At 43.4% G+C, this 273,605-nt stretch overlaps 7 protein-coding genes across 32 annotated transcripts; 3 read left to right on the top strand and 4 right to left on the bottom strand.

Annotated features, from left to right (window-relative positions):
- Positions 1 to 54,245: 54,245 nt before the first annotated feature.
- On the bottom strand, positions 54,246 to 83,421 carry TAFA3 (TAFA chemokine like family member 3). Of its 5 annotated transcripts, XR_004350389.1 has the most exons (8): positions 71,569 to 72,885; positions 70,297 to 70,354; positions 68,185 to 68,300; positions 67,400 to 67,549; positions 66,339 to 66,502; positions 65,088 to 65,235; positions 61,127 to 61,264; positions 54,246 to 57,838 (listed from the first exon to the last, which is right to left on the bottom strand). XR_004350389.1 is itself a non-coding variant. In XM_032635088.1 (6 exons), the coding sequence occupies exons 3-6, from the start codon at positions 68,297 to 68,299 to the stop codon at positions 65,224 to 65,226; spliced, it is 402 nt and encodes a 133-aa protein (XP_032490979.1). In that variant the 5' UTR covers position 68,300; positions 70,297 to 70,354; positions 83,026 to 83,421; the 3' UTR covers positions 61,541 to 65,223. The 5 variants fall into 5 exon arrangements, 4 of the variants coding, with proteins under 4 accessions (XP_032490979.1, XP_032490956.1, XP_032490947.1 ...); XM_032635088.1 differs by lacking the exons at positions 54,246 to 57,838; positions 61,127 to 61,264; positions 71,569 to 72,885 and adding an exon at positions 83,026 to 83,421 and having other exon boundaries at positions 61,541 to 65,235; positions 66,339 to 66,463; XM_032635065.1 differs by lacking the exons at positions 54,246 to 57,838; positions 61,127 to 61,264; positions 71,569 to 72,885 and adding an exon at positions 83,026 to 83,194 and having other exon boundaries at positions 61,541 to 65,235.
- PPM1J (protein phosphatase, Mg2+/Mn2+ dependent 1J) lies at positions 72,962 to 81,123 on the top strand. 4 transcript variants are annotated; one of them, XM_032634916.1, is made up of 10 exons: positions 72,962 to 75,657; positions 77,268 to 77,382; positions 78,109 to 78,396; positions 78,683 to 78,795; positions 79,071 to 79,155; positions 79,743 to 79,861; positions 80,065 to 80,128; positions 80,285 to 80,392; positions 80,504 to 80,599; positions 80,800 to 81,108. In XM_032634916.1, the coding sequence occupies exons 1-10, from the start codon at positions 75,332 to 75,334 to the stop codon at positions 80,896 to 80,898; spliced, it is 1,413 nt and encodes a 470-aa protein (XP_032490807.1). In that variant the 5' UTR covers positions 72,962 to 75,331; the 3' UTR covers positions 80,899 to 81,108. The 4 variants fall into 4 exon arrangements, with proteins under 4 accessions (XP_032490807.1, XP_032490798.1, XP_032490813.1 ...); XM_032634907.1 differs by having other exon boundaries at positions 72,965 to 75,657; positions 78,683 to 78,768; positions 80,504 to 80,655; XM_032634922.1 differs by having other exon boundaries at positions 72,965 to 75,657; positions 78,319 to 78,396; positions 80,504 to 80,655; positions 80,800 to 80,947.
- Positions 83,364 to 89,840, top strand: RHOC (ras homolog family member C). 7 transcript variants are annotated; one of them, XM_032635021.1, is made up of 6 exons: positions 83,674 to 84,084; positions 85,635 to 85,807; positions 87,046 to 87,209; positions 87,750 to 87,870; positions 88,198 to 88,328; positions 89,236 to 89,840. In XM_032635021.1, exons 3-6 carry the CDS (start codon positions 87,054 to 87,056, stop codon positions 89,407 to 89,409), a joined length of 582 nt encoding a protein of 193 aa, XP_032490912.1. In that variant the 5' UTR covers positions 83,674 to 84,084; positions 85,635 to 85,807; positions 87,046 to 87,053; the 3' UTR covers positions 89,410 to 89,840. The 7 variants fall into 7 exon arrangements, with proteins under 7 accessions (XP_032490882.1, XP_032490890.1, XP_032490912.1 ...); XM_032635041.1 differs by having other exon boundaries at positions 83,693 to 84,084; positions 85,666 to 85,743; XM_032635009.1 differs by having other exon boundaries at positions 83,733 to 84,084; positions 85,666 to 85,807.
- Positions 89,841 to 90,230: 390 nt separating this feature from the next.
- On the bottom strand, positions 90,231 to 114,934 carry MOV10 (Mov10 RISC complex RNA helicase). Of its 4 annotated transcripts, none has more exons than XM_032634775.1 (21): positions 114,812 to 114,934; positions 113,575 to 113,792; positions 100,816 to 101,019; positions 100,331 to 100,566; positions 99,877 to 100,135; positions 98,149 to 98,283; positions 97,353 to 97,521; positions 96,429 to 96,583; positions 95,995 to 96,171; positions 95,737 to 95,884; positions 95,176 to 95,334; positions 94,814 to 94,917; positions 94,546 to 94,643; positions 94,232 to 94,448; positions 93,308 to 93,425; positions 92,900 to 93,091; positions 92,598 to 92,672; positions 91,319 to 91,444; positions 91,149 to 91,237; positions 90,514 to 90,635; positions 90,231 to 90,425 (listed from the first exon to the last, which is right to left on the bottom strand). In XM_032634775.1, the coding sequence occupies exons 1-21, from the start codon at positions 114,917 to 114,919 to the stop codon at positions 90,340 to 90,342; spliced, it is 3,195 nt and encodes a 1,064-aa protein (XP_032490666.1). In that variant the 5' UTR covers positions 114,920 to 114,934; the 3' UTR covers positions 90,231 to 90,339. The 4 variants fall into 4 exon arrangements, 3 of the variants coding, with proteins under 3 accessions (XP_032490666.1, XP_032490684.1, XP_032490676.1); XM_032634793.1 differs by lacking the exon at positions 114,812 to 114,934 and adding an exon at positions 113,897 to 113,946 and having other exon boundaries at positions 113,575 to 113,722; XM_032634785.1 differs by lacking the exon at positions 114,812 to 114,934 and adding an exon at positions 113,897 to 113,926.
- Positions 114,935 to 118,513: 3,579 nt separating this feature from the next.
- Positions 118,514 to 166,988, bottom strand: CAPZA1 (capping actin protein of muscle Z-line subunit alpha 1). The gene is made up of 10 exons (XM_032634968.1): positions 166,319 to 166,988; positions 143,239 to 143,302; positions 135,539 to 135,590; positions 134,293 to 134,356; positions 129,542 to 129,748; positions 127,588 to 127,667; positions 126,598 to 126,676; positions 124,097 to 124,168; positions 120,823 to 120,885; positions 118,514 to 120,121 (listed from the first exon to the last, which is right to left on the bottom strand). Exons 1-10 carry the CDS (start codon positions 166,355 to 166,357, stop codon positions 119,981 to 119,983), a joined length of 861 nt encoding a protein of 286 aa, XP_032490859.1. The 5' UTR covers positions 166,358 to 166,988; the 3' UTR covers positions 118,514 to 119,980.
- On the top strand, positions 161,446 to 232,174 carry ST7L (suppression of tumorigenicity 7 like). 8 transcript variants are annotated; one of them, XM_032634838.1, is made up of 15 exons: positions 161,446 to 166,292; positions 168,295 to 168,316; positions 168,992 to 169,074; positions 172,438 to 172,600; positions 178,116 to 178,170; positions 181,024 to 181,139; positions 187,224 to 187,302; positions 195,398 to 195,552; positions 197,031 to 197,128; positions 197,560 to 197,674; positions 199,909 to 199,981; positions 200,914 to 201,016; positions 222,658 to 222,808; positions 225,852 to 225,944; positions 231,254 to 231,740. In XM_032634838.1, the coding sequence occupies exons 1-15, from the start codon at positions 166,197 to 166,199 to the stop codon at positions 231,430 to 231,432; spliced, it is 1,581 nt and encodes a 526-aa protein (XP_032490729.1). In that variant the 5' UTR covers positions 161,446 to 166,196; the 3' UTR covers positions 231,433 to 231,740. The 8 variants fall into 8 exon arrangements, 7 of the variants coding, with proteins under 7 accessions (XP_032490729.1, XP_032490762.1, XP_032490738.1 ...); XM_032634863.1 differs by lacking the exon at positions 161,446 to 166,292 and adding an exon at positions 167,060 to 167,280; XM_032634884.1 differs by lacking the exon at positions 161,446 to 166,292 and adding an exon at positions 167,068 to 167,280 and having other exon boundaries at positions 179,570 to 181,139.
- Positions 232,175 to 247,151: 14,977 nt separating this feature from the next.
- WNT2B (Wnt family member 2B) lies at positions 247,152 to 268,966 on the bottom strand. 3 transcript variants are annotated; one of them, XM_032634944.1, is made up of 5 exons: positions 268,279 to 268,966; positions 255,705 to 255,925; positions 254,371 to 254,648; positions 253,405 to 253,669; positions 247,152 to 250,422 (listed from the first exon to the last, which is right to left on the bottom strand). In XM_032634944.1, the coding sequence occupies exons 1-5, from the start codon at positions 268,461 to 268,463 to the stop codon at positions 250,193 to 250,195; spliced, it is 1,179 nt and encodes a 392-aa protein (XP_032490835.1). In that variant the 5' UTR covers positions 268,464 to 268,966; the 3' UTR covers positions 247,152 to 250,192. The 3 variants fall into 3 exon arrangements, with proteins under 3 accessions (XP_032490835.1, XP_032490826.1, XP_032490845.1); XM_032634935.1 differs by lacking the exon at positions 268,279 to 268,966 and adding an exon at positions 261,847 to 262,847; XM_032634954.1 differs by lacking the exon at positions 268,279 to 268,966 and adding an exon at positions 258,426 to 258,542.
- Between the last annotated feature and the right edge of the window lie 4,639 nt (positions 268,967 to 273,605).

Raw genomic sequence — 273,605 nt, 5'->3', positions numbered from 1 at the left:
CAGAATGATTGGCCAGAGACAACCCGGAAACTAACCCCATCACCATAAAACCCGAGATGGCGAGCCATGTGGCAGAGCAGTCCTCCTGGGTTCCCTTACCCTCCGGCCCTCCGCCCGGGCGCCCCTTCCCAATAAAGTCTCCTGCTTTGTCAGCACGTGTGTCTCCTCGGACAATTCATTTCCGAGTGTTAGACGAGAGCCCACTCTTGGGCCCTGGAAGGGGTCCCCCTTCCTGCAACAGTTTGATGGGCTTTTTTTCTTAAGGCACTTCCACAAGTCTCCTTTCTCACCTCACGCCCTCTTCCCCAGGGCCCTGTGAGGTAAGCAGGGCAGGTAATGAGACTCAAGGGGGCCGAATGAGCTGGCCATGCTCACGTGCCTGGTAGGTGAGGCTGTAACCCAGGAGACTCCTGGACCTCCTCTCTGCATCCCCCATCCTCATCCCCCAGACAGGAACCCCTCACCTCTGCGTGGAGTGTCTCACTTTTCACACCACTTTATCTTCTCTCTTTCACTTTCTAAGGTCCCATGATAATCCTTCGAGGTACATCAGGGATCACTGAGTCTTGATCAACCAAAAAAGACCTAGGTTCTGAGCACGGCTTTGGCACAGCTGAACTGTGTGACCTTGGGAAAGTTCCATCCCTTCTCTGGGCCTCCATAGCTGTATGTTTTCCTCTATAGGGTAAAGGTGTAGGCATCGATACACCTGAGGGTCCCTTCTAGCTCTGACATTCTCTAGGTTCTAAGCTCCATATAACGGATAAGAAAATCGAGGCTTAGTATGTGGTTGGTGTCCTGTTGTCCCACGGGGACCTGCCTTTCCTCTCCTCTCAGATCAACCCAGAAACAGGCGAGGGAAGCACCTCCAGCCCCTCTGCATCCCAGGGACTCATTTAAAGGAGAATCCAGTTTTTTGACTCCTTTTGTTGGCTGGATCCAGAAACGGGAAGCTTATCAGTGTTTAATGAAGCCAGGACCAACCTAATTATCAAAGGCACTTTCAATAAGCACCTTTCACTCCATGTAGGGAGCTAGCACACTCAGAATAAAAAGAGAAGAAAAGCCATTATCTTGAAATGCCTGGGCGCCTACCTGGGCTGAGCCCTGGGAAGTCATTATGAGTAATTATGGGCTATCATCCCAGCACAGCACACAGTCCTAGTTGGTACAAGTAATGAGCGGGAGCACGAGGCCCCTGACAGGCAGGGAGGCTGAGGTCATCCAAAAGGGCAACTTTCCCTTTTTAGTTTCCTTCCATCCCACTTCTTATGAGTGTCCCCTCCCGGATCCTTCATTTCATAGTTCTGGTTTCACTCCCAGCAGATTTGTTATCCCGTTTCTTTTCATTCAGGGAGTAAGTCACTGTGCCCTGAGACTCTATAACTGTGCACTCTAGAAGCTTTACCCAGCTCACTCTGAGCTGTGCTTGCTTATACTGGGGTGACGTAGTGAAGGCGGTGACATGTGGTCAGTTGAGATGAGGTGGACAAAAGGAGAAGCTTGTTTGGAAGAGAAGAAATTTAAAATTATGCTTTTGGACATTTAAATTGAAGATGCAGATGACACATCTAAAACATTTCAAATATGGAGTATAGGGAAGGCTCAGTGCTAGAGATACAGATTTGAGAGTCATCAGAATATCCGGCACATAACTCCATAAACCGGCTGAAATCATTCACGGAGAATGTGTTCCCAGAAAATGATGGGCATGCAGGACTGGACTCTGGCCCTGGAACACCCAACATTTAGAAGTTGAACAGAGGAGGAGCAATTGCAAATTGGAACCAACGGCTGCTGCTGAAAGAACTGCCTCAGCTGCTGTGAAAAAGCAAGACTAGATGATGTTGACAGAAACAGGAAGCAGAGGAAAATTATATCCCTTCTGCCTTCCGGTCTACCTCTGGCGAGCCCTCCTGGCAGAACCTAACACGGTGCTAGATAGTTGAGCAGAAAAGTAGTTTTCAAAGTTCTTGCCAAGGATAGGATTGAAGCTGAGAGACAAGAGCTGAATAACTGGCACACGTTATGGTTCTTGCCTGCTGTCTAAGGCCAGTCCCACTACTGCTTTCTCTCATATTCACCTCATGGTCTCTGAGAGATAAGAGGTGGCTGAGTAAAGCAAAGATCAGGGGAGCCAGCATCAGCTGAGAGAGCTGCCATACTGGGGAAAGTAGATCAGCCTATTAGCATCGAGATCAGAATGGAGCTGCTGGGGACTGGCAGTGTCAGAAACCCAGAGCACTTGAGGGACCTAAGCTGTTGGAAGGATGGGAGGAGAGGCAAGAGTGAGGGGAGGTCAGTATTCCCTAGGAATAAGGATGAGAAAACAGACTTTCAGCTGGGATTCAGAGAGTAGAGCTGGGAGAGCTAATTCTGCCTCTGAAGCCTCCTTTCCCCACCTCCGTCTGGGCAGGCAGGAGCAGGGAACACTTAGTGGAACTAAATAACCCCGTCCTTCCTTTCAGATCCCTTTGCATTAGGTTCTTTTTTTTTTTTTTTGCGGTACGCGGGCCTCTCACTGTTGTGGCCTCTCCCGTTGCGAAGCACAGGCTCCGGACGCGCAGGCTCAGCGGCTATGGCTCACGGGCCCAGCCGCTCCGCGGGAAGTGGGATCTTCCCGGACTGGGGCACGAGCCCGTGTGCCTTGCATTGGCAGGCGGATTCTTAACCACTGCGCCACAAGAGGAGTCCCGCCATACTGGTTTTTAAAACATTGAAATACTTCCACACTGACGAATTGTAACAGTTGCCCCTTCCCCATTTCCCCACTGCTCAGTAAGTCCCCACTGCTCAGCAACTAAAGGGAACAACGTGGCACAGCAGGGGACCTCTAAGACCAGATCCAGTGGTGAGGCATTCTTTTTCTTTTTTTTTTTTTTTTTGCAGTACGCGGGCTTCTCACTGTCGCGGCCTGTCGCGGCCTTTCGCGTTGCGGAGCACAGGCTCTGGACGCGCAGGCTCAGCGGCCATGGTTCATGGGCCCAGCCGGGGCACGAACCCGTGTGCCCTGCATCGGCAGGCGGACTCTCAACCACTGCGCCACCAGGGAATCCCCCTGGATTAGGTTCTTAATGGACTTCACCAGGGGTGGGGCAGGGTGGGAAACCAGAGATCTGTGAAGGGTGTGGGGATATTGGTGTTGGGGGCACCTAGGCAATTCAGTTTTCTGTCTGGAGAGCTCTCCCATGCCAACAATTCTTTACCTCTCATTTAATGTCCTAAAAATTAACAAGAAAGGCAGGAAGTACTGCTGCCCCACTAGGTCCTGACTGACTCACTTCTGTCAGCTCACCTGTCAGATTCCTCCCATGCTCACCACCTGCTAAGCAGCACCACAGCTCCGGAGCAAACATGATTTATAGACCCGTCAACCATGTCCATATTGACAGGACATCTGAGCTCAACCTTCTGAAATCTCTAGCCATCCAAAGTTTCCTGTGGAGGTCCTAATGCTTGGTGATTTGAGTCCCACCCCCAATCTATGTGGTTATATAGACTCCCCCTCACTCCCATGTTCCCTCTACTGCCTCAGGAGACAGAAGGCATTTTAAGTGCTTACAATCAAGGACTGGGGAAGACATCCTATAATGCTCCAATCTGGCTTCCCATGACCCCATGAACCTCAAGTATGATGACACTGAAATCCTGATCGAGTAATCATAGTTCAGGCATCAAAAATGGAGTTGGGTGGCCATGGAGGATCTGGTCTGACATGTCCCTGCACCACTAAGAACTTGAACTTCCTGTGAACTGTACCAAACCAAAGAACACCAGCCATTTCAAAACATCTGCTAGCTGCAACCTTGTGTCCCAAGGTTGTTCCCCCTTGTCACTATGCAACCATTTCAGACCCCAACCATCCTTGCTAAATAAGCACCCTTACTTCTTGCCACCTCCAACTATACTTCTTGATAAACAACTCATGTAACTAACTGTGACCTTGAGGCTTTTGCCCTTATAAACGTTCTCCATTTCAAGTGCTGCTTGAATTGGGCTGTGGTCCTAACAAATCCAAAATAAATGCCTCTTTATTTCAACCGGGTCCCTGCTTCTGAAATTTTGGTTAGCAAGTCCTTCAGTGCAGCCAGGCTAGGACAGGAGTCCTGAACCCCAAGCAAGGACTCTGACCATTCCCCCATCACATCTTCTTGCACCGCATAGCCCCCTACCTCCTGCAGAGGTCTGGCTCCTTGGTGCCTTTTCCTGGAACCCTCAGCCTACACTCTACATCTGATCTCTGCAGAAAAAAGATGATAGAACCTAAGCTCACCACTGATTTGGACCAAAGCCCTGGTGATGATTTAAACTGAAATGCATTAATAGCTCTGAATATTTCATACCAGGTACATTAGAACAACCAGCATTATTTATTGAATGCTGGTCACCCATCATGGGTATTAATACATTTTGCTTCACAGTGTCAGCCAAAGGGAAATTAGCTTCAGGAAATAAGGTAGGAGGCTTTTGGTAGGAGGTACTTTTGCATCAGGAAATAAAAAAATAAATCTTGCATGGATGGAAGGTGTGGCCTAGTGGTGTTATCCAACCTCACTCTGGCTTCTAACAAAACATCTGCAAGGCTCACGAAGAGGGCTTTTAAACCACCACGTGAGTAGGAGTCCCACCATCATATCCCAGACAAAACCAGGCTGGGCTGAGCCTCTGCTTTCCCCAGCAGATATTAATTTCCCAACGTCTGAAATGGAGCCCAACGTCTAGCAATTCAGGTTTTCTGCAGAGGATGATAAAGGAGTAAATGGGCTTAATTGATTAGAGAGGGATTTAGTTGATCTGAGAGAGAAGCTCACAGCAAAGGGCAGCTCTGTTCTCTCATGCAGGACGCAGTTTTCATCACGTTGTGTCTCTGACACTGCTCCCTTTGACCTGTGCTCTCAAACCCATTTATCAGTCAGGGTCCGCCCAAGAAACAAACCACTCTAGCTATTTTAAGCAGCAAGAAATTTAATACAGAGAATGAGGTGCTTATACACCTGCTGGAAGGTTCGGAAGAGTGGGCTCTAGACTAAGCCTTCACGGGTAACTCATGGAACTTCACCCAACCGACCCACCAGAATTATCATCTTGCCTTATCTTTTCCTTATTTTATGGTCACGCTGATGTTAATTTACTGTTAAAGAAATAAACTATAAAGAAAATATATTTCATTTCTAAAGTAATGTAGAACATTTTAGTTTATTTAAAATTTTTTTGTCATAAGTATATGGCTCTTCAAGCCTATTGGGGGTGGGGGGAGCCAATTAGAAACAATTTCCTAGGAGCATTTTATGGGATCTTGTACTCACAGGACAATTTCACTTGTACATTGCACCCAGCCTGTTTACCTGGCCTTGCTCTGATCACGTCCCTGTGCTCCTTCCCTCAGCATTCAGCCTCCCCATCAGATCCAGCCTGTTAACATCAACAAGGATGGGGCCCCATGTTCAAAAAGCAGGGAAAAAAAAGTGCCATTAAAGTTACTAAAATATGAAGCCCTTTTCTTTCTTCCCTTCCTTTCTCTCTTGATTTGTTATGGTGTTTATTTGCTATTTAATGTCATTCTAAGTAAAAAAAAAACTTAAAAAAATTTTGAATTATTAACATAAATTTTACTGTTCATCTTTATTTTGCACAATTCCAGTTTGAAATGCAAATGTTAGGTCATTTAGTTCATATGCAGAATCACCAAAGTTACATAATTCACATTTCATAGTTTGTACATCTACACATATTTTGCTCTTACCTAAAGTGTAGAAAGGCATAAAACTAACTCAGCTGTTTTCATTTGACTTCCTGATACGTGCACATCCTACCAACACTTCCTCCTTACAGCTTGTCCATGACTAAAGAAGGACAAAAAGTGAAAGGCACTATGAGTGGTCCTGTTTTTCCCTTTCCTTCTATGTCATCATTTTCAGTATTAGAGGCTGGCTAATTCAAGAAAGTCAAAGAAGAAAGAAAATGACATTAAATAGCAAATAAACACTGTAACAAGAGAGAAAGGAAAGAAAGAAAGATAAGGGCTTTCTATTTTAGTAACTTTAATGGTACTTTTCCCTGCTTTCTGAACAAGGGGGCCCCATCCTTGTTGATGCCCTAATGGAGGCAGCAACAAAATCCAGTGGGAGATGTGGGTGGAGGGAGACTCATTCTGACTGTGGGGATCTGAGAGCAGCATGAAGGACTGGACTTGGACTGGATACACATTACTTTATTCTTAGTTCCATTAAAGAAACAATTATTCTGACACTCATTAAATTAGTAGGGAAGACTTTATGCAGGACTATTGCAATAGGGAAGAGAGGTTGGGCTCCACTCCCAGTACAGCAAAGGCAGCTGGGGATTTATGGCCAGTGAGCAGAGTGAGGGGGTCAGTGGATGGAAAATTTTTTTTTTTTTTTTTGCGGTACGCGGGCCTCTCACTGTTGTGGTCTCTCCCATTGCGGAGCACAGGCTCCGGACGTGCAGGCTCAGCGGCCATGGCTCACGGGCCCAGCCGCTCCGCGGCATGTGGGATCTTCCCAGACCGGGTCACGAACCCGTGTCCCCTGCATCGGCAGGCAGACTCTCAACCACTGCGCCACCAGGGAAGCCCGTGAATGGAAAATTCTTAAGAGAAGACATCAAGGGTAGAAGGAATCTTGCTAAACTGACTTAACGGGATCCTTGCTAAAGGCAAGGTCAAAAACTTACACGTCAAAGGTGGGGATGAGGAACATCTGATGTCAAAGGTGGGGGAATTGTCACCACACTGACTTAGCAGGGCTCTTTGCTAAGACTGGGCTAGGCAGGGCCACAGGGCAGGACACAAGATGGGGGCCAAGGTCAAGGCCTAGTTGAGAAAAGGCTTAGAGGAGCCTGACTAAAGTTTGGTCAAGGAGAGAGCCTTTGTCAGTTCTCAGCACTGTGCACATCTGTTTATTGCTGCGGCTGTAAGAATTTCTTTGGGTACAGGGAGGGATGTGTTTGGGTGGCAGGAGGAGGGGTAATTCACAAACACACAGGCCCCAGGGCTGGGGATCTGGCTCTAGGCTATTAACCTTCAACTGTAAGAATTTCTTCTGCCTTGGGACAGGTGGCAGAAACCCTCACTCTACTGAAGCAGGGGGCTTATTTGTGCCCCAGTGTGAAGCCAGCAAAAGCTACAGGGTTCCCATCCTGGCCTCAATATCTCAATGTTCTACAGTCTCATTTCCAGTGACTGAGTGTAGGTGTGGGATGCAAGAGCTGGGAGGACTCGGACAGAGAGAGGGTCTAGGTGAACCTCATGCCTGAGCCTTTTGTAGCCCACACTCCCAACCTGCTCACTCAGAGATATATCAGCCAAATAACTGAACTATAAAACTATGGTGGGGTTGGAGTGTGCTTCAGGGTGTTAAGAAAAATTATCCAAAACTTGTAAATAAGGCAAAAATGTTCCTGCATGCAGTGGTTAAGAATCTGCCTGCCCGTGCAAGGGACATGGGTTCGAGCCTCGGCCAGGGAAGATCCCACATGCCGTGGAGCAACTAAGGCCGTGCGCCACAGCTACTGAGCCCTAGAGCCCGCAAGCCACAACTACTGAGCCCGCAAGCCACAACTACTGGGCCCACATGCCACAACTACTGAAGCCTGCATGCCTAGAGCCCATGGTCGCAACAAGAGAAGCCACGACAATGAGAAGCCCGTGCACCACAACAAAGAGTGGCCCTGGCTCACCGCAACTAGAGAAAGCCCACGAGCAGCAACGAAGACCCAACACAGCCAAAGCTAAAAAATAAAATAAATAAATAAATTTATTAAAATATATATATATATTGCTGCATACACTTTCAAATTTATACTAGAGCATTTCCCGACGAGCCTGCCTATGCATCTCCTGACTCCCGAGGGACTATACCTTTGTCTGATGTTGATAGGGACCCACACTCTGTAAAGTTAGATGTTAACTTTTAGATGATTGATAAGTTGTAAATGATTTTTTTTTTTTTGGTCCAGTAGAGGCTCAAATATATTCTATCCAGTAGAAAAGATAGGTCCAAACATTACAGTATTCTTGCCCTGAGGAAATTAACCAAGTTTTGTAGTTAACTTAGCAATCTTTCTTTCTCTTGCTATATTTACTGCCTTGCATACTTTTCTTTGAAATGGCTTTACCATTCTGCTCCTTCCCTCATTAATGAATTAACTCAATGCTCACTATATTTATGTGAGAGTCATGTCTTACTTTTTTTTTTTTTTTTTTTTTTTTGGTATGCGGGCCTCTCACTGTTGTGGCCTCTCCCGTTGTGGAACACAGGCTCCGGAAGCGCAGGCTCAGCGGCCATGGCTCACAGGCCCAGCCGCTCCGCGGCATGTGGGATCTTCCCGGACCGGGGCACGAACCCGCGTCCGCTGCATTGGCAGGTGGACTCTCAACCATGGCGCCACCAGGGAAGCCCCATGTCTTACTTTTTGAAAATTATATTTTGACAAGGGGAACTTCTCCTGACCTACAGTTTCTATCCCCTCTAAGACTCCCCCATAGATAACCACATCATCTAAATACAAGCAGGGAGAGAGACCACAGGATGCCTGAGTGATGATAGTAGTGGTGGGGTGGTTCCTAAGGAGGGCTCCTCTCATTTTCCCAGGGGATAGGATGTCTTCCCGCATTTATCTCACAGCAACCATTTCACTCTGGAATCTCTGAATCCCACAGGCCTGAGCCTGGGCACACGAGATGAGTAAGATGCCCACCCCCTCTAGCCACACACACAGCGGGCTCTATAGGTCCCTGCTCCACTTTTCTCTCTTCCTCACCTCCTCCCAAATGCTCCTCCTCCTTTTTTCCTAAATGCATTAAAGGACTTGGAGTTAGAATGACAAAGATATAAATGGCGATGACCCAAAGCCAATTTGTTTTAATATGTTATTGAAGCGTGTGCTGAAACTATTATTTTTGCATACATTACTTTGAAATGCAAATTACAAGCACTGTCAGTAACTATCTCGATAATCTCCTGGGGTTGAAGGACAAAGGGGAGAAAATTACTTGAAAACTCATTTGCCAACACTGTTGTAACAGAGAAACCTCTGCCATTCCCCAGGGCTGTCTTCTACTCCTACTAAACAGAGTGAAACCCTAGAGTTCTCTTCACACTAAAGTGAATGTGTTACTCTCACAACCAGTGGCCTTGCAGGTAACTACCAGCCTGGGGGACAGATCTGATAGTCAGAATGTAAACATAGTCACCTTGTTTCAGTTATATTTTCCTCTCTGTAGCTCTGAAAGGAAAGGGACCAAGAAGAATCAGTGAAGGGTGTTGATGAACTAAACTGTCCTAGCAAAGCTGATTAGAACTCCAAATTCAGAGCCCAGGCTAACTCATTCACAGCTCAGGCCTCCTGTTTCTAACCTTACGTTCACTGGCCAGGCTTTATAGTCACAGAAACATTGCTGGTCTGACATTCCTTTATCATGTACCTTCTGAGGAGTCGGACTCCTAGTTAAAGACCCACGTGTGATTTTTCAGGCCTGACCTTGGGCAGTTACAAAGGCTTTACCTGGCAGGTCTACGGGAGAGGCTGCCCTCCTCACAGCAGACTTGGCCCAGTCAGTCTGTTACAGTGTCTAAGGGGAGTTTCAGTCAAGGACTCCAGCCCCTGGCCAGTCACGCTCTTTCACACATTCACATTCCTCGTCCAGTGACTTCATTCCCAGATCTCTTGACCTGAGGCCTTGGGCCAGGTCCTCTTCAGGCTCTTCTACCCAGGCCTCCTTGCAGAGGAGGAGGGGAAACCTTAAGACACTTTCCTCTACCCTGTCTCAGTGCTCAGGACTTTTACACCCTTCATACTTCCTCCTCGCTCCCCTCCCCCTCCCCCTCAACAGTGAGATGACTCCACACCTGTGCTGAGCCACCTGCCCCTCCACAGTTTTGTTACTGAACCCGATGCACAGAAAGGTTTATTGCAGAGCCAAACAAGCAGAATGGGTGGCTTGTGCTCAAAAACCCTGAGCACCCCAGAAAGGTTTCAGCAAAGCATTTTCAAAGGCAACGTGAGGGAGGGGCATCCCAGGGTATGTGATCAGCTCAGTGCACAGTTCTCTGACTGGTTGGTGGTGATCAATCCTTAGGCGCCAGAAGGTCTGGGGACTAGTGCTCATGATCATCAAGTAGTTAATTGCTTCCTTTTGGTGGTGGTTTTAGCACCTGAAAACTCAGGAAATATGCATCAGATACCATTGTCTAGGTACTTCAGAGAGGAGCTACAGCAGAGGATATGGGGGAGGGGTCTGTCCCAGGAAGGCCCCATAGGGTCCTGCTCAGTTACAGTTTTAGCCTCTTCTGCCATCATAGTAAGCGGCTAGAGGCTTGAGGTTTTCATTTTTGGCTGGTTATGTAGGAGGGCAAAACTTGCCACCCCAAAATGTCTCTTCAGCATGCAGATTATTTTGAGCTGAAACAACCAAGGCCCAAAAGCCTCAGGAAGAAACTTTGAGCCTCTCCCTAACTGCCCAAAGAATATAGATAGAGGACCTTTCCAGGAAGGCAGCCATCACCACAGATAACTGTAGTATGATCTAGGTGTGTAGACTGGGAGAAACCTAGAGAAACCTGTTAACATTCTGTGTCCCATTGCCTCTGCATGGTTCAGCAAACAATTGTTTACCAAACTTTTGCTTTTCTAACTCCATGTCAATTGCCTTGCTCGCCTTCAAAGTCCCAAACCCCTACCCCCAACATTCTCTTTTGTCTTTAGCTGAAGATGGTATTTAAAGTGAGAGTTTGGGCCATTTGGGCCAGTTACTCAGTTTTTCTGGGTCTCTCCCATGCATACATGCTATCAAACTTTTGAGTGATTTTCTCCTGTTAATCTGTTAATCTTCTTAGACCAGCCAGAAGAACCTAGAAGGGTAGAGGAAATTTTCTTCTTTCCTGACAGTTGTGTTAGGGGAACCACTGACTGAAACCACCCACCTGGGCCAGGCCCAATAGTAACCACTTGCATGAGTTATCTTAACAACAGGAGATCCTGGTTAGGAACACGGAACTAACAAGCCACCACCAGCTGGAAGAATTTGGGAAAGGTCAAAAGGAGAGAGGAGACGCCAGTCCACGTGTCCTACCAACCTCCCAGAATCCTCCTAGCTGGAATCCATCTTGGCTGAGTGATGCACATGACACCAGGAAGGATCCTGAGTCAGAATGATTGACCAGAGACAACCCAGAAACTAACTCCATCACCATAAAACCTGAGACTGTGAACCACGTGACAGAGCAGTCCTCCTGGGTTCCCGTACCCTCCTGCTCTCCACCTGGGCACCCCTTCCCAATAAAGTCTCTTGCTTTGTCAGCACGTGTATCTCCTCAGACAATGCATTTCTGAGTGTTAGACAAGAGCCCACTCTCAGGCCCTGGAAGGGGTCCCCCTTCCTGCAACTGTTGCTACGTAGATAACTGACCGCTCAGCTACTGCTCTGTCTCTGTCTCTATCTACTCCAGCTCAGCTGAGCTCCTAACACCCTTGCTGTTTTCATAACCATTAGACTAGGGTACCTTAAGCTCAAAAGTATTTTTTTTCCTGTTGATAACAGGTAACATTTTTTTTTAGCATTTGCTGTATGCTAGACACAATGCTATGTACTTTATATGCATTATCTTCACTAATCCTCATGAGAACTGCCTTTAGTATTGATGATTGTGTGCCAGACACACTCTTCTACTTTTTTGTAAGATGAGAAAACTGTGGCTTAAAAACATTAAATGATTTGCCCAAGGTTCCACAGCTAGTAAGTGGCAAAGTGGGAACTGGGACGTGGATCTGTATGATCTAAAGTCTGAGCACTTAATCACCCCACTTTCTGACTGTGCTCCCAGGCACCTCTGCACCTGGCACTTACCTGAACTCTTGGCTCACTAAAGGTTCCTTATGTGAATAATTCTCAATTTTCTATCTTCTGCCCTAAATGCTTAGTCTCATGCCAACCTTTAGTGCGGGATGTTTCAGTTAGTTGCCCCAAAGCCACTTCTCAGTGTACCCAACCCTGAGTTAATCATATTCTCACCTAAATGTTCCTCCTTCCCAATGGTTCCATTTCTTATAATACCACCATTTTCCCTTCCCCAAGGTAACAACCCTACAGTCATTTTAGACATATCATTCCTCAATACCCCCAGCCCCATACCAGATCTGATATCAACTTTGATTATTTTTCTCTTTGCAGCAAATCTTCACCTCTCTGAAAGCACTCTGGCCTTAGCTCTCCTCACCCGGGCTGATGACCAATACAGCCCCCTGTCTCAGAGCCCTGCCCCTGAGGATAATTTTCCCCCTGGCTTCTCAGATCCTAACTGCACACATGCACACATTCCCAAATGATGATGATGGTGAAACTGAGCAGGACCCTGGGCAGGCGGGGTTGGGGGCTCTTGGGCACAAAGGTCTTTGTGTCCCCCATTTTCTTTTTAGCAGGAAGTAGGCTTCATTCAGCCTCCATGACCTTCCCTGAATTCCAATGGGCAAGTTCAAACAGTTGCTGATTAGGGAAGGGAGGGGGTGCAGAAACATGGGAGGAAGAGTCAAGAAACAATAGTGCAGCCTTGGGGCAGGGTCCTGGTTCCACCTCAAGGGATATACATTACAATATCTTTGACCTGTTTTGCAGATACTAAAACCCCCACCAGGTGGGAGAAGTTAACTGTGTGCTGCCCACAAGCACATAGACCCCAGACCGGTTGGAACCAGAAGGTTGTTGACACAGACTCCCACTTACCTCACCACCAACCAATCAGAAGAACGTCCATGAATTGATAACACCTTCTTTGAACCATTACTATAAAACTCCTAACTACCCCCTCCAAGTCAGGACACACAGTTTTGAGGGCATTAGTCAGGTGTGGCCCCTTTTGCCTGGCAAAGCAATAAAGCTATTCTCTTCTACTTCACCCAAAACTCTGTCTCTGAGATTTAATTTTGTGTCGGGGTACAGAGAGGCCAGATTCAGCTTTAATGAGTCACAGAGAATTGCATTTTATAGTAAAATATTTAGGCTTGGTTTTGATTGGAGTTGGAGGTCTGTGTTTTTGTTTGAGGAAAGGAGATTGGTAGTTTCATGTCATCATAAATAAAATATGAATTCATGCCCTCCAGACCTTGTCATGCTACTGTTAGACCCAAGCGGTCTACGAGGGATTCCAACTCGCCCAAGAACCGCCAAGAGTCGAGAGCCGTTGCAACACGCAAGAGGTTTATTAGGAGCCGATGCACCGGGGTTCCCTGAACCTCATGCAGGAGGCCGATGGGGAACCCCTAAAAGCGGAATCACATACTTTTTATAGGTTTATTTACTCATAGGGCGGGTATATTCTCACAATGATTGGGTAAATGTGGTGACTTTTGAATTCATTGGCTTAGGAACTTTTGTCCCACCTTCTGGCCGTTATAGTTGTCTGTTCATTGTGGCGGTTAGGGCGTATACCTGTTACGGGCAACTGGAAAATTACCCGCTGTCTGGCAAGTCCCCGTCAACTGAAAAACTCCAAGAATTGGTTTCGATAGGGAGAAGGAGTGGCGCACGATAGGGAGAAGAATTGGTTTCGATAGGGAGAAGGAGTGGCGCACGATAGGGAGAAGAATTGGTTTACGGGAACAAGTGAGGGGGTGGAAAGTCCCTAAAGGCCCCACATTCCCCCCTTTTTTTTTTGTAACTAATTTCAATCATGGAATTTCAGTTTCTTTTTGCGAGTTTTGGTATTGTTGCCTTAGCATTAAAACTTGTACCGTACTAATGCGTTCTCTAATAAAGGCTATCAGGCGATTCAGAATGCATGGTCCAAAAGTTAAGAGCAACAATAAAATAATGAGGGGCCCTAACAAGGTGGAAACTAAAGTAGTAAGCCAGGGAGATTTATCAAACCACGATTGAAACCATCCTTTTTGATTTTTCCTTTCCTGTTGTCTTTTGTCCAGGCGCTCCCTAAGTTTGTCCATAGTTTTGGTAATAGCCCCAGAATGATCAATATAAAAACAGCATTCTTCTTTTAGTGCAGCACATAGTTCGCCCTCCTTAAGGAACAGCAGATCTAATCCCCTCCTGTTTTGCATTACCACCTCTGAAAGCGAGGTGAGGGATTCTTTTAACTGAGTTATGGAACTTTCTAATGCCCGGAGGTCAACATCTACAGCTTGTCTTAAGGCATCATAATAGTGGGGTTGGGGCTTCCCTGGTGGTGCAGTGGTTGAGAGTCCGCCTGCCGATGCAGGGGACACGGGTTCGTGCCCCGGTCCGGGAAGATCCCACATGCCGCGGAGCGGCTGGGCCCATGAGCCATGGCCGCTGAGTCTGCGCGTCCGGAGCCTCTGCTCCACAGCGGGAGAGGCCACAACAGTGAGAGGCCCGCGTACAGCAAAAAAAAAAAAAAAAAAAAAAAAAAAAAAAATAGTGGGGTTGTTGGATGAGGGCTGTTGTACCCGTTCCTACCCCGGCTGCCATTCCTAGTCCTAGGAGTACAGCCAGGGTGAGTGTTATGGGTTCCCTCTTAAACCTTCCTCTGCCCTCATATTCATCTAGAAAGGATGAATCTGAATGATAAATGAGTCTGGGGACCAGCTGAACTAACACACAAAAATCGGTTGAAGCTTTAAGGACCTCTAAAGAAATGCAGGGGGTCAATCCTGTGTTACATGCCCACCATCCATCCGGAGGAGGGAGGAGATACCCTGAGCCCTGTGGGAGGCTTAAATTGGCACAAAGATGTCGGTGGGACGAGGGGGGCGTTCCTACACATGTACCGTTTCCTAATACTGAGGCCAGGGTCAATTTACTATTTCCTTCTTGTTTCCATCGACATTGATCTGGAGTGTTAACACTATTATAATTAGAATTATATCCTATAGCATCATAATAAGGGGGAGGAGCAGCATAGCAAAGCCAACATGATTTGGTAGCCTCCGGGTTTGTGGCATTTAAAACCTCAAAAGCCGCCTGGACCAATGAGAGCATTCGGTCCCGGGGGGTCTTGGGCTTGATTGTCATTTCTTTTGGCTCAAAAGTTTGGTTTCTTATCTCTGGTAACGCTGTGGGAGGGGCCAAAGGTAGCAAAGAGTGCCCTATCTCAGGGTTGGGGCCTATAGGAACTGGAGTAGGGGTTTCAATTTTTAGTTTGATGGTCATTAGTAATCCATCATCATATCCTTCTTTATAAAACCTGATTCCCCATGAATGGCCATTTATCCAATTTTTATCTTTTTTTCCTGGTTCACTAAAAGAAATTCTAAGGGGATGGCACCACTTTGAACACTCGGGCACATTGGCCCACTGGGGATTTCCCTGGCTTCTGGTTTTCTGATGAGTGTAGTTGGCCATTACCCTGATAAAGTCCCAGCCAGAGGTGGGTTTCCAGTAGGTGTCTCCTGTGGTCTCACATCCCCAGCTTTTGCAATAGAAATGTTCCTTTCCCCCGCATTGATAATTTAGAGATCGGTGACGATGGAACCCAGGGCATACATAAAAGGAGAGGGCCCTGAGCATGCTTCTCCGATCTTTGGTGGAACAACCCCCCAAGGGTCTAATCCTTGGCGCCCGGGCGGGGAAGGTTGGGCCGGGACAGCGTGTTGATTATAGTATCCTTCTAGATCCCAGTTAGAGGGGGCTCCCAGGGCCAATTTACAAACATCGGGAAAAAGGTCTGGCCACCAGGTCCAAGGGGCAGCGGTATGGCTAACAGACCATATTACATCTCCAGTTTGGGAAATCACCTGCCAGGTTAAACGCTGGGGCAGGTGAGGACTAAAATTACTCACAGTCAGTAGGGGTAACAAAGTTAAAGTTATAAGTCTGATGATCGCAGAAGCTTGAGCTTGAGCGGGTTGCTGGTCTTTTGGGCTCGCCATTCCGATGTTGCAGATGCTGGTGCGGCCTTCACGTGTGAAGCGTGGATCCACGCAGCGATGCCGTCTACCTTTATAGCCGTGGGGGTGGTGAGCAGGACGATGTATGGTCCTTTCCACCGAGGCTCTAGAGTCTGGGTTCGGTGCCGACGGACGTACACGGAATCTCCGACTTGGAAGGGATGAGCCTCTGCTGGTGTTCCTGGTCGGTAAGCCTCTGCCAGCTGGGACCATACCTCCTTTTGGACCAACTGGAGTCCCAACAGCCTAGCATATAAGTCAGTGTTATTCTGGCAGTCAGGACTTAATTTTTCCCTTAGCGTAAAAAGAGGAGGTGGGGCCCCGTATAGTATTTTAAATGGAGTAAGATAATAGCGGGAGGGGGTATTTTTAGCCCGGAACAGGGCTAAGGGAAGGAGCACCGTCCAATCTGTACTGCCAGTCTCTATGGACAATTTAGTTAGGGTCTCTTTTAGAGTTCTATTCATTCTCTCTACCTGTCCTGAACTCTGGGGTCTATAGGCACAATGTAATTTCCAATCAGTCCCCAGGTATTTGGCCACACCCTGACTTACCTGGGCGATGAAGGCGGGACCATTATCTGATCCTATTACCTTTGGTGCCCCGAACCGGGGGGAAAATTTCTTCTAAGATCTTTTTGGCCACCACAGTAGCTGTCTCCTTCTTCGTCGGGAAAGCTTCTACCCATCCTGAGAAGGTATCTATAAAAACTAGAAGATACCTGTTACCGTACCTTCCAGGGCATATTTCAGTGAAGTCGACCTCCCAATAGGCTCCTGGGCGGTCTCCTCTGAGCCTTTTTCCGACCTCAAGTTTTTCTTTATGGGAGTTTACCTGTTGGCATGGAATGCACTCTCGTGCAATCTGCTCAGCTATTTTGGTTAATCCAGAGGTATCATAACCTGTCTTATGTAATAGGGATACCATCTTCTTGGTTCCCAAGTGTGTCCATCTGTGAATCTGTTGTAGCATGGATTTTGCTTGTTGAGGAGATAATGTTCCTTTAGTTATGGCTGGGGTAATTGTTCCCCTATCATTTGGTTTCCTAGGACTCTCATCTGATAGTTCTAGTATGATTTCCCGTAGAGCCACTTTTCGTGCCACCCTATCTGCCATGTTGTTGCCTCTTGTCACCGGGGTATTGTCCTTCTGGTGTCCGGGGCAATGAATGATGCTGACTTTAGTGGGAGCATGAGGGCAGCTAGCAGTGCCACTATTTCTTCTTTGTTTTTAATTTCTTTGCCCGCCGAGGTGAGCAACCCTCTTTGTTGGTAAATGGCCCCATGGACATGGGCGGTAGCAAATGCGTACCTACTGTCCGTATAGATGTTTACCTTTTTGTTTTCTGCTAGTTCCAATGCTCTAGTCATGGCGATTAGTTCAGCCCGTTGGGCCGATGTCCCTTGCGGTAATGCGGCTGCCCAGATGACCTCTTTCCCGTCTACCACGGCAGCTCCCGCCCGACGCTTACCTTCCTCTAGGAAACTGCTTCCGTCAGTAAACCAGGTAACGTCGGCGTTGGGGAGGGGCTGATCCATCAAGTCTGGGTCTGCTACGGTGTGCTGCAGCCAGTACTTCCTGACAATCATGGATGACGGTAGTGCTTTCCAGGTCAGGTCGGGTAGGCAAGGTGGCCGGGTTGAGTCCTGTGGCTGAGGTAAACTTATACGATCTGAGTTTAACAGCAGGTCTTGGTAATGAGTCATCCTGGCATTTGTTAGCCATCTGTCGGGTGGCTGGCGAATTACACTTTCTAATGCATGGGGGGCTGTTATCGTTAGGTTCTGCCCCAAAGTCAGTTTGTCAGCATCTTTGACCAAAGCGGCCACCGCGGCGATTATTTTTAAACAGGCGGGCCATCCTGCTGCCACAGGATCCAATTTCTTTGATAGGTACGCAACCGGGCGATTCCAGGGGCCCAGTTTCTGAGTTAGTACTCCCTTTGCGATGCCTTTATTCTCGGCCACGTACAGATGAAAAGGCTTAGTAACATCTGGTAGCCCCAGAGCCGGGGCTGATAGTAGGGCTCGTTTAATTCGGTCAAAAGCCCGTTGTTTTTTATCACCCCAAGCAAAAGGGATGCCATTTTTGGTCAGGGGATATAAAGGGGCTGCTAATTCAGCAAACCCTGGAATCCATAGCCTACAAAATCCGGCCGTCCCCAAAAATTCCCTAACTTGTTTGGGACTCTTGGGGGCCGGTATCCGGGCAACAGTGTCTTTCCTGCTTTCCGAAAGCCATCTCTGTCCTCCTTTTAACAAGTACCCCAGGTAACTAACCTGTCGTTGACATATTTGTGCTTTCTTTGCTGAAGCCCGATATCCCAATGTTTCCAGTTCTGTTAACAGCCTCTCGGTTCCCTTGATGCAGTCCTCTTGGGTTTCAGCAGCTAAAAGAATATCATCGACATATTGAAGTAGAGTTACCTGGGGATTGGATTCTCTATAAGATGCCAAATCCTGGTGGAGAGCCTCATCAAAAATGGTGGGGGAGTTCTTGAATCCTTGTGGCAGGCGAGTCCATGTCAGCTGGCCTGACATCCCAGAGGCTGGATCCTTCCACTCGAAGGCAAAGTAAGGCTGACTGAGAGAAGAAAGTCTCAGGCAGAAGAAAGCATCTTTAAGATCCAAAACAGTGTACCAAGTGTGCTGAGGTGGAAGAGTACTTAAGAGATTGTAGGGGTTGGGTACCGTGGGGTGGAGGTCCATCACCCGCTTATTTACCTCTTGTAGGTCTTGTACCGGTCGGTAATTATTAGTTCCTGGCTTTTTAACTGGCAAAAGAGGGGTATTCCATGCAGATTGGCACCTTACCAGGATCCCTAATTCCAGTAACCTTTGTATTTGAGGACGGATGCCATCTCGGGGCTTTCTTTACTCATGGGTATTGGCGGACCGTCACTGGGGTGGCGGTTGTTTAAGTTCTACCACCACAGGGGGCCGATATTTTGCCATTCCCATAACCGGCAGTTTCTGCCCAAGCCTGTGGAAAACCTAGTCATCCAATCCTGCATGTCAGCTTGTGGAGGCGAGGGTGTTTCATATATCCTGTGTTCATCTTCCAGTTTCATGGTCAAGATTTGGAGTAATCTCCCTTGGTTGTCAGTTATGGTGGGCCCTTCTGGTTGAAAGTGGATTTGGGCCCCCACCTTAGAGAGTAAGTCTCTACCTAGCAGAGGGTATGGGCACTCAGGTATGACTAAGAATGAGTGGGTTACTCGTCCCACCCCAAGATCTACTGTCCTTCGGGTGGTCCATGAGTACTGCTTATTTCCAGTGGCCCCCTGGACCCATGACCTTTTAGTTGAAAGGGGGCCCTTTGAATGGAGGAGGACTGAGTGCTGGGCTCCGGTGTCCACCAAGAACTGGACGGGTTCCCCCTCCACTTTAAGAGTTACCCTGGGCTCGGGGAGAGGGTCCGAGCCCTGACTTCCCTAAACTTCCTCTTCCAATGTTAAAATTTTATCTCTGGTTGGCCTTCCTCCGTTCCTTTTTTAGGGCATTTTCTTGCCCAATGACCTTTTTCTTTACAGTAGGCACATTGGTCCTTGTCTAATGGCCGCCTTCTATCCGTTGTTTGTCCTTCCTGTCTATTTCTGTCTCTACTGTTTCCTCCTCTGACTACAGTGGCCAGTATCTTACTCAATGTCTTTCTTGCCTCTTATCTCGTCTTACCTCATGAGCCTCTTGTTCCTTCTGCTTTCTTTCTTCCCTTTCTTCTTCTGTCTCCCTCTTATTATATACCTTATCTGCCTCTTTTACTAAGTCCTGAAGGGAGAAACCTTGTAGGCCATCCAGCCTTTGTAACTTCTTTCTAATATCAGGGGCCGCCTGGTCAAATAAAGGCACATTGCTATGGTGGCCTTATGTTCCTCAGAGGTTGGATCATAAGGAGTGAATCGTCTAAAAGCCTCCATTAAGCGTTCTAGGAACACGGTTGGCGATTCCTGGGGCCCTGAGTTACCTCTCTTACCTTAGCCAAATTCGTGGGGCGCCTGGCCGCTCCATGGAGGACCCGCCACCAGAGCCTGGCGATACATTTTCAGGTGCTCCTTACCTTCCGGGGTATTAAAGTCCCAATTCGGCCTGACGAGTGGAACCCGGCATCAATCTCATTAGGCAACTGGGTAGGTTGTCCATTGGCGCCTAACACATTCTTTCTAGCCTCCAGGAGAACCCGTTGCCTCTCCTCAGTTGTGAGGAGAGTCTGGAGGAGCTGTTGACAATCATCCCAGGTGGGTTTGGTGGGAGAAGACAAGAGACTCTATTAGAGCAGTAAGAGCCTGTGGTTTTCAGAGAAAGTAGGGTTATGCATCTTCCAATTATAAAGATCTGCGGAGGAAAAGGGCCAGTATTGAAAGGGGCCTATTCCCGTGGTTATCGGGGGGGCCATATTCTCTAAGGGGTAAAGCAGTAGAATCCGGGGAAACAGCCCTCCGGCTTCTGGTGCCCGCCGAGGGACCCCCCCTTTCCACCATAACAGGTGGCCCTACTGGTGCGGAGGGTTGTGAAGCTGGGGGTCCTAGGGGCGACATGGGATTTAGGGCCGGAGGATAAGGAGGTGGGGAATCTAGAAGAAGCAAATCAGACTGCAGGTCAGGATATATCGCCTTTGGCGGGTCCGGGGCAGCAGATGACTTTTCCGTGTCTGGGGTTTTCTTCAGGGCCAATATCTCCGATTGTGCTGGAGCGCACGCAGACGTGCCTGTTGAGGAAACAAAGGGCCGGACCCACGGAGGCGGGGAGAGAACTAGATCTTCCCAGACCAGGATATATGGTATCTGGTCTGGGTGTCCGTGGGGTCCTGTGTTAAAGACCCTAGACTTGACTAGCCCAACCTTATCTAACAAAAAAAGATCCTTCGGGTGGCCACCCTGTCTGAAATGTAGGCCACTCAGAGGTACACAGCGTTTGCCATTTTCCTTTCCTTACTTCTACCGAAAGGTTGTGGGCCCTAGCCCTAACTTCGGTCCAGTGGCTTAGGGTAAGAGAAAGAGGAGTCGTCATAGTTTGTCCCATTGTCGTCCGTCAAAAGAAAGATAATAGTACAGAAAAACAATAAAATTTCAAAAGACACACATTGATATTGCCGCCGCGAACTTAAACCCGAAACCAACTCAAATTCAGATGGCAGCTTATATAACCTGCCAGAACCAGCCGCCGCGAACTTAAACCCGAAACCAACTCAAATTCAGATGGCAGCTTATATAACCTGCCAGAACCAGATGAAGGGGAGACAAAATTTGTTTCTCCTTCCAGATGGACCACCAGGGCGTCCCCCGGGGCCCGTGGACACCAGCTTTCGGCACGTCTGCCTAGCCAGGAGTCCAATACAGATTCCACAGCAAGCCGGTTCGCACGGCTTTTTCCTAATGGCGGCTAGCAACAAACAAACGACAAACAAACAGACAATTGGGCTCGAGCCTACCTGATACCTCCGACTCCCGATGTTCTTGTGACCCGGGGGCGAGCGGGGATCCCGGACGAGCCCCCAAATGTTAGACCCAAGCGGTCTACGAGGGATTCCAACTCGCCCAAGAACCGCCAAGAGTCGAGAGCCGTTGCAACACGCAAGAGGTTTATTAGGAGCCGATGCACCGGGGTTCCCTGAACCTCACGCAGGAGGCCGATGGGGAACCCCTAAAAGCGGAATCACATACTTTTTATAGGTTTATTTACTCATAGGGCGGGTATATTCTCACAATGATTGGGTAAATGTGGTGACTTTTGAATTCATTGGCTTAGGAACTTTTGTCCCACCTTCTGGCCGTTATAGTTGTCTGTTCATTGTGGCGGTTAGGGCGTATACCTGTTACGGGCAACTGGAAAATTACCCGCTGTCTGGCAAGTCCCCGTCAACTGAAAAACTCCAAGAATTGGTTTCGATAGGGAGAAGGAGTGGCGCACGATAGGGAGAAGAATTGGTTTCGATAGGGAGAAGGAGTGGCGCACGATAGGGAGAAGAATTGGTTTACGGGAACAAGTGAGGGGGTGGAAAGTCCCTAAAGGCCCCACAGTTCCACCCTGACTCCAAGCCATCGTCTTTCCACAGAGACAAATGTTACACCATCTCTAGGCTGGTCAGAGTTAGAATAAAGGAAGCCAGCTGGGCCTCAGAAGGTGTGAGGTAGATGGGAGAGGTGGCCCTGAATGCCCCAGCAATGCCCCCCAAGCAGCAGAGGTGGAGCCAGTAAACAACTGAGCCTGGAACTCTCTAGGCCAAATTCAGAAGAGTCTTCATTTTTCACATTAAGTCCCTTCCACTGTCTCCAGCTCTTCCAGTAAGGCTTGACTCAGGCTTCTTCAGACACTAATTAATTTGTTCTGAGAGGAAATAACCCATCCTTGGACCCCCTTTGTGATCCTGCCTCCCTCCATGGCTCCCATCTGCTTCCTTCATGCCTAGAAATAAGAAGACTGAAGGGGATAAAAACAAACCTGCAGATAGGCTGCCACTGATCTGAAAGTCCCATATTGAAATCTTCCCTCTAAACATGGCTTTGGGGGCAGTGGAGAAAGGTTGGCAAAGCCTCTGATGAAAACACAAACAGCTGTGGGATGTGGCTTTAACCAGAAATGCTGAATGGGAGTCATGAATAATCTGGCGTTTCATCAGGCAGAGCCAGATGTTGGAGTTGGTGGAGGGGGGCTGGTGAGGAGCAGGAATGATAGATTAGCAATCTCTTTTCTAGGAGTGGGAGGCACAAGTTTCCAGGTACAAAGGGAATATCTCAGGCCAGGGTCAGGGGAATGACCTTGGGTACCCTCTGTCCAGACAGCCAAAGTCCTTGGCTAGAGAAACTCAATAACCTGCTAAGGGGCTCTGAACCCAATTCTACTCTGTGTGTGTGTGTGTGTGTGTTGGGAGGAGGGGATGGATCTCCCCACACCAACAAACAATAGAGTCTTTGCAAATATAATCAAGTTAAAATGAAGTCATACTGGATTAAGGTGGACCTTAATCCAATGACCAGTGTTCTTATAAGAAGCGGGAAATGTAGACACAGAGACAGAGAAGGCCAGACCATGTGATGACAGAGGCAGAGATTGGAGTAATGCAGCTCCAAGCCAAAGAATGCCAAGGATTCTACCACCAGAAGCTAGGAACAGTCAAGGAAGGGCTCTTCCTTGGAGAAGTCAGAGGAAGCACGGCCCTGCCGACACTTAGATTTCAGACTTCTATCTCCAGAATTGTGAAAGAATAAACAAATTTCTAAGCCACCCAGTTTGCAGTACACTTTGTCACAGCAAACCTAGGAAAGTAATACAGAGATATGAATACATATATATATATAATTGCTTATGTTTTCAAAACAAAATAATGGAACAACCAAATAGCTGTTGGCTGATCTAGGAGTGACTTCTTGGAATGACTGGGGGCGTTGGCTCTGCTCCACGTGTCTCTAGCAGGCTTGACCAGGCATGTTCCCAGGCACAAATAATTAAGCAGAAATAACTAAGGAGCCTTAATGCCTGGGCTTGGAACTGGCATATCATCGCTTCCACTTCATTCTATTGGTCAAAGATAGGCAAAAGACTAGCCCAGATTCAAAGAGTGGTAAAACAGACTGAACTTCTTTAGGGAAAGACTGAAAAAGGCACGTGGCAAGCGGTGTGTATGCAGAAACAGGGTGAAAAATTCGAGCCAGTAATGCAGCCTACCGCACATATAGATAGATATAGATAAAGCAAATGAGTCATTATATTCATTTTTTTAAAATTAATTAATTTATTTATTTTTGGGTGCCTTGGGTCTTCGTTGCTGCCCACGGGCTTTCTCTGCTTGTGGCGGGTGGGGGCTACTCTTCACTGCTGTGCGCGGGCTTCTCATTGCGGTGGCTTCTCTTGTTGTGGAACATGAGCTCTAGGTGCGTGGACTTCAGTATTTGTGGCACGTGGGCTCAGTAGTTGTGGCTCCCAGGCTCTAGAGCACAGCCTCAATAGTTGTGGCGCACAGGCTTAGTTGCTCCGCGGCATGTGGGATCTTCCCGGACCAGGGCTCGAGCCTGTGTCCCCTGCATTTGCATACGGATTCCCAACCACTGCACCACCAGAGAAGTCCTTATATTCATGTTTTTCAGATAAATATTAAATATTTTTAAATTTAATTTTTAATAAATATTATATTTTTTCTTTTCTAAGAAATATGTATTTCTCAGCTCTGTTCAAAAAGACCTAGAAACAATGACAAGTCGGTAGCAAGGAACACTGCTACATGCTGTGTTCTCAAAAACCATTTCCTACTAAAAGGAACCAGAATTAATTGGAGAAATGGCTAATGCAGTCTGGAGCTGGAAATGTACAAGATAAGCCCAAGTCTTCTTGTCTTGTCTGAAATCAAGTCTTGAAGACTTCAGGGGTTATGTCAAAATGACACAGCAGTCAACTTGATCAGGCCTCACTAGCCAAAGTTGAGAAAATATAAGCATCAAAAAAAATAGTGACAGGAGTGGATAATAACATGTCAAAACTATAAAAATCAAAGAGTTCATAATTATACTTTAAAATAAAAAACTCATCATTTGTCACCTTTGAAGGTTTCTGGGACACTAAATCATTTTTCTAGAAACTGATAAAAAGAAAAAAGTCAGGATTTCCCTCGTGGTCCAGTGGCTAAGACTGCACGCTCCCAAAGCAGGGGGCCCGGGGTTCGATCCCTGGTCAGGGAACTAGAATGCCACAACGAAGAGTTCGCATGCCGCGACTAAAGATTCCGCATGACGCAACTAAGACCTGACGCAGCCAAATAAATAAATAAATAAATATTTACAAAAAGAAGAAAAGTCAATGAAACATTTATCCTGCATTTCTTGTAAAAATTGTATTCAGGGGAATTCCCTGGCTGTCCAGTGGTTAGGACTCCATGCTTTCACTGCCCAGGGGCGCAGGTTCAATCCCTGGTCGGGGAACTAATATCCCTCAAGCCACACATCATGCCAGAAAAAAAAAAAAAAAAGGTGAACCAGAATCTAATTGTCTTGATTTGTGTAGCCCTAGAAGCAGACCCTGAGACTAGGATTCAATTGAAGGAGTTTAGTTGGGAGATGTCTCCAGAAAATGCCAGTAGGGGAGTGAGAAAGTGAGACAGGTACAACTCAACCTCACTGGAGAACGTGGACAGCGTAGAACAAATTTCAGAGTAATCCCAACTGAGGGATGAGGAAGCTGGGGACTTCATTCACCAGCTCTTTGTTCATTGGTTGAAGGTTGCTTCTGCGGACATTGATTCTCCTGCATTCCTGACTTGCCTAGAGCATAGGTAAGTGTGCTTCACAGTGAGACAAAAAGTCCTTAGGCAGCAAGATGCCAGCCTTTGGCACAGAGTGATCTCAGGTGGCCTCGGCCTGCAGTGGCTTGAAGCAGGGTTTCAGTTCCTGGCCAGTGATTGAGGTCGGGTTGTAGCGGTGAGAGCACCGAATTCTAGCCACTAGACCAGCGGTCAGTGACAAGGCCCTGGTCCTACGGCTTTGCAGAAAAAGAATTTCCGCAAAGACAGAAAGCAGTGAAACAAGTATTTATTAGGAGAAAAGAGAGTACAGTATGTGTGGATAGACACATGGGCGGACTCAGAGAGTGAGTCGTGTCCTCGTGGCAGTTTAAATCACTTATATGGGGCATTTCTTCTGGGTTTCCTTTGGCCAATCATTTTGATTTGCCTGGTTCAAAGTCTGTATTTGGTATATCTCGGGATTTTCCCAGGTGTGCGTGCACATCTCTTAGCCAAGATGGATTCTAAGGCCTATGGGTAGATTTAGTCACTTGGCAGCACTCCCCTTTGGACCTCCAAGGAGTCTTTCTGCGCATGTGTAGTCGGGGAGGTCTCCTGACTTCGAAAATGAGGAATATGTAGTCTCTTATCTTCTGTCTGGGCAGGGCCCAGCATCCACTCTCAACTGTCCTGTTATTCTTGTCTCAGAGTATGGGTCCACAGGAAGGAACTCAAACCATTTGCCCTGGGGGCCCATCTACCTCCTGCCTCAATAGGAATGGATGCTAAGGGGAGTGGAGAAGCATCCACAGCTGTGCTACAGTAAGCTGTGTGCCAGATCTAACTTCTGGTTTACAGTGCAGTAACACGTTAGACAACACCACCAGAACGCGATCAGCAAACCCAGAATATGGGAAATACTGTGGGGAAAATGACTGTGTTTCTTCTACAAGTTAATGACTTTAAAAAACGGGGGAGTGCTATAAGTTAAAAGAGACTTAAGACTTGTATCAACCAAATGCAATGTGTAAACTCTGGATCCTTATTTACATAAAGGAACTGTAGAAAGACATTTTGCTAGGATCAGAAAAAAATTGAGCATGGGCTGAGTATTAGATAATACGAAGACATTACTGTTATAATTTAGTCAAGTGTGATTATGGTAATGTGGCAATGTTATTTTTTTAAGTCCTTATCTATTAGAGGTTTTAAAAATAGCTGAAGCAAATATGGCAAAATGTTAGCAGTTGGTTAAAAATAGGTGGTGATAAGTGTATGGAAATTCATTATACCAGTCTGCCAACCTTTCTGCCTGTTTGGAACTTTATAAGAGAGGAAAAGGGTGATAAATGGAATATTGCTGCCACATCAGTAAACAAAGGATGTCACAGTCTTCCACAGTTACAGCCACGGACAGTGGTGAGCTGGTGAGCCCTGAGGGAACTCAGGAAGGCAAAGAATACCTGTCATCTAGCAGCCATCAGACTGCAGCCACTCCCTATGGTGAGCCCGAAGGAAACTCGGGATGTAAAAACAGAGGATACCGGCCCCAGACAGCTGAGGTGCATTTCAAAGGACTGATTTCAGTGAGCCCAGACTCTTGCATCTTCCCATACATAGAAAAGCGCTAAATTCCTTAAACTTAGTGTATCTGGTTTCTTGAATTAACAGTAATCTTTTGATGTTACCGACTACCTGCCTTTTGTTGCAAAACTCCTATATATCCTAGCTCCCCCCTCACCTCCTCGGACCAGTTTCTCAGAGCTATCTGAAATGCTGTCTCCCAGGCTGCAGTGCCCATTTTGCCCCAGATAAAACTTAACTCGACACCCTCACGTTGTGCATTTTTTTCTAAGTCAACCAGGGGAAAGAGGAGGGAGAGAAGGAGGGAGGAGGGAGGGGGATGCCAGACTACCTGGGTTTGAATATTGGCTCTGCTACTTTCTAGCTGAGTAAAGTTGAACAAATTACGTAAACCGTCTGCCTGTTTTTTCACCTGCAAATTAGGCTAATAACAGTGCCTACTTCATAAGATTGAAATTCATAAGGATTAAGCAGTTAATATCAGTAAAGTGTTTAGAACAGTGCTCAGTAAATATTAGCTATTAGTACTCCATCAAGTGAGAATTCTAATGTACTACATGCCGGGAAAGCTGACCTCTGGACCAATCAAATCTGCCTGGGGTGGGGGGCTTCCTTGGTGGCGCAGTGGTTGAGAGTCCGCCTGCCGATGCAGGGGACACAGGTTCGTGCCCCGGTCTGGGAAGGTCCCACATGCCGCGGAGCGGCTGGGCCCATGAGCCATGGCCGCTGAGCCTGCGCGTCGGAGCCTGTGCTCCGCAACGAGAGCGACCACAGCAGTGAGAGGCCCGCGCACCGCAAAAAAAAAAAAAAAAAAATCTGCCTGGGGGTGTGGCTCAGTAAACAGGTGGCAGCTCTCCCTGGAAAGGCTGAATGAAGGGGAAGCAGTGTTCAGGGAATAGTTATCTCAAGAGAAGGAAAGCGCAGTACTGGACAGACAAAACATTTGGGTAGGAGGTGCATTTCACCACCAGAAAAAAGGTAGCATCATACTCACAAAATGCATTGTGGGAGGGAGAGTGAAGCAAAGCCCCAAGGTTTCTGGAGTGTCCCTGGGAGAGCACCAGGGAGAGAGCAGTGGGGGAGCAGCTGCTGATATTTCTTTCACTCTGACTGCCACAGGGGACCCAAGGGGCTGGAACAGGGAGCATCGGGTGTAGCATATACCCATTAATGAGGCCCTGCGGGTGACTGTTGTTGTGAATGTCCATAAGTGAGGCCCATCATGCATCCTCTAATGATTCATTCTGCAAGATGGGTGGAATACAAATTTCAAAAAGCTTATAAGGCCAACTTTATATCTTCCTGCCTCAACTCAAACCTCTGAAACCAAAGGAAGTATGAATGCCCCACCCTGAAAAAGAGGTTTATGTTTTAGTTCCTCCCCAGCAGACTAAAGACCGTTAGCTCGAGTGAAAATAGCTTTTGCAAAATGGCTTCAGAGTAATCTGGTCTCCTCTCCCTCTCTCAGAGCTCTTGGCAGGTGGAAAGCCCTCCTGACTCCTGGAAGGAGTCCTGGGTTTGCTAGGTTTGCTAGGTTCTGGGGAGAAAACTTACTAACACTCCCCAAACAGCCTGCTGGGCCCTTCAGAGAATTCTCAGGCTGGAGGAGGCAACTGCTGAGGCTTCCTCCCACCCTCCACCCAAAACTGACCACTTTCAGTCTGTCTTGGACTTGAGTGCCTTCTGGGTGAGCACCAGCCTTGATGCACACATTCCCAGGAGCTGGGGAATGAATAGAGAGGACAGTGTGGTATAATGGCAGGAAGTTTGACTTTGCAGTTGGGAGAACTGGTTTCAAGTCCCAGCTCTGCCTCCTAATTGCTTATTTATTCACTTGTTTATTTACTTATTTTCCTTGGGAAAGTTAATTAAGCACTCTGAGCCTCTGTTTCCTTATTTGTAAAATGGTAATAATAATGAAACCTTGACTATCCATGGCTGCTGTGAGATCAAATGAGATAATGGGAGAGCAGAGGAACTCTTTTCAAAATTTAATTTCATGCAGAGCCCCAATATATAAAACATTTATACGAATTCATACTTTTATATTTTATAAGAATACATGTGCTTTATAAGTTAAGATTTATAATATTAACACACACTTATGGTCAATTAATCTACAACAAAGGAAGCAAGAATATACAAAGAAGAAAAGACAGTCTCTTCAGTGAGTGGTGCTGGGAAAACTGGACAGCTACCTGTAAAAGAATGAAATCAGAACATTCTCTAACACCATATATAAAAATAAACTCAAAATGGGGGTTTCCCTGGAGGCGCAGTGGTTGAGAGTCTGCCTGCCGATGCAGGGGACACGGGTTTGTGCCCCAGTCCGGGAAGATCCCACATGCCGCGGAGCGGCTGGGCCCGTTGAGCCATGGCCGCTGAGCCTGCGCGTCTGGAGCCTGTGCTCTGCAACGGGAGAGGCCACATCAGTGAGAGGCCCGCGTACCGCAAAAAAACAAAAAAAACAAACCTCAAAATGGGTTAAAGACCTAAATGTAAGACCGGATACTATAAAACTCCTAGAGGAAAACATAGGAAGAACACTCTTTGACATAAATTGAAGCAATATTTTTTTGGATCCGTTTCCTAAAGTAAAAGAAGTAAAAGCAAAAATAAACAAATAGAACCTAATTAAACTTACAAGATTTTGCACAGCAAAGGAAACCATCGACAAAACCAAAAGACAACCTACTGATTGGGATGAAATATTTGCAAATGATATGACCTTTAAGGGATTAATATCCAACATATATAAACAGCTCATACAACTCAATATTAAAAAAACCCAAACAACCCAATTTCAAAATGGGCAAGAAGAACTGAATAGGCATTTTTCCAAAGAGGAAATGCAGATGGCCAACAGGCACATGAAAAGACGCTGAACATCACTAATCATCAGGGAAATGCAAATCAAAACCACAATGAGATATCACCTCACACTTGTCAGAATGGCTATCATCAAAAAGTCTACAAATAACAAAATGTTGGCAAGGATGTGGAAAAAAGGGAACCCTTACACACTCTTGGTGGGTATGTAAATTGGTGCAGCCACTGTGGAAAACAGTATGGAAGTTTCTCAAAAAACTAAAAATAGAACTGCCATAGACCCAGCAATTCCATTTCTGGGTATATATCCAAAAAAACCCCAAAACCACTAATTCGAAAAGATACATGCACCCCAATGTTCTTAGCAGCATTATTTACAATTGTCAAGACACGGAAACAACCTAAGTGTCCATCAACAGCTGAATGGATAAAGAAGGTATAGTGTACATATATACAATGGAATACTACTCAGCTTAAAAAAGAACAAAATTTTGCCATTTGTTGCAACATGGATGGACTTAGAGGGCATTATGCTAAGTGAAATAAGTCAGAGAAAGACACATACTGTATGATATCACCTATATGTGGAATCTAAAAAATACAACAAACTAGTGAATATATCATAAAAGATGCAAAACTCACAGATATAGAGAACAAACTAGTGGTTACCAATGCTGGGGGGAGGGGCAACATAAGGATGGGGCAGTGAGAGGTACAAACTATTGGGTGTAAGAATAGGCTCAAGGATGTATTGTAGAGACTTCCCCGGTGGTCCAGTGGTAAAGAATCCTCCTTCCAATGCAGGGGACGCAGGTTTGATCCTTGGTTGGGGGACAAAGATTCCACATGCCACAGGGCAACTAAGCCTGCGCGCCCCAAACCACAGAGCCCATGCGCTCTGGAGCCTGTGTGCCACAATTAGAGTGAGGAAAGCTGCATGCCACAACTAGAGGGAAGCCCGTGTGCCTCAACTAAGACCCAACACAGCCAAAAATAGAAAAAAATATTTTTAAAAATTGATGAATTGTACAACATGGGGAATATAGCCAATGTTTTGTAATAACTGTTAATGGAATGTAACCTTTAAAAATTATATAAAAATTTAAAAATCTAAAAAAGATTTAAACATTAACTTACTAAAGGCAATAACTGTAATAATCAAGAGATTGCTTTGATGAATAGAAAGATTTGAAATTGAGATATTGGATGATAGTTGCAATCTCACGTATCCTGTTTATTTCTCAACTTTATTTTGTATACATAGAAGAAAAATCCTGATTCACAAAAATTAATAGTTGTAAATAGCAGCAGTGTTTTAAGCCTTGCAATCTTAGGGTCCTCTTTAATCCTCTTAATTCCAGAAGTCTCGAAGAAGAATAGAGGGGACTGTGGGGCCTTTAGGGACTTTCCACCCCCTCACTTGTTCCCGTAAACCAATTCTTCTCCCTATCATGCGCCACTCCTTCTCCCTATCGAAACCAAGTCTTCTCCCTATCGTGCGCCACTCCTTCTCCCTATCGAAACCAATTCTTGGAGTTTTTCAGTTGACGGGGACTTGCCAGACAGCGGGTAATTTTCCAGTTGCCCGTAACAGGTATACGCCCTAACCGCCACAATGAACAGACAACTATAACGGCCAGAAGGTGGGACAAAAGTTCCTAAGCCAATGAATTCAAAAGTCACCACATTTACCCAATCATTGTGAGAATATACCCGCCCTATGAGTAAATAAACCTATAAAAAGTATGTGATTCCGCTTTTAGGGGTTCCCCATCGGCCTCCTGCGTGAGGTTCAGGGAACCCCGGTGCATCGGCTCCTAATAAACCTCTTGCGTGTTGCAGCGGCTCTCGACTCTTGGCGGTTCTTGGGCGAGTTGGAATCCCTCGTAGACCGCTTGGGTCTAACATTTGGGGGCTCGTCCGGGATCCCCACTCGCCCCCGGGTCACAAGAACATCGGGAGTCGGAGGTATCAGGTAGGCTCGAGCCCAATTGTCTGTTTGTTTGTCGTTTGTTTGTTGCTAGCCGCCATTAGGAAAAAGCCGTGCGAACCGGCTTGCTGTGGAATCTGTATTGGACTCCTGGCTAGGCAGACGTGCCGAAAGCTGGTGTCCACGGGCCCCGGGGGACGCCCTGGTGGTCCATCTGGAAGGAGAAACAAATTTTGTCTCCCCTTCATCTGGTTCTGGCAGGTTATATAAGCTGCCATCTGAATTTGAGTTGGTTTCGGGTTTAAGTTCGCGGCGGCTGGTTCTGGCAGGTTATATAAGCTGCCATCTGAATTTGAGTTGGTTTCGGGTTTAAGTTCGCGGCGGCAATATCAATGTGTGTCTTTTGAAATTTTATTGTTTTTCTGTACTATTATCTTTCTTTTGACGGACGACAATGGGACAAACTATGACGACTCCTCTTTCTCTTACCCTAAGCCACTGGACCGAAGTTAGGGCTAGGGCCCACAACCTTTCGGTAGAAGTAAGGAAAGGAAAATGGCAAACTCTGTGTACCTCTGAGTGGCCTACATTTCAGACAGGGTGGCCACCCGAAGGATCTTTTTTGTTAGATAAGGTTGGGCTAGTCAAGTCTAGGGTCTTTAACACAGGACCCCACGGACACCCAGACCAGATACCATATATCTTGGTCTGGGAAGATCTAGTTCTCTCCCCGCCTCCGTGGGTCCGGCCCTTTGTTTCCTCAACAGGCACGTCTGCATGCGCTCCAGCACAATCGGAGATATTGGCCCTGAAGAAAACCCCAGACACGGAAAAGTCATCTGCTGCCCCGGACCCGCCAAAGGCGATATATCCTGACCTGCAGTCTGATTTGCTTCTTCTAGATTCCCCACCTCCTTATCCTCCGGCCCTAAATCCCATGTCGCCCCTAGGACCCCCAGCTTCACAACCCTCCGCACCAGTAGGGCCACCTGTTATGGCGGAAAGGGGGGGTCCCTCGGCGGGCACCAGAAGCCAGAGGGCTGTTTCCCCAGATTCTACTGCTTTACCCCTTAGAGAATATGGCCCCCCCGATAACCACGGGAATAGACCCCTTCAATACTGGCCCTTTTCCTCTGCAGATCTTTATAATTGGAAGATGCATAACCCTACTTTCTCTAAAAACCCACAGGCTCTTACTGCTCTAATAGAGTCTCTTGTCTTCTCCCACCAACCCACCTGGGATGATTGTCAACAGCTCCTCCAGACTCTCCTCACAACTGAGGAGAGGCAACGGGTTCTCCTGGAGGCTAAAAAGAATGTGTTAGCCGCCAATGGACAACCTACCCAGTTGCCTAACGAGATTGATGCCGGGTTTCCACTCGTCAGGCCGAATTGGGACTTTAATACCCCGGAAGGTAAGGAGCACCTGAAAATGTATCGCCAGGCTCTGGTGGCGGGTCTCCATGGAGCGGCCAGGCGCCCCACGAATTTGGCTAAGGTAAGAGAGGTAACTCAGGGGCCCCAGGAATCGCCAACCGTGTTCCTAGAACGCTTAATGGAGGCTTTTAGACGATTCACTCCTTATGATCCAACCTCTGAGGAACATAAGGCCACCATAGCAATGGCCTTTATTGACCAGGCGGCCCCTGATATTAGAAAGAAGTTACAAAGGCTGGATGGCCTACAAGGTTTCTCCCTTCAGGACTTAGTAAAAGAGGCAGATAAGGTATATAATAAGAGGGAGACAGAAGAAGAAGAAAGAGAAGAAAGAAAGCAGAAGGAACAAGAGGCTCGTGAGGTAAGATGAGATAAGAGGCAAGAAAGACATTTGAGTAAGATACTGGCCACTGTAGTCAGAGGAGGAAACAGTAGAGACAGAAATAGACAGGAAGGGCGAACAACGGATAGAAGGCGGCCATTAGACAAGGACCAATGTGCCTACTGTAAAGAAAAAGGTCATTGGGCAAGAGAATGCCCTAAAAAAAGGAACGGGGGAAGGATCACTAAGCCTTTTCATCTGTACGTGGCCGAGAATAAAGGTATTGCAAAGGGAGTGCTAACTCAGAAACTGGGCCCCTGGAATCGCCCGGTTGCGTACCTATCAAAGAAATTGGATCCTGTGGCAGCAGGATGGCCCGCCTGTTTAAAAATAATCGCCGCGGTGGCCACTTTGGTCAAAGATGCTGACAAACTGACTTTGGGGCAGAACCTAACGATAACAGCCCCCCATGCATTAGAAAGTGTAATTCGCCAGCCACCCGACAGATGGCTAACAAATGCCAGGATGACTCATTACCAAGACCTGCTGTTAAACTCAGATCGTATTAAGTTTACCTCAGCCACAGGACTCAACCTGGCCACCTTGCTACCCGACCCTGACCTGGAAAGCACTACCGTCATCCATGATTGTCAGGAAGTACTGGCTGCAGCACACGGTAGCAGACCAGACTTGATGGATCAGCCCCTCCCCAACGCCGACGTTACCTGGTTTACTGACGGAAGCAGTTTCCTAGAGGAAGGTAAGCGTCGGGCGGGAGCTGCCGTGGTAGACGGGAAAGAGGTCATCTGGGCAGCCGCATTACCGCAAGGGACATCGGCCCAACGGGCTGAACTAATCGCCATGACTAGAGCATTGGAACTAGCAGAAAACAAAAAAGTAAACATCTATACGGACAGTAGGTACGCATTTGCTACCGCCCATGTCCATGGGGCCATTTACCAACAAAGAGGGTTGCTCACCTCGGCGGGCAAAGAAATTAAAAACAAAGAAGAAATAGTGGCACTGCTAGCTGCCCTCATGCTCCCCACTAAAGTCAGCATCATTCATTGCCCCGGACACCAGAAGGACAATACCCCGGTGACAAGAGGCAACAAATTGGCAGATAGGGTGGCACGAGAAGTGGCTCTACGGGAAATCATACTAGAACTATCAGATGAGAGTCCTGGGAAACCAAATGATAGGGGAACAATTACCCCAGCCATAACTAAAGGAACATTATCTCCTCAACAAGCAAAATCCATGCTACAACAGATTCACAGATGGACACACTTGGGAACCAAAAAGATGGTGTCCCTACTACACAAGACAGGTTATGATACCCCTGGACTAACTAAATTAGCTGAGCAGATTGCACGAGAGTGCATTCCATGCCAACAGGTAAACTCCCATAAAGGAAAACTTGAGGTCGGAAAAAGGCTCTGAGGAGACTGCCCAGGAGCCTATTGGGAGGTCGACTTCACTGAAATACGCCCTGGAAGGTACGGTAACAGGTATCTTCTAGTTTTTATAGATACCTTCTCAGGATGGGTAGAAGCTTTCCCGACGAAGAAGGAGACAGCTACTGTGGTGGCCAAAAAGATCTTAGAAGAAATTTTCCCCCGGTTCGGGGCACCAAAGGTAATAGGATCAGATAATGGTCCCGCCTTCGTCGCCCAGGTAAGTCAGGGTGTGGCCAAATACCTGGGGACTGATTGGAAATTACATTGTGCCTATAGACCCCAGAGTTCAGGACAGGTAGAGAGAATGAATAGAACTCTAAAAGAGACCCTAACTAAATTGTCCATAGAGACTGGCGGTACAGATTGGACGGTGCTCCTTCCCTTAGCCCTGTTCCGGGCTAGAAATACCCCCTCCCGCTATTATCTTACTCCATTTAAAATACTATACGGGGCCCCACCTCCTCTTTTTACGCTAAGGGAGAAATTAAGTCCTGACTGCCAGAATAACACTGACTTATATGCTAGGCTGTTGGGACTCCAGTTGGTCCAAAAGGAGGTGTGGTCCCAGCTGGCAGAGGCTTACCGACCAGGAACACCAGCAGAGGCTCATCCCTTCCAAGTCGGAGATTCCGTGTACGTCCGTCGGCACCGAACCCAGACTCTAGAGCCTCGGTGGAAAGGACCATACATCGTCCTGCTCACCACCCCCACGGCTATAAAGGTAGACGGCATCGCTGCGTGGATCCACGCTTCACACGTGAAGGCCGCACCAGCATCTGCAACATCGGAATGGCGAGCCCAAAAGACCAGCAACCCGCTCAAGCTCAAGCTTCTGCGATCATCAGATTTATAACTTTAACTTTGTTACCCCTACTGACTGTGAGTAATTTTAGTCCTCACCTGCCCCAGCATTTAACCTGGCAGGTAATTTCCCAAACTGGAGATGTAATATGGTCTGTTAGCCATACTGCTGCTCCTTGGACCTGGTGGCCAGACCTTTTCCCCGATGTTTGTAAATTAGCCATAGGAGCTCCCAATTGGGACACAGCACACTCCCATGATCGTCAAAATGCCCCATCCATACCCGGTCGGGCCGGCCAATACGGCTGCCAAAACTCGGGTACGCGACAGAAACTTAGCAACCCTACCTTTTATGTATGCCCGGGATTTCATCGCCATAGGTCCCTAAATTATCAATGTGGGGGAAAGGAACATTTTTATTGTAAAAGCTGGGGGTGTGAAACCACAGGAGACACCTATTGGAAGCCCACCTCTGGCTGGGACTTTATTAAGGTGACAGCCAATTATACACACCCAACCAACCCCTTAACTTATAGGCCTGAATGTACTAAATGGTGCCATCCCCTTAAGATCTCTTTTAGTGAACCAGGAAAAAAAGATAAAAACTGGATAAATGGCCATTCATGGGGAATCAGGTTTTATAAAGAAGGATATAATGATGAATTACTAATGACCATCAAACTAAAAATTGAAACCCCTACTCCAGTTCCTATAAGCCCCAACCCTGAGATAGGGCACTCTTCGCTACCTTTGGCCCCTCCCACAGCGTTACCAGAGATAAGAAACCAAACTTCTGAGCCAAAAGGAATAACAATCAAGCCCAAGACCCCCCGGGACCGAATGCTCTCATTGGTCCAGGCGGCTTTTGAGGTTTTAAATGCCACAAACCCGGAGGCTACCAAATCATGTTGGCTTTGCTATGCTGCTCCTCCCCCCTTATTATGATGCTATAGGATATAATTCTAATTATAATAATGTTAACACTCCAGATCAATGTCGATGGAAACAAGAAGGAAATAGTAAATTGACCCTGGCCTCAGTATTAGGAAACGGTACATGTGTAGGAACGCCCCCCTCGTCCCACCGACATCTTTGTGCCAATTTAAGCCTCCCACAGGGCTCAGGGTATCTCCTCCCTCCTCCGGATGGATGGTGGGCATGTAACACAGGATTGACCCCCTGCATTTCTTTAGAGGTCCTTAAAGCTTCAACCGATTTTTGTGTGTTAGTTCAGCTGGTCCCCAGACTCATTTATCATTCAGATTCATCCTTTCTAGATGAATATGAGGGCAGAGGAAGGTTTAAGAGGGAACCCATAACACTCACCCTGGCTGTACTCCTAGGACTAGGAATGGCAGCCGGGGTAGGAACGGGTACAACAGCCCTCATCCAACAACCCCACTATTATGATGCCTTAAGGCAAGCTGTAGATGTTGACCTCCGGGCATTAGAAAGTTCCATAACTCAGTTAAAAGAATCCCTCACCTCGCTTTCAGAGGTGGTAATGCAAAACAGGAGGGGATTAGATCTGCTGTTCCTTAAGGAGGGCGAACTATGTGCTGCACTAAAAGAAGAATGCTGTTTTTATATTGATCATTCTGGGGCTATTACCAAAACTATGGACAAACTTAGGGAGCGCCTGGACAAAAGACAACAGGAAAGGAAAAATCAAAAAGGATGGTTTCAATCGTGGTTTGATAAATCTCCCTGGCTTACTACTTTAGTTTCCACCTTGTTAGGGCCCCTCATTATTTTATTGTTGCTCTTAACTTTTGGACCATGCATTCTGAATCGCCTGATAGCCTTTATTAGAGAACGCATTAGTACGGTACAAGTTTTAATGCTAAGGCAACAATACCAAAACTCGCAAAAAGAAACTGAAATTCCATGATTGAAATTAGTTACAAAAAAAAAGGGGGGGAATGTGGGGCCTTTAGGGACTTTCCACCCCCTCACTTGTTCCCGTAAACCAATTCTTCTCCCTATCATGCGCCACTCCTTCTCCCTATCGAAACCAAGTCTTCTCCCTATCGTGCGCCACTCCTTCTCCCTATCGAAACCAATTCTTCTCCCTATCGTGCGCCACTCCTTCTCCCTATCGAAACCAATTCTTGGAGTTTTTCAGTTGACGGGGACTTGCCAGACAGCGGGTAATTTTCCAGTTGCCCGTAACAGGTATACGCCCTAACCGCCACAATGAACAGACAACTATAACGGCCAGAAGGTGGGACAAAAGTTCCTAAGCCAATGAATTCAAAAGTCACCACATTTACCCAATCATTGTGAGAATATACCCGCCCTATGAGTAAATAAACCTATAAAAAGTATGTGATTCCGCTTTTAGGGGTTCCCCATCGGCCTCCTGCGTGAGGTTCAGGGAACCCCGGTGCATCGGCTCCTAATAAACCTCTTGCGTGTTGCAGCGGCTCTCGACTCTTGGCGGTTCTTGGGCGAGTTGGAATCCCTCGTAGACCGTTTGGGTCTAACAGACTTCCCCTCAAACAGCATCAATATAACAATTTCCAACAGCAGCTTAAATTGATAGGTGGGCTCAGTCTGTCCTAAGGAAGCCAGTAGGCAGCTGTGGTGCGGTGAAAAGAGCAATAAACTCAGAATAAGGAGACCCTTAGCTCAGAATTACTGGCTAAGGGAGACTAAACAAGACACCTGTTCTCTTAGAGTCTCAGTTTCCTCATCTGTAAATGGTCACAGTACCTTGTAGGGTTGCGGTGAGGATTTTAACAAACGTATGTATGTGGAGCACCTAACACTGAACCTCAAAAATTATAACTTAATCCCAAGTTTGGGGTTAGCAGATGCAAACTATTATATATAGAATGGGTAAACAACATAGTCATAGTATATAGCACAGGGAACTATATTCAATATCCTGTGATAAACCATAATGGAAAAGAATATAAAAAAGAATGTATATATATGTTTAACTGAATCACTTTGCTGTACAGTAGAAATTAACATAACATTGTAAATGAACTATACTTCAATAAAACATTATTACTTATATCTAAATATAAGTAATAACATACCTCAATAGGGCACAAAGCCTTTAAAATATGCTAACAGATACCAGGAGTAGGGGAAGGAGGAAAGTGTGAGGAAGTATATAAGAACACTAAGGTCACTATCTAAGACATCTTAGGTGTCCAGTCAATAGGATCTAGTATTGTTTCACTTTTGAGAGTTGAAACAGACCTGAGGAGTTATGTAAGCAGGCCCAGGACAGAAGAACTGCTCAAATGACCACAGAATTGTGAGGAATCGTGTGCTTATGTTTAGCCGCTAAGTTTGAGGATGAATTTGCTGTACGGAAAAAGTTAACTGATACAAAATATAATGGGCATCTTTCTTTCTTGCCTCCCTAGAATCCATTTTCCTTTTATGTTTACAAGCACCCATTTTTCTTCCACCAGTTGTGGTCCGTGTGATTGTGGGAAGACAGTCTGTTGTAGCTCCACAGGTGGACATGTGAACCAGGCCTGGCCAATCAGAGCATTGCATCTGTGGCAGACACCATTGATTGGTGAAACCCAACTCCCATTCCCAACCCCCTTCTCCCTAACCCACTTAGAGAGTCTTGAAGAACAAAATGTTTTCCCTAGCCTCCCTTAAAAGTAGGAGTAGTTTTGTGACCCAGTTACGGCCCATAGATTGTAAACAGAAGAAATCTGCCAGGAACTTTTGGGAAAGCCTTTTCTTTGCTCATAAAGGAACAGATGATGCTAGTGCCTTGCCTTCTCTTATTGCCTTGAACCTGTCTGTGACTTTTGGAGCTGCAGCAACTATTTTGTAATCATGAGGCAAAGGCTAAGAACATTTTCAAATGTCAGTCCACTGCTGAACCACTAAATCAACAGTGGCAATTGTTCAGACTTCCTAATATACAACAAACAAACAAAAAACCTCTTTTTAAACACATCTTTGTACTGGTAGTCAAGTTGTCTGTTTCTTACAGCTGAAAGCATTTCTAACAGAGCATCTTACTAGTGACAATAATTATCAAAGCCACAAAGAAAATAAAAAGAAAATAGAGATCACTATAGATTACTAATGATTTTTATTTTCTTTTTTGTAAGTTTCAGTATTTTTAAAATGCTTTTAGTAAGCATGTATTTACTTCATAATCAGAGGGAAAATGAAGATTGAAACAATTAGATAGCAACAAACCAAACTTTCAAGACCCGAAGGCTAGAAGCAGCCTGATCTACTGTCAGGAGTCAGACCCAGGTGTGCTCTTTTTTTTTTTTTTTTTCGCAGTATGCAGGCCTCTCACTGTTGTGGCCTCTCCCGTTGCCAGAGCACAGGCTCCAGACGCACAGGCTCAGCGGTCATGGCTCACGGGCCCAGCCGCTCCACGGCATGCGAGATCCTCCCAGACCGGGGCACGAACCCGTGTCCCCTGCATCGGCAGGCAGACTCTCAACCACTGCGCCACCAGGAAAGCCCCAGGTGGGAGCTTTTGGTATTCAATTTCCTTATCTATAAAGTGGAGATAATATTTCCTAAGTATCTACTTCATATGGCTATGTTAGAATTAAATAAGATAGTATTTATAAATGTACCTGGTGCTAAATATTCATTTTTTTGTGCTTTCTATTAAAGCAGGAGTTCAGATATAAGTGACTGGGGGTTAATGGGTATAGGAATGAAGGATTGGGGATGAGAGCCTGAACAGATACCCTCAGATCACACTCCATACTCCTAGTGCCTATTGCACTCCATTCTGGGCGGTCTCTGTTGTCTTTGTGAAGGGGACAGCCCAGCCCACTGCATTAGCCTCTTTGAAAAGAGAAATTCTGCTCCAGCTCCATCTCTGGTGTTACTTACTCATCTCTGGGATCAGATCCTTTTGTTGTTGATACTTGGCCTTTTTCACCTTCATAAGGCATGTGTATCCTTAACGTAATTTTACAGAATTCAAGGAGTTACTCCCTTTCCCCCTGCTGTCCCTGCAGCAACTTTCTGGCCTTCTACAGCTCTGTGTCTATGTCTCTCTTCCATCCTCTTCTTTCTCCCTCTCTGGAGGCTAATTAGCATTCACAGATATGTTCTTTATAGTTTTGTCTTCAATGTTTAAAAAATGTGAATGGCAAGTGAGGTTTCTAGTCTGAAGTTTCTCCTTTGAAGCCTTTTAACAAGTCACCGGGGACTGATGAAGGCGTAGAAGTGATGTCTAGACTACTGAGACAGGGTCTGAGAGCTGTTGCTGCTGCAAGGGAGGGGGTGTCATGCCCCACAAGCCTCAGACAACCCTAAGCAATCCCCTCTGAGGTTTCCACCCAAGCTTGTCTGGAGACCTCTACAAGAAGGATGGAGAATGCGGACCTCATCACCTACAGAGAGATCACGGCCACGCAGATGCGCAGATGTCCATTGACACAGAGCTGCACCCCACGCGCTCCCCCTCCCGCATGATGCACTTACCTCACCCGCACACAGGTCATATTCTGCCCCACACACTCACATGTCGGTCTGTGCTCACACTCAGCCCACAAACCAGAGACACACAATAGCTATTCGTTGCATGCTACACATTGCTCTCGGATCATTATATGAATTGTATACAGTAGGAGTTATTAACTACCATTTCATGGGTGAGGAAACTGGCTCAGAAATGTGACGTCACTTGCCTGAAGCCACAGAGCTGGTAAGTGGCAGCACCAGATTCTAATCTCAAGTCGGTCTGGTCCTTCTGCCGTGGGACCAAAGTTGAGCCCTAACATGGATTAGTTAGTGTAAAGAACACTCAGGCTGATGGATCTTGATGGGAAGAAGCTATTTTTCTGTCAAGCAATTTGATTTTCTGCAGAAAGGAAGCATGGTGCTTAAATAAGCTTCATCAGTGTTTTCTCTGTCTCCCTCCTCCTCTTACTATTTGCTGGAATTGAATTTTGATTGAAAAAGAAGCTTTAACCGTTCACTTAATTAGACCGTAGAAATCATTTCAGTCAAATGGCAGAGAACATATTTGAAGAGAAATGCGGAGCTGAGCCACTTCCTTCGGCGCCTTGTCCAGCCCAGGAGCAGCTCCTACAGCATCCATGGAGCAGGGAACTTCCCGACCTCAGAGGAGGCACAGCCTTCACCAGCTGGCAGCAGCTACATTAAATCTAAGTAAACGTTTCTCCTAGCTCCAGACTGGGGAAAGCCATGTTTCAGAGGTGAAGGAATAGACATAATTATTTGATTCATTTTCTAATAAAATGAAGTTTAAAAACTAGCAGAGAAAATAAAAAAACTAGCAGAGAAAGGAGAAGCACATCTAACTTTTTTTTTTAAAATAAATTTATTTATTTATTTTTGGCTGCGTCGGTTCTTTGTTGCTGCGCACTGGCTTTCTCTAGTTGCGGTGAGTGGGGGCTACTCTTCGTTGTGGTGTGTGGCTTCTCATTCTGGTGGCTTCTCTAGTTGTGGAGCACGGGCTCTAGGCATGCGGGCTTCAGTAGTTGTGGCACGTGGGCTTCAGTAGTTGTGGCTTGCGGGCTCAGTAGTTGTGGCGCAGGGGCTTAGTTGCTCCACGGCATGTGGGATCTTCCTGGACCAGGGTTTGAACCCGTGTCCCCTGCATTGGCAGACGGATTCTTAACCACTGTGCCACCAGGGTAGTCCCCTAACATGTTTTTAACACCTAGTCTTCCACAGCTGCCGCTCCATAAATCCTAGAATGAAAGAAATGGAAAGGCATCTATCAACGAGGGCTGTTAGAAGGTCTCCTGTGATGTTAAACACACTCATCACCTGCAGACCTGTGTGCGTGTGTGCAACACACGCACACAGACACACACACTTCAGAAAGACACGCAGAGCCTTGGGTATGTTCCTCCAAACGTGGTAGTGATTCAGCAAGCATTTATAGGATTAGACTGTCTGTAAGGAAGACAAAAAATAGAATGAAAGCAAACAAAAATCCATTCTTTGTTGAATAAACAAATAAATGATCAAATAAATATTTGTTCCTGTAACAGATATGCATTTAGCAACTATTACATGCCAGGCACAGCGTTTGGGGCTGGAGCTATAACAGCAAACAATAAATGGTAAATAAAGCACAGCCCCTGGCTTCAATGTGTTTACAGCCTGTTGGGAGAGAAAAACAGTAACCGGGCAAATTCAAACCCCTGCGATAAATGCTGTAATATCAACTCCGTTCAGGCTTACATTCCACTTACTCGTCCCCAAATTGATTTACAAATCACACACAATCCCAATCAAAATCCCAGCAGGGCTTTTTGTAGAAATTGACAAGCCAAATTACAAAATTCATATGGAAATGTAAAGGACCTGGAATAGCCAAACAACTTTAAAAAGAAGAACTAAATTGAAAAACAAACTCTACCTGATTTCAATACTTATTACAAAGCTAAGGCAATCGAGACACTGTGGTCTTGGCATAAAGTGTGTCTGAGGGGTGGAATATGAGTGGTTATGGAGAGAAGAGAGATGACATAGGCAAGCCGTGCCACAGTCTGGGATTCAGTCCTGTTTGTATCTCCAACTAGCTGTGGTCTCTGGGCTTCAGAGCAGGGGGTAATTAAATGACAGCTAGGTTTTCTCACAGCTCTGAGAGGCCGTGTCTCTGAATCGGGCAAAGTGTAAAGGGGTACAACTACAGTCTACACTTGAATTGAGAAGCTGTGTATTTCACAAATGACTTGAGAGCAACTCTGGGCAGTCACAAACAGGGGAAGGAGTCTACACACTTCGCCTAGCAGATAGAGGTGAGAGAAGGGAAAAGGAAGTGGGTGGTTTCACAGTGTCCACATCATCACTTGCTCACACACACACACACACTCAGAGCCCTGAAAACGAGGGGGGTAGTAGACCAACCCTTGCTCAGACCAACAGGAATTGGCCAGCTCCTTCCTCCTCACCTGCTGCTTCTGGTCAAAACATCCAGCTGCCAAGAAAGTAATCCCCAGGGCCCTCTCCATGTGAACTTTCCCTCCTCCCCATCAAGCCACAGGCTTCCCTCCCATAAGCTTTGAGGGCTGCTTTGGGGAGAGATGGAGTCGGCCTGCTCCCAAAACGCTGCTTCTTATCGTGTGAACTTGGGCAAGTCCCTCAACCTCTCTGTGCTGCCACCCTGTCGTCTCCTGGGCAGTGGGGATAAGCCTCGTACCTCCTGGGGTTGGGTGGTGGTGGGGATTAAACAGTCACTGCAGGTAAAGTGCCTAGAAGAGCGCCTAACAGATGGTAGGCACTCTGCAAGCATCACTATTATTACTAATTGGCTTCTTTTATTTTCCCGGACTGGGCACGGCAGAGACCACTGTTTCTCTCTGAGAGCCAAGGAACCCACTGGGAGGGACCAAAACAAGAGACAGGCTCACGGACCTTCTCACTTTCATCCCATCTGCTGCGAATCCATCTTTCCTCCCTTCCACTCTGCCCAGTGCCCCAGCCCTATCCACCCTGACTGTCTTCCTCCTCCCTCTGAGTTAGGAATCAAGGGGAAGGGGAGGGAGAGGAGGAGGGAGTGAGGAAGGGGAAAGAAAAGGGGAGGAATGGAGATTTCTTTTTCTTTCCTTTCGATTTTTTTTGGGGGGCGGGCAGACTTCCAAACAGGGGCCTAGATCCATTCCAGCCCTACACTTTGGTGGAAAGAAATGTTACTGTGTTGTAATCCTTCTGTATTAGGCAGGTTTGTTGTCCTCAAGGTCACGCCGCCAGGTGCTAGCCCAGGTCAGCCTTACTCTGAAGTCAAAACTCTTTCTACCTGGGACTTCCCTGGTGGCACCGTGGTTAAGCATCCTCCTGCCAAGGCAGGGGACACGGGTTCGAGCCCTGGTCCGGGAAGATCCCAAATGCCGCGGAGCAACTCAGCCCGTGCGCCACAACTACTGAAGCCCTCGCACCTAGAGCCCGTGCTCCGCAACAAGAGAAGCCACCGCAATGAGAAGCCTGCTCGCCGCAACTAGAGAAAGCCCGCGTGCAGCAACGAAGACCCAACGCGGCCAAAAACAAATTAAAAATAAGTAAATTAAAAAAATGATAAAAGCTCTTTCTACCTCCCCACACTGAGAACCAACTGGGAGTGTCCAGCCCACCCAACCCCCTTGGGAGAGCACGTGTCCTGCCCCCAGCCCCAGGCAGGGAGCCCTCCCCACTTTCTCTTTCTCTTCTGCTCCCCCCCACCCATCTGCCCCCAGCAGCCTGCCAAACCTGCCCTCTCCACTAAAGCAGCTGGGCTCATTCCACTCCTCCTCCCCCCACATTTCTGTCAACGTCTCTGCATCCAACGTTCGACATTCTCAGATGTTTTCTGACATTAAGACAAGGATTAAAATTTTAATCGCAAATTACAGCATTCACTGAGTTCCTGACTTTGGTGAATGTTGACCATGGAGCCCATCCTCCTCCCCTCCGGTCCCTACCCCAGATTAATAAAGCCTGTGTCAGTGGGGGAGCAGAAGGACTGGGGTGGGACTTCCCATCAGCTGGAGAGGTTGTATGCCTCAGGTACTTCCCCTGAGCCCAGGGCTGGGTGCAGCCCCTATGAGCAGAGGCACCTGGAGCTCTGCGTGTCCTGTGTTACCTGTCGTTACAGGTGCAGTGACATTTCAGGGCCTGAGTCTGCCTGTCTACCTCTTTCAGTTTTAATGGTTTCTACATCTTCCCACCAGAGCTCACTTTCTCCTCTCCTCTCTTCTGCCTGGGTCAGAATAATAAGATGGCCCTCTCTCTCTCTCGCTCTCTCACACACACACACACACACACACACACACACACACACACACACGCACTCCCCAACGCCGAGCACACAGAAGCCCAGAACAGGGAGTGGAGTGGGAGAGCTGAGAAGTAAGAGAGGTGATTCCTATGCTCCCATGGGCACCCCTCCCCCATGCTATGTGAGTGAACTTGGGGAGGGAAAAAAAGAGGCTGTTCTTCCTAGGGTCCTCCTGGTCTGACAGGGGATAAATCCTCACCTCTAAGCACACATCTAATGCCCCAGAGGCCATGCAGGAATGCATACAGTAGATATTGGGCCAGCATGTGTTGGAGGGCAGCGTCAACCCAGGACATTAGCCTGCAGGTAGGGGGGCAGGAGAAAGAAAGAGGGGGCATTGCTTCAGAGGAGACAGCCGGGGACACAAGTGGGCCAGGGGAACGAGGAGGAGGCTTAGGCAGGATCAGCTGGGTAGCCCTGCTGCTTCTGCATCTCCCATAATGAAACGTTTGCCACAGACTAATTTCTCCTCAAAGGAAACTCATTCTTAGACCCTTCATCTGTGTATTTCAGAGCAATTTAGTTTTCCCTGATCCAGGGACAGGAGGAAATACTGCAGAACAGCAACCCAGATGTGATATTTATTCTTTGGTGGGATAGCATGCTCCCTTCAGCCCACATCCCCATCCCTACCCTCTCCCATCCCAGGAGATCAGAACAGCAAATGCTTATTTCATGCCAATTGCTCTTCATGGACTCATGTGTTCCTTGTAACACCATTGTGAACATACCGTTATTAACTCTACTTTAGCAAAGAGAAAACAGACACACTGAGGTTAAATAATTTTCCTAAAGGCACTCACCTAATAAGTGGTGTGACCTGGTTCAAACCCTAGTGACCGTTTTCCAAGGCCACAGTCCGAACCACTGTGCATCACTGCCTCTTGGATAAGCCACAGTCTACTTCCTCTGTATAGAGGTCACAGCAAAGCCCTCTCTGGAAGCCTGGGGCCTTGGCAGTTCCAGAAGCCCTTGTCAGGGGCTGAGGGAAGCCAGTACTTGGTTTGAGGCACATTGAGTGACAGGTACCAGAGTGGAGGGGGACCTGGAGAAAGTGGACTCCGAACGACCGGCAGTCGTGAGGCACCGACCATGGGACATCAGCCTAGAGGAGCCTTGGGAGCCATTCCCTCTAGCTCTCACTTCTCAGACAAGGACTCCCAGTCCAGGCCACAGCTGACCTACCCAAGGCTGCCAAACACAGGGACAAGGGAAGACTCCAGGCAGTGTGGCTCCAAGAGAGGCTGCTATGAGCCTCTTTGACTCTTGGTCTCATTCCCACTGCTCTCTATGCCCCTCTTGGTACTCCCCCTCCCTAGGCAGTAGCTCTGCCAACATGGGACAGCTGTCCTTCCTACCCTCCAGTCTCCACTTTGACTGCTCCAGGTGAGGAGGCTGGCTGAGATCTGAGATGCCAGGCAGGCTAGGAGGTTGAGGGAGAGACAAGCTGCAGCCAGACCAACCTACTGAGAGACTTGGTAGGACCTCAGCCCACGAGGCCCTGAAACTTGCGGATCAGAGAGAGAATCACATGCTAAGTGGGATACCTTGGGTTCCTTAGTCTATGTTGACTTAAATTTCAGGTCTGTGGTTTTCACAAGACTCAGGTGTGCAGCAATGCCCAAGGCCCTGAGAGCTGAGCACCAGGTTATGGGTCCGGCCACTTAATAGCTATGTGGTTTTTGAACAAGTCCTATTCCTTTATCTGAAGACCAGGATTATAATAACCCTTTCCTCAAAGAAAAATAGGCACTGACACTGATTTTGGAAAATCACAAGTCCCCTCCTTTTCATCCTTCCCCATGTCAGTCCCCCTCTCGCCTTCCTTATTCCCACTGGCCTGTCAACTAAGAGGAAGTCAGGTTGTGATCCTTCATACCCAAGTATAAGGCACGTTCTCAGCTCACTGCCCCCTCTCCCTGCCCCACATTGTTGTAAAGACCTAAAAGACGAAGCATATAGAAATGCTTTGACAATGGCCAAATGTTTTGCAAGTGTTAAACATGTCCAAGTTTGTGCAAAGACTTTTCTATAGTGTCAGGAAATCAGTGAGTTCTCAAGTCTTTGTCTTCTCTGCCAGAAGAGGGGAAAGGAGATTGTAGACCTCCTGATATGGACTGAATTGTACCCCCCTAAAATTCATAGGTTAAAACTTTCCACAGAGTAGCTTAAGTATCCAGCTGGCTTCCCCGAGATGAGTGATCCAAGAGAGTAAGGTGACCTCGCATTGTAAGGTATATTCCCTGATTTTTTTATGACCTTGCATTGTAAGGTATACTCCCTGATTTCTGCAATACTGCTATGAACTGTGTCCCCATAAAATTTATATCTTGAAGCCATAATCCTCAACATGGTGGTATTTGGAGGTGGAGCCTTTGGGAGGTAATTCAATCCTGAGGGTGGAGCCCTCATGAAAGAGATTAGGGCCCTGAAATGAAGAGACACAGGAGAGATGATACATTTCTCCATCACATGAGGATACAGCAAGAAGGCATCCATCTTCAAACCAGGAAGAGCGTCCACACCAGAAATTAATTGGCTGGTACCTTTATCTTGGCCTACCCAGCCTCCAAAACTGCGAGAAATAAATTTCTGCTGTTTAAGCCACACAGTCTATGGTATTTTTGTCATAGCAGCCCAAACTAAGACAAACATGATATTGGTTGCACAGATCAGCCATATTCTGTGTGAAAGAGGAGTATGCAGGAGCCTGAATAAGGAAGATTTTCATTAGGTGCCATCTCAAAGGCTAGCTCCCACAAGTGCCAAGGTAATTTAATATGAAAACAATAGTCTATGCAACAAATGATACTGGAATAATGGGATATCCATATAGAAGAAGATGAACCTCAACTCTTCACACCACATTTAACTTGAAATGGATCACAGAGCTAAAACTTATGTTTAGGATAGGAAAACAAAGGGGGAAATCTGTGCAGCCTTGCATAAGGCAAACATTTCTTAGCTAAGACCCCAAGATCACAAGCCATAAAAGAAAATATTGATCATTGGGCTTCATCAAATGTAGAGCACTCTTTGAAACACAGAGTTAAGAAAATGTAAAGACAAGCCACAGATTGTGAGAAAATATATGCAAAACATATCAGATAAAGGATTTATATCTGAAATACATAAAGAACTTTTAAAGCTCAATAACATAAAGCAAATAACCTGATAAAAATGAACAAAAGATTTGAATAGACATTGCACTAAAGAAGGTATATGAATTTTAAAAAACATGAACACATGAAAAGATGTTCAGCATCATAAGTTATTAGAGAAGTGAAATTTAGAAATACAATGAGATACAGCTGGACCTCTACTAGAATAACTAAAATTTAAAACACTAGCAATATCAAATGTTGGTGAGTATGTGGAGGTGACTGGAACTTTCATAGACTACTGATGAGACTGTAAAATGGTTCGGTATTTGGTACCGAACCAAATAGGGCCCGGGTTTGGTTGGGAAAACCCCAGCAATTCCATGTCTAGATATTTACCTGACAGAAGTGAAATCATATGTCCACACAAACTTGTTCAAATGTTCGTAACAGCTTAATTCAAAATAGCCAGAAACTGGGGGAAAGTCCAAATGTCCACGGACAAGAGAAAGGATAAACAAATTGCAGTGTAACCAGATAATGCAAAATTGCTCCGCAAGAAAAAGGAGTAAACTACTGATCCTTCCAACATTATGGATGATTCTCAACAACATTATATGCTAAGACACATTTTGTGTCTGAAAGAAGTCAGACACAGAAGAGTTCACACTGTACATGAAATTCTAGAAAATACGAAAATATAATATGTGGTGACAGAAAGCAGTCCAGGGGTTGCCTGGAGCCCAGATGTGGGGATGGGGGCGAGGGTGGGGGCGGGATGAGGTGTAGCGGCGAAGGTAGCCTGGAACAGGGCACAAAGGAACTTTGGAGGAGATGGAAATTTTCTGTATCTTGATCATGGTAGGGGGGTACAAATGTCTCAGACCTCATCAAAATGTCCACTTTAAATGGGTATCTTACTGTATATAAACTACCTCAGTAAAGTTGATTTAAAAAAAAAATCCATTTATTTTTGGCTGCGTTGGGTCTTCATTGCTGCGCGTGGGCTTTCTCTAATTGCGGCGAGCGGGGGCTATTTTTCTTTGCGGTGCGCGGGCTTCTCATTACGGTGGCTTCTCCTGTTGCAGAGCCCCGGCTCTAGGCACGCGGGCTTCAGTAGTTGTGGCACGTGGGCTCAGTAGTTGTGGTGCACGGGCTTAGTTGCTCCACGGCATGTGGGATCCTCCTGGACCAGGGCTTAGAACCCAATTTCCCTGCATTGGCAGGCGGATTCTTAACCACTGCACCACCAGGGAAGCCCCAGTAAAGTTGATTCTTAAAGGTAAGGAGGCACAGCATTTAATAGGGCTCCAGTTTGCACAGACAATATCTGCACCCTTCGTACCTCTCCATTTGCATCCACAAGACCCTGATCCTTCTGCCGGGAGACTTTCCACGAGTGCCTCAGCGCCGGCCACTGACAGGAATTCAAGAGTTAACATCTTCAGCAGCTCTGGGGTACTCCTGGGCCGGGGGAGGCGGTACGCGAGGGCCTTCACTGTCGCAGCCTCGTCGGATGTGGGCCTAGGGGTGCGGAGGCCAATCCTGCCGCGAATGCGGAGGGGGTGTTGCGCGTCCAGCCGGAGCCCCAGACCACTCAGCCGAAACAGTGACGTCTCCCTGCACCTGCCCCCGCGACGGCGAGCGGACGCGGGCTGAACCCAGAGGACTCCGAGCGCGCGTCCGCTCGGCGGGGACCCTTGCGTCCCCGAGGCCTCGGGATTGCACCGTCGCGTCCCGAGACCTAGGGTGACCTGACTCGGCGGGGCGCGAGCAGGATGCCACCTACCGCGGGCCACCCGGCTCCGGGAGCAGGCGGGAGTGGGGCGGGCGGGCGCGCCCCGCTTAACCAGGGTCCGAGTGAGGTCGTCCGGGCCGGGTAGAAAGGAGACGCCTCTGCCTTGCTTGGGGTACCTGAGGGGGAAGAGCCCAGCCTGGGGATGACCCGATCTGACCCGTCGAGTCCCGCTAATCAGCGTTGGGGCTCAGCCCTCCGCCTTCAGCGGTGAACTCGCCTCTCCGCGGGCCCGCTTCCCGAAGGCAAAGCCCTCAGACCCGCTGCTGGGAGTGGCCAGCAGCCTTCCGGGCCCACTGATCGCCCACTGAGGCGCATCTCGCGATGCAGGGGGCTCGCTCTCTCGGAGTCGCTGCCTGCAGCACTCCTCCTCCAGGTTCAAGGGCTCCAGCTGGGGCAGCGACAGACCCTTCCCATCCCGCCACCGCTGCCCGCAGAGACACACCTCCCTCCGCAAATCTTGCACACACAACCTTCAGTCTCCTGGACTCAACACACACACACACACACACACACACACACACACACACACACATGCACACGACCCGGGACCCCACTCTACCTCTCGCTCCCTCTCCCTCTCTTACATCTTTTTTTTTAAATTTAATTTTCTTTTATTTTAATACAGCAGGTTCTTATTAGTTATCTATTTTATACATATTAGTGTATACATGTCAATCCGAATCTCCCAGTTCATCCCCCCACCCCCACCCCCACACCCCCACTTCCCCCCTTGGTGTCAGTACGTTTGTTCTCTACATCTGTGTCTCTATTTCTGCCTTGCAAACCAGTTCATCTGTACCATTTTTCTGGATGTCACATATAGGTGTTAATATATGATATTTGTTTTTCTCCTTCTGACTTACTTTCTATGACAGCCTCTAGGTCCATCCACATCTCTACAAATGACCCAATTTCGTTCCTTTTTTTGACTGAGCAATATTCCGTTGTATATATGTGCCATATCCTCTTTATCCATTCATCTGTCGATGGGCATTTAGGTTGCTTCCATGACCTGGCTATTGTAAATAGTTACATCTTCTAATTGACTAATGTCTACAATTGTGACCAATTGTTTCTGTGTAAGCTTAATTAAAAGATTTTCCTGGAAAGATTGTTGATGTTCACTCGGCTTACTAGCAAGCAGCTTAATTTTTAAAAATCAGCGACTAAAAGCAAACAGGGTTTGTGCGTCTCACTGACTGGTGGCTGGCTACCCAGTGGGTGCTCGTGCAGGCAGCACGGTAAGCTCGACTTCCCTGTGCAGAGCAACAGAACGAACCTCCAACCTCCGTCCAGCCTTGAGGACTGTCCTGGGTATCACTCCCAAGGAGAAAAATTCAGCGTTCCTATCCCCTCGGCCATCGATGCCTTTGGGTAGTCCTTGGCTAGTGCTTAGGGATGGTGCAAGGTGGGACTTGGGGGCAGCTACGCTGCTCCTGCAGTTTGGTCTGTCAGCTTCCAGAGCTCTGAGGGGCCCAGGGCTGCCTTGATGGCGCTTGCAAGTCTTCGCCTGTTAAGAGCAGCTTTTCAGGGACTTCCCTGGTGGCGCGGTGGTTAAGAATCCGCCTGCCAATGCAGGGGACACGGGTTCAAGTCCTGGTCCAGGAAGGTGCCACAGAGCAACTAAGCCCGTGCACCACAACTACTGAGCCTGTGCACTAGAGCCCATGAGCCACCACTACTGATCCCATGTGCCACAACTACTGAAGCCTGCATGCCTAGAGCCCGTGCTCCACAACAAGAGAAGCCACAGCAATGAGAAGCCTGTGCACCGCGACAAAGAGTAGCCCCCGCTCACCGCAACTAGAGAAAGCCCGTGTGCAACAACAAAGACCCAATGCAGTCAAAAATAAATAAATAAATACATAAATTAAAAAAAAAAAAAAAAAAAGAACAGCTTTTCAGCGTCCTCTTCCCAATCGTCCTCCAAAAACACATCAGAGAATGTGCTCCATCAGGTGCCTTCTTGGCTGAGCCTAGGCTCTGGTTCATACAGACCAAGCTAGGTCTGGGAATCCATATGCATAAAGAGAAGTTAAAGAGAAACTTGACCTTTACCAGAGTGAAAGGGAAGACCAATGCCCTAAACTTCCTGAGAGCTAAAGGGCGGGAATTCCTTATGGCAGGGACTCCCTGTCCCAACCCAGCAGCCCGTCCCTCCTGGGCAGTGTACCCTCCTTTCTTACCATGTCCATGTCCATGTCCAAATTCCTCTTCTAGCCTTGCCTTGAAATTAGCTAAGCTTCAAATGGTGATCCATTAAAATGTCATTAACCAAAAGCACCAATTAGTGCTTAGTAAACATTTGTTTTATAATATATGAATACAGCCCCCAAAAGGGACTCCAGCGGAGGGGTTACAGGCCCTGGCGAAGGCTGCATGTTGGAATGTTGGGCTTTTCGTGTCTTTCAAGCAGCATATAGGCAGTCACTTGTCTTGTGAATGGGGTCAGTGCTGGCACTCAGACCTCTGTGATGGTGGAAGAGAAAAAGCAAGCATCCATTAGGGAATGGAGAGAGATTTCAGAGTTTGAAAATATATTCATCTTCCTCCTCTCTCCCCTCTCTGCACTCCCAGGCAACCACTGCTTTTGGTTCAAGGCCTTATTATTTCTTACCTGGATTATTGCTAAAACTGGTAACTAGTTTCCCTGTCTGCATAGTCACACTGTCATCTGGTCTTACAGCTGTCTAAAGTGGCAACCTGCCTCTTCCCTTGCCCCTGGGCCCTTGTAAGGTCCTCCATTGTCTTGAAATAGAACTCAAACCACAGCTTCTTTCTGAGCTCACTTTTGACTGACCTTCAGCCTCATCTCTCACCATCTCTCCTTATCCCTTATATTCCAGCCACAGCTAGCTATTTACTTGAACTTGTCTCAAGCCTTCCTCCTCTGCAAATGCTTTTCCTCAGACTTTATGCCTCCTTTCCTTCCAACACACACACACGCACGCGCATGCGCCCCTTTCACGTGGTTGATTCCCACTCAACTTTAAAGACTTGGTCTTCAGAATGCCTTCCCTATGCTGGATTTAGTTTCTTTTCTAGATAGTTCCTCCTGTAGCACAGAGGACCACCTCTATCATGGCGCTTATTACCCAGTCCATCCTCTGGCCCCTCTCACCTTCCTTAAGCATTAATTGTAAAGTATTTGGACTCTGAGTAGCTCAGTCCCTGAGGAGATGACCAGAATACAATTCATGTGTGGTGAAAGGATATGAGCTTTAGAAGTAAGCAGCCCCGGGTTCAAACTTCTGCTTTTTTGCTGTGTAATCTTTAGCAATTTACTTAACCTCTCTTAGATTCCTTGTCTGTAAAATCAGAATAGTAATACCTACCTTATGGAATTGTTGTGAGGATTAAATGAGACAATTCACATAAAAAATGTCCACTCCTCGATTCTCACTTACCATGTGCTTTTTCCTGGTCCTGACCTCCCAGGTAGTGAGACAGCTATTGAAGGCTCTCAGGCTTTTTATTCCTCTCTGAGCATCTTCATCTATAAACTGCTGTTAATAACATTTACCTCACAGGGTTTTATGGAGATGAGATGATTCAAGGTATGCGAAACCAGTTTATTGAATGAAAATGATGTGGTAGGGCTCAAGCAGGAAACACTTTTATTCTTTATCATACCTTCACCTTTAACATCAACATATGCATTCATTTTTGTGGTTCTGGATGAGATCTCGGGCAGTTTCTAAACAGTTTCCTGTTTGCCTTCAAGTAGTAAATAGTCCTGATCACTTTCATGAGTGGGAAAATGGAAGACAATAATTGGTTAATATTTAAATTAATACATTCATATTACTGTAAGGCAGAAATACTTGTAACTACTACAGTCTTCATTTCTATAACTGGTCATGTAGTGAAAGTGTTGTTTTTTTTTTTAATATTTAGTTTATTTATTTATGGCTGCGTTGGGTCTTCATTGCTGTGCACGGGCTTTCTCTAGTTGTGGCGATCGGGGGCTACTCTTCATTGCAGTGCGCAGGTTTCTCATTGCGGTGGCTTCTCTTGTTGCAGAGCACGGGCTTTAGGTGCGCGAGCTTCAGTAGTTGTGGCATGTGGGCTCAGTAGCTGTGGCTCGTGAGCTCTAGAGCGCAGGCTCAGTAGTTGTGGCACACAGGCTTAATTGCTCCACATCGTGTGGGATCTTCCCGGATCAGGGCTCGAACCTGTGTCCTCTGCATTAGCAGGTGTATTCTTAACCACTGCGCCACCAGGGGAGCCCCAAAGTTGGTATTTTTAACTTCTTTCTCTGCTATTCATTCCATATTCCCTTTGCTTTCAGCAAATACCTCACCTAGTACAGTCACTGAAAAGTATATATATTAAAAATATTTTACTTATATATAACTAACCTAGGCAGACAAATTATTTTCTAAACCAGCAGAGCCCAAAGTTGTGGGTCTGGGAAGCAAAAATTCCCCTAGTGGATCACTAGGAGTTACAATTGAGGAGCCATTTCCATTTCAACCCCTTGATTTTCAGATTCATGAATCCTGGCTATGGGAGGACTACACTACTACACATATTGGTCACTGATTCAGGACATATACAGCATCCTAGGGACATTAACCAAGCCCTGCCCAGTGCCAGTGCTCAGCTAGCATTGTAACTGAATTTCAAAAAAAATCATTCTACCATTTTTTCATGCCATTTAATTCAAGGTGATCAGGCATATTATAAGACCGGTGAATTCTATGTGCGTGAGCACATTACTTCATTTGCTGTTAAATGAGTTCCTTGGTCAGAAGGTATGTTTGGTGGAATACTGTGAGAATGAATAAGATATTCTAGAAGTCCATAGGTAGTAGTTTTGGCAGAAGCATGTGAGCAGGGAAGGAAAATTCATGTCCAGAGTAAGTATTTACTAGTGAGGAGAAGTTTGCCCATTCCGTGATGGCCTGTGGCTGGCTGTTCACCCTGGGAAGTGGTGCCACACTTACGGTTCAGTGTTGGTCTCTGATAATGGTGGGCTGGGCACTCAGCAGTGGCTGTAACCATATCAGATTTGATGAATGGAAGCTCATGTTGCTGAGCCATGCATAACTTCTATTCTTGCCACCACGTACACTTTGTTTTTTGAGACAAACTTGGCGATCAATATTTATTTAATACAACAGGATAAAAATAACTGTGACAGGGAATGCCCTGGTGGTCCAGTGGTTAGGACTTGGCGCTTTCACTGCTGTGGCCCTGGTTCAATCCCTGGTTGGGAAACAGATCCAGCAAGTCATGCAGCTCAGTCAGAAAAAAACATAAAACAAAAAAAATTAAGACATTGAAAAGTTTCTAATTTTAAAATCTTAGACTGTGTACACTTTGATCACCAGCAATTGGGCCAAGACAGGGAGGACTGGAGGAAATGGTTGGTTAAAGAATGTGGCATCTTGGTGTCCTGACTATTAAGATCCTCTTCTTATGAGGTTGCCCTTTGGTGAACATTCACGTGGGACATGAGTACCTTCACACTTTGTGTCAGTTTAGAGTGGTTCATCCACATACCTCTTCCGCACTTTCTTATCACCAATTTTCCAAACACATTCTCTCCAATATCCTGAACATCAAGTCAAATTTTAGCCACAGCACACCACACACGCCCCCCCCACACACACACACATTTTTTTTTAAATTTAATTTAATTTTTTTTCACACGCTTTTTTTTAGTGTATGGTCTATACCTCTGGCCACTTCTCCTTCCAGGCAAATGAGCAACCATGTGTACTGCTCAAATGTTTACGCACTGGAAGATTTTCCTTTACCATTGTTCTTTAGGGCACAGGTCCCCAACCCCTGGGGCCACACAACAGGAGGTGAGCGGTGGGCAAGCAAAGCTTCATCTGTCGCTCCCCATCACTCCCCATCGCTCGCATTATGGCCTGAGCCATCCCCCATCCCCCACCGTCGGTGGAAAAATTGTTTTCCACGAAACGGTCCCTGGTGCCAGAAAGGTTGGGGACCGCTACTTTAGGGTCCTCTCTGAGTGGGGCAGCAGTGCTGCAACTTTCCACCTTCTGGCAGAAATAATTCAAATCCTGCAGAACCAACTCATACCATGCAGAACCAGCAGTCAAGCAGGTCAGACTTTTTTCTTTCCTCAGTCAGCTGGTCATAGAGAACTTCTCATGAGGCCAGAGGTGTGAGAAAGAGGAGGCAGTTTTGCAGGAAGAGGGGCCATGGGAACCTGAGGCACTTGTTCTTGCAACTTACTTTTGCCTTTAGGTCTTGCTCAAGTCCAATCACGTATGAAGCCCACTTCCACCCGATAACAGAATACTGCTGTGAATGCCCATCTTTATGCCTTTATAGCCAAATAACACCCTGTTTATGATGGGCAGCTCAGGTCACCCGGTAACTTGGTGATTCACAGTCAAACATCCAGTATGTAGTAGAGCCCAATAAAATTGGAAGCTATCTGTCAAAAGGAAAATAGTTATCTGAGGAGAATGGCATAGTTTGATCCAAAATCCTAAGGGTTTGCTCTGCGATTCGTCTTCAGAGGCTGCCAAAAACTCCATACAGTACAGACACTGTGAGAGTTCACACGGCCTGTGGGGCAGATAAGTTTGCACGACAGCCCATACCTACTGTAGAGCCTTCTCTTGTTCTGGGTCCTACTCAAAACTTGCAGACATTTGACTTTTCTGATAAATGAGAGCAGCATGTCCACACGAAGTTTAGGATATTTTCAAATTTCAAGAGGCTTGCTAAGCATTTAAGCTCTTTTTTTCTGGTAGGAGAAGCCAGAGACAGCAACTTGTCTTTCACTGTAGAAGGGGTATCTTGACATAGCCTCAGATCACTGGGTCCCTAGAACATTACCAGGGTGGCAAGCTCCTAAATTTCTGTGGATTTATTTCTCACCATCTGGCATGCGTGTCTCTTGCCACAGTGTCTAGAGTACTAGCAACCTTCTACTCACCAGATCCATCTAGCATGATAGCATCCGTGTAGTCGATAAAGCCTTGAGGAGGGAGAGTAAAAGTGTATTGCTGGCCCTGCCAGTTGAAAGTAAACTGCTTTGGGTGATCTTTATTAACAGGCGTTGGGGAGGAAGGAATTTTCCTCTACCTTTCTGGCTTCTTCTGGCTCATCTAAGAATTAAATTGACATGACACAGATTAACAGGAGAAAATCACACAAAAGTTTAATAACATGTATACGTGGGAGAGACTCAGGAAAGCTGAGTAACTCACCAAAATGGCTGAAATCCTCACCTTAAATACCATCTTCAGCTAAAGACAAAAGAGGGTCTTGGGGATAATGGTTTGGAACTTCAAAGGGGAGGAAGGAGATGGAAAAGCAAATGTTTGGTAAACAAAAGTTTGCTGCACTATGCAGAGAATATGGGACACAGAGTGGACTCTGATCTCTAAGAGTTTCCTCCACCACACCCAGCCCATGTTCTTTGCAGACATCTCAGTGATAGCTCTATTCCTATGACAGGCCCTCTATCTAAATTGTTCAGGTAGTTAGGGGTAAGGTCAAAGATTCTTCCTGAGTTTTTTGGGCGTAGATTGTTTTTAGCTGGAAATAATCCACCTGCCAAAGAGATATTTTAGGGTGCAAATTTTGTTCCCCTAGGCAGGTATAAAGAAAAAACATTTGCCAGATCAATAGCTGCCTACCAGGTGCCAAGGGATGTCTTCTCCGGTAAAGAAAACATGTCTGGAACAGAAGCTGAAAATGGAGTCTGCCTGGTTATGATAACTCACTGTCATTGTCCAAGATCTGTCTGTTTTCTGCAAAGAACAAATAGGCAAGTTGAAAGAGGTAAGAATCACCACTACTACGTCCTTCAAGTTCTGAAGGTGACACTAATCTTTGCAATCCCTCCAGGGGTGAAATTGCCTTGAGCTTACCATTTTGGTAGGCCATTCTAGAGGTTTCCACTTGACATTGCCCAACATCATAGCCCTCATTGCGTGTGCTGGTTGAACCAGCATGGGGTAAGTGGGAGTGGCTCTTCTCATTCCTAACTCTAATGACTCACTAGCCAAATGTTATTTCCTGTTCCTAAAACTTTGGGCATGGCTGGTTTAAGGGTGTTAGTCCCCAAGGGAAGAATGTCTCCACCAGGGGACACAACAATGATTCTACTAAAATGAAAGTAGAGACTGCCACCTGACTACTTTGAGTTTGGGTTTCAAAAATCTCAACCCTGCAGCTATAGGAAATAGGGTTTCTTTTCAGGTAATCATAGAACTATCCTACTCCTTTACTCCTTACTTCAGCTGGAATTTGAAGACCTGAGCTCATAATTTTCTTTCAAAGTTCTTGGGTGCACTTAGAAGAAACCAACTAACCCCGCTACACTCTTTATTTCCATTAAATTGTTCGGTGGCAGCAAATACTTGGTTACCCAAAGCCTTGCCTCCTATAGGTATTTGATTACAGTTGTCTACAGGTGATAATTAATGTATCTGTCTTGCCACTGCCGGCCACGGTCTACCAGTATCTCTTTTACCATTAGCAACAGGGTCATTAATGCCTTTAAACAGATCAATTTCAAGAGTCCTATCCTTAAAGTTCTGTTCCTCTGGAACAATTTCCAGTACCTATAATGGTATCTGATACTGATTTGATATTGATACTAATTATATTAGAAAGGGTTCAGTCAGGGAAGGAGAGACACTAAGAATATTATGAAACAAGGGATTTATTTTAGGAACAAGGCTTACACATTTTTGGAATAACTGGGGAAATCAGAGTATGAATGGAGAAGTTGGAGGATCAAAGAATAGTCACTCATCAACCCTTCTGAAGTCAGGCATGCCCAGTTGTTAGAGCAGGATCCTAGAGAGTTGGTGGAGAAGTTTACACGGAAGCCTGTTGCCTCTGCATCTGGTGGTTGGCCTGGGTTGCTCTTGGTCAGAAGGCCTGGGGGTTGCTAAGAAAGCTTGTTGTAGAACGAGGGAGAATGGGTACAGCCTGGAACCTGGTGGCACTTCTAACCAGGAAAACCTTCAGAAAGTAATTACTACCACTGCACTTATCTCTTCTAAATCATTCACAAATTAATCTTCTGGCCAACTATGATCAGAAACCATCAGGGAGGAGGATTCTGGAAAATGTATTTCCAGCTTACCCAAGTCAACACAGTATAAAACCACCACCTGCCATTTATTAGCTGCTTGATCCTGAGCAAATTATTTAATGTCTATGAGTCTAAATCTCTTTCAATCTCAGGTTTGGACGTTGTCATCTAGGACATTTTCCTGGGTTTTTGGAAGATGCCCTGCTGCTGGGGATCCCCCACGTACCGGTACCTCCTCTCTCTGGCCACTTGTGATTCCCTCTCAGCCTCATGGCTTCTGGTAGTCTTTCCCTATGTGGGGCACCTCTCCATTCCAGGCAGCCCTCTTGGGCAGTCCACATCTGGCCCTTGGAAAACATACAAACATCCATGCTCTGCTAAGCTCTGGAGGTACGGCTCACACCCAAAACAGTTTTTTAGACTCACTATCCAGGCCCACAAGCCAGCCACAATCACTGCTAGATTATTTTCAGTCCTGAGTCCCTCTGTCCCTCATACTCCAATAGCTCTTGGAGTTCTTTTCTGCAATTCCCCTCTTAAGTGGGTGAAAGACAGAATCGACACCTAAACCTTCCCCTTGGCTGGGAGAGAAAGGAAGTGACAACTCACTCCAGACAGACCTTCAATACTACCTGCCTTTCAGCCTCAGCTCTTAGCCCTCTGTTATACAGTCTGGAGGGAAGTAAAGCCCTATGGACCATCCATTTTACAAATCTGAGATATAGTCTAGCATCTTTTTAATTTATTTATTTTTGGCTGCATTGGGTTTTTGTTGCTGTGTGCGGGCTTTCTCTAGTTGTGGCGAGCAGGGGCTACTCTTTGCTGCGGTGCATGAGCTTCTCATTGCGGTGGCTTCTCTTGTTGCGGAGCACAGGCTCAGTAGTTGTGGTTCACGGGCTCTAGAGCGCAGGCTCAGTAGTTGTGGCGCACGGGCTTAGCTGCTCCGCGGCATGTGGGATCTTCCCAGACCAGGGCTCCAACCCGTGTCCCCTGCATTGGCAGGCGGATTCTTAACCACTGCACCACCAGCAAAGTCCCTAGTCTAGCATCTTGATTTAGAATGTGGTAGCTGATAATAGCTGATCCCTATTATTCTTTTCCTCACCTTTGAGGCCTCTGCCCACATCTTGAGATGGGAAGAGTCCCATTTAATATACTGTTACCTATATAAAGAGCCTAATGTGCTTGACACAAGGTAGACATTCACTAGTAGAAACGATTGTGTACTGCCAATCACCCAGCATGGAAGTCAACCCAGCCTTTGAAAATGGTTGGAATCCTATCCCTCTAAGCCAGACTAAAGGGGAGTGTGTACCCTTATGTAAGGCTTGAAAGGCAGTTGCCTGCTCTTCCTTATGCCCAGTCTATATGTCTATTCCAAATACAATGTTTATAGCCATCTGAGTCCAGTAGCTTCTGGACCCAGACCCACCCTCAGTGACACATCACAAGACCAAGGAAATCAAGAACCAGCTTAGCTGCTCCCCTACTCTGAAGTCCCATCTCAGCCACAGCAGGTGGAGTGGAAACGCACTGGGCTTTGTGCAGTCAGCGTGCCCTGGTCTGACGTACAGGTTGGCATTTGCCTTGATTAGTCAGTCTCTGTGGTGAGCTAGTTTTTATCTATTTTGAATATCAGCCTTGCTTTTGAGCATGGAGTTGCTCAAATCCACAGATGCACAGAAACACCAGCAGCATACATGCGTACACAATTACATCTTTACACATGGGTGCACTTGCAGTTACTTCCCTGAGGTTTAAAAGTAGAAGTTACATGACCTGGGCTTCCCTGGTGGCGCAGTGGTTGAGAGTCCGCCTGCCGATGCAGGGGACGTGGGCTCGTGCCTTGGTCCGGGAGGATCCCACATGCCGCGGAGCGGCTGGGCCCGTGAGCCATGGCCGCTGAGCCTGCGCGTCCGGAGCCTGTGCTCCGCAACGGGAGAGGCTACAGCAGTGAGAGGCCCGCGTACTGCAAAAAAAGAATTTACATGACCTTGGGAAATGTGAACTGAGCTGATCTGGGGTGTGACAACATATCAGGGAAGCTTCCATCTGTTCCAAGTCTTTTTCTTGGCCTCTGTCTTAGTCGTTGTTTCTTCGTTTCTTTGGTTGTTAGAGCTCACAAGTGGCACTGGAAGGGATTAAAGGGGACACAAGCACAGACTCAAAAATAAAAAACCGAAAACCTAGAAATTCAACATACAGTCATCATTTTCCAAATTGTCAGCGTGTATTGAGAAAGATTTGATAAAAACGCCAGGGCAGGGGTTGGTAAAAGTTTTCTACAAGGGGTCCAACAGTAAATATTTTAAGCCTTGTAGGCCGTATGGTTTCTCTGCAACGACTTAGCTCTGCTATCTCATAGTAGGAAAGCAGTCACAGACAATAATAAACAAATAAGCATGGCTACATTCCAATACAACTTTATTTACAAAGACAGGTGGTGGACCAAATTTGGCCCATGGGCCTTGGTTTGCAGCCCCCTGCATTAGGCTCCAAAGAATTCTGAAACCATCAAAACTGCTGCACAGGTCTCCCAAAGATTGACAGGAGCTCCATTCTGTCTCCTCCAAAAAGGATAAAAATCAAGTTTTATTCTCATTATTTTGTGTGGTGCTTTGGTGTTTTGATGTTCTTCTGAGTGATCTCAATTCCCCCCTTTTGTCCCTTCTCCCCTCTTTCTGTGTATATATCTCTAAAAGCTTCCCATTCTTCTTTATTCTGTCCTTTGGAACTCACAGGGTTGGGTGATTTTAGAGTGAGCCTCTTTCACATTCATCCTTGCTGAAATTCTGGCTTCTTTTCAGGGCTGTCATCTATACTAGAGTAAGAGGCAATGTGCAATAGCGTAAAGAGCACTTGTCTGGATCACTGGGCAGCACATGCCACCAGCTTGCTGTGTGACTTTGAGCAAATTACCTAACCTCTCTGAGCCTTCCTTTTCTCATCTGTCAAATGAGGGAATTGGCTAAGGTCTCTTAAATCCCTTCTAGCTCTAAGCTTGTGATTTTAGGAAGCTGCGGCTTCAACTCTAGCCAACTGTCTGGAGCCATTAATTAGGATGTCACTCACAGACCTTAATGAAACTGCCAGGAGGCCACAGAAAGTAGCCACATGATCTTCTGTAGTTGGCAACCTTCCGAAGCTGGGTGGGTAGGGTTACCAGCTAACCTCAGGAAATCTGAGAGCCCATCCCACTAAGGGGAGAAAAGGAACACAAATGATCCAGGACCCCTATGCTCCAGGAAAATTAATTTGCATTCTTATACTGCCATTGAAGCAGCTACAAAATGTGTACAAATGTTGACTTAGTTGGAAGCAGGACCTGAGGGAGCTTCTGTTGGGAGGTGAGAAGCTTTCCCTTCTCTATCAGATCCTCTTGTGTGGGGCTCTCCTGGCCATATAAAGAATACCCCTCAAAGCCCACCAAATAAATATATGATTAGGTCAGGAGGAAATGGAGGCTTTGAGGGGTTAAAAAAATGAATTAGCAAATTCCAGCATGTGCCAAAGGAAGGAGGTCTTCTCTGAAGCAGGGATGAGGGAAGTCAGGGATCAAGGAGCCTGGCTGGGGCAGGGGCGGGCGGTGGTTGGCAGCTTGGGGGGAGTTTGTACAGCACCATCCCCCAGCTCACAGCCCACTGGCTATGGATGCAGCAGATGTGCAGGTGGCTGGAGCCCTCTCCCTCCCTCCTGGACACAGTCTTGAGGGATGGGGAGGGAGTAGAGAAGCCTGCATCCTGGCTTCAAGGAGAGCAGGCTCTTATTGTCCGACTCCGCTAAAGCTGTCTCATTTGTAGCCTAAATAATTCACTCACCAGTCTCTCAAGGAACATTAGAAGAAAAACAAAACCCGACCCACCCCTCACGCTCAGGTTCCCACTGCACCAAAGGCAGGCCGGGAGGCAGACCCAAGCTGCAGAGATGGCCTGCCTTCAAAGGTTTATTGGGGTTGGCAACCTTCCAAAAAGTGCCTGGGGCCTGGTTTTGTACAGCCCTTGAGCTAAGAATGGTTTTTACATTTTAAAAGGTTTTTTAAAACAACATGAAACAAAATAAACAACAGCAAAAACAAAGAATATGCCAGAGACTGTATGTGGCCTGCAAATATTTACTATCCTTTCCAGAAAGAGTGCCAATACCTTAATCCACTCCCCAACCTTGAAGGAGGTGATGACAACCTTTGACCTACTCCTTGACTACCCCACCCTGTGACCCCACTATATGCAGAGATTCGAAGTTGTCAGAGTTCTGACATCTACAGCCTAGTGGGAGGCCAGCATCATTGTTCACCCCATTACCAAAAACAACAAAAAGGCAAACAAGAAGATAAATGTATATGTATAACTGATTCACCTTGTTATAAAGCAGAAACTAACACACCATTGTAAAGCAATTATACTCCAATAAAGATGTTTAAAAAAAAAAAAAGAACATCTCAAAAAAAAAAAAAGATCAACCCTGGAGTGGGGTCAACGGTCTTGATTCTACTGCATGGGGAGGGAGGGAGAGAAGCAGGGAGGGACTGAGACTCTCAGCCTCAACCCGTCATCTGATCTATCTTCTCTGAGGGTCAGAATTCAGCATTCTCCCAGTTGGTCTCTACTGACGCCCCTCCCCTCAAGGCCCCATCACACCCTGCAGTCCTGGCGATCCCAGCTGATCCTACCTGATCCCAGCTGATGCCAGCAGTCACTGAGGCTGTAATTCTCTTATTGATGAGACATCCAAGTAATTCGCGTCTCTGAGTCCCTGAGGCCTGTGTGTCATCCGCAGACCACCTAGGGTGCAGCCTGACTGGCTGACCTTCAGTCCTGGACAGAGGCTCCATCCAGCGCAGGGGCTTCCCTGCTGCCTAGCAGGGCCTTTGAAGGAAGAGGACTCTGACTAGCCCTGGACGCCACCCAGACCCTCTGTTGGAGCCAGAGCCACTGAGAGGCACAGCCTAAGGACTCTGGAAAAGACGGGTTAGAGTGGACAAGGCTTCCAGCTCAGAGTGCCCAGCTGTAACTGGGCTGAGTGACCTCTGGGCTGTCATGGGTTCCGTTTGGAAGTTTTGGGGCTGAGGGCAGAGTGGAGACCCAGTGGCCCTGCATCCTTGTGGGTAGGTATTCTGGATTATTTCAGATAGGAGTGAACTTTGTAAAAGTTCTTGCTCAAAATCATTGAGCTGTCCAGCCCGTTCTTTGCAGGTTCCTGTTCTTGAGATAAAAACAGCATGGAAAGCCCAGGCTGGAATCCCAACATCCAGGCTAAGTGAAAGGTCAGCCGTCTTAGAGATTTGGGAGCCCAAGCTGTGACACCTTGGGCAAGTCACCTCATTTCTCTGGGATTCAGTTTCCTCATCTGTTAAAAGAAGCAAACAAACAAAAACCTGGGGTGCTTGGGTGGGGGTGATTTTACAGTCCTGTCCAGCCCATACCCAGTGTGTCCGAAGCAGGCAAGGCCTCTGCAGAAGCTTTTCTGTAAAGTTGTTTGGCTTCATCTCTGCTTTCCTTCCCCAAGTCAATTCAGCCCCATCCAAATGAGATACAGCCGGTCTGGCATCAGGGGAGAGTGTTTTCCTTCAGTAAGTCAGCAGCTTGCCGGGGATTCGGACCGTTGTGAGGTCCCACCGAAGCAGTAGGTGGTGAATATGACCTATGTCTTTGTGCCCTGTGGCCAGAGGGTGGCTGAAGGGCTGTGGGAGTCTCCTCAACTGAAGTGGGGTGAATGGTCCCCAACATGCTCACTGCATATGGGCCAGAAACCAGTCTGATACCACACACTTTAATCTAAGTTACCTTGATTGCCTTTTGTCAGCTCTTCAACTTGACTGAACTTTCCTTAAGGGTAGGGATTCTATCTTGACCTTCTTCTGTGTCCCCCAGGGAGAACCCAGCACCACAGGTATGTGGCTGGAGATTGGCCTGGAGATATGAGGACGTATCTGCTGAGAAGCTTAACTGCAATACCTCTGGAAAGAGTGCTGCTGCACTTTGCACAGGGTGTGGGTCCAGGGAAGTGAATCTCCATATTTGCCAGCTGATAACTGGACACCATTCTCCAGTGGGTGGCTCAATCAAGCTGTCAGGTCATGACCCCCAAGAGCTATCGTGTGACCTAGAGAGCAAGTGATGCGGGAAGGTTAGAGAAGGGAATGCCTGTCCCGTGCCAGTGTGCCCGAGATTCCCCAGGATATGCAGGTCACTTTCCCCTAAAGCAGTCCAGACTGGGAAAGTGTGGCTGGGTGGCCCATGCAAACATAAATCAGCCTTGCGTCACCGCTGGTTGCTTCAGAGTAGCTACCAAATTGCAAGCACAGTGATCTACAGCCTACAAATCCAGACCCATACAATAGTGACAAATGTCAGAAGCTCTGGGGTGGGTCTCTTCTAGTCTTAAATATACTCAGAATGGCTCTGTCCCTTGCCTGCCTGCAGATAGGAAGCTCTACTTTAGATCCAGCCACACTTTTTCTTGCTGTAGCTCCTGTTCTGTGCCCTATGAAAATGTTCTCTTTAGAAGTCCGGAGCCCGCCTTTCCTTCTGTATTGTTTTCTTTGCTTGCTTGTTTGCTGGGTGTGATGGTGGGGAGGGAAGGCAGGAGGCAGAGTTCTGACTTGCCCCACAGTGTCACCCATCTGTACAAACGGCCATGACAGAGCAATACAACGGATTAACCGTGACACACATGGAACTGCTAACGAGTTCGATAAAATTTTGATCATCCCTTGTTCTGTGGGGCAGGCAGCAAACCATGGAAATAATAATCCTCTCGGCTGGTGTCAGCACAGCAGTTCAACCAGAGAAAGGCAGGTGTGAGCTACAGGGAGTGAATCGTGGGAATGTGGGGGTGGGCCTGCAGCAGGGGTGGGAGGGCAGAATGGCAATTGCAGAGATTCCCCTCTCAATTATCTAGATAATTCCCTCAATTCTCTACTTTGTTCTACGGACCTGACATGTTCTGGAAGGCAAACTCATTCTTGGCAGAGAAGGAAACTAAGGCCTCAGGAACATCAGGAATATGCCCAGAAGGACACCTTGGACTTCAGTCCCCAGAGTCTAGACAAACCCAGGGGAGACTGTCCGGGGATGAGCCCACATGGCTTGCAGATCTCAGCCTGGGAAACCGGCATCCTAGACCCCAGGGTTCCTGTGTCCCCTTTTCTGCCCCCAGCGAAGGGGGAAGAGTAGGGCTGCGATGAAGTGTCTCTCCCTGGATACCTTGGTGGTTTTGACTTTGTGTCCGGTGCTGCAGCTCCATCCCGACAGGTCCGGGAGCACTTTACACTCCTCGCCCAGCAGGCAGGGCTCCATCTGACACCACCACTTCTGCAGGACGATGGAGGCTGTGGGAGCAGGAAGCAGTGAGGGCAGCTCTAAGTCCTCTGCAAGTACAGCATGCAGTTGTGGGCGTGGGAGTGGTTCGTGCAGAATAAGGGCATGTTTTTACACACCCTGGCTTAGAGCCCTGCATTTCCCTTGTCTTCTTCCTACTCCAGGCTGCCCGGAAGGGCAGTACTCAGGCTGAGGCCTTGGGACACAACCATACCAACCTCAACCCCACTGACCCCTACATCTCACCAAAGACAGAGAGGGGTGAAGGCGGGGAAGTTGTCTCTAAGGGCAACCCTTGAGTTGAGCCACCACATCATTAGCAGAGAGGCACAGTCTTCAACATACCCCTTGGTGTACGTGAGCAAGCATGCAGGCCATTTGAGGAGGTGCGCACAAGCAGGTTGTGTGTGCCTGTGAGCACAAGTGGGCATGTTTATGGCGCTGCCATGTGAGAGTAAGAAAATAAGCATGGGTGGGGGCCGTGGGAAAGGGGTGGATACGAAGGAATTCATGGCCAAGCGATACACGTGTGTCCATGTGAGGGGACGGTAAGGCCGGCTTGAGAACAAGGAGGAGGGGATGTGTAAGAGGCCTGGGAAGGAGCCTCAGGTGAAGAAGTCAACGTCTGGAGGAGTGGGTGTGAGGTGACGAGGCTGACGGGAGGCCTGAGAAGATCGTGTGAGGAAATGAATCCGCATATGTGCCAGGCAGTAGGTGTGGCCAGGAGGGAGGGCGTGTGCTTATGACAGAGCTTTCCTCATCTATGGGATGGCGATGGTCACATCTGTGCCCCTCCTCCCAGAGGTGGGCCCCATCATTTGAGACCTCCGACAGTGAAAGCCCTGAGCTGGGCATGAAATTGTATCCCCAGCAGATGGCGAAGCCTGGACAGCCCTTCTTATCTCTCTGACCAAGCCCTCCCTGCCGGGTCCCAGCCTCTCACTCACCGTCCACGCAGGAGGGCTTTGCCCGGGTGGTGCCGGCCACCTGGCCAGAGAAGCAAGAGCATTTGACAGTCTGGGAGCGCTCCTCGATGCGGTTCCGGTTACAGCAGCGGTGAGCAGCAATCACCTCGCAGGTGCCCTGCTTCACGGGGACTGAAAGGGCCAGCACACCAATCAGATGCCCGGCCCAGGCCAGCACCCCTGCCCCCCTCCCACCTGCCCTAGTTGTCCTCCAGCCTCTCCTCCCAGCTCAGGGCAGGGGTAGGTAAGAGATTTCCAGTTGCAGGGGAGGAGGAAACGGATGACATCTTCCTGCCACATCTGTGTTCCTATCCTTCCTTCCTCCCCATTTAGGCCACACTCATCACCCTGGCAGAGTCTGGCCCCTGGGCAGGAGAAAGATGGAGTCCACACCATCCCCCAGCTCCTGGCTTCCCCTGGGGGAGGCCCAGGGCCCCGAGGGCTTACAATGCGTGGCGAGGATCATCCGCTTACACCGGCTTTAATGCGTGGCGAGGATCATCCGCTTACACCGGCTTTAGCCATCCCAGAAGGAAGACCACAGAATTAGGCCAGGAGGCTAGACTTAAGCCCTGACCCGGGGGCTCCTCTCCCTGCAGAACACCTTCCGGCATGGAAGGGAAGGTGAGAATGGGCCTGCCCTCGCATCTGTGGGTCTTACTCTGCCTCAGAGATCTGCCTGCTGTGGAACGGGGTGCAGTGGTGTCCAGCTCTCCAGGCATCCTGGAAAACCGCCCGCCCCAGGGGCCCCACCACCTCCCCTAGACCTGGTGGAGTTGGAGGCTGCAAGGAAGCCGAGGCCAGGTGGGTCCACAGCCAGACCAGGCCAAGTGCCAGCAGCCAGCCGCCCGTGCTCCAGTTCTGTGTGGCCCTCTCACGCATCCTGCAGAGAGAAGCACACACCCTGCTTGACTCCAGGCAGGAGCCCTCCCAGTGCCCAGTGCCAGCACCACTGTGCCATGTGCTCTGGGGGGCACAGAGGCGGGTAGGGTGCACGACTTGTCCCCAGGCAGCTCTCGGCCTGGCACAAACTCACTGTAGAAAGTGGTGAGTACTACAGTCAGAAAGGGGAGCAGGAAGGGAGACTGTTCTGCTGGGAAAAACATGGAAAGCTTTGTGGAGGAGATGACATTTAGGAGGGGTCTTAAAGAATGGACCGGGCATGGTCCCATGGAGGGCTGTGACATGGAAGGAGCAATAATGCTGACTGCCATGTTTTGAGCACTTGACCCTGCAAACATACTCTTGAATCCTTCACGACTGTCCTACAAAGTAGGATTATTTGTACCCATTTTACAAATGAGCAAACTGATACTCAAAAAGCCTGGACACAACCTAAAAACCATCAGTAAAGGGCTGGCTAAATACACTGTGGGCCATCTGTGCAATGCCCATCCAGACAGCTGTAACAGAATGAGGAAATGATTTATGTACTGAGGCATGCAATGATCTCCAACGATAATCCATCATTTAGGGAAAAAAAGCAAAATGCCTGGTGATGTGTATTCAATGTGTAAAAGGGAGGAATTACATATGTTGCTCAAATATAGGTTAAGCTAGCTCTGGAAAATGTACCAAAAGACCCTAATAACATTGTTTGCCACCAAGAAGGGAAACTGGTTGGCTGGGATACAGAGGTAGAACGGAGATATTTTTCTCGCTACTGCTTTTTTTTTTTTTTTAAGATTTTTTTTGATGTGGACCATTTTTTTTAACATCTTTATTGGAGTATAACTGCCTTACAATGTTGTGTTAGTTGCTGCTGTATAACAAAGTGAATCAGCTATAGGTATACATATATCCCCATAACCCCTCCCTCTTGTGTCTCCCTCCCACCCTCCCTAACCCACCCCTCTAGGGGGACACAAAGCACCTAGCTGATCTCTCTGTGCTATGCAGCTGCTTCCCACTAGCTAGCTATTTTACATTTGGTAGTGTATATATGTCGATGCTACTCTCTCACTTCGTCCCAGCTTATCCTTCCCCCTCCCCGTGTCCTCAAGTCCATTCTCTACGTCTGCGTCTTTATTCCTGTCCTGCCCCTAGATTCTTCAGAACCTTTTTTTTTTTTAGATTCCATATATATGTGTTAGCATATGGTATTTGTTTTTCTCTCTCTGACTTACTTCACTCTGTATGACAGTCTCTAGGTCCATCCACCTCACTGCAAATAACTCAATTTTGTTTCTTTTTATGGCTGAGTAATATTTGATGTGGACCATTTTTAAAGTCTTTATTGAATTTGCTACAATATTGCTTCTATTTTATGTTTTGGCTGTTTGGCCGCACCCCCTGCATTAGAAGGCAAAGTCTTAACCACTGGACTGCCAGGGAAATCTCTCTCCCTATTGCTCTTTAATCTTTTGGGATTTGAACCACGGGAAGGTACTAGCAATTCAGCTTAAACAAAATTTAAATATAAAAAGGAAGAAATGAAGTGGAGGCTAACAGAAGTCAAGTGACTTGCCCAAGGCCAGGCAGCATGTGGGTAGAAGACCCTGAGCGCAGAAACCTGCCCTGTTCCCACTGGACCACCTTGCTTCTGCTCTCTTCCCCTTTCCTTCTCCTCCTTCATCCTTGATGGTTCGAATCTCCCAAATCTATCCCAGAGAGTGGACTAGAAATGGAGGGAACCCCAGTAAAGCAGAGGCACAGAGCAGCTGGGAGCCACCCAAGCACAGAAGGGGCATGAACCACCCGCTCTGCTGCACTGCTACTCCTTGGGGGATCACTGGGCTCCCTCAGGTGCCAGCTTAGTGCTGGGAACACTAGAGGCCAAACCAAATGCCAAGACCCGGCTGCTCCCTTGGATAGGGTGCTTGATCTCTGTCTACGCACCACTCCCCCAACTCCCCCTCTTCAACTGTCTCCTCACTCACCTTTTTTGGAATCTTTTATCTTCTGTCACTTCATCCACTGGCCTCAGACTCACTCTTCCTAGACAAATAGGAGAGATTCTTGTGGTTTGCAAGGGACAGAGGGAGCCCGTGGCCATGCAGGGGGTGGAGGAGGGCCTGGGTGAGGGCAAGTGGGTGGACTGGGCACTGAAGTAGTGCCTAATTCTGAGGTTGTTCCCCAAGGTGCCAGGACAGGGGGCAGAGTCCCTCCTCTGCCCTGGGAATTTGCAGAGGTCCTTGCAGACTCTGGGAACATGTAGCTCCGGAGGGAGCTTCTCTGTGCCAGGAGTGAAGCAGGGTTGGTGGTAGGAGGTGTCTAAGAACCAACCCTGTCATCTCTCTGGCCTTGGGAAGGGGCTGAAGGCCAGGGAAGAGTTCCTGAGCAGAATCTGACAGCCACTGCTGGGAAGAGGCACCTGAGAATAATAACCCCTGAGGTCCTGAATCCTCTCTGCCTCTTCCTCCTCCTAGCCCCATCACACCTGCTTCCTGGACTGGCCAGGAGCTGGCTCAACTCTGCTGCCCTCACCCCCATTCCCACTCTAGAGGGCTAGAACGGGAGTCCTCCAGGTCTCTGAGCCTCAGCGGCCTCAGCCCCAAAGCATCTCCATTTTCCCCAAGACCTCCCCTCCCTCAACCTCCAGAGGGAGGTGGAACTGAGGCAGGTAGGATGGTGGGGCTCAAGAAGTACCAAGAGCCATGTGTCCTAGCTCCCCAGAGTGAGAGCCCAGAAAAGACTGCGGGGGCAGATGGAGGAAGTGATGCCAAAATCCCTGGGATGGGTGTGCTCCACGGGCAGAGAGCTTCTAGAAGTACCTCTTTTCTGAGTAGGTATCTCCTCTCCCTGCCCCCTTCAGGAACCTTTGTTTTGATCATTACAAAGGCAGATGTGCCTTTTCTCCGGCAGTCCCCCAACCCATTTCACCCTGAGCTGCCGCACCTCCAACCCCACTTTCCCATCTCTCCTATGAACCCCAAGACCCAAAAGACCCGGGAGTGGGCATCTGGGGTGCCTTCTCTGGCATTCTATTCCTTCCCTCAGAGAGAGCTTGAGAAAAGAAGCTTCTGGTGTTTGTTCTCAGGCTTCCACACTCCTGCCTCAGTTTCCCAGGCTGTTTTTCCCAAACCCCTGTATACCAGCATGGGGTTGAGAATGTAAACCACAAGATCCTTTAACCTTTCCCTGCCTTCTCCCGCCCCTGCCCCGCGCCCACTCAGTCCTCCCAATTCTGAGCTCCCACGCCTGGGACCTACCTGCCCCACGGCAGTACCCACGGGTTCCACCCGCCGGCCTGAGGTTCTCCTCGCCTCTGAGCCCGGGATCGAGACTCCGAAAGGCGGGCTGCAGGCGGGAGCGGTCAGCTCCGGTGCTGTCTAGTCCGGAGTCCTGTCCCCCTCACCAAGTTGCTGCGTCCCCGAGGCGCAGGGGCTCTGACCAAACTGGCATCACGGTCATGCGGGGCCCGCCCTGGGCACAGGGGAGCTCCGGGCTCGCTCGGCCAGCTCTGCAGAGCTCAGCCGGGGTCCCTCCGAGGCTGCCGCCCGCAGGCCTGGGAGCTCGCGGCTGCCGCCGCCGCCGCCGCCTCCTCCTCCTCCTAGCCCGGGGCCGCCCCCGCTTCCCCAGCCCCGCGCGGGCGTAGCCGCCGCCGCCTCCCGGACAGCGCCGGGCACCGCGCACAGCGCTCCGCCGGCCCCGCGGGCACAGCGACCCCTGGCGCTCGAGGCAAGACCGGGGAAGAGAGGACAGCCAGACCCCGCGATGTGGTCCCTGGTATAGGCAGAGTGGTCCCTCAAGACTACGGAGGTCTTGGGGCTTGGGGTGGGTTGCTGAGTGTGAGGAGTGATAGCCCAGACCCTCACGGGTTTTGACCCTTGAAGATTCCCGAACTGCACTGTCCGATACGGTAAATAACATCTTAAGTTTCTCATTTACACTCACAACATTTCAAGTGCTCAATCACCACATGCAGCTAGGGACTACTGTACTGGGCAGAAAAGATATAGCATATTCCCACATTGCACAAAATCCTATTTGACAATGCTCTTTTAGATTGCTATGGTAGCCCTTCAGTGTTAAAATGTTAAAATCCAGGAGGAAATAGCAAATGATCTCTACCCCAGGAGCGGTGTCCTCTGGGGCAGGAACGACCAGGGGAGGCTTGTGGGTAGGGGCCTGGAAGGCAGGAGGGCTTTGGTAGGCCTGTGGATGATGGGTATGAACCCCAACTTGGGAACGAAACTCTGAGACCCAGTTTCTTCAGCATAAAGATTGCAATTGAATTGCAATTGTATAGTGTGTAATTTTTTACAGGGTGAGATTCTGGATGTGAAAGTATTAGACAAATGAGAGAGGAAGTGGTGGTCTGTGAATTTGTCTCTTGATTGAAGGACACTCCTCTTAGTTTAAGAGGGCTTTGGGATTGGAGTAATGGGGAGGGGAGAGGCAAAGGGAAGAAGCCCAGTTCCTGGCTCTGAGCCACTGCACGTGGCCCAGGATAAAGGGACTTCTCTCTCTCTCTTTTTAAAATTAACTAATTAATATATTTATGTATTTATTTTGGCTGTGCCCGGTCTTAGTTGTGGCATGCGGGATCTTTTTTATTTGCAGTATAAGGACTCTTAGTTGTGGCATGCATGCGGGATCTAGTTCCCCCACCAGGGATCAAACCCGGGCCCCCTGCATTGGGAGAGTGGAGTCTTACCCACTGGACCACCAGGGAAGTCCCTAAAGGGATTTCTCTTGAGGATACCCATTTCCTACCCCTAGCTGAGGTCTCGCACACTCCTGGCAGGACCAGCCTCTGAGCAGTTCTCACTGGACCCACTGGACCACCAGGGAAGTCCCTAAAGGGATTTCTCTTGAGGATACCCATTTCCTACCCCTAGCTGAGGTCTCGCACACTCCTGGCAGGACCAGCCTCTGAGCAGTTCTCAGCAAAGAATAACCTACACGGCTGCTTCTTCCCACTCCATCTCCCTTTTGCCTCTCACTCTGTACTGCCTCAGGGATGAGTAGAGATGGTGACCTTCTCACCAGGTTCTGGAGCAGTCTGAGGATGCAGGAGGTATGATGATGCCAGGAATAGGAGGTGAGAGGTTCAGGGAGAGGAGAGTCTTAGGATTTGGGTACGGTCGGAGGGCTGTTCTAGAGCCCAAGGGAGCTGTTGACATCCCTGCTGACCATCTGTTGCTGGAACTAGGGGGTCTCTGGGCCCTGGCTCTGTGGCCCACTTGCAGTCACACCATGATGGGTGTTGTGAAGAGCAGGGATTATGGAGCTGGATGACACGGAGAAGTGGTAAGCAAACTGTCCCAGAAACACTGAATAATAAAAATAGCCAGAATGTTATATTTTTTCTTCTGTCTATGGCTTGCTGCCATTGTTTATGCCATTTATCTGTGAGCTGGTTCCAGTTTTTCTCAAACAGGAGGGAAATACCCATAGCAGCAGCATGTTCTTTATCTCCCTGTCTGGCTTGCCACTCTATGTGCCTTTGGGTCTGACTTTTTCTGGTTTTTTCTTTTCTTCTTTTTCCTTCTCTCTGCCCAAAGTGCAGGCATAATTATAGAATTCTACAAACCTGAACGACCATTGTGAGATTTTTATTTGGAAGGTACCAGAAAAGACACCCCTTCTGGGGGTACAGTCTAGCCAGGAACAGAGAGGGTCATGATCAGGAAGCACCCAGCTGACAGAGTCCAGAGGTGGAATCCCCACCATGAACTGGGTGCCAGTCCCTGAGGACTACCCTGACTTGCATTAGGACCATAAGGGCCTTGTCCCCATTTGAACCATGTGTGGGGTAGGAGGCGTCTCTGAGGCCTAACAATCAATTCCCAGGCTTAGGAACATAGTTCCAGCATTAGGTCAGTACCACCCTCCCCTCTCAGGCAGGGACTTAGCCTGGCCTCTGTCTCCCCCAGGTGGCAGCCACAGCAGCTGTTCACCTGGACTGTTCTCCACCTTTGCCTTAAGAGGAGGAGGGTGGGAGAGGAGGAACACCCTCCTCTTCTATTCACCTACCTCTTAACCCTTCTTCTCTGATCTAGATAAATCAGCTTGGTTTTTAAGAATCGGTGTGGGTGGCTGGGGAACGGACATGGGCATGAATTTCCCACTGGCTGTTGACCTCCTGGAACAAGTCATGTAAAATGACAGGAGCGTCCAGTCCTGCGTCATCCATAAAACGAACATAATAAAACCTACCTTGCAGGGTTAGTGTGCAGTGTAAAGGGCCTAAAGTATAGAACGTGCTTTGTAGAGAGCCTATCATTAGTACGTCCTCAATAAATGTAGTTATTGTTATCCTTATCAACAGTTCTGCTGTGGTCAGGGGAGGTCCAACTATGGGCGGAAATTGGGTCCTGAAAAAAAAAAAAAGTGGAGTCGGAGTGGTAACTGTTCTGCCGGATCTAGCGGTGGTTTTCACGGGGAACAGCGCCCTCGGGAATCCGGGAACTTACCCAGCTCCCTAATTCAGGATGGTTGGCTCCAGCCTGCCTTGTTACCACTTCTACACCACTCCCAGCACCAGCTCGCTGGCCCTCACTCTCACTCCGGCAGCCCCAGCCAGAGGTGTTACCACAACCGGAGCTTCACACCCAGCGGTCGCTAACGGAGATCATCAGCTCCATCACCCTCTGGGCAGGCTAGCCACAACGAACCCAGGGCGAGGAGACACCACCCTCCCGTCACAATAGGGAAGTTCTAGCTGATTAATATAGAGCAAGGCTGAAATAAGATTTCTGTCCCCTTCCTACAACAGCAGACCCTTCTTCCCCCCCAAAAAACAGAGGCGGGAGAAGTCGGAACGGGGTGGGGGAGAGGCCGCGAGCCGGCGGGGCTGTTCCCGGGGTAGCCCAGAGCCGCAGGTAGTTTCCCCGGGTACCGGCCCTGCGGGCCGCGAGCCAATGGTGGGGCCGAACTGACCGGAGCGAGCACCGCCCCTCGAGAGCCCTAGGGGGCGGGGCCTGTCCTGGGGCGGGGCCACGGCCGAGGGCGGGGAAGGGAGGCAGCATGCTAAACCGGGTGCGTTCGGCCGTGGCGCACCTGGTGAGCTCTGGGGGCGCCCCGCCTCCGCGCCCCAAGTCGCCAGACCTGCCCAACTCGACCTCGGCGCCACCCGCCGCCCCTCCACAAGCTCCCAGAAGCCCTCCGGCTAGGGCTGGGAGCGGGAGTGCGGCACCCGCGAGGACAGTAGAGGCTCGAGCAAGCTTCTGCCGACCGACCTTTCTGCAGCTGAGCCCTGGGGGCCTGCGACGCGCCGACGACCACGCTGGCCGGGCTGTGCAAAGCCCCCCGGACACTGGCCGTCGCCTGCCTTGGAGCACGGGCTACGCCGAGTGAGCGCCCCCGGGGGTACCCTAACCAGGATGGGACTCCCATTCCCAACCTCCTCCCCACCTTGGCATCCCGGGCGCTGGGACGCATCCCCCCTTCGCCGCTCTCGGTGCCAGGAGCTCCTTTTTCCCAGGACCTTTGCTGTCCTCTGGGCTTCGGGCCGCACCCACTCCCAGCCCTTTCTCAAGTCGGGTGCAGCTTTTCTCAGGACTTTCTAGCTCGCTGACTATCCTCACCCGCGCCGCTTCAGGACCTTGTTCTCTCCCAGAGCCCGGAGAGTGGGGGGCCCGTGAACGATGAGTTGGCCAGTTGTCAGTCGCGGCCCGGTAGTTTAATGGCTAAGGGAGGAGAGATTTCAAGGAGCGGGGGTCCCTTTTAATATAGGAGATGGCGGCTGGAAAAACTCCTTGGGCTTCCCGACCCCGGCGCCCCAGTTCCCTGTCCCTCTTACCATTCCCCTCCCCCTCCACACCCAGAAATAGCCCGCGACACCAGGCGGCCGCCGGCTTCCCCAGGGGCGGGGGAGGGGGCCACCCGGGGAAGCGGGAGGGCCCCCTTTGAACACCGCTTGGCGGGTGGACTTGCCCTGGCCAGGCAAGGAAGTGGACCTCCGGGCCAGAGCGGTGGGAGTGGCGGCAGCAGCCGGCTTGCTCCAAGGCTGCGTGAATTTTTTTTTTTTTTTTTTTTTTTTGCTTGTTTGGTTGGTTGTTGGCAGTGCAGGATCTTAGTTCCCTGACCCGGGGACCCGGCAGTGAGACCGAGGAGTCCTAACCACTGGACCACTAGGGGATTCCTACAGGGCCGGTGGATTTTTAATGCATCTGCTGGGAGAGCAGCGCACTGAGGGAGATGGGGGCGCTGAGGGGCTGAGGGTCGTGGCTGGTGGACCCGCGGCCCCACTACCGGCTCCTTTAACTTCCTATTTGGGAAGAGTTTGTGGTTATGTGGCTCCTGCGCAGTCCAGGGAGGCTTCCACTCCTACCCTATTTCAATTCCTCTTTCCTGATCTGTGCCGGAGCACCTACTCATTGCCAAACAGCAGAAACTGGGACTTCCCTGGCGGTCCGATGGTTAAGACTCCATGCTTCCAATGCAGGGGGCGTGGGTTTGACACCTCGTGGGGGGGGGGGGGGAACTAAGATCCCACAAGAAACCAAAAAAGAAAAAAAAAAAAAAGCAGCAGAAACTTTCACTGGATGATTTTAGGATAAAGGTGGGTGTGCTCATGAGGATGGGGTGGGGTGTTGTGGACAAGAAGCTAGAAGAGGTTTTTGGGGGTCAGAGTGGATGCAGCGTCTCGGCAAGCCAGGAATTAAAACCTCCTTCCCTCCATCCAGGTCCTCCCCCAGTGATACCATTAGGGAAGGGATGGGAGATCTGAGGTGGGAGAGTGCTGCTGTGGCCTTTCTAGGAGGTGGTGGAGACAAACACCTAGGCAGTACTCCTTGTGCCTTGCCCTGCCTCCCTTCTCCTCCCTCTGGCCTGGTTCCCAGGTGGCTGTGACCTTTCTCAGCTTGGCCAGCAGGCCAGAGAGGGTATGTGTGTCTCAGGTGGGAGTTATTCCAGGACCTTGTCTGGTGTCCAACCTGATGTGGTCACTTTGGCCTGACAGGGTCATCAACTCTGGCAAGAGCCGGCACAATGAGGACCAGGCTTGCTGTGAAGTGGTGTATGTGGAAGGTCGGAGGAGTGTTTCAGGGGCACCTAGGGAGCCTAGCCGAGGCCAGGTAAGCTCCCCACCCCCTTTCCTAACCTCCACAGGAGACACCTATCCCCAGGGATTCTAGGCATTCGGTTTTAATCTGAGCCATGTGATAGACCTACCCCCTAACTCACTAGCTTTCTACTTTAATGGCACAGAATTTTATCTGGCATTGATTAGGTAGATTCTACCATGTCAGTGTGAATATTTAGTTTTCCACTTAAAATGGAGATATGCTCATGTATTCATTGATGATTTAATAACTACCATTGCTTATTTTTGCATCTTTTATCCTCTGAGTTTGACTTTCTTATTTTTTTTTGTTTTGTTTTGTTTGTTTTGCGGTACGCGGGCCTCTCACTGCTGTGGCCTCTCCCGTTGCGGAGCACAGGCTCCGGACGTGCAGGGTCAGCGGCCATGGCTCACAGGCCCAGCCGCTCTGCGGCATGTGGGATCCTCCCGGACCGGGGCACGAACCCGTGTGCCCTGAATCGGCAGGCGGACTCTCAACCACTGCGCCACCAGGGAAGCCCGAGTTTGACTTTTTTGATGCTTTGCTTTCAGACACATAGTATGCCTTTGGTGAATGAGTGAATAAATCTAATTTGCCTTAAATACCAAAATCTAACCTCCTCTCTAATGTTTATATGGATGCCCAGAGTCTTGCTCTTCTCCCTGCATAACACAAACACACACACGCGCACACACACACACACACACACACACTCACCTCCAACTTTTCCTCCACCAGGGACTCTGCTTCTACTACTGGGGCCTGTTTGATGGGCATGCAGGAGGCAGAGCTGCCGAAATGGCCTCTAGGCTCCTGCATCGCCACATTCGGGAGCAGCTAAAGGACCTGGTAGAGATACTCCAGGACCCCTCGCCACCTCCCCTCTGCCTCCCGTCCACCCCAGGGGCTCCAGGTTCCTCTGATTCCTCTCACTTGGTTGGTCCTCAGTCCTGCTGGTCTTCGCAGAAGGAAGTGACTCATGAGAGCCTGGTAGTGGGTGCCATTGAGAATGCCTTCCAGTTCATGGTAAGTGGGTGGCCTGAGCCAAGGGCCTGCCAGGCAGACACTTTGGTCAACTCTGTATGGGAGTCAGGTGGCCTGAGGAGGTGACCCTGAGAACCCATAACAGCTTTGAGAACCTGAGCAGAACTTGGTTCAGAGGGAGGGAGAAGTGGGTGTTATACCGATGTCTTCCCTACTGTCCACCAGTGTGGCTTGCCTGGGCCAGTTTATTTCTGCAGATGTGGGCGGGTGGCTGTGTGTCTGGAGCCTCTTCTTCATCCACCCCCTTTGACCCTTCCTCATATGGCAGGATGAGCAGATGGCCCGGGAGCGGCGTGGCCACCAAGTGGAGGGGGGCTGCTGTGCACTGGTTGTGGTCTACTTGCTAGGCAAGGTGTACGTAGCCAATGCAGGTGACAGCAGGTATGGGGTGGGAGCTTTGAAAAAGGCTGTGCGGGGGAGGGGTCAAGCTTCTGGGATGGGGGAATAGAAGAGAGTGACGTGGTGGGTGTTAACATTCAGAGATTGGAACGGGTCAGGAGGGATCACAGACATAAGGAAGGGCCTGAAATAGCTATGAGGGGAGGAAAACTGGGGGTCTGGGTGAGGGACTCTAAGGGAGGGCCTTGTCTTTTTGGAACTCTTTATGTGAGGGGGTTGTAGAGAGCCAAGCCCAAACCTTTTGTTTCTCTGGGCAGAGCCATCATTGTCCGGAATGGAGAAATCATTCCAATGTCCCGGGAGTTCACCCCGGAGACTGAGCGCCAGCGTCTCCAGATGCTTGTAAGTAGGAACTAAACTCCCTACTCCCATTCCTTACTAATCTTGTGCCTCTCTGTACCCTGTGTCCCAAGGACTCTCCGACCCTCACAACACAGACAGACCGCTCCTTACTGGGAGCTTACTGGGAAGGCCACTCCACAGACTATGGAGTGTAGGGCTGAGCTGGTATGGAGGATGTGGCAGGAAAGAGCGTGGGCTGCTCCAGTGCCTTCCACTGTGGCCCCAACTGAGGAAGGAAGTGCAGTCAGAGTGGGGGAAGGAAACAGCAAAGGCCTCTAAGGGGCAGGATAGCTTAGTGCTTTAAAGCAATGGCTCTGGAGCCTGGGCTGCCTGGGATTGAATCCTGGTTTGAGTACTTTGTGTGATCTTCAACAGTTCCCTGAACTTCTCCATAAATCAAGAGTGCCTGCCTTAAAAGTTGTTGTGAGGATTAAATGAGCTAATATATGTGAATATTAGAACAATGCATGGTACACAGTAAACTCCATTTAAGGGTCTGCTATAATTAACATCACCTTTACACCAGGGTGTACTGTAAACCTAATGCCCCCTGGCCCTCTGCTCTGTCTGGCCGCTCCCAACCCCAGGGCTTCCTGAAACCAGAGCTGCTGGGTGGTGAATTCACCCACCTTGAGTTCCCCCGCAGAGTTCAGCCTAAGGAGCTGGGGCAGAGGATGCTGTACCGGGACCAGAACATGACTGGCTGGTAACACTTCCCTCAGAGCTGGGGCCCGTTTCCATGGCAACACAACCAGTCCCTCGCCAACAGCAAGGTGGAAGCTGGAGGCTGGGCCAGGCTGGGAGCTGGGGGAATGCGGCCCTTCTAAGGGGTTTGTGTAAGGGGTGTGGCTCCTAGGGGAGAGGGACTTTGATGCCTGGGTGATGCCTCCTCTACTCCCCCCTCCCCAGGGCCTACAAAAAGATCGAGCTGGAGGATCTCAGGTTTCCTCTGGTCTGTGGGGAGGGCAAAAAGGTAAACTCCATGGTAGAGGTGGGAGAGGGCAGGAGGACCCACCACAACTTGTCTAGGGAGGTGGAGGTTCTACCTGAGGGTAGGGGTGGAAAGGGTCCCCGGTCCCAGAGAGACTGGGAGAAGGCTATAGTAGTGTCCCCTCCTCATTTCCTTTAGGCTCGAATGATGGCCACCATTGGGGTGACCCGGGGCTTGGGAGACCACAACCTCAGGGTCTGCAGTTCTACCCTGCCCATCAAGCCCTTCCTCTCCTCTTTCCCTGAGGTGAGCCACATGGGAGCCTCCTTAGCTTTCCCTGCTCTGGGGGTCTCAGGCTAGCTCTCTCCCAAGGTCGCTTTATCCCCAAGCTCCCTCTGCACCCTCTCTCCCCACCAGGTACGAGTGTATGACCTGACGCAGTATGAGCACTGCCCAGATGACGTGCTAGTCCTGGGAACAGATGGGCTGTGGGATGTCACCAGTGACTGTGAGGTAGCTGCCACTGTGGACAGGGTGCTGTCAGCCTGTGAGCCCAATGACCCCAGCAGGTAGGGGTTGTATGGCAGCAAGGGGATGACGATGGGGAAGGAAGGGACACAGGGAAGAAATGCTTGGGAACCCACATGAGGGCCTGTGTATCCATCTTCCCATGTACATGTTGGTACATGAATGTGCACATGTGCTTCTGACAGGTACACAGCTCTGGCCCAAGCTCTGGTCCTAGGGGCCCGGGGCACCCCCCGGGACCGTGGTTGGCGTCTCCCCAACAACAAGCTGGGTTCCGGGGATGACATCTCGGTCTTCGTCATCCCCCTGGGAGGGCCAGGCAGCTACTCCTGAGGGGCTCAGCCCCGAACCTCCCACCACCATCCCAGCCTCTCCATGCTTATCCCTCTCCCAACCCAAATTCTGAAGTTGTCTCCTTGACCTTCTTTAGTGGCAATTTAACTGAAGAAGGGGTGCCAGTTAGATCCAAAATTTTAGCCCTTGGCAAATAAACCAGATGGATAAATGTGTGTGTCTTTATTTTCTTTGACTAAAAACTGTCCCAGTTGTCTCCCGAACATCTAGACATCTCACAGGCACTTCAACTCAACATTCCTCCAACTGAATTCATTATTTCCCCCACAAATATGTCCTCTCCCCGCTCATCATCTCAGGGGGCACCAGCTCAGCTACTCAAGTTAGAATTCTTGGAGTTGAGCACCTTTGGCTTCCGTTTCTTCCTCATCAAGCTAATCAATCACTAAGTATTGTTGATTATATATTTTTAAATATATTTCTTTAAAAAACATTTTTTTTTTTAGTTTTTGGCCGTGCTGCATGCGGATTCTAGTTCCCCGGGGGACCAGGGATCGAACCTGTGCCCCCTGCATGGGAAGTGTGGAGTCTTAACCACTGGACCACCAGGGAAGTCCCTTAAATATATTTCTATTTGTCCATCTCTACAGGCACTACCTTAGTCCTTCAGTATATTAGCCTCCTAATTGTCTCCAAGCCACTCCCCTGCTTTCCCCAATGTATAATATACACAGCAGCCAGGGAGCCCTTTCCACAGGGTGAATCTGAGTTGGTGATTCCTCTGAGAAAATACTTTGGTGGCTCCTTACTGCACCTAGACCAAAACTGACACTCAACTCTTGAGCATGGCATACAAGGACCTTCATATCTGGCCACTGCTTCCTTCTCCAGCCCTGTCTTCTGCCCCACCCCGCCTTGTGTTTTCCACAACTCTGTTGAGCTGTGGAGCTCTGTTGAGCTCCAACTCATTTAAAATCTACACATCACCTCATCCTGAAGGCTTCACCTGTCCTTCCACAGCCCAGGCATGCCCCCACTATAGCGCTCACCTCTTGTACTGTAACTGTCTATATGAGGAGTTGGTACGGAGTAGCAGTTAAGGAACAGGGGCTTGAAAGTCCTGCTGTTTGGGTCCTGGTGCCAAACCCAACACTAGGTTTGCAATCTCTCTGAGCCTCAATTTGCTTTTTGGAAAAATGGAGATAACAGTACTACCTCAGGAGGTAGTTGTAGGACTAAAGTAGTTTATGTATGTAGAGCCAGGTCCATGTAATAAGGGTTCAATAACTATTACTTATCTTTAAGTTGTCTGCATTTGAAATTTAGATTGTAAGTTCTTTGAAGGCAGAAACTGATCTGAACTGAGCACATAGCTCAGTTTAGTGAGCCAGTTAAGAGGCCTGGGACCAAACTGCACTGGACCTCAGTTTCATCATTTAGCAAATGTGTGGGTTGCTCTTCAGATCTTTAAAGTCTGTATGACTTCCAACATTCATTCATTCAGCAAGTATTTGTTGGAAATCTATTATGTGCCACACACTGTGCCAGACAGTGGGAAGGGACAGGTTGGAGGATCACAGTGGGCAGTAGAGAGAGAGACCAGCTTTGGAGCCAGACAGGCCTGACTATCTGAGTTCTTGCTCTGCCACATACAAATAGCAAAATTAAGCCACTTACGTTAAGCCACTTAACTCCACCCGAGCCTCAGTTTACTTACAGGCAAAAGGGGGTGGGTACACTTAACCTAGAGATCTGTGATGACTATTAGAAGCTATGTAGTGTTCCCTGCACAAGCTAATAAAATGTGAGTAGACTTCCTCATCCTCCATCCACCTCCTCAGTTACCTTTCAGGGAAGGAGATACACCAGTTGGTAAATACCCAACGCACAAGTCAGGCCCGGCTAGGTGTCCCTAGAGGCACAGAAATAATACAACGGGGGTGGCAACTGAGTTCCCAGCTGGGGATCCAGAAAGATTCCAGGGTGGAAGGATGGGTAGGAGTTGGAAATTCCAGGTAGGGGGAAGGAAGGGAATTGTGAGGTGGAACCAAGTGCCCTGAACTCAAAGGTTCTGAAAGGTCTCCAGGCCTGGGGGGATGATGGCGGGTTGTACTTACTCCGCAATGATCCTAGGAGCAGAGGGTGGGCATCTTCCGCGGCCTCCTCCTCGGGCGTCCCCGAAGCCGTCTTTTCCAGTCCCGCCTCCCGCGAAGCCCCAGGTGATGTAGGCGCGGGTGGCCGGTTGGCCACGCGAGGGCAGCAGCGGCCCTTTCCTGACCCCACCCCGGGCGCCTCTCAACTTTCCCGACGCCGGTCCGCCACTAGGAGCTGGAAGGTGGGGCAGAGGCAGAGTCCTCAGGGGTCCCGTTCGCCGCGCCTCGCCCTGCTGCCCACTCCTCCACAGTCCCAGCATCTCCCCCAGATCCCGGGGACTCTCGCTGGGCGACCCTCTGGGGCCGTGAGTGGGGGCCGTGGGCGGGCAGAGCCGAGGGCCGCCCGGCCCGCCCCTCCCCGCGAGTCGCCCCTCCCCGCCGCGGCGCTGGAGGAGGGCGGGGCGGTGCCCCTCGGGTCAGTCTCTGCCTCCGGCACCGGCCGCGCAGCTGGAAGCGGCGGAGCGGAAGGTATCCCGGGTTGGGGCTCTGGGCGGCGGAGTCGTCCTGGGAACTCATCCCCAGGAGGGCACTCCGCCTGGCAGGAGCTCGGGGCGCCGGCCGGGGAGGGGCTTTGGTCCGAGCGCGGGCCGCCTGCCCTCCCTCGTACGCGGCGTCTGGGCGGTGCGGGGGTCGGGCCGGCTCGGCCCCTCCCTGCCCTCCTGGGCTGCAGTGAGGGGCCCCGGGAATTGCCCCGCAGGGCCTCTCGCCTCTTGGTGTCCGAGTCGGAGTCAGATCCCTTCTCCCGGCTTCCCGGAACCTGCCCGGCCGGGCGAGGGGAGAGACGGCAACTTGGGTGTCCGCGAGGGAGCCCCAGCGCAGACGCTCTAGCTCCCAGGCCTGGCGGCCCTCTGTGAACCTGGGCTTGGGTGTGGGTCTGGGCCCGAGTCCGGGTTGAGGTGGGAATCGCCCCCTCCGGGCCGGTGGAGTGGCGGGAATAGGGGCGGGTGTGACCGCGGGGGCTGCCACTGCCTCGGGGGTCTGGATGTCGCCCTAGATGGTTTCTGGAGCCGGCCTGGAGTGGAGGTACAGGAGATTGGGAAGGATCCAGCCCGTGTGTGCGTGTGTGTGCATGTGTGTGCGCGCGCGTGTGTGTGTGTGTGTGTGTGTGTGTGTGGTTTTCAAGTTGAGGAGGAGGTATCTGATTTCTTCCCTTAGACCTCAGGGGTGGTGGGCAGGGTACAGCAGAACCTGGTTCATCTGGAAATCTAGAGAATGATTGAGGAGACGGCAGCTGTTTTATTCCAGGGAAGGCCCCAGAAATTCCAGGGTCATTCCAGGCCCCGTGTGGGGTTTGGTTGCCCCTCTTAGGGTCAGTGGGGCAGTTCCTCAGGGGCTGCCTCTCACAGGGAGCTGTTGTTTTCGCCATCTTGGCGTTGGGCCTGGTGGCCTGGCCTGGGCCAACTACTCTTCTGAGCCTGAAGGGAACATCTAATTGAGATGGGGGGCTCTAGGTCATTTAATGCATGCCCTTGCCCTGGAGTTCTGGCCTCTGCCCACCACCGTCTGGTGCCACCTAAACTGCCTTGCCTGGGGCGGGCATACTCATGCCTAAGCAATTGGTATTCACCCTAGTGGTGAATGTGCTCCATCCCTCCATCAATACTGCCCATCCCAGGTTGAGGCTACCCCAGCCTGTCTTCCCACAGTTGGACCAATGGAGCCTGTGGGAGTAGGTGAGGGTGCTGGTCACCTGGGTGGAATTTCCAGGGGACCCCCTTTTCTTTTTTTTAAAATTAATATTTTATTTATTTTTGGCCGCGTTGGGTCTTCTTTGCTGCACAGGGGCTTTCTCTAGTTGCGGTGAGCGGGCCCTACTCTTCGTTGCGGTGCGCGCGCGGGCTTCTCATTGCAGTGTCTTCTCCTGTTGCAGAGCACAGGGCTCTAGGGCACGCGGGCTTCAGTAATTGTGGCACGCGGGCTTCAGTAGTTGGGGCACAGGGACTCAGTAGTTGTGGCTCGCGGGCTGTAGAGCGCAGGCTCAGTAGTTGTGGCGCACGGGCTTAGCTGCTCCATGGCACGTGGGATCTTCCTGGACCACGGCTCGAACCCGTCTCCTGCATTGGCAGGCAGATTCTTAAGCACTGCGCCACCAGGGAAGCCCGAGACCCCCTTTTCTGAAGGGTGGTTTCCATTTTTGGAGGGGATCTGCTGGCAGGGTGAATGCCTTCTTGCCTGTTTTGGGGGTATCAGAGAGCCCCTGTTGTGATGGGGAGAGTGTGGCCGTGCACTCGACTCCTATAAGTTCCCTCTGATTCATATCCACTTGCCCCCATCCCACTGTTGTGCATGTGTGTGTGGAGGGGAAGGAGGCCACCCGGGACCCCACTGCTGAAGAGAGCTTGCCTTGGGCTGGAGTATTCGCTCCCTAAAAGGCAGACCAAGGCAGGACTGTGAGGTGGTGGTGGTGTGTGGGGAGTAAAGGAGTTCAGCCTAGTTTGACAGGATGTGGGACTGAGAAAAAGCCAGGTTTGGGGCAGAGATCAGGTTACCGTCCCCTTCTTTTTTAACTACTCCCTGTGTGGTTGGTGCTGGGACTGGCCCTCATTTGTCTCTTTTTTGGGGGCTCCTCCCAGCACAGGCTCCAGCCTCTGCTTCTCCCAACAGCTTCGACTTCATCTCAGGCCCAGAGCCCGCCCTCTCTTCCTCCTCAGCTGTAGGCCTGGGAACTCCAGCCGACTGGAGGTCAGCTCCTCTCCCCAGGGAAGGAGGAAGTGAGGCTCAGCTGAGGCGCGGGGAAGCTGGGAAGGTGTGATGAACTGTGCAGATGCTCTTTGGTGTGTGTTGGGGGCAGGGGACACATGGAAACCCCAGGAAGCTGACTCCTTGCCCTGAGTCACAGGGAGGGGTGGGCAGGGCCTCAGGGTGAGCTGGACTGAGTAGAGGAAGGGGCTGTTCCAGGGAGTGGGTGGAGGTGATTCCCTAGTGGATTATTCTCAGTCGCTCTGCTGTGGTAGATGTGTGGCTCCCTACAGTGTGGTCATTGTCCCCTGGCTGGGGCTGAGTGACCCAGTGTAGCTTCCAGGCCCAGTAGGAAGCAGGGGGAGGAAGGCAGGCTGCCCGAATGTGGGCTGTGGGCACTGCCTGGACTGAGCCTCCTTTGTGTGACTCGGGGCTCTGGGGACCGGGACAGGGTAGGCCAGGGAAGCCTGCTGGCTGCTGCCGCTGCCCTCTGTCTGGGTTTCCCTCCCTCTGCTCTCCTTCCCACCTCTGGGGTGATATGTAGAAAAGCAACAGACTCTAGAGTCACACAGCCCTGCTTTGAGTGCCATCCCTGCCACAACTCTGAATTCGTGTCTTAACCTCAATGAATCTCACTTTCCTAGTTTGTCCAAATGGGGAGCTCACTACCTACCTTCCAGGCTTCTGGGGACTGAGGGAGGTGATTTTTGTCCAAATGCCCACCATAGTGCCTGGCACCTAGGGGTGTGATAAATATTCTTTCCCTTACCCACCCATATGGGTAGGGACTCTTCATTTTTCGCTGGGCAGGCATGACTTGTGCTGACTTTGGGACAGTGTGTTCCAGATTGGACCTTCACAATTATTAAACTTTAAAAAGTATCGAAATCCTGGTAACAAATACATCTGACTTGAAACCCTGGTATGTAGAATAGATAAAAGCTTGCCCTTCTGTACACATCGCTGGTCCCTGAGCACCCCTCTAGGTGTCCAGGGGCCCACAGTTGGGGAGTGGATTAGATTAGAACTCATGCTTTCTGGCTCCCAAGTGGGTGGTTCTTCCACCTCCCATTTCTGTATTCTAACCCATGGGGGAGACCTGTCCCTGACCTTGAGATTAGGAATTTCCAGCTCAGTTGCCTGACCACTTGGTTCTTGGCAAGAACATGCCTGAGCAAGTCCCTTTCCCTCCCTCCTCTCCCTTCGCTGGATGCCTCGGTTTCCAGGGAGGGCTTGGGGGCCCTAGAGAAGTGTTTGTGGACTTACTGGCTTTTCCCAACATCCCCACTGCCTCTTCCCTACCAGCCCCAGCCATGGCTGCCATTCGAAAGAAGCTGGTGATCGTGGGGGATGGGGCCTGTGGGAAGACCTGCCTCCTCATCGTCTTCAGCAAGGATCAGTTCCCAGAAGTCTATGTCCCTACTGTCTTTGAGAACTACATCGCCGACATAGAGGTGGACGGCAAGCAGGTAAGGGCGAAGAGCCCCTTGGAACCATGCCTGCCCCCTTCACTTACGGACCTGGGATGTCCGTGCTCACCATCCACCCATGTCCTTGCTTCACTCTCCCTGCTGGAACCAGTGGAAGTTAGGAAGTGAAACTGCAGTCTTAGGAAATCTGGATAACCTCCTGGTTTTTTACACGCTGGCTCTGTAATCTGGGCCCAGTCCCTTTGCCTCTGGGTTTAAGCTCCCCCAGCTGTGAAATGGAAATAATGGTAAGGCCTCCTTCGAAGGGTTTTTATGAGTATTAAATAAAATAGTGGCGCTCCCGATGGCAGCTCAAACTGCACAAAGATCAAACGCTGTTGTCTCAGGATTTAAGAAACTCACCTTAGTTTATGTTGTGTGACAATGATTAGCACTATCCCTGGCACATAGTAGGTGTTCAATAGGTAGATGTTCAGTGAACCTAAGGGACCAGGATTTCAGATAGGACCTCTGGGTGGCAGGGTGTGGGGTGTGTAACTGGGGCCCTCAGGCTAGCTAAGCACTGGCCCTGTGTGTCAGGTGGAGCTGGCTCTGTGGGACACAGCAGGGCAGGAAGACTATGATCGCCTGCGGCCTCTCTCCTACCCGGACACTGATGTCATCCTCATGTGCTTCTCCATCGACAGCCCCGACAGCCTGGGTGAGGGGGTTGGAGGGAGGGGGCTGAGAATCCCTTGGAATCAACCAACCAGAGGGAGCTCTTGCCTTGGCTCCTTTCAGCCATCTTCAGAAGCTGTGTGGGAGGGGTGCCGGGGAGCCCCGTTAGCCTCCTTCCCTGTGGTGACTCTGGCCCTCCGAGGGCTCAGGGAAGGGTGTGTACTGTGAGGGGCGTGGGGGTGGGTTGACCTGTGAAAGGGACTATCGTGCTGAATAGCCTCTAAGACCGCCCTGCAGAGACAAGGGGACCCAGGGGAAGCCTTCTAGCCTAAGTGGAGGCACCAACACCTGTTGGGACGTGTCTGTGCAGAAAACATTCCTGAGAAGTGGACCCCGGAGGTGAAGCACTTCTGCCCCAACGTGCCCATCATCCTAGTGGGGAATAAGAAGGACCTGAGGCAAGATGAACATACCCGGAGAGAGCTGGCCAAGATGAAGCAGGTGGGCGCAGCCGCCAGGCTGGGAGGCCTTGGGGAGGAAGGTGCCCTCTGAGGGCTTGCGGGCTGGTGAAGGAGCCTCCCTCCTACTGACTCCCCGTGTTAGAAGTGATGGTAGCGTCCACCTCCTACCCCCCTGGCACCCCTACCCTGGTGAGGGAGAACCAGAGGGGCCCTTAGGGTCTGACCCAATATTCCATGAGACTGTCAGAGGACGGTGACTTGTCCAAGGTCATTTGGCCTTTTGTCTGTTGTCCACTGTTTGGCATCGGGGCTATTAAGGTGAATGAGAAAATCCTTGCCCTCAGGGAACCGGGTTCTTAGAGTAGATATTTTGCTTGAGGTATGCAGGTGGAGCCATCAGAGTATACCTGGGGAGGTGTGTGGGCTGCTGTGGATGTGGAACGGAGGGTATTCTAAGTGGCTGGGAAAAGGCCCAGAGTGAGGGAGCTGGCTTATTTGGGGACCTGGTAAGTGGCTTTCTAGCCAGAGGACGAGTTGATTAGGGAGAGCTGCCAGGATAAGGAATCTAGACTATTCTTTGAACATAATTATGGCAGTTTTAAACTGGGGACAGATATGGTCAGAGTCAGCATGTTAGAAAAATGATTCTGGCAGCCATAGAGGATGGATTGGAAGAAAGTGAGAACAGAGGCTGGGAGGTCAGTCAGGAGATGGTAGATCCTCACTCAGGCAAGAGAAGAGTGTACCGTGGGGTATAGGGCTAATGGGGAGAATTTTGAAGGTAAATAGGAGTCTTGGGTCTCTAGCCTAGAAGCCATCCACGGTGGCCGGGGCTTGGATGCTTTGTGGGGTCAGGGCTGGAGGAGATATTTGTTCTTGTTACAAATATGGGTGAGGTGCACCTAACCAGCAGCTTCCTTTGACCACTTTTCCTTCTACCTTCCCAGGAGCCTGTTCGATCTGAGGAAGGCCGGGACATGGCAAACCGGATCAGTGCCTTTGGCTACCTTGAGTGCTCAGCCAAGACCAAGGAGGGGGTGCGGGAGGTGTTTGAGATGGCCACTAGGGCTGGCCTCCAGGTCCGCAAGAATAAGCGCCGGAGGGGCTGCCCCATTCTCTGAGATCCCCAAGCCTCCCCTCCTCCCTTCACAGGGGTGCAGAAACTCCCCCTGCCCCCAACAGCCCCACCCTATTAGGGATCCCTGCTGAAGGCTCCCTTTCCCAATTCCCTCCTGCCCAGGACTGCATCGCGCTTCCCCAGCCCTGATGGTGGTGGCTGTAGGCCCCGTCTCAGCACTCTGGGAACCAGAGCACAGTCCCTCCTCCTGTTGCCTTCGTCCAGGGGTGGGGCTCTTGATCCCTTTGGCCTTCCCCAGAGGATCATCACACCAGCACTTTATACACTTCTGGCTCACAGGAGAGTATGTGGGGTAGGGGACTTGGAGGGTGTAACCCAGAGTCCCGGGCCCCTGGTGTTTCTGCTTTGGGCAGGGGCCTTGCATCTGGCTGTACTTGGCGTAGGGCATGAATAAAGGCCACAGGCTCCAACATGTGTGTGGCTTCCTGTCTTTCTCTCCTGGTCCCTGTGAGCCTGGAGTCCCATCTCTCCAGGGTGCTTGCCAGGCTGGCCCCCTGTCTGCAAAGGCAGGGCTCCCGGGCAGGCAGGGTGGAGTCTTGGAGAAAAGGATGAGGTCATGCCTGGCTCTGGGCCTTGGAGGCGGGTGAGGGGAGTGGTCTGGAGCACTGGGCTAAACTTAGAAGCCTGTGGGTGGCTTCCCTGCCACCTCCCACTAGATTTCCTCCCCTGGACATGGGGGTTGGGTTCCTTTCTGGGGGTGGAGGGAGGGGTATGGCCCTGGGCTGGTGTGACAGTCCCACCCTCCCCTGTGAGGTCATCTTGGGAGTTCAGGAAGCTGGGGCCAGGCTGAAGAGACAAGGAGGCTTTTGCATAGAATAAGCTTTTTTTTTTTTTTCAGTTTTACTTCCTCCCCCTTCCCCCAATTGTTAGCAGCTTGATGTTAGCAGCAGGGGAAGGGTCGGGTGGGCGGTCCTCAGAGCTCATTCCTCCACTCGGGCTCCACTTGCAGGGGCAGGCCCCCTTCACCCTCCCGCGCCTGGCAGTCGTGACTTTTGGGTCCTACAAAGAGAGAAGGCCAGCTCTGTTAGTAACTTACATCCTCCCTCAGCACTGTCCCCCAACCAAGCCCACCCTGGCCCAGCCATACCTGAGGTAGAGGGGCTGAGTTTGCTCAGACCCTGGAGTAAGTTCTGCCCCTGCTGCAGGTCCAGTTTGGCAGGGAAGGGGCACCCGGTATACCCCCCGTTTTCTTTACAGAACTCTAGGAATCTGTGGGGTACAGGGACATCCACACACACAGCTTCACAAGGCTGCTGAGTACCAGCAGAGGCTGGAGGCCCAGCCTTGGTCCTGCACACGGGGCCTGTGCTTTGGGGCAAGTTACTTAACCTTGGCAAATGGGGATATTGTTAAGATAAACAGATTGGGGCTTCCCTGGTGGCGCAGTGGTTGAGAGTCCGCCTGCCGATGCAGGGGACACGGGTTCGTGCCTCGGTCCGAGAGGATCCCACGTGCCGTGGAGCGGCTGGGCCCGTGAGCCATGGCCGCTGAGCCTGCGCTCCGCAACGGGAGAGGCCACAGCAGTGAGAGGCCCGCATACCGCCAAAAAAAAAAAAAAAAAAAAAAAAAAGATAAACAGATTGGAGAGGCCTGCATACCGCAAAAAAAAAAAAGATAAACAGATTGGAAGATTAACTGAGCCCCAAGGGTGCTTCATAAAACTACAGCTGTCCTAGGCTGGGGGCTGTGGCCACCAGGAGGGATTGCGGGTGGGATGCTCACACTTTCCAGTCGGGGTCGTGGCCCAGCAGGAGCGGGTTGCCCACCACGATGAGCAAAGCCTTGGCACGGGTCACAGCCACGTTGAACCTCTGATAAGAAGAAGTGCTGGGGTCACAGCAGGGAAGAGCCCTCAGGAAGGAGGAGTCCCTGCCACCCCCCAGCCCCCGAACCTTGGGGTTCTTGAGGAAACCCAGGTTAAAGTCCAGATCCAGCTGCACAAAGCTCTGGCTGCTCCGCACGGTGGAGATGAGGATGACGCTGCGCTCCTGGCCTTGAAACTCTTCCACGGAGCCCACCTAGAGGGGAGGGATGGCCTTGAAACTCTTCCACGGAGCCCACCTAGAGGGGAGGGAGGCAGTGGGGGACCCAGGGACCAGCCCCGCCTCGCCTCAGTGAGACTGAGGGCAATTGTCACCGTGGAGTGAGCCAGTGTCCTGCTGGGCAGGAAAGAGGACAGGACAGTGCCATGGAAGCTGAAACCTGAAGGCCGAATCCAGTTAAAGGGATGGGGCTCTGGGGGCTCGAAAGGGTTCTAAGCAAAGAAAACAGGACTGCAAAGAACAATAACTCAGCAGTGTTTTTCAAACTTTCCTGAAGATAATCACTCAGTACTTGTTAAAAATATGTAACCTTAGGGGCTTCCCTGGTGGCGTAGTGGTTGAGAGTCCGCCTGCCGATGCAGGGGACACGGGTTCGTGCCCCGGTCCGGAAGGATCCCACATGCCGCGGAGCGGCTGGGCCCGTGAGCCATGGCCGCTGAGCCTGTGCGTCCGGAGCCTGTGCTCCACAACAGGAGAGGCCACAGCAGTGAGAGGCCCGCGTAACGCAAAAAAAAAAAAAAAAAAAAAAAAGTAACCTTAGGCCCAAACCCAGACCTCCAGAATCAGAACTTCCATGGGAGAGGCCTCTAACTCTCAAAGCCCTGGGTGTCAACCCTGGCTGCACGGGAGAGATCACCTGAGGAGCCCATAAAAAAACCTGATGCCCTGGCTCTGCCCCCAGATAGCCATGTTAATTGGTTGGGTGGAGCCCTGGCGCTGGCAGCACTAAAAGCTCTCCAGGTGATTCTTATCTGAGAAAGAACAGAGCTGCCGACTGACTCAGAGGGTGGGAGAGGTGAGTGGGGACATCATCACATGACAGGTCAGGCAGGCTGGGGAGTCTGGACTTTCTTCTTAGGGCAGAGACCTTAAACCAGCCTGATCATAAGAATCACGTGAGGTGCTTGCTAAACATGCGGGCTTCCCGGTCCCATCCCAGACCTACAAGTTGGGATCTCCAGGAGTGAGAGGCATGGGGAAAGCCCAAGTTTGTCTCAGGCAGCGAGGGTGCGGCAGGGACTTGGGCTGGCCTGCAGCAGTGGGGCAGGGACCCGAGGAGGTGTCTGGAAGTGGGGAAGAGACGGGGACAGAAGTCAGGGAGGGAATGTGAGACAGTGGCGAGGGTCACCTTCAAGTCCTTGATGTCATCCAGTCCCCGAAGCTCCTTGTCAAGTTTGGTGATGCAGTAACGAATTTTTTCCACCTGGAAGATGGGGACAGGTGCCTTTCTCTCATGCCATTACACCCGTGCAAGAGGGTGCCAGGCAGGAGGCCAGGGAGCAGGGGGGCAAAGAGGGAGATGCAGCTGACCTCTGCGCTCTTTTGAGATATGGGGCCAGCGGAGGCCTGAGCCGGACCCTCTGCCTAGTGGTCTGGCTAAGGAGGTACCATCTGGGGGGACCCAGCCCTGATGGGAACTGAGGACCTGACCTGCTTCCGGTATGGAGAGATGACGCCCACGCTTCGGGGGCTCAGACGGGCTTTGCCCTTCTTGGAGGAGGGGGCCAGGAGCTGCTTCAGGTAGGAAGTCACCGTGGCAGCCTCTTCGGGGTTGAAGAAGGATGGGCTGTTGCCTTCACGCTCATCCTTGCCCATTACGCCGTGAAAGATGATGGGAAAGTCCTGGACACGGAGCAGGGGAAACCCTCAGCTGGACCTCCCTGCCTCCCTTCCCTCCCACCCTCAAACCCTTCTAGGGAGTGGGGGATCCCAGGCCTAGGTGACAAAGGGAGGGGCTCATGGCTTCCACTCAGAGCCTCCTGCTACCCAGCACCCTCAGTAAGAGGGAGGCGGGGGTACAGGGGTAGGAGCCTGAGCCCCAGCCCCGCTCAGCCTCACCTGTCGAGGCAGACCTTCCCAGCGGCAGAAGCGCTCTCGGTCCACAACGTCCGCACAGGCCTGCAGCTCCCCTTCATAATACAGCTGGTTAGGAATGTCCAGGATGGTGGGGTGAGACCTGGGAGGCAGGAGGAAGGAAGAGCAAGACCAGGGGGCGGATTAGTTCTGCCCCGCCCTCAAGGACCTCCGCTCCACCTGCTTGGAGCTCACACACACTATCCTCCTGTCTTCCTGCCCACTGCATAGCAGACTCATTCAGCTACAGTTTTTGCTGCTGGGCACTGTTAACCACAGAAAGCAGAACCAAATGTGGCTCCTGAGAACATCCAATCCACAGATTTCACAGACCAGTCAAATTTAAATGAAAACACCAAGAAATCAGGGGCCCATTCTCAAGTTTCAATTTTGTCAAGGAAGGACAATACAAAAGCAAGAATCACCTACTATCGCCATTATTGGATGAGATAATGTGCTAAATCCAAAAATATCAGCGGTACTAACACAACAGCTAACATTTATTGAATTCCTAGTGGACTCATCTAAGGAACTAAAGATGTAGGAACTCATCTGAGCATTTTAGATATACGAACTCACTGACTAAAGGAAGCATAGCTCTTTAACTCGAATAACCATTAGGTTTATGAAAAAATACATTGTCCCTGTTTTTCTCATTTCTCCTTGGACGCCTAGAAACTTCACCTGGGACCAGCGTCAGATATATTCCGGTGTCTAGGAACCACTGACCATCCCCTGAGGTACAGATAAGCAACTGGAGGAGCAGGGACGGGACTGGGGAGAAGAACTCCCACCTTCCAGCTGATAGTCTTTTTGCATCACGCAGCCTCTGAGGACGGTGGGATGGAGCCGCCAGCTGCGCTTGCAGAGGGTGTGAAGGCAGGGGATGACACAGAGGGTGCGGGATACCTGTAGTTGCGTAGCAGCTTGGTTATGAACTGGGGGTTATAGCCATCAGGGCCCTTCTTGTACAGGGCATTGTAGGTGAGCAGCCGCTCCAGCAGTGAGTACCCCAGCCCATGCTTCTGGGTCAGTGGGCAGCGCAGCACAGGCCCCAGCTGCCGAGGGTCTCCTGCCAGCACCAGCTGCCCTCCTGGATTGTCTGCTTCCTTGACTTCCATCAGCCCTGGGAGATGGGTAGCGTGAGAAAGGTGTGTGGTGGGACCTCCCCGATGCCATGTGGGGTGACACACTCGCAGCCCCCCCGTCCCCGAGCCCCTCACCTGCTATGGCCACCAGGCTCTCCGGCTCCATGGAGTGGCCAGCCTCATCGATGAAGATGTGTGTGAAGTGATCGATGGGAAACTGGGCCGAGACCAACCTGGGAGGTGTCAGGCCAGGCAGGGGTCACATCCAGGCACGTGACTACCGAACCTGAATGCTCCCCCAAGCTGGCCCTCCCCCCAACTCCCCAGGCACCATTCTTCCCCATTTCCCCAGCCCACTACCTCTTAACACACAATTTAAGAGATGCACACACACACTTCCCACCTGCTGGCAGTGATGAGCGTGGTAATTAACACGCGATATTCCTGCAGCTTCTTCTTGGAAGGAAACACGTAATCCCCCTTCTTTGCATCCCAGTTACAGCAGGGCTGAGGGTCGTGCAGGGAGGGGAGTCAGCTTGCCTCCACCTCCATTCTCACCCTCGCTCTGGGTCTGGGCACCCCCCCTCAGGCAATTTTATTTACCTCTCTCACTTTACACACAAGGAAACTGAAGCCCAGAGAGTAGTCCTGACCCACCCAAGGTCATACAGCGAGTATCAGAATCCAGGTCTCCTAGTTTCCTGGCCCCAGCGTCTACCCAGAGCAGCACCCGCCACCCCTTGGTCCCCCGCCTTCCCCAAGTACCTTGATGTCCTCAGGCACCATGCGGATATCCCTGCTGGGAGCCAGGAGGCGGTAGATGGAGCTGGGCAGGTGGACCCGGAGGCGTTGACAGAGGAGGTCGGCCCCCGAGTTGGACGGAGCACAGGCCAGGATGTGGGCTTTGGGCAAGTGCTTCACCACCTGGGGTGGGGATGAGCACAGTGTGGGAAGCAGCTTCTGGTCTCCAGGGGGAGGGGAGAGGGAGAAACATGCCTGTGACTCAGGGTGGCGCAGTGTGGCATCTGCCTCCCATTGCTGAGGGAGGGAGTGACTCAAGGGGCAAGTTCAGATCGGCAGCCCCCTGCTAGTCCAGCAGCCCTTTAACGCTAGAAAACTGCTGCTGTAATTATACAAGGCTACGGTGATTGAGACGTGCAGTACTGCTCGACAGCCACGCTGGCCCTCGAGGCCAGTTCGGGGGCGTGCGTTCAGAGAGCCGGAAGGAACCAGAAGGAACCAGAACCTGGGGACAACTGCTTTGTCCCGGAAGTGGTTGGGGGGGGGAGTCAGAGTGTAGGCCACAGGCCTACGCTCAAGCCCCACCTGCTTGATGGCTTCCACTAAGGTGACAGTCTTGCCAGTGCCTGGAGGCCCAAAGATGATGTACGGGGCAGGGCGGGTGGTACCCATAACAATGTGCTTCATGGCCTGCAGCTGCTCCGGGTTGGATTCCAGACTCCGGTCGTACAGCCTAGCGGAGGGGCCACAAACACGATATTGTCCGCGTCCAGGAGGCCTCCCTGACCTCGTTCCCTACACCCACACTCCAAGTGGCCCCAGAGCCCTTGCCCACAGTCTCACTTGAGCTTCACATCTGAGGGCAGCAGTGGGACCCCACGAGAGGCCACAGGGAAAAGCAGGGGCCACAGCGGCCAGCGCCCCGTCAGCTCCAAGGCACGGTGCTGCACCCGCAGGGGCTGGCGGTTGAAGGTGAAGTTCACCTTGAAGGTCAGCCCATCCACAAAGCGGCTCAGGAGGCTTTGGAAGAGAGAGGGGGAAGAATTCCAATTGGGGGGGTGGGCAATAAAAGGCCAGGACTCTCTCCATGTACTCCAACTCCACTCCCTTTCCCAGACCTCCAAGCAGTCCTCCAGGAGAGGAAGATGGTGAGGCATCTCAGGGTCCCCCTGCCCTGTCTCTGGGGTCCCACTCACTCTGAGGAGAAACACCCTCCTCCCTTGGCCTCCGGGACACCTGCAGACCTTCCTGCAGCTCAGGGCTCCCCCAACACCTACCCTGTGGAAAAACTCAGCTTGACCCGGTCCAGTTCCACCTTGTGCACAAAGCCCTTGTAGGTGATGGGGTCCTCCTGGTGTGTCTCAGAGGATAAAAGGGCAAAGAGGTGGTCACCCCGCAGCACTGAGGGGCGGCTCTCGGCCACCCCGGGAACCTGTGGGGCACGAACAGCAGCAAGCTTCTAACCCGGAGATGGCCAGTGGAGGGCCCACTCCAGACCCCAACTGAGACACAAGTTCTGAGGATCTACCCTCTACCCCAGGTTCGGGGAGCTTTGCCTCCTTCCTCTTCTGCCAGACAGGGCAAGAGTCAGGGGAGATGAAGAAGGGACAAGTCTGCCCGTGGTGCTCAGAGATGCTGAGCCCAGGAATCCTGGAAACCCTCCAGGGCATGATTTCAAGACTTGGAGGCCAGCTTCCCAGCAAGTCCGGTTGCCCTCTTGGCCAGCTCTGCTCCTATTCTGCCTTTAAAATCTTGTTCAAAACTCAGTTCCTGTAGGAAACTTTCCCTGATCATCCTCACCTGCCGTCCCTTCTCACTGAGTGCCTTTCTCGGCACAAGTGTGCAGGAATCCATTCTCGTGTGCAATTCCGGGCTTAGATGTACACCGTCAACATCTGAGAGCTGGAGAGGGCTCTAAGAATTATCTAGTCCAGCTCCATGCTTTTCAGGTGAGGGAACTAAGGCCCAGAGATAGCAAAAGACTTGCCCAAGGTCATGCAGCCAGTGGTAGCAAAGTCTAGACTAAAACCCCAATCCTCCCTATTGCCTTGCTCTGACACCTCTTTTGGGGCCCAGATGCCTACTCGGCAACTTGCTGAGCCCTCTGGACAGGGAAAACTTCATCTTCCTTTTGTTCTTCCCACAGCCTGTGGGTTGGCTAACTTGAGTCCATCCTCCCTGCTACTGATCCAACCCCTGACCTCCAGCGTGAGCAGCCCGGGATTCTGGTCTACGGGGTCCCAGGTCATAGGCACCGACTCCAGGTCATAGTGCCGGATGTCATGCTCCATCTGCAGCTCCTCCAGGTGCAGCAGCAGCCGGAGCTTCACCTCGTAGTTCCTCCACTTCAGGGGTGTCTCCAGCTGGGCCCTGGCAGTGATGGGTGGGGGGGTTGGAGGGAGGGGGCGGGAACGGGATGGGTCAGGCAACCCCCATGTCCGGGAGCATCCACCCTCTCCCTCTGCAGCTCTGGGACTATGAAGACATCAGGAATCAGGGAAGACTAGAAGGGCAGAGAAGCAGATGGGGATCAGAGGCCTCCAAGAAGGGAGCCCCTGCCCCCCAAGCTCAGACCTGACTCGCATTTGCACTGTGGATCCTGGAGCCTGGAACATCCTTTCTCCAAGATCCTCCTATTACTCACACCGTCACCTCATTCAAATGTCATTCTCTGCTCAAATGTCACCTCCTCAAAGAGGCCAGGACTAGCTGCCCTCTGCAAAATAGCACAGCCCACCCCTTACCCTGCTTTAGCTCTTTAGTTAACTCTTCATAGCACTCATCACTACATGAAATAAGATGACAGATGCTCACTTGCCCCACCTGGGATGTCAGGGCCATCATGCGAGTGATTCACCTTGAATGGTGCCTGGCACATGGTGTGTGCTCAGTAAGGGGATAAATGAACTGAGCACAGGAGGCTGAGGACAGAGGCAAGAAGCCAGTGGAAAAGAAACATATAAAGCAGCACAAGGGGTGCAGGGGGGTGGTACTTACTTGATCTCAGCAATCTCCTTTGGGGCAGTGAAGATACTTGTTCCCTGAAGAAGGATGGGGAGCAGCTGCCGGAGGCGGGGGGGTGGGTAGTATGTTCCCAGGGCCATACTTAACTCCAGGTCATAGCTCTTAGCACTGCAGGAGGGAGAGAAGAAAAGCTATTACAAACACAGAGACCCTTCACCTTCAGAGTCTCCGAGAAGGCCCATCCCTGGAGGAAGCACAGGGCTCTGCTTCAACACTATTGCTGAAGGGGGTCGGCAGCCTTTGCCCTAGGAGACAGGACTCACTGTCTCATGAGGCTGCTTATGCCAAGGTTGGACCATCCCCATTTTTGGAAGGCATGATACTTGGAAGCATTAAAAAAAAATATATATATATATATATAGGGAATTTCCTAGTGGTCCAGTGGTTAGGACTCTGTGCGTCCAGTGCAGGGGGCCTGGGTTCAATCCCTGGTCAGGGAACTAGGATCCCACAAGCTGCGTGGTGTGGCAAAAAAAAAAAAAAAATATATATATATATGTATATACACACACGTATATATGCATATAGATATGTATATAAACAATACATGTTCATCAGAGAAAAAAAATCAGAAAACAGGTAATAAATAAATGAGTAAATAAACAACATTCTCACCATCCAGGGATAACCAATGTTAACCTTTTGGTATGCAGCCTTCCAGACATTTTTCTTTGTCAAATTGTATCATACACATATATTTTTACTTATGTACTTACTTACTTACTCACTTAACTTTTTGGCCCTGCTGCGCAGCACGCAGAATCTTAGTTCCCTGACCAGGGATCGAACCCATGCCCCCTGCAGTGGAAGCTTGAAGCCCTAACCACTGGACTACCAGGGAATTCCCCTACACACACTTTTTTTTTTTTTTTTTTTTTTTTTTTTTGTAGTACGCAGGCCTCTCACTGTTGTGGCCTCTCCCGTTGCGGAGCACAGGCTCCGGACACGCAGGCTCGGCGGCCATGGCTCACGGGCCCAGCCGCTCCGCGGCATGTGGGATCTTCCCGGACCGGGGCACGAACCCGTGTCCCCTGCATCGGCAGGCGGACTCCCAACCACTGCGCCACTAGGGAAGCCCCATTGCACACATATTTTTAACAGAAAGAGCACAATGGTCTTACGGTTTGCTCAGTATTTTGTGAACACCTGGACATGTCAAAAAGCTGTTTACACGTATATGATTCCATTCATATAAAATGTCCAGAAGAGGGAAATCTACACAAAGTAGATGAGTGGCTGGTTAGGGCTCGGGGGTGGGGATGGGGAGCAAAAGGGGTGATAACTAAAGGGTACGGGCTCCTTTTGGGGGTGATGAAATGTTCTAAAATGGATTGTGGTGATGGTTGCACATATCTGTGAATATACTAAAAAAAAGCACAGAATTGTACACTTTAAATAGGTGAATCGTATGGTATATGAACTGTTTCAATAAAGTTGTTAAAAAAGAGAGAGAGACAGAGAAAGAGAGAGAGAGACACATGTCCACCTTGGCTGACTGATAATCCATCATATAGTCAAAAATACTTGAAATTTTTTCACACTGTCCTCACATCTGCTTTTCTTCCTAGACAGAAAAGGTCTCTGAGGTCTGCAGGAGTTAAGAACTCACAGTTAGGAAAGGGGGCTCTGTGTTCTTCCCAAGGGCCCACACTGTGGTGTTGGGACACCCCCAGCCAGGACTGGGTTGGAGGGAGGACTTACCGGTCGGGTCTCTCTCCTTCCTCTATCCGGTTGGTCACCACAGGGTTTCTCGTGATCTGGGTGCGCTTGAAGGGAGTCGTGGGCTTCAGTTGTGCTGCCAGGGGGCTGTGGGCCACGACGGCCAAGAAGCGGGCAATGTAGAAAGTACCAGCTCCTTCTGAGCCTGGCTCCCCAGGTCCTAGCAGCTCCCAGAGCACGGTGGCTGGGAAGTAGCCCACAAAGCTGGTCTTACAGTGGACATGGAGCTCATAGCATTCACCTGGGAGAGGATGGCTGAGTGAGTCGGGGTGGGGAAGGAACCCTCCCACCAGCACCCCAACACTGACATTCCCCCCCAGAGCCCCATCCCAAGGTAGGGGACCACGAGCCAGCAACAGCACGTTCCTGAAGCATCAGACCTTCCTAGGGCAGGACTCTGTCCACCAGAGACTCTTTCCTTTCGGAACCCACTCACCAGGGCCCAGTGGGCAGGGCAGCTCCCGGTCTCCATTGCAGAAGGCAAACTGGGGGGTCCGGCAGAACGGGAAGAGGTGGGTGAGGGTGACAGGCTGGGTTCCTCCATTCCGAAGCCTCAGGGTCAGCACCTCCTTGCGGTTCAAATCCAGGCGGATAAGGAGCTGCCCATCTCGGGCTTCATGGGGCCCCTGGACCTCCACGTCCACCCCATGTTTCCCGTGAAGATACTCAGTCCTGGGGAGAGTGGGAGTCAAGAGCACGGCTGGGGCCCGAGCAGCCAAGCCTGGGGGTTGCCCTCGGAGAAAGTTACAGGCTTGGGGAGGCTGGCCAAGAGCCAGCTGTGCTCAGGAAACCCATCCCCTCCCCCAGGCCAATTAGCTCCTTTCCTGCCCTTCCTCCAGTCCTTGTAGGATGGAGCCTTACCCCAAGCGGAGGCAACCGCCTCTCTCCCCAGCCAGACACGCCCCCCACCCCGTCACACACCTGTCATAAAAGATCGTGGCCAGCAGCGACTTGTGGTGTTTGCTGATCTCCGACCCCGGCTTCATTCTCCTCTTTTCTGGGAACCACACGTCGGCCCAACGGTCGAGCCCGAAGAACCTGACCCGGGTCTTGGTGACGTAGGCCAGGTTGGCAATCTTCATTCCATACAGCATGGAGGAGAAGCCAGGGGCGGGGGTCCCAAAGCTGCCGGGAGCAGAGGAGACTGGGGAGTGAGGGACGGGGGCAGCAAGCTGGGGAGGGCATCTGAGGGCCGCTCTGTGCGGGACAGGACGGGGCTGGGAATGGCAGGAATTTTTAATGTTTTCAGGGAAGGCAATGGGACCCCCTCAAGACAAAATATGGTTGTTTTAAACAGCAGGCGGTGGACGGTGCACTTCTAAGGAGAACCGCCCAACGATGGGCTATTGAATTGGAGGACTAAGGGAAAAGAGAGAGAAAGGAAGATTTGTGGTGGGGGGCAGGGGGAATTTGGGACAGAAAAGATAAAAACACTGAAGCGGAAAGAGCTAAAGCTGAGGGTGAAGCCGAAGAAGCTGATTCAGGGGGGTGGATTCGGGGTCCAGCCCGCTGGTGAGGAGTGAGAGAGGGGCAGGGAGTACAGATGTCCAGGGTGTGTGGGCAAGGTGGCTGATCAGACAGCAGTTTCCCCCTGGAGTCATAGGGTGCAGGTGGAACCCAAGCAGGAGGGAAAGGATCCTTCTCCAGAGATCAAATAGCTTGTTTGGGCCTAGAGAAGGTGAAGACAGGGAAAACTGGTCAGAAGGACAACAACCTCGAGGTTCAGCGCCTGGAATTCAGTTTAGTCAGCTCAACAAACACTTACGGAGACCTGTTATGTGCCAGACACTGTGCTAGATGCTGGGGCTTCAAAGAGGCCTCGAGGAGCACAGACGGAACACATTCGTTCCAGCCCGCTGCCGGGAGCTCAGCGGGGTGGGGCTCAGCCCTGGCGGGCTTCCCCAAGAAACGGCGTCAGAACTGAGTCCTGAAGGCTGAATGGGTGTCATTCAGGTGCAGGGGGAGCACAGAGTGTGAGCCCAGGAGCGGGCGTCTACCGAGAACACGTGCTGAGAGGCTGTGGGGACCGCCCACTCTGCCACTAGCTGAGCCATCTCGGTTACCTCGCAGAGCCTCACTTTGCTCCTCTATAAAATGGGGATAATGGCAGACTCATCTCCCGGGGTGGCTGTGAGGATTACATGAGAGAAGGACACTGTGGTGTCCACTTAGCCCAGTGCTTGGCACATTAAGATCTCAGTAAGGTGCGCTCTGATTAGTATCACACCCCGTCTGGTTGTACTAGAGTGAAGAGTGCAAGGAAGGGATTGGCTGGAGGCAGCAGAGGCGGGCAGGGACCAGGTCTTGCATAGTTTTGCATGCCAAGCCACGAAGCCTGCACTTGACCCTGAAGGCCAGAAGCTCTCCTCCTTTACTGGCACCCAAGAGCCAGAGGACATCCCTACGTGCGACACACTTCATGGACACATTCAAGATCTGGACAGCTGACCACCCACCCTCCATGCTTTGTAGGGAATGAAAGGAAATCCTAGCTCCTAGGAACCATGGTAATGCCTATTTAACTATTAAGGCTCAATCAACATGGTCACTCACTAGCATATATAAGATCATTTATGGTTACGGACATTTCCCTGGTGGCCCCTGCCTATAACTCTGCCCCTCTCCCTCCCGCCAAGCAAGTGAGTGATACCATTCAGAAAACTTTGAATCGGCTCTGATTTGCCTTAAAGAGATAATAAATCATTTGAAAACACAATAGAAAATGCTCAGGAAATGTTAGCTACTATTATTAGTATCCTATTAGTAGCAATAGTAGTACTAATAGTAGCAGTAGTAGTAAGAGTAGCAACTTACTTTCAGCCTGCACCAGAGGCTACACTGTGGTTACAGAACCACCCCGTTGGTGGGTTTTAAGCAGGGGAGTGGCAAGATCATATTTGCATTTCAGATCACTCAGGCATCAGGATTGGAGGATGGATTTGCTGGAGGCAAGAGTGTAGGCAGGGAGACCAGTTAGAAGAAGGCCATTGCAATCGTCCAATTAAAAGATGACAAGGGCCCAAACAAGGCAGTGGTGAGGATAGAAGAGGGGACAGATCTGATATTGAGAATATAAAATTAGCAGAATTTGGCTTTGGACAGGAGAGGGAATGGAGGCTGGGAAGAGGGAAGGAGTCGAGGACAACACCCAAACCAATGGCTTGGCTTCAGGAACTATTCCTGAGATAGGAGGTAAAAACAAGAGGAGGAGGAGGTTGGAAGGGCTGACCACAACATTTGGGTGTGGACATGGTCAGTCTGAGATCCCCGTGGTCCGGAGGCAGCTAGCTCCATGAATCAGAAGCTGAGAACTCAGGCCAAAGTCAAAGCAGAGCTTAATATTAGGGAGACGTCAGGTAGTAGTTACAACCAGAGAGTGTGAGTAGTCTGAGAACACCTGAGGCCAGCATAACCCAGGGAGGAAGAGAAAACAGCAGGTACCACTAAGAGAGGGAGGAGAATCAGGTATCAGGCTCAAACGCTGCTGAGGGGTCCAGGCAAAGGGACTGAAATCAGGGCGTCATCAGAAACTTTCCCCCCGGGGCCCCCTGGTCAGTGAGTCACTAAATTCCACGGATCAGGCACACACTCAAATGCCGACAGATGCCAGACTCCACAGGTATCTTATACCTGCAGCCGTCTCAGGCACCTGTACAGTCCCATTTTTGAGTCCTTAGTGTAAGAAGGACATGTGTAGTCCTACACATGTCCTTCTTACACTAATATACTATAATCTACTACAAGAAAAATGCAGGTGCTCTCAAATGCCCTGGAGCTCTCAGCTTAGTGCTGGGGAGGAAACGGAACCCTGAGGGGACTGGACAAACCCAGGAGCACAAGTCCTGTCTAAAGCGGGGAACTGCTACTCATCTCCAGACAGACGTTGCCAGCAGGGAATGCAGGCCCAAGATGGCCATATCTGGCTTTTAAGAGAAGTCCAAAGCACAGTTTTAAGGTGAAATCTCCTATGTTTGGAAGCTTCTGCATGGACACATGGGCAGGAGGAACTCAACTTTACAAGTTTTGCAACTTCTACTATAGGTGCTACCACCTAAGTAACTTTCAAATTATACCTCACATTATTACTACTACCCAAATTCACTTGGTCTAAGGTGACAGGCATAAAAAATTTTAAAAAAATATATTTTTTTAAATCACAAACTTAGTACATACTAGTTGAGAAAAGCACCAGTTCTTTTACACATCTAGTCACCTAGATTTCTAGGGGAAAAAAAGATGAACAATAGAAAAACTGAATATTCAACTTAAAGAGCAAACTCCAATGACCCAGAAGTATGAAAAGATGCTCTAAAAGTAGAGAAATGCAAACTACAGTAAAAACGAGGTATCATTTTATTTCCATTAGACTGATAAAAAAGGAAAATAGGCACAACACGTGTTGCTATGTGGAAAAGAAAACTCACAGACACTGCTGGTAGAAAAGTGAAGTATTACAACCTTTTGGAAAACAATCTGGCAATATCTCCTAACATCTGATATACATGTATCCTTTAATTCATGAGAATGTATCCCATGGAAAAGAAAAGTACCAACATATAAGAACATACGTGCAAGGATGCTTACTGTAGAGTCATTCTCAGTGGCCAAGAATTGAAAACGAAACAAATGCCCATAAATAGGGAGATAGCTGAATAAGTTGTAAACATCCACACTACAGAATATTACACAACCATTAAAAAGAATGCAGCACACCCATTCAAATAACTAAAATTTAAAAGGCTGTCAACAACAAATGCTGACAAGGATACAAAAACACCAGAACACTTGTGCGTTGTTGGCTGGAATATAACATGGTACAATCACTTTAGAAAAAGGTCTGATAGTTTCTTGTAAAACCAAACATATAACGTAATGTTCTGATTTTTAATGAAAAGAATATATAACTATATTATGCATGGAATAAAAATTCATTAAGAAAGTAACGCGACTATAACATCTAGTGTAGACCTAGCACTGATATTTATCCAATAAGTACTTGCTGGGAGAATGGGTAAAAGAAGTACCAAATAATTCCAGACTGTTATTTTATAGATGAAATAGGTAACAACGCAAACATTGAACCTCTGGCTGCCACACAGCACTGCTGTGCAATGGCTTGGAATGTTAAGTGTCAGGTTATATATATTGTCCAAACTTGGACAGCCTAACCCCAGGCAAGGTCAAACCAGAAGACCAGTCCAGAAGACTTTGCTGCCACCACCAAAAGAGGTTAAGCAACTTGCCCAAGATTAAAAAAAAAAAAAGTAAACATCATCTATCCTACGACTCAACAATTCCACCCCTAGGTATATCTCAGGAGAAATGAAAATATATGTCCACAAAATGACTTGTACAAGAATGTGCATAGCAGTTTTATTCAAAATAGCCCCAAACTGAAAACACTGTCCTTCAAACTATGATTTATACACACACACACACACACAATTTTTGGCTGCACCGTGCAGCATGTTGGATCTTAGTTCCCCGACCAGGAATCAAACCCGGGCCCCCTGCATTGAAAGCATGGAGTCTTAACCACTGGAACGCCAGGGAAGTCCCTATGATTTATATTCGGTGGTAAAAAGCAATTACTGATACAACAACATGGGAGAATCTCAAACACATTATGCTGAGTGAAAGATGCCTTACACAAAAGAGTACATACTACATACTATCTGATTCCATTACATAAAGTTCTAGAACAGGTACTATCTCAGAAAAAAAAAAAAAAAGATCAGAGCAGTGGTTGCCTCTGGGTGGGTAAGGGTGAGGACTAAATAGGAGAGGAGATGAGGGAACTTTCTGGGGTGACGTCATATATCTTGATAGGGGGTTGCACACAGGTATATGGATTTATTAAAACTCACAACAATACATTTGAAATTTGTCTATTTCACTGTCAGTAAATTTTACTTAAAAAAAAATCGTAAACATGGGAATTCTCTGGTGGTCCAGTCGTTAGGATTCCATGCTTTCACTGCCAAGGGCGTGGGTTCAATCCCTGGTTGGGGAACTAAGATTCCAAAAGCTGTGAGGTGCAGCCAAAAAAAAAAAGGAAAAAAAAATGTATATCATAAACAAATTTTGAACTGTTATAGTTAATAATGATCATGGTGACGTGTTTAGGGGTGAATTGTACTGATGTCTGTAACTTACTTTGAAATGCATCAAAAAATTAATATAGCTAGATGGGGAATTCCTTGGTGGTTCAGTGGTTAAGGCTCCCACTTCCACTGCAGGGGCACGGGTTCATCCCTGGTCAAGGAACTAAGATCCCCGTATGCCGGGGATATATCTACCTATCTATCTATCTGGATGGATAGATCGATGGGCAGGCATGTGTCAAATGCAAATTAAGAAGTCCAGGTGAGGTGAAACTGAGCAGGATCCTGTGGCACAAAAGTCTTTCTGTGCCCCTTGTTTCTTGTTTGTAGAAATAAGTTTCATTCAGCCTCCTTTACCTTCCCAGAGTTCCAAAAGGCAGATTCAAACAGTTGCTAATCAGGGAAGGAGGGAATGCAGAAACAAGGGGGTTGAAGTCAAGAAACAATAGTGCAGCCTTGGGGCAGGGTCCTGGCTCCACCTCAAGGAATATACATAACAATACCTTGGAGTTCTGTAGGAACTTAGGCCACCACCCAGGTGGATGACCGTAACTTCACGCTGAGCACAAGATTCCTGGAGCACTGCCCTGTTACCTCACCACCAACCAAACAGAAGAAAGTCACACACCGAGAAGCTCTCATCCCAGATTTTGCCTATTAAAACTTCTCCCTGAAAACATCGGGGAGCTGCACAAGCCACCTGTTTTCCTTGCTTGGCCCTGTAGTAAACCTTTCCCTGCTCCAGACTCTGACGGTTCGGTTTGTTTGGCCTCACTGTGAGTGGGGCACACCAACTTGTGTTCAGTAACAAGGGTATATGATTGTTCACTGTCAAATTATTTCAACTTTTCTTTATGTTTGAAATTTCTCACAAAAAATGTTGGCCAAAAAAACCCAACAATACATTAGAAGAATATACCAGACAATTAGGAGTCATTTCCACGATGTATTGATGAATAAGAAAATCAGGATATGGAAAATGTGTTTAACATGATTTTTTAAAAATAAAACAATAACAAACAAACAAACCCTGATTGATACGAGTTACCTGAGTGTGGAGCAGAATGTGGAAATGGGGGTGGGATGCTTATATGAGAGGGGTCCACGACAAAAAGGATTACATCATCATGATCCCATGTCGGTAAACTTACATAGGTGTGATGTAACTAGAGTCGGGCCTGCCTTATCCAGGGGTTCTGTATCTGAGGATTTAACCAAGCACAGACCAAAAATATTCGGAAAAAGAAGTTTCCAGAAAGTTGGAAAAAGCAAAAATTGAATTTGTTGGGCTTCCCTGGTGGCGCAGTGGTTGAGAGTCCGCCTGCCGATGCAGGGGACACGGGTTCATGACCCGGTCCGGGAAGATCCCACGTGCCACGGAGCGGCTGGGCCCGTGAGCCATGGCCGCTGAGCCTGCGCTTCCGGAGCCTGTGCTCCGCGGCGGGAGAGGCCACAATAGTGAGAGGCTCGCGTACCCGGGAAAAAAAAAAAAAAATTGAATTTGTTGTGCACCAGAAACTAATTACATAGCAGTTACATTGTATTTACAGCTATTTACCTAACATTTACATTGTATTCGGTATTATAAGCAATCTAGAGGTGATTAAAGTAACCCGGAAGAATATGCTGCAGAGGTTATATGCAAATACCAGACTATTTTATGTCAGAGACTATATAGCACCCTCAAATTTTGGAATCGGCAGGGCGGGGGGGGGAGGTGCGTGCGTGCGTGCGTGCGTGCGTGTGTGTGTGTGTGTGTGGAGGGGGCGTGGTTCTGGAACCAATCCCTTTTGAATATCAAGGGATGACAGTATGCATGCATAAAGAGATGTCAAAGAGTGGTTACCAAAAGTATTAAAAAAATATTTAAACAGGACGAATACCTAGCATAAAACATTAAGGGCTCCCACTCCCTCACTCCCAACTACCTGCTTAACTGTTCGATATATGTATTTTCCAGACCCTTTTCTATGAATTAAAAAAAATACATTTTTAATTACACATATTTTTTGTGTGCTACCCATACTATTCTACAACAGACTTCTTTCACCACCATGGACAGCCTTCCATAACAACATTTTACCAAGCCACCTCTTTTGAACGGCTGCAAAGGATAGCACAGTATGAATGCATTGTGGTGTGCTTAACTATTTGTTCAGTGATAGGCTGCCTACAATTTTTGGCTATTTCAAACGTTACAATAACCATCCTTCTGGGTCAAAGAGAATAATGAACCTTTACTTTGATAAGTTTTGCCAAACTGTCCTCCAAAACAAGTTGTACAAACTTACATTCTCACTAATAAGAATTTGAGAGAACCCTTTCCCAGACCCTAACATCAGAAATCTTCAATCCTTTAAATTTTTGACAATCTGATAAGGAAAAGAATGGTATCTTGCTTAAATCTGCATTTCCCTGATCATTAATATAATCAAGTATCTTTCCTTCTATTTATTAGTCATTTATATTTCTTCTGTGAACTGCTTGATGATCTTATCATTTTGCCAAGCCCTATGAACTGTTCCTCCTGCTTCTGACTTCACAGCTCCTCTCCTGGTCCATCCCCTAAGAGTCTGCAGGAGTTTTCAACAAACACAAACCAGATAACGTCTCCCGACTAAGTCTAACCCTTTAATATGGCCCATTTGGATGCACCACAATTAACAATGACACATCAACACAATAACATCATCAACAATAGAAAACATTTATTGAACACTTACTTTGTGCTGTTCTAAGTAGCTACTTGCGTTAGCTCATTTACTCCTCACAACAACCCTTTGAGGTAGCAACTATTATCCCATTTTACAGAAGAAACCGAAGAAGAGGTCCACCCCACATCCATTCTAGATGGCACCTCAGCCATTCCCAGCTATTGTACTGCTGCAACTCCTTCCAGACTTTTCTGCCACCGTTGGACATCCTTGGTCTGTAAAGCCCTGCCCCCCGTTGTTTGTTGGGTGAAAAATGACTAATCGTTTAGACCCAGTTCAGGAAAGCCTACTAGCCCGAGGAATGGTATTTCAGAATATCAGATTGTTACCGGTAGAACGGCCATTCCTCAGTTCTTGTCCTCTTGAGGGAAAGAATTCAATCGAGAGACAGAGAAGTTTCAAGCAGCAGCAGTTTTTAGGTGAAGCAAAAGAACCCTCAAGAAGGGAGGAGAGCGGGCTGTCTGGGAGCCAGAAGCAGCCCTGCAGTGAGCATAGGGTTGGTTTTTAGAGTGGTGAAAAGTCCCTCCCTGTGTCCTGCGTCATTTGATTGACAAGTTGATTGACAGCTTTAGCTTATGTAACTTTTCTCCTTATGCATAAACTGCCACGCCCCACCCACAGGGGGGTGGAGGTGGGGCAAAAATCGCAAAGCTGATTTATTATAAATACAGCATAACGAACCCTGGGTTACTCTGAGTCATTGCTTAGGTCTTGGTGCGCCTGCGATAATCGGTGATGGCAGTTTGCAAAGTCCATTGGGTTTTTGATACCTTGCTTGGTCATGAAACTCGCTGGAAACTTAGCGGTCCTTAACCAAAAAAGGGAGGATCTCTGGGTGTGTTCTCGTCACCAGTGTCCAGGTGGGGGAGGGAAAGATGACCCTGTCCAGGATGGGGCAGGACCACTCATGTCTGACTAGCTACCTAACAAGATTTGGAAGCGATCTTAAGGGGACATATAGTTCTGGGATTTACAAACTGTGGGTTGCAACTCTCATTTGTGGGCCAAGACCAGGACTTGCAAAACTGGAGTAAAATAGAGTAAAAAATATCAGAGGGCAGCGAGTGAAGCTAAGTACTGTTTCAAGGACACTAACTGTTGTGTGAAAGCTGTGTATACCAGACCCCAAAGTAAAATGTATTTTTTACTGTGGACAGAGGTCCAGAATGATCTTTCTAAAAACCCTGATTCTGTCGGTCTCCTACTTTGAAAATTTTTGTGCTTTCCTGTTTCTGTTAAGATTAAAAACAAAACAAAACAAAGAAAAACCCACAACGCCTCCCCACGGCCCACAAGGTCCTGCCCAGTTCAGCCCCTGCCTTGTCCCCTGTTCTTGAGAGTTCACCCGCAGCCTTTTAAGGTGCTACTCTCTCAGTCTGGACTGCCCTCCCCTTGCTTTACATCTGTTAACTCCATTTATCATTCGAGATTCTGCTCAAACATCACTTTCTCCCAGAAACCTCTGGTTCCTAGACTAGGTCAGGTCTCCACGTTATATGCTCTCAAGCATCCTAGACTTTTTCTCACAAGCACTTATCACAACAGAAATTAAAAAGTATTTGGTTTTAATTGCCTCTATCTTCCTTAGTTAGGTCCCTTCTGTGTATCTACAGCAATTCACACAGTTTTGCTTTGCTCATAGGAGGCATTCAGCCAATATTTGTTGAATAAAAGAACGTGTCTCTTGCCCAAGGCAAGAATCATCTCTAAGAAACTTTTCACGATGCCAGTACTTATTCCATAACGGACTCCTAACCAGCAGTGTTAATGATAGCTACCACTTCCAAAGCCCATGCACTCTGTTACCCAGGGGAAATGCTTTACCTGTGATATTTTGGCTTCACACAACCCTGAGAAAGGCAGTATTTTAAACACTTAACAGTTAGGGAAATTTGGTCAAAATCAAATGCAACTAGTAAGTGGCAGAGTCAGGATTTGAACTCCAGCTATCAAAACACGATACTAGCTCCTGTAGTACTGAATGACATGTTTGTCTACACATCTGTCACTCCCTACTAGACTACACTCTAGAGGCAGGAACCAAGGCCCAAGCAAACAGTAGAGTCCCCATTAAATATATTTGCTAAATGAATAAAGACAGATGGGAAAAGTTAAGAGTTGGGAGCAGGGCACTTCATAACATCATAAAATAACCTAGTTGGAAGGGACCTATCCCTCCCAGGGGAGGAAGCGCTCCAGAATTCCTGATACCAGGTGACTTGCTATACGTCCCCTACAGCCTTTTCTCGTATAGATCAGCTCTACCTACTAACTCAATTAGATTCTGGAAGCTTCTGTTGAGCATCTACCACATACAAGGCTCTATGCTGGGGACTGAGGGAAGGCGCCAACATGACGAAAGGCCTGTTCCTGCCTTCAGAGGCTCTACAGTCTGGTGGGGAGACAGTCACATACTAGCTCTAACACAATGCAGGGTGTCATCTGGCTATAACCAAGAGTGAAGTATAAGCTATGAGAGCCCAGAGGAAGAAGCAATGAATTCCCATTGGGTGGATGAGGGTTGACGTCATAGCATAAGAAAGTTCGCTCTAATCAGAACAGAAATCTCTTCCACCCGGTGGAGGGTGAGACGGCCTTTTTTATTGGCCACGTCACTCGGTTTGTTCAGTTTGCGGGGATCTCAGTTCCCCGACCAGGGACTAAACCAAGACCGGGCGGTGAAAGCCCAGAATCCTAACCACTAGGCCACCAGGAAACTCCCCCAGGGGGCCATGTTGAGTGAACCCAGTTCTGCCTTCTGGAGTGACACCAAAGTATAATCCTTTCCCCCAGGACAGTCTTTAAAATATTCAGGGATAACTACCTTGTCCTCTCCAATTTTTCTCAAGGCAAACGTTTCTCCCTTTCTTTGACTGGGTTTCACAAAAGAATGAATCAACATGTTAGTCTTTCCTCCTCCTCCAAGTACTAAGATATCTAGCCTTCAAGGCCAAGGCCGAGGTCAATGCCACCTTCTCCATCGAATTCCCTAATAATTTCATGGGAGTGGTATCTTACTTGCCTAAAAACAAGTACATACTAAAAAATGACTTTTGAAATCCTTTAAATTCACCCATAATGTACAGTAAATGTGGTTTTCTATATGCCTGTTTGCGGTTATCTGACATAGCCTGTTTTCCCCCAGTATTGGAAGATATTGTGTAACTTTGATTTAGAGATGACAAAGACTCTCTCCTTGACTAAACTTTAGTCAGGCCCCTCTGAACCCTCTTCTGCACTAGGCCTCAACTTTGCCCCGCTCCCAGCCCCTTACTGTCTCCTCTTAGTGATTTTCCATCCATGACCCCCTCACTCTGCTCTTGGTTATAAATTCCCAACTGTCTTTGCTGTATTGAGAGTTGAGCTAGATCTCTCTCCCCATTGCAATACCCCTACTGCAACAGAATCAATTAGTCTTCCTCACCATTTAAACAAGTATCAGAATAATAATCTCTTTAACAGAGCCAAAAGAAGTCATAGACTTTTGTTCAGAGACACGTTGTACTTATTTTTTTGGACATAGGTGAATTCATGGATGTGAAGTGTTGATGATGTGACTCCATGGTAATTGTTCTTTCTTTACTTTCCTCCAGAATTTTTCTTATTATCTCTATTATAATCGTCATGCTATTTTACCATTTATTATAGTAGACTGTATGCGTATCATAGCCTCTTCTGCTCCCCTGGGATTGTGTACTTTTCTTTATATTCCCCACAGTGCCCAGCACAGTGTGAGGACAAAAAACAGATCATCATCTTTGCTCCTTCTTCAGATGTTGCTCAAGCTTGTTAATGTCCCTCTTAAAACGTGACACTCATTACTGAAAACGATATTCCAGAAATGATCTGGTCAATCTGGAGAATCACTTACCTCCTGCCCATCACACCAAACCACACTTCTATTAACACAGTCTAACACTTCTTTGGCTCTTTTAACAGCCATATCCGCTTTTGGTGTGAGAAAACCCATGGTCTTTTTCAAGAGGACTGTTAGTAAGCCTAAATTCCCATCACCCAGTATTTATTTCTGTAAGTCTTTACATTTATCCCTTTAAAATTGTTCCTTGGTCTTCGGCCCAAGACTGCAGCCTGTTGATAGAGGAATTTTGAAGCACAATTCTGTGGTTTGAGAAAGAGAAGTCGCTTTGATTTTCACTTGGATGGGAACAGGCAAGGGGGACCAAACAGCCTTTAGCCACAGGATGAGAAGGGGCCTCCAGGAGACTGGCCCCAGCCCGGGTCTCCATGGAGAAGCCACAGGTGCTAATGGAGGTTTGGTACGTATGCAGTTTGTGCCCTTTTCTTCTTCCCCGAGCTCCCTGAGACTCTCCCTGCTACACGGCGTCTCTTCAGCTCTCTGGGATAGTGAACCACCGAGGAAGCAGCCCCTCGACGAGGGGGCGGGGGTCCCCGTAAAGCTTGCGCTAGCGGGGATAGCCACCAGCAGGCAACTCGCTCCCCGCGCTTCCGCAAAGCATGGGCCCTCTCCCGAGCTCCCCTCCCCCACGCCGAGAGATGCCCCCCCGCCAACCCGCTCCCGCGGGCGGCGCGTGGGCGCAGCACCCGGCTCCCAGGACTGGTCCCGCGCCGCCGGGGGAGCGGGATGACGGTGAGACTCTCCACAGGGACTCGACGCAGGGGCCCGGCCCGGGCAGAGCGGGCGGGCTGCGGGCGGCGCTGGCGGCGCGGGCGGGGCGTGGGCACTGAGCGGGAGGGGGTACTGCGCGGCCCCGGGACCGGCCGGAGCCACTGGGGGAGCTGCGTCCCTCCGCGCCCCGGGGCGGGAAGGGTGGCCCCGCCGCCGGGGTCGTGGCGGCAAGCTGGGCCCGCGATTTGGGACCGGGGAGTGGGCCGGCCCGTACCTGGTCTTGAAGTCCTGGTTATAAATGGTCCGCAACCGCTCGCGATCTGTCTCCCTGTCCAGTCCCCGATCGACCAGGAAATTCTCGAATCTCTGGCCCGTCTCCCGAAGCTGCCGGCAGCTGAACTTACTGGGCATCGCGGCGGCGACTGCGGCCCAGGCAGGAGGGTTCGTAGAAATGAAACTGAAAGTCGCCGCCGCGGCGGGAAGTTGGCGGCCCTAGGATGAGGGTGCAGCAGGGGAGAAACCCCCTAACTCTGACCCCTGATCCTGCAGGCTCCCTTCTCCCCCCACCAGGCTTCCCTCCTCCGTTTTTTTCCTACCTGAGCCTTCCCTTCGGTCTCTTCGTCCTATCCCCTCCCCCTCTTCCCATTAACTCTTTCCTAAGGAGTCTGACCCCTCCCTCAGGGCCCTCCCCTTACCCCAAGCTCCCTCCCCTGGCTTCCAGCCAGAATCCGAACGTGGCTATCGCCTGGGGTCCCCTGAGCCGTCCGGGAGGACTTCCTAGCCTCAGCTTGGGCTACTCCCACCTCCCAGGCCCACCTCCCAGGACTTCGGGACTTATTGAAAAGCAGGGGAGCAAAGGGCAGGGACTGGGACCTGGGTCGGCTGCAGCTGGACTGGGGCGGCTCGTCCAACACCTCCCCCAGACAGCCTGGGACACAGGCAAGTACGGAAGCGAGCGGTACGCCTCCCTCCCTCCCCCATTTTCCCTTCTCGGGGTTTCAGACGCTTGGAGGAAGGCGTAAGAGCCAAGAAGTTTGGGGGGAAAGAACCAAGTGTCTATGATAAAGGTGAGTACGCGTGGGAGGGAGGGACAAGGGGCTCCGCTGGGACGAAGAGTAATTACTTTTCTCTGTCACGTAGGCTTCGTTATGTGGAGAGGCTTAAGCCACATATTTGGGCACTTAATTGCACTCCAGTCTGTATTACTCTTTAATTGTTACTAGTATTTAGCTAAGGGTTGCCCTAGTCGTCAAAATATTAGCTTCTTGAGAGCAAGAGACTGTTATGTTAGGCAATAAATGCTTAATAGCTACAGCATCAGTACCAGGAAGAGAAGTAAAAAGAAGTTTCAGAAGACGGACTGTTAAGACAAACTAAAGGGGGTAGGGCTACAAGAACAAACCTAAAACAAGCCTCAGCATCTATTTATCTTCTGAATAACAAAAACACATACACTAGGATGGAGCAAAGATAATAAAAGTTACAGTAAAAAAATCTTTAAACAAAAATACCAGAGTTCCAAATATATCCAAGGTGGTGCTGTTCTCCGAAGTAATTCCCTGTAGGAAGCCACACGCTCTGTCTAACCTAGTGTGAAGAATGCCCAGAACCCAGATCATGCTCCAGGTGGGCTACCCCTGTACCTTTTCCCAGGCCAACAACCAACTGAAGCCAAGAAAAACAGGCTTTAGCAACAGGAAATTCAGTGTCAGTGGGAACCAAAGCTACAGGGAGGGGGGAAAACAGAACAGGGGAAAATCTTGTCTTAGAAATTGCTTATTCAAAGTAGGCGGAAATACTAGGAATGTAGCCAAAGACTTTATCTTTTTTCTCCCCCAATTATCTGGTGAGGCCTGAGTATTAAAGAGAGTGAACTCCTCAGAACTGCATTGTTACTTACCATTTCAAAAACCTATCAATCACCCACCATACCCAAACTGAATGTCTGGCTCCATTCTTTTTTTTTTTTTTAACATCTTTATTGGAGTATAATTGCTTTACAATGTTGTGTTAGTTTCTGCTGTATAACACAGTGAATCAGCTGTATGTATACATATATCCCCATATCCTGGCTCCATTCTGATCCACAAATCTAAGCCCCCATTATTCCTGAGTACATAACCTCCCCCTTCTCTAATTATGCCTGTCTCCTGGATGTTCACAAAACATACACAAATAGCTGTAGTATAGTAAAAACATGGGTGAAAATGTGATGTTATGTGGCTTGTTACAAGGGAACCTCTCTAAACCAGTTTCGTCTGGAAAAATCCACTTCCCTTGGAGTTGTAATCGTTATTTTCACATGTGACTGTCTAGACGGCTAGAATGGTCTTCCTTCCCACCTTTCACAAACCAGCTCAAGTCTCACTTTCCTGAAGCCTTCCCCAAATCCATCTGTACTTATAAGTATCTGACTTTAAAGTAGTAAGGTTGATTTTAGTTTGGGACTAAATAAGCACTGAAGGCAATCTGAAAGTTAACTCTGGCCAATGACATTACTGGAACAAACCTAGAGCCTCCGAAGATAACCATACTTTGGAGAAGAATGTTAAAAGCCCTGTTTTTTTCAAAATTCACGTTACTCTATAGTTACTTGGATTCTACAATTCAGCATTTGAATTGTCTCTAACTTTATGTATTCCACTAAGACTACTCTAAGGCAACTAGAAACAGCCCTTAAACTGAGATGCTGAAATTGGTCAGTCTACCACAGACCAAAGGAATGGCTGTGGCAGGTACAGCTGAGCCTCATTATTTGCAGATTTTGTATTTGCAAATTCACCTACTCACTAAAATTAGGAATCCCCCAATCAATATTTGCGGCACTTTTGTAGTCGTCTGTGGATGTGAAGAGTGGCAAAAAAAATTTGAGCTGCCCAATGTGTATGTTCCCAGCTGAAGTGGAACAAGGCCATGTCCTGCTTTCTTGTTTCAGGCTCATATAATAAAAATCCTTTTCGTGGTCTATTTTGTGGTCACGTTTTTTGTTTTTGTTGATTTCACTACTTAAAATGGTCCCCAAGCCTACGTAGTGCTGAAATGCTGCCTAGTATTCCTAAGGCTGTGATGTCCCTTAGAGAGAAAATTCCCATGTTAAGTTCCTGTGATAGCATTAGCTGTCAGCGTGAGTTCACTGTTAATGAATAAAAATGAATATTAAATAAGGTGATTTAAATAAAAACATATAAACCAAGATTACATATTGATCGGTTGACAAAAATGTTGTGACCAGATGCTTGCAGGAACCTAACTCTGTATCTCCTCTAGGAGCAATGTTTCAATATGACTAATTCAGTGTTTGCTGGCAACTTTACAGAACATAACCACAGTAAATGAGTCAACATACGTAAGAATACTTTGTGATACGTTTGGTTTCTGCCCTCAGAGGGCTTAGATCTGTACCGTTTCTTTTGTTTTGCTTTTGGCTGCACTGCACGGCTTGCGGAATCTTAGTTCCTGGAACAGGGTGCCCCCTGCAGTGGAAGCATGCAGTCCTAACAGCTGGACCACCAGGGAATTCCCTACTCTGTTTTATACTCTGTTCAAGTGAGAATTTTAGTTAGCTCAGCTTATCTTATGGGACCAGCCAGTTTTGTTCTATATTTACCAGTCTTACTTTCTTTCTTTGATTTCCCAAGTAGTAAGTAGCTTGGTAGTTCTATTTAAATTATGAATTTATAAATTGGCATTCAGATTGTATCAGTCTTTTGTGAGTTTGGAGAAAATGTGCCAAGGTTTGCTAAGTATCTCATGAATCTAGATGCGTTCTAGATTATAAAAAAGAACAGGCACAGCTTCCCTGGTGGCACAGTAGTTAAGAATCCGCCTGCCAGTGCAGGGGATACAGGTTCGAGCCCTGGTCCGTGAAGATCCCACATGCCGTGGAGCAACTGAGCCCGTGCGCCACAACTACTGAGCCTGCGCTCTAGAGCCCGCGAGCCACAACTACTGAAGGCCATGCACCCAGAGCCCATGCTCCAAAATGAGACAGGCCACCGCGATAAGCGGCCCACATGCCGCAACTAGAGAAAGCCCGTGTGCAGCAACGAAGACCCAACGCAGCCAAAAATAAATAAATAAATAAATTTATTTTAAAAAAAAGAACAGGCACTAGAACTAGGCAACTAACAGAAGCACAACCATCCAGGCACAAATGAAGCAGTAATTTCAAAATTTCAGCAAATATAGGAGTGAGGCCTCACAGAAAACTCCCCTCCCTCTGGCTGGGAAACTTTTGCCCTAGGATACCATAGGCTGATTTCAGCAGTGTGGTAAAATAGACACAATTCAAGCAAATTCTCTGCTGAAGGAGGTTAAGGAAATCAGGAGGTCTGTGTAGGACTTGGCAAGGAGAGTTGACGTCCAGTTATATAAGAAACCAAGGGCTTTACATGGCCAAGAGATTAAGAGTCTTTACAAAGGTCTGTATGGACTAAGGAAATCTATGGGGCAGGCTGATGGGGTTAGTAAGTTAAAGGCAAAGGCCAGAACGCTTGAACCTGTACTACAAGTACATAGTGTAGTACACCTAAATGTCCCTCAAAGGGGTGGGAATTTGAACTGGCCTTGAATGGAAGGTGAAGCACTGAAATGCCTCTGGTTCCATTTTGGGAAACAGGACAGAAGCCTTTCCCACACGTCTGTAAGCAAGTTAAACTCATATGGAAAGGAAGCAGCATTTAAAGTTGATGTGAAATATTACCGAAGTTCACAGTGCAGGGATTCTTTCACTTCTGCTTCCTACCTAGTAACTATAATTACTTGGGCCTTGTTTTCTGAGTGACAGGAAGAGAAGATAACTAGATATTTCTTTTTGACAGAAATGGAAACCCCAAAACAAAGCCTTTGAAACACCAGTAGCCACTGAGTGTAAACCAGTATGATCCATAGAGAAATTGCTCAAACTTTAAAAAAGAAAAAAAGGGGGGTAGGGCTTCTCTGGTGGTGCAGTGGTTAAGACTCCACGCTCCCCACTGTAGGGGGCATGGGTTCAATCCCTGGTCATGGAACTATGGTCCACATGGCATGGCTACCAAAAAAAAAAAAAAAAGCTGTTCTTTGCAAGTCTTTGGATAGTCACTGAATTTATAGTAGTTGAAGGTAGAAACCAATTTCAGAAACCCTGAACATTCTCATCAAATAAGATCAGTTCCATATCTTACCTTGAGAACAAAGGCTGAAGAGACTGGCTCAAAAAGGAGAGACTCAGACAATTTAAGAACAAAACAGGTATATTTCTATTGGACTACCTGATACAGAGGATAGTGTGGTATGGATGGATAGTATGAATGACAAATAATACAAATATATTTTATTTGAAATAAAAAAAATGCTTACAGAGCTCAATGGGTCACTTGGAAATAAACTCTTGCTTGACTGTATTACCAAGCAGAAACAAAGCTGAAACACAAACCCTTCTTTTGACATGTATTTGGAGGAAGACACTACTTGGTTTTTAAAAAACTGACCTTCCCTTAAGGCCTGGTCATAGAAGTGTAAACAATGTAAATGAATCCACCATTACCAGTTATATCATATCTATGTTACCTGTGTATTCTGAGATCACACCTTACCTGCCAATAAACTTGGGGAGGGTTGCTATATCACAGTTATATTTGAGTTGGCAGGCAGGACTGAGGAAGTAATTTGGAAAAAGTTTTACATCCTATTTAGAACAAATCACTAGTATTCCCTTAAATAACAGGTTACAATAGAAAGATAGTCTGAACGTTGTCCTTCTCACTTTGGTTCATTTTTAGTTTTTGTTTGAGATTAACATAGTTGTTTGATTCATTCGCTTATAGTACAATTCTGCCACAAAGTATTAAAGCACAAGATACCTATTATTCCTTCAACATCTGCATTTTTTCAAGTTTTATACTCTATTATATCCCTAGTATGTCAGCAGTTTTTGAATATTAAAAAAATAATAATAAGTGGGTAAAACTCTTCTAAAAATGCACATGTCTACAACTATAATGGTACTAGATGAGAAGGAAACAGTGATGGAAGGGAAGAAAGCAAACACGTTCATTTGTAGGGAATGTGGTTCAAGTCTTTGGATTTAAAAACAACTTCCCCAGAGAAGCTGGCTATAATGGAACTTCCAGAAAACTTCCTTTGCCTCCAAAAAGGGTCTGAAAAACCCCAATCCTAATGTTTGAAACTATAGTTATGAGATGCTATAAATGATGATCAAAGCAACTGGAGGGAGAAGGATGAATGTGTCTTCCATTCAGCTGTAGTTTGTAGCATAGCCTCTTTAGCTGTTGGTTGATCAGTAAAAACCACTGAAGTACCAGAAGTGCTTTGAAGGATTGGGTAGAAAAGTACTGAACATATTACCTGTCTATGTCAGTGACAGGGCTTCATGGCTAGGAAAATTTTCTAAACAGTAAAATGACTCCAGGATAGATATCTCTCTCCATCATTAAATGTGGCAGAATTGAAAAAAAAAAAGATTTACAAGTAGATATAGTGAAAACAGAAAATTACCAGGCAGAAAACACAAAAGAATCAAGACAATGCTATAGGTTCAACAGTATTCCATGAGGCTAGAAAACCTGTTAACTTTGAAAGCCCTAGCAAAATATCACTCTTGTTTATAAATCACTTATTTATCATATGACCACACATTGCATCCTTTCTTTCCATGTATTGAAGAATCCTACATTCAGCCTTTAAGCATTCTGCATTTCTTTGCCAATCTTGTAGCTGAGTATCTTGTTCCAGTCGATTTTGGTGCGGGTAACTGGAAGTTGCCGGCGCAAGGCCTTGAACGTGGTGTCTGACATTGTTTGATAGTTTTCACTAATTGCTGTCTGCAATAGATAATAGAAAATAAGTTGCTTGAACAGAAACCAGATATAGTCAAAGGACATGCTTGAGTCCCCTAAGGACATACAGGCTGTAAGATTTCTAGTGAGCATTTCTCCAATCTCTGAAGCAGGTTAAGAAGCCCACCTATATTATTTCTAAAACAAGGGCTATACAGGTATCCCCCGCTTTTCCTGCTTTATGTCACTTTGCTTTTACCAAAGCAAAAAGCAAAAACAGCGTTCAGCATTTGTTTTGCAGTGAGGCTGTTATAGGGGCAGGGTGCACCATGAGCAGTAACAGTGACCCCACCAAGCTCCTTCCTCAGGAATTACACTCAGCAGCTCAGCATCAAGCAAGCTGGAGCTGTGAACTGCATCTGTGAGCATCTGTGCTGTACCTCAATTATTTGTGCACCTGAAAGTAAGATGTGCTCTAAGGTAATTGCTTCTCTGCTTTATGCCATTTGGACTTAGGAAAGGTTTCACAGGAACGCTCTACTTTGGGATAGTAGGGGAAATCTGTAGTACCTTCCAATGCCAAAACCTTGACTGTAAGCAGAATGCAAGAAGGTCTGCAAAGTCTCACACTTACTAACACTGAGCAACATGTATATTTATGTTCAAAGGAGAGAGAAGTGTAACAAAATATGTTAAAAGCAAAATAAGGCATTACACCTAGAAAAATCAGCTTCAAATCATCTTACCTGATACTCATTTTCTGCATGCTCTATAATTTTAATAAACTCCTTAGCAGTTTGGACTTCATTCTAATAGAGAGGAAAAGGGGGAAATAAGAATTTTAAAAATTCTTAAGCAGTGAATATAATTCAGTAAGCAGTGAATAAAAAAAATACTAAAAAGTAAGTCCATCTAAACTAACATTCGTATAACAATTTAGTTTTTCAACCTTTCCCATTCACATTATCTTCTTTGATTCTCACAACCACTCTGTGAAATAGATGTTATTATTACCACCTCCATTTTGCAGATGAGAAAACAGAATCCTCTTAAGTGACTTGACCAAAATTATACAGCCTTTGAATGATAAAGATGGGATCCAAATCCAGGTCCTCATCAAAAAAACCCACATTTCTTTCCAATCTACTACAGTATGCCCAAAAGACATCATGATGTCTTGAAATTTTTATGCCTTGAAAATATCTCTGGTTTAAGATGATATAAACGATGCCCTCAGACATATCAGTCATATATTCTAAGCTCAGAGGCTCCTCTAAGCCAATCAATCACATTTTGCTTTACATGATTCGGGTACAAAATGAATTGAATCTCTCTCTTTCTTTCACAAGTAAAACAGAATTAAAGAGGGTGAGATTTAATGCCCAGGGCAGCATCCCAAGATCCTTTCAAAGAGTCAAAACTACTTTCTATTCATAATAATACTAAGACATAGTTAATTGCCTTTTCCACTCTCACTCTTATGTATGTACAGTCTAGTTTCATAGAAGCTATGTAATGTGTGATGACTTCATTACTCTTTTTCTTTTTTTTAAATAAATCTATTTGTTTATTTTTGGCTGCGTTGGGTCTTCATTGCTGTGCATGGGCTTTCTCTAGTTGTGGTGAGCAGGGGTACTCTGTTGTGGTGCGTCGGCTTCTCATTGCGGTGGCTTAGGCTCTAGGCACTTAGGCTTCAGTAGTTGTGGCTCGCGGGCTCCAGAGTGCAGGCTCAGTAGTTGTGGCGCATGGGCTTAGTTGCTCCAAGGCATGTGTGATCTTCCTGGACCAGGGCTCGAACCCGTGTCCCCTGCATTGGCAGGCGGATTCTTAACCACTGTGCCACCAGGGAAGTCTCGACTTCATTACTTTTTTTTTTTTTTTATCATCTTTATTGGGGTATAATTGCTTTACAATGGTGTGTTAGTTTCTGCTTTATAACAAAGTGAATCAGCTATACATATACATATGCTCCCATGTGTCTTCCCTCTTGCGTCTCCCTCCCTCCCACTCTCCCCACCCCACCCCTCCAGGCTGTCCCAAAGCCCCGAGCTAATATCCCTGTGCCTTGCGGCTGCTTCCCCCTAGCTATCTACCTTACTACGTTTGTTAGTGTGTATATGTCCATGACTCTCTCTCGCCCTGTCAAAACTCACCCTTCCCCCTCCCCATATCCTCAAGTCCGTTCTCCAGTAGGTCTGCGCCTCTATTCCTGTCTTATCCCTAGGTTCTTCATGACATTTCTTTTCCTTAAATTCCATATATATGTGTTAGCATACGGTATTTATCTTTTTCTTTCTGACTTACTTCACTCTGTATGACAGACTCTAGGTCTAACCATCTCATTACAAATAACTCAATTTCATTTCTTTTTAAGGCTGAGTAATATTCCATTGTGTATATGTGCCACATCTTCTTTATCCATTCGTCCGATGATGGGCGCTTAGGTTCTTTCCATCTCCGGGCTATTGTAAATAAAGCTACAATCGACTTCATTACTTTTTGAGGGCTAATGTGTGAAGCACATATGAGAATCCAGTTGTCTTTTATTAAGTCAGACATTACACACTTTGTGAAAATGTAAATCAATGACATTCTTTTCACTGATTTTTTTTTAACTTGGAAAATACAGCTGTTTATTGTGAAAGTGAAGGTTAACAAGTAATGGGTTTGTTATTGTTATTTTTGCTTTAGATTTTTCTTTTTTGGCCATGCCACGTGGTGTGGGAACTTAATTCTCCAAAAAGGTATCAAACCCGCACCCCCTGCAGTGAAAGCACGGAGTCTTAACCACTGGACTGCCAGGGAGTCCCTGTTATTGTTATTTTAAAATTAATAAGTATTTTTAATATTTTTCGGTTTTAATTTCTACTAAGGTAGATAGATATAACACACATAAACAAAAGCTATTTGAGAGTGCTCAGTAACTTCTAGGAATATAAAGAAGTACTGTGAATGCACGAAAAATTATGTCCCTTCTTTCCAGGTATGGAACACAATACTGTTTGATTGAATATTCCTAAAAATGTTCGGTTTCTCTAATGATATGAATGTATGAATGATAACCCCTCTAAGGTTTAGTTTGGCAAACTTTCCTTCCTCCTGGTATTTATCAGTTGAAGATACTGCTGTTCTTTGAGCAAATCTCACAACTGAAAGAAAAAGAAGTTTGAATTCTCTAAAGCCATTATCACTATTCTCAAAGACTATGAACTAACATCAAGCAACCAACAAAACGGGCTGGTTACATACTAACAATTATAAGCTGCCCAAAACAAGGACCTACTGCTTAGCACAGGGAACTATACTCAGTATCTTAATAACCTATAATGGAAAAGAATCTAAAAAAAGAATATATATATACATACATACATACATATATATATATATATATATATATACATATATATATGTGTAACTGAATCACTTTGCTGTATACCTGAAACTAACACAACATTGTAAATCAACTATATTTCGATAAAAATTTAAAAATATAAAAAAGTAGAATCTTTTATAAAGTGCTTAAAAAAAAAGTAATGGCTGCCAAAATCAAAGTAGTGAAAACAACCTACATTTCTAGTGGCAGAATCAGTACTCAGGGGCCTCCATGGTGGTGCAGTGGTTAAGAATCTGCCTGCCAATGCAGGGGACACAGGTTCGAGCCCTGGCCTGGGAAGATTCCACATGCCGCGGAGCAACTAAGCCTGTGTGCTACAACTACTGAGCCTGTACTCTAGAACCTGCAAGCCACAACTGCTGAAGCCTGTGCACCTAGAGCTTGTGCTCTGCAACAAGAGAAGCCACTGCAAGGAGAAGCCCGTGCACCACAACACAGAGTAGCCCCCGCTCACCGCAACTAGAGAAAGCCCGAGCAGCAACAAAGACCCAACGCAGCCAAAAATAAAATAAATAAATTTAAAAAAAAAAAGAAAAAGAAAGAATCAGTACTCAGGATCAAAGCTAATTTTTTTTAAAACAAAAACAAGATGAAAGTGAGACAGACATTAAATATTCCACACTCACCGAAACAGTTACTGAGTCCTGTACATCTTTATGACTAACCAACTGAACATTGCCATCTTCATAATAGTGAACCTGTGTGAGACAATGTTTGAGCAAGTTATGTAGGTCACATAGAAACTTACTGCTTAGAGCACAAATCCATGCCTTCAGCCATCCCCAAACTTATCAAGTCTGAGCAAATAATTAATATGACCAATGGTAATTTACAATGGTGGTTAAAATTCACAGAAGACTTAAATTTAAGAGTTCTCTTTCCTTAGCAGGGAAAACTCATTATTAATTAATAAACAACATTTATTATGGGCTTGTTGCTTTCCAGACACTGTGCTACACATTGTGAATACAAAGATCTTAAATAAGATTTCACACTTAAAAATATTAAAATAAAATCAATTAACATTAGTTTTTCTCTGTGAAAACCAAGAAATTTTAATGGATCCTAATCCTTTACACATCTCTCCATATATACCATCATCGTTTTTGGTTAAGTAGATCTGACCAAGTGCAGGAAAAGCTTGATTGAGGGTTAAAGACAGGACTGAAAAATAAATATTCTATTGGTAAATCAGGCTACAAAAATAAGTAAGGCAAAAGCAGTCCTGAAAAAAAGTACGGCAAAGTGGGGTACTACAATTATGAGAACAATTAGCAAGAAGGAGGATTACCCAAGAGACAGACTAATCATTCAACTAGATGTAAGGCTCAGGAAGTATCAGCAATTTACAGGATAGGTTTAGTCACAGTCACCAAAAGTAACAAAACCTTTCCTAGGTTTCATCTGCTAATAAAAATTTCAACATGACTATCATCAATGTAAATCCTCAGAAATTGTTGCCTTCCCAGAGCTATCCTTTTGCTTATAGAATAACCAAAGGTTTAAATATCTTAATGACATTTCCAAATAACTCTCACTCCGATTTTTAAAAGATATGTAAATGAAGTAAGCTTTCCCCCAAAGTGATCAGCCAGCCTGGGGTAAGTTATAAATGAGGTCTGGGTACTGGGCCCTGTTGTAAAAGTCTTACCAGAAACCTCTGTGATGTGCGCTCTTAATTTATAGGTTTGCCTTGGCAAAGCTGAAACACAGTAACTTATTTCTTTCTAGGAGGAAAATAAATTTCCTTGCATAAATTTATAGTAAGCTGCCAGGTTAATACTGATGCCACAGTTACAAGAGGTCTAGAGCATAGGGCTACTCATAGACATAGTCAACAGGTATAGAACAATATATTTTCTTCGGTTGGGCTCCCCCAGAAGCCGACCCTGGGATAAAGATTTGTGAGATAAAGTTTATTTCGGAGGTAATCTCAGGAAGCACTAGTAAGGACTAAGGAAATGAGACAGAAAAGGCAAGGAAGTGTTCTAGGTGCATTAAGGAACACATTACAGCTGCGGGCACTGGACACTGGAAGACTATGCAGAACATGCTTTAGAGTTGTCCCACCTGAGGGGTGAAGAAGCTGGCATATTTACCCACCAGCTTTTGAATGGCACTAAGGGCTGTGCCAGAGCTATGAATGTAATACTTCCAGTTTGCCTCATCTGAGTTGAGAATGCTCCTAAAGCTAGGAAAAGCTCCCAGGAAGAGAGGTGCAGCTACTTGTAGCAGGAAGTAATCAGTATGTACGAAAGAAGTGGTTACAGATGACATCTATGTATATTTCGATTAAATTATATCATTTCAGAAGGCAACTCTTGCTAATTGTTATTAAAGCAAGACTTAACCACAATACAATAGAGGTAAAATGAGGTACTGATCTTCTTAGATATCATTAACTGTTTAATCTGACTTCAGAGTTAGTTGGGCTTAAGAATTAAATCACCATGAATTTTGAAAGTCAAACCTGTTAGGATATCAGAAGACTTCAATCCAGATAGGCATCAAATGAGTTAATAAGCTCCTTATTCACCTGCCTGTCTGTTCTGACACCAGCATTAGAAATCTACTCTGCTTGGTTTATCACACTTGGCCATTCTCTCTAGTTCCTCTGTTTTATTTACTTGGTTTAAAACCTCCTGTCATTACTGTAAAATAAATAAATAAAATAGAACAACAAGTCCATTCATGTAGCTTTCTTCAGAGCTAAGAGTTAACCTTAAGTATATGTATATGTACACATTTAAACGAGATACATAAAAGACTCTAAGTAAGTTCCAGTAGCTGCTATATAGTCACTTCTTAATAATTAGTTATTTTCTTCTTTCGTAGAACTGCTGCTTGATAATTCCTGGAAAAACCTTAGGTTATCTTTGAAAGAGAAAAATAACAAGCAAGCAGTACAGTTCACATGACTATCCTTTATCAACCCAGAATAGCTCTGTTTAACTACAGTACTTCCCTAGGAAGGAGGCTTCAACTTCTATTTCTATTTACCATTGATCTCCTTTTGCATCTACATAGAGCTGTTCCTTATTTCTAATGTCAGAACAAGTATCAACTTGCATGTTTGTTTTAAAGATGTGATGTTTTAACATGGCCTATTAACATATTGGGATCTCACCTGAATCTTAAGTACTCCAACCACCTGGGCTGTAGATGGTGTGATGGTGAACTTCCATTCTGATCTCCAACGACCATTCCTATTAAAACACACAACACTGTAGAATTAACAATAAGAAAGAGGTGATTTGCCAAAAAGAAACAAGTCATTTCCAGTTTGACAAATCCAGGGCTCTATCCACTCAAATGTAAGTTTGTATCCAACTGGCCTAATCATAAGCCTTTTCTAAGTTATTCTGACTTTCACCTTTCATTTTTTATCTTGGAGTAGAAAACCATGCCTGTTCTGCTCATGAGAGGCTTTTGCACAAACAAACGGATGGGCCACTGAGTTATGCAGTAACTCAAGTATTATTAAACAAACTCAAGTAAAACTCACACTTCCCAATGGGTACTTTATTAATCACTTATTCTCACTCAATATAACAGTAATATTTGAAAGATAAATTATAAAATCTTAGAAGAAATCTAAATGATCCCATCCAAATCCCTCATTCTGCAGTAGGGAACTGAAGCCTCTAAGTCAGATAACTTATCGCAAGCTAGTCAGATTAAAAACCAAGTCTCGGGCTTCCCTGGTGGCACAGTGGTTAAGAATCCACCTGCCAATGCAGGGCACACCGGTTCGAGCCCTGGTCCAGGAAGATCCCACATGCCTCAGAGCAACTAAGCCCGTGCACCACAACTACTGAGCCTGCGCTCTAGAGCCTGCGAGCCACAGCTACCGAGACTGCACACCACAACTACTGAAGTCCCCACGCCTACAGCCCGTGCTCCGCAACAAGAGAGACCACTGCAATGAGAAGCCCGTGTGCTACAACAAAGAGTAGCCCCGCTCGCCGCAACTACAGGAAGCCCGTGTGCAGCAACAAAAACCCAACACAGCCAAAAATAAATAAAACACATTTATAAAAAAACAAGTCTCAACTGCTGGTTTGGTTTCTTTCCTATATAAATTAGATTAAAAAAAGGAGAATATTTACTTTCTTACCAGAAGTTTTTAGGCTGAAACTGGTGGCTTTCAATACATGCAATAATGGTCTGTTGCCCATCTATAGTTTTAGCATAAACCTATTGTTAAAAAAAAAAAAGTTAGATTCTTGAAAACATATTTAAGCAACAAACACTATACAAAAGCAGTGTGCTAAATCCTTGGGGGAGATGAAGAGTCAAACAGGGTAAGCTTACAACTCAAGAGAGTTCATGGAATATGAACACAAACCACATGTTAAGTTCTAGAGAAGAGAGTGGTACAATGAATACAGAAGGAAATACTGCTTTAGGTTTAGGGTACAAGAGAGGTACCAGTTAGAATGGGCCTTACAAGACAGATGAGATTCTGGTAAGTAGAGACTGAGAATAAAGATGAGTAGGCAGTTCAGGGAGGAAACGGGGGTGCTGGTCCAGTGAATGACTCAATGGTAATTAGTTCTGTCAGGTTAGAGGGTGTGTGTGAAGTGGAACTGTGGAAGATAACATAGGATGGTAGATTTAGGCCATGTAGTAGTAGATGTAAGGTAAGAAGACTGGACTTTATTCTACAGGCAACGGACAGAAACCAAAACAACATGACCAGAACTATTATTTGGGGATAATAATCAATATTGGTGTACAGAGTAAAATGGGAGAAAAGCTGAAAGTTAGGCCACAGAATTAATCTAGGCAGTAAAATAGGGTAGTGTCAATGGGCATTAAGGATGCAGAAGCACAGTCAAAAGTCTGGCAATATATTGCAAGTAAAGGGCAAGAGAAAGGAAGGGGCCAAAGTACTTGCATGCTTGGGTGACTAGAAAGACAGTGGTGTCATTAACAAATTAGAAAATTCAGATGGAAATGTCCAGCTAGGAGTTAGAAATACCAACTGTTGCTTAGTGTAGGAGAGGTGAACAAAAATGTGATCACCAAGGAAAAGAAAAAACAAAAGGCTTTACAGTCCACAAAATGTTTTTATATTTATTTTCCTTTTGCTCTAATAAATATAGTGAAACACACTGTTATTATCTATAGATGATAAAGGTGAAGTTCATAGAGCTTCTTGTCCAAGGTCATTCAGAAAGTGGTTAAGGTAGAACCCAAACCCATTGCTTTTCTGACACAATATTCTGTAACTTCCCCTACATTAAATAAACTATGAGTTTTTGAGAGAGAGAAATACAGCAATGGGGAATGCCTACATTTACAAAAGTAGGGGAGAGGTAAAGAAATAAGCAGAGACAGAGTAAGAATAATTAGAGGGTACTGACATAGCAGTCTAAGAAAAGATAATTTCTAGAAGTAGCTGGTTGGCCTCAGTGTGAAATGCCATACAAAAGTCAAGGACCAAGAAAAGGACACTGGGTCAGGCAATTCAGGAATCATTAGTACCTCAGAGAGCAGTTTTTGTAGAGTAGGGACTGAAGCCAAAATTCATAGGGTTAAGAAGTGGATAAGTAATGAGGAGGGCACTAGTAGGAGCAGAATGCTCCATGGTTTGGTTGTATAGCAGAGAGAGAGATGAGGGAAGGGAGAAGTAGAGGAGAGGGAGGAGGGGCAAGGTGGAAGGAGAAGAAAAGTAACCTACAGGAATTACTATCTTAACTGAAGAAATGTCTTCCCTCACCCCATACCCAACCCACTTAAGGACAGGAGAAACAAAAATATTTCTAGGTACGGCTTCCCTGGTGACGCAGTGGTTGGGAGTCCGCCTCCCAATGCAGGGGACACGGGTTTGTGCCCCGGTCCGGGAGGATCCCATGTGCCGCGGAGCGGCTGGGCCCGTGAGCCATGGCCGCTGAACCTGCACGTCCGGAGCCTGTGCTCCGCAACGGGAGAGGCCACAACAGTGAGAGGCCCATGTACCGCAAAAAAAAAAAAAGAAGATATGTTGTGGCTGGCCAAAGCCTCCAAATGATAAGGTAAATATAAGAAAAACAACACTCTAATAATGAAGCAGGCAGATACTTAACAGTACAGAAGCCGTTGGAATAATGATCTTTCACATAGGCCCTTAAAGCACTGTCACAGGATTCTCTCCAAGACTTCAGACCTCCATCTACTTCCTCTGGCTGGGGGTCACTTGCTTCTTTCCGTAAGTGATCAAACTTAAAGGAAATTTTGTTTCTTGGATCTAAAAATCTGCTATTACCCAGGTCACCGTGTTCTGTAATTAAGACCTTCCAAAGAATAATTACAAAAATAAGTAACTCTGTAAAAAAAGACAGTTCTTCTTGTCACATTTTACAAAACAAACAAATACAATTCTGGAGACGATTAACTTTTCATTTAGTCAGATTTCTCTTTCATAATCGATTTTTCAATCAATTCACATTTTTATTTTTATAAAAATATTATGGTTTGGGGTAAGTCAACTCTAAACTGCAACATTTCCCCCATTCTAACAATACTCTTCATTTCTTGGTTTCTGTTTAATATACAACCTATGTACATACATATAACTGTAATAACTTATATGTACACTTTTGTATTCCTTTTTCACATATTTCATGAACTTTTTCCAGAGTCATTACACTTAGCATTTAAAATAGGTGATACAATAAATCACGTGGTTCAAAAATGAAAAATACTATATAAAGTAAAATCTTTTTCTCACCTTTATCTCCCATTCACCAAATTCCCAACATATACCCCCTTTCCACACAAAGGTAACTGATTTTATTAATTTAGAGCAAGAATTGTCTTTGGCAAGCTATGCATGAGGTGGCATCTGTTTCTGTAAATAAAGTTTTGTTGAACACAGCCCTACTTGTTTGTTTTTGTATGGTCTATGGCTGCTTTCCTGCTACAATAGCAGAGCTGAGTAGTCAAGGCTGGCTCTTTGTCCCAATATTTACTATCAGATAATATTTACTATCTGACCCTTTACAGAAAAAATTTGCCAATTTCCGATTTAGATTATTCTGTTTCTTTTAACAAATAGAATTTAATATTCTAATTCTCCACCCCTTTTACACAAAAACTAGAATACTATAGTGTACTTTTTCTTTCTTTTTAAATCTGACATATCTAGATGATCTTTCCATAGTAGTGCTTAGAGAACTTCCTTGTTTATTATAGCCATGTATGACTCTACTGTACAGGTGTACAAAAATTTATTCAACCAGTCCCCTATTAATGGATAGTTTCTAATCTTTTGCTGTTATGAACAATACTGCAATGAATGTCCTTGTAAGTTCGTTATGTACAAATTACGTACATGTGCCAAGCACCCCTGTGGGATAAATTCCCTGAAGCAGGACAGTTGGGTCAAGGGTAAATGCATTCATAATTTTGATAGAGATCGACAAACTGCCATCACAGGATGTTGTACCAAGGTACAAGCACATTTCTTTTCACCTTAAAAGAAAAGTCATTTATATTTCCACTTTGGTGAACTATGTGTACCTAACTTTTGCCCACTTTTCTACTGAGTCTTTGGTGTTTTTCTAGTAGAACTCCAGGGAGATTATCCTTTTGCATGTGTTTTGAGATCCACATATTTCCCCCTAACTTGCCATTTGTCTTTTGACACAGTTACCATTTAAAATTAACTATATATGATCTCATTATATGTATATCTCATTATACATACCATAGTATACTTAATCATTTCTGAATTGAAGGAGCTTTAAGCTAGTTACAGTTTCTACCATTGAAAGCCCCTGTAAGTTCTACCATAAATAAAGTCTTCTCTTCTCCTTAAAAAGAATTCTTTGGAAAGAATTCTTACTTTTGAGATTTCTGTCCTTATCATCAGACTATCTTTAAAAACCTTGTTTATAATGACAGTAGGAAAAATCCATAAAACTATTTCCTTAGTCTTACCTTCATAAAGCTTTCTCATTATAATTTTGTAACTTCTGTAACTACAAGGTGAATATATTCACATTAAAATTTTAATTTGTACTTCCTTAATTACTATTAGTAGGTGATCTAACACTTTTCATGTTTGCTCTGTATTCTCCAATTGGGTACAGTTGGTTCATGTCTGTTGCGCATTTATCCACTGAACTCTTGGCATCACCCTTAGGTATTTGAATAACCTTTTTATTATGTTTGAGGTACATATTTTCTCCTTTTTAAATCTTATTTTTAAAATCTTTTGCAGAAGTCACTTTCTTTGATAAACTTTTCTAATGTTTCATCATTATTCAAGTTATGAATCTCTTTCCATTTCCTACTAAATTTTTATGCTTAAAAAATAGTTGGAAAAAAAAAAAAAAAATAGTTGGGCTTCCTTGGTGGCGCAGTGGTTGAGAGTCCGCCTGCCGATGCAGGGGACATGGGTTCGTGCCCCAGTCCGGGAAGATCCCACATGCTGCGGAGTGGCTGGGCCCGTGAGCCATGGCCGCTGAGCCTGCGCGTCCGGAACCCGTACTCCGTTAACGGCAGAGGCCACAGCAGTGAGAGGCCCGCGTACAGCAAAAAAAAAAGATATATAGTTAACCTTTAAACTATACTTGGAATTAATCTAGGTATACAGTTGGCTTTGGAAATCAAAATTAGATCAAACATACATTTTATCAATTATTTCCTTTTCCCTTCTATTTCACGTTACTTAGTTTAAGGCTCTACTGTCATTGCTTTATGTCTTTATGTTTGCTAGCATCAGTCTTCCTTCATTGTTCTTGATCAGAAAAATCCTGTATGGTCTATTACAATTGTCATTAGGAATTGTATGGAATCTATTTGAAAAAGCTTCACATATTATTTATATTTCTAAATCGGATAAACTTTCCATATTATTTATATTCCTTATTCAGAAATGTGGCATTTACATCTATTTAATTTTCCATTCATTTCTCTGATTAAAATGTGTGTGTGGGTGGGTATATATGAACTGTGTGACAGACTCTTGCTTGTTTCCTATCCAATATCCATTCTCTCCCTTTTCCTTACTAATAGAACCTCAAAGGTTTTCAAGAAGGCAATATGTCCAACTAAAGAGACAACACTTCTCAGCTAGGAATGATAAAGTGATATGCATTCTGGCAACAATTTATCAGTGGAAGGTGCTTCTGGAACAGCCAATAGCACCTCTTGCACCTTCCTCCTTCTTCCTTCCTGGAACATGCATTCAGTGCCCAGAGATGGATCAGCTATCTTGAGAACATGATAATGAAAACCATACATAAGGATGGCACAACAGAGAGCTAGAAGCAACTTGCATCTCTGATGATATGGAACTGCCGTAACATCCCAAAATATTACCTCTGGACTTCTTATGTGACAAAAATAGTCTCTATTTAGTTAACCCACTGTAGTTGATTTTCTATTATATGCAGTGATGCCATCTACTTTAATAACTCAAACATCTTTCCATATTTTCCTTTTATGTCTAGGTAATGTGTTGTTGTTGTGGCTAAGAATGTGAACTCCTTTTGACGATATTTTTAAGCTGGCTACCACATGTATATGGGAATGTTCTTATATCATATATCTGGACACAGACCTTATTATTTCAATAATTCTGCTGTATTAGTGAAGTATACAGTATCAACTGTAAGCAATATTTATCATTTATTTTTCAGTTTTTTTGTCTTTTATACTTATAATTAATCTAGTTCCATTGAGAAAATAAAGATAAGCACAAATATAAACTAAAACAAACAAAAAACAACAAACAAAACATATTACAGTAATCCTGTAATCCCAACATAGGGAGTTAACATTTTGGTGTATATTTTCCCACATTTCCATTTCTATGCACATCTATATACTACTTTATTTCTGAGTCTAAAGATGCATACATTCCCCTCATGATTTTACATCTCATAAAATGGGATACATCTTAAACTTGACAGCATCTTAGGACTGTGTCATAGTTTAACTGACAGTGTTTTCTCTTTCTTAGTGGCGTATAAAGTAAGATGTAACTTTCACAGAATTTAAGATGCAGATTCTAATATAGTATAACTGTTCCTTTAAATATCTATTTAAAAAATAAACTAGCATAATGCTACATATTGCTTTATGTTTTAGCTTACTATATCATGAACATATTCCCAGTTCAATATTTCTATCAGTTTTCAATGGTTACATAGGATTTTGGCCTACAGATATTTTATTTATTTATTTATTTTATTAAAAAAATTTTTTTTAACATCTTTATTGGAGTATAATTGCTTTATAGATATTTAATTTAATGTTGGACATTTAGATTGTTCCCAATTTTTCATTATCATAAACCTTGCTTCAAATAATCTTTTTACACATTTATATACTTATTTCCCTAGGATAAATTCTATGGACTTGTGGGTTCAAAGGGGATTCAGACTTTTAAAAGGCATTTACTATTTGGTGCCATATTGCCTTTGAAGTGTACATTAATGAATTTGTAAAGCCCTTTCATATAATGTTAATAACTGTGGTAAAAATGGGAATATGTATTTGCTTTGTTCCTGTATTGGAACAGGAATTCTTGTTTTCCCGTTAAATATAATGTCTCCTGTTATTCTTACCGAGGAGAATTAGAGACAGCTGGAAAACTTGTGTAAAACTCAATTCCTTTTACTTTTAATGTTCTTGTTAGGGACAGCTCTCTCTTCAAAGAAACTCCTAGTATTTTCAGAGGAAGGAAGAATTTCCTAATATGTAGAATACCTACAAAAGCTAAGAATACTAAGACATGAATTTATTCAGCATCTTATCTTCAGACATCTGTTTTATAGTATTTCTACTACTTTCCAGGCACAGTCTATCTAATAGAAACAACTATTACCTGATCTTCATATCCTTCTATCTTCACAGGTGTGAACTGATCCATGTTATACTGGGCAAATGCACTGTTTTTTTTTTTTAAAGGGAGAAGAAGGAGAGAAAAGAATTATATATAAATAAATATAAAAGATAGTTCAGGGAATTCCCTGGCGTCCAGTGGTTAGGACTGCACACTTCCACTGCAGGGGGCACGGGTTCCATCCCTGGTTGGGGAACTACTATCCTATATGCCATGTGGCACAGCCAAAAGGAAGAAAAAAAGGTAGTTCACAGAACAGTGAAAGAGAATGTATAATTGGGGTATCGTTCATTATGGCAATTATAGTGATGCTGTGCAAATTTTAGGTTTGTAGGACCTGGTCCCAAAATGAGTTCTGAAAAAGCAGTATGGACAGGGCAGAAGACTTTCCCAGGCAGCAATTCTTAAAACATTTTCTACAGTTAAAATCTAAACAAATTATGTATCACACCAAAATCTAAACAAATTATGTATCACACCAAATGCCTTAATAATAATTATTTGTTGCTCTGCATCAAAATCCTTGTTCCATCTCCCCACCCCACACTTGCCCAGTCATTATCCAATTCTCATTTCCTCTTTACAGAGGAACTCTGGGCCAGTTGGATAGACAGTAACTGAAAGACTACTTTGTATTGAAGAATAAAGAACAGTAGTGATAAAGTCAGAGAACAGGGGCCCTAGAAAGCTAGATAGTATTTAGATTTGAAGAAGACAAGAAAACCAACCAACCAACCAACCACCAATCTAATGTTTTTGAGGACAAGGACAAAATGAAAATGATATTCTAGAAACATTAGTTAGCCTGACAGTGATAAGGAGCCAATGATTGGGTAGAATAATAATGCAATTATTCTATGGTTAACTCTGAATATCTGCTATTTTTTTGCAATTTGAGAAACATTATCACTCCTCAATCGCAGCCTAATCTTTCTATAACTGGCAGTTACAAAAAAATTCAGCCGGAACTAAAAGAACTAAACCTGCTTTAACAGGGAAAATCTAGGCAAAAATAAAAATAAGACCATATAAAATAAACTTTAAGGAAGTAAACAACATTTTGGGGGAACATGTTTTCTCCAAGGGGAAAATAAAAACACTAAAATCGTTAAAAACCAACTGCTTTATTTTGAGGTATTTTAAACTTAGTTTTCAGGTACTAGTTTACTATCAACATAGTTTACCCAATATTAGAATAACAAGTAAGTGGACTTAGAAAGATACTTACTGTGCTGCCCCTTCCCTGAGGAGATTGTCATTATTAAGTAGTAGTCGGACATCTGAGGAGGAAAACAACGTTAAAGATGTTAAAATTCAAATGTTCAGTAGAAGACAAACTTGGAGAAATTTTAGCGGATTTCTAGATTGGATTTTTAGAAAACCGGGCTTTGCAAGATTAGTCTTTGGATGTACTGCATATGTAGAAATTCTAAAAATGTACACAAACAGATGCTAATGTTCACAGATTTACACAGAATTATTTGTGGTATAATAATCTAACAATAAATTCTCAAGGAATTTCATAGCAAATGAAAAACATGGTTTACAGAAGGTTACAGTTAGGACTATTTATTTGTATCTAAAGAATCCTTTTAAAATAGATTAAGAATTGTAGGCTTTTCTGTAACATCAGACCAAGAAAGGCACAATTCAGTCAGTGGCAGTGAAATTACTGAAAATATTTTTCTTTAGAGAATCTAATGTGGGGCCTACAATCTTTTTAAAAAGCTGTATGTCAAGAGTCTAGTCACTTTTCTTTTGGAAAAGGTGTGTCCTTGTTACTAAGAAACTACCAAGCATTAACTCCAAGAGAGAAGGCTGATTATAAGCCAAAGGCAACTGACTCTTAGAGCTTCTGAAAGAAGGGGCTGGCAGAGGCCAATGTGTAGCATGCCATTAAAAGCCAGCCGTCATGTCATAAGTAGCTTGCCAACTCAATCTAATGCTTTGGTATCAATTATTCTCATGATAATCCTATAAAGTACATTCAGTTGTCAGAAATACAACAATGTACTTCTAACTACAAAGACCACTAATTTTTGTTAAGTCAAGGATTTATCTGAGCTAATCAGCTGGATAAAGTTCAAGTCGTAGGAGTATTTCTAAAAGCTCTTTGTTGAAAATTTACATTTGGTCAATATGGAAGAGAGACTAGGCGAAGAAAGGCTGCATTTATTTTTCTTGGTGTTACTACTCAAATATCCAAAAAACAAGTCTATAAAGAAGAGTGTCTTGATTTACTTCTATTGTAGTATTCCACTCCTTGTAAATAACATTTATATGTTCTCCTAGTTACTTTTGTTCTGCATCATTGATTTTACCAGTGGAAATTGTTCTACAATTTGTGGGACTCTGAGCCAAGTGCAAATGAACATTACACAGTTCCTCTAACTAAGCAGGTAACCTTCTTTTTTTTTAAATTATTTTAAAAATTTTTATCGGAGGATGGTTCCTTTACAATGTTGTGTTAGCCTCCACTGCACAACAAAATGAGTCAGCCATACACATACAGATATCCTCTCCCTTTTGGACTTCCCTCCCATTTAGGTTACCACAGTACATTAGGTAGAGTTCCCTGTGCTACACAGTATGTTCCCATCAGCTGTCTATTTTATACGTAGTAACTATAATGTATATGTGTAAATCCCAGTCTCCCAATTCCTCCCTCCCCACCCCTTTCCCCCTTGGTATCCATACATTTCTTCTCTACGTCTATGCCTCTATTTCTGCTTTGCAAATAAGATCATCTATACCATTTCTCTAGATTCCACATATATGCATTAATATACAATATTTGGTTTTCTCTTCCTGACTTACTTCACTATGTATGACAGTCTCTAGATCCATCCACATCTCTACAAATGACCCAATTTCGCTCCTTTTTATGGCGAAGTAATATTCCATTGTATGTATGTACCACACCTTCTTTATCCATTCGTCTGTCGATGGGCATTTAGGTTGCTTCCATGACCTGGCTATTGTAAACAGGGCTGCAATGAACAATGGGGTGCATGTGTCTTTTTGAATTATGGTTTTCTCTGGGTATATGCCCAGTAGTGGGATTGCTGGGTCATATGGTAATTCTATTTTTAGTTTTTTAAGGAACCTCCATACTGTTCTCCATAGTAGTGGCTGTATCAATTTACATTCCCACTAACAGTGCGAGCAGGTTCCTTTTCTCCACACCCTCTCCAGCATTTGTTGTTTGTAGATTTTCTGATGATGCCCGTTCTTACCGGTGTGAGGTGATATCTCATTGTAGTTTTTTTTGGCGGTACGCAGGCCTCTCGCTGTTGTGGCCTCTCCCATTGTGCAGCACAAGCTCCGGATGCGCAGGCTCAGCGGCCATGGCTCATGGGCCCAGCCGCTCCAGGGCATGTGAGATCTTCCCAGACCGGGGCATGAACCCGTGTCCCCTGCATTGGTAGGCGGACTCTCAACCACTGCGCCACCAGGGAAGCCTCATTGTAGTTTTGATTTGCATTTCTCTAATAATTAGTGATGCTGAGCAGCTTTTCATGTGCTCTTTGGCCATCTGTATGTCTTCTTTGGAGAAATGTCTATTTAGGTCTTCTGCCCATTTTTTGATTGGGCTGTTTGTTTTTTTTAATATTGAGCTGCATGAGCTGTTTATATATTTTGGAGATTAATCCTTTGTCCGTTGATTTGCTTGCAAATATTTTCTCCCATTCTGAGTGATGTCTTTTTATCTTGTTTGTAGTTTCCTTTGCTTTGCAAAAGCTTTTAAGTTTCATTAGGTCCCATTTGTTTACTTTTGTTTTTATTTCCATTACTCTAGGAGGTGGATCAAAAGAGATCTTGCTGTGATTTGTGTCAAAAAGTGTTCTTCCTAGGTTTCCTCTAAGAGTTTTACAGTGTCCAGTCTTACATTTAGGTCTCTAATCCATTTGGAGTTTATTTTTGTATATGGTGTTAGGGAGTGTTCTAATTTCATTCTTTTACATGTAGCTGTCCAGTTTTCCCAGCACCACTTACTGAAGAGACTGTCTTTTCTCCATTGTATATCCTTGCCTCCTCTGTCATAGATTAGTTGACCACAGGTGCATGGGTTTATCTCTGGGCTTTCTATTCTGTTTCACTGATCTATATTTCTGTTTTTGTGCCAGTACCATGTTGTCTTGATTACTGTAGCTTTGCAGTATAGTCTGAAGTCAGGGAGTCTGATTCTTCTAGCTCCATTTTTTTCCCTCAAGACTGCCTTGGCTATTCAGGGTCTTTTGTGTCTCCATACAAATTTTAAGATTTTTTTGTTCTAGTTCTGTAAAAAAATGCCACTGGTAATTTGATAGGGATTGCATTGAATCTGTAGATTGTATTGGGTAGTATAGTCATTTTCACAATACGGATTCTTCCAATCCAAGAACATGGTATATCTCTCCATATGTTTGTGTCATCTTTGATTTCTTTCATCAGTGTCTTATAGTTTTCTGAATATAGGTATTTTATCTCTTTAGGTAGGTTTATGCCTAGGTATTTTATTCTTTTTGTTGCAATGGTGAATGGGACTGTTTCCTTAATTTCTCTTTCTGATATTTTGTTGTTAGTGTATAGGAATGCAAGAGATTTCTGTGCATTCATTTTGTATCCTGCAACTTTACCAAATTCATTGATTGGCTCTAGTAGTTTTCTGGTGGCATCTTTAGGATTCTCTATGTATAGTATCATGTCATCTGCAAACAGTGACAGTTTTACTTCTTCTTTTCCGATTTGTATTCCTTTTATTTCTTTTTCTTCTCTGATTGCCATGGCTAGGACTTCCAAAACTATGTTGAATAATAGTGGTGAGAGTGGACATCCTTGTCTTGTTCCTGATAGAGGAAATGCTTTCAGTTTTTCACCATTGAGAATGATGTTTGCTGTGGGTTTGTTGTATACGGACTTTATTATGTTGAGGTAGGTTCCCTCTATGCCCACTTTCTGGAGAGTTTTTATCATAAATGGGTGTTGAATTTTGTCAAAAGCTTTTTCTGTATCTATTGAAATGATCATATGGTTTTTATTCTTCAATTTGTTAATATGGTGTAACACACTGATTGATTTGTGTATATTGAAGAATCCTTGCATCCCTGGGATAAATCCCACTTGATCATGATGTATGATCTTTTTGATGTGTTGTTGGATTCTGTTTGCCAGTATTTTGTTGAGGATTTTTGCATCTATATTCACCAGTGATATTGGTCTGTAATTTATTTTTGTAGTATCTTTGTCTGTTTTGGCATCAGGGTGATGGTGGCCTCGTAGAATGAGTTTGGGAGTGTTCCTTCCTCTGCAATGTTTTGGAAGTCTGTGAAGGATGGGTGTTCGCTCTTCTGTAAATGTTTGATAGAATTCACCTGTGAAGCCATCTGGTTCTCGGCTTTTGTTTGTTGGAATATTTTAAATTAGTTTCAATTTCATTACTTGTGATTGGTCTGTTCATATTTTCTATTTCTTCCTCTTTCAGTCTCTGGAGGTTATAGCTTTCTAAGAATTTGTCCATTTCTTCAAGGTTGTCCATTTTATTGGCATAGAGTTGCTTGTAGTAGACCCTTAGGATGCTTTGTATTTCTGTGGTGTCTGTTGTAACTTCTTTTTATTTTTATTTTTAAAATTTATTTTATTTATTGATTTTTTGGGCGGGGGCTGCGTTGGGTCTTCCTTGCTGTGCGTGGACTTTCTCTAGTTGCAGTGCACGGGGTCTACTCATTGCGGTAGTTTCTCTTGTTGCGGAGCACAGGCTCTAGGTGCATGGGCTTCAGTAGTTGTGGCTCACGGGATGTAGAGCGCAGGCTCAGTAGTTGTGGCTCACAGGCTTAGTTGCTCCGCGGCATGTGGGATCTTCCTGGACCAGGGCTTGAACCCGTGTCCCCTGCATTGGCAGGCTGATTCTTAGCCACTGTGCCACCAGGGAAACCCCTGTAACTTCTTTTTCATTTCTAATTTTATTGATTTGAGTCCTCTCCCTCTTTTTCTTGATGAGTCTGGCTAATGTTTAATCAATTTTGTTTATCTTCTCAGAGAACCAGCTTTTAGTTTTACTCATCTTTGCTATTGTTTTCTTTGTTTCTATTTCATTTATTTCTGATCTGATCTTTATGATTTCTTTCCTTCTACTAACTTTGGGCTTTGTTTCTTCTTCTTTCTCTCGTTCCTTTAGGTGTAGGGTTAGATTGTTTATTTGAGATTTTTCTTGTTTGTTGAGGTAGGCTTGTATTGCTATCAACTTCCCTCTTAGAACTGCTTTTGCTGTATCCCATAGGTTTTGGATCGTTGTGTTTTCGTTGTAATTTGTCTCTAGTTATTTTTTGATTTCCTCTTTGAGTTCCTCAGTGATCTCTTGGTTATTTAGTAACGTATTGTTTAGCCTCCATGTGTTTGTGTTTTTTACGTTTTTTTCCCTGTAATTGATTTCTCATCTCATATTGTTGTGGTTGGAAAAGATGCTGGATATGATTTCAATTTTCTTAAATTTACCAGGGCTTGATTTGTGACCCAAGATGTGATCAGTCCTGGAGAATGTTCCGTGTGCACTGGAGAAGAGAGTGTAATCTGCTGTTTTTGGATGGAATGTCCTATAAATACCAATTAAATCTATCTGGTCTATTGTATCATTTAAAGCTTCTGTTTCCTTATTAATTTTCTGTCTGGATGATCTGTCCATTGGTGTAAGTGAGGTGTTAAAGTCCCCCACTGTTACCGTGTTACTGTCAATTTCCTCTTTTATAGCTGTTAGCCTTTGCCTTAGGTATTGAGGTGCTCCTATGTTGGGTGTATATATATTTATAATTGTTATATCTTCTTCTTGGATTGATCCCTTGATCATTACGCAGTGTCCTTCCTTGTCTCTTGTAACATTCTTTATTTTAAAGTCTATTTTATCTGATATGAGTATTGCTACTTCAGCTTTCTTTTGATTTCCATTTGCATGGAGTATCTTTTTCCATCCCCTCACTTTCAGTCTGTATGTGTCCCTAGGTCTGAAGTGGGTCTCTTGTAGACAGCATATATATAGGTCTTGTTTTTGTATCCATTCAGTGAGCCTGTGTCTTTTGGCTGGAGCATTTAATCCATTCACATTTAAAGTAATTACCAATATGTATGTTCCTATTACCATTTTCTTTATTGTTATCGGTTTGTTTTTGTAGGTCCTTTTCTTCTCTTGTGTTTCCCACTTAGAGAAGTTGATTTAGCATTTGTTGTAGAGCTGGTTTGGTGGTGCTGAATTCTCTTAGCTTTTGCTTGTCTGTAAAGCTTTTGATTTCTCCGTCAAATGTGAATGAGATCCTTGCTGGGTAGATTAATCTTGGTTGTAGGTTCTTCCCTTTCATCTCTTTAAATATATCATGCCACTCCCTTCTGGATTGTAGAGTCTGTGCTGAGAAATCAGCTATTAACCTTATGGGAGTTCCCTTGTATGCTATTTTTTGTTCTTCCCTTGTTGCTTTCAATAATTTTTCTTTGTCTTTAATTTTTATCAATTTGATTACTATGTGTCTTGGCGTTTTTCTCCTTGGGTTTATCCTGCCTGGAACTCTCTGCACTTCTTGGACTTGGGTGGCTATTTCCTTTCCCATGTTAGGGAAGTTTTCGACTATAATCTCTTCAAATATATTGTCAGGTCCTCTCTCTCTCTCTTCTCCTTCTGGGATCCCTATAATGCAAATGTTGTTGTGTTTAATGCTGTCCCAGAGGTGTCTTAGGTTGTCTTCATTTCTTTTCATTCTTTTTTCTGTTCTGCAGCAGTGAATTCCACCATTCTGTCTTCAGGTCACTTATCCGTTCTTCTGCCTCAGTTATTCTGCTATTGATTCCTTCTAGTGTAGTTTTCATTTCAGTTATTGTATTGTTCGTCTCTGTTTGTTCTTTAATTCTTCTAGGTCTTTGTTAAACATTTCTTGCATCTTCTTGATCTTTGTCCCCATTCTTTTTCCGAGGTCCTGGATCATCTTCACTATCATTATTCTAAATGCTTTTTCTGTAAGGTTGCCTATCTCCACTTCATTTAGTTGTTTTCCTGGGGTTTTATCTTGTTCCCTCATCTGGTACGAAGTCCTCTGCCCTTTCATTTTGTCTGTGTTTCTGTGAATGTGGTTTTCCTTCCACAGGCTGCAGAATTGTAGTCTATACGTTCTATTACATGATATTTTAAGCAGGTAACCTTCTAATGTAAAACTAGAATTTCAAAATAAATGTTTGCTAAAATGAACCAAGATGCACAAAGATTATGATTTTACTTAAGGGGAACTTTAAGATGAATTAATTTATAACTTAAAATGGGATTATGATGATTGATATTAACACAACGTTATAATGCCTCATTTACATTTTTCATTCTGTAAGTTGTGTTAACATAGTAAATAGAATGGAAGATTGTAAATATATAGGAATAGTGGTTCCCAAATTGGCTGTGACTCAGAATCACCTGGAGAACTTGATAAAACAGATTGCCCATTCTACCCCAGATCTAACGAATGAGAATCTTAAGAGGATAACATTGGAATCTGTATATTTAACAAGCTTCCCAGATACAGTCAGTTCAGCCCCAGCGGCTCTAGAAAATGTCCTATGCTATGGCACTTCCTGAGTAAAAGCACTGAAGAGATTTAAGCTATATTTTATAATGATATAAAACAATTAAACATTGTTTCTACATTTATCAGTATTAAATTACTTTAAATCTTTTCTCACATAAGATAGGTACCCTAATGTATGGGTTAAGAGCATGCTTTTGACTCAGACCTGGGTTTGAATCCTTGCTCTGATACTTACCAGCTGGGTGATATGGGCTAAATTATTTTAACCTTTTTGAATTTTGATTTCCTTAGCTATATTCTATAATGTTATAAGGATTAAAAGATAGCAAACTCAATAAGTGCTCGTATGTGATTAAGGAGGGTTTAAAATAACTGAGTACAAATCTTTACTCACCGTTGAACACTTCATTAAATTCCCCTGGGGGTGCGTGAGTGATGAATTTAGCAGCTATGCGTACCTAAAGAGAAATAAAATTTTTAGTAAAAGAATTATGAAGAGTAGCATGTAAGAGAGGAAGGAATTAACAGCTAACAAAATTTTTATCACATCCCTTGAAATATAATTTTCTGTTTAAACCTTACTGTTTAGGAGCCTTCAGATATTCTTTTCACAAAACATCTCAAAGTGTTTATTATCAATATAGATTTGTTCTAATTTGGGGATATACATGCTGCTTTAATTTTGAATTTTTCTTTTTAAAAAGCTAAATAATCAATTTTTGGTCAAAATATACTGCAGTCACAAAAAGAAAGCTATGATCCTATTTCATTTATGAACACCAGCAAAACTAAATAAAATATTAGCTAATTGGTATTATGCCAATTTGTGTTTATGGTGTTTATCCCAATGCAAGAATGATTCAATACTAATAAATCAATGTAACTTACAAATTAAAAGCAAACCTTGTGATCATGCTGGAAAAAAGACAAAATTCAACACCCATCCAAATATCATAAAACAAGAACGAAACTACTAGTTTTTAGTATAATAAACCTCCTTAACTTTATAAAGGGTTATCTACTAAAATTTTACGGCTTATTCAATAATGATGAAACATGAGCAGTGTCACTAATTTTAAAAGCAAGACAAAGATGACTCCTGTCACCTAAACTATTCAGCACTGTACTAAAGGTCCTAAAAATGCCATGGAAAATATTTCTTTTGTTATTTATTATGATTCTCTCCCCTGCCCACTACTGTCAATCTGTTTCTGGACCTCTGATTAGAGACGGATGCTGAAATGTTATTATCTAACCTGCATAACTAATTTTTTCTCCTGTTTTACCTTTTTTGTCATTTTATGCCTTATGTAGGGAGAATTCCTCAGCTCCATTTTTCAACTCACTAACATGCTCTTCAGCTGTGCCCATTTTGTTTTCAGACAATTATTTTAACTGTTCTATTTTTAATTTCGAAGACTTTTATTTCTTGTGTGTGCAATAATCTCTTCAGTCTCCTTGCAGTTATTAACCATACTTATTTTAAGGTCTTGTTTTATTGACTGCTTCTTAAGAATTTAGATATACTGTTTGTTGAGTTTGGTGCCTCTTTCATGATAGTGGTTTCCCACAAATGTTTGTTGCTCCTCTTTGAATTCAATTTAGTTTGCCTGTTCTGTTTACTTGTAGCTTGTCTCCTTGATTGTAGGGAAGGGAAAGAGTAGACTTGCTGCCGAGAATGTGTGAGCAGATTACCTTCTGAGTGAGCCTCCTAAGGCCACAGGCTCCCTGGGGCACTGCCCTGCCTCTCTGCTCCCAGTGCTCATTCTCATTGCTACATTCTGAGGACAAATACTATTCGTCTGCAGCTTAGCCCAAATGGGAATGAAAGGAGGAGCCAAGTGGTCCAGTAAGTTTAGAGAACAATTCCCCAACTAATCCACTCCAAGACTGTTCTGAGTTCTTCCCTTCTTGCTCCTTAAATAGATATCCTCCCATGACACTACTTAAACTATTACTAATTTATTTCTCTTCCCATTCCACTTTTTCATTTTAAAAGTTTTGGCATAAAAGGTAAGGTAAAACCATGTACTCAGTCTGCCATACAAATCAGTCTCTCATCTCTCATCAAGTAAAATATGAAATACAAAGAACATACAAACCTATATTGAAGAAAAAAACAATTTGGAATATCATTTAGCTATATCTATATCTCTACATATGTAATAATGATGTTAGCAATGTTAACATGACTGACCTCAAATGGGTCTCTCAGTATAATTCTAACACACTGTGAGAGAAAGGACACTGAAAATTACCTAATATCTGATGTGATGAGTATAAAGATGATCAACTCACTGATGAGGGGCAAAGAGGAACATGGTATATCTGACAATAAACTGAGCTCTACTTTCCAGATAGGCATCCTCTGTTGACTTCTTCCATTTCCTTCAAACAATTTTAAGTTCTTACTGACCCAGTCAAATTAAGGTTATCATCAAAGTCAAACCATTCTTAAGGGGGAAAAAAAAAGACTTAAGAATCTTTGGAAAATAAAGCTGGGATTGAGAAGAGAATTAGAAAAAGATGGAAATACTTTACAACTTTAGAATTCCTAGGTTTATATGGAAGATCTTACGTGACTTTGCTCTGATTCTAAAAAGAGTAAAAGAAAAGCTGCTCCATAGCCAAACTTATCTTTTCAGTCAAGAAAGGCCTACTGATTCATGGAACAAGGCAGAATGGAAACCCTGGATTCTAATTACTGGCTCTGTTGGTCCATTAACTAACTAGATTTGTGATTCTGGAAACATTGCTAACCTTTTTTGGTTCTGAGTTTCCTCATAATAATCCTACTCCTAAAAGAGATTAGGAGATCTGCAAAATTTCTTTGAGCTATAAAATTCTGTATGACTTCTTAAGACTTAGAAGACAAAACTTTTATGTGGACCATCAGGAAGCAAGTATGAGGAATCTATATCACAAACACCTTAGGATATTCTTATGCACATACAGTTTGAGAACCCTAATGTGACAGGTAACTGTCACTAATATATTATTTTTCTGGGATGAAAACTGGTGGAGATTAAGAGGAAATATTCCATAAAGCTCTTAAATTAACTGAGTAACAAAAATAAAAAGAGGGGTTCTAATTAGGAAGTAAGAAATGCTGCTCAACTCATGAGAATTATATTACACAGGACTAATAGTTCCAATATGGATTTCCAACTGTGTATATCTGCTCTGGCATGTACACTTAATCATATTACTGTACTTGTCAACTGTTGGTGTCAATCACTTATTTAAGAAATTAGCAAGCCTATTTTGAATAGCAAACCTATTTTTTTAGTCTATTTGTGGCAAGTCTGTTGAGCAGCTATGGTCTATCCCACTTTCTGTCAAGGTGCATGTCCCATAATCCTTACATAATTATGAAACTCCCCTCGGTCAAGCAAAATTAAGTGTGTGTAATTCAAAAATATATTCATATACTACCCCAAAAGCAATTTCCCTTAAAAGAAAAAAGCCACAGCCATATTCTACATACTACTTATTAACGTTTGGATGCATAAAAGTTACCAAATTGAAAGTTCAAGTTACTAATATTTATGAAAATATCCACAAATTTTCAAAAGTTATAAAATCTGATGGAATTTCCATAATTGAAAAACAGTCATTTGGATAATGGATGAAATGACTCTGCATGTAAAAAAGTAGCAGTTTGGGCTTCCCTGGTGGCGCAGTGGTTGAGAGTTCGCCTGCTGATGCAGGGGACACGGGTTCATGCCCCAGTCTGGGAAGATCCCACATGCTGCGGGGTGGCTGGGTCCGTGAGCCATGGCCGCTGAGCCTGTGCGTCCGGAGCCTGTGCTCCGCAATGGGAGAGGCCACAACAGTGAGAGGCCCGCATACCGCAAAAAAAAAAAAAGTAGCAGTTCACCCATTCAGCAAACATTTACTGAGCAGCTAGGAAGAGAAGAGTCAGTAAATAAAGATTAAATACTGAATAAGACATTGTCACTATTCGCAAAGGATCTGTCACCTAGATAGTAATATAGAAAACATTAAAAGGCACAATGAGGCACAAAGGAAGGTGCAATCAACTCTACATACGTATATAAGGAGGGGTTGGGGTGACCTTCAAAGGCAGTGATGTTTGAGCTGGATTGGAGGATGAGTAGATACCAAGGACACCATTCCCCGTGGAGAGAACAATATGTACAAACTAAGACAACACAGCATAACAAACTGAATGGAGATATTTAAAAGATCTGCATAATGTAAAACAATGCTACTTTTTCTACTGATTCTTTCTGCATTTTCAAAAAAAAGGTTTTTAAAAAAAAAAACAAAACACTAACCATTTATGTTAATATGCAATAAATTTATCATTATATTAAAATGAATTGTTTTAAAAATCTGTAAGTTTTAATATCTAATATAATACATACAAGCCACATAAATAAAAACTCAATTTCTTGGAATTCCCTGGCAGTCCAGTGGTTAGGACTCCGTGCTTCCACTGCAGGGGGCACGGGTTCAATCCCTGGTCAGGGAACTAAGATCTCACATGCCACATGGTGCAGCCAAAAAAAAGAAAACAAAAAAGCTAACCAACCAACCAACAAAAACCAAAACTCAATTTCTATGAAAAAACTAAGTAGAAAAGATAAATGCACCTCTATATTCATTGAAGCATTATTTACAATAGCCAAGATATGGAAGTAACCTAGATGAATGGATAATGATGTGATGTGGTGTGTGTGTGTGTACACATATATATGCAATGGAATATTAGCCATAAAAAAGAATGAAAACTTGCCATTTGCAACAACATGAATGAACCTAGAGGGTATTATGCTAAGTGAAATAAGTCAGACAAAGAAAGACAAATACTATATAATTTCACTCATATGTGGAACCTAAAAAACAAATCAGAAAGAGTAACAGATACAGAGAATAAACAGGTGGTTGTCAGAAGGGAGGGGGTGGGGAGAGGAAAGAAATAGGTGAGGGAGATTAAGAGGTACAATTTCCAGTTGCAAAATAAATGAGTGACTGGTACGAAATGTACAGTGTGGGGAATATAATCAATAACTATTAAGGGTTATAGTTCATGCACAATCTTTATATGGTGACATACCATAACTAGATTTATTGTGGTAATCATTTTGAAATGTACAGAAATATCAAACCACTACACTGTATAACACGAACTAACATAGTGTTATAGGTTAATTATACTTCAAAAACAAACTCATAGAAAAAGAATTCAGATTTGTGGTTACCAGAGACAGGGGTGGGAAAAGAGGGTCAAAAGGTACAAACTTCCAGTTATAAGATAAATAAGTACTAGGGATGTAATGTACAAAATGATAAATATAGTTAACACTGCTGTATTTTATATATGAAAGCTGTTGAGAGTAGGTCCTAAGAGTTCTCACCGTAAGCAAACTTTTTTAAACTATTTATTTACTTTTGTATCTATGAGATGATGGATGTTCACTAAACTTACCATGATAATCATTTCATGATGTATGTAAGTCAAATCATATGCTGTACACCTTAAACTTATAGTGCTGTATGTCAATTACATGTCAATAAAACTGGGGGAAAAAACAACCAGATTTCTAAGAGTGTAAATGGGTCCTGAAAGTGAAAGAGTTTGAGAAGTGTTCTATCTGTTAACATGGGATGATATTTATCATGCTGTTGAGTGAAAAGGGCTGCAAAATGATGTATTCCTGTTTTTTTTTAAGTATATATATTTACATATATGTATAGCTACTAACTTAACTGGGACTACCTCTGATAGTAGTATTACAAAAGATACTTTTCATCTATTTTTTGGCTTATCTCTATCTTCAAAAAGTTGTACAAGGAATATAAATTATTTGTATGAAAAAATTAAAAAAATTTTTTTAAAAAGCAGAAAAGGGGCATGCCAACATTCCCCATACAATAAATAATTTTTAGAAAATTATCTGAGAATATCAAGAACCAGAGATATGTCCAATTATAGAAACCAAAACATCTAGATTTTAAATGAAAGTGGGGAGATTTGAAGATATATACACTTGGCAAGGATAAAGTTCTAAATGAGCAGTTAAAAGAAATGTAGTTATCATTAGATGCCAACATGGGGTCCTAAAACACTGTCATGGTTGGACTTCCCTGGTGGCACAGTGGTTAAGAATCTGCCTGCCAATGCAGGGGACACAGGTTCAATCCCTGGTCCAGGAAGATCCCACATGCTGTGGAGCAACTAAGCCCCTGCACCACGACTACCAAGCCCACATGCCCCAACTACTGAATCCCGTGCGCCTAAAGCCCGTGCTCTGCAACAAGAGAAGCCGCTGCAGGGAGAAGCCCGCGCATGGCGACAAAGATCCAACACAGCCAGAAATAAAAACAAACCAAAAAAACACTGTCATGGTCAACAGTCCCCATGTTACCTTCTGAGAGTTAGTAAAAAAGATTGATTACAGTCGACCCTCTGTATTTATGGGTTCTGCATCCAAGGATCGAAGATATTCAGAGGAAAAAAAAATTCCATAAAATTCCAAAAGTCAAAACTTGAATCTGCCATACACTAGCAACTATTTACATAGCATTTACATTGTATTAGGCATTACAAGTAATCTAGAGATGATTTAAAATGTATGGCAGGGGCTTCCCTGGTGGCGCAGTGGTTGAGAGTCCGCCTGACGATGCAGGGGACGCGGGTTCGTGCCCCGGTCCGGGAAGATCCCACATGTCACGGAGCGGCTGGGCCCGTGAGCCATGGCCGCTGAGCCTGCGTGTCCGGAGCCTGTGCTCCGCAATGGGAGAGGCCACAACAGTGAGAGGCCCGCGTACCACAAAAAAAAAAAAAAGAAAAAGAAAAAAAAATATATGGCAGGATGTGCGTAAGTTATATGGAAATACTGTACCATTTTATGTAAGGGACTTGAGCATCCTCAGATTTTGACATCTTCGGGGGTCTCTGAACCAATCCCCCTCCATGGGATGACCATACTTAGTATTAGATAAACATCTGACAGTCTTTGAAGACAGGCTTTGAAGTGTTAAGTTGATTTGTCACTATAATAATACCATAAAAATATATTGAAGGAATACCTGTAATAGAAATTGTAATGATATATTTATATAATCACTTTAAAATCTAAAGTGTGCTCCATGGTCTTTTACAATTTGGTTCACCGTCTCATTCTCCTACTGTTTAGCTCCTAGACCTATAGCTACACTCCCACCTCAGGGCTACTGCAATTTTTATTCCTTTTGCCAGAAATGCTCTTCTATCAGAGAGTTCATTTCCCTCTTCATTTAAGTTTCTGTTCAAATATCACCTACTAAAGTACCCTTCTCTGACTTCCATAAATTAGCTACTATACCCTCCACACCCTTCATAATTCTTGCCCCTTACCTGCTTTAAATTTCTTCAAGGAACTTGCCACCACTGAACATATACTTATTTTTACTGCTCAAGACCTCCAAAAGAATTCCAAGAGCACAGAGCAGGGGTCTGCAAACTGCTAAAGTAAAGGGCCAGACAGTAAATATTTTACAGCTGTGTGGGCCACATGATCTCTGTCCCAACTGTAAGCTAATGAGCATAATTGTGTTCCAGTAAGACTTTGTTTTTTAACTGAGGTACAATTGACAAATAAAGTTATAAGATACTTAAAGTGTATGATGTGATGATTTTGATATACATACACTTATACAGTGTGAAAGGATTACCCTCATTGAGTTAATTAACACATTAGACACTGCAATTTGTATTTCATGTAATTTTCACATCATGAAATATTCTTCTTTTGATCTTTTTTCTAACCATTCAAAATATATTAGCTGTTAGGACATATAAAAACAGGCAGTGGACCAGATCTGCCAACTCCTAGCATATAGCATAAGAACTTGTTATGTTTGTTCATTGCTGTATACCTAGGACTGAGACCTGGCACAAGCTAGGAATGTAAATGAATGAATACTATTTTATTGTTTACAAAACTCTTTCATAACCTCTCTTTTGATCTTAAAACAGCTTGTTAAAAATAGGCAGGGAAGAGACTATTATCCCTACTGTAAATGAAGGAACAGGATCAGAAGTGCCTTGTCCAAGGTCACATACGTACAAAGGGGTGGCACTGAACTAGACAATCATCTGTACTATGCAGTACTAATAGGTATTAAAATTCAGGAGGATTATCTATAGTGTGGTCTGATGGATTTGGCCTAGCCCTTTTACAATTTTGTTTTTAAACCAGGAATTGAGACAAAGCTTTCCTTGTGAAAGCTGCAGTGGTCACAAAGTTGGGAGGGGTAAATCAAATGATAAATAATAACTTTAAAAGTCAAAATTTTATCATCCAGCTTCAAAACTGGGTCAAAACTAACAAGATGAAATTTAACAGAGGTAAACAAAATCACTGGCACAAGCAAAAGGGGAAAGAGAAATGGCTAAGCAGCTAGTGACTGCAAAAATATTTTTGCTGCAATACAAATGAGGGATGACACAGTAACAGTAATTTAGTCAATCATTCTCAAGATTGGGATGGGGAAAGAAAGGTGACAGCAGGAATATCCCATGGAGGGGAGGCATGTAGCCCCCCTCCTAATTGAGAATCACTGATATGGATGTTTTAGTTGAACAAAAACTTCACTCTGCTTAAAAAAAAAAAAGTCCCTATTGCATAAAGTAACAGGTTCATTGTACATAGCATTCATATGATAGTGTCTGCGGTAAAGGGTATAACTCCATATATATTTTAAAGGGGGAGTAACTCAAGCCTCATACACAATTCTACCCCTTCATATATTTAAATATTCCAAAAATGTTAATTTCATGGAATGCACTGTATTATGTTTCTAACCTAAATAGGGGCAATTTAAAGTCTATAAGTATCAATGAAAGATAAGTTTTCTTAGATTTCAGTTTCTTCCCATTCTTCTTATCCTCTTACCTCTTCAAAAAGGAAAATAAAGTAAAATACTCAATCCTTATAATATTCAAATTTTCATTTTTATATTACTAATATCTGTACTGAAATTTAGAAATGAAACTGAGAAAGTAATATATCCCATTGTTCCCTAGAAAGTGCTTAATTTTCTAATTTTGTTAATTTTAGTAAGAAATTTTAGAAAATGTAGTCGAAAAATAAATTTACAAAATTTTTATAAAACTCAAATCTTTTTTTTTTTTTGTCATGCAGCTGCACCACGCAGCTTGTGGGATCTTAGTTCCCTGACCAGGGATTGAACCCAGGCCCTAGGCAATGAAAGCACCGAATCCTAACCGCTGGACCTCCGGGGAATTCCCTTAAATAATCTTTTAATAACAGACCCCACACATTTCAACATTACATCTATTCATAACTACCTTTTAAAATAGTTTCCTTAACAAAAGAATTTGAAGTTGAATATTTAACAACTGCAGCTCTTTGTGAATGCTCGGTAGATAATTCCAGACAGCCAAGGAAGAAATCTTTCACTAGATAATATCCATATTCCAATTATCAGCAAGGCCCAGGTCAGTTTATACTGCCGAAATTTTGTATACTTCATGAGCCAAATCTCTGCCAGCAAGGTATCTATGAAAATCTTTATCTCCCTCATTAGTGTATTAAAGACTTCACTTCTGGGCCTTTACTCACACTGTCCTTGAGTTTGTGCCTCTCTCATCTTTGCCTGTCTAAATCACTCCTATTTTCCAAGGTTGGGGAATCTGTTTCTTTCAAAGATATATTCCCCATTACTTAAAGTCTCAAGAATCCTCTGTTACTTCTACCATACTTTGAACATTTATCATAGCACCTAAAATATAACTGCTGTTGACAATTAGTTCAATAGGTACCATCCTGTTCCCAAAGACTTAAGTTTTCTTTGGGCAAACTGCCTTGCTTTCTTTTTCTATCCTATACAGGGTCTAGCAAAGTAAACGGCACATAGGCAATTAGTAAATGTTTACAAAATCCCTTTTGAATAAAATGACACTAAGGAAGTGCACTTAGCTTTTAAGATTATTATGAGGTACTATGGCAAAATGGAAAGATAAAGACTCTGGAGTTGGACAGACCTGGATTTGAATTTCAGTCTCTTAATCTCTTTGAATCACAGCCTCTCCTTAAAGTGGGATAGTATCTCTTCTTAGAATTGCTGTGAAGGTTAAATAAGATAATATATGTCAAGTCTTTGGCAAAATATTTAAAATATAATACGGAGGCTCAGTAAATGTCAATTATTAAGCAGTCACAGCAAGATAATTGCTGCTTTAAATTATTAAACTGAACAAAGCCTTCAAATTATTGAGAAAATAATTCCTCTCTTCCAGAAGTTCTTTGGGTCCTAGTCACCTAATATTCTCCATCATTACAATCTTCATCAACTATAAATATCAACAACTTTTTTTTGACCAAAAAAAGTTTTTCAAAGTGACTCTACTCTGCTTCCCTTTATTTTTTTTATTTTTTAAATATTTATTTATTTTGGCTGTGCCAGGTCTCAGCTGTGGCATGCGGGATCTTTAGTTGCCATGCAGACTTCTTAGTTGCAGCATGCACGCAGGATCTAGCTCCTGACCGGGGATCGAACCTGTGCTCCCTGCATTGGGAGTGCAGAATCTTACCCACTGGACCACCAGGGAAGTCCCTCTGCTTCCCTTTAAATTGATAATACATCTTTTCAAAGTTTACTCATGTTTTCAACTAGGCTATACTTCAAAAAAATAGTTGTAAATTGTGCTTTCATACATATTTATTTTACTTATTTTTATTCTACATCATTCCAGAAGTATTCAAGGATAAGCAGTTGCATTCCTCCTCCAGAAAGAGATAATACCTTATTCTTATCCTGGTAAGAAAGTTATATTTGCATGGAATTCAATGTTATTTTTTAAGACAGTTTTTCCTATTTGAAGATATTTAGGATGTTACTGCTGTTGTTATTATTATGTATTTTAAGACTATTTTTTCTAAGAGCAGTTTTAGGTTCACAACAACATTGAGAGGAACATACAGAAATTTCCCATATACTCTGTCCCACCACGTGCACAGTCTCCATTATTAAAATCCGCACCAGAGCGGTACATTTGTTACAAATGATGAACTTTCACTGACACATCTTTATCACCCAAAGCCCGTAACTTACATTAGGGTTCACTCTTTGTGGTGCACACTTTATAGATTTGGACAAACGTATGACATGTATCCACCATTACAGTACCATACAGAGTATTTTCACTGCCCTAAAAAACCTCTGTGCTTTGCCCATTCATCTCTCTCTCACCCTAGGATGCTATTTGTTTGTTTGTTTGTTTTAAAACACATCTTGCCTCAATGTAGTTCATTTTTTTGGTCTGCTTCTAAGGCTTTCAGAGTATCAACAATAAACTGCCTGGGGCAATAATTTAATAGATGGTTCCAAGCTGCTGACATGCATGTATTTCAGTAGCAAACTAGCTCTAGAATTCCAGTTTCAGTGCCTTTATCAAACAAAATCCCTGCTGGCAGAGAGTTCCCAGAGGCTAGTGAGAATTTAATTTGGGGCTATAATTTCAGAAAAAAATACATTTTCAGTGATCTCCAAGGCCATATGGAATAAAAGGTTTTACTTAATAAACTTACTGTTAGCTATGTTTTTTTAAATTCTAAATAAGCTAAATATTATTTTCCCAGTTTAGGCCTGGAGATATTATAAAGATTCAGAATGCAATTAGGGGACTTCCCTGGCAGTCCAGCGATTAAGACTCTGCACTCTCACTGCCAAGGGCCAGGGTTCAATCCCTGGTCAGGGAAACTAAGATCTTGCAAGCCGTGTGGCGTGGCCAAAAAAATAAATAAAATTTTAGATGTATATATTGATAGTTTATTTTGATTTATCATTATCAGTAAGGCCTAAGGTTTAAAAAGCATAGATATGTCTAAATTAGAATCAACATTATAAAAAAGATGGCGACACTTCCAAGTAATTTGTTTTATGTATACTCTTTTAAAAGCCATTTCAAGTATTTCTTAGAAACTGTTCTATTAGTAACCACTTGTAAGTTTTGTCAGATATAGACAAACAGGTAGTGAAGGCAGGCAAGTTTAAGTAGAGCAATTTCATTTTTAAAAAGTCTACCAATGCTAAGGAAAACAGCTTGAAGATTTATTAAAGTAATAATATAACACACTTGGAGTGCCAAAGACTTTCTCCTTGTCCAAACTTTAGTTAGGCTTCTCTGAGCCCTCTTCTCAGTTAGGTCTTTTATCTTGGCCCCATCCTGTCTATGGCCTGCCTAGCCCAGTCTTAGCAAGAATCCTGCTCTCAGTTTAAAGAGAATTCCCCCACTCTTGATATCTGATCAAGTTCCTTGTCCCCAACTTTTGATGTATAAGTCCTCGATCTTCTGTTAGCAAGAATCCTTCTACCCCTGATGTCTCCTGTTAGTAATTTTCCACCTACTGACCCGCTCACTTGCTTGTTGGCTATTCATGCCCAGCAGTCTTTGCTTATTTGGACCTGAACTCAATCTCTCTCCCCTAATACAAAAGTATTGAATAAAGTCTTCTTATCATTTTAACAAGTGTCAGATTAATCTTCTTTAACAGTAGTCAGTCAGCATTGTATTTTACGCTGTATAACAGTATATAAAAACAACATACTTAACCATAAAATTTACATTTAAGAACCAAAAAATAGCTCCTATTTTGTTTTTTAGTTATCTTTCCCAACCATTCCCTTTTAATTTACAACTTCTCTATGCACCGAGTTAGAAGGAAATCATTCCTCAGCCCTCACTCTGGACTATCCTAATATAATACATCCAAAATGTAGGTAAAAAGATTTCCAAGTATATATCTTTAGTGTTCATTTAGAAGTTCAAAGTGACAAAGCCTTAAGTCAAAAAAAAAAAGTACTGGCTCAATCTCAGTAAAGATAAAAAAGCTGTCTGATCTTAAATGCAAAACAGCATTGATATACATATGAAAGGAGGGAAAGGACCCTATTTGGCTTAATTAGAGGATTTACCTAAATGTCTAGATCAAGAACTGAGGAAATATAAAAGTCTGAGATATAGTGTTCTAATGGGTTAGAAAAAAGGACTAAAGTGAGTGAAAAGATCACAAAAGCGACTTGTTAAAATACACATTCTCACCCCCAATCCTAGGAGAGTGGGCAGATAGGTAAAAAGTTCCAAGCGGCCAGATACAATGAGTATTGTTTTGGAAATAATCAGGACCAAATTAAGAAATCAGGGGAAAATCAACCCAAACGCCTTGAGATTCACATGCCAGAAAGCAATGATGCAAATGCCAAGTCCAAACAGGCAGAGTTCAGCAGTGAGGGCCCATGCTGGCTTGGAAACAGATGCAGTGGGAAGAAGCATTTTGCTTTTAAGATCTGGCATATCTGGCACGTTATGGTATTTCTAACTTAAAGGTATATCTTTTTACCAAATTTACTTTTTTTTTCAAAATTATTGGAAGTCAGATCTGGTTTCACATGCCAGCTTTAGCACTTAATTACTTGGGTCTTAGTTTCTTCATCTGTGAGTATAATACCTGCTCATATATCTAGCACTACTTTAAGAATCCAATGAGGTAACATGAGACGGACTTAGACATAGCAGATACTTAACTTTCTTTCCCTAAGCAAATGCCTAGATGTTATTGAATCTTTGTGTTTACCAATTTGTTCATTCACTCAAAACAAAACAAACTATACTTTATCAGGTCCCAGGCACTGAGGTGAGCTGAGTACTAAAGATAAAGACAAAAAGGAGAATGGCAGGGACTTCCCTGGTAGTCCAGTGGGTAAGACCCTGAGCTCCCAATGCAGGGGGCCTGGGTCCGATCCCTGGTCGGGGGACTAGATCCCGCATGCCGCAATTAAGACCCGGCGCGGCCAAAAAAAATAAAATAAAAAAAGAGAATGGCAAAAGAAGTAAGCCAACAAATTCCCTTTTGCCTTAAGCCTTGGTTCTGAAGAACAGTTATACAATTAGAACCACCTGGGGAGCCTTAAAATTACTGATGTCTGGGTTCCACCCACAGAGCTTCTGATGTAATAGACCTGGGGTAGAGCTTGGGCACCAGAATTTTTAAAAGCTTCCTAGGGTGATTCTCATGTGCTGCCAAGGTTGAAAGCCACTACCTTAAGCTAATACTAAGTGCAAATCTTCACAGTGGATACAAATAACATAAGATAAGCATACAGTCAGCATCCTGGCTTTTCAAATCTTTGTATACTTTACCACTGTTAGCAAAACAACTTATACAAACAATAGCCCTCAGTAAAGATGTGTCAATCATTTAAAAATAACTAATTCAAAGCACCAAAACTGCCAAATGAGTATTACAGACAATATACAACATGGAACTCTTAGGAAGGAGATGGATATGGGTTGGGCTGGTTAAAGACAACTACAGGGAAGGGGATCTAAGCTGGGCTCTACAAAGTGCTTTAAATAGTGGGGGCGGGGGGGTGGGAGAAAGAGGGAGGGCATTACAAATAAGGGAACTGTTAAGAATAAAAAAAGGTAGGGAAAAAACAGTGTTTTGTAAGCAGACCAGTTTGGCAGAAACAGATTTGGAGATAATAAAAGCGAAAGGAAGAGTAAAATGAGTCAGATGGCAGTAGTTACGCTAACAATTCTGGTTTTATTCTGAAGGTAATGGAGAACTGCCAAAGCCTTCTGTGTGGGAAGTTCCATTAACAAAAATTAATCTGGAAGTACTGGAGTCCTCAATATGGCTTCGCAAAACTTGGAAATTAGTCTGCCCTCTTAAGAGTTAGTTAACTATGAAATTAAGAATACTATCCAACATATATACACTACCAAACGTAAAATAGACAGCTAGTGGGAAGCAGTGGCATAGCACAGGGAGATCAACTCGGTGCTTTGTGACCACCTAGAGGGGTGGGATAGGGAGGGTGGGAGGGAAGGAGATGCAAGAGGGAAGAGATATGGGAACATATGTATATGTATAACTGATTCACTTTGTTATGAAGCAGAAACTAACACACCATTGTAAAGCAATTATACTCCAATAAAGATGTTAAAAAAAATACTATCCAAGCAAGATTCATTCACTCATTCAACAAATATCTGAAGGCCTACTATGAAGGCACTGTTTTAGGCAATGGTGATTCAACAGTATATGGTCCTTACAGAGCTTACATCATAGTGGGTAGAGAGACAACAGATAAGATTTTTTAAATATTTATTTTATTTATGATCATTTATTTTTGGCTGCATTGGGTCTTTGTTGCTGTGCACAGGCTTTCTCTAATTGTGGCGAGCAGGGGCTACCCTTCATTGGGGTGCACGGGCTTCTCATTGTGGTGGCTTCTCGTGTTGCAGAGCACGGGCTCTAGGCGCGCAGGCTTCAGTAGTTTTGGCATGTGGGCTCAGTAGTTGTGGCTCGCAGGTTCTAGAGAGCAGGCTCAGTAGCTGTGATGCATGGGCTTAGTTACTCCACGGCATGTGGGATCTTCCCGGACCAGGGCTCGAACCCGTGTCCCCTGCATTGGCAGGTGGATTCTTAACAACTGTGCCACCAGGGAAGCCCAACAATAGATGAGATTAAACAACTAAACTACATGGTATGCTAGCTAGTGATAAATGCTAAGGAGTAATAATAAAGCAGGGAAAGAGGATATAAAATGGTAGATTGGAACTGGACAGGATGATCACAGAGGGCTTCACTGAGAAGGTAATTTCGGATTAAATATCTGAAGGAAGTGAGGGATATAGAAGGAAGAGAACTCCAAAGGACAGATCAAATGCAAAGACCCATTAAGTGAGGATGTGTGGCTAGAGAGGACCAGGGGAGAATAGGTAGGAGATAAGGTCAGAGACATAAGTCGTAAAGAGGTAAATCCCAGATCATGTAGGGACTTGTAGTCAGAGTAAAAACTTTTATTCTGAAAAAGATGGGAAGCCACTCAAGGATTCTGAGCAGAGGAGTGACATATTCTGACTTACATTTTTTAACCAGATCACTCTGGGTGTTTCATTGAGGACAGACTGCCTATGGAGAGACAAAAGCAGAAGCAGGGAGACCAGAGAGGCCAGTGCAATAATCTACATGAGAAATCATGGTGGCTTCTTCCAGAGTGGTTGAAATAGGGGTATGATGAGAAACAGCCAAGTTCTAGAACCTATAGGCTGTGCCTTCAAAACATACCTAGTATGTTTTGAAGGCACAGCCTATAGGATTTGCTAACAGACAGTATGTGTATTGTGAGAGAAGCAGGAATCAAAGATGACACTAAACTTTTTGGCCTGAGCAACTAAAGAATGAAGGTGCCATTAACTAAGAGGGTAAAGACTGCAGGAGAAACTGCAATATGCAAATTTTTGATATATAATGACTTCCTTCCAGCCTTGTAAAATTTGTCTAGAGAAAGAAAGTCCACTGCTGTTAAAAGTTAGAAGGTGTACTACGCAAAGATCTGACTTGGTCTTGGTGTTGGATGTATATCCCTACTATGGAGGAAAACACCATTAAAATGTTAGACTGTATAGTTAACATCTCTGGTTCTGACTCCATGCTTAAACTGAGAAAATTATAATTTGATTTCCTATGTATCTGATCTACTTGAAAAAAGGAATCTAAGCCCTCCTGTATTTATTAAATTAGTCACTATCCTCCTTTTAAACACTAGTTTCATGAGCCTAGCTAATATGAGTTTGTCCCTTACTATCCTGATGAATCAAGCTTCTGAACTTAACAGGCAGAGGATTACGATATGAATGGTGGTTCTCAAGTTGCACAATAATTATTGGGAAGCTTATTAAAAATAGATTCCTGAGCACTGGTCCCCCCAAATTCTGATTCAGCTGGTCTAGGACAGAACCCAGAAATCTTGCTTTTGAAAGAAACACATAAGCAATTCTGCTGTAGTCAATAATGTTCTGAGGTTCTTAAGAAGACAAACAGTGCTCTTCTGAACTCATGTTTCTCAATACCTTCAGTTTATAACACATTTTAAATACTAGAATTCTTAGTGGCATATTTGTAGAAGCTCAAAAGAGCACTATGCAAATTTGGTAGTAATATTTTTTTCCCCTCGCTGCGGGATCTTAGTTCCTGGACCAGGGATTGAACACTGGCCCATGGCAGTGAAAGTGCAGAGTCCTAATCAGTGGACTGCCAGGGCATTCCCCAAATTTGGTAGTAATTATAATGCAGTCATGACCATAAAATATCAATATTTCAGTGTCTATACAAGCATCCACATCACTATGCCATTAAACTTGACTGCAGTTTAGGATTATGTCATTATTTCAGTAGAATTGTTTGCTATCTCAATTTACTACCTACTATCTACTCAAAGGAATCAAAGTGGGTAAAGGCACAGGTCTGGAAGTAGATTACCAGCAGATTGCATCTGCTCTACTATTACTAGTTCAGGACACTTGCTTATATATTTTTTAACCTGAAATGTGTCTCAGTTTACTCAACTTAAAATGGGGTAAGCAGCCTATGGGGATATTTTGAGATGAATACATTTTAATGCATAAAGTATCTAGCACATTATAAGCACTTAAATGTAACCTAGATGCAAAACAAAGAATTCACAAGGCAAAGTTCTCTCATGTTCCAATAAACCCACCACCTTTCTTTAGTGCAGCCTGGTATCATGCTGTCTTCCTGTTTATACATTATATATATCACAACATACATGTCAAATGATCCACTCAACTGAACATTCCATCTCCAGAGACACTGCCCTAACAATATACATGTGCAGTTATAGCAAAGATAAATTTTACATGCTGCTCAAAATTTAGTAGTATGAAGATGGTAAATCAGTGAAAATATAGAAAGAAAAGGGGAGGCTGGAGGCAAAGAGAACAATTAAGAATGTTGTTAAAAATAATCCAAGCATAAGAAAAGGTCCTGTATGAAGAAAATGGTAATAGGAATGTGGACAGGTTAGACATATTGTTCAATGAAAAGTATACCTACCTATTTGAAAATAATAAAATAGAAATAAATACATAAAATAAAATAGAAAAGAAGCTGGTAACTGGCTGCCGCTCAAGGGAACTGGGTGGCTGGAAAATGGGTGGGAGGGGACTTTTTACTCATGTCCTTTCCTACCATTTTAAGCATGTGATTATAGTTCCTATATACTCAAAATAATTTTTTAAAAAAGACTAATGGAAATGGAGGAAAAGAACCTAATGATAGGAAGAAGAATTTACAGGACTGAAATACTAATTGAACATGAGAGGAGAGGTTAAGGATGAAAACAGATGATGGCAGTGTTCCGACCCTATGTGACTAAAAGAGAATAATGGTGGGATGAGCAGAAATGCAGAGGTTGGCAGGAGGTTCTGATAAAGGGAGAAGGGAAAATAATAGCAAGTACATATTAAAATTATCACCTAGTTCAGAAATCCGTAAGTAGTCAAACTTATCAAAAATTATCACGACTGGGCTTCCCTGGTGGCGCAGTGGTTGAGAATCCGCCTGCCGACACAGGGGACACGGGTTCATGCCCCGGTCCGGGAGGATCCCACATGCCGCGGAGCGGCTAGGCCCGTGAGCCATGGCCGCTGAGCCTGAGCGTCTGGAGCCTGTGCTCCGCAACGGGAGAGGCCACAACAGTGAGAGGCCCGCGTATCGAAAAAAAAAAAAAAAAATTATCACGACTAGTTTCCCCTATCCAGGGTTTTTATTTTCAGGAGCTGATCCATATAAGGACTTTAACTTTTTATCAAAAAGATGAAGTTTTCTGGAGACAGAAAAGAACAATGACACCTGATCCTACAGTGTGTGCTTTTCTGAGCTCTAAAGGAGAGAACTTATAGAAGATGAAGGAAATACTTTTATTAGGGGTTTTTCAAGGTTCAAAGTATACATAGTCAGCCCTCTGTATCCATGGATGCCGAAACAGAGGGCTGACTGTACTACAACGTTTTATATAAGGGACTTGAGCATCCGCGGATGTTGGTATGGGGGTGGGTGGGTCCTGGAACCACTACCCCACAGATACCTAGGGACAACAGTATACATATTGATTTTGATATGCAATAAGGCTTCGGAACTTTATGGTATTAGGAAAATGCTCCCAGGGGATCAGATGTTCTTAGCAGTGCCGTGACAGAGCACCAGTAACAGCAGTAGATGCTCAGGCACAATGAATGCTGGAAGAGGCACCCAGAGTGTGGACACACTCTTGAACACAAGAAATACCTACAGATTACCAGAAATAATTGGGGAGGGAGAATGAGGGAGCATGAGCTGGGGAAATATAAGAATGAATGAACCTGTGATTGATTGGTCTCTTTCATACCAATAGCTTGTGCCTACACTATGTACCTGATAGTATGCTAGGCACTAGATAAAAAGACTTGCTTGCAGTAACCAAGAATTTCACAGGTTCGTTATGGGGCAAATGTGCCAAAGTAAACAATGACAGAAACTCCTGGAACATTTTAATGTTTCAGTTTCTTAGAGTTGTGTGTGTTTTTTTTAATTAGAGTTTGAAAAAGTTCATTAAACTTTGTTCAGTCTGATCCAATTTCCCTTACCTATTTTAGAAGAAAACTTTCGAGGCCCACAGAGGTATGTGAATTTTCAAAAATCACACTGGTGACCAAAAGCATAGCAAGGAGAGGCCAAATCTCCTGAGGCTCAGAATCATTCCTTCCCACTACCCCACAATACCTCATTTATAATTCATTAAATGTATGACTCTATTCTGATTTCTTCATTCACGGATACATGTTAAAAACAGTATAGTGAAAAAAGCATGGCTTCTGAATTAGACCAACCTGGGGTCTGAATTTTTTGACAAATTACACTGCTTTGCTTAGCATTAAGGCTGGTCCTAATAAAACAGCTAGATGTTCTAGAAGAAATTATAATAAACCTACGCTCCTCACCAAAGATTGGCATCTGAGTTTGTACCTACTTAGGCTTTATGCTCCTGTCCAAGGATTTTGTAACAGATCATATGAATACTACTCAGCAAAGCTAACAGAAGAGAAGATTTAAAAATGGTAGTATTAATTCTAGTCAACGACTTATCACAAAATAGCCATGGCAATTAAGCTTTAGGGTTTATTTCGCCCTGTAAGGGTAATAACTCACCTACTAAATTAAAGGGGTAACACATAATCAAGGAAATCCACTTTAAAAGTATAAATATTTTTCATGAGCTCTAACAGAGCCCTCAAATTTCAGTATCTATTTACAACATTTTCCACCCCTCTCCTAGATAATTTTGATAAACCCATTTCTCAGAAAGTGCCTTAAAGACGGTATTGTCTAAACTAAAAGCAAAGGGATCCATTTTTCAGTTATGGTACTTTTGAAGTTGTACACAAATATTCTACTAGTTAGGCTGAAGGGAGAAAAATGTGCTATTAGCACTTTTTTCAGCCCTAAAATTCAGTCTGCATTTATGTTTTTAAAATGCTGAATCATGAAATAAAGGAAACAGTCAGTACAAAGAATCCAAACACATAGTTCACCTCATACCTCAAGCTTCCTAATTATGGCATCTTTTCATTTTGGAACCAAGTAACTGAAGAGTCTAAGTAACTAGAGGAGTAGAGCTCATTCTCAGAAACTGAACTTGAAGATAAAACTAAAAGTAGTTATTTCTGCAAGTTATTATACTTTCAACTTCCTGTTTTATTTAGGCAGCTCATCATGACCATTTCAGGTAACAATGCAGAAGTTAAAAAAACCCAACTTCCTCTTTATAAAGTGATAAAAACTTCAGCAGTGGGCTTCCCTGGTGGCGCAGTGGTTGGGAGTCTGCCTGCCGATGCAGGCGACACGGCTTCGTGCCCCGGTCCGGGAGGATCCCTCGTGCCACGGAGCGGCTGGTCCCGTGAGCCGTGGCCGCTGAGCCTGCGCGTCCGGAGCCTGTGCTCCGCAACGGGAGAGGCCACAGCAGTGAGAGGCCCGCGTACAGCAAAAAAAATAACAAAAAACAAAAAAACTTCAGCAGTTGGTTATGAGAATGGTTGATCTTACTAGCTTTTATAGAAATACTTGCAAGGAAACCAGAGACCATCACCACCAAATTCACCTCTGGGTTCACTGCTTTCAGAAAATGTAACAAAGATAAAAAGCAGTATTAAAATATATTTGGCATGACACACGTGTTAAAAAAAAATCAAATCAAATGCAGTTGAGGTCTTAGTTAAAATTTAAAAAAAATGAAAACTTCACGGTTCCTTCGAGGAAGAGTCAATATACAAACTAAGCCTGAAAATATCTTGTTTGTAATAGTGCCTTGGTTATGAAAGTTTTGTACAACAAGAATCTCACTTAAGGGTCACTTATTGTTTATGAATGCTAAGACATTCATATCAACAAGTCTTTTTGGAAAAATACTTTTTCAATTCTTGAATTCAGTTAAAAGGCATCAGAAGCCTGGAGGAAAAGGGGTCAAGGTAGGTATAAAACTGAAGGAGAATTTAAGTAATCTTACAAGTCAAAGCCCTTTCTTTTTACTTATTGATCCACAACAGAGAAATACAGATCACTTCATCTCTGGGAATAAAAATCTAACAAAATTTCAGTAATCCCAAATCATATGGATTTATTATATGAGATTTTTAAATATCAGCTATTCTTAATTATCTCACTAATGAAAACAATGTAGTTTATCTAAAACCTGTTCACTGAATATAAAATTCATCAACATTTTTTGGCAGTAGATTTACCTTACTAATTATGATTTGCTTGCTTTGTCATTATTAAAATTAAACAGCAAAAGAAGTATGCTGGGATATAAGAGAAAACTGGTCAGAGATCTGCTATTACAAAATCAAGGCTGTTAATGTTACTAATTTGAACACTGTCAATATCCAAAGACATCTTTACACTTTGAAATACATATTTTCCCCCCAAGTTTAATTAGAAAGGCATTCTACCCCTGTGTCAAAAACAAAAACCCAACACTGGTAAACTTCAAAGTTTATTACCTTAAATTCTTAGTGAAATTTTGCTGTAACAGTATTTTTGCTTAAAGTAAGAGGACCATCAGTTGGGCTAACAAATGTTTTGTTATCCCATGTTTTCACTGTAACTTAATTTCATGTGAATCGTAACTGTTTGCCTTAGAATAAACATTTTATTATAGTTTTCTCTCTAGCATAAGTTCATATACAGTGTAAAATGCCCTTTCCCCCTCAAATCTCATACATTTATGAGAATCAATTTCCAAGTATGAGAAAATCTAATGCTGAAGTGTTGTTCAACGGCATGTGAATATTTAGCACATTCTTCAGCGTTTCAAAATGGCATGGCATATGTATATCAAATTATTCTGTACAGAGGGCTCTTGGATCATAAACAGTCCCCTTTGCCATCCCAATCTCTTTTATTAAAAGAGGAAAACCCCAGATACATTTATAGAGCATTCAAGGGTGTACATTTTGTAAAAACCACTGTGGAAAACAAAAGACATAATTCTTGTCCTTTTACAAGTTATGTAATGAACCATTGTAATTTCCATGGACTCTAAAATCTTTAACATATTTACTGAAAAGCCTGACAAACTGTTAAGAAAGGTGTGCAGTTGTCAGGAAAAAAGTTATTCCACCTAAGGTGAAATATTCTTTTGTATTTAAGACACTTTTAAAGAAATTAAGTGTACAAATTACTCAGTGTCAAGTTCAACTATAATCAAAAAAATACCACACCGGAGCACCAAAGAAGGCAGGATGCTTTGTCCAGACTTGAATGTGTTAACATGAAGTTTATGTGCTACATAAAACCTTTCTGGAGTTAAAAAGAAAAAATCATTGGCTAACCTTGCTAACAAGAAATGAAAAACTATTTTTCAAAAATTATCGTTAAAAGATTGTAAGATGGAAGGGATGGAGTCACCGCGGTCGCCGTATACATACAATCAAGGGAGTGTCTACACAGAAAAGAGTGGTGTTCAAATCCTGAAGCAAATGTCCCTGAGGCTTACACATTTATTACTGCGAATTAGTTCAGCCGACAGCATGTGGGAAAAGAGGTGTGTGTGGATAGGCGGCCAACACCTTAGAGACCTCTCCCTGTCGAGAAGTCGTGACAGCAAAATCACTTCCTGAGGAAGGAGGAGCAAAAGGGAAGTTAAGAGGCCACCCTGACCAGGAAGTGACTCGCCCTAAGCTAGCCCCAATCATAGCTAAAGATGGGGGGATGGGGTGAGCCCCAGCAGCTAAAGGCGGTAAAATAACTGCTTCTCGATACGTCGCGACATCATCATCGCCCCCTCTCTAAATACAAAAAAGAGTCCACAGTCACGATTCAATAAGGTAAAGTCTCTTCTCTCGCAGCAAGGCCACTGGGCTGTGCGTCAGGCCCGGGGGGAAAAGAGAGTTGAGGAATGGGGAACTGAGGCCACCGTGAGGCAGAGGAAAGCCCCTCAAGAGGGAAGCATCCCGACTGCGGAGAGCGTATGCCAGCAAAGGCCAAGAAGCTTCTTTCTTCTGGGGGTACTGCCGGAGTTCCCACCGCAGCCGGGTCGGGCCCCCGTTCCCCGTCCCGGGAAGAGGTAAGAGAGAGAGGCGGACCCCTTACCTTCTCCTCATCCGACACCCGATCCTCGAAGTCGGCCATCTTGGGCTGCTGTGGCCCAGCCCGGCCCTGGCGCGAGGCAGGCCGGGAAGGAGGCCGAATGATGGAATCACAGCGAAGGCCGTCTGAAGGATCCGCCCGGAAACGCCGACCGCTAGGGCGCCATGTCAGTTACGGGCGTGGGTCATGGGCCCGGGCGCCGACGCCCCAGTAAGTCGGCGTGACTTACATGATTTTAAGTCTAATATTTTTCTCACTGAATTACATTAATTTTCCCATTCATCTATGGGACGTTGGGAGTGTGCTTCGGCTGGTATTGGCGCCCGAGCTCCGGCCGACCAAATTGCAGTCGCTACTCCTGTAGATTTTCCCAGTACCAGTGCTCTCCATGGCAGCCGAGTCCAAAGGGCTAAGTGCTGCTCCGACTCTGGAACGGTCGGTGACTTTTTCAACCCCAGGAATGGGGTGGAAGGTGACCCTCACGCGTATGGAGGCTAAAACACTTCACTCCGGGTCACATCTTAGCCCAGTTCCTCCAGAATAGGTGCCGCTATCCGCCCCTTCCCTCCCTCGGAAGGAATAGGTAGCCCTAGTCCTTGGGCGCTCCTCCACCTTCCAAATCTTCTTGGTCCCCGTTCCCTGGGACTCTCAGCCTTCACAGAGGCCAACTTCAGGTCCGCCACTATCCCAGGATTCCCGACTCCCGGTTTCCTGTCCTTCTCCCCTCCCAACTCCCGGCGCCACCGGGAGCGGCAAGATGGCGGACGGTGACGGCTTAGGTGAAGCAACGGCTGCTGCGGCGTCTCCTCCTGCCCCTGCTCCCGGCCTGAGTCCGCCGCTGGGCTGGAGGGAGCGGCTGCGGGCCGGGCTGGCGGGCACTGGGGCCTCGCTGTGGTTCGTGGCGGGGCTGGGGCTGCTTTACGCTCTGAGGGTCCCGCTGAGGCTGTGTGAGAATTTGGCAGCGGGTGAGAGGCCCAGAGCTCCCGAGGGACGGGCGGGCGTGGGGGATTGGGGGGCAGGAGAGGTGCCGGGGGCAAGGGCCAAAGGGCAGAGATTTTCAGTATCACTGGAGGGCTTCGCAGAATGGGTCGGTGTGTGCGACAGAGTGGGTTCTTTTTCTCTTGGGCCGCTACTCCGCAGCTGATTGCCAAACCTGAGCTGCAACTACCGGCTCCTCCCTAAAGCTCTTAAGGTCCGCCCTCTCCTTTCTGTCCTCGTTTACCCGAGGAGAAGCCACCTCAAAATGTAAGCTTCAGGTGGTAGGGCAGATGAGAGCATTTTCAGACTTGAATGCAGAATTTATACACACCTTTTGATTCTCTCGCCACTCAGCTGAGAGAACCCACACCCAGACAATAAAAATCTGAAAGAAACCAACACGATCTTAGCCAGCCATTCTCATGTTTTAAAATAGTTTTGACAGGAAATAGTTTTCGTGATATTTTTGTCCGTTCTCTGTTTTAGGCTTTATCTTGAGTAATAAAATAGAACAGTACAGAAAGTAAAGAGAGAGAGCCACAAGCAGCAGTGGGTTCTTTCCTTAGTTCCTTCTTTCAACATTTGTAGAGAGCTTGCTGTGTAGTGTGGGCTGAAGTTACAAAGACGTATAAGAGGTGATGATTCCCTTGGATTCTGCAAATATTATTCTTTAGCTGTAGCCAGGACAGAGTGGATGGGAGCCAGGGCCTCTTACCATGTCATTACAAATTGGCAGCCTCAGATTAGAATGGAAGTATTTCTGTTATGGGATCTTTATGACTGTCAGTACTGTGTTTTATTTTTCTGTAACAAGAGAAGGCAAATGTCCCCTTTTCTATTCTGTGAAATGACATGAAAGACTGTGAGATAATGTACTGAAATGTTTTGGACTTTTTAAGAACATAGTATGTAAATTCAGGTGCAACTAACACACTAAAATAAGCTAGATAAATTGGCCTTCCTAGACTGTTTGAAAAGCTAATTTGGTGTTTCTGTTACAGGTTAATGAAGTGACTACTAATGGTTTGTATGCTCAGTGAAATGTTATTCATTGAGTTTATCATTTTTTTTAACATATTAACTAGATACACCATTTAGATGAGAGTCAGTGACTTTACAGATTTTTATTTCTTTCTAAAACCCAAAGTATTTATGAGACAATTATTTGAAATGAAGAATGTGGTCCAGGTTTTCAGTGAATCAGGTTTAGGAAGCTCTTAGTTTGTTATTCTTTTTGGGTTATTTTGCCTCTGTAGCTGACATACCAAATACACACACAGTTTCCTTCCCTCTAATTTGAAACACTGGTTTGTATCTCACCCAAATAATTAGGAAGTAGTTTTAATCCTCCTTTGTAACAGCATATTTGTTCATATTATCCTTATGGAATTGCAAAAGTTCTTGTGTAAATTATGATATTCCTGGTTTTATTCTCAACAGCAAGCTAAATGATCTCATTTTGATTTGCTTATTTAACAAATCAGCAGTGTAAAATCCTACCCTTACATATGTGAAGGCATTTTAAAGATGTGATACAATGAGAATTTAAAGTAGCTTTTTAAAAATTATAATTTTCTCAAATGAATCTCATACTAGGTATTAATACTACTTATGTCCCTCCACTCATAATGACACCTGCATATTTGTAACTTGGGTACTTATTTCTTTTAACTTTGATTTTTTTATTCTTTTTGGCAGTGACAGTATTTTTAAATTCATTGACGCCCAAATTCTATGTGGCACTTACAGGGACATCTTCTTTGATATCAGGACTAATATTTGTAAGTAGTTTCCATTTCCTTCCTTCCATTTCCTTTGGTGTTTATCTAAAAATCATATCTCTTTAAATAGTTATTATAATAATTAAAAATACTTATAGATCAGCATTCTCAAAATTTTTCACATTCTCAAAATGTGAAAAAATATTTTAAAAAACACTGCAACTTCCTCTCCACTTTTAGAGATTGATAGTATTCATTTGTGTATAAAAGACTGTTTATTGTATGTTGGGGGTGTAGTGGGAGGTGGGTTGTGATGTAAATGCTTGCAGGCTCGGCTTAGTAACAAAAATGAGTAAAATTGGCAGAGTGTAAAAATTGAAATTTTTATTTACTTTGAAGACTGGGTAATCTGGACAGTACATGCTCCTTCTAGAAAAGGCTAAAGCTAATTGTTGCCATGTAGACTTGCAGACCAGTATTACCAGGACCAGGTCTTCCAATTTTTTCAGACGATTTCAAGAGAACCTGGATATAAAGTTTTTATATAAAATCTTCCAATACTTTAATGTTGGCAACATTGGGCAGACTAAAAATTTATCTGTCTTGAATTAGGCTTATAGGCTGTCAGTTACCTTCTCTAGAGTGTTTAAGAGCAGAGTTTGTGAGACAGGCTAACCATCACTTTAGTTGTATGACTTCAAGAAAGTGAATTAACTTTTCTAAAGCTCCGATTTCCTCATCTGTACACTGGAGATAATAATAGTATCAACTTGGAAATTCCTTGGTGATCTCGTGGTTTGGGACTCAATTAATTTTTTAAAAAGTTAATTAATTAGGGCTTCCCTGCTGGCGCAGTGGTTAAGAGTCCGCCTGCCGATGCAGGGGACGCGGGTTCGTGCCCCGGTCCGGGAGGATCCCGCGTGCTGCGGAGCGGCTGGGCCCGTGGGCCGTGGCTGCTGGGCCTGTGTGTCTGGAGCCTGTGCTCTGAAGCGGGAGAGGCCACAGCAGGGAGAGGCCCGCGTACCGCAAAAAAAAAAAAAAAAAAAAAATAATTAATTAATTAATTAATTTTTGGCTGCATTGAATCTTCGTTACTGCGTGCAGGTTTTCTCTAGTTGTGGTAAGTGGGGGCTACTCTTCATTGCGGTGCACAGGCTTCTCATTTCAGTGGTTTCTCTTGTTGTGGAGCACGGGCTCTAGGGCAGCACATGGGCTTGTGGCTGTGGCTCGTAGGTTCTAGAGCGCAGGCTAAGTAGTTGTGGTTCACAGGCTCAATTGCTCCTCAGCGTGTGGGATCTTCCCGGACCAGGGCTTGAACCTGTGTCTCCTGCATTGGCAGGAGGATTCTCAACCACCGAGCCACCAGGGAAGCCCCAAAGGACTCCACACTTTCACTGCTGAGGCCCGGGTTGTATCCCTGGTCAGGGAATTAAGATCCCATTAGCCACCCGGTGTAGCCAAAAAAAAAAAAAAAAAAAAAAAAAAGTATCAACTTAATAGTTATGAGGATTAAATGAGATAGTGTGTGTGAAAGCTTGCAACAACATGACATACACTAATGAATTTTGGCCACGTTATTCTAAGAAGTGCCACAATAAAGAAACCTGTTTAATTCAGCTTTCCCTTGCTTTATTTAACCAAGCTATCATTTTTATTTTAAAAAGATTTTTTAAATTTTTATAATCTTTATTAACATCCCTGGGAACTAGTGTTTCATAGTATAAACTTTGGAAAAATACTGCTACAGATAAAAATCTTAGGAAGTATTATGGCATGCATGGCCAATGAAATTTTTCTGTATTTTTTTCTCATCTCTAGGTGGTGCTCTATAACTATAGTAGAAATGTAAAAATAATGGCATTTATATTGGAGTGGTTTTTTGTTTTGTTTTGTTTTTTTAAATCGGGATGAACACTTGACCATTTTGTTGAAGTGAAATACCAGATGAGAAAGCAATTTTTCTCTTGACTTAAAAAAAATTATTGAGGAATTCTGGGTGAAAACTCTGTTATTAAAAGCCTCAAAATTTATTGATTTATAAAGCCTACTCATAATTTAGCATATTTTGTCATAGCATATAAAAATCCAAATAAAGAAGATAAACTATCTTTAAACAGCTGATGTAATAGAAAGAGCATTGGTCTTGGAACCAGCAGATGTAGTTTTGAGTCTTGACTGTGCCATTTACTATCTGATAACTTTGGGCAAGTCACATGAATTCTGAGTCCTAATTTCCTCATTTATAAGGAGGGGAGAAAACTTACATTTATATAATATATAACTTACATATGTAATATGTAAAAATGTTTAAAATTTGTTGTTACTTTTTTTTAAACCAACATTTTAAATTTACAAAACTTAAGAATTCAAGTAACATTTTAAAGGTGTGTCATTACCCTTGAAATCTTGATGAGTTTTTATGAGCAAAGTTTATTTATAATTTCTTTTACCACCTGAAATGAGAAAGCTAGTTGTGCTGCTTGTGTTATTTCTACCTGAAGAGGTAGTGTGCTTGGAAGCTTGAAGAATAGCAACAAAGCCAGTTGTTTAATTATTACGAGTAAAAAGATTACTCTGAAAGGAGAATAAAAGAGCCAATGGGAGTGCATAACATAGCTTTCTGTTCTGTGGAATCAGGAAAAGTTCCCTAGGACATGTCATTTAAGCTCAGACCCAAAGGAGCCAGCAAAGGGAGTTGAAAAGGCTGGCGTATCCGAATATGAAACATTCTGCTCATTCAACACAGAGAGCTGCTTTTGATTCCTCTTCTTATAGCAATGATAAACCATGGAAACAGAAAGAAATGAATATCCTGATTTTTAAATGGTTCAGTATGGGAATCAACTTGACTCTTAACCTACATTAATAATACTGCCAAATACTGAAGTAGTACTTTGTTGTTTAAAAGCACTTACAATTCTTGTTAACCATATTTACTAGATAGGACATTGAGGCTCTGAGAGGTTAGAAGTTAACTTCCCCAAAACACACAGCTAATATATGGCTGAATTGGGAGTCAAATGTGGGCATTCCAACCCTAGTCTAGTGGTTAATCCACCATGCTAGTTGTTTCAAAATTGTTTTTCTTTTAATTATGCTACAGATAGACTAAAATGACGTTATAATGAAAGTTACATTATTTATAGCTTAAACACTTCTTACTGTTTTTTAATGCTTTATTTACAGACGTATTCTAGTGTTGCCTAAGCTTGTCTGAATTTCATTACAAAGTTGTAAAAAGGCATTTTACCTTGGCTTGGCATGTGTTATCAGGGAATCTTGTGTTTGGCTTAATTTTTGGAAGGAGGGCACGTTTCAAATGCTGAATTAAACAGGAACATCTTGAGAGAATGTTTTGATTTGAGGTCATATATCTGCTGATTAATTCTATTTTAAGTGAAAGATGTTTTCTGTTTGTCACAGATATTTGAATGGTGGTACTTCCATAAGCACGGCACATCTTTTATTGAGCAAGTATCTGTAAGCCATTTGCGACCACTGATGGGAGGAACAGAAGGCAGCATTTCAGAGCCAGGTTCTCCTTCCAGCAGCAGAGAAAGTGAAACCAGCAGACAGAGTTTGTCAGGTGACTACTACTGACTTAATGTGTGTTCAGAGCTGTATTGTTAAGATTGTGTTTGGCTGTGGCAGATAGAAAACTCATAACAGTAGAGAGCAGTTTGTCTTTCCTTTGAATATAGGTAATCCATGGCTGATATGGAGAGCAATGATTATCAGAGACCTAGACTACTTCTATTTTGTTTGCGACCATCTCCAATGCAGTTTTTCCTTGTGGTTCCAGACAGTTCCTCTGGCTTCAGCCATCGTGTCCACAGTCTAGTCACAGGAAGGAGAATAAGCCAGGAGAAGACGCTTTGCCCACACCCCACCCCACAGCAACCAAGGACACTTCCGAGCAGCGTCATATACTATTTCAACTTACTTTCTACTGGTCAGACCTTTGTCATATAAACAGAACTAGCTGTAAGGGAGGCTAGAAATTGTAATCATTTTCTCACTGTATATATGCACAGGTGATAAGGGGATCTTATTACTGATAAAGGAGAGAACAAAGACAATTAGCCATCTCTGCCAAGAGAGCAAAGTTAGGAAAAATAGTTTTTCTTCTCAGTATATTTACAAAGACATCAAAATCTGTTATTCTTGTATGGATAATCTGTTGTCATACATAAACTGTAGACTATTCCTCTATATGTATCTAGTAATTATGCAATTAGGAAAGTAAAATATTTGAAGCCAGATAGAAATCACATTTTTGGATTATTGTTTCTTTCATTTGGTATAGGTTATAATCATACAGTTAACTCATACAAATGAGTTAATTCTGCAGAATGTCATAATGTCTCATTTGTTCAGTAAGCCTAACCACTAGAGTTATATTAATTTAGTAGAAAAATACTACCTGAGTGCAGTTGCTGGCACTTTTTAGGTGTGATCAGGGCAAGTCTGTAAGAAAGAACTGTTTAAACTGAGCCCTAAAGCTTGAGTGGGGGACTTCGCCGGTGGCCTAGTGGTTAAGAATCTGCCTGCCAATGCAGGGGATGTGGGTTTGAGCCCTGGTTCGGGAAGATCCCACATGCCGTGGAGCAACAAAGCCTGTGAACCACAACTACTGAGCCTGTGCTCTAGAGCCTGGAAGCCACAACTGCTGAGCCCTCGCACCACAACTACTGAAGCCTGCGCACCTAGAGCCCATGCTCTGCAGCTAGAGAAGCCACCACAATGAGAAGCCCACACACCGCAACGAAGAGTAGCCTCCACTCACCACAACTAGAGGAAGCCCATGTGAAGCAACAAAGACCCAATGCAGCCATAAATAAGTAAATAAATTAAAAAAAAAAAAAAAAAGTTTGAGTGGGTGTTGACCAGGATTAGTAGGGATGAGGTTGGCAGTCATTCAGGAGTACAGGAAGGAATAATGGTAATTTTCTCTGCCCTACTCCTTTCTCCCCTTTCATGAAATAATTACGGAACTCTTAAGAATAAGGCATATTAAGATGAATATGAGGGACTTCCCTAGAGGTCCAGTGGTAAAGAATCCACCGTACAATGCAGGGGACACGGGTTTGATCCCTGGTCAGGGAACTAAGATCCTACATGCTACGGGGCAACGAAGACTGCATGCCACAACTACTGAGCTTGTGCGCCTCAACTAGAGCCTGTATGCTGCAAACTACAGAGCTCACAAGCTCTGAAACCCACATGCCACAACTACAGAGCCCATGTGCCCTGGAGCCTGTGCACCACAACTAAAGAGAAAACCCGCATGCTGCAACTAGAGAGAAGCCCGCACACCACAACGAAGATCCTGCGTGCTGCAACTAAGACCCCATGCAGCCAAAAATTAAATAAATAAATCAATAAACAAATAATAAATCTTTAAAAAAAAAGATGAATATGACAGATGTGTCCCCAAGAAGCTCAGAGTCCAGTATGTAAAAAATTATAACAATAATGCATTATACAGTCTTATTCCGTATTGTGAGATTGAGTATACCATTGCATAATGAAAGTGAAGATAACCTTAAGAACATTCCAGCTTAGTATAGGATACAGGCATATAAATAAGTGATGGCAAAAGATACAAAAGATACTTTTATATAGTGTATGGAAGATACTATGGTGATGAAAAGCGGGAATGGTCAGTTATTCTTGGAAGGAAGGCCACAAAGTGTTTCACAGAAGAGATGCATGAATTGACCTCAGAAGTGAGTCACAGTTCTCCTTTGGTTCCACTTTCCCTGGGTAGCTGCATCTCCTTCTATAGTATTATCATCCACAGACATATATACTGGGAGAACCAATGTTAACTTTCTGTCCCCAAGCTCTCTTTTATGTTCTAGACCCACATTTCTAACTCTTTGCTAGAAATCTCCACCTTTGAAGGCCCTAAGCAACCCTAAACTCATTCTGTCCAAAGTGAAACTGCTAATTATCTTCTTTTAATAGGTACCTTCCATAATCCTAAAATCTATGAATTTCCAAACTAGAAACCTTTGAGTTGTTTTAGATTATATCTCTTTTATTTCCCCTTCCTTCTCCAGACTATTGACCCTCATCGTATGCTATTGATTCCCCTCAAAAATTACCTTGGGGCTTCCCTGGTGGCGCAGTGGTTGAGAGTCCGCCTGCCAATGCAGGGGACGCGGGTTCGTGCCCCGGTCCGGGAAGATCCCACATGCCGCGGAGCGGCTGGGCCCGTGAGCCATGGCCGCTGGGCCTGCGCGTCCGGAGCCTGTGCTCCGCGGCGGGAGAGGCCACAGCATTGAGAGGCCCGCGTAACGCAAAAAAAAAAAAAAAAAAAAAAAAATTACCTTGACTCTATTTTACCTCTTTTTCAACATTCAGTGTCCCATATGTAGGCCTTAGATATCTCTTTCCTGGACTATTGCTGTATATCCTAACTGGTTTCCCTGCCTATGATACTTCTCCTTTTAGTACATTCTCTCCCCTTACTATGTAAAAAAGTGGTTCTCAAATTTTTTAGATTCAGGAATCGTTTATACTCCTAAAAATTATTGAGGACCTCAAAGAGCTTTTGTTTATATATTGATTATATCCCCAATATTTACCATATTAGAAATTAAAACAAATTAAAAAAATATTTATTTGTTATTTTTAAAATAACAGGAAACCCATTGCATGTTAACATAGTTCTATGAACTGAACTGTGTCTCTCCCCTACCTCAAATTCATGTGTTGAAGCTGTAACCTCTAATGTAACTATATTTGGAGGCAGGACTTTTAGGAGACAATTAAGGTTAAATGAGGTTGTAAGGGTGGGGTTCTAATGTGATAGGATTGGTAGCCTTAGGAGAAGAAGAGAGATTAATTTCTCTCTCCACTATGGGAGGAGACATGTGAGGACACAGGAAGAAGGCAGCCATCTGTAAGCCAGGAAGAGAGCTCTGACCAGAACCTAACCATGTTGGCACCCTGATTTCAGACTTCCAGACTTCAGAACTGTGAGAAAATAAATTTCTGTTGTTTAAGTCACCCACTCTATGGTATTTAGTTATGGCAGCCTGAGCTAATACACATATCATGAAAAATAATTATATTTTCCAAAACGAGAAAATTTTAATCAGAAGGCTGCCATTTCTTTACAATTATTTAAATCTCTTTAATATCTAACTTAATAAAAAATTGCTTATTCTCATATCTGCTTCTGCATTGTTGTGAAATGTTGTTTTGCTTGACATCTATGAAGAAAATCTGTTCTCACACAGATATGTAGTTGGAAAAGGGAAAAGTATTTTAATAACCTTTTCAGAAGGTTGTGGATATTCATTTTCAATACAACACCAAAATTTACTGAGGTACTTTCTTAAAGTTTAGTTGCAATGTGGAATCTGAAGCTATATCAGTTAACTTGTCATGTTCTGTACATTAAAATCCCTTGGTGTCCCATTTTGAATGGGTCTTTCACTTATGAATAATTTTATAAATCATGCATTGGCCATTTGGAAAATTCTCGTTCCCTGAGTTATACGTGTCTTCCAAATATTGAAATATTGTATAATTTTTTAAAATGACGTTTGTTAATATCACCACTAATCTCACAGGAAAGCCTTTAAGTTGAGAAATTGTCAAGCTCATGGTAACTGATACAAGTTTTTCAAAATTCTAATATGTACTTGAAAGCTCAAGCTTTATCATTGGCAGCAAATACTACTTTTTCTTCCTTGAATTTGACAGACTCACTTTGTTCAACTTTGAGAAAATGTTTGTCAGGTATCTCTCTGAATAATCATAAGTTTGTCTGTTAGTGACTCTTTCAAGTAAATGTGAGATTCCATGAAAAAAAAAAAGGTCAGTCCAGCTCAAAAAACAATTGCTTATACTGGAGACAACCATCATATTTGGTTGCCTTGTTTACTGGGCTGGGGGTGAGGAATCCAATGACCACTACTTTAAAGTACCAGCAGTTTTACCAACCTTTGATTTGTACCATTAGCCCAACTTTGCAGGACTGGGACTAATGTGAGGCTAAGTTAGGTGCTTGGGGCACAAAATTTAAGGACGCCCTTACTCTCAGGGTTGGGTTCAAGTCAACAAGTTAAAAAGGCAAACAATGTCTTAGCATTTATTATGAAACGAGTTGTTACTTTGCAGTTCCATGAATGATACTTTGAGAACTGCTGATCTAACCAAAGTCCTGATATTTGTTATTTTTCTGTTTATAAACCTTTGATGGCTTCTGATTGACTAAGGATGTCTAAACTGTTTACATGGTATGTAAGCCCCTTCATCAGTTTCCCCCAGTCTATTTTCTAGCCTCATTTACAGCTCTCCCTCTCACCTTCTACCATGTACTCTAACCTAAGTATGCTGTGTGGTTTTCTCATACTTCTCTGCTTAGAATGTTCTTCATCTGGCAACCTTCTACTCATTTTTACAGTGGTTCAAGTTTAAATGTCACAGCCTTTCTAAAGTCTCCCCTAATTTCTCCAGAGCAAACTTAATCACTTCCTTTTTTTCTCTTGGAACAAAATATATCTCTATCATAGCACTTATCACACAGTGTAGGTGATAGTTTACATAACTAATTCTCATGCTACACTTAATTCAGTTAAGTTAGTTCCAAATGCTGTGGTTCCAGAAGTACAAAATGAGCAAAGTTTTTTTGAGCACAGGCTCCGGATGCGCAGGCTTAGTGGCCATGGCTCACGGGCCCAGCCGCTCCACGGCATGTGGGATCTTCTCGGACCGGGGCACGAACCCGTGTCCCCTGTATCGGCATGCAGACTCTCAACCACTGCGCCACCAGGGAAGCCCCTGAGCAAAGTTTTAAAAGCTCATATTTTAAAGGAGAAACTGAAAACTAGATAGTCACATTGTAGTATGGTAAGTGTGGTACTTGAATTGTGAACCAAATGCTATGGAGACAGAAATAAGGGAATGACTAGATTGGTTGTACACTGCATGACAGCAGGGGTGGTCCATGCCTTATTCATCTTTGTGCTATATGTGGCAGCACTGTACTTAGCATACAGTGACTATACATGTTGACCAAATTAAGATTTAATTACATTTGATTAAACTGTCTTGTTTTCCCCCTTTTTCTCTTTGTTTTTTAGAATGCAAGGTATGGAGAAATCCTCTAAATCTTTTCAGAGGAGCAGAATATAGGAGGTATTACATTTTGCTTTCAGTATAATTATGGCATTGGTTTTAGAATAAAAGTATTATGGAAAAATTTATTTTTACAAATATATCACAGCTCTTCTGGTTGGAGATACTGATATAAGGTAAAATGATTAGCCCAAGGTTTAATTGGCAGCATCTTGACTATGTTTACTTTTATAATCATGAGAAACATTGCTTCAAACCATATGTTTGTGATATAAGTATACATTTGGCTCTTGGTTTATGGCAGAAAGCCTTTTCAAAGAATTCATGAGATTGAGAAAAAATTGCAAATGTCAGCATATTCCTGTGCACATGTGCTCAATTGCAAACTTTATTTGACGATTCACTAGAAAATACCAATCTGAATGTGAATATAAATTTCATTTGTGCAACAGTACAGAGCATAATACTTTTATATTGTATTTCGTATTGCCATTCCCTAGCTACACTATTGTGTCCATTTCTCTTCTGGGTTTTATTTTAAATGAGAAAACGACTTTTGAAACTTATGACCAAAGATACTTTTGTTTTGGAAAGGGCTGTGTTTTACCTGGAGGTAGACTGGGGCATGTTATTTAATTCATTGAACAAGAAACAGTTTATGTCTATATGTATTGGCACTATGCAAAATGATGGGGATACAAAATAATTTAGCAGTAATCCCTGTGCGTAAGTACTTGATAGTGTAGGACAGTCACATCCTGGGAAGCCAAAGCTAGGCTTTTATGATAGATGCCATTAGCCTATATTAAGGGATTCTGCAAGAAACAGGTCCTTGAACTTCTCACTGTGTTTATTAAAAAGTTTTTAGGCTATTCTTGTTATCTTATAGTATCTACTTCATGAAAATCTTAAAGAGAAATTTCTTATCTTAGTATAACGAACTCTTAGTGCTTCTTTTTTGAATGATTAGTTTGTCTTAATGTAAAAGTCTAAATTGCACTGGTAATCATTGTGTGGTTCTAGGAAGCTTGGAATCATATCGTAGCCAACCTTTAGCAAGTGTATAGAACTCTTTGGTATGAGCCATTTTATGGCCCAATCCTTGTTTTACTTTACTGAGTCTTTTAAAATTTACTGCTAATTTAAGTTATTGATACTGTGCATGTGATTTTTAGCTGCTTTAAATCATTTTGGGATAAATGTAGATCGTTCATTTTTTTTAATGATTTTAGAAAGTATACCAAACTTTGCTAAATGAACAAGGATTTGCTTTTTCTTCATGATAATTTCTCCGAAAATAGCTAAAAACTTTAAATAGAAACTTTAAAGGCAACTTATACAATTAAATAACTTAAAATCTTTGATCATGTATATAAATAACACAATGTGCTTTTATTTTTATTTTTTTTGCGGTACGCGGGCCTCTCCCTGTTGTGGCCTCTCCCGTTGCGGAGCACAGGCTCCGGACGTGCAGGCTCAGCGGCCATGGCTCACGGGCCCAGCCACTCCGCGGCATGTGGGATCTTCCTGGACCGGGGCACGAACCCGTGTCCTCTGCATCGGCAGGCGGACTGTCAACCACTGCACCACCAGGGAAGCCCACAATGTGCTTTTAAAATGCTTTTTCTGATTTTAAAATATATACATATTCATTGTTGAAAGTTGGAAAATAAAAAGATGTATGAGAAAGAAAGTAAAAAATCACCTTTTTCTACCACTAAGTGATAACTGCTATTAGTATTTCCATCCAGTCTCTCTTCTATACGCATATATAGAAACAAAACTTGAACATCATAATATATAAAATTCATTATGTGTGAATTTACCACAGAATTTCTTCAAAACATGAATTTCTTCAAAAACATGATTTTTAATAGTTGTACTGTATTCTATTATATGGAGGTACCATACATAACTTACCTACTGCTCTCCTATCCAGGTCACAGGTTATATTTCACTGTTAACATTTACTCTAGAGGGATAGCTTTATATATAAATCTTTAGCCACATATATGATTATTTCCTTAGGGTTGATTTGTAGCACTGGAATTACTGAATCAAAAGGTGTGAACAGTTTTTTTCCCCCCTTTAAGTTTTTCTTTTAATGGTGGAAAATTTCAAAAATAAACAAAAGTAGAGAGAGTGGTATAATGGAATTCCATATACCCGTCCATCATCTAACTAGGTGTTATTTTTAAGGCTCTTGATAGATATTATCTAATTGATTTCTGGAAAAAGAAATGTAAATACCAATTTATATTTATAACAGCAATATGGTGAGTCCCACCTCACCCTTGACAATATATATTTGCCAATTTTATAGTTGAATAGTCAAAATTAGTTATTTTAATTTGCTATTTGTTAATTACCAATGAGATTGGATATTTTAAAACGTATTTATTAGACAGTTTGTTACCTGCTATTAATTATTGAGAGTTTTAGGGGGAAATGAAAGGTAAAATTTCTAATTTAGTAAAATCTGAAAGAAGTTTTTTTTTGCTTTTATGCTTTGAAAACCCTTTATCATCTTGACATCTAGTAAAAAAATCACTTGTTTTTTTCTAGTTTCTTTGTAGTTTTACTTTTAATACTTAATTCTAATTCACTGAGAATTTATTTAAGTATACTTAAAAAAATGTATATTTAAGTCAAATTGTTTTATCTTCAAATTCAATTTTGAAGCACTGTTTGTTGAATAATCTACCTTTTCCGTTTTGGTTTTTGATGTTTTATTATTGTACTGTAAGTAGTTTGGATAGGTTATCTCTTTTGCTTTATTGATTATAATAAGCTTTTGAAACATCCTGAGATAAGATTTGTAGCAGTATATTTTTGAATTTTAAAAAGTGTCTGTTGTAGCAGACAGATGCTCTCTCATGTTCAATTTACATATTTTATTGTGTTTTGGTAAAGATACACTTGGGTGACTGGTAAAGAGCCACTTACATACTATGACATGAATTTGTCAGCTCAGGACCATCAGACCTTTTTCACCTGTGACACGGACTTTTTACGTCCTTCAGACACAGGTATGTGTCGTAATCTGTTCTTGGGGTAAACAGTAGTCATAAAAATTATTTTTAAAGTTTTTTAGAGTTATTTATTATACAAAGTTATTTGGCTTGGAGTTTGCATCATTGATAAGAAACCCAGATTAAATTGAAACTAATTATGATTGTAAACTAGGTTATCATACTTTTTTGTCTTTTATAAGATGAAATTTAAATTCTTTATAGAATTTAAAGTATTTTACAAAAATTAATTAAATTGCTTCTTTTATTACTTAGAAAACCTTTCAGATCGAATGCAGCAATTGCTTATACAGAGAACAGCGTACCCAGTTTTGGTTGGGGAAGTTAACACCTATAATTACACATTAAAAAAAAAAAATAAGGCAAAGTTAAACATTGGGGCACAGCATGTAGAGAAAAATGGGGTATATTTTATTCCAGTCATAAGTCAGAGATGCATATAAAGTGGTGGAAGATCATAGAAATGTCTGTTTAGTTCTCTCTAATATTCTCTGTAGAAGTGAGTATAGAAACTCTTAAATGTTTGGCTTAAAGACAGGGATCTTTATCACAACTATTTCGACTGCCTTCTCCCACCTTATCTATGCTTCTACTTTTATCCTTCAAAATTAAAGTCTCATTCTCTGGGAAGCCTTCCCTGATCTTCTCTGCAGTTCTACAGTACTTAGTCAGAACCTCACTTTTATAATAATTTTAGTTAACTTATTCAACTGTAAACACTTATTTGTTAGTTTATCATGTTGTTTTAATGTTCGTCCTCCCTAATGATGTGTGAAACTGTGGAAATTAGAGACTATACTTGTCATCTTTGAATCCTTATCATCTAGAACACTGCCTGATATACTGTAAATATTAATATTTATTCTTTGATGGAAATATGAATGAATGAATAGCCTTGGTGTCACAGATGTCTTAATCAATTTCAGTAATAATAGCTAACACTTGTATAACACTTATTATGTGCCAAGCACTGTTCTAAGCAATTTATATAAAGATACTAATTTAATCTTCCCAATCACTTCATGATATAGGTACTATTATCAGCCACATTTTAAATATAAAGGAACTGAGGCAAAGGGGAGACAAGTAACATTTCCTAAATCACCTAGCTAATAAATGAAAAAGCTGGGTTTCAAGCTCAAGTTTAGCTCTTAACCACTATACTATTACTGCTTCTACTCATCACATTGATAGGCAGAAGAAAATCACCAACAGTTAGGGTCTGAAAAACAGCCAGTTTTCCAACATTGAAGTGAGTTCATTGTGCTATATCTCTGCTGTATTAAATATATTCAGCATCTGTAGTAGCAGGAAACCCAAGGATCTTTGGTATGGTTACATAAAATGGTTTAATTGCAAATCAGAGAAAAAGGAATTGCTGTATGTTTGTGTGCTTAATGTTTACATTAATGGCAAAAGTATAATGTTAAGGAAATAACAGCAGTGGAAAATCAGTATTGTATGTTAACTATGAGGACTGAGGTGACTGTGGATATTAAGGCTTCACCTCCCTCTCATGGGCAGAATTGCAAACCTTGGCAGGCTTTTCAAGTAGTAACCATGGCTATCCACTAAAGCTGTGGTCTTAAAACATTTTTGTTCACATAGCTCCTAAAAGAATTTTGAAAAACTATGTATCCCTTCACACATTTTTAACTTGACATCATAAGGTTAAATAATTGCAAAGAATGTAATTTTTAACATATTATAAATATAGACATTTAAAAATAAAACTAAAATACTCTATATTTGAATGTATTTCAAGGAATCTAATGACTTGATATCCACCATGATCCATTGAAAAGTACATGAACAAATACTCTAACAGTAGTAAATTTTATATAAGTACTTTTTCTTGTTGAACTCATATCCATTCCACACCTCTGTAGGATTTTATTATAATTATTTTATATTTGAGAGTTTTTAAATCACACTTAAATACTTTTCCACAATAAACAGTTTTTGTATAATTTTTTTTAAATTTAAGTTTCTTTTGATCATAAAGTTCTAAATGGAACCATGTACTTTATATTTTTGTCAAATCCTTCGAGCTACATATTTGGCTCTTCCGACTTTGGGAAGAGTCCTCCATATAACTTAATTGGCTGGGTGAGTTCTCATTGTCATTCCTGTCAACTAAATCAGACTTACTTTCTGACAGAGAAGTCTGACTTCATTTTTTAATTCAAATAAACATGTTAACATGCATCCCTATGACAGCCATCTCTCTTCTGAATTCAGATTCTAAGATAGAAAGATAGATAAGTCTTAAAGCCTTGCCGTGAGCTTATCACTTGGCCGAAACAAGATTCCACTGCCTTTATTATCCCTTACTAATGCTTTATTTGCCTTATTATGAGGGTACCTTCCCTTAGGAGCAATGTATGCTTTGATAGTAAGGGGAGAAAGGGTGCTGATAAATGGAACTGATAAAAATTATCACTCCCTCCCCACTCTACAATATACTTGAATTCAGAAATTCCAGGGGCCAGAATACTCTATTTCTAATGCAGAGCTTCACTGTTAAATAAGTAAATGGCACAAATCCCTATTATAGGTTCCTTGATTAAAAATGGTTCCTCCCAAACCCAAACTTTGAATTGTCTCTTGAGGCACATGGAGATCTTTACACTCTAGGGCAACGTACCTTGGAAAGATTCAGGATGGGTGAAAAGTAAGCTTTTCTTTTGTAAAGTAGGAAAAGGTAATATATCTTTAGGGGGCGCACTGAGTCGGGGAGCATATGTTGGCTAGGAAAGGAAAACCAGCATGACAGACCAATCAGAGGAACATTCTTCAGGTAGATCAGTTATAGGAAAGAGTCATATATAGTTGAAGCTTTAGAAATTGATTCTCTTAAAACGGTGTGTCCCATTTTGGTCCTTGCAAAGTTTCATGTAGTACTTCTAGAGGTATGCATAATCCCAGTTAAAGACTGAACTAAACCTTATCCACAAATGATAATCCAGAAATGGACTGTTGGTTCCATATTGATCTTTTCAGATATTCACATAAAGATAATGATTTATGTCTATAGTTTTATATTAAAAAAAGACAAACGTGCCTATATGTGTGATGTGACAAATTTCTCTTGACTCTTGTCATCAGTAATTACTAAATTAGTAGATTTTTTTTTTAAATAAATGTATTTATTTTCTTTATTTTTGGCTGCGTTGGGTCTTCATTGCTGCGTGCAGGTTTTTCTCTAGTTGAGGAAAGCTGGGGCTACTCTTCATTGTGGTGCGTGGGCTTCTCATTGCGGTGGCTTCTCTTGTTGCGGAGCACAGGCTCTAGGCACTCGGGCTTCAGTAGTTGTGGCTCGCAGGCTCTAGAGCACAGGCTCAGTAGTTGTGCACAGGCCTCACGGCATGTGAGATCTTCCCAGAGCAGGTCTCAGACCCCTGTCCCCTGCATTGGCAGGCGGATTCTTAACCACTGAACCACCAGGGAAGCCCTAAGTTAGTAGATTTTTGTTCTTATTCTATTGATTTGTTTATTTAGGACAGTGAACAAACATATTCTCAGGGCCAGCCAGCAGTGTTTTTTTGGTTAATTTGCTTTCATGTTTTTGGTTTTCTTTTTTCAACATTTAACATTAAACTCCAGATTTACAATTTTAAGTTGGGAAATATGGACCTGCATTTCCACTTGGCAGTGATTAGTTAGACCTGAGCTGTGACTCTCTTACACAGTGCATGTGCTTCTAGTTCACTCATTTATGTTTTCTGCCTGGTCTCAAGGCATTTATATTTGTGACACATGGTCTTGGGTTGAATGGTAGTCTCTTCTGCTGGTTAGCATATTAGAATAGTATTTAACTTGAAAAATAGATAAATTTTTGATTGAATTGTTAAACTGCTTGTGTTACTTTTTAAGCATATTGAGTATTCTTAAAGAGGACAGTTGAATACTAAATGAGCATATTGCTTTAAATTATTCCTAAACCTTTTTTTAGAAGGAAGTGTATTCCTTCCTCTACTTTATTTCCCCTTTCCTCATTGGCTTAGAAATGCATTGGTTGTGAGGAATAATAAGGCTGGATAGATCATTTGAAAACATGAGAATAAGAAAAAATGCTTAATGGTGGATTAGATGACCTTACTAGAAATAGAAGAAATGCAAATGCGAATGAGATGTTTTCATGTTTTAAATTAGCAAAGATTGATACTACTCAGTGTTGTTAAGGGAGTGGGGAAATAGTCACTCTCCTGCACTGCCTGAAAAAATGTAAATTAATACAGTCTCATTGAGAGGAGTTTGGAAATATATATCCAAAATCTTTTAAAAGATGCATACAGGGCTTCCCAGGTGGTGCAGTGGTTGAGAGTCCACCTCCCGATGCAGGGGACACTGGTCCGGGAGGATCCCACATGCCGCGGAGTGGCTGGGCCTGTGAGCCATGGCCTCTGAGCCTGCGCGTCTGGAGCCTGTGCTCCGCAACGGGAGAGGCCACAACAGTGAGAGGCCCACATCCTGCTAAATAAATAAATAGATAGATAGATAGATAAATAAAAACCAACCATTCTTTAGTCAGGTTTGCAAAGATAGATGTTGAAAGATGGTTATCACAATATTTCTATATTAGCAAAAAATTAATTATCCATCAAAAGAGAACTGGTTAAATAAATTACTCTATATACTTAATATGCTAGAGTACCAAATAACCATTTAAACTGTTAATAAAGATTCAGTGTCAAAATTTAACCTGAAAATATCATGTAACTTACAGAAGAGAGCCTCATCATCAAAAATGGCAAGTCAAATATTATACTTGATTTTTATGTAATATTTTAATGTTTAAGCAAAATGTTATTCTTTACCTGGTTATTATCAAATGGGTGCTGACTTGCATCCATTTGTCAAGTTGAGGAAGCATTAGCTGTCAGCTAGCTGGTGACATGTTTGATGTGAGAAATATATTTTTGTTACCCAAGTAGAATATATTGTCTCCTTTTCTAAGCCAAGACTAATATTTTGTTTCCAAAGGAAAACTCAAACATTTTCCACATTATTCTTTCTGGACAGTTATAGGTTTTGTTCCAAAAGCAACATTCATAGATTCTCTGTTTTTCTTATCAAACTTGAAATAGGCCAGATAGTTTCATGGATCTACTTTGTTTGTTTAGTTTTTTTTTAAAAATTTATTTATTTATTTATTTGGCTGCGTCAGGTCGGGTCTTAGTTGCGGCACATGAGATCTTTGTTGTGGCACACAGGCTTCTCTCTAGTTGTGGTGCTCAGGTTCCAGAGTGTGCAGGTTCTCTAGTTGTAGCATGTGGGCTCCAGAACGCGTGGGCTCAGTAGTTGCGGCGCACGGGCTTAGTTGCCCTGCGGCATGTGGGATCTTATTTCCCTGACCAGGGGTCAAACCTGCATCCACTGCATTGGAAGGTGGATTCTTAACCACTGGACCACCAGGGAAGTCCCTGTTTGTTTAATTTTTAAGAAACTGCTTAGTGTGAAATTTTAATTTTAGTGCAGTAAATGACAACAAAACTAGTATTGTTATTCCAGAGATATCCTAATTCAGGCTTTTCTTGACTCTTAGTAGAGACTGACATTTTCCATAAATATACAATAGTCTAAGTTAATTCCTTTTTACCCCCCTTTTTATACAAAATGCAAATTCAGACATTCTTCATGGATTGAATCATTGATTAAAAAAATACTGTGTTTTTAAAGTTTTTTTGTATATTTTTAACAGTTCCATAGAACCTTTTCAAGAGGATAAAGGAACTAGAATATTTCATAGATTATAATCTGATATCAATTTTAATATGCATTTAGATATATAAATGTTCATGTATAATGATGTAATTAACTTGATTAAGTACCATCTATGTTATTATTCATATAAATCAGAGAACTAATATTTTAATTTCCAGTTTATGTGAAGCTTCCAAATTTAATGTAAATTTCTCATGAGGTTAATGTGAGCCATCACCCCAATTTCTTATTTCTTATGTTTAAGAACATGTTATTTAAATCTTTGTTTACTCTTCTAACTCATTCTTCATACGTTTTGCATGAGATACTTTATGTTTACCATATCATCTACTTTTTGAAATGTTTTTCCTACAGTTATGCAGAAGGCATGGAGGGAAAGAAATCCTCCAGCTCGAATCAAAGCAGCCTATCAAGCTTTAGAATTAAACAATGAGTAAGTTTGAAATATATGGAAAATAAGTTTGTTTTGAAGGAAACCCAGGCAAGTGATTTTGTTTCCTTTTTTCTGTTCCTAAGATACTTGGAGTCATTAATAGTCCCCTTTCTCTTTTTGCATACTAGAGACAAAATTTGCAGTGTTCATTGACATTTGTATTTTGCTTCTGAAATTGTAAACTTATCTATGCTTTTGAATAGAAATTATGCTAGAAATACTTTATAAAAAGGAGAATGCTGATCTGATTGGTGATAATACTTGATAATTAAAGAGTACTAAAATACTTAAGCCACCTGTTTTAATTTTGTTTTTCGTTTAAGTCATTTATTTAAAGCATTCATTCAGTCCTGAGAACTGTAGTTGCTAGTAGGATTGGAGGCATGGGAAGGGAATTCAAAATAAGTAAAACATGGCTCTAATTTAATTTTTTTTTAATGTTAGCAGCTTTATTTTATTTATTTATTTATTTATTGCAGTACGCGGGCCTCCCACCGTTGTGGCCTCTCCCGTTGCGGAGCACAGGCTCCGGACACGCAGGCTGAGCGGCCATGGCTCACGGGCCTAGCCGCTCCGCAGCATGTGGGATCTTCCCGGACCGGGGCATGAACCCATGTCCCCTGCATCGGCAGGTGGACTCTCAACCACTGTGCCACCAGGGAAGCCATACAGCAGCTTTCTTTTTTTATAGCTCCTTTAATCAACTTTATATTTTGAAAAAACAAAATGTAGAATCATAATTGAACTTAGGGTCTTCCCTGGTGGCTCAGTGGTTAAGAATCTGCCTGCCAATGCAGGGAACAGAGGTTTGAACCCTGGTCTGGGAAGATCCCACATGCCGTGGAGCAACTAAGCCCGTGTACCACAACTACTGAGCCTGTGCTTTAGAGCCCGTGGGCCACAACTACTGAAGCCTGCATGCCACAACTACTAGAGCCTGTGCTCTTCAACAAGAGAAGCCACTGCAATGATAAGCCCATGCACCGCAACGAAGAGTAGCCCCCGCTCACCACAACTAGAGAAAGCCCGCGTGCAGCAACGAAAACCAAAGGCCACCAAAAATAATAAATTAATTAAATAAATTAAAAAAAAAAAATAAGTGAACTTAATATTTAAATGGGACAGATCAATAAGTATTAATCTAATATTAAATAAGTGTCAAGAGTAAAAATATGGCTCCAGTTGGGATTAATCAAGGAATGCCTCCTGAATAATGTGAACTTAGCATTGTCCCTGTACCCCTTCTTACTCCCCTACCACAGATATACTAATCCTTATTAAGAAGACTTACCCAAGGTGGAACAAAACTGGCAGTGTAGGGAACTCAACAAGCAGTGAATGAATTTTATTGAAACTCTGAAAGCTAATCAAAGTTTATTGCAACCTGGAGAATGCTTAATCAGTTTTAAAAAATAGCTGAATTTCTGTAAGAGAGCTTTGTGGTGTTTTAACTTACACTGACCCCATCCTCCACTCCCTAGGTCAGTGGCAGCCTTGAAGACAACAGTCTGCCTTCTGGGTATAATTCCTACTATCAAAGGAAGCAGAATGGACCTTTTTCTCAAAGAATTATGGTTGTTTACTTTGACCCATCTGGTTACTCTCTGAAGAACCAGCTCAAAGGGCTTGCCTATATTTTGGTTAATTCGAAACTCTCCCAGCACTGACACAGCTACACTGTGGGGGCATTGTTGAAAATATTTAAAGGCAAATGTATTAGCCAGTGCTGCCAGGATCAAGGGATAACAACTAGGGCAAACAGGAGACAAACTAGAAAGCTTGGGAGGAAAGGCTGGGGAATGAGAAACTTTGGGAAATAAACGCTTTAAAAAGCTTCCACATATTCCTGGGAATCTCAGAGGCTCCACACGTGCCCAAAGTTGGGCACCTGCTCAGAAAAGATTTGAGAAGACCCTAAGCTCTCATGTGTGTCTGACTTTCAGGTTCTGCACAAACAGAAAGTGAAAGCTAAGGCAGAGTTGTAAACTGCCTGACTGAATGTTGAAGGTATGCCCCAATACACACACAGAACCTATCTGCAAAGACTTGCTTTTTGTTTTGTTTTTGGTTTCAGGTGTTTAGGGTAATCTCTGTCAAATCACTGACTAACCATTAAGCTAAAGGAGCAGACACTTCACTGGTCACTCATGACAGAATACAAACTTTACAAAATCAGTTCAGAAAAGTCACAACTGTAAGCAGCAACAGTAATCTCTGGAGAGGAGGGGAAATCTGATTTCTGGAGTTGCTAGATTATAATATTTAAAATTTCTAGTTTTCAACAAAAAAATTATAAGACATGCAAAGAAGCAAAATATGCCCTACACAGAGAAAAGAAGAAAATGAATAAAAACTGTCCTTGAGGAACCCCAGACTTTGGACTTTCTAGACCAAAAACTTTAAATCAGCTATTTAAAATACGCTCAAAGAGGTAAAGGAAACCATGTATAAAGAGCTAAAGGAAACCATGAAAATTATGTCTCACCATTAGAGAATGTCAGTAAAGAGGTAGAAATAATAAAAAAGAACTAAACAGAAATTCTAGAGTTGAAAAGTATAACTGAAATTTAAAATTTTCTGTAGAGGTTCAGCAGCAGGTATGAATAGGCAGAAGAGGGAATCAGCAAACTTGATTTACGTAAAAAATAAAAGAATGAAGGAAAGTGAACAGAGCCTAAGAAACCTGTGGGACACTGTTAAACATACTTACCTGTGCATAATGGAGTCCCAGAAAGGAGAGAGAGCAAAAGGGGCAAAAAGACCATTTAAAGAAATAATGGCTGAAAAGATCCCAAATTTGGTGAAAGATACGGATCTACACATCCAGGAAGCTCAGTGTACCCCAAGTATGACATACTCAAAAGACATCCACAATGAGACACATTATAATCAAGCTTTTGAAAGCCAAAGATAAGGAGATGCCTGAAAGCAGCAAGAGAGAAGCAACTCATCACATATAAGTGATCCTGAAAAAGATTAAGAGCTGCTTTCTCATCAGAAACCATGTAAGGCAGTGGGGTAACATAGTCAAAGTTCAAAAAAACAAAACAAAACAAAACTGTCAGCTTAGGATTCTATGCCCAGCAACCCTGTCCTTCAAAATAAATGGAGAAATTAAGACATTCCCAGATAAACAAAAACAGAGTTCAGTGCTAGTAGACTTGTCCTACAAGAAATGCTGCAAGGAGTCCTTCAGGCTGAAATAAAAGGATACTAGACAGTCTTGACTCCACACAAAACAATAAAGAATGCCAGTAAAAGTAACTACATAGGCAAATTAAAAAGTCAATATTAATTTGGGGGGCGTTTGCAGTTCTTTTTATCTATATGATTTAAAAGACAGCTATGTAAAACAGTCACTATAAATCTATGTTGATGGACATACAGTTTATAAAGTTGCAGTTTGTGACCATAACAACATAAGCAGTAGGGGGAAGAGCTATATAGGGGCAAAGTTTTGTATACTATTGAAACTAAATTAGTATTAATTCATACTAGATTGTTATAAGTTAAGATGTTAAATGTAATTGTTAACCACTAAGAAATAACAAAAAAATGTGGTAAGTAATAAGGGAATCAAAATGGTATACTAGAAGATATGTATCTAACACAAAAGAAGACAATAATGCAGGAATTGAGAGCAAAAAAAAAGGACATATAGAAAACAAATAGGAAAATGGCAGAAACAATTCCTTCCTTATCACTAAGTACTTAAACAGGTAAATCGATTAAACTCTTCAATTAAAAGGCATTGATTAACAGAATAAATAGGAAAAAAAGGTAGTCCAACTGTATGCTGTCTACAAGAGATTCTTTAGATACAAAGACACAAAGAAGTACAAAGTAAAAGTGTGTAAAAAAGTATTCCATGCAAATAGTAATCAAAGAGAGCTGGAGTGACTAAACTGGTATCAGACAAAATAGACTTTAAGACAAAAAGTTTTTACAAGACAAAGAATGACATTATATAGTGAAAAGAGGTTCAATTCATCAAGGAGATATAACAGCTATAAACTTATATATGTCTAATAACAAAACTTATGAAGCAAAAACTGACAGACTTGAAGGGAGAAATTAAGAATTCAACAATAATAGTTGGAGACATCAACACCTTATTTTCAATATTGGATAGAATAACTAGACAAAAGATACACAAGGAAATAGAAGACTTGAACAACACTATAAACCAACTGGACCTAACACATCTATATAACACTCTACCTAACAACATCCCAAGTGTACATGGAACATTCTCCAGGATACATCATAATTAGGATATAAACAATTGTCAATAAACTTAAAATGATTGAAATCATACAAACTATCCACCCTCACTACAGTGGAATGAAATTAGAAGTCAGTAACAGAAGGAAATCTCGAATTTCACAATATTGGAATATGTGGAAATTAACCAACCAACTCTTTTTTTTTTTTTTTTTTGCGGTATGTGGGCCTCTCACCATTGTGGCCTCTCCCGTTGTGGAGCACAGGCTCCAGACGCGCAGGCTTAGTGGCATGGCTCATGGGCCCAGCCACTCCACGGCATGTGGGATCTTCCTGGACCGGGGCATGAACCCGTGTCCCCTGCATCGGCAGGTGGACTCTCAACCACTGCGCCACCAGGGAAGCCCAAACAACCAACTCTTAAACAACCAATGAGCCAAAGAAGAAATCACAAGATAAATTAGAAAGATACTTTGGAATGAGTGAAAATGAAGACATAACATACCAAAAAATTATGGAATACAGCAAAAGCTGTGAGTGATTAGAGGAAAATTTATAGCTGTAAATACCTTCATTAATAAAAAAGAAAGATCTCAAATCAAAAACTTAACTTTATACCTTAAGGAACTAGAAATGAAGAGCCAACTACAAGCAGAAGGGAGGGAGTAATAAAGATTAGAGTGATATAAACAAAACAGAGAATAGAAAAACAATAGAATCAATGAAACTAAAGGTTGGGTATTTTTAAAAAGATCAACAAACTTGACAGACTTTAAGCTAGACTGACCAATTAAAAAAGAGAGAAACTCAGCTTACTTAAAATCAAGAATGAAACTGGGAACATTACTACTGACCTTAAAGAAATTAAAAATACTATAATAGAATACTATGAACAATTGTATGCCAAATTGGCTAACTTGGATGAAATGGCCAAACTCCCAGAAATGCACAAACTACCAAAACTGACTCAAGAAGAAAAAGAAAATCTGAATAGACCTATAACAAATGAAGAGATCAAATCAGTAATTTAAAAAATTCCAAACAAAGAAAGCTCAGGACTAGGTTGCTTCACCACTGAATTCTACCAAACTCTTAAAGAAGAATTAACACCAGTCCTTCTCAAACTCTTCAAAGAAATAGAAGAGGAAGTAATTCTTCCTAACTTACTCTCTGAGGCCGGTATTACTCTCATACCAAAACCAAAGAAAGACATCATAAGAAACAAAAACTACAGACTAATATTCACTATGAATATAGATGCAGATATTCTCAACGAAATACTAGCCCACCAAATCCAGCAGCAGATTAAAAGGATTATACACCATGACCAAGTGGGATTATCCCAGGAAGGCAAGGGTGGTTTAACATGTGAAAATCAGTCAGTGTAAGACATCACATTAACAGAACAAAGGACAAGACCCACACAGTCATCTCTGTTGATGCTGAAAAAGTATTTGACAAAATCCAACACCATTTTATTATAAAAACAAATAAAGAATGTAAGGAAACTTCCTCAAACTGATAAAGGACGTCTATGAAAAACCTACAGCTAACTATGTACTTTAGACTGAAACTCTCAAAGCTTGCTAAGATCAAGAATAAGGCAAGAAAGTCTGCTCTTGCCACTTCTATTTATTATTTTTTAATTATTTATTTATTTTTGGCTGCATCGGGTCTTTGTTGCTATGTGTGGGCTTTCTCTAGTTATGGTGAGCAGGGGCAACTCTTCACTTTGGTGTGTGGGCTTCTCATTGTGGTGGCTTCTCTTGTTGCAGAGCACAGGCTCTAGGCATGCGGGCTTCAGTAGTTGTGGCTTGCGGGTTCTAGAGCACAGGCTCAGTAGTTGTGGTTCACGGGCTTAGTTGCTCTGCGGCATGTGAGATCTTCCCGGACCAGGGCTCGAACCCATGTCCCCTGCATTGGCAGGCGGATTCTTAACCACTGCACTACCAGGGAATCCCACCACCTCTATTTAACATTATACTGGAGGTGCTAGCCAATGCACTTAGGCAAGAAGAGAGGGAAAATGGCTTTCGTATGGGAGAGGAAGAAGTAAAACTATCTCTCTTCACAGATGACATGATCTTATATATAGAAAACCTTAAAGAATCCACCAAAAAACTATTGGAGCTAATAAAAGAGTTCAGCAAAGTTGCAGGAGACAAGATCAACTTAAAATCAGTTGTTTTTTATATAGTAGCAATGAACAATCTGAAAAGGAAATTAAGAAAACAGTTCCATTTACAATAGCGTCAAAAATGTTAAAACACTTAAGAATAAATTTAACCAAGGAGGTGCAAGACTTGTACACTGAAAACTACAAAGTATTATCAAAAGAAGTTAAAGAAGACCTAAATAATGGAAAGACATCTTGTGTTCATGGATTGGAAGACTTATTATTGTTAAGATAGCAGTACTTCTCAAGTTGATCTACAAATTCTGTGCAGTCTCCATCAAAATTTCAATTGCCCGTTTTGCAGAAATGGACAAACTGATCCTAAAATATGGAATTACAGGAGACCTCCAGTAGCCAAAACAATCTTGAAAAAGAACAAAGTAGGAGGACTCACTTCCTGATTTCAAAACTTACTATGAACCTACAGTAATTAAATAATAGGAATAGCCATCTAATCTAGATGGAATCAAATTTAGAGCCAGAAAAAAGCCCATGCATCTGTGGTCAATTGATTTTTGACAAGGGTGCCAAGACCATTCAGTGGGGGAAACAATAGTCTTTTCAACAAATGGTAACAGCTAGATAACCACATACAAAAGTATGAAGTTAGACTCTTAACACACACCATACACAATTAAAAATTAAAGACCTAAATTTAAGAGCTAAAACCATAAAACTCTTAAAAGAAAACATAGCAAATTTTCATGACTGTCAATTTGGCAGTGGTTTCTTAGATATGACACCAAAAGCACAAGCAAAAAAGGAAAATTAGATAGACTTCATCAGAATTAAAAGCTTTTGTGCATCAAAGGATACTGTCAAGAAACTGAAAACGCAACCCACAGGATGAGAGAAAATATTTGCACGTCATATTTGATAAGGGTCTAGTTATCCAGAATATATAAAGAACTCTTACAACTCAGTGACAGAAAGACAACCAATTAAAAATGGGCAAAGGACTTGAAATGTCTGTTTCTTCAAGCAAGACATACAAATGACCGAAAAATACATGAAAAGATGCTCAGTGTCATTCATCATAAGGGAAATGAAAATGAAAAACACAATGAGATACCCCTTCACAAGAGGCGTTTAACAGCAATAACAGAACAAAATAAAAACAAAAAATAGTGTTTTTGAAAAACCAAAATTTATTACCAAGTTTAAGCTTGTACTGCTCGCCACACAACAGGCCAATAATCAAGAGATGAGTTGTTGGGCAAAGAATAACGACTTTATTCAGAAAGCCAGCAAACTGAGAAGATGGTGGGCTCATGCCCCAAAGAACCATCTTGCCTGAGTTGGAATTCAGTCTCCTTTTATACTAAAAGGGGAGGGAGTAAAGTCAAACTATTTTCTGGTTCCCATCAGCCTCCAGAGGGGATGTGTTCATTTCTTCCTCCCTGCAGTCATTCACAGGTGGGCCTGGTCAAGATGTTTCCTGTGAGCTAAACAGAAGTATATTAGCTTAATGCTCATTACCTGGGAGGCAGGGTTCTGAGAGATGGGTCATTATATATAATTTAAGCTTATAGGCAACATCCATATAGTGATTAATTTGTAATAGAATACAAATGTTCTTCCCTATTACAGAAAGTGTAGGGAAAGATACGGAAATGTGATGTAAAGGGACATACCCCAAAGAAAATACTTGTCTTACCATTTTACTTAAAATTGCCTTGCTTGCTTTCTTTATAGCTGTGCTACTGCATATGTTCTACTGGCTGAGGAAGAAGCAACAACTATTGTAGATGCTGAAAGGTTATTTAGGCAGGCACTCAAGGCAGGAGAAACAATTTACAGGCGGTCACAACAGTGCCAGCACCAAAGTCCTCAGCATGAAGCTCAACTGAGTAAGTGAATTTGAACTAATTTTCCGCTTTTAGTTCCTGCAACTGCCTGTTTTATGTGTAAAACACAAAACAACAACAATTTAAAAAACTTAATACTTAAAAGTTAGCTCCTTTTCACAAGAGATAACAAATCTATTCAAGTCAGCAAGACAGAAATGTATATTAGCTAGAGAATGCTTGTGGAAGGGAACAGATCTGTTCTGGTTATTGAGAGATGTGCTGCTCTGAAACTTAACAATAATTTATTTCATATGAGAATTGGGCTGGTCATTGGAGAAACACAACTCAAAAGTATTCAAGATTCAAGAGAACCTTCTAGTGATGATAAGTAGCTATTACCTTTATCCTCACCCTTACCCAAGCAATAGTAGAGGTATATCATTTGGTTTGCTCTTCAGACAGTATATATCTCCATATAGTGCCAGGGAGTGGCCCTTCAGCACAAAACCAGCCTTACACTTGATATTGACTATTTCTTTGGTTGTTTTTTCTCCATGATGTGTTTGAGACCATATGGGCCATAGCAGCTGAGGTCCTTTCTTTCCACTCTCAGGCATACTCTCCCAGTTGTGATCGAGACACTTTTACCAAAGATATTAGAATCTGTAATGCTGCTGCTTCCTGCTATTTTGTGTGGCCAGAGGGCTTTAGTTTCATGATTTTGGCAGATAATGGGCAATAAATTGAAATATGTTTATATAATGCATTATCTCCTGGAGTTAAGTTCTAAATCTTTTGTTTGTGTAAATTAAAATTAGGATAATGTTTTCTCTCTAAACTAAATATTGATGTATATAGTATGTTTCGTTAATGCGTGTTGTTATAACACACAACTGTGGGAATATGTAATTTTGCAGTCTGGAACTAATGAAACATCTGTAAAAAAGTCATGCCATTTGTCCTTGTATAATCTCAGATATAGTTATGAGATAGTTCCAGAAATATTTGTTAGCCCTTTCTAGAAGTAGTTTTGTAGTTTGTTAGTTACTTGCTGTTGACCAAAAATTTATGCTAGCATGGAAATTTTGTTTTGAATATCTTTTGTTTGTCAGCTAAGATAATAGAGAATATTAAAATAGTAGATTATTTATGCAGAAACTTAATAATGTTATTTCTTCCTATTAATGTATGTCTTTCAATAGTAAAATCTACTTGCCAAGTATACACAAATTACTTTATATATACTGTACTCCGATTACTTAATGTTAGAGGCAAAAGTAATTCTCTCTCTATATATTTTTTAAGCTTTTAATATAAAAAACTTCAAACATCTATAAAAATAGAGCAGTATAATGAACCTTCGTTCATTGTTCATCACCCAAATTCAACTATTATTAATATTCTTCCATTCTGACACAATTTAATTTTAATTGAACCTCCCAAGGTAAGCAAATAAAATTAACAGGTAATATGTTAATGAAGTAGCAGGTCATAATATAAAAGTGATAGTTTGTGTCATTTGTTGTTTTTCTAAATAGGGAGAGATACCAATGTACTGGTGTATATTAAAAGAAGACTGGCAATGTGTGCAAGAAAATTAGGAAGAATAAGAGAAGCAGTAAAAATAATGAGAGATGTAAGTAAATTTGATGACTCAACCTTTATCTTTATTCCTTCAAAAACAGAATGTGTTTTAAGTTGCCAGTTAAGTTAATGCAGAATCACTATGTGTTTTCCTTTTTTTTTTTTTTTAACATTGATTGATTGATTGATTGATTGGCCATGCTGCCCAGCTTGCGGGGTCTTAGTTCCTTGACCAGGGATTGAACCCCGGGCCCCAGCAGAGAAAGTGCCGAATCCTAACCACTGGACCGTCAAGAAATTCCCCAGAATCACTGTTTTTTTAATTGATAGTTTTATAACAAGATATTTATTTAATATACATAGATTTCTTAGAGGTTGAGTCTCCACAGTTTTAAGAAACAAAAGAATTTCTACCTCAGTGAATTTGATTCAGCTCTGAGTTCCTTTTGTATAATTTTAATCTTTTTTCTTTTTAATATACAGTTGATGAAAGAATTTCCCCCTCTTACCATGTTGAACATCCATGAAAATCTCCTAGAATCACTTTTAGAATTACAGGCCTATGCAGATGTCCAAGCAGTTCTAGCAAAATATGATGGTGAGTGATAATTCTCTTAGTTAATAGCATGGTTAAAGTATTTTTTTTCTATTAAGTAATCATAAATGTGATCCTACTCTGGTATTTCTGTGATTTTCTCTTTGCATTCTTACCAGTCAGTATCTAGTATCTGTGGATATAAGTTGCTATTAAGTATCTTCTTTATCAGTACTTTTGGTAGCAAAAGTCTGCAAGGAGGAACTTTCCTTCTCTCAAGATATATTCATTTTTTTATTGAGCGCCTAATGTGAGTGAGGCGCTTGGAATACAGTGGTGAATAAGAAGACATGGACTTAGCCCTCATAGAATTTACTGTTTAGTGGAACATACAGACAAATGAATAGTAGTTATATTGAGGCATAGCGTGTTAGGTGGGGTAATAGAAAAGTATGGGGTGCTATGCACTTCATTTGTTTTGGAGTGGCAGGGAAGGCTAACAGAAGTTGCTTAGAGTATATATAAGAGTAACTCAGAATAACATTTTACGATGCTTTTTAGTTACAAAGTATAATTTATTATCTCATCTGATCCTTATAACAATCTTGTGAGGTGGTAGGACAAGTACAATATTTTTACTGTTTCCGGTTAGTAAATAAGAAAACTGGAGTAGAAGAAGGTTAAGTGATTGGGTAAGGTCTTCTAGCCAGTAAGTGGCAAGCTTGAACTTAAACTTAGGTATTCCATTTGTTTGTTTACTAGTCTCCCAACAGTAAGTAAGAAGTCAATATATGTTGGCTATTTTTATTATTATACGATAACAGTTCCAGTTTACCACAAATGGAGTTGGGAGAATTTTTGAGAAGCATAGCCTTTCTCCTCATTCTGAGTGAGGCATCAGCTTTTAACCCCAAGCTGGAAACATCCTAACTAGCATAATATTTCTGGTCATATCTTTCACTGTATTAGAACACATTTAAGTCACTTATTCACACTCTCCTGTTGTAAGCTCCTACCCATTAGCTTGGGAATCTCCATGACTTGGAAAGTTTGAAATTTGTTACACTTGGAAAGAGAAGTTTATTTCTTTTAAACATCTGGAATTCTTAGGAAGTGCTTTAGAGTAGTACAGGCTCATGGAGAAATTTGTGAGAAATTCTTTCCATATGTTACTTATCAGATGCATGGCCTGCTTATGATACTTATGATGAACAAGCTTAGGGACTGAATATGAAAAATCAGATAGGACCTATTCATTAAAAATAAAATAAAACTAGCAACTTGGATATGCTTCTGTATTTTCAGTTATTTTTATGAGTCCCCAGTTTTTACCCTTCTAGAATCCTGAAAAAGTTAAAAGCAAGTTTACTTCTTTAGTTCTCCATTTGCTGGTATAACTCTGGAATCTGGAAAGAGAGTTCTGTAGTCTTACTCTGCCAATAACATTATTTTGGTCATTCTTTAAGAAATAACTCATATAATTAATTTCATTGTAGTTCTTAATTTCTTTTTATTTTATAAAAAATCATCATTTAAGAAAATTTAGAAAATGCAAAAACACCGGAAGAAGAAAAAAATGAAAACCACCCATGATTATATCACCTGGACTTAACTACTATTAATTTTTTTTAACATTTATTTATTTAGGCTGTGCCGGGTCTCAGTCACGGCATGTGGGATCTGCATTGTGTCACGCAGGATCTTTAGTTGTGGCATGTGGGCCTCTTAGTTGCAGCATGTGCACTCTTAGTTGCGGCAAGCTTGTGGCATCTAGTTCCCCAACCAGGGATTGAACCCAGGCCCCCTGCATTGGGAGTGCGGAGTCTTACCCACTGGGCCACCAGGGAAGTCCCTGGTGGGACTTTATTATATGTGTTAATTTTTTTTTTCTTAATCTTAGTTTTTCTCTGTGAATAGGTGGAGTTTTTACATAGTTCTATCTATACAATGGCTTTTTCCTTGGATAGTATTATTATAAGCAGCTTCTTATAAGCATTTGTTGAGTACTTTTTACCATTGTATGAGGGCTTTCACAGACATGGTTTAATTTAATCTCTGCTAGAAAAGTACCATTTCTCTATTTTGGGAAAACTGAGGTTAAAGAAGTTGTGCTAGTTCAAGGATGCATAGCTGGTAAATAGTAGAATCAAGATCCAGACTCAGGTTTTCCAATTATATGTCCATGTGCTTTTACTACTATATTATATCCATTGAATTAGAACTATGAATTATTCTTATTAGAAATTGTCTTAAGATATTTTTGTGATTCTTACCTAAATTAAAAATTATTATTATAGATATAAGCCTTCCAAAGTCAGCAGCCATCTGTTATACAGCAGCACTATTGAAGACAAGGACTGTTTCAGATAAGTAAGTAGTTATGAAAACTATAATAGTTTAGAAAGACTGCTAAACTCAATATTGTTTTTCATCCACTGACTTTAAACAATGCTTTTTTCCCCCCTACTTCCTGCTGAATAACCCTTGATCTTATGGGGCTTAGAAGCTTCTTACTATGTGTAGTGGAAAGAGCAAGGTTTTTAGAGCTAAGTAAACTTGGATTCAAATTCAAAGTCTACAGCATACCAGCTATGGAACTTTGGTCAAGTTAATGAGTTTGAGTTTCTTTGTTATCTGTAAAATGAGAATAATACTGTAGGGTGGTTGTGTGAGGATTATATGTGTTAAATGCCCAAAGCAATGCTAGATAGAAAGTATATCCAGTACATAGTAGCTATGACGGTAATGGTAAGATATGTGGTAGGGAAATAGGTTTCATGTTACCTGTTTTGAGATTATAATTCTGAGTTATTCTGATTTCCTTGTATTTTTGGCTGTCCTTAATGAATTTCTCTTTATTCCACAGGTAAGTTATTCATAAACCAACCAAATGGCAACTGCTTTCTTTCACCTTAGATTACTGTGGCTTGATATGAATTAGAATGGACTGTTCACAGTCTGTGAACAGTGAAAATTTGATAAGAATGTACTTCTATTTCATGAGATTCTCTAGATGTCCCTGTGTGGCATTTCTTATTTTATTACTTTGCCCAAAGTGTGCCTTTAATGGACTTCTGAAGGCTTTCTTCACCTTAACTTGAATATTTCCATTTCTTGTGCTGCCTTCCTTTATGTGTTGAACCAAAGGCTTTACTTTTATGTTTAGTAGCCATTTGGCTTTGACTTTAGCCATCACCAGAAACCTCTGATTTAGGGGGCTAGATTACGATCTCAGTTAATTAATTGATTAAAATACTTATTTATTTAAATATTTATTTCTTCATTTTGTGGTTTTCTTACAGATTTTCTCCAGAAACAGCCTCCAGAAGAGGGTTAAGCACAGCAGAAATTAATGCTGTGGAAGCAATTCATAGAGCTGTGGAATTTAATCCTCATGTTCCAAAAGTAAGAAACTTTATGATAGAAATACTACTTTTATTTAAGTTAATCAAATTGGTAACAGTGTATAGACCAAAGTTTGGGTCTCCATAATTTGAGGCAGAATTGTTTTAGTCTGCTTTATTTTGATGCTTAGTGTTTACCCTAAAGGGGATGTTAAAAAGAATTTAGAAAGGTGGATAGGAGCAGTATTTCAGTATAGGCATTATAATTGCTGTCAAAATAAAATTTGATGTACAATATGTTCACTTAGCTGTTCCTTTTACTATGGTTATAGAGAAGAAATAAAATGGCTTGGTCCTAATAAAAGATCATTCATATTTCAGATCATTAAATCAAATATCCTGTTACTATAAAAGCTATTTACATCTAGACAGATGCTTTTGAATGAGGGCTGGGTAGACAAAGACTGAAGACAAATAGATTAAAATAATCAGTGTTAGGAAACAGATGTGAAAGTTCCCAGAAAAACTGCTGAGTTGATGTTTATTTAGTCCCAGATGAACTGTACTCATCTCATTTGTCTTAATATTGTACACCTTGCAGACATACAGATCATTGGTTAATCTTTGTGTGTTATAACCCAAGATGAAATTTTGGATTTTAAAAACAATGCCCCAAGTTAGGGAGTATAGAGTATTCAAGAATATGCCTTTATTTAAAAGAGTAATTGTAACTGTTGATTCCAGTATAATATGTTAGTGGAATTTGGAAACTAGTAAACATTAAAGGATTAACCTCTAAAAAATAATCTCCAAGAAATGCAAGTTGTAAGTCTGTTAGAGTAAGTAAAGACAGAGTCAAGAATATTACTGAAATCTAAGGATGAGAGTCAACAAATATTTATGCCATTCTCTCATTAAGTGAAACTGGTCCCATAAATTTCAATAAAAATTTTAGTGTGAATTGTAATATATATACAGCAAAGTGTAAAAAACAGAGATGTGTGTCTTAATGACTTATTATAAAGCAAATGAGTGGAAACTACCACTGAGGTCAAGAAACAACATTGTCAGCCCCCAGAAACCCACCTGCCCTTTCCCAATTACAACTTCTTCCCTCCTGCCTAAACTTAACCACCATTCTGACATTAATTATGTTTATTAATTATGTTTTTCCTTCTTTTCTTATATTTTTAGTCTATACTTTTCCTTTATTGCTGGCTTTATAAAACAGGTTAAGGAATTGTCCCTCTTTTATCATTCTCTGGAATAATTTGTGTAAAAATTAGAATTATTTCTGCCTTCAGTGATTGGAAGAATTTGCTGATAAAGCTGTCTGATTTTGGATTTTTCTTTGTGAGAAGAATTTTCATTACAAATTTCATATCTTTAATAGTTTAATTACAAATTCAATTTTTTAAACCATTCCATAACTATTCACATTTCTTGTTTCTTCTTGTGTTAGCTTTTGGTAAGTTGTATTTTTCTAGGAATTTATTACATCAAAAATTTCAAATTTATTGGCATAAAGATTTCATAAAATCCTTTTATTAGCTTGTTAATATGTGCAGAATCAGTTGTAACATCCATTTTTTAATTCATAACACTGGCTACCTTTCTTTTTGCCCCTCTATTGGATTCCTCAGGGATTTATCAATTTTATTAGTCTTTGTGAAGAACCAGCCTCTGGCTTTGTTGATCTTCTCTACTGTTTGTTTTCTGGTTCATTCATTTCTGCTCTTTACAGCCTTCTTTCAACTTTCTTTGGCCCCATATTATTTTTTTTAATTCTTGTATCTTCTTTTTTTTTTAATTACTTATTTTTGGCTGTGTTGGGTCTTTGTTGCTGCGTGTGGGTTTTCTCTAGTTTGGCGAGTGGGGGCTACTCTTCGTTGCGGTGTGCGGGCTTCTCATTGCAGTGGCTTCTCTTGTTGCAGAGCACAGGCTCTAGGTGCACGGGCTTCAGTAGCTGTGGCACATGGGCTCAGTAGTTGTGGCTCGCAGGCTCTAGAGCACAGGCTCAGTAGTTGTGGCACACGGGCTTAGTTGCTCTGTGGCATATGGGATCTTCCTGGACCAGGGCACAAACCTGTGTCCCCTGCTCTGGCAGGTGGATTCTTAACCACTGAACCACCAGGGAAGTCCCTCTTGTATCTTCTTATAAGGTATTTAACTCATTAATTTTTAATGTTTCTTCTTCTAACATATCCATTTAAGTCTATAAACCTCTCTCTAAGTACAATTTTAACTGCATACTATAGCATTATTTTTTTTATAATTTAGTTCAAAAATATTTTCTAATTTCCACTATTCCTCTTTGATTTAGAGGTATATTTATTCCATTTAGATATGTATTTCTTAATTTTAAAACATATGAAAATTATCTTTTTATCAATGATTTCTGACGTAATTGCATTGTGGCCAGAGAACATACACTGTGTGATTTCACCCCTTTGAAACATTTTTTAATTCTTGAATTTCTATTTATTTTTCACATCTCTCGTATTATTTATAGGTTTGAATTCTCTGCCAAAAGTTTAAATATAATCTGTTATCTCTTTGAAAATAAAGTAGTTATCTTAAAGTCTTTCTCTGATAATCCCAATATCTAGAACGTCCCTGTTTCTGTTTTTAACATGTTTTTTTCTGCTGCATCATGTTCATATCGTCTTTTCTCTTATGCCTGATTTTCTTTCACTATGTGCCAGATACTTTATTTGAAAAATTGTAGAAATAGCTTAAAATCTCAGATAATATTATATCCCTTCATAGAGGATTTTCCTTGCCCTTAGATGCCTGGAAGAAGCATTGGTAGGACAGGATCACCTTAATTCAGTTTCAGGGATTGAAATTTTCTGGTCTACCCGGATGACTTGAAACTGGACTGCAGTCCATGAAAGTTTCAGTTTATTTCTGGTTCACCCTTATTCCTAAGATGCAGCTTTCAGAGTCCCAGTCCAATCCTGAGGGTTTTGCCAGGCTCTCACTCTTGACAGGACTTGGACTTCAACTTTTGTTCCAGTAGCCTTATGAAACTGGCAAAAATACTGAACAGCCTCCTAGCTATCTTTTCCAGAATTGTCAAATGTCCCTATAGTGAAAGAAGCCCCAGGTGTGGCTTACTTCTCTGCTCTCTGCCATCTTTAGACTGTGGCCTGGTAATTCTCTACCCTTTGTTAATTATCTGTATTTAATTCAATTTTTTAAAATCGACAGCTTTTCTAGCTGTCTGGGAGGGTTCATCTGAGTTACCCAGTCTTCCATTACTGGAAGCAGAGGTCTAAAAATACTTGTATATGAAATGCTCTGCTCTCTCTTGCTGCAGAGTGGTTAAGAGAATGGATTCAGCAACTAAACTGCCTACATTTGAATTCTGGCTCCACTACTTCTATTACCTTGGACAAGTTACTTAACTTCTCTAGACTTGAGTTTCCTCATGTGTAAGCTGGGGATAATATTCCCTACCTCTTAGAGTTGTTATTAAGATTAAATGAGTGCATATCTTTAAAGTGCTTAGAAGAGTACCTAACACGTAGTAAGCTTTACAGAAGTGGTTGTTATTGTTAGTACCCAGGATGGTGTGGAAATCTGTTCCTTGTGTGAGAAGATAAGCAGCAGTTATTAATCAGAACTATTCAAATTAAATACACCATTGATATCTAAAAAATTTATTTAATTCCCACTCAAAATAACAAAATCGGGATTGTCTGTTCCCTGTGGTTGTTCTTTTCTGCTTTAAAAACCCTCTTACGTAAAATGTATTCTCAGCAGTAACAATTCTTTTTTTTTTTTAACATCTTTATTGGAGTATAATTACTTTACAATGGTGTGTTAGTTTCTGCTTTATAACAAAGTGAATCAGCTATACATATACATATATATATATCCCCATATCCCCTCCCTCTTGCATCTCCCTCCCACCCTCCCTATCCCATCCCTGTAGGTGGTTGCAAAGCACAGAGCTGATCTCCCTGTGCTATGCAGCTGCTTCCCACTAGCTATGTATTTTACATTTGGTAGTGTATATATGTCCATGCCACTCTCTCACTTCATCGCAGCTTACCCTTCCCCCTCCCCGTGTCCTCAAGTCCATTCTCTACGTCTGCATTTTTATTCCTGTTCTGCCCCTAGGTTCTTCAGAACCATTTTTTTTTAGATTCCATATATATGTGTTAGCATACAGTATTTGTTTTTCTCTTGCTGACTTACTTAACTCTATGACAGACTCTAGGTCCATCCACCTCACTACAAATAACTCAATTTCGTTCCTTTTTATGGCTGAGTAATAGTCCATTGTATATATGTGCCACATCTTCTTTACCCATTCATCTGTCGATGGACACTTAGGTTGCTTCCATGTCCTGGCTATTGTAAATAGAGCTGCAGTGAACATTGTGGTACGTGACTTTTTTTGAATTATGGTTTTTGCAGGGTATATGCCCAGTAGTGGGATTGCTGGGTTGTATGGTAGTTCTGTTTTTAGTTTTTTAAGGAACCTCCGTACTCTTCTCCATAGTGACTGTATCAATTTACATTTCCACCAGCAGTGCAAGAGTGTTCCCTTTTCTCCACACCCTCTCCAGCATTTACTGTTTCTAGATTTTTTGATGATGGCCATTCTGACCAGTGTGAGATGATATCTCATTGTAGTTTTGATTTGCATTTCTCTAATGATTAGTGATGCTGATCATCCTTTCATGTGTTTGTTGGCAATCTGTATATCTTCTTTGGAGAAATGTCTATTTTTGGATTGGGTTGCTTGTTTTTTTTGATATTGAGCTGCATGAGCTGCTTGTGTATTTTGAAGATTAGTCCTTTGTCAGTTTTAGCAGTAACAATTCTGATGGTGTACATTGTGCATTGGTTTTCAAAACTACTGCCAGAGCCACAATGGGTGAGGGGAGGGTAGCGGAAATCCCAGGCATTGCCCAAATTATAAAATTAAATTGTTGGATATGTAATATATATTAACCTTCATATTGAATCTGTCTAAATAATCTGTGATGCTTTTAGTGATGCTTCTTTTGAGTTTAAAAACCTACACACACATATAGTGAAATACTCCAAAATACTTCTGAGAGAAATTAAAGAAGACCTAAATAAATGGAGATATATACCATGTTTGTGGATTAGAAGACTAATTATTGTTAAGATCTCTCCAAATTGATCTGTAGATTAAATGCAATTCCTATTAAAATCATAGTAGACTTGTTTGTAAAAACTGACAAGCTTGGGCTTCCCTGGTGGCGCAGTGGTTGAGAGTCCGCCTGCCAATGCAGGGGACACAAGTTCATGCCCCGGTCCGGGAAGATCCCACATGCCGCAGAGTGGCTGGGCCTGTGAGCCATGGCCGCTGAGCCTGTGCGTCTGGAGCCTGTGCTCCACAACGGCAGAGGCCACAACAATGAGAGGCCCACGTACCACAAAAAAAAAAAACCCCAAAAAACAAAACAAAAAAACTGACAAGCTCATTCTAAAATTTATATGGAAATGCAAAGGATCTAGAATAGCCAAAACCGTTTTGAGAAAGAACAGTAAGGTTAGAGGGACTTATACTACCCAATTTCAAGACATTTTTAAAGCTACGGTAATTAAGATAATATAATATTGGCATGAAGGTTGAAATGTAGATCAGTGAAAGACAATAGAGAATCCTGAAATAAACTCACATAATTTTGGTCAGTTGACTTTCAACAAGAGTTCCAATGCAATTCAATGGGGAAATGATAATCTTTTCAACAAATGGTGCTGGGAAAATCAGGCATCTATATGAAAAACAAACAAACAACCTAGACCCTCTCCTCATGCCAAATAAAAAATTAACTCAAAATGGATCAGAGATCTAAATGTAAGAGGTAAAATTATAAAAATTCTAGAAGGAAACAGAACTTGAGTTAGGCAAAGATTTCTTCAAAAGCATGATCAATAAAAAAAAAACTGATAGATTGGACTTCTTAAAATGTTTGCTCTTCAAAAGTTATCATTAACAAAACGGAAAGATAAGCCAAATGACTGCAGGTCATTTATCTCTTAAAGTTTGGTATCCAGAACTTATAAAGAACTTTTATAACTCAGTAATAATAGGACAAACAACTCAATTAAAACATGGACAAAGGACTTGAATAGTCACTTCATCAAAGAAGGTTTATGAATTAGCTATCAAAGAAGGCACATAAAAAGATACTCAGCATCATTAGTCATTGGGAAAACACAAATTAGAACCACAGTGTGATACTACTTTATATCCACTAGAATGGCTATACTCACATAGACTTACAATATCAGGTGTTGGCAAGAATGTAGAGAAAATGCATATATTGCTCCCAGGCATTAAAATAGTATAGCTACTTTGGAAAACAGTTGTGTAGTTAAACATATACTTACCATATGATCCATCAATTCCATTCCTAGATATTTACCCAAGAGCAATGAAAACATATGCCTATACAAAGACTTGTATGGGGCTTCCCTGGTGGCGCAGTGGTTGAGAGTCCGCCTGCCGATGCAGGGGACGCGGGTTCGTGCCCCGGTCCGGGAAGATCCCACATGCCGCGGAGCGGCTGGGCCCGTGAGCCATGGCCGCTGAGCCTGTGCGTCCGGAGCCTGTGCTCCGCAACGGGAGAGGCCACAACAGTGAGAGGCCTGCGTACCGCAAATAAAAAAAAAAAAAAAAAAAAAAAAAAAATAATTGTATGAAAGTGTTCATAGCAATATTATTCACAATAGCAAAAAATTTGAAACAGTCCAAAGATAGGTGAATGAATAAATAAATGGTGATATATCCACATAATGGAACACTTCTTAGCACTAAAAAGGAACGAAGTATAAGTACATGCAACAACATAAATGAACCTCAAATACTTTATGCCAAGTGCAAGAAACAAGACACAAAAGACAATATATTGGGGACTTCCTTGGTGGCGCAGTGGTTAAGAATCCGCCTGCCAATGCAGGGGATATGGTTTTGAGCCCTGGTCCGGGAAGATCCCACATGCCGCGGAGCAACTAAACCCGTGTGCCACAACTACTGAGCCTGCGCTCTAGAGCCTGTGAGCCACAACTACTGAAGTCCGTGTGCCTAGAGCCCATGCTCTGCAACAAAGAGAGCCACTGCAATGTGAAGCCTGCGCACTGCAACAAAGCATAGCCCCAGCTTGCCACTAGAGAAAGCCCACGTGCAGCAACGAAGACCCAACACAGCCAAAAATTAAATTAAAAAAAAAAAAGACAACATATTGGGGACTGCCCTAGTGGCGCAGTGGTTAAGACTCTGTGCTCCCAATGCAGGGGGCCCAGGTTCAATCCCTGGCCAGGGAACTAGATCCCATACGCATGCTGCAACTAAGAGTTTGCATGCCACAACTAAGGAGCCGGCAAGTCGCAACTAAGGAGCCCACCTGATGCAACTAAAGGAGCCCACCTGCCACAACTAAGACCTGGCACAACCAAATAACTAAATAAATATTAAAAAAAATAAATTATCATCAATACTTACAGTTGAGCCAAGGAGTGTATTATATTTCCTTAAAAAAAAAAGACAGCATATTGTATGATTCCATTTATATGAAATTTATGAAATAGGTAAAACTATAGACACAAAAGGCAGATCAGTGGTTCCCTGGGGCTGTGGGTAGGAGTGGAGATTGACTTCAAACAGGCATGAGGGAACTTTTTATGGTGGTGGTTGCACAACTGTAAAATTTAGTAAAAATCATTGAACTGTATACTTAAAATGGTAAATTTTGTGATATATAAAGTATATGTCAGTAAAACTGTAGAATATGTTATTTAATTAAATATAAATATACATTTAATAAGTATGTAATATGTATATACTGCAATATTTGAAAATCATTTTTAGCCCCAGTAAAGCCTTGCCTGAAAAAAAATCATTTTTATTTATAGGTAGAAATTTGTATATTTTTTCCCCTTACCTAAATATCAAAACCAGTTGACAATTCAACTCTATCAGAATATCCAACTGAGTAGAATGGCTCCGTAACCTTACGTTATTGTTTGTGGATAGGCAGTTTAAGCTGGGTGTTACCAAACAGGATAAAAATTAAGGTTTTAGGGGGTAAATTTTATGCTCCAACAATTTGGATAATATCCCACTTAAATAACATTAGTGTTATATGAATTGGAAGAGCGCTGGAATTTGTGGCTGTTTTTGCAAGTGATGAAGTAGGTACAGATATTCTCTCCCCCTCTCTCTTCTATTATAGTCTCTGTGATTCTCTCCGCTGGAGCCAGCAAACATAAAGGGCTTTAGGAGTTTTCTTCCTCAGACTTCAACAATGTGTCATGATAACTTACTTAACCTAATGAACAGTGACACTTAAATATATATATATATTTAAATCTTCTTTTATTCTTATAAATTTATTTTGCAAATTTTCAAATGTTCTATGAATCTTACCAGTAAAATGACAAATTGTAAAGCTGTTTTAGCAGGAACTATTTTGGCTACTTTCCACATAACTACAACAGAAATGGCTGTAGGTCTAGAGTTGTGCAATTTGTTAAAGCTGGAAGCCATTAGAAGTGCAGTAGAAAAAGATCACATAAATCTCTTCAGGCTATGAATTTGCTTTAGATGTTTCATCAGTATTGATTGCTTTTACAGATTTTTTTAATCTACTGAATGAATTCAGTATACAGTAACTGTGATAGTAATAGTAAAAAAATTAGAACAGCATGTTTTCATGATTTTTGACTTGTTCTTCATTACCTAGGTATGGCTTTGGTTCAATAAACATTTTGTTTTAGTCACCAAACAAGAAAAAGATTATGTATCTTTCAGCTACTATAGAAATTGTTGGTTTTTAAAATTTTACGGTAGAAAATATTTCATACTTTTTAAATATTCCATAGCATCCTGTTTCAGTCATTCTTGTGTCTCACATTTTTTTATTATCCAACCATCAAGAAGTATTTTTTAATTAAAATAATTCATATACAATATAATTCACCCTTTTAAAGTATACAATTGAATGGTTTTTAGTATATTCACAAGGTTGTGTAATTATCACCACTCTCTGATTCTAGAACATTTTTATTACCCCCAAAAGAAACCCTGTAGCTATTAGCAGTCACTCCCCATTCCTTCCTCCCCAAATCCATGACAACACAGATCTACCTTCTGTCTCTGTAGATTTAGAATTATATTATGTGGCCTTTTCACTTAGCATAAGGTAGCAGGTATCAATACTTCCTTTCTTTTTATGGCTGAGTAGTAATCCATTGTATGGATATACCACATTTTGTTTATCCATTCATCAGGTGATGGGCATTTGGGTTGGTTCCACTTTTTGGCTATTATGAATAATGCTGGTGTGAATATTCATGTGCAAGCTTTTGTGTGGACACATGGTTTCACTTCTCTTGGGTATATGCCTAGGAGTGGAATTGATGGATCATATGGTAATTCTCTATGCTTAACTTATTGAGAGACTGCCAAGCTTTTTCAAAGTTGGCTGTGCTATTTTACATTCCCAATGTAAAAAATTCCCAAAAATTTACAGCAATTTTTGAGGGTTACAATTTCTGTACATCTGTGCCAACAGTTGTTATTGTCTGTGTTTTGACTATAGTTGTCCTAGTAGGTGTGAAGTGGCATCTCATGATTTTGATTTGCATTTCCTAATGACTAATGATGTTGAACATCTTTTAATGTGGTTATTGGCCATTTGTATATCTTCTTTTTTTAAATTTTTTAAAATAATTTTTATTGAGTATAGTTGATTTACAATGTTGTTAGTTTCAGGTGCACAGTAAAGTGAATCAGTTTTACATATCTCCACTTTTTTTTAGATTATTTTCCCATATAGACCATTACAGAGTATTGAGTAGAGTTCGCTGTGCTATACAGTAGGTACTTATTAGGTATTTATTTTATATATAGTAGTGTATATATCTCAATCCCAATCTCCCAGTTTGTCCCTCCCCCCCGTTCCCCCCTGGAAACCATAAGTTTGTTTTCTACGTCTGTGACTCTATTTCTGTTTTGTAAATAAGTTCATTTGTACCAATTTTTTTTTAGATTCCACATATAAGCGATATTATATGATATTTGTCTTTCTCTGTCTTACTTCACTCAGTATGACAATCTCTTGGTCAATCCATGTTGCTGCAAATGGCATTATTTCATTTTTTTCTATGACTGAATAATATTCCATTGTGTATATATACCACATCTTCTTTATGCATTCATCTCTCAGTGGACATTTAGGTTGCTTCCATGTCTTGGCTATTGTAAATGGTGCCGCAATGAACGTTGGGGTGCATGGATCTTTTCTAATTATGGTTTTCTCTGGATATATGCCCAGGAGTGGGATTGTATATCTTCTTTGGATAAATATCCAAGTCCTTTGCACATTTTAAAATTCATCTTTTTATTATAAAAAGTATTCTTTAACATTATTATTATAGTAAGCCATTGACATTCTTGATTAATATGGTCCAAAACCATTGTGAATCTCCATGGGTTGAGAAATACCAGTATAACATATAATTTTACTCCTGAAATGAGAACATGAGGATGGGCCGTGAACCTTGCTGAGATATGGATGCTGAAGATTCAACTAGGGTTATTCATTTGGTAAGTTACTCACATGTGTGTACAAGCCTCAGAGCACAAATGATTGAAATTTGTTCCTTAGCAAAATTATGGCTTTATAAATCATGGATGTTTAGAGATAGCACAGATGATTGAAATCGTAAATATTAAATCCAAAAATATCCATGATTTACTATAGATGTAATTGTTCTTAGTATGACACTTTACACATCAGTTAGAATAGTATTATCTAACTTTAATTTAGGATCCAGCAGTAGCTTGCTGCAATATTTCATTGAAGGTTTTTTTTATTAGCATACTACCACCAAATTCTTCTAAATTTTATTATTATTAGATTTAAATTTGAGATACTTGCTTTAAAAACAAAATCACAGAATAGAAAGTCCAGAAATATATCTATATGTATTTTGTCATTTGGTTTTTGACAAAAGTACCAATGCAGTTCAGTGGGGAAAGGAAACTCTTTTCAACAAATGGTGCTGGAACATCTAGATGTCTGAATGGGGGGAAAATCATGAAATATTCTCATAGCATACATAAACATTAATTTGAGATGGATCATTTACCTAAATGTAAGAGCTAAAACTATACATCTAGAAGAAAACATCTAAGAATATCTTTGAAATTTTGGGGTAGACAGAGATTTCCTAGGACACAATAGGCACTTAACTGTAAGAGAAAAAATTCTAAATTGGCCTTTTCAAAAATTTAAAATTCTTCTCACTGATGACAGTGTTAAGAAAAATGAAAAGGCAGGAAATTCCCCAACCGCCCAGTGGTTAGGACTCCGTGCTTTCACTGCCGTGGGCACAGGTTCAATCCCTGGTTGGGGAACTAAGATCCTGCAAGCTGTGCGGTGTGGCAAAAATAAATAAATAAATAAAAATAAAATCATCATCATTTAAAAAAAAATGAAAAGGCAAACCACAAATAGGAAAAAAAATATTTCCAGTTTGTTTGTTTGGCAAACGACTCAAATCCAGAATATATAAGTATAAAATGACAACTTTAATGTAAAACATGGTCAAAAGCCTTGAACAGATACTTCAGAAAAGAAGATATTGGAATGTCCAATAAACACATAAAGAGGTGCTCACCATTGTTGGTTATCAAGGAAATGCATTATAAAATTACAAGGTATCATGCCTATCAGAATGGCTGTAATTAAAAATACTGATAAAATATTGGTAAGAATGTAGAACATTTAGAACTCTAGTACATTGCTGCTAACAGTATATAAAATGATACAACCACTTTGTCAATTTCTTATAAAATTAAACATATACCTCGCCCTATGACCCAGTTCTACTCCAAGGTGTACATCCAAGAGAAAAAAATTTAGCAATAAAAAGAAAAGAGCTACTGGTACAGCAAAACATGGATGAATCTTAGAAATATAGCGTCCAAAAGAATATATACTGAATGATTCCATTTATGTGATATTCAAGAAAAGGCAAAAGTGATCTATTGTGGTAGAAATTAGAACGGTGGTTGCCTCAGGTGGTCAGGATAGAGGTATTAACTGGAAAGGAGAACTTTCTGGGGTGATGGTGTTGCTTGTCTACTTTCTTTCTTTTTTTTAATTTATTTCTGGCTGTGTCAGGTCTTAGTTGTGGCACTCAGGATCTTTCATTGCAGCACTTGGTCTTCTCTCTAGTTGTGGTGCACGGGTTCCAGAGCGTGCGGGATCTGTAGTTGTGGCACTCGGGCTCAGTATTTGAAGCTCGCGGGCTTAGTTGCCCTGCGGCATGTGGGATCTTAGTTCCCTGACCAGGGATCAAACCCGCATCCCCTGCACTGGAAGGAGGATTCTTAACCGCTGGACCACCAGGGAAGTCTCTTGTTAAAACTCATTGAACTGAATACTTAAGACCCGTGCATTTTACTGTTTTTAAATTATACCTCAATAAAGAAAAAAGAATCTGCCTCAACATGGAAAGCACTGTCAAGATATCATGCCTCCTGATTAAATGAGATGATATATGTGAAGTTCTCAACACAATGTCTGAGTGTCAGGCAACAGCATTGATTATTATGGCCATCACTGCTTTATTATACTCTGTTACCATTTTCTCCTCCTGTTTAAGCTGTTCCAGTGTGTCCTCTTTCCTTGTAAATATTAGTTTAGTGCTTTAGAGTGTATAAGATTTGGGGGATTCCTTTGTTGAGATGGGGTGAAGGTGAAGATGGTTAGGTGAGACAGTTAGGAATTAACTTATTTGAATTACTTAATACCCTGAGGACAGTTTATGTCTTCCAGAAGAAGCCCTTGAGGGAAGAGTGACGTAGAACATTTAAAAACAAAACAAAACCTTGTTTAATAAATCTCTGCAACTTGAGTACATGTTTAGGAATATGCTATCTGTGGCTTTTTAAGATTATTCTTATTTTACAATAAAACTGGTTTTGGTATTGTGCTGCTAAGAAAGTAGACCATGCCAGGAGGCCTTTACAAGTGCAAGGGGAATTTTAAAAATAAATGGATACATAAAAGGTAAAATCCATTCTGGCTGATCAGAAATTGAAGCCCGTAGGATGTTATGAGTCCCATCCATTAGAGAAGGTACTAGGTCTTTAGCAGCGGGCTTACATTTCTTTTGGCCAGACTACTTATATTATAGCAGCATAAGTAAAAGATGAGGGAGATGGGCACTCAGTTGAGATTCTGAGTGGCATAGCGGGACTACAGGGAGAAAAGGGAAGTAGTGTTAAATCTGTGACCCATACTTAGAGCACAGTGAGGCCTTTGCGTTTCCATTATATTGTACTGTGGCCCAGGTGGAAGGGTTGAGATATGAAATGCTTATCTCTTGAGATGCTGCTCTGTAGGATGATCTGGAAAGTCATTTTCCTGAAGCACATGCCCTGTTTAGCCTCCCATCCCTCTCCTTTTAATATAAGATCACTTTCCCTTTGCCCCTGAGGCTGCTAGGTAGTATCATGTTTTCTTTCAGTTTATTCATACAGCAGTTGTTTACTTTCTATCTGGGAACTTTCTTTAGTCTCCCTTATAATACACCTCCATGTGGAATCTTTGCATTCAGCCTGCCTGTCCAATCTCATAGAATGTGCACTGAGAAAACTAATTGGAGAGATAAATTGGTCTTGATGTGCATGACTGATCAAGAGCAAAGTACCTTAATTTCAGATGCCTTCAGAGAGATTTTTCTTTAACCTCTGCTTTTAAGAGGAAGATTATTAAAGCATTATCGTTACTTCAGGTCAGAATTATATTGCTTTTGGTCAAAAGCTGTTGTAAGATTTGCAAAGTAATAGAAACAAAGTAATCTAGAGATAAATTATAAAGATCAAAGCAATTCAAAATTAAAGTGAATTTGAGCGTAAGCATAGGTATGGATTTAGAGTTATAAAAGATACCACCAGACCATACATCATTATGTCTTTTTAACTATAGCTTCCAAAGTAGCTTTAATTTTTAATATTTTTAGTGAAAAGCAAGAGACTTTGAGTAATTATTTGAGTATATTGTCCATAGTTGAATACTAGTTAAAATTGGCCCACGCAATTTCCAGATATAACAAGAAGATGATTTGGAGGTAATATGGAAGGTCCTGCAGCACATACTAGGTACCAGCCTTGGTTTATGTCTTTAACTATATTTTATTTGACAGTTATTTCCAAATATGTTAACTCTGGCTTCCTTCCTTGTCTTTAGATTTGCATTTCTATCTAGTTGTGGAAATTTTTACCTGGGTATCTAATAAGTACTTCAGACACTTTAATGTGTCTCAAACTGATTTTTTTTTAATTTATTTTTTAGTCTCTTCTCCAGCTTGCCTCTCCTTCCTTATTTCTGTATTCTGACTTACGACTTTATTATTTTCTTCTGTAATTAACCTTTACTCTGCTCTTTCCAAATTACCAACTCGTATTATGACCTTTGAAATCTCTTTCAGATCTAGCCATCTTCTCCATCCCCACTGTCACTGCTCATTGTGCACCTTCACTACCTTTTTTTTTTTTTTTTTTTTTTTTTTTTTGCGGTACGCGGGCCTCTCACTGTTGTGGCCTCTCCCGTTCCGGAGCACAGGCTCCGGACGCGCAGGCTCAGCGGCCATGGCTCACGGCCCAGCCTCTCTGCAGCATGTGGGATCTTCCCGGACCGGGGCACGAACCCGTGTCCCCTGCATCGGCAGGCGGACTCTCAACCACTGCGCCACCAGGGAAGCCCTATTCTTTTAAAAATTATTATTGTTATAAAAGTAATGAATGCTTTAAAAAAAAATTCAGACCCTTTAGAAGTTTATAAAGTAAAAAATCCCCTGTTTCTTCTCTCCCAATTCTACTTCTCTCACGTAACCACTGTTTCTGTTTGGTGTATATATTGCCAGACATTTTCTGTGCATTTTTAAACATACAGATATGTATGTGTAGAAATACAGTAATCTCAAATACTCTACCATCTTTTGTTTGGACCATTAAAACAGATTCCTCAGTGGTCTCCCTGCCATCAAACCCTCTCTACTCTGGCCATTGCCAGAGTTATCCACCTAAATAGCAAATCTTACTCTGCCTAAAGGGCTCTGCTTGTTCCCTATTGCCTATACGATAAGGACCAACCCCGTAGTATTGCGTGTATAGAAACCCGTCATAGTCTGGGCCCAGTATCTGTCTCCAGCCTCGCTCCTCACCACTTCTGCCTTGTTCCTTACCTCCAGTGCTACTATTCCCTGGATTGGCCAGGTCTCATTATGACTCCCTACCATTGTACATATGCTCAGTCTCTTCTCTACCTGGCAAGTTTCTACTCATTCTTCAAGATCCTGCTCATCTGTTGCCTCCTTTGTAGAGGTGTCTTTCCCACTTTTCCCAAGCAGAGATAATGGCTCTTTCTTCTGTTTCTTTAGTACCTTAATCATCTTTTTTTTTTTTCTTTTGGTCTGTTTCTATGTCTCTCCCTTAGTTATTGGTGAGCTTTTTAAAAAGCAGGACTCTTGTCTTAGCATCATTTTATGTCTGATATTCTACTTAGCACATAACAGGCATTCAATAAATGTTTGGTAAATAAACATGTTTGTAATTTAGATCTGCATTACTATAAAGACCTATCTGAGGTAAAGAAAATAAAATTTTAGATCCCATCAAATTTTTAAGCCATTTAATATTTTGTGAGTTTTGCTACATTATGTCACTTAGGGCCTTTTAAGGACAGTAGTACAATTTCAGCATGACGTTATTTCTTTTTTATTTAATTTTTTTTTTTTTTTTTTTTTTTTTTGGGGGTATGCGGGCCTGTCACTGTTGTGGCCTCTCCCCTTGCGGAGCACAGGCTCCGGACGTGCAGGCTCAGCGGCCATGGCTCACGGGCCCAGCCGCTCCGCGGCATGTGGGATCCTCCTGGACCGGGGCACGAACCCGCATCCCCTGCATCAGCAGGCGGACTCTCAACCACTGCGCCACCAGGGAAGCCCAAGAACTCAGCTTTTAATGGAATACTGTACTATATTTTAAATGAGTTAGATCTATATAGAGATGGGAAGAGATATACAAGATATATTGTGAAGTAAAAAGTGAGTTGCGTAACAGTTTGATACTATATTTAAGAAAAGTAGAATCAGTATATTATGCTTAAAAAAAAGAAATCCAGACAAACATAAATCAGATTATTATCTTTATTTCCTTTTTTCTTTTATTCTCCAATCTTGTAATAGATTCTTTTCTGTGTAACTCTCTAATGTTTGCATTTTTGTACTGTGAGCATGTACTTCTATAAGCAAAAAAAAAAAAAGAGACCAAAACAAAACAAATTACCCGTCAGTTTTTAACCTTTCATATTCTTCTTCCTACAGAATTAAAGTCTTGATAGCTGAATTTTTTTGTTTTCATTTTGTTTTGTTTTTAGTTTGCCAGAAAGTTAGAAAATATCTTTAAGTAAAACTGAAATACTTAAAGGTATGAGTTTGAAGACATTTTAAGCTATATATATCAGATCCAGTCAGTTAATTATTTTAGGACCTGCTTTGGATAGTGTAATATACTAGGTGCTGAAGTAGAATATGAAGGTTATGGTTTCTATTGTGTAGTGACTACACCTTATTCTGGGTAGCAGAAATTCTTGAGTAGCACTTTGTGGAGGAGATAAAGTGAGTAATAATCCTATAATTACATATTTTAAGTATATTTTCTTTTTTTTTTGTCTTTTTAATTTATTTTATTTTTGGCTGCATTGGGTCTTCGTTGCTGCCCGCGGGCTTTCTCTAGTTGACATGAGCAGGGGCTGCTCCCCATTGCAGTGCGTAGGCTTCTCATTGCGGTGGCTTCTCTTGTTGCGGAGCACGGGCTCTAGGCACGCGGGCTTCAGTAATTGTGGCGCTCCGGCTCAGCAGTTGTGACTTGCGGGCTTTAGAGCACAGGCTCAGTAGTTGTGGCACACGGGCTTAGTTGCTCTGCAGCATGTGGGATCCTCCCGGACCAGGGCTCGAACCTGTGTCCCCTGCGCTGGCAGGCGGATTCTCAACCACTGTGCCACCAGGGAAGTCCCTAAGTATATTTTCTTTAAACTGAAAGTTTTTCTTTATATTTTGAGGGTGAAATTTTATTTCACTGTCCTATTTCAGAAACTGAAAAATAAGAATTTCTTTGAAGTCAAATTGTAGAGGACATTTGCTGGTAGGTAAGACATGATAATAAAAAATAAGGTAGCATAAGGAAACAATTTTTTAATGATTAAATAGTGAAGATTTTTAATATAAAATCCTGAAGTATTATTTCCTAATAAACGTACCGTATCTGATTCTGAATTGTCACTTAGATTATTACTCAGTGAAAGTATAGATATATAGTTGCTATTAACAGAAGTATTTTTAGATATATTAAGTTGATACTTTTTATAAGTTTTACTCAATAATTATTAACTTAATATCTTTGCTTACCATTTGCTAAGTGGCTACCAAGATACGGTTTAGTCTAAAGCTTCAGGGTTCTAAAACACATTGAAAATAATTTGAGATGTTTTTATCTGTAAAATAAAACAGAACTCTAATCGAAAGGACTTGGTTTAAGTATTAAACCTCTCTGAAAATAAGATATTCTTTTTATGATGGAGATTCCACTGTGTTTGCTTCATTTTCTTTGCTTCCCACTGAAGAAGCTCTTAGTGCACTTGCAAAGAGCATAAGGAGTCGTGTCAGAGGTCAGCTATTTGAGTCCATTTTCCCACAGTCGCCTGGTGCGAGTGATCTTTTACTGTGTTTTAAAAAATGGGCAAGGATTAAAGAGGATTAGAAAGAATATTACCCTCCTGAATATAGGCCCAAGGCACTAAGGGTAGAGAACCCAGCCAGGCAGCAAATGGGCTTTGCTTGACCAGGACACAACCTCTGCTGCATTCCTTTAAGAAACTGAATGGGAAATGTTAAGTCCCCAAACTGGATTAGTAAATAATCTCATAGCTTGTGACATCTGCTAAAATAAATTGATAAGCAGACTGCATTCTTACACTTTGAGGAGAGAGCTAGAGACATCAAGACTAAGAGTAATTATTCTTTTTGTCTTTTTGCTTTTTAATTTCACCTTTATTGGGGTATAGGAATAAGAGTAATTCAAGATGAGCATTAAGCTCAGTAAGTGTTGGAAAGGCATATTCCATAAACAAAAAAGAAAAATTACTTTAGATGTATTAATACCATGAGTACATATGTATTGATTAATAACCTAAGGCTTAAAATTTAAAACCACTTCAATTATTTTTAGAATTCTTCCTGTTTGTAGTAGTTTTACAAAGTGTTTCACACATTCAACTGTTTAATTCATGTTGTTTATCTTATTAGCTTGTGTAACGACCTGAGGAACTTAGAATTTGAAATGTGAGAATATGTCTTTTAAGACACCTTTGGAATGTTTCTCTTTTTATATCTTATAATAGATGTTAATGTGGTTTGGACCATATGACACATAATTTGGTATCAAATTATTGAAACCCAAAGAGGTTGTTTCACACCTAGTCTAGTAGGGGAGGTGTACTCTGGCCTCAGTCTTTGGAAGAAGTAGTTAGCTAACTAAATATTTTTTAAAAGATTTTGTTTTAAGTTGACCACTTTAATAGTAAAGATGATGTACAAGTGTAATTTTGCATCTTTCTTCATGTAATTAGTATATTTGATTAGTGCAGTAACTGATTATGCTGCTTTTGTTATGGATTATAATATTAAGGCAAGTATTTTCTTCAAGAGTTTAGAATTTAATTTCATATGTGAATAAGAATTGATAGGTCATAACTTCTTTAACAGGCACACTCACTCATCTTGCAGTATGCTCTCAAGTCTCAAGAGTTAAAATTGTTCAAGTTGTCCCCGTACATTGAATATGTCCTCCTATTCTTCTCCCCACCATACCCCCCAACCTGCTCATCCACATTCCACCTGTCTTTATATATCGGCTCAAATCCCAAATTCTATCAAGTGGTTTAAATCATAATTCATACCTCTTAAACATAGAATTACCATATAGCCTAGCAATTCCACTCCTAGGTAACCCAAGAGAGATGAAAACATTTGTTCACATGAAAATTCATACACAAATGTTTATTGCGGCATTATTCATGATAGCCAAAAGGTGAAAACCAAATGTCCATCAAATGATGAATGGATAAACAACTGTGGTCTGTCCATACAATAGAATATTATTCAGCCACAAAAAAGAATGGGGTACTGATACATGCTACAACATGGGTTGTAATAAACCAGTCACAAAAGACCCTATATTATGTGATTCTGTTTGTATGAAATATTTGGAATAGGCAAATCTATAGAGACAGAGAGTATATTAGTGGTTGCTTAGGGCTTAGGGGGATTGTGGGTGTAGAGGGTGATAACTAAAGAGTATGGGGTTTCCTTATTTTAAAATTTTTATTGAAGTATAGTTGATTTACAATGCTGTGTCAGTTTCTACTGTAGAGCACAGTGATTCAGTTATACACATATATATATTCTTTTCATATTCTTTTCCATTATGGTTTATCACAGGATATTGAATATAGTTCCCTATGCTATATAGTAGAAACTTGTTGTTTATCCATCCTCTATATAATAGTTTGCATCTGCTAATCCCAAACTTCCAATTCATCCCTCCCCCACCCCCTCTTCCCTTGGCAACCATAAGTCTGTTCTCTATGTCCATGAGTCTGTTTCTGTTTCATAAAAGTTCACTTGGGTCATATTTCATTTTATTTTATTTTATTTATTATTTTTTAAAATTTATTTTATTTTTGGCTGTGTCAGGTCTTAGTTACGGCATGGGGGATCTTTAATTGTGGCATGCGGGCTTCTCTCTAGTTGTGGCACGCAGGCTCCAGAGCACGTGGGCTCTGTAGTTGTGGCACGCAGGCTCCAGAGCGCATGAGCTCTGTAGTTGTGGCACGCAGGCTTGGTTTCCCCATGGCATGTGGGATCTTAGTTCCCTGACCAGGGATTGAACCTGCGTCCCCTGCATTGGAAGGCAGATTCTTAACCGCTGGACCACGAGGGAAGTCCCTGGGTCATATTTGAGATTACACATATAAGTCATATCATATGGTATTTGTCTTTCTCTTTCTGACTTACTTCACTTAGTATGATTATCTCTAGGTCCATCCATGTTTCTGCACATGGCATTATTTCATTCTTTTTTATGGCTGAGTAGTATTCGATTGTATATATGTATAACATCTTTATCCATTCATCTGTCAGTGGACTTTTAGGTTGGCTATTGTAAACAGTGCTTCAGTGAACATTGGGATGCATGAATCTTTTCGAATTATAGTTTTCTCCAGATATATGCCCAGGAATGGAATTGCTGAATCATATGGTAACTCTATTTTTAGTTTTTTTGAGGAACCTCCATACTGTTTTCCATAGAGGCTGCACCAATATACATTTGGGGTTTCCTTTTGAAGTGATGAAAATGTTCTAAAATTGTGGTGATGGTTGCACATATCTGTGAACATACTAAAAACCATTGAACTGTGGACTTTAAATGGGTGAACTGTAAAGCATGCGAACTATATCTCAATAAAGCTGTTATTAAAAACTAAATTAAAAAATTAATACCTCCTATCCATATTCCTATATACATCTATACCTCTAGTGAAACACTTAACATAGTCTGGTTATAATTTTTTTTTTTTAATTTGGCTGCGTAGGGTTTAGTTGCATCACACGGGATCTTCATTGCAGCATGTGGGATCTTTCCTTGTGGTGTGCAGACCCTTCATTGTGGTGCGCGGGCTCCAGAGCGCATGGGCTCAGTAGTTGCAGCATGCGGGCTCTCTAGTTGTGATGCATGGGCTCTAGAGCACGCAGGCTCAGTAGCTGTGGCACACGGGCTTAGTTGCCCCGAGGCATGTGGGATCTTAGTTCCCCACCCAGGGATCAGACCTGCATCCCCTGCAGTGGAAGGTGGATTCTTAACCACTGGACCACAGGGAAGTCCCAGTCTGGTTAAAATTTTTAACTTAAGAAATCTGTCTTTCTCGGGAGTTCCCTGGTGGTCCAGTGGTTGGGACTGTGCGCTTTCAACTGCCAGAGGCCCAGGTTCAATCCCAGGTCGGGGAACTAGGATCCCACAAGCTGTGCAGTGCGGCCGAGAAAATAGAAAAAGAAATCTGTCTTTCTCATTACCTTAGGAAGCTCTAGAGAATAGTGTTTTGGCATTCCCTAACAAGCATAGTGATTTGCACTCAGTAAATATTAATTTAATTGAACTTCTTAACAATTAAATTCCTTCACTATAGAAGGGAAGTAAAGAAAAAATACTGAATGTTGCCACAACGTGTTATTCCAAAATTGTGTTTTATAATTTTTTACACTTATTCTTCTTTGGAAAAGTAAGTAATTTCCTCCAACATTATTTCCTCAGCTTGAGTTTCCATTTGTGTTTAGTAAAGTCACACATAAGCCATTTATTACCTTATTTTTACCTATAGGAATGTTCTGATCTTTGGAATTTGCATTTCTATAAGCATTTTGTCAGTAGGACCTTCATGTCATTTCAACTAGCTTAATATTTGTTTGTTTTTAAAATCAAATTAACTTTATAAAATTTGAATCTACACTTTTGTGGATATTTGAATTTAGCATAATTTTTCTTTTTTTCTGTGGTGTGTCTATGTGTGTGTGTTATTTTTCTAGTATTTACTAGAGATGAAAAGTCTCATTTTACCTCCAGAACACATTCTGAAACGGGGCGATAGTGAAGCAATTGCCTATGCTTTCTTTCATCTTCAGCACTGGAAGCGAATAGAAGGTGCTCTTAATCTGTTACAGTGTACATGGGAAGGCAGTAAGTATTCTTTTCCAAATGCAGCACTAATCTTTCTGACTAATTATTCCATTCACAGGCAGTCTTTTTGTAATGAGATTGTGAGTTTCTTTAAGGACTTGTTCAGATTGGTTTCAAAGTGAACTCAGTGGTGTTTATTGGTTTACTGGTAGAAGAAACATGTAATGTGCTTATATTAATGCCACATTTAGGAAAAGCAGAATGAGAAACTGTTTGGGTATTCTGCTGTATGTTCACTTAAATTAAGTATTTATAAGGAAAGAATGGAAACTTATATCCCTTCATTTATAACTTTTTTAATGTGGTTAGCTATTGTTCTAATATTTTAAAAATTGGATTTTTTTTTTGGTTTTGTTTTGAGATGTGTACAACATGAAACTATTTTCCTCATTACTGATATCAACTTGGTTCTTTAAAATATTTTTAAAATTGTGGTAAAATACATACAACATTAAAATTACCATTTTAAACATTTAAAAATGTACAGTTCAGTGACATACATGTACATTGTTGTGCAACCATCACCATTATCCTTCCCCCAAATTTTTTCATCACCCCAAAATGAAATTCTCTACCCATTAAACAATAACTCCCCAATCTTCCCTCCTCCCCAGTCTCCTGGTAACCATTCTATTTTCTGTCTCTATGAGTTTGACTACTCTAGGTATCTCATATAAGTGGAATCATACAATATTTGTCCTTTTATATATGGCTTATTTCACTTACCATAATGTTGTAGCATGTGTCAGAGTTTTATTTTTTAAGGCTGAGTAATATTTCATCGTAAGTGTATACAAAATTTTGTTTATCCATTCATCCATCATGGACATTTGGGCTGTTTCTACCTTTTGACTATTGTGAATAATGCTGTTATGAACGTGGGTGCATAAATATCTGTTCAAGTTCCTGCTTTCATTTCTTTTGGGTGTATACCTAGAAGTGGAATTGCTAGATCATATAATTTTGTGTTTAATCTTTTGAGGAGCCACCATACTATTTTCTATAGCAGCTGAACCATTTTACATTCCACTAGCAATGCACAGGGGTTTCACTTTCTTTATATCCTTGTCAATACTTGTTATTTCCTGGATTTTTTGGTAATAGCATCCTAATGGGTGTGGAGTAGTGTCTCATTTTGATTTTGATTTGCATTTCCCTAATAATTAGTAATGTTGAACATCTTTTTATATGTTAATTGGCTATTCATACATTTCTTTGGAGAAGTGGATTATTTTCCACTAACTACCAGATCTCTCTCATTTGTAACTTCTTAAAATCACCTGTCAGTGAAAATTCAAAAATAAATTCAATGTTCATTCACTAAAGTTGGTTAACCTCCTCAAAGTTTACACTGAGGCACCTTTGGGTATTGTAGCAAATTCACAAGAGTGCCATGGGATATTTTAAATTTTTAGTAGAAACATAGCAATACACCATTCAAACTGTAGCTCTAGATAGTTCACGGTTTCAACATTAGATAGCTCTCCATTCTCTATTTTTTTTCAGTGTTGTCATAGCTTTGCAAAGCTGGGTTTTGTTAGTTGCTGTGATTAAAAGAAATACCACACAAAAATCAGTGTGGAACAGGAAATGAGGATAGTGGTGTCCAATGTGATTCCAAGGTTCGAGAAATTATGCAGTGCCCAACAGGCTCATATATCCCATTAGGAAGAAATGATGGTTATTTAAAAATAAAATAACTATTATTTTCATTAATTTATGTGTATTTTTTTCATATCGCTGCTAAGTTGTTAGAACAAAAACTTTTGAAGTTGATCAGACCCACTACTTAATAAGTGGAATTGTTAGATATTTCTTTCAGTGTAGGGGCATCAATAGCAAATTACTGAGACACGAAGGACACCACATGCCCTTGAACCAAGAAAATTTGGGAACCTCTGCATTCTTGCTGAGGTCAGACACTGTGCTTGATACTGACAATATACAGATTAATGAAAGCGAGACTACTAAAACTGAGGAGCTGGATGTTTTGGGGTAATTAGACTTTCTTTTGCTCTTTCTCCAGTAGTCTGTACGCTTCTCAAAACCAGGTGCTCTATCTCATTCACCTTGTATGTGTCTTCAGTGCCTAGTGTTCTGCTTGGCACATAGGAAGTTTTCAATAAGTATATGATTTATTCTGTATTTCATGAATAATCATCTTGATGAATGATTTCCTAGTGCCACTGATTTGCTCTGTGACTTTGGAAAAATCACTATATTTTATTGTAGTAAAACAAAATCCATATTTTAACAAAAGTTTTTAGAGCCAAGGACTAAGGGAAAAACAAAAACCTTATCTCATCTTTGATAGTTGAGTAGGTCAATAAGGATTTCAGAAGTTTGTAGGAGTTGATGATAATCTAGATGAGGGATGGGTAAACTTTTTCTGTAAAGGGCCAGATGGTAAAATATTTAGTTTTTGTGGGCCATAGTCTCTGTTAAAACTACCCAACTCTTATAGCATGAAAGCAGCCTTATATAATGTATAAACGAACAAGGATAGCTGTATTCTAATAAAATTTTATTTACAAAAACATTGGGCCAGGTGTGGCCAAAGGTGATCCCTTTAGGCTTAATTTAGATACTTTGGTGACCCCTGATCTAAATTAAGCTCACAGAAAACTTGATGATAGCTCACATATGAAGTTAGGAGCCATTGAGAACTCTTAGGTTGCCAGTAGTTATGACTACAACAGTTATGTGATTTCCCTAAGAAGTGGAATTCACACGTGGAGAGTTAAGTCTATTGTGTTTGTGATAAGGAGACTGAGGCAAGAAGGACACAGCTAGTCTTACCATCCATTACTCCCTTTTTATTTCAGCCAGACCATTCATGATTCTCTATATAGATCTTATTCTTCTCCTTATTTGTTCCTTTGCGTACTTTGTTTCTTTCATCTAAAATATCTCTGTAAAAAAGAAAATAAAACGCTATGTGAAAATTTAATAAAAATACGTCTCCAAAATAGCTTTGATTGTAGTAGAGGATGAAAGTGAGATTGAATTGAATGTCAACATATGTATTTTATTTTTCACTCAGCTTTTAGAATGATTCCATACCCACTAGAGAAAGGCCATCTATTTTATCCTTATCCCAGCTGCACAGAGACTGCTGATAGAGAGCTATTACCTCGTAAGTAAATATTCAAGTTTTCCTAAATTTAAAATTAGTTGTGATATTGTTTTTCATAGTATTCTCCCATTTTAAAAGTACCTCTGGTTGAAATTCAGGATGCTGTTTAAATACTGTTTTAGCCACTTCTTGGATGTAGTTGCATAATTTAATTCATTCCTGCATATTTTTTGGGTAAAACCCTGTGCTAGATGCAATGAAGGACACAAAGATTAAAGATATTAAAAAAAAAAAAAAAAGGGCTTCCCTGGTGGTGCAGTGGTTGAGAGTCCTCCTGCCGATGCAGGGGACATGGGTTCGTGCCCCGGTCCGGGAAGGTCCCACGTGTCACAGAGCGGCTGGGCCCGTGAGCCATGGCCGCTGAGCCTGCGCGTCCAGAGCCCATGCTCCGCAATGGGAGAGGCCACAACAATGAGAGGCCCGCGTGCCGCAAAAAAAAAGCGGTCATCTTACAAATAATTAAAGAAGAAATAATACCAATCCTTCACAAACTCTTTTTAAGAAATAAAGAGTTGGGGAACACTCCCCAACTCATTCTGTGAGACCAGCATTACCCTGACACCAAAATCAAACAAAAAGCATTCAAGAAAGCTATAGAACAATATCTCTCATGAATATAGACACAAACATCTTCAACAAAATGTTAACAAACTGAATCCACCAACATGTAAAAAGGATTATATTCCATGACCAATTGGGCTTTACCTCACAAATGCAAGGTTGCTTTAACATCTGAAAATGTAATAGAATAAAGGACAATAGATGCAGAAAAACATTTGACAAAAATCTAACACCCATTCATGATAAAAATTCTGAACAAACTGGGAATAAAAGGGAACTTCCTCAACCTGATAAACAGCGTCTATGAAAAACCCACAGCTAAGATCATACTTAATGGTGAAAGACTGAATGCTTTCCCGCTAAGATCAGGAACAAGACAAGGATGTCTGCTTTCTTCTATTCAGCATTGTACTAGAGGTTCTAGTTAATGCCGTCAACCAAGAAAAAGAAATAAAAGGCATTCATGTTCGAAAGAAAGAAGTAAAACTGTCTTTATTCACAGGTGACATGATCTTCTGTGCAAGAAATCCTAAGAAATCCATAAAAATACTACTAGAAATAATAAACAAGTTCAGCAAGGTTGCAGGATGTAATTATACAAAACTCAGTCGTTTATTTATATACCAGCAATGAACAATCCAAAATGAAAATTAGAAAACAGTTCCAATCACAGTAACATCAAAAAGAACAAACAATTTAGGAATAAATTGAAGAAAAGAAGTGTGAGACTTGTATACTAAAATCCACTAAATACTGCTGAGAAAATCTAAGTAAATTGAGAGACAGTCCACGTTTATGGATTGGAAGACCCAGTATAATTTATATGACAGTTCTCTTCAAATTGATCTATAAATTCAGTACAATTCCTACAAGTTGACAAGCTGATCCCAAAATTTATATTGCCAAGTAAAGGACCCAGAACAGTCAAAACATCTTTACAAAGAAGAGTGAAGTTGGAGGGACTATACTTCCCAGTTTTAAAAAGAGCAGTCAAAGAGTCAGGAGGAGAACCAGAAATACATCGGGTTATGATTGCTGAGAGTGTTTTCGTCTAGTTCCTGCTTTCAGGAAGCCAAACTTTTGAAAGAATAGTCTGTACTATTTTTTTTTTTTTTTTTTGTCTCAGCTGCCTTATCATCCACTCATTCTTTTTCTCTGTGAGCTGGTAAATTTCTGTTTAATTTTCCTTTTTTTAAATTTAACTGATAGGTAAGTATGCTGAAAGTTATAATCGCTAGTTTCCTCTTACGATATCAATCTATACCACAGTTTTTACAATTCTGGGTCCATTAGAACTGAAGTCTAGGAAGAAAAGTTGCATTTTTACAACATCAGACTTAATGAGCTGAAAAGTTCAAACAGATAAAAATTTAGGAGAGATTATGGAATTTGAGTATGCTGATATTTTTCTCCCAGGGTTTTTTATTTTTGAGTATGTTGCACATATCCGTGTGTGTGTATGTAGGTGTGTATATGCTTAAATATTTTATTATTTAATCTATTTAACATATACATACATAGCCTTTATATTTTGTTATCTCTACATATATGGGACTAAGATATATTTGTAAGTTATATATAATATGTATATTATTAAATATATATGTTATATAAATAGTAAATGTTGCAGGCATTCTTTGGGTATAAGAGAGCCACTTGAAACTAGCTTTAAAATAAAGAGAATTTGTTGGAAGAAGACTGGATTATCTCAAGGAACCCAAAGGCAACAATTAGAGTTGCACCTCAGAAGAGACTAGAACCAGAAACTAGAAGGCTATCAGGACTTCCAGGAGTCAGTTTTCTGTATATCTCTGTCTCTGACTGCCTTTTTCAGCCTCTCCTATTCTCACTTTTTTTTTTTTCATTCCCCATCTTTTCTTTGTATGAGCTCTCATTTCTGCTTCTCTCAGTGTATCTGCTTCATTTTTATATCTTAATCTTTGCAGTTTGGCTTTCCCTTCTTAGACACTCATGTAGCCATACTTGATACCCCCATACAGCCCTAAGTTTACATATCATCAGTTCAGGCAAATAATAAAGAATGAAAAATATCTCAATCCCACTTTTAAAACTTCTGGGAGAGTAAATCACATTTACCAGGTGTTCATCCCTGATCCAATCAGCTGTGGCGCAGGGACAGGATCAGGTCAAGTAAACGAAATTGCCAAAATATCTCATTCCCTCTGCATCTCTCTACATCACAAAACTTGACTTGGGAGTCATCATTTTCTAAGCATGAATGAGATCACTAAGGGAAACTGTAAAGAGTGTGAGAAGTAAACTATGGGTGAACCATGATGAAAATGTCTAAGGGATGGGTGGCCGATAAGGAGTCAGAAGATTCAGTGAAGGAGTGGTCAGAGAGACAGGACAAGAACCAGAACTAGATAACCTAGAAACTAAAAGGAGGAAAAAATTTCCAAGTGAGGAGGAGTATCTGAGGTATTTAATAAGGTAATTACTGAGAAGAATCCATTGACTTCAGCAATTAGAAGGTCATTAGTGTTAGAAATTTTTCCTTTACTATTACGCTGGTGATAGTAGGTATTGTTTTTCCATTTTAATGGGAACGAGGATATTTAAGGCAAAGGAACGAATCTTTAATTGCGGAACATCAGTATACAAGAGTGTATTATGTTAGGCTAATACATTTAGCCTAAAATTATGCCCCCCCCTCCAGTCGTTACAGAGGTTGACTGATATAAGGCCGTCTTTCATAGTAGTGTGAATAAAATCAAGGTTGTTATTGTTATGTATTGTCAGAGCCATAGGCTACAAGAAGAGAGCTTGCTTTTTGGCAGGGCTTTATTATTTCTAGGGTTCTACTCATTTGCAAATTCTAGAAGGTAGGAGAGGAGGGATATTCTGGGGGTTTTAGTTTGATTATATTGTATATTCTTAGAGTATTTTTTCTGTCTTTGACTATGATAGAATGAACAAAGTTTTAATAATGTAGAGTTTTAATACCCAGGAGTACTTAATGTTTTTTGTTTTCAATTCTCCTTCAACCTTGATATGACTTACAGCATTCTGGAATTTGCTTATGAACCTCATAAGTTCAGACTTGAACTATTCCCTTAGTTCACATAGCTATTTAGTTGTCTTTTATGCCTCCTGATAAATTTTTCTCTACAAGCCAGTGATGAAATTTGAACTTTACTTCCAAGGGAGTGTTTTCTGTACTAGTCATCCATTATTTTGATGTATTAGCCAAACATTGACTGACAAATGAATCTACGGAAAGCAATCCAAAAAGAAATAATTGGATCTCTCCTACAGTATAAAAATTTCACATTTTAGAAAATTATCCTATTAAAGCTATATAGTTTTCTACCTTAAAAAGTAGGAATAATACTATCTATCTCCTAGGGTTATTGAAAAAAAATAAACTAATATAAATTAAAGCACTTTGTGAGCCACAAAATGCTACAGTTTAATTAATATTATTAATTGTGCTGTCTCTCACACAAAAGCAATTATAGTAACCATTGGCACATATAAGTATTTGTTCCCTGTCTTTGCAAATATGGTTTGTATCTTTTGATTTGCTGGAAGAAGTTGGCCTCTAATGGCTGAGGGACAGAGCAGGAGGAACTGCTGCTTTTTTGGGTGCTGAAAGCACAATGTTGTCCACAGCTTCTAATGTTTCTAACTTAAAAAAATTCAGACTTGGTGTGCTTTTACTTTAAACATGACTCAAGGCTCTGGAAATTTTCTGGATTTTTAATGAGTTTGCTTTTTGGTATACACTTTCTGAAGATAGTATAAGACATTAAAAAAAATCCTGGCTACTGAAGGAAACTTAGGTGTAATCTTCCCTGTGAATCATTATGTTTTAAAAAGTTAAATTTATAGCTGACCTCAATTCAGCACTGAATTAGTCATTCCTTACTTATGCAGGATATTACATCAGGAATTCCTAGGTTTGTGTCCAACCCTGAGCAGTCAACTGAAGTCCCAGAATAACTCTCAGTTTAACAGACATTTATTGAGTACCTGCTGTCTGCCAGTCATTGTAATAGGCTCCTCTCAGCATTATTATTCAAGTATTTTCAAATTTCAAATGACATAAAACTACCTGAATACTATTGGTAATGAAATATCCAATCATTAGAAAAATAATACCTGAGTAAATGTGCGAATGTGGTAAAATGAGACAAGGGACTCCATATATATTCAGAATCCTAGGGCTTTGGTGTTCTGGTTAGATTTTTACAGTGCTCAATGAAATGCCACATATAGGACACTTATTAATAACTGGGTAAAATTGTTAACTTATTGTTCTGGTAAATCTCCAACCACACGTCTGTCTCTTGATCTCTATACTTATCTCTGAGCTCCCAAAGATCAAAATTATAACAACACCTTTATAAAGGGCTTATAGTGTTCATCATAACAATTCCATAGCAACTACTAGAGGGTTTAGCAACTTATTCAATATCACACAGCTAATAAGTGACAAAGCTCTTCTTCAAAACCACCTCAGCATGACTACAATTACTGTTCTTTCCCACAGTGCCATCCTATTCCCAGTTCCCAGCAGTCGTCTGGCTATGTAGGTGTTCTGTTGATGCTAGAGAAAATAATGGATAATTTCTTTCTCCCTTGCTTGACCAGAGACTTCTTGTTCCTTTTTTAAAAAACATTTTCCTTTTTAGTTTTTATACATGGATTTCATTTGAAAATATTAAAACTGGCTTACACTGTATTCTGAAATAAAATCCATTTCTGTCTTTTCTCCCTTGCAGCGTTTCATCATGTTTCTGTTTACCCAAAGAAGGAGCTTCCTTTTTTCATCCATTTCACAGCAGGACTATGTTCTTCTACAGCAATGATAGCTCTTCTCACACACCAGTTTCCTGAAATCATGGGTGTTTTTGCTAAAGCTGTAAGTATGATCTCAAGGACTTGTGCAGAGTATTTGTAAAACACTCAAGAAACCATCTCTGATCTGTTTGTGCTAAACCAGCTGAGCAGTGAAGATATTTGTTATAGTAAATTACAGGAATTGATTTGTAAAGTTGCTGCCATAAATATGTCAAACATAAGATTTTGGTGATTTGAGCTGTGTTTTTGTTGCTTAGAAGTTGAGAGAATACAATGGCATAACATTATAAAGTTGGTCTTTGTAGATCACTTTTGGTGGTAAGCATAGCCCTTGTTCCTAGCTAAAGAATAATCCACACCTTTTAAATGCATTTTCTTCGGCATTTAAAAAAAATCCCTTGTTTTGTACAGAAGCCTTTTGATTTTTCCATTTAAAAGAAATCATTAGTTCTCAGGATTTGGTGGACGTTAAATTCAAGACTGCAACTAGGATGAAGAATAAGTAGGTAAGGTGGGACAGTTGCGACATTTGCCCTGGGTTCAGAATGTGCCTCTTTACTCAAAATTTCTCCCTGTTTTTATATCTACATGTTCTTATTGATCTCCCAACCTTGGGTGTAGAACCATGTACAAACCTTTATTTTTATTTTTACCCTTTAGTTTTGAACTGCTTCCCCATTTCTGGACCCAGGTCCAGAAAGTATTTGAGGACTGATATTAGAGTATCCCATGATTTTTTACTTTTCTACATAAACCTGTTAATTAATGTCACTGGCTCAAAGCAAAATTACCAAAGATAAGTCCCTGTAAGTCTCCAAGCCTTTTAAAAAATGTGTCTTGTATATCTTTGTATTTTTACCAACTAATAAGACTTCAAACGCCAAAAGAAAATGTTAATTCATTATATTCCCAAATGGAAAAGCACTGAGAACCATAGAAATACTAGGCCTTACTTGGTAATGTAATTTCTATATTTTTGTCTATGTGCCTCCATTCTAACTCCCTGTTTCCTCACACTTTCTTTTCCTGCATTAGGAGTTTATTTTGTGCCTTAAAGATTAGTTGGTTTTCTTCTGGCACCAGTAGTAAGAGCACTGGTTTCTCTTTTTCCCTGAAGATCAACTGTATAATGTGTTAAGTTGCCACTGGCTGTAGGCCTAGGAGTCTGAGACTACACTTGATTCTGGGTCAGGCTTCAAGAAGGATGACTTTTTACTGTGTTCAGGGAGTATAGATATTTGGGTTGGAAACTGACTCTTCTGCTTCCTTTTAGTATAAGGAGAAAGCTTAGTGATCATACCATAACTGTTGCTTGCAGTAGTGCTGACTGGGGAGCAAGTGTGTCTCAAACTGAAATGACTTCACAGTGTAATCTGGCATGGAAAAAAATGGACTAGACAGAGAATCTTGTCAATTTAACAACCGGAAAAAAATACGCAGCTGTGTATTTGAGATCACAGGAAAGCAGTGGAAGAGATGATCCTTGGGTTTCTCTCAGGGCAGTGGGAAGGAGGTAAAATAGAGAGAGGAGGAAGATCTAGAATCTGGAGTAGAGATGTAGTCATTGTTAGTAGTGTACTGCCATGTGGTACTGGCTAAAATTAATGTGCAGTGTACTCACTGTTTGCTCTATTCATCAGTGTTAGTATATATAGTATATATATAGTGTCTGCCTTTACCTAAGAGATCTCTGATGCCCCAGAAGAGCCTTTAAGATTGCATAGCACAAGCTCCTAGCAGTGTCCGAGAATGAATAATTACACATTTGAAGGTGGAATCTTCTTTTTTAGACCAAAAGTTATTAATTTACTGTGCTTCTAGTTGATGAACAATAAACAGGCATTTGTTTCCTATCTTTTGGTTTTGTTGGTAGTGTATAGTGTTTAAAATGTGCCTGACAGCAAACTTTTACAGCCATGTTTTATCCTTGTGGCCTTTACATGTACATTTTAAATTCCTAAAAGTTAAATATTTACTGAAAGTACCTGCAAACCAATATTTGTTACGCAGCAGTTCCAAGGGCAGTTTCCATTTAAGAATTAATGGGAAATGATTATGGTATAGGCAGGCTCCAGCTTATAAACTCAATATACAAATACCTCAACAGACAGCAAGGAAACTAGAGGCTCAAATTCTGCTTCTTCACCACTTAATATAGTGTGGTCTCGGGCTTCCCTGGTGGTGCAGTGGTTGAGAGTCCGCCTGCCAATGCAGGGGACGCGGGTTCGTGCCCCGGTCTGGGAGGATCCCACATGTGCACAGAGCGGTTGGGCCCATGAGCCATGGCCGCTGAGCCTGCACGTCGGAGGGGAGAGGCCCGCAATGGGAGAGGCCTGCGTAACACACACACACACACACACACACACACACACACAAAAAAAAAAATATATATATATATATAGTGTGGTCTCTGCCCCGGGAGCATTACCATCATCACCCAGGAACTTGTTAGAAACACAGAACCACAGGTACCACTCCAGCCTTCCTGAATCTGCATTTTAACAAGATCCTCAGGTGATCCTATGTACACATTTAAAACTTGAGAAGTCCTGCTTTACTCTACCCCCAATAAGAAGAATTTAGAATTCCTGGGTAGTGCCACCTTATCAAGGTGGAGAAGGGGTAGGATTGTAGAGTCGTTATGAACATAGGTTCTGGAGCCAGACTGCTTTGCTTTGGATTCCAGCCCTGACACTTATTGGCTGTGCCACCTTGGGTAACTTGCTTAACATTCCACGCCCCCACCCCACATTGTAAAATGAGAATAGTACTACCTCATGGGTTTTTGTGAGGGTTAAATGAGTTTAAAATTTATCAAGTGTTTAGAACTGTGTCTGCTGACAGTAAAAACTAGGTGTTAGCTGTTGTTGCCATTGTCGTTGTCATCATCATCACCAAAGTGCAGCTATAGTGGGAAACCCTACCCCCTTCATGTTTGGAGGAGCCATGTTCTACTAGTAAACTCAAAATGCATTTTTCCATAGAAATGGTGGTTAAGTATCATTTAAACAATACTATTAGTACTATACTTCTGGTACATTATGTGTATCAGAAAGTGGAGAAATGTTTCAAATTCTAGGCACTAGGCACTAGCAAAGTGCCTTATAGAGCAGAACCAATTGATAAGTTGCAAGTTGCCTGTGTTAAAATTTTCAGTTAGGTCAGATATTTGATAGCCAAGTACAGTATCAATGAAGTACAGAAATCAATGAAGAATCTTTGAAACATATTTGTTGTTCTATTTAATAAGGCAAAGCAATTTAAGAAAATTTCCTAAGTTCCTTCCATTGTTGCCATTGTCTCTTCCTCATCTAATATCTTTTTTTTTTTTTTTTTTTTTTTTATGCGTTACGCGGGCCTCTCACTGCTGTGGCCTCTCCCGTTGCGGAGGACAGGCTCCGGACGCGCAGGCCCAGCGGCCATGGCTCACGGGCCCAGCCGCTCCGCGGCATGTGGGATCCTCCCAGACCGGGGCACGAACCCGCGTCCCCTGCATCGGCAGGCGGACTCCCAACCACTGCGCCACCAGGGAAGCCCTAATATCTTTTTGTATTAGCTCACATGCTGGAGTAAATTCAGTTTGAATTTGTTAAAATGCATTTGTTACAAAAATTGCCTTTTTGTGAAGCAAGGCACTAGGGATTAATGATTTTTAATAATCCTCACTGAACATCAGATTTAGATAAATGGAAGGGAATGCACTAGAAGGGTCAGTGGTTTTAGTGCCCCTTCTTCTTTTGCATGATATTAAGCTATATGGAAGAAGACTTCATTTTCAGCAAGTTAGGACTTTTTCCTGATTTTTCTCCTCGCCGGATATTAGACATAGAGCAATGAAAAAAAATTGCATAAATCCCTGGAGATGTGGAATGTGCTGATATCAGAGTTGATATTCTCTTAAGACCAGAATTCCTGAAAAAGGAAAAAATTGCTTTTAAGTGGTAGATCACTTTCTCACCTGCTTTGAAGCCTGCTGGGTTAAATATGAGAGTTCAAAGTAAGGGTAGCCAGCAAACCAGTGAACTGGAATCTGATTCTGCTTATCTGAAAGGCGCTTCTTTATTTAAGAGCAGCACTGCCCTCTCCTTAGAGAACCAATCTTCATCTACTCTGGCCTCTTTCATTTCTCTCTTGCAAGAAAAGCTTTCTTCTTAGTAAGCCTTGGGAGGGCATATTACAACAGTGAAAAGACTGAAGATGGTCTTTGGGAATTTCATTAACTTACTGATAAATTCAGGCTTGTGGCATGTGACTTTTTAGTGCTTTGAATTCACAAGTGTGTTTGAATATAAAAATCCCTAGTTGCGTTTTAACTAAATGGGGCAGCCTTTGCAATGTTGGCAGAAAAGATGTTATGGGTAAAGACAGAAATCAAAAAGATTCCCAAATTAATTGTTTGTTTCGCTAAGGCAAAACTTGGTTAAAATTTGTTTCACTGAACACATATTGTAGCTGTGTTGGGGTGGGAATGGGCCCAGTTTCCACATATTTTTACTAATCTTTATGTGGGAAAATGTGGTTAGACAGGCCAGTGATGAATTTCTGAGCAACTCATAATTGGCTGGCTCCACTGTAACTAGGGCCTAACAATCTGCTTGATTAATTCTTTAAGTACTACATTAGCCAAGTTTGCATGATTTCCAAAGATATAGAAGGTCAGATGTTATACTAACAAAAGACCTCTCTACAGAATGTCTCACTGGGATTTCTTCAGCCCCTTCCCAAAAATAATTAACATTTTTCTCCCCAGATTAAATTTTAAAAAATAATAAGCTGATAAAAATGCTTATTGTCTTTTACTGAACAGTGACCAGAACTTTTGAGAAGGTTTGTCCACAGTTATCATTTTTTGCAGGGCAAAGATTGTCTTCATAACAAGGGAAATTGATAGACAATTATAATCATATATTGATATATACCAGTAGAAAATTTATATATAAATTTAATTTATTTTATTTATTTATTTTTGACTGCATTGGGTCATCGTTGCTGTGCGTGGGCTTTCTCTGGTTGCGGCGAGTAGGGGCTACTCTTCGTTGCGGTGCGTGGGCTTCTCATTGCGGTGGCTTCTCGTTGCAGAGCACGGACTCTAGGCACGTGGACTTCAGTAGTTGTGGCTTGCAGGCTCTAGAGCGCAGGCTCAGTAGTTGTGGCACACGGGCTTAGTTGCTCCGCAGCATGTGGGATCTTCCCAGACCAGGGCTTGAACCTGTGTCCCCTGCATTGGCAGGCAGATTCTTAACCACTGAGCCACCAGGGAAGCCAGAAAAAAATATTTTTAAAGGTTCCTAATTTTCCATTGTCATAACCAGTGATGTGAAATCTGTTCATAGGTAAAAGAGTTTTTTTATATTCTTCATCTGACTTTATTAATACTAAAAACCTATGAGAGTTGCATTCTTCTTTATTAAATACATAGGGCCCCATTTAGAAATTAAACTATTAAAATGTTGCTTTACTTTGTTTGAAAATGGCTTATTTTCAAGAACTAATATAGTTTTAAAAACATTTTGAATTGTAACTAAACTTAAATTCCTGTAAAATACTCTGCTATAACCATGCTGTTTCCACAGTAATATATCTGAGGTATTTCCCAGAGAGTATCCTGATAATAAAATGAGCCTATTGTGACAGGTCAAAATTTTTAAATGTTTACACTTTTGTTCCATTGTTAGTGCTGCTAAAGTCTTTACTTGGGCAGTCTGGCATATTCCAATTTTGATTTTCTGAATTAACTGGGATATTTGTAGCAAGAGAAAAGTTGTTCTCTGCTTTTTATAAGGGTAATTTCTCATGCTTCATCCTTATTGTTCTCCTTCAAAAAGAACCAGAATGAGAAATTTATGAAATTGCTAATGTTCTTCTTTATCCAAATTTTCTAAGTACTGAACTCTTCAAAGGCAAAAACAATAATAATAATAAAAGTTAGGGCAATGTACTTTTTAATGCATGTCTGTATCCCTTCCCCAGGATTTAATTCAGTTTTGAAGTTTGTGGAAAGCACCCTCTTTCCCTATTAAACACGTGCTTGACAAGTGTGAAGTTCACAAAAGCTCTCCCTGAATTTATTTGGCAGTATATTTAATCATCTTTCCCCCCTCAAAGTGAAAATCTCTGCCAAAGTCTAAGATATCCTGTCACTAACTTCTACTAATATATTTATTGTTAATTATTAGCACTTGAGGCACATGGACTGCATAGCAGTTTTAAAAGAGCTGTGCCCAGATATTGATGTAAATCACTCATTCCAAACCCATTACACTAATGGTATTAGAATTCATATTAGGAAACCTACTGGGTTTTGTTTTAGAAAACATCTTTGTGTTTTGCAGACCCAGCATAATCCTCTAAATGGAGAGAATAATGGGTACAGAGGAAAATTAAAATCGCGAGGAATAGTTATTTTGGCTTTTTTCTTGAGTGGAATGTTGCTCCTTCCCCCCACCAATCAAATTTCTAATGCTCAAACGAACTAAATTAGTGCAACCACTTAATATATTACAATTCTAAACCAAGAGTAACATGGACTTCATTAGTTTTCTTTTTTTAAGAGTTTATACTTACACTGTCATTTATTCTTACCAGAAGCATTGGAGGACAGACTGTGATCTTCCAGTGTAATAGATGAGGAAGTTTGAGCCGTTAAAGATAAGAGAGTTCCTTGAAATCACACAATAGATAGCCCTTTAGTCATATATATGCTTGGTTTAAAAAATGTGTCACCTTACAACATATACTAAACCAAGTACAAAAGAATAAATTTCAAACCAAATACAGTAATGCTGAGGGAATATAGACTGATGGAGTGATGATAGTAAATTGGCTTTGCTAGTGTCTTCCCATAGGAGATGAATTTGGAGAAGAGTTTTAAATAAAGAGGCCAATGTGTATTGTCAGAAAATAGAAAAGGCACTTAGATTGCAGAAGTGGTTAATTGCAAAGGTACAAGTAGACAAATAAGCTACCTGGAAAATTCTTCATAGTATAAGCCTATTTGATGAACTCTGATGTTTTAAAATAAAGAATGCACATTTGCTTTTCTGTCTTCAAACTGATTCACTTTAATTTCATTCCTGTTCTGGCTAGTAAACCACTTAAGAAAGAACACTGTTTGATCATTTATATCACATACTCACACAACTGTATAAAGAACTTCAGCCTTTCTAACTGTCTGAAATGTGCAGTAATACTGAAGAAACAGTAGGTACTCATTTATAGTGATTCAGAGGGAATTTAATTAACTCTTTGAAATGGTAAAAAAAAAGTCTTAATATAAACTACAAATCTATATCTTATGTTTCAACATCACTCTTCTTTCAAAATCAAAGGTGAAGTTTGTGAAGGACTGTGAGGGGCAGTTTAACTGAACAGAATAAACTTTTGGTCTAAAATAACATAACTCGTGGGGCTTTTTGTTTTGTTTTGTTTTGCTAAAGTGGGATTTTTAGGTAGCAGATGTACTTCTAGCAGTTGTAACAATACATCGGAAACTTCGATGTGTTCCTTAATGCCGATGAGGCCTCAATGAAAGATTGGGTGTTAATGGTATTCTATCTGAATTTGAGGAAAAAATAATCTTTCTTAGTTCTGTAATAATATTAAGATTGCCTTATGTCCATCTCGACAGCTAGCTTCAAGAAAAGAAATTATTTGGGCTTCAGGTGATGCTCAACAAAATTAAGAGAACTGATATTCAGAGAATTCAGACCACATAATCACCCTTTAACCTCATCCTGTAATTTCAGGCGTTCTGGAAATGAAATGTATATGTACTATTCAAAGTGTAGAAAAGAGCTATATTCCCATTGAGCACTCTTGCATATTACAAATAGGATATACAGAGAAAGAAGCAGTTTGGGGCAGAATTTAAGAAGGGAACATACTCTCATACTCTTTGTTAGGAACATGCCATCTCTTGTTTTCATCTATTCAGTATGCTGGAGTCCCAGTTTCTTTCTGATGCCAGAGTTCAAGCTTTTACTGCCAGGTAGCAGCAGGTTTACAATTAAATTTTAATCCCTCAGTGTTGTTAAACTCCTACCTAGAGTATAGCCACAACTGTTCTTGGCAGACAACTACACTGCTATTTTTCCTTCAGTCACAGTGAGATAGAAGAATGTTCTCTGGCTGGGGCGTGGATGAAGGCACTTTACTAATCTTATACATAATTCATCCTTGGTTGCTGGGGTATTCAAAGTTGAAACTCTGCCCTCTGATAAAATTTAGATGGATTTTTTATTTACTTGACTGTGATCCCTTTGGGATTTAGTCCTTATTGGGAGCCCAGGGATTCTAATTCAACAAAGCCCTAGCTGTGTAGACTTTTCTTATTAATTTGCTCTTGGTGTAATTTAGCTCTTATAATACTGACTCTAAAAAAATCCAAAACCAAAAACCTGCACTAGAACATGCAGTTCAGAATCCTGGATACCCTGAAAAGATTCTTGTTTCAGTACTGGCTTATTGAATGAAAAGACTCCAGTAGGGCTTTTCTTAATTTGTTTTCAAAGTTTAGTTTTTAAAGAGCCTCAGCATTTAAAAATATGTTAACTAATATTCTTTAACATGCTATAGTATGGTAATGATTATCCTGTAAAATAATGTAAGTTTTTGGTGTTTGAATTCATTATATTCAGATGTTACTAGTAATGAATTTGTTCATCATTCATTCATTCAAGGAGCAGATATTTATTGGGCACCTTTATGAAATATAAAATGCAATCCCTGTTCACAAATAACTCATAGTCTAGTGGTAAGGGGTTTAAGGTAGGCAAGACATGTATTAGTGTAAGACAGAGGCTACTGCCATAACAGTAGATTAGTTCATCCTTGGAGATTTATTCATTTGACTAGAAGTGACTGATGAGTTATTTTCACATGCCTCACATAAGATTTAGTGACCCAAAAAAGTCAATCTAGACTGATAGAGGCTTTTTCCTTTCAGTCAAACAAGAGGAAATAGAAGGAGGTCTCTTTATTTTATTCTTTTTCAGATATCAGACATGAAAGACTTTCATCTTCACACATAAATGATGAAGTTCGTGTTTTTGTAAACAGCAGTATTCATTATGTTCATCTGAATAGTTTAGAATTTATTAAAAAATGAAGTGCTCCACAACTCAAGATTGAAATAAGGAATGTCACCCCTCAGATTTATATAGTAGCTGCCCTAAGACTAAAGCCTACTATACTCATTCATTTTTATCTTTGTCTTTTATATCCTCTCATTCCTAATAATGACAGATTAATAAGGGCTAAGGACCATCCTGGTTTAGAAAATGAAAGTGTGATGTCAGAAGCAGAATGGGACAGCAAAGAGTTAGGACTAAAGAGTTAGGTACTAAAGAGTTAGGTACTCATGTACCTCTGTGGACATGTGAGAAAGAAAGGGAAAGAACCACTCAGAATTTCCCAGAGCCCACTGTTCATGTCAAAGCTGTACCCTGCAGTGACTGATTCTGAAAATATATCAGGTTAATTAAGAAAAATAATAAAAGTATATTGGATTAAGGTACTAAAAGTAAGCTGCCTTTTCCCTCTCTTCTAAGCTGAATTTTGCTGATCAGTTCTGAATCCTGGATAATTCTACATTTTTACAGGGGGAACTGCCAAGATTTTCTCTCTAAACAACTGAAAAAGATTTCCTATCTTTATTGGGCTCAGTCAAGTATATGTACTGACTGGATCATTGGGGATATGACCTTGAAATACATATTAAAATATTTTTAAAAATAGGTACAGAACCTGTCCTTGGGGAATTTATCCTGTTAGGCATGTAATCATTAGATATGGTAAAATGATGAAAGTATATTGAGTAGAAGAGTAGGCCCAAGGCTAGAGGGTCGAAGAATATACTGTTTTAACTCAGTGTGGCAGCAGAAGAAAGAAAGTGGGATGATCTGAACACAGACTTACAGGCAGAAGACCGCAGATCAGGCTCTGGAGTTAACTGGTAATTGTTACTTCTTTAGCAATTTATCTGAGCTTGCTATACCTTCTGGAATAAGTGGAAATTATTATTCTTTGGATAGATGAACAAAACATACATCTCCAAATAATGAATTAGATGCATGATGGTATCTTCCATTTCAGAAGTCTGATTAGTAGCATGCTGGTAAGGAGGCGCATTCATATTTCTGGGTTGTGAGGAGCCCACTCTCATCCATTCACCTGTGTTCCCGTTTATAGTAGGCTGTGTCTGCTAACATTAGGTCTCTAAAGAAAGACTTAGGTAAACTCCAGACCCCCTAAGTTCCTGTGAACTACCTCCTACTCCCATAGGACTTCAACGAAGATAATGAACACTGTTTTTTTAACTTTTATCTTTCACATGGCATTTAGAGTAATGATATCTCATTTGGTCTCAAGCTCCATATTGAATTATTTTCTAAAAAATTGCTTTGGAGCAGTCACTTTTCCCTGGTTGCTTAACCAGTCATACAAGTTGAGACTTATGTCTCTATGCCTGTTTTATAATAGCTGCTCTGGGAGAACAGATGAAAAATAATAAGTTAGTAAGATATTTTATGAGTATTGAGGTCCCTTCCATTCAGAAATGTAAATAAAATAACCAGCGTGAGCAATCAGCTTATGTCAGATTCCATGGGTTTATGTTACATAGGGAAATTATAGTGCAACCCGAAACATGCTTCTTAATGAATTCATAGTGGTGTCACAGTTGAATGTAAACCCTTGAGCTTTTCCATTGTGAAGGGTTTCAGAAATCACCTTTTATAAACTGCCTAGGGGAGGAGGAAAATACCAAGATGATACCAACAAATGCTATCACTTAAATGGTTGCCTCCCTTCCAGCACTAACTAAATTGTGCCAGTTAAGTAAAGCAAAATTTAAGATACTGCTCACCTTTTGGCTTATTCAATGTTCATAAATATAATTTTTATATATACATATATATGTATAAATGCATATATGTATATATACACACACACATACATTTCAATATTCTGTTTTTGAAAGTGGCACCAGGAAAATGCTGTGGAAGAACAGGGTTGCCCTTGCAGTTTTTGTCATCAGAGGTTAGGAAAGTTCAGTTAGGAAACTTGGCAGAAGCCCGATAAATAGCTCTGTTTTTACCTCCCAACAAGTGCAAGAAGCCAGAGACCTAATTCGAAGTTTATGAAATCGGAATTTGTATCTTGTCTTTGGCTGTTGCTCTAGCACCCTGTAATACACCAGAACTATCCTCTCACTTATTAGTAAACTGATTTTGCAGTCCCTAAAGCTCTTTCATAGCTCTCTTCCTATTCAGTATGGCCGCAGCTATAGTGAATGTGCTAGCCTCAAAAGTCCAGTATGCCAAACGGGATATAGGGGACCAGTCAAGTTTTAAGTTTGAGAGTCAGGGAAAGAAACATGTATTTTCTATTTTAAAGAATTCCTTTTTTACATTCTAATTTCTTAAGAGTTTGGCTTGATTTGTGTCAGGTTCTAGGCCCGTAAACCTACATTAATGCATCACAGTTCTGGATAGGATATTTGATATCTCTTATTTACCCCAGAATCTCAAATGATAGGGAACTGTGATTAATGATACTTAGCATTTTGTGGGTTTTACAGTGTAGCTGTCTTCTAGTCCCAGTATCTGTAACAAATGGACTCAACCTTGTGTTTTCCCATAGGTGCCCTGGTGTTTACTGACATAGATCAAGATGCTGTGTGGCTCTATAGGGGACTCTGAGCCATTTGACAGTCTGGGCACATGCAGTCACCTCACATTATTTAAGCCCTGATCTCAGCATTCTAATTTCTCTGTATTCTCCAGTGTATATAATATGTACTTGCTTGAAATTCCTTATATATTGCTTGCACATTCTTGCTTCTAAGTTTCAGCATAAACCAGTTCCTTCTATTTAGAATGCCTTCCTCTGTCTTCTCTCAACCAGGACATTCCTTATATTTTAAAAATCCAGCTCAAAAGCCACCTCCTATAGAAAGCCTGATTAATCTCATTCACCTGATTCCTTTATTCTGAGACTTCTGTTTCTCAGTGTTAAACTGTTTTGTCTCTTTGTAATTATTGCTTCTGTACATTGTCACCCAGCAAACATAACAGTTCTAGGAATGATGATCCTTCTGCATCCCCGTCTGTGTATTATACACAAACATTTTGAAGGCCTACTGACAACCTTTTCAATTTCCCCTGAGTTCTAGTCCACCTTCCGTACACTTTCCCTTTATTCATAGTTACATTCCTGGAGAAACGGGGTATATGTTCAGGGTTTGGCCTCCACCTTAGCATGTGTATGGCAGCCTGCTGAATAGGTCCCTACAATTGGGCAGGATTTAACCCTTTGGTTTGACAGTCTCTGCATTCTGTTCAGACACCTTCAAGAAGTAGACATGAGACCAGGAGTAGAGAAATTTCCACTGAAAGCTCAGTTAGTTTTTTATACAAGACCTCTGAAGCTGCTGTCGTCAGCAGCTCACTCGACACTCTCCTGCTCTCTTTTCCAGGAGTCAGGGTTAGTTTAAGAAAAAGCCTCTTGCTAGAAGCCATGACCTCGTACTTTTATCCCCTCCATCTGGTGTGCGGCCTCATGGGGCTGTGCTGCTATGCAGGAGGTGAGCAGTGGAATTCTTTAGATGATGACTTCTGAGCCCACATGCGGAGGCAGTGGGGGTGGGAAGCAAGGAGAACAGTGAGAGCCAAGATCGATGGACCAAAAAGTAAGGTTTGCTCTGGGAGAAATCCTAACTATAGGTAGACTGTTCTCATGAGGTGTTCTTCCCCTAGCTCAAGTGGGGGCCCAGGTCAGGGAGCTGTAGCATCCCAGATCTATGATTGATGAACATGGTGTTCCTGCAGTTTTCCTTTCTGCCTTCACAGTCGGGGTTCAGGAGTGGGATAGGTAGGATATGTGAGGGCTTATGCTGTCTCTAACGGAATGCATTCCAGGGTTGAACAGGGAAGGGTTCCCCTTACACACATCATCTCTTGGAGCTGCTTTGTCTCACTGTCTCACACCTAAACAGAAGTCCAGATTTTGAATGAGGGTAGGAGGAGGGGTTGAGAGCAGCAAAAGTTTTTGATCAAGTGAAAATCTGCTGTCTGCCTCATCTTGCACGGGTTTCTCTGCAGGGTAGATACTCCTTGCTTTGGTGTAGATAAATAGCTTGTCTTGGCTAGAGGTCCCAGGACTTTTACTAGGCTGTGAGTAGGCATCTGGCCTGGGATAGGACAGTTTTTTTTTAAGCACTCTCATTCCCTGTTCTTACTTTCCTAGACCAGGAGTTGAGAGGATTTTTAAAAAGATTGAACTCTCAAAGGAAATTCTAATACATACTTTAAAAGCCCAAAGCTTTAATAACTTCCTCTCATGGCTTCTCATGACTACTTCTGCTCTATCTACACATTTAGCATCCCTTTAAAAGGACTAGATAAAACTAAAACAAAAATTTAACTGTTAATCTGAAAAAGAAAAAAGGAATAGAAAGAATTAGGAACCAGAGCTGATTAAACATGGACCACTAAATGTAGTATAGTGGTGGTGGTGGTGGTATTAGTGGCAGAAATGGCAAAAAGGGGGTTCATTGATGAGGTTAAGGAAGGCCTAAGCTGTTCCTTTTGTAAATTCTGCTCATGTGTACTCTCCTAGGATATTTTGTATCAATTTCTGTCCTAAAGGTGCTGGGATTCTTGTGCCTCCAGCCCTAGGCACCCTCAGTCTTTGAGGAGAACACACAGGATTTGAAGTCAGAAGCCCTTGGTTTGAGTTCTGGCTGAGCCACTCAGTATCCACAGGACTTTGGACAAATCACAGAGCCTCTCTGAACGGCACCTGTACAATGAGCGTAATTCCTATCACAGGGTTGGTGAGACAATTACAAATAAGCTAAAGTGTTTATACATGAAAAACCTTTTTATAAATATCACAGTTATTCTTGGGGAAGCCCCACCTTGAAAGTTGTCAAATAGAATAGCTGTGGATTAAACTATCTTTTTTATTCGCTCAGCTTAGCTTTTCTGTTTGGTCAGGTCTGCTTACCGGGGTTGATGGTGTTAAGTAGTCATCCAATTTTGGCTTCTTTTGGCCAAAGAGAGAGAACTCCCATGCCCAGCTGCTCTATCCATAGACTCGTAGGCAGAATGGAAGTGAGCAAAGGCAAATTTTAAGCCAGAACAGTTCAGAGTTAGGGGACAAAAGGGAGAATGCTTACCTTGCTTTCTCAAATCCAGGATGACTAAAACATCTTAAGTAAATGAGGAAGGACCACAGAGATGCTCAGAGATCATTTAAGCCATAAATGGGAAGTGGAAAAACGTACCTATACCCTCTCTTTTATCACTTTGACCTCTGGGGTCAGGGACAGGTATATTACTGACACCTCACTGGCCGTTACTTGAAACCTGCCAATCACCAGCTTCTGGGAAAGCTCAGTCTAGTGCAGCAACTGTGACATATTTACCCTAGTAAAGCCACTGCTTGCTCCCCTCTAGTGCCTTTCTCTTGTGGAGATCATCTCTGCAACCTAAAGCTATCCTGTTTTCTAACCTAGTAAGAGTTAAAAACAACAACAGGTCATGAGCAGGAGGCCTGATCATCGTACCTCGTGCAGTCATAGGAGGCTGCCCTATCATTCATAGCATGTAGGACACGAATTGCACTCTTTCCAGCGTGAAGCAGCCATGAGAAGTTCTACAGTCTCAGCCACTCTGCCTGGGTGGGAATTGTCCACTGTTGATCTCTTCTCTCCATGCCCTTTCTGTATCCTCCTCCTGCCACCTCCCAGAGGGGTGCCAGTCCCCAAACCAACAGCTGCCTGCATGTTGATAATTTTATAATATTCCTTGGTTATAGCTGAACCCCTGTTACTGGTATGAGTTTTGAAGTGGTTGATTGAAATCGAGTTGCTTTTTTCTTTTTTTTGTTGGGGAGAAGGAGGATGACTAGAACCCATATGCAGCCTGAGATATTTGTATATATGTATATATCCTCACGGTTGTGTACAGGCTGATAGGAAGGGCAGAGTGAAAAGGAAACATCTCTTTCTTGTTTTCCAACGTTGCTTCAAAGATGCCCAACCCCCATAGAAGCAGGCAGTTCCCAAGTGGAGGTTGGGGGCAGAGGCTTCCACCAAGGCCATCAATAACCAGGTGTGAACTACAGGTCTCTGCATAATGTGAAGCTCTCCCGTATTTCATTTCTGAACCAGGGGGCGGCTCTGCAGCATTGCTTACGGAGAGCTCTGTGTCTGGCACCTCTCTCCACAAGGCCCAGGCGCCCAGGGTCCCACCGACCTGCCCAGGAATGCATTACATTGTTCTCTGGTGCTGTAATTTGGCTGCAGGCTGCATCTAGGCCTCCCAGGGATGAGAAACATACTCTCCCTGCCTTCCTCCCTTGGGTTTCTGCCCTGTGACCACTGAGGGCATTTAAATAAAACCTCAGAAAGGCTGAGGGGAAAAAAATCCTTGTTATCTTTCTTATATTAAGCCATGGAGAAATCAAGGTCCTGAGTGGGTCTGAGAATTTGGCGAAGGACTTAGTGGTTGGTGTGCTTGCTAAGGGAGGTGAGAGAAAGGGAAGAAATTACTCTCTGTAACAGGGAGGAAGAAGACTGAGGCAGTGAGTGGTCAAGGAGTCAGACCTACAAGACTTTGCAGACAGACCCTCAGGGCCAGGCAATGTTTGATTCTTTTAAATAATCTGAAGTCCCTGATTTCATTTTTCTAGTATCACTCTAAGGAAGAGTATGGATTTATGCTATTATTCAAGGCCAGCAATAATACAAGTTGGCTTTTATCTGCAGGACTATGTTAAGGCTGGCGTTCTTACTTTTACATAAGAGAAATTGGCTATAGGCTGTGCAGCTGAGGTACTTAAGTCTTGTGCCCTCTCTAAAAGATTCTAAGATCCTTAAAGGATAATGTCTTTTAACTTAATTTGTATCCAAACAGCATTTTCTGCAATGCATTATACATAAATATTAAAAGCTAAAAGAAATGAAGACCAACAGGAAGGAGTGAAACAGAGGTGGCAGGCTAAGAGCCTGCTGATCTGAGGGACAGGCCTCTATTGAACAGAGGAGAGATGGGCAAGGGGGAGATTAGAGGCAGTGAGTGAGTAGCAGCAGAACTAAATGGGGCCCTGACTGCACCAAATAAAGTTCTCATTTTGCTGCTTGTTCCAAATAAATTAGTTTCTGTTTGTATAGTGCAGAATGGATGCCAGTTGTGTAAAGCCAGTCGGAATGCAGAGGCAAGCTAAGGAATAAGAGGAAAAATTAATTGCTTGGCCATTATTCTTTTTGGGAGCCACATAGCCTCTGTAATAGGGCTTACGTGGACCTCTTTTCTCTCACTATCCACCTCACTTTTCAGAACTCTCACTCTCTGGACAGCTTGCTGTTCTCTTAACCATTTATAGGAAATTGCAAAACTTGGTCTTTATGAACTAGAACTTGGAGCCCAGGGAAAAGCACAGAGCAGTATGAGATGCCAGAAGAGGCCCGATTCCTTCCACAGGGTAAGAACCAAGAAAGAATAAGATAATAGAACACAGGTAGATTTAGCTCAGGTTGATTTCCCATGGAAGGCCTAGGCTATCATTTATGTGGTAACCTGGATAACCTTTTGTAAGAGCTGAAGCTAACTGGGACCTGAGAGCTCTTCCCAGTGGCCCAGCATACAAGACAGCATCCTTTTGTAATTCATTCAGCTCTATTCTTGAGTTCAGACTGACTGTGAGCCCCTTACCCTTCCACTACCTTAGAGCTTTCCTCCTCTTAATCCTAGCTCAAGATGTCAGAAACTCTTCTTTTCCCCTCCCATTTCCCCCCTCCCTAATCCCACCATTGGCTCATCAGTTATCCAGTTGACTCCACTCTGCAAGGAAGACATTCCCCTGGCCTGACTCACTCAGTCCTATTTCTCCACAGGAATCCCCTCACCACAGACCACAAGGGCCCTGACTAGTTCATGTTTTGTGTTAATGGATGTGAAACTGGAGCAAACCCCCTCACCAAAAGAAAAACCACCCTAAACTCTCCCACATAGGTCTCAGCAGGTTATACAAATATTAGTCCTATCATCCAAATAAATCTGCCCCCACGGCCCAGAGCTATAGCACCCCCATCCTCTTGCTGCCTGTGCGGAGTAAAGCTGCTCCACAAACATGTGAGGACCCCAAGGGGTGCTGGAGAGGAACGCGGCAAAGGAAAGTGGCCTATATTCAGAACTCCTTGTGTAGGCTCCTTAATATACAGCCTGCTGTCAATACCTTATAGTCCTGAACTGAAGATTCTGAGAGAAGTCAGGATGGGCTAGACCAGTTACAGGCTTTGGTAAGAGGGTCTGTTGGCTGGAGTTTGAGGCATAATTAAAACTCAATATCTGATATAAGTTTGTACCCTCATTTTAGAGGTGAGAAGATAGAGGCTCAGAGAATTTGGGTATCTTTCTCAAAATATCAAAAACAGTAACTGGCACAGCTGAGATTTCAACCCAGGTCTGTCATAACTGCAAATTTCTATACCACTCTTCTCCTTTAAAATATCAACAGGCAAGAGATAACCACTGTCCAAGTCATATAAAAATAGGACATCATGATTTTGGGGACTCTTGTGTCCTGCCCTCTAGCTTACTAAGCTTGCTGTCTCTGGAGACTCTACCACTACAAGCTTAGTTAGGCAGTGGGTAGTAGCACAGAAGGAACTCCCCAATTTAAGCCAAATGTGGATTGAAGGATAATAATCACCAGGACTTGGAAAGTCACTAAATAAAGATTTGTTGAATAAATGAGGAAAGGTTGTTTTCTAAGCTGTTTACCACTTTGGCCCCAAGACCCAGCTTGCCTTCCTTCTGTAACCACTGGTTCCTACTCCCAGCTTTAAAGGCTAGGCTCCTCTCCTAAAAATTGCCAAAGCCAGCGATCTCTACCTGCCTAGTATACACTAATGCCTCATGTGGGCCTTTGAGATCAGGCTTGTTACCCTCTCCCATGCTCCGTGAGTCACATATCTTTTACTTGGTGTTTCCCAAACCTGGCTGCCCACCAGAATGATGCGTGGAAAGTTTAAAAGAGTAAAAATCCCAAGGCCTAGGCAGACCTACTAAATTACTCTTTCTTAGGAGTGTTGTACAGTATTCTAATGATCTGTTTGTTAGGCATGGCATGACACTGCATGCCACTCAGTTTGTACAGTCAGCAAGTGAGCAAAAGAGGCAGTGCTGGCTGATACAGGTTGAAAAGGAGAGATTAGAAGAGAATGTATGTTTGTATAGTTATATAATTCTTTTCTCCTACAAAACACAGCAGTTTATAAACATAATAGCATGAGAATGGAACTTGTCCGCTATGGCTAACTCTTATCTAGCAATCCCAGGCTCTTGATAATGGAAGAATGTTTCAGCCTATGAGTTTCTTTTGGGGTACCAGGCAGTTAGCTCACACTGACCCAGGGAAGAGATATGTGGTTTCATCTCTGCCCCATCTACCCTCAGCCAGGTAGGAAAAAAAGAAGTTCTCTCCAGGTATCCTTTCTCTTGCACACACAAGATGTGTCAGGAAGCCAATGCAAGGGAAAGGAAAAATGAACCGTGACCATGTGCTTTAGTGCAACTCATATCGCTCTGAAGACTCCTACCTCTTCCACTCTGCCTTCTAACCTCCAGAGTGGGGAGTCAGGGAGCCGCTCAGTTTTTTACATCCCCTGTCAACTCCTTCCCAGGGCTAAGGAACCAGCTAGGACACCAGAGTCCCTCTGGAGTACTTTACAAGTCCTTAAATAGAAGCTGTAGCAGCCCAGAGTTGAGGATGGAGGAAGGTGTGCATGCAAAGGTCTTGTGCTTTTGAGTCAGGAGGTTTGAAGTGGAGGGATGAGTGAGGTATTTATATGTTCAGGTCTGATCCAGCCACTCTGCCTTCTTGGGGGCCTTGCAAGTATGGACATCCACAGTGTTTCTGCACTCCTTGCACCGCACAGCACAGCACCAGTGGAATTTGCACTCACACTGGGTGACACGGGTAACTCGAGTTGTGTCATACCCTCGACCGCAGCACATGATTTCACAACCATCTGTCCCTTTAGATGTCTTGCTACAGACTCGGCCTGCGGTGCCTAGGGAACCTGGGTTGGGGAAGAGAGAGAGTGAGAACCAAGTTACCTCTTACTTCAGCCACTCTGGGTTCCCTTACCCACATCCTCATGAGGAAACCATAAAGAATCCCTTTTCCTGAAAATACACCCACTAGCCAAAATGATCATCTCCTTACTGCCCTCTGTACCAGGCTTGTTTCTTCCCACTATCAAGGCTCCCCAAAGACCAATGACTTTTCCTGCAATGCCCTCCCTGCCAATACACATCTCCATATCCCCTTCAAAACTTAGCCTTAAAATGTCATAATTGTTAAAGCTGGGTGAAGGTTCTCTACTTTATGTTTGAAATTTTCTATAATAAAAAGTTAAAATAAAAAACCTAGCCTATAATTTACCTTTTCTAAGAAGCCTTGTTACAACTCTGATCCAGTTACCATTTGTTAATATTTCGGTCCTTAGTTTATATTTCATTAAGTTGTACTATACAAGAAAGTAGTATACCATGGCCATTAAAAATTTAATACATGTGCCTCATGTCAAATTGTCTAGGATTAAAACCTAATTCTGCACTTCCTAGTTGTGTGATCTAGCAAGTTAGTTGATCTCTCTGGGCTTTAGTTTTCTTATAATAGCACCTAACTCAGTAGACAGTTATATCTATAATCTCTGATCAACTGAGGGGGCGAACTGATAAGCATTACTGGCAGGAGGCTTCTCCCTAAGGAATTCCTAAAGAATATCCCTTGCCTTACCCCTTATGGTAGGAACCCTTGAAGGGTAGGGATTGTGTTATTCCCCCTGCACAGAGAATGCTCACAACCTCACAACCTGACTGATTTTTGCAAAAGAGATGCTGCCAACAGATCACAAAATCATAGCATTTTAGATGGAATGGATCCTAGAGAATATCTACTTCACCTCTTTCCCAGAGATGGGAACATAACTAGCCTGGGGGTTCAAGAAGGGTATGAATAAATTAACTGATTTCTATAGCAGTAGTCTCCACATTCCACTGAATATGGAAAGAAAATGCTAGTACTTCTATATTTGTTTTTGGGCTCATCAATTTAAAATATCTACTTTATATGTATGTTTTATAATGTACATTTTAGTACAATGAAACATAGATATAATTCATAAGTAAATATACATATATTGGAGGCACATGTTCAGATTTTTTTTTAATGATAGGAGTACACAAGCCAAAATGTTAAGAGACCACTGCTCTAGAGTGTAGGCTGACTAGGTCTACTATATATGTTATCCGCCTGATTTCAAGGGCTAGGTCTTAACGTCATTCTCTTGTGCACCAGAAGCCTCTTCTATGCTCTGGAGCCAAGCAATCCAATGTAGTAGCCACTAGCCAAATATGGTCATTTAGATTAAGTTAATGAAAATTAAATAAATTTTAATACTTAGCTCCTCAGTCACACTAGCTACATTTCAAGTGCTGAATAATCACATGTTACTAAGTGGCTACTGTATTGGAGAGCACAGATGTAGAATATTTCTATCATCACAGAAAGTTCAATGGGACAGTACTGCTTTGGAGGGAATTCCTGGCTCCATACTCCCTTCTGGGATGACTTGTACCCTTTGAATTCCAGGCTCCACTGTGGGTTTTATGAGACCTATGTTACGCCTCTGAGAACAACCAACACACATATGACTCATCCTCCCTCCTAACTCCAAAGATCCTTCCCCAAAGGTGCATTTTAGGATGACAGCATAGGCTTACACCCTGGATGTTGTGGAATTATTTCTAGGCATTTAGAGAGTAGCCCTCTGAATTATACCACATGGGAAGAAAACAAACTTAGTGGCAGGAAATCACCAGGAGAATCAGAAGTGCTTTCTTAGCATTTTTTCTCCTAGCACCCTTCAAAGTACACAAACTACTTTCTCTGTGTCTTGGGTAGAGCCCCACCCTGTTTCTGTGCCCAGTTTTGCTCCAAGCTAATTGCTTCTCCAGGAATGACACTGATAGGTGAAAACAAATAGTATAGAAGACAGCTAAGGGTTTTGGCTTCCCCTTACCGAGGTCCTGACTGCTGAGACTACAGAGAAGAGTCTGGGAGCCCATAACAATAACCAGGGGAAGAACAGTTCTGTTGCATAGCAGGTGGTTCCCAGTTTAACCTATCTGAACCTGAAATATGAGCCAAGATGGTTAGCTTCCACTCTTTCAGGGGAACACCACATCACCTTCCAGCATTCCCAAGAATTCCACCACAAATATATGCAACAGATTCAAGAATGATTTGCTGCTTTCTGCTGATGGTTAGCCTTTGGTAGGGATCTCCTCTCTCCTTGCTTCCTCAACTCCATTTTAGAATCTTCAGTGGCAGCACACTGGATAAGCCCTTTCAAGGTCATTCATGGTGTATTTCCTACTACCTTTCTGTCTTTAATCTTCCTTACCCAAAACCTTCACTCAGATTAATCTGCTCTCTGTTCCCAGAACAGATCATGTGCTTTCCCACCTACCACTCTACTCACGTGTAGAGAATATCCACCTGTTCTTCTCTCTAGCTATCCAGATAATCCCCACACTTTAAGAAACAGCTTAAATTCCACATTTTCAAGTAAACTTTTCTTAATTTCTCTCTTTTGCAGTTGCATTTGTCTACCTGTTATATCTCATTTCTTTAGCTAGATTGTAAAGAGCCAAAACTTAGTCTGTATCTTATGCTTCTGTATAGCCCATACATTGTTTGGTACTGAAATGGGTGATTGACTTAAACATTCACTTAGTAGTACCTACTATATCCCAGATGCTGGGAATATAAAGGAGTGATAGATGACCTCAGGCCTCAAGGAGCTCAGTGTCTTCTCCTCTCTAGGCAGCTTTGGGCCTGGCAGACTGAGGCATAAATCAACAATCTTATTACAAGGTTTTCACGTCTGACTGGCTTCTCCAACCTCCTTCCCTAACTCCTGAGACCGTGATTAACTAGAGGTGCCTGCACTAAAAATCAGGGCTCCATGTTTCTACCTACTTTCCTTACTCACCTGCAGCCTTGTCCAAGACGCAGTAGTCTGGAGAGTTGTCAAAGTAGACAAGGTCAGTCCGGGTAGCACGGCGATAGCCTTGGCGGGCTGCTGTGAAGTTTGCGCCATCCTGGGTGGCCGTTACCTGCACAGCCCCGTCATAGCGCCGCCGCAGGTAATCACCTGTGCGGCGGAAGTCTGAGAGTGCACGCCAGCAGGTGCGCAGAGTACAGGAGCCACTCACGCCATGGCACTTACACTCCAGCTTCAGAAACCGCCGCACAGCCTGGGAGGTGGGGAGGCAGGTAAGGGAAAGGCAGCCAGTCAGGGTACTTTATGGTCATCCCTAGGACTAAAAGCATGAGTGCCCTGAGGTCTGCTGGTCCTGGGCCTGGTTGGCTAGTGGAGCCATCGGTTGTCCTCTCCCCAGTCAGATTCCACCCATTCTTCCCGATCAAATTCAAGAACCTCTTTTTCCAGGAAACCTTCCTAGACCAACAGTGCTTTCCTTTTCATGATAGCCCATTTGAACTTTAAAGCCCCAGGATTCTGTTCATAATTATGGCACATCCTCCACTTTTCATGTGTTTTAGAGTTCAAGGTACCATGCCTTCTGCTTTTGTTGCATGTCATTTTCCAGCACAGTACTAGGCCAGTATAGGAAGTGCTCAAAGACCAGTGCACTGACTAGAACAAGCTTTTATCCTCCTCAGACTTTAGGAGGTGATTCTTTTTTTCTTAAAAAGTTATTTCCCTTCTTTTCTCCACCTTTCCCTAATTTCCACCTATGTGAAGATTCTTTATGCTCCAGGTTGAACCTAGGCATTCCTAAGGTCTCTTGCACTTACTGCTCCTGTTCCAGGGGTTGGGGCTTTTGGAAGTAATCCAGAAGCCTTCAGTGCTTCCACCTTCACATTTACTCCATGATCATACATACTGGCCACTCCCAGCCAATATGAATGTACATGCACAGACATGAGTACTGACCGTGCGGCCACAGCGATTGTTATGTAAGTTCATGAGAGCCCGTGCATCCTTAAGCCTCTTCTCCTTGGCATCCACGAAGGCTTTGGCAAAACGAACACCATAGTGGATGTTGTCACTGCAGCCACCCCAGTCGAAGTCTCCACGTTGGTCATGATGTCGGCCACGGGTGTAGGGGTCACAGCTGCACACACTCAGTTCACCCTGGCTACAGGCACGAGTGATAGCATGGACCACCCCTGCTGATGAGATGGCATATACAAATGCTGCCTCCCGGCTACCTAGAGAGAGAAAGGTAGAAGTGTGTTTCAGGAAAGAGGCCCTTGTCTGTCCCCTTCTTTAGCCCACACAACCTTCAACTCTGAAACCTCTTCTCCTTTTCTTTCCCAGGGCAACCCCTGTACCTCCTTTATTCAAGGTACCCTTCCCTTCCAAGAGCATTCCCCAGTGAATCTGACCTCTTCCCCTCAGCCCTCACAACTCTCTATCCGCTTCTTTGTATGTCTGACCTCTTGGGCTGACCTGTACTCCTGTTTCCTTCCAAACTCCCTGGGTCCATCCATTGAAAAGTTTCACAGTGAATCATTCCCTCCCACTGAGTGCCAACCCCGGCTTAGCAAAGCCAGCCTTAGTCCACATTCCAGGCCTTTTCAGGCCCACTCTGCTGGACAGTTCCCCTACAATGGAGACCCCAGCCCAGGGGTCATCCTATTTGAAGAGATATGCTACTTTCCCCAGCCTGCTTTCTTCCTTCCCTGCTCTTGGGGATTGATGAATCATCATCACTCTTGTCCCTCTGACACCTCCACATTCTCATCTCATTCCCTTTCTGCTAGTTTACTGTTTAGCTCTGCTTAGCTCTTTTGCTGAGCCAGGTCCAAGCCGCTGACTCTCCAAATATTTACATATCACCTTTCTGTTTATTCCTTGCTCCAATTATTATAGTGTTGGGAGTGGTGGGGTGAGGGTAGTGACGGTGTTGGTAAGAACAGAGCAGCCATTTCCAGTCCTCAGCCTTACAGTGCATGGATATCCGCAGGCTGGGGGTTGGGGAGGGGAAGGAAAAGGGAGGAAGAAGGATGGAGGTACCAGGGAATGCTGTTCCTTTGACCCATCATCCCAGAACACTGGGATTTAAAGGGGTCACTGCCTACATATAACATATATAAGGTACTGAGGGTCTGTTTCCAACTGTATCCTGGGCTCTGCCCACAATTCTTATTCTGATTATGAAGTAGTGTGCAGGAGAGGAGAGAGGGGCTCATGCCTATACTAGCCACTCACCACCCCAAGCATAGAAAGAGAAGGAGCTGGGGCAGGGTGGAAGAGGCCCCTACTTCTGAGCATGACACGGCCAAAGACAGTGTGGTCCCGGTCCAGGGTGGTGCAGTTCCAGCGATGGTGGCGGAACTGGTGCTGACACTCTCGGATCCATTCTCGGGCACCCTCGCCCACCGAGCGCATGATGTCTGGGTAACGCTGGCACAGCTGCCGCTGCCGGCTCACCAGGCCAGGGATATTGTCACAGATCACTCGGGCCCCCAGCGCCCCGATGTACCTGCAAGGTGGAGATGGCCCTGTCAGAGCATCCTGGCTTTATTCTGCATTAGGAGAAGGGGAGGAAAGGTTTGGCATTCAAACCTTGAGAGGTTCCTTCCCCTTCCTCCAACCAAGGCCGATATTCCCCAAGGCCAATGGGGAGAACCGATCCTCACAAGCTCTGGAGAAATAATTAAGCAGTTGCAGAGAGAGTAATTGAGTGGTCTCTCACCATTACCAGTTCCCCAGCCAAAGGCCAAAATGACACACACTCCCAGAACACAGGCTAGGCATGTGTCACATACACAGAAGCTGTGGGCATGTCACACAAACCTCATTGCCTGTTTATTTAATAAACATTAAGAGCCTCGTGGAAAAATAAACTTAATAAAACTAGAGTCTGAGACAACATTGTTATACCCACATGTCAGAGGCACGTCCTGCGTGGCTGGTCCATAAAGACATGGTATGGGAGAAGGATGGAGACAGGGAGGAGTCAGTGGGAAGAGATATAGTGGGCAATTTTGAGTGACGTTTACAGCTCTTGTCAGACCCGTGTAGCTAAGAGTCCTTATTCCCAATCCCGAGGTCTGGAGAGGATGACCCCCCACCCCAAATCTCCTCCCCACACCCTTTGTTTCAAGGTCCCATGACCTTTCTTAACTAATGAGTCTTTAAAAATCATCCTTCCCAACTTAAAGGGCATAATGTCCTGGATGAATCTACATGGGCAGAGGGTTGTTTGCAGCGGGAAACCAAAGACCAAGATTAAGCAACAGGGTGACACTCCCCATATTCCAGTCCCCAATCTGCCCAATGTGAACAATTATAAGAAGATCAATTGGGTGAGCTCATAAAAGATAGGTGAGTTGCTAGAGTCATTCTCAGTTTTCTCAAGGAAGTAGTTTTTCTTCATTCAAACACTTTTTAGCCCTGGACTCCACCACAAGCCTCAGGAAGAACATTTCAGAGAGAGGACAGGAGTTCATCATCACCTTTTTTCCCCACAAGGCCACCAAATGAGATCTGACCCATACACCCACTTCTCACTCCCTTTCCATCTCTCCAGCACCCAGCACATACATGCCTTGATTTGCTGTGAATTCTCTATTCTCCCGTCCTAACACATCAAAGGGACGCCTTCTCGCCCCTTTTCTGAACAGATGGGGACCATGGAGGGCAGCTGCTGCTACAGACAGAAAAGATTTGATTTGGGCTGTGAATGAGCCTGTGGTTTGGGAAGGGCCCCAAAATGGGCCTAGAAGTGGGTGAGGAGAAGGGAGGGCAGCCAGTGGGGAGAAGGGAAAAGCTGGACTGCCCTGGGCTTTATGTTCTCTGCAACACTCCCCCCCACCCGGCCCCCTGCATTTGTAAACGCAGCCCTCACCCACAGACTGGATCACCACTGGTGATACCAACTCAAACACAAGGAGGGCTGATGTTTGCCTCTTCTGGAATTCAGCAGGGCTGATGGGGCCCATCTGTCCCAGGGAGGGGTGAGAGGGCTGGTCCACCACTAACAAATCCCATGGAATCAGCATCCCCAGCACTGTCCATCAGGGCAACAGCTTCCAGGAACAAACAAAATAAACACCCTGGGCTGGGCCAGGCCGGAAAGGGCTGCCTGACGCACAGCCGGGAGTTACACCCACTGCTGCGGTGCTTTGTTTGGAGAATCAAGACCGTTGGAGTTGGAGCCTGTCCCTGTCTCACCACCATTCTGCTTCCTCAGTTCACCCCCGAGTACTGCTCTAGGCAATGGGTGTTTGTTGTTTTTTTTTTTTTTTTTTTAACTGGGGCTTGGGAAGACAGGGGTTGGATGGGAATGGGAGACCAGTAATCCAGCCCTCATGAGACAGTGTGGAGTGGGGCATGCCAAACCCTGGTAAAAAGTCCTTCCTGTGGTCTGACTTAACTCCATTCTGCTGCAGCCCACATCGGTCCTTCCTGTTACATCCTCACTGAGCGTGGGAACATCTGTTCAGTAAGACAGGAAGATAATTTTCTTTACTACCACCCTTATCCCACTAAGTAGCTGCTTCAAGATTCTGCAGAGCAGGGCACTTGCCTCCTGACCAGTGGTCAGCACCTTGCAGTCAGTGTGGGGGCCTCCAGCAAGGCAGCCTGAGGCCCAGGTCATCCCCCTCTCAATTCAGCGCGTGCCTACAAAATGCCTACCATGTGCCAAGCACTGAGCTCATCTGTTAGGGGCACAAAGATATTTAAGGCATTTCCCAGCTGATGGGCTGGTAGAAGGGTGAGATGCCCCTGACTCTGTAGCTGTTTCCCTTCCAGAAGTTTTTACTTCCTTCCCAGCTTCCTGCTCCAGAATGCTCTCTTTACCTGCTTTTGACCAATTCATACCCCTTCCTTTGACAAAGTGACTCATGCCCTGTTCTAGCTCCTTGCTACTCAGAGTGTGGTCCCCAGAACAGCAGTATCAGCATCTCCTGGGAATCTGTTAGAAATGCAGAGCCTCAGGCCCCATTCCATCCCTACTGAACTGGCATTTTACCCACCTCCTCAGGTGATTAGGACATGCTGCTCTATGAAGGCAGTTTTGTCTGTTTTGTTCACTTCAGTATCCCCAGTACCTAGAACAATGTCTGGCACAAAGCAGGTACTTAATAACTATTTGGTGAAAAAAACAAAACCTGACTGCTCTGATTTATCCCCAACTCCCCTCTCCTCCTAGCTAGCCATAGGCTTCATTTCAATTATAGCTTTATTCCTTGTTGACATTGCAGATGTTTTAGGTTTGTGTCTTTTTAATGAGGCTAGAGGTCCTCTTTTTTATTTACCCCCTTTCTTTTACAGTCTTTAGTGCATGTACATGGTTTAGCTCAGCCCATATAAGGCTTTGAACACAAGGATAAAACAATTATTCTCCCTAAATATCTTAATACAATATCATTTATATGATACTTTACAGTTCACAAAACATTTTTCTTCACAAAAATCCTATGAGAGAGAGATTTTCATTTTACAGGTGAAGAAACTGAGGTCACAAAGATTAACAATACCCAGCTCTGTCCATCAGGGCTAGTCAGAGGAGAACTGGGGTGAACCAAGGACATCTGACTCCAAAGTCCAAGCTCATTTTCAATTCCAAGCCTAAGAGAGGCACACGGTGCTTATTAACCAGGAGTAGACCAATCTGGCTCCAAAATTGGTGTGAACTTGAATGTCCTACTACGCCCCTCCTATCCTTCACTTTCTTCATGTGTGAAATGGGGATAATAATATTATCTGCCTCACTGGATTATTTTGGGGATTGTAAAAGATGATGCTTATAGGTGCTTAGCCACAGTGTCTGGAGCTTAGGAAGGGCTCATTAAATGGCAGCTGTGGTTGATAACAATAATGTTAATATCGGGGAATTCCCCGGCGGTCCAGGTCGCTCCAGGTCTGGGAACTAAGATCCCACAAGCCCCTGGCATGGCCCCAAAACAAAAAAAAAACAATAATGTTAATGTCATGATATCACTTTGTTCCTCCTGTAAATCCACAGTCCTGAACACAGTCCTGCTCTTGTGATTCCTTACATCCCAGCCCCTGCAGAATACAAAATAGTACAGGGAGGCACATGCCAGGAGACCCCTATTTCTTGTTCTCTTTTTCATAGATTAAGAAGAGACCACCCGTTTCCTCCTTCAGTTAAAGGTCGGGAGAGGAAGGGAGTGGTTGGAGAGTAAGGGGAAGGGCTGTGAGGAAGATCAGACTGTTAGCTGGTGATAGTGATGACATTCTGCTCCTGAGCGGAACATGGACACACAGAGTCAACAGGCATCTCTTCAGGGGGTTGTACAGAATATCAATCTTGCTGGGGTTTTTTCCTAAGAGAAAGAGAGATAATCACCTTGGGTCCTGACCTGCTTTTGGAAAGCAGCTTTCTACTTTATCCCAGAAGTGACTGACCACTGAGGCAGGCATCTGGGGCCTGCAGCTGTGACCCCTGTGAGGCAAGGAGACTGAAATGACCTGTGCACTCACTGCCCATCCTGGCCCTGTGGCTGCCTTCCTCCATTTCACAGGGACTGCTGAATCCCTCTGTATCACCCGCCCACCTCCCTCCCTAGCTAGCTCTTCCACCCAGGAGTTTTTCCAAAATCTTTAATATGAACCACATGGGGGAGAGTAGTAGAGGGAGAAAGGAAAAGGGAGAAGGAGTAGCCAAGGGGACAAAATGCGGACTAGGAAGAACCCCAATTGGGTTTTTAGGAACCACTACCAGGATGCTGAAATTACCAGAGTGACACTTCCTCACCTAAACACCATGTGGACCAAGACTGCCTTCCAAATTGGTAAGAAGCAATCAAGAGTCCCTAAAAGCAAATTGTCATCTGGAATGGATAAAGATGCACAGTGGTCACTTCATCCTTTCTCTACAGGGCCTCTGAAGACACAAGTCCCCAGCCAGACTGAGACCATGAAGGTAAAGGGTGGCTTTAATCTCACTCTGAAGTTTGAAAGGCTTTTCTCCTCGTCTCCTTCTTCCTTTTCCCTTTCTAAAGGAATGTTTCAAGCCAGATGTAAGATATGGGCCTCCCTGCTCCCCCATCCAGAACCCCCCTCCTTGCCTTCCCCAACACTGCAGAGATAAAAAGATCCAAAGGAGAGATTTTCCTGAGACAGGAAAAACGGGGGGTGTGTGGGGGGGTGTGTGGGGGGGTGATGGGGATGGAGAAAGTTGCATCTTGAAATGATAGGAATCTGCAGCCCAAGCTCGCTGGCCCCTCAGCCAGCTACCCCTCACCCTTCCAGCCAAGATTCCAAATCCGGAGGAGAGAAGCCACAGGGTGCAAGGGGAAAAGAGACCACACTTTGTGGAGGAGGGGAGGATTGGGGGGAGGGGCAGAGTAAGGAAAGGAACGGGGCACTGCATGGGTAGAGAGAGGCAATAGCCCAGTCCAAGCGGCCAGTTTAATTGGGGGGTGAAGAGGAAAGACAAGAAGACTGAGTCGTTTCTCAGTCCCACTCTCCCCCTGCTCAGCCCCCAGACGGTGGGGGAGGAGAGAGAACAGCTCTTTCTTCTGGGAGAAAACGATGAGTGCCATCCAGAGCTTTCGTAGGTAAGGGGATCCGAAAAGAATAGATAATCCAGTGGACTTTTAATTCCTTTTGCCTCATCTGCCGTCTTGTGAAGTGTCCGGACTCTTAAGGCCTGCAGGAAATCTGAGGAGAGGATCTCTTAATGCTTTGAGACTCTAGAAGCCGCTAGTTCTTGGAGGGGAAAGATGGGAGATGGGACCATCTGGGGAAGGAAGAGAAGGAAGAAGGGAGGGTGATATCAAGGTTCGAAGTGAGATCCTCAAAACAGACTGAATGTCTGAAGTATGCAAACCCAAGTGTTTGCTTTAGTTGTGGGAGTTAATGGGGGTAGTTTTTGCCTCAATTCCATTTCTAAACCTTGCGCCGGGTGCTCCTGCCTCAACCAAAGCCTTACTGCGTTATGGGGTGAGGGTAGACTAGCGAGAGGCTCGTCTGCCCTTGCCATCTGCCCCTTTCTCCACCTCCCCCGTGTGGGGGGCCAACCTTAGGGGATCAGGAGGCCCTCTTGGACGGCCACCGCGGCCCCAGATGGGCGACTGGTTCCTTGAATCCATCCTGAGAGAAACTCGTAAGGTAGCTTTTGCCCTAAGAGGATTGAGCTGAAATACAGGAGGTCTGGGAAGCCTCGATTACCGGGCGTCCTTTTTCCAAATACCCAGCGCCCTCATCACCAGACGGGGAAGGAGCGGCGCCCCCTTATCCACTCCCCGCCCCCCTGCGCCCTTCCGCGACTTCAGTGACAGCCCTGCACGGATCGTCTCTGACTCCGTCAAAGCGACAACCTGGTCTCCTGAGCAGCGGGGTGTTGGGAGCTGTATACTCCCTTTCGGCGCGTCCGGCCTCTCTAACCCAGCACCTCACCCTCCCAGCCCTGAGAGCCACACTTACCACCAGGACGTGTCTACGCGGGCCGGCAGCAGCAGCAGCAGCAGCAGCAGGCGGCAAGCAAGGCTTAGGTGGGCCGAAGCCCGAGAGCCGTCGGGGCTCGTGGGTCTAGGCGCGGGCGCGGAGACAGGGGCTCGGACGCGCCGAAAGGGGAGCTGCGCGGCTTCCTCCGCACCACCCGGCCTCAGCATAGCTCCCCGAAGACTCCCGCCACGCGGCCCGGAGGGGCGTGGACGGGCCACCGGCTGAGGGTAGTCAGGCTGCTCCCACTTCACCCCCCTGGGGGGCCATAAGTCTCGCCGGCGGCTGGGGACCTAAGGGCACCAAAAGTCCAGAAGTCGGGGCGCCAGGTCCCGGAGAGGGGCGCAGGGAGAGGTGTCCGGAAGCCTACGACGCCGCGCCGAGCTCGGGATCTGGGGCACGCTGCCTGGGCTGAGATGCGGTGTCACGGGGTCGGCGGCGCGGAGTGGGGCTGCGGACAGAGTGTGCCGACAGCTCCTTCGGCCGCGGGCTCTCATTGGACGGCGCGGGGCGGGGCCGAGGCCGGGGACACGCGCGGCCCTCAGGACGGCTCCGCCCGCGCCAGCCCGGGGCGCCCCGCAGCGCCCTAGGTGTGGCGGCCGCCTCCGCCCCTCGGCGCCCCTAGCACTGCGCCGCGCCCCCACCTGCTCGGGCGGGACGCGACGGGGCGCTGCGCCCCGTCGCCCAGTCCCTGCCCACGCCGCGCCACCGGGTCCTAGCGCCCTTCATTTGGCAACCCCAACCTCCGTGGGTGATGGCCTGGAGGGCCGAGTGAGGGGGGCTGCAGACACTTTCCCCTGTCATCTAACCTACAGTGACACTGAAGTGAGCCACAGAGGACTCAGTCATTTCTTCGGGTTCTCCGTTCTTGCGCTTCTGTGAAATGGGTAGAATCCCTGCCACGGGGAGTTGCGGGAGAATCTTAACTCCCTTTCCAACGCTGCCAACGGGGGGCGCCACGGGCAGCAGACTTAAGGTAGGGGCTTCTCTCATCTACGGCTCGCTGCCCCTAGTTCCTCCGACCCGCTGCCCACCGTATTCCCACCCCCCCACCCCCAGGCCCCCGCACACAATGTTTATAGACAAAGCTCTCGCCCGCCTGCCCGGACCCGACGCTTCTCTCCGGCCTGTGGACCGGGAATCGATGGCCAAAGCGGAGCGGCACACCTGAGGACCCGACGCGGACTCCCCGCCCTTGGCCGCCCGGGCTCGGCAGAGCCTACTCTCTCCCAGCTTTCCCGATGCTTCGGTCCCCCACCCCTTCGGGCGGGGCTGCGAGTACGAAAGAATCAGAAACAGCTGGGCAGCTTTCCCGAACCAGAGGCCAGGGTGGGGGTCCTGCTGAGAGAGTGGAAGCCCCGGAGCCATTTCTCTCCTTCGCCTTTCCACCCTTCCTCTTTCCCACTGCTCCCTTCCCTCCCTCCGCCAGCGCCCCAACCCCCTGGGGGCGTGGTAAATTGGGAAGGGGAAGGTTATGGCTGTAGAAATTGATTCCCCTCTTCCGTCCGCACTTCCCAGGCCGGCAGGTAGAGCTTCTGGAGGCAGGGTGGCCCTTACTGAGACCTAAAAATTCTTTTTAAAAAAACCTGCATCTTATAACTTCCAGAGTCCGGCTGGGGTCCGGCCCCAACCGCTTCTCCAGACTCAGTTTCTCTTGCCTAGCCTCTCATTCCCAGGTGTCTTTCGTGCCTCTTCCCGTGATTTATCTATACTATAAAGCCCTGGTGTAAACAACGCCCTGGAAACTGCCCAGCCCCTTCAACCCCAGACATTGTCAGTTCTTGGGGGTGGGGGTCTCTGTTAGACACTCCGGAGTGTGAGCGACAGGGCGCAGCTCGCCGCAGACGTCCCCAAGGCAGATATGAGGGAGAAGGGCTGAGAGAGACCTTTATCCCCTCTCCACATCTCTCACCCCTTTGTCTCACTTTCTGTAGTAGGGGGCGAAGTGAATTCACTCATTCAACAAATATTTATTCCCTACCATGTTCCAGACTGTGCTAGGCACATTAGTGAACAAAGCAGAATGAACAATTTCTGCCTGTGTGGAGTTTAACTTATATTGGGAGAAGATAGACAATAAACAGTAAACATCACAGGTAAAACATATAGCATATTAGAAAGTGATAAGTACAGTGGGAAACAATGGAGTTGTAACTAGGACGATCAGGGTAGGCCCCATTAAGGACATTCAAGCAAAGACTTGAAGGAAGCGAGAGAACAAGCCAGGTAGATTCTTGGTGAAGAGGATGCCAGCACAGAGGCCCTCAGTTGGGAGTGGGCTGGTGTGCAGAGTGAGCTAGGGAGGAGGAGAGGAGTCCAGATAGGTAACAGCGGTAGTCTAGGTCATGCAGGAGAGAAGGTGCCCACCCTTAGAGGGGAGGTAGAAAATGGGGGCTGGGTTGGAGTTGGATGGAAGTGAGTGAGTGGGGCAAATACAGAGGCCAGGCAGGGTCCACATGCTGTCCATATCCTCCCTGCCAACCTTCCCCTTCCCCTCCCCTTCTCTCTCTCAGTCTGGGAGGCTCCAGTTGGCCCTTCCGTTTGCTTAAAAGAAGCAGACTCTATACTGAGCTTCCCTGAGAGGGGCAGGTGAAGGAGGAATGGGCCCAGGCTCATTCCCGGCCAAGCCCCTTTCCTGGGACCATTCTGTCACCTCCTCCCAGCCCAGCCCCACCCTGATGCTGGGCAGCAGTCTATAAGCTCTGCAAGCTCTGGCAGCCTCTCTCAGACTCCCCTGTGTGCGCAGGCCTGGGTGTGACTCTGGCCCTGTGTTTATTCCTACATCTGGGCCTGAGGTTGCAGGGTGGGGAGCTAGAGATGATCACATCAGCCCTAACCTTGGGTGGACTCGCCCACATGGGCCCCAAACTCACTTATGAGGCCCCTTGTTTGGCTTCAGCTGTCTTCATAGTCAAGTGGGACGGTGTCTTGGCATAACATAGATGCTCAACTATTAAAGCATGTTGCTGAGCTAAGGGGGCCCCCAGAAACATCAGCAGATCCAGGAGGGAGGGAAGTGGGTGAGGGAACAAGACTCTTCCCCAATGCTTACAGGCTACCTCTGCCCTAGAGTAGACAACCCAGGATGGCGCTTTGCTCCTTCTTCTTCCGCTCCCCTCTGAGCCCCCAGCTGCACAGGAGGAAGCCCAGGCTGCAGGAGCCAGCTGACTGCAAGAGCTGCACTCAACCACTTAACTAGAGAACAAATACGGAGCCAGAGAAGAGGTTTTCTGGGATCTGCCACTTTGGACTTCAAATCTCAAAATAAACTTCCAGTCTCGGGGTCCTAGACCCTACTGGAGAGCTGGGCTCCTCACGCAAGGGCCTGTTGTGGGGCTTCCAGGCAGAGGGTCAAGGCCAGAGGCTCAGGCTTAGCGCCTGACCTGCTTCTCCCTCCCATCCCCCACCCCTACTCCACCCGAAATGGGAGCTGGGGGAGGAGACTTGGGAGTCAAGTTCTGGTCTGAAGGGTCCTGCATGGAGTCAGGTCACTTACCGCGGTCCTGCTGTGTGCCCAGCGCTGGCCAGGGCATCCTAAATGACACAGAAGGAGTGAAAGGGTCTCGCCCCCAAGGCATTTTCATGCAAATACAATAAAGCCATCTGAGGGCTGGGATGATAGGCTTTGCTGTTTGCTGCAGACCTCCCCTTCACCCAGGCCTCTAGACTCCCTGGGGCCGCCAGCAGGACAACTTCCACCCAGCCGTCAGAGGCACACCTTCCTCCTCCCTCAAGGTGAACCACAGCCTCCTGCCCTCTCAAAAGTGGGTGCCCCAAAGAAAAGGGTCTCCCTCACCCCTGTACCTCACCTCATGCTCTGCTCCCCCATGGGGCCACTCAGAGCTAAGATTCATCTTTTTTTCACTCTACTCTCATCTGTGTGTGGCTGAATGATTTTGAATTTTTACTGGCCCTTGGATGGGAGTGGAGATGAGCTAAGGGGAGCTTGGGTGTGAGTAAACAGCTCTTACTCCCCCCGGGTCTACCCCCCCTTATAGGCCCCCCTTCCCTAGGCCCCTTTGGAGATGACCTCTCTTTCCCGGTGGGTGGGAGGTGGTGTGGATGGTAACGAGCAGAGAGAAAGGCCGAGAAGGGGCTGGGGGGAGGTTTGGATAGGAGTCAAGGAATTCCTGAGCCTGCTGCTTGCACAAGGGGCCCTGAGACGCCTTTCCTGAGATTTCTTTGCAAACCCAGAAAAGTCTCATTTGAAATGGGGCCAGGTTCACCCAGGCCTCTAGTGCCCCCCGCTCCTGTTTCTTCCTCTCCAGCCACCCCAGGCAGGTGTCTGGGGAAGAGTAGGGAGATTGGGAAGAACCCAGGGGCTTTTAAGTCGTATGGGGTGGGGATCTATGCTTTGTACACAGCCTGACCCGGCCTCTCCTTGGTATTTATGAGCTCCCAGGCGAGGCATGGAACGTGTCTCAAAGAGGCCAGGCCAAGAGGGCTTTGGAGGAAGGAGCATCCAGCCCCAAACCAGGGAAGGGGGCTTGGTGAGGCAGGGCTAGAGACAGAGACCCTCTTCTTCCCAGCCAGTGGCCAAACAGGGGAGTAGACTGCTCCCCTATGGGGCCTGGAGAAAGGAAAAGCGAGAGCTAAGGGAGAAGGGGGAAGAGGAGGCCTGGAGAGGCGGGACCGTAGAGGCGGGGCCTGGGGGTCTGGAGCCTTTTAGCACTTTGGCTGTAATCAGACTGGAGCCAGGCGGTGGGCGGGCTGACAGCCATCCTGGGCGGGTGGCCCAGGTTCTGTGTGAGGCCAGTGGGTGTGCTGCTGGGATCCTGGGTGGTCACTGACCAGCCTAACCCCAAGGGAGGGTGGTCCCACGTTGCCCCCAGCCCCCCCTCACAATCTGCCTATGTCAGATAGGCTACACACTGAGCTCTCTTTCTCTCCCCACCACCTGTTTTAGGCCCCAGAACAATCTCAAGTGAGATTTGCTTCCAGTGGAACAATCTGCAGAGCCCACTATCTGCCTCCCTCCACTCTGCCTTCCTTGGTTCACTCTGCCTCTCTCTATTCCGTGTCTCCACCTCTCTGGGTCTGTCTCTGGCTCATATTTCTGTCATTCCGTGTCTATTCCTCTTGTTGTTTGTCTTTCTGTCTTCATTTGTCTCTCTGTGTGTCTGTATCTGACAGCCTTTCCTCCTCTGTTGGAACCTCTGTCCCTCTTTCAATCTCTGTCACTCCTTGACTCTTGGTGTGTATCTCTGTCTCTCCATCTTTCTCTCTATGAATCTGTATGACTGTCTCTCATTCTTCTTTCACTCACTTCATCTCTCCGTGTCTTTTCTGACTCTGGGTGTGTGTGTGTGTTCCTCTCTATATTTTTCTCGGTGTGTATCTTTGTTTCTCTTTGTGTCTGTTTCTCTCTTTCTCTTTCCCTCTGTCTCACACCTTCTTCTGCAGTCCCTCCAACACAGTACAAAGTGCATTGGACTGAAAGAAATCAGAGTATTTTCTCCCCAGCTCAACCACACATGATTTGCATGACTCTGTAAGTCACTTTCCCACTCCTGGCCTCAGTTTCCTCGCTGGTAAAACAAGCAAGGTGGATATCTACTTCCCTCCGTCAGGGCCTCTTTCTGTCTTTATCTCTTTTTTCTTGTAGCATAGTCCATCCTTGTCTTCTGAGGGTTCTGCCTCTCTGCTCTCTAAATTCCACCCTGAAGTTAGGACTTCAGCCTCCTTCAGACCTCAGTGGGAAGGAGTCTCGGATACTGTCAGCCAGCAGGCCCCAAAAGGAGGACCCCCCTCACTCCTTTACCCTCTTAAACATCAGGGTAGACAAGGTCCCTTTCTGGGGCCATGTCTGGGATACAAACCAGATTAGCTCATCTCTCTAATCCTCTTTGTGCTGGGGCCTCTGCCAGGCAGGGACACCCACAGAGCAAGCAGAGCAAGAGGGGTGTGTGTGCGTGGTGTGTGTGCGCGGTGTGTGTGTGTGTGTGTGTGTGTGTGCAGATTCTTGGAGAAGGCAGGACCAAGGTTCTCCTCTCTCTGTTACCCTCTCCTGCCCGAAAGCCCAAGTCAAGCCCTCACTGTATAAGAAACCTCATCGCGTTTGAACCAAATCAGGTTTTTCATAATCCCAGTCTGTTCCTCCCCCTTCCCCCACCCCCCGTCGGCTCTTCTACAGCTTCTCTAGGGCTGGAGAAATAATTCCAGCCATCCCCCTGTTCCCGAACATCCCAGAAGCAACCCCTTCTCCATGCATATTTTCTTCTCCAGATTTTCGGAGAAGGGTCTTTCCATCCCTTCCGGAAAAGCCTTAGTGTCAGGCAGGGAGCAGGGATATGGGGGAGGAGTGGAGAGCAAGCAGGCAGTTCCTGGATTTCACACTTCAAGTTAGAGGCCTTCAAGTTGGAGAGGTCTTTCTTGGCTGATAAGATCAAAGCATTCCCTCTGCCAGATCATTACCTTATTTTCGAGGCAATTGTAGAACTTATTGTATCAATTAGTCTGGTCTCCAGCTGCAGCCGTTTATCTCTGTCTATCTTTGTGCGCTTGCAGAAGAAAGGCCCAGCCCAGCCAGCCCGGCCAGCTAGAGGAGGGTGGGGAGCTGTTCGGCCGCTTTCAGTGGGGATTGGGCAGGTAGAGGCCATAGCGGGTGCGCTTTTGAAGTTTGGAGATCCCGCCAGCTCCTCCTTGCGCACCCCGCGACTGCCGCAGGAGCGCTCTTTTCCACTGGCGCCACACCTACACGCCCGTTGTGCCCCAGGAGGGCGAGCCTACAGAGCCTGGCGCGGGGAGGAGACCCATCAGGCCAGGCCAAGGCGCGGGCTCCGCGTAGGAAAACTCTTGAGCCTGAGCCAAGATGCCTGCCCCTTCTTGACTCTCTGGTGGGTGACTCACTCTGTGGGACGTGCGCCCCGCAGTGGCGTTTCCTAGAAAGGCATGGCAGCGTGAGCGTCGAAAACCTTAGGAGGGAGTGGGTGGCACGGAGAAGTGGATGTCCCCATGGGTGCGGGGAGTGTGGCCTGCATTGCTTCTGCCCTCTCTGCAGCCTCTTCCTGCAGAAGAACCACGCCCACACCTGGTGTTGGGGTCAGGTGGGGGTACGTTACAGCAGAGTTTCTGAAACTTCCGGGGTCTCAGTATCCCTTTACACTCAAAAATTATCAAGGACCCCAAAGAGCTTCTATTTAGGGGTTTGCCTGGTGGCGCAGTGGTTGAGAGTCGCCTGCCGATGCAGGGGACGCGGGTTCGTGCCCCGGTCCGGGAGAATCCCACATGCCGCGGAGCGGCTGGGCCCGTGAACCGCGTCCGGAGCCTGTGCTCCGCAACGGGAGAGACCACAACAGTGAGAGGCCCGCGTACTGCAAATAAAGAAAGAGCTTTTATTTATATGGGTTATATCTATCCATGTTGAAAATTAAAATGAACACAAGAGCCAAAGTGAAAGTGCTCCCAGTGGCCAAAGCTGGACAATTTGAGCAACAAAATAGTTTTGGATTATAACCCAAAGTATAGTGTAAATGTGCTTGAGTCCATACTGATATAAATAAATGATTGGTAAATAAATACATGGGGAGAAGAGACAGATCTCCCATACAGAACAATTCCAAATAATTTACTTCGCCCTTGAGGAGGTGGCGTATAACTCCCCATTCCTTAGGTGAGGGCTGCAGGTTGTGACTTCCAGAGTACAAAACAGAAGAGTGTGAGGGGGAGAGGGGAGTAACTTTACAGTGGAGAAACCTGACAAACCTCAGTCAGTGGATCAAGGTGAGCATCAACAGTGATAAGTCATGTTGCTAGTGTGTACACTTGATACGATGTGATGAAAATGACACCACCTCTGTGGTTTTCCTCCACATAACCCAAGTCTAACTATAAGAAAAACATCAGACCAATTCCATCAGAGGGACATTCTACAAAATACCTGACTAGTAATCACTCCACAAGGCTGTCAAGGTCATTCAAAACCAGGGAAAGTCTGAGAAACTGTCACGGCCAAGAGGCACCTAAGGAGTCATGACAACTAAATGTAATGTTGTATCCTGGATGGGATCCTGGAAAAGATAAAGAACACTAGGGGAAAAGTGAGGAGATCTGAATAACATATGGATCTTATTAAACAATAATAATGTCAGTATTGGTTCATTAATTTTGGCAAATGCACCACACATTTGTAATGAAAGGAAGATGTTAAAAATAGGCGAAACTGGGTGTGAGGTACCTGGGCACTCTCTGTACTATCTTTGTAATTTTTCTATAAATCTAAAACTGTTCTAAAAATTAAAGTTTGTTTTAAAAGATTAAAATCTTTTAAAATATTTATATATTTTAATTAATTTAAAATTAACAATAGTAGGGAATTCCCTGGTGGTACAGTGGTTAAGAAGCCACCTTCCAATGCAGGCAACGCGGGTTCAATCCCTGGTGGGGGAACTAAAATCCCACATGCTGCAACAAAGATCCCATGTGCCGCAACTAAGACCTGAAGCAGCCAAATAAATAAATGAATAAATATTTTTAAAAAATAAAATTAATAATAAACTCAATACTTGCTAATATTAATGTTATGTTCTATGAAAAATAACTATAATTTCCAAAACAAAAACAGTGAGAAGAATGGCATTATGTAACATTTTTGCAAATATCTTTAAGGTCTGGCTTAATAGTAGGATCCTCATATTTGCTTCTACATTCAACCTGCTGTGATATTGCATGTCTTATAGCTCTGGAAAACTCCACTCTACACTCAGGAGGGAATGAGTGTGAGAAGGTCAAATGACATCTTAGTATTATTATGAACATTTTTGAGAACTGCTGCCTTAGCGATCTCATCCATTACTATGATTCTAGATTCCCAATTAGAAATCCCTAGCTTTGAAACATCTCTACTGAGTTCTCTGGTCATGTTTGTCATCATACCCTTGCCTTCCCCCCACCCCCGATCATCTACGCTTTCAACACTTCCCAGTCCGTGTCAGCATGATCATCATCCCGCAAGTCATAGTAGCTCTGTGAAGTTAATGTGCAAAGTTCTGTGCTTCCTTCCTGTGATGCAACATCATTTAGTAATGGCAGATATGCCCGTCTCATTTTTTGTAAACAGCTGAGAAGTGTCACAAACCCTAAAATATCAAATGCATAATAAATGATTGTTGGATGAGTATAGACAATTCCGGAACCAGAACTCTTTCTTTCTGATGAAATCTCCCTCTTGCCCCTGCATATCAGCCTGAGTTTCTACTGTGAATAAGTCTGTGATTTAGTAAGTTTGATATTTGCTTTGCTTTAGCAAAGATTAATTTCTCTCATTGCCATAGCCAGGTAAACGCAATTTGGCCAAGAGATACACATTTAGGGAAGCTTTCTGACTTTAGAAATTAGGTTTGGGGGCTTCCCTGGTGGTGAAGTGGTTAAGAATCCACCTGCCAATGCAGGAGATACGGGTTCGAGCCCCGGTCCGGGAAGCTCCCACATGCCGCAGAGCAACTAAGCTCGTGTGCCATGACTACTGAGCCTGCGCTCTAGAGCTTGCGAGCCACAACTACTGAGCCTGTGTGCTGCAACTGCTGAAGTCCGTGTGCCTAGAGCCTGTGCTCCGCAACAAGGGAAGCCACTGCAATGAGAAGCCTGCGCTCTGCAATGAAGACCCTACACAGCCATAAATAAATAAATAAATAAATAAAAGAACTTAGGTTTGGGGCTTTCAGTTTCAGTAGAGATGTTTCCATCCACAGAATGCTACTCACAAACCACAAGGGCTGCTATCCTGTCAACCAAATAATGAACATTGTTGGTCCACTCTGGGCAAGTAGCTCTTGGAGCTTCAGTCTCCCAAATGATCCAGATACCACTGTCATTTTCTGAGTCATCTTGTATACTTTTGTGCCTCATCTTTTATTATGTATTTTTTTTTCAAAGTCTCTCCCACCTGCTATTCTGTTCCCAGAGACAGTACCCTCAAGCAGTCCTTAGACCCTCATACCTGAGCTATCAAAGAAACCCCCACTGGATCTGCTCAGCCTGCAATCAGACTCTTTTCTCCAAATGTCTGGCTTTATTATTTAATTTAATTAAGTTAATTAATTAATTTATTGGCTGTGTTGGATCTTCGTTGCTGTGAGTAGGCTTTCTCTAGTTGTGGCGAGCGGGGCCTACTTTTTGTTGCTGTGGGTGGGCTTCTCATTGCGGTGGCTTCTCGTCACAGAGCACAGACTCTAGCTTCATGGGCTTCAGTAGTTGTGGCATGCGGGCTCAGTAGTTGTGGCTCGCGGGCTCTAGAGCGCAGGCTCAGTGGTTGTGGCGCATGGGCTTAGTTGCTCCTCGGCATGTGGGATCTTCCTGGACCAGGGCGCTAACCCATGTCCCCTGCATTGGCAGGATTCTTGGAGGATTCTTAACCACTGCGCCACCAGGGAAGTCCCCCAAATGTCTGCCTTTATCACACTGCTCCATCATTAAAAACCTTCAGTAGTTCCCCACTGCCTGAATAATGACACAGAAACTCCTTAGCCTGCAATCCAAGCCCTAAAACAATCAGGCTTCGCTTAACAGTTTTGTCTGTCACCCCCTTGTAAAGATTCTGCTTCAGCTAGAAAGGCATTCATTCTGTGGGGTTTTTTAAATTGAGTTATACTTGATGAATAAAATTGCATATATTTAAAGTGTAAAACATAATGATTTGATATACATACACATTATGAAATGATTCCCACAATTAAGTTAATTAACACTTCCATCACCTCATACAGTTACTTTTTTTTTTGCAAGAATGCTTAAGATCTACTTTCTCAGCAAATTTCAAGTATACATTACAGTATTATTAACTATCTTCACCATGATGAACATTAGACCCTCCAAATTTATTCATGTTATAACTGACAGTTTGTACCCTTTGACCAAACTTTTCCCATTTCCCCCACCCACCAGCCCCTGGTAACTACCATTCTACTCTCTGTTTCTATAAGTTTGACTTTTTTCTTAGATTCCACATGTAAGTGATACCATAGAGTATTTGTCTTTCTCTTCTGGCTTATTTCACTTAGCATAATGACCTCAAGTTTCATCTGTGTCATCACAAATGGCAGGATTTCTTCTTTTTTTATGGCTGAATAATATTCCATTGTATACTACATTTTCTTTATCCATTCATTTGTCAATGGACACTTAGGTTGTTTTCATATCTTGGCTATCACGAATAATGCTGCAGTGGACATGGTAGTGCAGATATCTCTTTGGGATACTGATTTTGCTTTCTTCAGATATATTCCCAGAAGTGGGATTGCTGGAGAATATGGTAGTTCTATTTTTACTTTTTTGAGGAACTTCCATACTGTTTTCCATAGCGGCTGTACCAGTTTACTTTTCCATCAACAGTGTACAGGGTACCCCTTTCTCCACATCCTTGCCAACATTTCTTATCTATTGTCTTTTTGATGATAGCCATTCTAACAGGTGTGAAGTGGTGTCTCTGCACTTCACTGTTAATTAATGATGTTGAGCACCTTTTCATGTACCTGTTGGCCGCTTGTATGTCTTTTTTGGAAAAATGTCTATTCAGTTCTCTTGCCCATTTTTAAATTGGATTATTTGTTTTTTGTTTTTGTTATTGAGTTACGAGCTCCTAGATATTAACCCCTGGTCAGATACATGGTTTCCAAATACTTTCTCCCATTCTGTAGATTGCCTTTTCATTTTTTTGACTGTTTCCTTTGCTGTGCAGAAAAGGTTTTTCATTTGATGTAGAATCACTTGTATAATTTTGCTTTTGTTGCCTATGCTTTTGGCAT

Source organism: Phocoena sinus, chromosome 1 (genome assembly GCF_008692025.1).
Source record: "Phocoena sinus isolate mPhoSin1 chromosome 1, mPhoSin1.pri, whole genome shotgun sequence".
NCBI lineage: Eukaryota > Metazoa > Chordata > Mammalia > Artiodactyla > Phocoenidae > Phocoena > Phocoena sinus.
This window is presented reverse-complemented; position numbering and strand designations above follow the sequence as displayed.

Coding starts and splice junctions, on each gene's coding strand:
- TAFA3 (XM_032635065.1), bottom strand. CDS start 68,299: ATGCGTGAGAGGGCCACACAGAACTGGAGCACGGGCGGCTGGCTGCTG. Junction 67,550..68,184: donor GCAGCCTCCAACTCCACCAG/GTCTAGGGGAGG, acceptor TGGCCCTTTCAG/TCCCCGTGAAGCAGGGCACC. Junction 66,503..67,399: donor AAAGCCCTCCTGCGTGGACG/GTGAGTGAGAGG, acceptor CTGTACTTGCAG/AGGACTTAGAGCTGCCCTCA.
- PPM1J (XM_032634898.1), top strand. CDS start 75,332: ATGCTAAACCGGGTGCGTTCGGCCGTGGCGCACCTGGTGAGCTCTGGG. Junction 79,156..79,742: donor GCCAGCGTCTCCAGATGCTT/GTAAGTAGGAAC, acceptor TCCCAACCCCAG/GGCTTCCTGAAACCAGAGCT. Junction 80,393..80,503: donor TCCTCTCCTCTTTCCCTGAG/GTGAGCCACATG, acceptor TCTCCCCACCAG/GTACGAGTGTATGACCTGAC.
- RHOC (XM_032635046.1), top strand. CDS start 86,907: ATGCCTGAGCAAGTCCCTTTCCCTCCCTCCTCTCCCTTCGCTGGATGC. Junction 87,871..88,197: donor CGACAGCCCCGACAGCCTGG/GTGAGGGGGTTG, acceptor GTGTCTGTGCAG/AAAACATTCCTGAGAAGTGG. Junction 88,329..89,235: donor AGCTGGCCAAGATGAAGCAG/GTGGGCGCAGCC, acceptor CTACCTTCCCAG/GAGCCTGTTCGATCTGAGGA.
- MOV10 (XM_032634775.1), bottom strand. CDS start 114,919: ATGATCTGGGTTCTGGGCATTCTTCACACTAGGTTAGACAGAGCGTGT. Junction 100,567..100,815: donor GCCACGATCTTTTATGACAG/GTGTGTGACGGG, acceptor CACTCTCCCCAG/GACTGAGTATCTTCACGGGA. Junction 90,426..90,513: donor ACTCAGCCCCTCTACCTCAG/GTATGGCTGGGC, acceptor CTCTCTTTGTAG/GACCCAAAAGTCACGACTGC.
- CAPZA1 (XM_032634968.1), bottom strand. CDS start 166,357: ATGGCCGACTTCGAGGATCGGGTGTCGGATGAGGAGAAG. Junction 124,169..126,597: donor TTGGAGTACTTAAGATTCAG/GTGAGATCCCAA, acceptor TGTCTCACACAG/GTTCACTATTATGAAGATGG. Junction 120,122..120,822: donor ATGCAGAAAATGAGTATCAG/GTAAGATGATTT, acceptor TATCTATTGCAG/ACAGCAATTAGTGAAAACTA.
- ST7L (XM_032634829.1), top strand. CDS start 167,073: ATGGCGGACGGTGACGGCTTAGGTGAAGCAACGGCTGCTGCGGCGTCT. Junction 199,982..200,913: donor ACAAGGACTGTTTCAGATAA/GTAAGTAGTTAT, acceptor GTTTTCTTACAG/ATTTTCTCCAGAAACAGCCT. Junction 201,017..222,657: donor TTAATCCTCATGTTCCAAAA/GTAAGAAACTTT, acceptor TTATTTTTCTAG/TATTTACTAGAGATGAAAAG.
- WNT2B (XM_032634935.1), bottom strand. CDS start 262,034: ATGCTGAGGCCGGGTGGTGCGGAGGAAGCCGCGCAGCTCCCCTTTCGG. Junction 255,926..261,846: donor CGCGTAGACACGTCCTGGTG/GTAAGTGTGGCT, acceptor TCCACCTTGCAG/GTACATCGGGGCGCTGGGGG. Junction 254,649..255,704: donor TGGCCGTGTCATGCTCAGAA/GTAGGGGCCTCT, acceptor TTCTCTCTCTAG/GTAGCCGGGAGGCAGCATTT.